General features: G+C 39.2%; 1 protein-coding gene and 1 pseudogene across 1 annotated transcript; both read left to right on the top strand.

The window, feature by feature from the left end:
- The first annotated feature begins 47,261 nt into the window (after positions 1–47,261).
- Positions 47,262–283,553, top strand: ZDHHC15 (zinc finger DHHC-type palmitoyltransferase 15). Its single transcript, XM_010592707.3, has 12 exons — positions 47,262–48,100; positions 80,735–80,761; positions 109,509–109,603; positions 137,404–137,524; positions 214,828–214,897; positions 230,356–230,388; positions 231,148–231,268; positions 233,838–233,970; positions 236,571–236,697; positions 253,493–253,593; positions 268,564–268,642; positions 277,741–283,553. The coding sequence occupies exons 1-11, from the start codon at positions 47,965–47,967 to the stop codon at positions 268,608–268,610; spliced, it is 1,011 nt and encodes a 336-aa protein (XP_010591009.1). The 5' UTR covers positions 47,262–47,964; the 3' UTR covers positions 268,611–268,642; positions 277,741–283,553.
- LOC100658775 (etoposide-induced protein 2.4 homolog) lies at positions 248,042–251,646 on the top strand (annotated as a pseudogene).
- Positions 283,554–288,358: the final 4,805 nt, after the last annotated feature.

The raw sequence follows: 288,358 nt of genomic DNA, 5'->3' as shown, positions 1-288,358 counted from the left end.
CACGTGGGTGGCTTTAACAAACAGAAATTTATTTTATCACAGTTTAGAAGGTTAAAAGTCTGAATTCAGGGCACCTGCTCTAGGCGAAGGCTTTCTTTCTCTGTAGGCTCTGGGGGAAGGTCCTTGTTCCTTGGTTCTTTGGTAATCTTCATGTGCTCTGGCATCTATCTTCTCCCATCTCTGCTTGCTTCTCTATGCCTAGTCTGCTGTTTTTATATCTCAAAAGAGATTGACTTAAAACACAGCCTACACTAATACTGCCTTATTAACATTACAAAGAAAACCCATTCTCAAACGGGATTATAACCACTACAGGAGTTAGGATTTACGACACATAATTTTGGGAGACACAATTCAGTCCTTAACATTCCACCCTTTGGCCCCCCAAAATTCATGTCTTTCCACATGTAAAACACACTCACCCCATCACATCATCCCAAATGCCTTAAATCAACTTCAAGTCCAAATCTCACCTTCTGGATCATCTAAATCAAATATGGGTAAGACTTCAGGTGTATTAGCATCCTGGAGCAAAATTCCTTTTCATCTATGAACCTGTGAAATCTAGAATACAAGTTATCTGCTTCCAAAGTATAAGGATGGAACAAGCACAAGGTAGACATTTCCATCACAAATGGAAGAAATTAGAGGGAAAGAAGGGATAGCAGACAACAAGCAAGTCCAAAACCCAGCAGAACAAAATACATTATCTCTAAAAAAAAAAAAAAAAAAGGGCTTAAAAATAATCCTCTGTTCTTCAGGACCATCTGGGCAATGGCCCTGCCCTCTAGACTCTGGATGTTGACAACACTCTGTGGATTCTGGGTGGAGGCCTCTTGGCCCTGGGCTTCAGCCCCTCCTTCCAGGCCCACTGGGATGGCAACTCTGTTCCCTCAGCTTTGGGTGGCCACATTCTCCTAGTCCATCTAAGTGGTGACTCCATCCTCTCTGCCCCATCAGGCCCCGTTCTTCTGCCTCTTGGGCATGGCAGCCCCATCTCCTCAGCTGTGGTAAGTAGCCCCATCCTCTGAGCACACCTGAAGGGTAGCACCACACTCCAGAACTGAGTTGGTGAAAACATGATTCTTAAAACCTAAGAAGCCATGGCTTCACCCTTTGAAACCCAGGAGGCTGTAGCTCCACCCTTTGAAACCTGGGAGGCTGTGGCTCCACCTTTTGAGATCTAAGAGACCATGGCTCCACCCTTTGTAACCTAGTCAGCCCCGCTTCCTGTGCTCCTTCAAACAGTTCTGCTGACCTCCAGACTTCTTCACACATGGTCTTTTTCTTTTCTTGGAGGACAACATACGTAGCTCCTTTAGCCTGTTTCCTGCCTGCAGAATTCCAAGAGGCAGACAGCTTTCTTTCCTTTTGTCCTGTTCCTACCCTTCAGTCTAAGCCAATGGGTTTTCTCCTGTGGTAGTTGGTTAGATCCATCAGTCACAGGCTTAATCTCCTTAACAAAAGATTGAGTCACCAAGTCAATGGCGGATCTTTAGGGCACGTGTCCTTAGTTTATACAACAGAATTTTTTAAATATTTAAGTTCTGGTTTCATTTTTGCACATTTCATTTTACATCTCTTTCTTCTTGTACTTTACTATAAGAGGCAAGGAGAAACCATGCAACCCCTTTAAGATCTTGCTTAGCAATTTCCTCAGCCAAATATCTAGGTTCATCACTTACAAGTTCTACCTTCCACCATTTGAACATAATTCAGACAAGTTCTTTGCCACTGCATAAAAAGTATCACCTTCCCTCCAATGTCCAATCACATGTTCATCATTTCCTCTTAAAATCTCACCAGAAGCACACTTAATATCCACACTTCTAGCAACGTTCTGATAGAAGCTCTCATCACAGGGCTCATTTCTTTCTGAGCGCTCATCAGAATCATCTTCAATGGCTATAATTCTACAAACAGGCTCTTCAAGGCAGTCTAGGCCCTTACTATGAAGCACTACAAAATTCCTCCAGACCACCTATTACCCAAGTACGGAACCATTTCCACATTTTAGGTATCTCTTAGAGCAACATCCCACTCTCCAGTACCAAATTCTGTCTCAGTTATCTAGTGCTGCTATGACAGAAATACCACAAGCGAGTGGCTTTAACAAACACAAATTTATTTTATCACAGTTTAGGAGGCTAGAAGTCCGAATTCAGAGTGTCTGCTCTAGGGGAAGGCTTTCTCTCTCTGTTGGCTTTGGGGGAAGATCCTTGCTTCTTGGTTCTTTGGCAATCTTCATGTGCTGTGGCACCTATCTTCCCCCATCTCTGCTTGCTTCTGTATGCCTAATCTGCTCTTTTTATATATCTCAAAAGAGATTGACTTAAGACACACACTTAATAATGTTTTATTAACATAACTAAGAAAACCCATTCCCAAAAGGGATTATAACACTACAGAGGCTAGTATTTACAACACATATTTTGAGCGGACACAATTCAATCCATAACAAAGGTATATTCCCAAAAGAACTGAAAACAGGGACTGAAAGAGATACATGTAATGTTCATCACAGCACTATTCACAATAGCCAAAAGGTGGAAACAACTGAAGTGTTCATTTGCAGATGAATGGATAATCAAAATGTGGTACAAACATACAAAAATATTATTAAGCCATTAAGAGAAATTAAGTTCTGATTACACTATGACATGGATGGACTTTGAAAACATTATGCTAAATTAATCAGACACAAAAGAACAAATATTGTATGACCGCACTTACGTGAAACATCCAGAATATGCAAATGCAGAGATAAAAGCAGATTAGTGGTTACCAGGGCCTTGGGATGGGGGTATGGGTATTTATTGCTAAAAAAATATTCATATTCAAAAGAGAAATACATTGAATTTAAAGTGATGTAAAAACAATGAATTCCACCCAAATGCCATGGTCTACATGTTCAGGTATGTTTTGTGTATAAATTAGATTTTTATATGTCAAATCACAGTTCCAATAAATTATATATTATTAAGATAAAAAATAGTAAGAAAAAAATGTCCACTTTATACCACTCTTCTTTTTCAAGTGGAGTAACGTAAATGCTCTTTCTCTTTGAAACGAAAGGAAAACACATGCTCTATGGAAAAAAAATCATATATTTAAAGTATTACCTTTTTATGTGAGTGTTATTGAACCCTAGAAGGTGGGTCCTTGTCCAGTGTGCTCAAACTTGCCAATTATCTGGACACCAGTCTTTGAGAAAGAGAGAGTAACTTTATTGCAATGAGTACAGCAAGGCGCCAGGAGGAAGCTCCTCAGATCCGGCTCCCCAAGCCACAGGGAACCAGGGCTTATATGTGATTTGGGCAGGAAGATGGCGGCCACGCAGGTGTACTGGGGAGGGAAAATTCTAGAAGGCAGCCAGGAAAAAGAAGGTGATGTGGTTCTTGTCAGATATCTCACTTCGAAATAGGGTCCAGGTGATGATTTTCCTTCTGATTTGTTCCTCCTGTTGCTACATGCTCTGGTGAGGTCAATTAGCGGTCGTGACTCGCCCTTCTGTGCATGCAGGGTGGGCCAAATATGGCTTGGACTAGTTTAAGGACTAGTGGAAATTTACTGGCAATCATAGTGTCAGGTTACATAAGGGTCCATAATTGTTGATAATGTTATGATACATGGTAAATGTTTATGCATATGGAAATATAACAACAGCAACAACAAAACCCAAATCTGTTGCTTTCAAGTAGATTTTGACTTACAGTGAATCTATAGGATAGAGAAGAACTACCCCATAGGGTTTCCAAGGAGTGGGCTGGTGGATTCGAACTGCCGACCTTTTGGTTAGCAGCCAAGCTCTTAACCATTGTGCCACCAGGGCACCATATGAAAATATAGCCCATATTTACAAAAATAGGCATTTATTTATCAAAGAATTAGACAACACAGAAGATTCAGCAAAAGAATTTCATCCTTTAAAACAATAAAAAAAAATTGCTGTCGAGTTGATTCTGACTCATTGTGACCCTACAGGACAGAGTAGAACTGCCCCACAGGTTTTCCAAGGAGCACCTGGTGGATTTGAACTGCCGACCTTTTGGTTAGCAGCTGAACTCTTAACCACCACGCCACCAGTGTTTCCTTTAAAACAATGTTGTTGTTGTTGTTGTTAGATGCTATTGAGTTGGTTCCAACTCATACCGACCCTATGTACCACAGAACGAAACGCTGCCCCGTCCTGCACCATCCTCGCAATCATTATGCTTGAGCCCATTGTTGCAGCCACTGTGTCAATCTATCTTGTTGAGGGTCTTCCTCTCTTCTGCTGACCCTATACTTTACCAAGCATGATGTCCTTCTCCAGGGACCGATCCCTCCTGACAACATATCCAAAGTATGTAAGACACAGTCTTGCCATCCTTGCTTCTGAGGAGTATTCTGGTTGTACCTCTTCCAAGACAGATTTGTTCGTTCTTTTGGCAGTCCGTGGTATATTCAGTATTCTTCGCCAACACCACAATTCAGTCTTCCTTATTCACTGTCCAGCTTTCACATGCATATGAGGCGATTGAAAATACCATGGCTTGGGTCAGGCATACCTTAGTCTTCAAGGTGAAGTCTTTGCTTTTTGACACTTTAAAGAGGTCCTTTGCAGCAGATTTGCCCAATGCAATGTGTCTTTTGATTTCTTGACTGCTGCTTCCACGGCTGTTGATTGTGGATCCAAGTAAAATGAAATCCTTGACAACTTCAATCTTTTCTCCTCTTATCATGATGTGGCTTATTGGTCCAGTTGTCAGGATTTTTGTTTTCTTTATGTTGAGGTGTAATCGATACTGAAGGCTGTGGTCTTTGATCTTCATGAGCAAGGGCTTCAAGTCCTCTTCACTTTCAGCCAGCAAGGTTGTGTCATCTGCATAATGCAGGTTGTTAATGAGTGTTCCTCCAATTATGATGTCCTGTTCTTCTTCATATAGTTCAGCTTCTCGGATTATTTGCTCAGCATACAGATTGAATAGGTATGGTGAAAGGATACAACCCTGACGCACAGGGTTGTATCCTTTCACCATACCTGTTTAAAACAATAGGTCTGCATAAATCACAATTGCTTTAAGATGTATACAGCGCCCAACTTTGGTTCTAAAGATGCAAATATGTCTATGAAAATCATGCAATTTATTTTTTTCATTGGAAACTTATAGTTAAAACACATGTAATGTCTATTGTTTAAAAAATCATGTATTTGTAGCTATCCAAGTATTTATTTCAAGGTTATAAATAATTACTTGAAAAAAAAAAAGAACGTGGGAGGCACCAAGATTGGATGAAAGAGTAAGAGTTTCCATACTAGGTACTTTTGGGAATAAATAGAGAGGAAAAATCAGATCCCTGCCTGGAAGAAGCTTTCAGTCTTCCCAGAGACAAACAGAATGGATATTTCCTGGATCCTCAATCCAGCCTTTCTTAAACCTGGGGGGAAGTCCACCAGCCCCAACACATGCTTGGAGGATACAGTCCTCCATCCTACATCTCAGTCTGGTATTCTGGTATTCTGGCATTGAGAGCCTAACCCCAGACAGAAAGATACGTTACTTCTGATAAGACTTTGCATATGGAAGAGTGGTATGTGGTAATTTACCTACTTCTTCCCCTCCCTCTGGCATTCATAACAACAAATTAGAGGACAGATATTTGACCACATAGCCTCACAAAGGAAAATGTTCACACACACCTGCACATCTGATATCCAGCACCCCTCATTGTTCACACTTCTTACAGTATCTGCCCACAACCAGGTCTGCCTGCAAACTATAGCCGACCTAGCACCCTCAACGATGGAGGCATAGACCCCAATTGCTCTGCCTATCTTACACTCCCCCAGTTCCACCATCATCTGTAGTCCTTGTGGCATGGAGGCATGGGGACCCCAACACACAAAATGAAGCCCCTTGAACACCCAGACTGAACATAAGCACCCCTGTCCCACTCTATCTTTGTTTGAAAGGACTTCTGCAGCTTTGGCTTTTATATACAATGGTGAGCAGACCCAGCTGTTTCCCGACTACCACAGCAGCCACTATAAGGTCCTGAAACTTGAGTGTTTGCAGATGTCTCAACTCAAAAGAGGAAGGTGTAGCTAGGCCCACAGGTGATTTGTTCCTGCTCCTGTCAATCTGCACCTGGGTGGTGTTTTGTTGCCGATTTCTGCCTCCAGGCCTTTAACACATAATCTAATGTGCAGTGAAACAATTATGACACTAGAGGCGGTGTTGACTAACAAATAATCAACAAGAACCAAACTATTCAGGAAATAATCGGAACTGGGCTTTAAATCTAAGAGAGAATGAAAAGGAGATTTCAAATAAATATTAAATTTACTGGCATGGAATATTTCCCTCCCTCCCTTCCACATTCTGGGTTATTCCATCTGTTAAAGATGGTCTCTTTGTCTCTCTCACACGCACACACACACGCATGCACACACACACGCACGCACGCACACACAGAAAGAGAGAGATTGAGAGAGAGAGGGAGAGACAGCAGTCCACCTCTGTATATTCTAGCTCTACCATGCCTCTTGTAGCCCTGGTGCCGAAATGGTTAAGAGCTTGGCTGCTAACCAAAAGGTCAGCAGTTCAAATCCATCATCCACTCATGGGAAACCCTATGGGGCAGTTCTACGCTGTCCTATAGGGTCGCTATGAATCGGAATGAATTCGACAGGCAATGAGTTTGGGTTTGGGTTCCGCTTCGGTTAATGTGCCTCTCAGAGCAAATTAAACAGCTTTTTAACTTACTTTACCACTTCTGATTTCTTGATTTCTCAGAAATCCATCCTCAACATTGTAAACAGATGACTTATCAGTACATCAACTTCTGACTAGATACCTGTTGCAGGTACTTGGAAAAGGGGCACATGAGGGAATGAAGTGGGTGAACACTGTTTTCATATAAGTTTTTAATTAAATTTTGTAATTTAATTAAAAGGAGGAGGTAACATGCAGTCCTAAGAAATAATAGAGATATCCCACGTATCTTACCCAGTTTTTCCCAATGATAACATCTTGCAAAACTGTAGTATAACATCACAACCAGGATATTGACATTGATACAATCAGATACAGAACATTTCCATCACCACAAGGATCTCTCATGTTGCTCTTTAATAGGCACATCCACTTTCTGTTCACCCCCATCTTAATCCCTGGCAACCACTGATCTGTTTCCATTTCTATCGTTTTGCCTTTTCATGAACATTATAAAGATAGAATGATATATTGCATAATCTTTTGGGATTGGCTTTTTTCAACCAGCATAATCCTCTGGAGATTCATCCAGGTTGTTGAATTTATCAATAGTTCGTTCTTCTTTATCCCAAGATCTGGATGTACCACAGTTTGTTTAACCATTCGCCCTTTGGGAGACATTTGGGTTGTTTCCAGTTTGGGGCTGTCACAAATGGAGCTACTATAAATATTCATGTATTTTTTTGTGGTGATTGTATATATAACAAAAAATGTCATTTCTATATTTTTTTACGTGAACAATTCAGTGACATTAATTGCTTGCATCATGTTGTGCAACCATCACCGCTATCCAAACTTTGTCATCACCTTTAATAGAAACTTAATGCCCTCCAAACAATGACACTCCTTACCCCATCTCCATAGGAAATATCTAGAACAGGCAAATGTGTAGAGATCAGTTACAGGCTTTTGTGTAAACATAAGTTTTCATTTCTCTGGAATAAATCCCAAGAGTACAATGGCTGGGTCATATGACAGTCGAATGTTTAGATTTTTAAAGAAACTTATAAACTGTTTTCCAGAGTAGCTGTACAATTTTACATCCCTTCTAGCTGCATATGAGCGATCCAGTTTTTTCACATCCTCACCAGCATTTGGTATTGTCATATTTTTTTTTTAATTTTAGCTAACCTGATACATGTGTAGTGATATTGCATTGAGGTTTGAATTTGTATTTCCCAAATGATTAGTGATGTTTAACATATTTTTATATGCTAATTTCCCTTTGTATATCCTCTTTGGAGAAATAATTCATGTTTTTGCCTATTTTCTAATTGGATTGTGTGTTTTCTTTACTACTGAGCTTTGAGAGGGTTTTTTTTTTTTCTTTTTTTTATGGTATTGCTTTCCTGGTTTCCTTTCCGTAGTTCTCTTTATTGGTGTATAGGAATCCAACTGATTTTTGTATGTTTATGTTGTATCCTGCAACCCTGCTGAATCTTTCTATTAGTTCCAGTAGTTTTCTTGTGAAGTCTTTAGGGTTCTCTATGTATGGTATCATATCATCGATGAATAGGGATAGTTTTACTTCTTTACCAATTTAGATTCCCTTTATTTCTTTTTCTTGCTTTATTGCTCTAACTAGGATATCCAGCACAGTGTTAAATGGGGGTGGTGATAAAGTGCATCTTTGTCTTGTTTCTGTTCTCAAGGGGAATGTTTTCAGCCTCTCTCTGTTGAGAACGATGTTGGCTTTGTATAGATGCCTTTCATAATGTTGAGGAATTTCCCTTCTATTCCTATCTTATTGAGAGTTTTTATCAGGAATGGGTGTCGGACTTTATCGAATGTTTTTCTGCATTAATTGAGATGGTCATGTGCTTTTTTTTCCTTTTATTTATGTGGTGGATTACCTTGATTGATTTTCTAACATCTAACTATCCTTGCATACCTGGTATGAACCCCACTTGGTTGTGGTGTATTATTATTATTATTTTTTATGGTGCTGAGTTCTATTGGCTAGAATTTTGTTGATAATTTTTGTATCTATATTCATGAGAGATATTGGTCTATAATTTTCTTTTTTAGTGGTGTCTTTGCCTGGTTGTGGTATAAGGGTTATGCTGGCTTCATAGAATGAATTTGGAAGTATCCCTTTCTTTTCTATGTTCCGAAATAGTTCGAGTAGTACTGATACAAGCTCTTCTCTGAATGCTTGGTAGAATTCTCCAGTGAAGCCATCTGGACCAGGACTGTTTTTTGTTTGGAGTTTTCTTTAATTACCTTTTCAATTTCTTCTCTGTTATGAATCTGTTCGGATTTTAAACATCAGTTTTTGTTAGTTTAGGTAGGTGACAGTTTTTATGTATTCTACTTTTTTTTTTTAGATACTAGTCATTTCTGAGATATTAGGTTTGAAAATATTTTTTCCCCATCTATAACTTGTCTTTTTGTGCTCTTCACAGGGTTTTTTGCAGAACAAAAGATTTTAATTTTAATGAGGTCTGATTTACCAATTTTTCTTTTTAAGAATCATTCTATTTATGTCACTGCTTTCAAGATTTTTTCTTTATCTTTAATTTTCAGAAGTTTGACTATGATGTGTCTTATGTGGACTTCTTTGGTTTTATCCTGTTTAGGATTCACTCTCCTTCTTGAATCTGTAGGTTTATGTCTCCTGCCAAATTTAGAAAGTTTTCAGCCATCATTTCTTTTAATACTTTTACAAACCCATCCTCTTTCTCCTGTCCTTCTAGGACTCTGATGAAATGAATATTAGATCTTTTGTCATAGTGCTGCAGGTCTCTGAGTCTCTGCTAATTTTTTTTCAGTCTATTTTCTCTCTGTTTTTCAAATTGGGTAATTTCTATTTTTGTCTCCCTTCACATGCACTAGCTTTTTTCTCTTTTAAGAACAGCAGGCTAATTATTGGAGCCAACACATTGAAAGCTCACATGTAGAGGATGAGCCCACTGAGAAGGCCCGTCAGAGTCAAATGGTACATGGAGTCACCAGAAGGGGAAGAAGGCAAGGGAACCCCTGGGGAAGGGGGGAAAAAAGGGAAGGCTATGAGAGCTTAGACAAAAGTCCACTGTAGAAAGGCGTGGTGTCTTGAGTCAGAGCTCCAAAGGACAGCAGCATCTCGGAATCCTTATAACTACAGGGTTTTATCTTAACTATGATTTTTTTTTATGATTAGCAAATGTTGGGCACATTTTCATGTGGTATGTAAAGGAGACAAGCTTGAAGTAGCTAAATCTGCTTCTTTGAATCATTTTTAATATTTTTACTGTGGTAAAATATGTATAACAAAAAATTGCCATTTTAACCATTTTTTATGTGTACAATTCAGTGGAATTAATCACATTTGCCATGTTCTGCAACCATCACAACTATTTCCAAAATATTTTCCTCACCTCAAATAGAAACTCAATATCCTTTAGGCAAAAACTCATATTTCCCCAGCCCTCACCCCCTGGTAACTACTAACAAACTTTGTTTCTAGGCCTTCGCCCTCCTGATAACTTGTACAAAGTATGTGAGGTGAAGTCTTGCCATCTTGGTTCTAAGGAGCATTCTGGATGTACTTCTTCCAAGACAGATTTGTTCGTTCTTCTGGAATTCCATGGTGTATTCAGTATTCTTCACCAACACCACAATTCAAAGGCATCAATTCTTCTTCAGTCTTCCTTATTCATCATCCAACTTTTGAATGCCTATGAGGCAATTGAAAACCCCAGGTGCACCTTAATCTTCAAGGTGACATCTTTACTTTTTAACACATTAAAGAGGCCTTTTGCAGCAGATTAGCCCAATGCAATGCATCTTTTTGATTTCTTGACTGCTGCTTCTATGGGTGTTGATTGTGGCCTATTTATCAAGTGACTCATAAAGCTGCTAGTTTTGATTGGGGCCCAGAACAAGAGAAGGCTCTGCAACAGGTCCAGGCTGCTGTGCAAGCCGCTCTGCCTTTTGGGCCATATGATTCAGTTGATCCAATGGTGCTTGCAGTGTCAGTGGCAGATAGAGCTGCTGTATGAAGTCTTTGGCAGGCCCCTATTGGTGAATCACAGTGCAGACCCTTAGGATTTTAGAGCAAAGCCCTGTCATCCTCTGCAGATAACTACTCTCCTTTTGAGAAACACCTTTTGGTTTGTCACTGGGTGATAGAAAAGACTAAATGCTTAACCTTGGGACACCAAGTTACCATGCAGCCTGAGCTGCCCATCACAAACTAGGTGCTGTCTGACCCACAGAATCATAAAGTTGCATGCGTGACAGCACTCCATCATTTAATGGAAGTGGTATATACGAGATCGGGCCCAAGCAGGACCTGAAGGCACAAGTAAGTTGCATGAGGAAGTGGCCCGAATGCCTATGGTCTCCACTCCTGTCCCATTACCTTCCATCTCCCAGTCTGCACTTATGTCCTCATGAGGGGTTTCTTATGATCAGTTGACTGAGGAAGAGAAAACGCTTGCCTGATTTACAGGTGGTTCTGTGAGATATGCAGGCACCACTTAAAAGTGGACAGCAACAGCATTACACCCCTTTCTGGGACTTCCCTGAAGGACAGTGGTAAAGGGAAATCCTCCCAATGTGCAGAACTTTGAGCAGTGCACCTGGTTGTTCACTTTGCTTCAAAGGAGAAATGTCCAGATGTGCAACTGTACACTGATTCATGGGCTGTGGATGATGGTTTGGCTGGATGGTCAGGGACTTGGAAGGAACATGATTGGAAAATTGGAGACAAGGAGGTATGGGGAAGAGGTATGTGGATAGACCTCTCCGAATGGGCCAAAGAAGTGAAAATACTTGTGCCTAATGTGAATGCTCACCAAAGGGTGACCTCAGCAGAGGAGGATTTGAACAAATCAAGTGGATAGGAAGATGTGTTTTGTGGAAACCAGTTACTTCTGTCGTTGCTCAATGGGTGTGTGAACAAAGGGCCATGGTGGCAGGGATGGAGGTTATGCATGGGCTCAGAAACATGGACTTTCACTCATTAAGGCTGATTTGGTTACAGGCACTGCTGAGTGCCCAATCTGCCAGCAGCAGAGGCCAACGCTAAGTCCCCAATATGGCACCATTCCTCCAGGTGATCAACCAGCAACCTGATGGCAAGTTGATTACACTGGATCACTTCCATCAAGAGAAGGGTAGCATTTTGTTCTTACTGGAATGGACACTTACTTTGGATATGGATGTGCCTTCCTGCACACAATTCTTCTACCAAAACTACCATCTGTGGATGTACAGAATGCTTTATCCCCTGTCGTGGTATCACACATAGCATTCCCTTGGATGAAGGGACTCACTTCTCAACAAATGAAGTGCAGCAATGGGCCTGCGCTCTTGGAATTCACTGGTCTTACCATGTTCCTCATCATCTTTAAGCAGTTGGCTTGATAAAACAATGGAATGATCTTCTAAAGACACAATTATGGTGCCAGCTATGTGGCGATACCTTGCAGGGTTGTGGCAATGTTCTCCAGGAGGCTGTATATGCCCTAAACCAGCATCCAATATGTGGTGCTGTTTCTCTCATAGACAGGATTCATGGGTCTAGGAATCAAGGGTGGAAATGGGAGTGGCACCACTCACTAAAACCCGTACTGAGTCACTTTCAAGATTTTTGTTTCCTGTCCCCAAGACCTTATGCTCTGCAAGTCTAGAGGTCTTAGTTCCAAAGGGAGGAATGCTCCTACTTGGAGACACATCACTGATTCCATTGAACTAGAAACTACGAATGCCACCTGGCCACTTTGGGTCCTTATACATCTGAATCAACAGGCAAAGAATGGAGTTACCATACTGGCTGGTTGATCCTGATTACCAAGAGGAAATCGGATTGATGTTACATAATGAGGTAAAGAAGTGTATGTCTGGAATGCAGGAGATCCTTTAGGGCATCTTTTAGTACTACCATGCCCTGTGATTAAGGTCAATGGAAAACTACAGCAGCCCAATTCTAACATGACTACTAAAGACTCAGACCCTTCAGGGATGAAGGTTTGGGTTACCCCACCAGGCAAAGAACCACTACCAGCTGAGGTGCTTGCTGAGGCCAAAGGGAATACGGAATGGGTGGAGGAAGAAGGTAGTTCTAAATACCAGTTACATCCATGTGAGCAATTGCAGGAATGAAGACTGTAATTGTTATGAGCATTTCTGCTTTGTATGTGCGCATCAAATATTTTTTGTTTTCTTCAGTTGTAAAATATAAGACATAGACAGGGGTAGTGCAGTTTTGGTTGTATGTGTTTGTTGTATCATGTTAGGTGCAAGTATGACTTTATAATTGTCTTTATTCAGAAATTATGTATGGTTTAAGGAGATGTGTACAGGTGCCAAGTTGACAAGGGGTGGACTGTGATGGTTAAGATTGTCAACTTGGCTGGGCCATGATTCTCTGTGGTTTGGCAGTTGTATGATGTTATGATCACTGCCATGACGGGATCTGCTGTGAGTAGACAACCAGTTGAAAGGGAGTTTCCCTGGGCATGTGGCCTGCATCTAATAAAAGTGGATATTCTGGCTTGTCACTTTTGCTCACTCTGGATTCTGCAGCTGGCTGCTGTTCCTCTGACCTCCAGTTCTTGGGGCTTGAGCTAGCAGCTTACCTGTAGTCTTGCCTGCCAATCTTGGAATTCATCAATCTTCACAGCCTGTGAGCAACAGCCCTGCTCTCAGACCTGCTGGTCTTGGGTTCACCAGCCCCTTTGGCTATGTGAATCGGGAGAAGCCTCCAGCCTGACACACAGACTTGGGACGTTCCAGTCTCTACAACCACATGAGCCATTTCCTTGATATAAATCACTCTCTGTATATATTTATATGCCTTACTGGTTTTGCTTCTCTAGGGAACTCAGCCAAAGATAGAGGCTATCATAAGTGGAATTGTTTTCTAAATTTTCTTTTCTGATTGTTCATTGCTGATGTGTAGAACACCACTTATTTTGTGTATTGGTATTAAACCCTTTAACTTTGATGAATTCATTTATTAGCTCTACTAGCTTTCCTGTTGATCCTTTGTGATGTTCTGTATCTAGGAACATGTTATCTGTGAATAGAGATAGTTTTACTTCTTCTTTTACACTATCGATGACTTTTACTTACTTTTCCTGCTAACTGCTCCAGCTAGAGCTTCCAGTACAATGTTGAATAGCAGTGGTGAAAGCAGGCATCCTTGTCTTGTTTCTGATCTTAGAGGGTAATTTCTCAGTGTTTTGCCATTGAGTATGATGTTAGCTGTGGGTTTTTTATAAATGATCTTTATTATGTTGAGGAATTTTCCTTCTATTCCTATTTTGTTGAATATTTTTATCATGAAAGACTGTTGGATTTTGTCAAATGCATTTATTGCATCGATTGAGAAATCCTGTGATTCTTTTCCTTTGTTCTATTAATGTGGTGAATTACATTGATTGACTTTCTAATGTTGAACCACACTTGCATTCCTGGGATGAAATCAATTTGGTCATGGTAGAAAATCATTTTAATATGCTGATGAATTTGATTTGCTAGTATTTTATTGAGGATTTTTGAATCTGTATTCATAAGAGATATTTGTCTGTAGTTTTCTTGTGATGTTTTTATCTGGCTTTGCTATGAAGGTAATGCTGACCTTCCAGAATGAATTAGGAACTTTTCCCTCCTTTTCTGTTTTTTGGAGGATTTTGAGAAAGTTTTGTGTTAATTCTTCTTTATATGTTTGGTAGAATTCTCCAGTGAAGCCACTGGTCCAGGACTTCATTGTTGTTTGGGAAGTTTTTGATTACTATTTAAATCTCTTCCCTTGTTATGGGTCTGTTCATATTTTCTATTTCTTCTTGAATCAATTTAGGTAGTTGATGTGTTTCTAGGAACTTGTCTCTATTTGCAGATGATATGATTTTATACACAGAAAAACACAAAGAATCCACAACAAAGCTACTGGAACTAATAGAAGATTTCAGCAAATTAGCAGGATACAAGATTAACATACAAAAATAAGTAGGACTTCTCTACAGGAACAAAGAGAACTTCTAAAAGGAAATCACCAAATCAATACCATTTACAGTAGCCCCCAAGAAAATGAAGTAATTAGGAATAAATCTAACCAGAGATATAAAAGACCTATACAAAGAAAACTACAAAAACTACTGCAAAAACCAAAACAGGCCCAGTAAGTGCACGCTGATTATAGGAAGACTCAACATTGCGAAAATGTCAATTCTACCCAAAGCAATCTACAGATACAATGCAATCCCGATCCAAACTCCAACAGCATTTTTTTAAGGAGATGGGGAAACAAATCACCAACTGTACATGTAAAGGGAAGAGGCCTTTTTTAAGGAGATGGGGAAACAAATCACCAACTTTATATGTAAAGGGAAGAGGCCCTGAATAAGTAAAGTGTTACTGAAGAGGAACAATGAAGTGGGAGGCCTCACATTACCTGATTTTAGAACCTATTATACTGCCACAGTAGTCAAAACAGCCTGGTACTGGTACTACTGCAGACACACAGACCAATGGAATAGAATTGAGAACCGAGATGTAAATCCATCCATCTATGAGCCGCTAATTTTTGACAAAGGGCCAAAGTCCATTAAATGGGGAAAAGACAGTCTTTTTAATAAATGGTGCTGGCATAACTGGATATCCATCTGCAAAAAAATGAAACAAGACCCATGCCTCATATCATACACAAAAGCTAACTCAAAATATATCTAAGGCCTAAATACAAACTCTTAAACAATAAAGATCATGGAACAAAAAATAGGGACAATGCTAGGAGCCCTAACACATGGCATAAATAGTATACAAAACATAATTAACAATGCACAAACAACTGGGAGCTCCTAAAAATCAAACACTTATGCTCATCAAAAAATTTCATCAAAAGAGTAAAGAGAGAACCTACAGAATGGGGAAAAATATTTGGCTATCACATATCCGATAATGTTCTAATCTCTAAAATCTGTGAGATAGTGCAATACCTCAACAACAAAAAGATAAATAATCCAATTAAAAATGGGCAAAGGATATGAACAGACACTTCACCAAAGAAGACATTTAGTCGGCTAACAGATACATGAGGAAATGATCGCGATCATTAGCCATTAGAAAATGTAAACCAAAACCACATTGAGATACCATTTCACCCTGACAATGTTGGCACTAAACAAAAAAACACAAATACACAAAATAACAAATGTGGAGCGATTAGAACTCTTACACAATGTTGGTGGGAGTGTAAAATGATATAACCACTTTAGAAAATGATATGGCATTTCCTTAAAAAGCTAGCAGTAGAAATGCCATGGGATCCAGCAATCCTACTCCTAGGAATACACCCTAGAAAAATAAGAGCCATCATGTAAACAGACATATGCACACACATGTTCATTGCAGCATGATTCACAACAGCAAAAAAAATGGAAACCACCTAAATGCCCATCAACAGATCAATAGATAAACAAATTGTGGTACATACACAATGGAATACTATGCAATGATAAAGAACGATGATGAAACTGTGAAACATCTCACAACATGGATGAATCTGGAAGGCATTATGCTGAGTGAAATAAATTACTCACAAAATGACAAATATTGTATGAGACCACCATTATAAGAACTCAAAGAAAAGGTTTACACACGGAAAAAAGCACTCTTTGATGGTAATGAGGGTGGGGAGGGAGGGGAAGGGAAAATAACTAACTAGATAATAGACAAGTGTCAACTTCAGTGAAGGGAAAGACAACACACAATACAGGGGAAGTCAGCACAAGTGGACCAAAGCAAAAGCATAGAAGTGTCCTAGACACATCCAAACACTTTGAGAGATTGAGTAGCTGGGGCTGGAGCCTGGGCACCATAGTCTCAGAGGACTTCTAGGTCAATTGGCATGACAAAGTTTATAAAGAAAATGTTCTACATTCTATTTTGGTGAGTAGCGTCTAGGGTCTTAAAGGCTTGCAAGCAGCTACCTAAGATACATCTACTGGTCCCATCCCACCAGAAGCAGAGGAAAATGAAGAAAACCAAAGACACAAGGAAAATAGTAGCCCAAAGGATTAAAGGACCAAATGAATCAGAGACTTCAACAGCCTGAGGCCAGAAGAACAAGATGGTGCCTGACTACCACCAGTTACCACCCTGACAGGGAACACAACAGAGAATTCCAGACAAAGCAGGAGAAAAATGTAGAACAGAATTCAAATTCACGTAAAAAGACCAGACTTGATGGTCTGACAGAAACTGGATGAACCCCAGAAACTATGGCCCTCCGATGCGCTGCTAACCCAGAACTGAAGCCATTCCTGAAGCCCACTTTTCAGACAAAGATTAGGCAGCCTATAAACAAACGAACACATGGGAGGAGTGTACTTCTTAGTTAAATCAAATGTATGAGATTGAATGCGGCAGCTCCTGTCAAGAAGCAGACAAGAAGGCAGGAAAGGACAGTAACTGGATGAATGGACACAGGGAACTTGGGGTGGAAAGGGGCAGCTTGTTGTCACACTGTGGGGATTCCAACCAATGTCACAAAAAAGTACATAAATTTTTGAATGAAAAATTAATTTGAGCTGTAAGCTTTCAACTAAAGCACAACAAAGGAGCAAGCGAGAATGAAGAAAACCAAAGACACAAGGGAAAGATTAGTCCAAAAGACTAACAGACCAAAACTATCACAGTCTCCACCAGACTGAGTTCATTACAACTAGATGGTGCCTGCCTACCACCACCAACTGCTCTGACAGGGATCACAATAGAGGGTCCCAGACAGAGCTGGAGATAAATGTAGGACTACATTCTAACTTACAAAACAAGACCAGACTTACTGGTCTGACAGAGATGGGAGAAACCCCAAGAGTATGGCTCCCAGACACCCTTTTAACTCAGTATTGAAGTTACTCCTGAGGTTCACTCTTCAGTCAAAGATCAGTCGGGCCCATGAAACAAAAAATACTACACATAGCTCAACCATGTATACTAGACTAAACGGGCTCAAGGACCATCTGGTAACAGGATGTCAGAGCTTCAAAGGCAAAAAAGATCAAGCCAGCTCACTCAAGCAACCCATTTGGGCATAACAAAACAAAACAAGGCAAGAAGCTATACAGTAAACAAACATAAAGTAAACTAATACAATAACTTACAGATGGCTCAGAGACATAGGTCAATATCAATGAAACAGACAATGATTACTTCAACAAGCTCTCAAAACAAAAAATCAAGGGATCTTCTAGATGAAAATGCCTTCCTGGAATTACAGGATGCAGAATACAAAAAATTAATACACAGAACCCTTCAAGGCATCAGGGAGGAGATCAGGCAATAAGCAGAACAAGCCAAGGAACGCACAGATAAAACAGCTGAAGAAACTAAAAATGTTATTAAAGAACATAAGGAAAAATTTAATAAGCTGCAAGAATCCATAGAGAGACAGCAATCAGAAATTCAGAAGATTAACAATAAAATTACACAATTAGACAACTCGATAGAAAGTCATAGGAGCAGAATTGAGCAAGTAGAAGGCAGAATTGGTGAGCTTGAAGATAAAGCACTTGGCACCAAAATATTTGAAGAAAAATCAGATAAAAAATTTTTCAAAAAAATGAAGAAACCTTAAGAATCATGTGGGAATCTATAAAGAGAAATTACCTATGAGTTATTGGAGTACCAGAACATGAAGGGACAACAGAAAATACAGACAGAATTGTTGAAGATTAGTTGGCAGAAAACTTCCCTGATACCATGAAAGATGAGAAGATATCTATCCAAGATGCTCATCAAACTCCATATAAGGTAGATTTTTAAAAGAAAGTCACCAAGACATATTATAATCAAACTTGCCAAAACCAAAGGATGAAGAGAGAATTTTAAGAGCAGTTAGGGATAAATGAAAAGTCACCTACAAAGGAGAATCAATAAGAATAAGCTCAAACTACTCGGCAGAAACCACGCAGGCAAGAAGGCAATGAGATGACTTACATAAAGCATTGAAGGAAAAAAATTGTCAGCCAAGAATCATATATCCAGCAAAACTGTCTCTCAAATATGAAGGTGAAATTAGGACATTTCCAGATAAACAGAAGTTCAGAGAATTTGTAAAAATGAAACAAAACTACAAGAAATACTAAAGGAAGTTTTTTGGTTAGAAATCAGTAACGTCAGGTATCAACCCAGACTAGAACACTGGACAGAGCAATCAGATGTTAACCCAGAGAGAGAAATCACAAAAATAAATCAAGATAAAAAAAACGCTCAAAACAGGGAAACAACGATGTCATTATGTAAAAGAAGACAACATTAAAACAAGAAAGAGGGACTAAGAAATGTAGTCATAGATCTTTCAGATGGAGAGGAAGACAAGGCCATATAAAGAAATAAAAGTTAGGTTTAAACTTAGAAAAACAGAGGTAAATATTAAAGTAACCACAAAGGAGACTAACTATCCTACACATCAAAATAAAACACAAAAAAAAATAAAGACTCAGCAGAAAAAAAATGAACAACAATGAATAAGAGGAAAAGACAATATATAAACTATTCAGCATCAAAAATTAAGTGGGAAACAGAAACTGTCAACACACAAAAAAAGACATCAAAGTGATGGCACTAAATTCATACCTATCCATAATTTCCTTGAATGTAAATGGACTAAATGCACCAATAAAGAGACAGAGAGTGGCAGAATGGATTAAAAAACACGATCCATCTATATGTTGCCTACAAGAGACACACCTTAGACTTAGAGACACAAACAAATTAAAACTCAAAGGATTGAAAAAAATATATCAAGCAAACAACAATCAAAAAAGAGCAGGACTGGCAATATTAATTTCTGACAAAACAGACTTTAAAGTCAAAGCCACCACAAAGGATACGGAAGGACACTATAATGATTAAAGGGACAATACAACAAGAAGATATAACCATATTAAATATTTATGCACCCAAAGACAGGGCTGCAAGATACATAAAACAAACTATAACAGCATTGAAAAATGAGATAGCTCCACAGTTGTAGTAGGAGACTTCGACACACCACTTTCGGTGAAGGACAGGGCATCCAGAAAGAAGCTCAAAAAAGACACGGAAGATCTAAATGCTAAAATCAACCAGCTTGACCTTATAGGTATATACAGAACACTCCACCCAACAGCAGCCAAGTATACTTTCTTTTCTAGTGCACATGGAATGTTGTCTAGATTAGACCAAATATTAGGGCATAAAGCAAGCCTTAGCAGAATCCAAAACATCGAAATATTACAAAGCATCTTCTCCGACAATAAGGCCATAAAAGTAAAAATCAACAACAGAAAAAGCAGGGAGAAGAAATCAAACACTTGGAAACTGAACAATACCCTGCTCAAAAAAGACTGCATTATAGAAGACATTAAGGATAGAATAAAGAAATTCATAGAATCCAACGAGAATGAAAACACTTCCTATCAGAATCTTTGGGACACAGCGAAAGCAGTGTTCAGAGGTCAATTTATATCAATAAATGCACACATACAAAAAGAAGAAAGGGCCCAAATCAAATAATTATTCCTACAACTTCAACAAATGGAAAGAGAGCAACAAAAGAATCCCTCAGGCACCAGAAGAATACAAATAATAAAAATTAGAGCAGACTTAAATGAAATAGAAAACAGAAAAACAATTGAAAGAATTAACAAGACCAAAATGTGGTTCTTTGAAAAAATTTAAAAAATTGAGAAACCATTGGCCAAACTGTCAAAAGAAAAACAGAAGAGGAAGCAAATGACCTGAATAGGAAATGAGATGGGTGATATTACAACAGACCCAACTGAAATTAAAAGAATCATATCAGATTCCTATGAAAAATTGTACTCTAACAAATTTGAAAAACTAGAAGAAATGGATGAATTCCTAGAAATACACTACCTACCTAAACTAACACAAACAGAGGTAGAACAACTAAATAGGCCCATAACAAAAGAAGAGATTGAAAAGGTAAACAAAAAACTCCCAACAACAGCAACAAAAAGCTTTGGCCCAGAGGGCTTCACTGCAGAGTTCTGCAAGACTTTCAGAGAAGAGTTAACACCATTACTACTAAAGGTATATCAAAGCATAGAAATGGATGGAATACTCCCAAACTCTATGAAGCCAGTATAACCCTGATACCAAAACCAGGTAAAGACACCACAAAAAAAGAAAATTACAGACCTATATTCCTCACGAACTTAGATGCAAAATTCTAGCCAAAAGAATTCAAGAACATATCAAAAAAATAATTCACCATGACCAAGTGGGATTCATACCAGGTATGCAGGGATGGTTCAACATTAGGAAAACAATTACTGTAATCCATCATATAAATAAAACAAAAGACAAGAATCACATGATTTTATCAATTGATACAGAAAAGGCATTTGACAAAGTTCAACACCCATTCATGACCAAAACTCTCAGCAAATAGGAATAGAAGGAAAATTCCTCAACATAATAAAGGACATTTATACAAAGTCAACAGCCAACATCATCCTAAATTGAGAGAGTCTGAAAGCATTCCCCTTGAGATCGGGAACCAGACAAGGGTGCCCTTTATCACCACTCTTATTCAACACTGTGCTGGAGGTCCTAGCCAGAGCAATTAGGCTAGATAAAGAAATAAAGGGCATCCAGACTGGTAAGAAAGAAGTAAGAGTATCTCTATTTGCAGGTAACATGATCTTACACACAGAAAACCCTAAAGAATCCTCAAGAAAACTACTGCCACTAATAGAAGAGTTCAGCAGAGTATCAGGATATACAAGGTAAACATACAAAAATCAATTGGATTCCTCCACAGCAACAAAGAGAAAGTCGAAGAGGAAATCACCAAATCAATACCATTTACAGTATCCCCAAAGAAAATAAAATACTTAGGAATAAATCTAACCAGAGACATAAAAGATGTATACAGAGAAAACTACAAGACACTTGTGCAAAAAAACCAAGAGACCTACGTAAGTGGAAAAACATACCTTGCTCATGCATAGGAAGACTTAACATTGTAAAAATGTCTATTCTACCAAAAGCGATCTATAGATACAATGCAATTTCAATCCACATTTCAACAACATTTTTTAATGAGATGGAGAAACAAATCACCAACTTCATATGGAAGGGAAAGAGGCCCCGGATAAGTAAACCATTGCTGAAAGAAAAAAAAAACGAAGTGGGAGGACTCACACTACCTGATTTTAGAACCTATTATACTGCCACAGCAGTCAAAATGGCCTGGTACTGGTACGACAACAGACACATAGACCAGTGGAACAGAATTGAGTATCCGGACATAAATCCATCCACAAATGAGCAGCTGATATTTGATAAAGGCCCAAAGGCAGTTAAATGGGGAAAAGACAGCCCCTTTAACAAACCGTGCTGGCATAACTGGATATCCAAGTGCAAAAAAATGAAACAAAACCCATACCTCCCACCATGCACAAAAACTAACCCAAAATGGATCAAAGATCTAAACATAAAATTTAAAACGATAAAAATCATGGAAGAAAAAGTAGGGACAATGCTAGGAGCCTTAATACGTGGCACAGACAGTATACAAAGCATAACTAACAAGACAGAAGAGAAACTAGATAACTGGGAGCTCCTAAAAAATCAAACACTTCACCAAAAGAGTAAATGATTGCCTACAGACTGGGAAAAAGTTTTTAGCTATGACACTTCTGATCAGCACCTCATCTCTAAATTCTACATGATACTGCAAAAGCTCAACTACAAAAAGACAAATAACCCAATTAAAAAATGGGCAAAAGATATGAACAGCCACTTCACTAAAGAAGACATTCAGGCGATGAACAGATACGTGAGGAAATGCTCACGATCATGAAGTTGTTGGAGAAATACAAATCAAAACTACAATGAGATTTCATCTCACTCCAACAAAATAACACAAAATAATAAATGTTGAAGAGGTTGTGGAGAGAATGGAACACTTATACCCTGCTGGTGGGAAGGTAAAATGGTACAACCACTTTGGAAATTGATTTGGCGCTTCCTTAAGAAGCTAGAATTAGAAGTACCATAGGATTCAGCAATCCCACCCCTTGGAATATATCCTAGAGAAGTAAGAGCCTTTACACGAACAGATATATGCATATGCATGTTCACTGCAGCACTGTTTACAATAGCAAAAAGATGGAAGCAACCAAGGTGCCCATCAATGGATGAATGGATAAATAAATTATGGTATATTTACACAATGGAATAGTACACATTGGTGAAGAGCAATGATGAATCCATGAAACATTTCATAACATGGCGGAATCCGGGAGGCATTATACTGAGTCGAATGAGTCAGTTGCAAAAGGACAAATATTGTATAAGACCACTATGATAAGAACTCAAAAAATAGTTTAAACAATGAAGAAAATATTCTTTGGTGGTTACGAAAAGGGGGGAGGGAGGAAGGGAGGGAGACGGATTTTCATTAATTAGATAGTAGATAAGAACTATTTTAGGTGACGGGAAAGACAACACACAATAAAGGAGAGGTCAGCACAACTGGACTAAACCAAGAGCAAAGAAGTCTCCTGAATAAACTGAACACTTCGAAGGCCAGCGTAGCAGGGGCGGGGGTTTGGGGACCATGGTTTCAGGGGACATCTAAGTCAATTGGCATAATAAAATCTGTTAAGAGAACATTCTGCATCCCTCTTTGGAGAGGCATCTGGGGTCTTGGACGTTAGCAAGCAGCCATCTAAGATGCATCAATTGGTCTCAACCCACCTTGAGCGAAGGAGAATGAAGAACACCAAAGACAAAAGAGACAGAAAGGGCCACAAAAACCAGAGACTACATCAGCCTGAGACCTGAAGAACTAGATGGTGCCCGGCTACAACCAATGATTGCGCTGACAGGGAACGCAACAGAGAACCCCTGAAGGAGCAGAAGAGCAGTGGGCTGCAGACCCCAAATTCTCTTAAAAAGACCAGACTTCATAGTCTGACTGAGACTTGAAGGACCCTGGTGGTCATGGTCCCCAGACCTTCTCTTAGCCCAAGACAGGAACAATTCCGAAAGCCAACTCTTCAGACAGGGATTGGACTGGACAATGGCATAGAAAAATGATCCCGGTGAAGAGTGAGCTTCTTGGATCAAGTAGACAGATGAGACTATGTTGGCATGTCCTGTCTGGAGGGGAGATGGGAGGGCCAAGGTGGTGAGAAGCTGGCCGAATGGACACAAAAAGAGAGAGTGGAGGGAAGGATTGTGCCATCTCATTAGGAGGAGAGCAATTAGGAGTATATTGCAAGGTGTGTATAATTTTTTTAAGCGAGACTGACTTGATTTGTAAACTTTCACTTAAAGCACAATAATTTTTTTTAATGTTCCATAATTGTACATGTAGAAATTTTTGAGTTGGTGTATGTTCTGCTGTATATATTCTCAACAACAAAAATAAATTATATAAAAAAATAAAAGGAGGGTTGAAGGAATACACAGTCACTATAGCAAAAAAGAATTTGTTGACATTCAAATGTTTCAGAAGGTAGCATATATCAGGAACAGATGGTACTGAAGGAAGAAGTCCAAGCTGCACTGAAGGCATTGATGAAAAACAAGGCTCCAGGAATTGACAGAATACCAATTGAGATGTTTCAACAAACAGATGCATCGCTGGAAGTGCTCACTTGTCAGTACCAAGAAATTTGGAAGACAGCTCCCTGGAAAACTGACCAGAAGAGATCCATATTTCTGCCTATTCCAAAGAAAGATGATCCAACCAAATGCAGAAATTATCAAACAATGTCATTAACGCTACACACAAGTAAAATTTTGCTGAAGATTATTCAAAAGCGGCTGCAGCAGTACATTGACAGGGACCTGCCAGAAATTCAAGCCAGAATCAGAAGAGGATGTAGAACTAGGGATACCCTTGCTGATTTCAGATGGATCCTGGCTGAAAGTAGAGAACACCAGAAAGATGTACCTGCGTTTTATTAATGATGCAATGGCATTCGGCTGTGTGGATCATAACAAATTATGGATACTATTACAAAGAATAGGAATTCCAGAATACTTCATTGTGCTCACGAGGCATCTGTACATAGATCAAGAGGCAGTTATTTGAAGAGAACAAGGGATACTGTGTGGTTTAAAGTCGGAAAAGGTATGTGTCAGGGTTGTATCCTTTCACCATACCTATTCGATCTGTTGTTATTGTTGTTGTTAGATGCCGCCGAGTCAGTTCCAACTCACAGCAACCCTATGCACAACAGAACGAAACACTGCCCTGTTCTGCGCCATCCTTACGATCGTTGTTATGCTTGAGCTCATTGTTGCAGCCACTGTGTCAATCCACCTCGTTGAGGGTCTTCCTCTTTTCTGCTGACCCTGTACTTTACCAAGCATGATGTCCTCCTCCAGGGACTGATCTCTCCTGACAACATGTCCAAAGCATGTAAGATGCAGTCTTGCCATCTTTGCTTCTAAGGAGTATTCTGGTTGTACTTCTTCTAAGACAGATTTGTTCGTTCCTTTGGCAGTCCATGGTATATTCAATATTCTTCGGCAACGCCACAATTCAAAGGCGTCAATTCTTGTTCGGTCTTCCTTATTCATTGTCCAGCTTTCACACACATATGATACGATTGAAAATACCATGGCTTGGGTCAGGCACACCTTAGTCTTCAAGGTGACATCTTTGCTTTTCAACGCTTTAAAGGGGTCCTTTTCAGCCGATTTACCCAATGCAATACGTCTTTTCATTTCTTGACTGCTGCTTCCATGGCTGTTGATTGTGGATCCAAGTAAAATGAAATCCTTAACAACTTCAATCTTTGCTCCGTTTATCATGATGTTGCTTGTGAGGATTTTTGTTTTCTATATGTTGAGGTGCAATCCATACTGAAGGTTGTGGTCTTTGATCATCATTAGTAAGTGCTTCAAGTCCTTTTCAATTTCAGCAAGCAAGGTTGTGTCATCTGCATAACGCAGGTTGTTAATGAATCTTCCTCTAAATCCTGATGTCCCGTTCTTCTTCATATAGTCCAGCCTCTCGGATTATTTGCTCAGCATACAGATTGACTAGGTATGGTGAAAGAATACAACCCTGACGCACATCTTTCCTGACTTTAAACCAATCAATATCCCTTTGTTCTGTCCGAACAAATGCGTCTTTTTTTATCTATGTAAAGGTTCCTCATGAGCACAATTAAGTGTTCTGGAATTCCCATTATTTGTAATATTATCCATAATTTGTCATGATCCACACAGTCAAATGCCTTTGCATAGTCAATAAAACACAGGTAAACATCCTTCTGGTTTTCTCCACTTTCAGCCCGGATCCATTTGACATCAGCAATGATATCCCTGGTTCCACGTCCTCTTCTGAAACCAACCTGAATTTCTGGCAGTTCCCTGTCGATATACTGCTACAGCCACTTTTGAATGATCTTCAGCAGAATTTTGCTTGTACGTGATATTAATGATATTGTTCTATAATTTCCACATTCAGTTGGATCACCTTTCTTGGGAATAGGCACAAATATGGATTTCTTCCAATCAGTTGGTCAAGGAGCTGTCTTCCATGTTTCTTGGCATAGACAGGTGAACACCTCCGGTGCTGCATCTGTTTATTGAAACACCTCAATTGATATTCCATCAATTCCTACAGCCTTGTTTTTCGCCAATGCCTTCAGAGCAGCTTGGACTTGTTCCTTCAGTTCCATCGGTTCCTGATCATATGCTACCTCTTGAAATGGTTGAATATCGACTAATTCTTTTTGGTATAATGACTCTGTGTATTCCTCCATCTCCTGATGCTTCCTGCATCGTTTAATATTTTCCCCATAGAATCCTTCACTATTGCAACTCGAGGCTTGAATTTTTTCTTCAGTTCTTTCAGCTTGAAAAACACCAAGCATGTTCTTCCCTTTTGGTTTTGCATCTCCAGGTATTTGCATATGTCATTATAATACTTTGTCTTCTTGAGCCACCCTTTGAAATCTTCTGTTCATTAAGGTTGACTCTACTTTGAGGAGGCAGCTCTTCCCCAGTCATCTTTTGAGTGCCTTAAATCTGGGGGGCTCATCGTCCAGCACTATCTCAGACAATGTTCCACTGCCATTCTTAAGGTTTGCACTGGCTAATGCTTTTCAGAAGTAGACTGCCGGGTCCTTCTTCCTAGTCTGTCTTAGTCTGGAAGCTCAGCTGAAACCTGTCCTCCATGGGTGACCCTGCCGTTATCTGAATACCGGTGGCATAGTTTCCAGCATCACAGCAACACACAAACCCCATAGTACGACAAACTGACAGACATGTAGGGGATTCAATCCGTATGTTGAGCAAGTAACCCAAGAAGCAAGACTATATGAAGAAGGGGCATCAGAATTGAAGGAAGACTCATTAACAGCCTGTCTTATGCAAATGACACAACCTTGATTGCTGAAAGTGAAGAGGACTTGAAGCACTTACTGATTAAGATCAAACACTACAGCCTTCACTATGCATTACACCTCAACATAGAGAAAACATAAATTCTCACAACTGGACCAATAAGCTACATCATGATAAAGGGAGAAAAGATTGAAGTTGTCAAGGATTTCATTTTACTTGGATTCACAATTAACACCCATGGAAGCAGCAGGCAAGAAATCATACGATGCATTGCATTGGGCAAATCTGCTTCAAAAGACTTCTTTAAAGTGTTAGAAAGCAAAGATATCACCTTGAAGAGTAAAGTGAGCTGTGGTGTTTTCAATCACCTCATATGCATGCAAAAGCTGGACAATGAATAAGAGAGACTGAAAAAGAATTGACACCTTTGAATTATGGTGTTGTGAAGAATATTGCTATACCACAGACTGCCAAAAGAAGGAAAAATTCTGCCTTGGAAGAAGTACAGCTAGAATGCTTCTTAGAAGCAAGGATGGTGAGACCTCGTCTCACACACTTTGGACATGTTATCAGGAGGCATCAGTCCCTGGAGAAGGACACCATGCTTGGTAAAGTAGAGGGCCAGTGAAAAAGAGAAAGACCCTCAATGAGATGGATTGACACAGTGGCTGCAACAATGGGCTCAAGCATAACAGTAATTGTGAGGATGGAACAGGGCCAGGCAGTGTTTCATTCTGTTGTACATAGGGTCGCTATGAGTCGGAACTGATTTGATGGCAGCTAACAACAAGACTATACTGTGTTTTATTTTTCAACTTACTTGCCTGTTGTTCATACTAGAATATGAGTTCCCTGAGGGCAAGGACTCTGGCTAGCATTTTCTTTTGTGTATTTCAGTGCCTAACACAGTGCCTGGATAGGGCAGATAGGCTCCTGTAAAATAAATGAATAAATAAAAGAATAAACATACTAACAAATACATGAGGGACGCAGTACCACTGTAGACCACTATATATATCCACATACTTTTCACTCCAATTTCTTCAGATTGTTGGCTGATTCACCCAGAGCCAACTCTTCCCATACCTGTGCTATCCACGATACACGACACTATCTTCCCCAACTTTTTCGGAGCTCATTGTCTTAGACTGCCTTGTTAGGCGGCATGGCATCTCTGTATTGTTTGTATTGCACAAAACCTAGAAAATATAACCTCCATGATCCTGGGGGCCTGACAGAAGGATAGGTTAAGGGGGAAGGTGGTGATCTAGGAAACAACCATGGACTATTGAAGTGTGAATGCTAATAAAGCAGAAAGCCTCAACAGAACTTCTAGATAATGTACTATGTTTTGAGAGCTTGTCCCATGAATTCTAGCCCACTCTAATAGTATATTGTAGCTGCAAGCTAGGAAAGTGGAATAGGGCGGAGAAGTTTGTAACAGTTCTTTATGGAATGGATAAGAGAACTCATCAGGAAAATGAAGACGGACAGACAGCCTAGGTTGGAGGCCTTAATTTTACCATAATTAGGCATATCAGTAGCTGAGAAGAAATGTAGTGAGGGTCTCCCTAGATCGCACACTCCGTAATGGTCTGACCAAGGGTAGAATCCAGGTACCATGGTTATAATGCCTGGAGTCTTGGTTCACATCGTGTTGATTCTATACAGGCAAAAGTACCCAGCTGATTGTAGATCCTTGTATTTGTTATCTAATGCTGCTACAACAGAAATACCACAAGTGGGTGGCTTTAACAAAGAGAAATTTATTCTTTCACAGTCTCAGAGGCTAGAAGTCCAAAATCAGGGTGCCAGCTCCAGGGGAAGGCATTCCTTCTCTGTTGGCTCCGGGAGAGGGTCCTTGTCATCAGTCTTCCCCTGGCCTAGGAGTTTTTCAGCTCAGGGATCTCGGGTCCAAAAGATGCGCACTCCTGGCTCTGTCTTCTTGGTGGTATGAGGTGCCCCTGTCTCTCTGCTGGCTTCTCACTTTTATATCTCAAAAGAGATTGACTTAGGACACAACCTAATCTTGTAGATTGAGTCCTGCCTCATTAACAAAACTGTCTCTAATCCTGCCTCATTAACATCATAGAGGTAGGATTCACAACACACAGGAAAATCATGTCGGATGACAAAATAGCAGACAGTCACACAATACTGGGAATAGCCAAGCTGACACACATTTTGGGGTGACACAACTGAACCCATAACAGTCATTGTGTGGGTTGTGCAGGTGAGGGGACTATAATTCCAATTATGTGAGAGAATATAGAGGACTCGATGACAAGAGGCCAGTCAGGCAGGAATGCTTTTAGCGTAAAAGTTCCCCAACTTATCTTTACTTACCTTCTTGTGAAATTTGGAGAACCAGAAGCCATAAATCCATTTGGCAATAGGCTCTAATGTATGTGGGTTAGGGTATTTAGGGTGAAAAGAGAATAATGACACACTCTGACTATTCCCTCCTCACTCAACTGGCTTTACCATAATGTATACACCAGAGTGGGAGTGCAAGGGAGAGGAAAAAAGAGACCTCATAGGATCATGAAGTATATTATAACGAATCCCTGGGTCTCTGCATGTTTAGTATTAAGGAAAAATATACACAGGCCTCTTTTGTACAATGGTTTTCCTAGTGATCATCAACAAGTTTCAGTGAAGGAATCAGGAAATCATCAAACTTTGGGCCCATTACAGAGCTCTCATGCTCATAGCCCCTAGATTCTAGCTCTTGAATCTGAATCAACGGTGTGAGAAAGCCAGACTTAGACAGAAGAACATCGGTGAGAGATGCCTGAAATGCTGGACTAAGTGCTATGTTGGAGAAATACACAGGAGAAAGCAGGTACCTGCCTGCGAAGTACAACTATCCCAATCTGAGAAACAAAATAGTTACTCATGGATAAATACAGTAAACAACAGCAACTTAGACTGCTGGGAGAGAGCCTTCCAAATGACCTGCACACCAGCAGTCTCTCTCCCTCTAATTCATCAGCTAGGTTTTATCATTCCCAGAGTAATCTGTCTAGAGCACAAATCTGAATTCTATTTCATTCTACTGCCCCCAAATCACATTCACTCATCTAAGAAATATATGTTTAGCATCTACCATGATCCAGGCACTATTAGGGCATTGGATTAAACTATTACTTGTCCAACTTCTCCTTCAACATAAACCTGAAAACCCCTTGATTGAACAGACAGGGACCACTGTGCACTGACTCTTGCTTTATTTCTAGCCCAGAAAACTTCCCCACGGCATATGTTCCAACTACAACTGACTCCTGAGTCTGACCCAAACAAGGGCCCTGCATGTAAATTCTCAGTTGTCCCTTCCAACCTGGACTAATCCCCTCCAGGGTTGTCATTCAAAGTCATGCTTAAATTTCATCACCACCTTGAAGCACTCATGGTTTCCCATGTTTGACATTGCTACCCTGCCTCCATAAAAACCCCAGGCCACCTGACAATTCTATTGTTGAGATCAATAATTCCATTATGGCACATATCCCTTACTAGCTCTAGATATTAAAATCATCTGCATCATGGAAGAAAAAATAGGGACGATGTTAGGAGCCCTAATACATGGCATAAACAGTATACAAAACATTACAACAAGGTACAAACACCAGAGGAGAAACTAGATAACTGGGAGCTCCTAAAAATCACTTATGCTCATCAAAAAACTTCACCAAAAGAGTAAAAAGACAACCTACAGACTGGGAAAAAAATTTTGGCTACGACAAATCTGATCAGCATCTAATCTCTAAAATCTACAAGACACTGCAAAACCTAAACAACAAAAAGACAAATAACCCAATTAAAAAATGGGCAAAGTATATGAACAAGCACTTCACCAAAGAAGACATTCAGGTGGATAACAGATACATGAGGAAATGCTCAAGATCATTAGCCATTAAAAAAAAAACAAAACAATGAGATACAATCTCATCCCAACAAAGCTGGCATTAATCCAAAAAACACAAAATAATAAATGTTGGAGAGGTTGTAGAGAGACTGGAACACTTATACACCGCTGGTGGGAACGTAAATGGTACAACCACTTTGGAAATCAATTTGGAGCTTCCTTAAACAGCCAGAAATAGAACTACCATATGATCTAGCAATCCCGCTCCTTGGAATATATCCTAGAGAAAGAAGATCCTTCACATGAGTAGCTATATGCACACCCATGTTCATTGCAGCACTGTTTACAATAGCAAAAAGATGGAAACAACCAAGGTGCCCATCAATGGATGAATGGATAAATTATGGTATATTCACACAATGGAATACTACACAACAATAAAGAGCAAGGATGAATCTGTGAAACATCTCATAACATGGAGGAATCTGGAAGGCATCATGCTGAGTGAAATTAGTCCGGTGCAAAAGGACAAATATTGTATGAGACCACTATTATAAGAACTCAAGAAAAGGTTGACATAGAAGAAAACATTCTTTGATGGTTACGAGGGTGGCGAGGGAGGGAGAGGGGCATTCATTAACTAGATAGTAGACAAGAATTATTTTAGGTGAGGAGAGGGACAACACACAATACAGGGGAAGTCATCACAACTGGACTAATTCAAAAGCTAAGAAGTTTCCTGAATACAACCAAACATTTTGAGGGACAAAGTAGCAGGGGTGGGGGTCTGGAGACCATGGTTTCAGGGGACATCTAGGTCAATTGGCACAACAAAGTGTATTAAGAAAACGTTCTGCATCCCACTTTGGTGAGTGGCATATGGGTTCTTAAAAGCTTGCAAGCAGCCATCTAAGATGCATCAATTGGTCTCAACCCACCTGGAGCAAAAGAGAATAAAGAACTCCAAAGACATAAGTAAAGAAAATATGAGCCCAAGAGAAAAGGCCACATAAACTAGAGACTCCATCAGCCTGAGACTGGAAGACCTAGATGGTACCCGGCTATCACCAATGACTGCCCTGACAGGGAACACAACAGAGAATCCCTGATGTAGCAGGAGAAAAGCAGGATGCAGACCTCAAATTCTAGAAAAAGACCAGACTTAATGGTCTGCCTGAGACTGGAGGGACCCCAGAGGCCATGGCCCCTGGACTCTCTGTGCTTCTTAGCTCAAGTAGACATACGAAACTATGTGGGCAGCTCTTGTCTGGAGGCGAGTTGAGAAGGCAGAAGGGGACAGGAGCTGGTTGATGAGACACGGGAAATACAGGGTGGAGAGAAGGAGTGTGCTGTCACATTGTAGGGAGAGCATCTAGGGCCACATAACAATGTGTGTATAAGTTTTTGTATGAGAAACTGACTTGAATTGTAAACTTTCACTTAAAGTCATCTGCACGTGTGTGCGTTCTACTTTCCAATAGATATCCCTCAGAGAGCAGCAACGATGCCTTTTTTCCACCTGTGCACCCCTCACAGATCCAAGCACACTGCACTGCACAAAGTGAGGACACAAAACATGTTCAGGGACAAGTGGTTAAAAATGGGAAAACAAGATCTGAGTGAAGTAGTTTTTCTATTCTGCATGTGTTTTCCACATTATAATAGAGGTTGGGGTGTGGCTTTAAAACAGTATGGGAGCAGAGGCAGGGAAAAAAGAGAAAACAATCTTTTTGTCACCTGTTTTCCCAGATCGGAAACCCTGGTGGAGTAGTGGTTAAGTGTTATGGCTGCTAACTATAGGGTCAGCAGTTCGAATCTGCCAGGCGCTTCTTGGAAACTACGGGGCTGTTCTACTCTGTCCTATAGGGTCGCTATGAGTCGGAATCGACTCGACTTTCCTGGGTTTGGTTGGGTTGGCTTTTTTCCCAGATCTTCAGCCTCTTTTACAAATTTGGTGAGAGAGCCAAAAGTCCATAGGCTACTTCAGGACAAGCCTACTCCTGGTTTATCCAGCCAGAATAAATGAAGATACCATAATGACTCCTCACTCTTTAAATGCTGAATGACAAAAGGGAAATGGACAAAAAGAAAGAAGTGATGAAGGCACAGTATCTGTCTCACTGACTACATACACACTCTCAATTCAGTACTCTTATCTAGCTGGCTTTCTATAGCCTATGTGACAACTGGTAAGTGACCAGCTTACAGTCATTGTCACCATGACTCAGAACCAAGGAAAGAGACAAAGCAGTGCTCTTGAAGAAATGTATCCTTAAAAACATAATATTAAATAATGAAAGGATTTGAAAATGATATACCAACTATTGAATATTATAAACCAAGAGAGAAAAAGGAAACACCAATTTCAAATGAAAAATTAGGCAGATATTAATAAAATGATGAGCTTTAAGAATGAAATGAAGAAACAGATTATTTGACTGAAAATAACAAAATAAACAACTTTTTAACTCTATGCATTGGGGCAATGGAGCAGTGCAGCTAGCGCTGCCCTAGAGAGCAAAGAGGGACATGGCTGGGGAGAGGCTTGAAGGGCAATAATCCACTTCTACAGCAGGGTCTTTTCAAAGCATGAGGTGGGGAGGGGTGTCAGTGAAGGGTTTTAAGCAGAAAAACGAAGCAGCAGGCGCTATCCACAAAGCCCAAAGGCAGAAAGCCCAGGGGCAGGGGACCGGCCTTAGAGCAGGAACAGATGCAGAACTTGGGACCAGTAAGCAGAGAGACCCTGCTTGGAATGTCTTGCTGGAGACACAGATTTTAAGTTGGCAGAAACTCCTGGTTCCAGAGGGTATGTGCGGTTGGGGAGTGGGGGAGGGGAGCCTAGAAGTGACGTGAAGCACCTCTCTTGCTTTTTTGTTTTGATTTGTTTAGTTTTGTTTTGGCTATCTAACCTTTATTTTGATTTCATTGTGATCATATTTGATGAATGTTCAGTGGGTGTATCCAAGTGACTTGGATAAAGGTTCAGTTTGTATTTAGAAGTTTCGATGTTGTTATGGATTGAATTGTGTCCCCCAACAATATGTGTATCAATCTGGCTAGGCCATGATTCCCAGTATTGTGTGATTGTCCACCATTTGGTCACCTGATGTGTTTTTCCTATGTGTTGTAAATCCTGCCTCTATGTTATTAATGAGGGGGGATATGTTAATGAGGTAAGACTCAATCTACAAGATTGAGTTGTGTCTTGAGCCAATTTCTTTTGGGATATAAAAGAGAGAAATGAGCAGAGAGACAGGGGGACCTCAAACCACCAAGAAAGCAGTGCCGGGAGCAGAGCGTGTCTGTTGGACTGGGGGTTCCTGTGCAGAGAAGCTCCTGGTCCAGGGGAAGATTGATGAGAAGGACCTTCCTCCAGAGTCAACAGAAAGAAAAAGACTCCCCCTGAGCTGACACCATGAATTTCGACTTTTAGCCTACTTTACTGTGAGAAAATAAATTTCTCTTTGTTAAAGCCATCCACTTGTGGTATTTCTGTTACAGCAGCACTAGATAACTACAGTATACTAAGGGGAGGCATTGGTGGTTCAGTGGTAGAATTTTCACCTTCCATGTGAGAGACCCGGGTTCAATCCCAGTCATGACCTCTCTGTCATTGGAGACTTGCATGCTGCTGGATGCTGAACAGGTTTCACTAGAGCTTCCAAACTAAGATGAACTAGGAAGAAAGGCCTGGCTATCTACCTCTGAAAATCAACCAATGAAAACCCTATGGGTCACAATTTTCTGATCCAAAATCGATCATGGGGGTGATGTAGGATTGGGCAGCTTTTTGTTCGGCTGTGCATGATGTTGCTATGAGTCAGGGGCTGACTCACAGACAGCTAACAACAACATCATCTAGCTAGCATCCAAGTTTACTTGAGGTTAAGAACAAAAGCTCTTCCAACCCCAGGAACAAAGTTAAAATGTGTGTGAGGGAAATGCAGTCTTATTGAAAATTACTCCATGATGGAGAACTGTGGTCATCTACTAGTTGGTGGAGGGGTGGGGGGTAGGAATTAAAGGCTTCTCCGAAGACCAGGATGTCTGCATCTTGAATGAGGGGGAAAGGAAGCCAGGGGAAAATAGTCCCTCAGCATCTACCTTGTCTTCATCCACCTACACAGGGCACTGCCATATTGCCATGAGGTTCAAAAACATATCAGTACCTGCTTCTCTTCATGCTCCTGTTATACAAGAAAAAAGACCCAGGAGATTATAAGGTGTGTTATACGATTATAAGGGTCTGCTAGTGAAGTTTTCTCCTTTTATTGAGGAGGGGAAGAAAAGAATAAAATAAGCTGAATTTAGATTCTCCAAAGTTTGTTTTCTTAATGATTAAAGACTCAAGCTCAAACTTCCACCTTGAAATGATCTTCCTTTATATTTAAATCGTGCTCAGTTCTCACTTCACCCTAGAGGTCTCCCCAGATGTCATGGATTAGGATTAATTCCTCTCTCCCCTCCTGTGATTTTTAATGTTACGTGTCAACGTGGCTAGGCTATGATTCTCAGTGGTTTGGCAGACTGTATGTAGCCACCTTCCATTTTGTGATCTGATGTGAATGACCAATCAGTTGAAAGGGGAGTTTCCTTGGCCATATAGCCTCCGTAAATGGATGTTCTGACAAAGTTCTCTCTTTCTCAACACTGCACTCTTCTTGTTTTCTGACCTCTGGTTCTTGGGACATAAGCCTGCAGAAGTCTCTGGCCTGCCACCTGAACTGCAGATTTTGGGTTCATCAGCCTCTGCAACCACATGAGCCAGCAGAGGTCTTCGGCCTGTCGCACGACTCTTAGATTTGGGACTTGCCAGCCCCCACGATTGCATGAGCTATTTCTTCACAATTGTGTGAGCCCTTTCCTTGAAGTAAATGTCTCGCTACATATATTTATATGTTTCACTGTTTTCACTCCTCTAGAGAACCCAGACTAAGACACCTCCTCTCTCACTGAAGAATCTACTTATCAGAGACTCCATTATTTCTCTCTTCTCTCTCTCTCTCTTCTGCTTCCTGTTTATTGGGAGCCGTTGAAGGATGTCTCTGTACACTACCATAGAAACACTGCCCAACACTGCAAAAAAAATGTGTTCATGCATTTGAAGGTATCTCAAAGGGATTTAGGGTACCTGAGAGCTCATCTAGTGCTGCCCTCTTAATATTAAAGATGAGAAAACTGGAGATGGGACATATTTAGCAATGTTACAGGGGCCATTCAAATAATTATAAAGCCACAACTCTTGGTCTAGAAGCAGTCATTCACAACTCCTGGTCTAGAATTCTCTCTAGTCTATATATAGGTTCTAGATTACATCAGTGATGGTGTTACCATATTGAGAGGACTCAGGTTCAGGAAAGAGGAAGAAAAGAGAAGAAAATAGTGAGAATGGAGAAAAGGGAAGTGGGGAGGGCAATCCCACTTGTTACTCACCTGTGTCTCAGAATTTGTGTCCTCTTCAGGATATTTTAAGTCAGGGCCAGAAGCCAGCAGCCTTTTGGGTAACAAGGCCATAAAATCTGTGCATAAGCATATTCCAATCTGCAAGAAACATAATGACACTATTACAACTAGTCGTTACTTACTCTAATTGTTTGGTGGCAAAAAAATAATTGGAGACTGAGAGCAAAACAAGTTCAGAGTAGACCTACTCTTTTTATTTACACTTTTAATTTGTTCTCCTAGATTTGTAGCCCATGGCTACCTGTCATTAGTGGCTCCTTGAGGTTAGTGGCAATAGATAGTCCAGCCTCCCATGTAAGGATGTAATAGAGGACTGTGTACTGACCCAACACACTTAGTGTGTGTTCATGGTGGGGAAGAATGAAGGCCTTGGGAATAAATCCTCATGGTTGAGATTTACCATAATCCCCTGGAGGAGAAAGGGCCATCCTGGGACTAAGACATCCACAGCTTCATATTCTGACTTGGAATCTTCCTTCTGCTTCTACATTCTCATGGGACTTCAGTAGGGAGGCAGCAGCCCTGGCCAAGGAGATGGTGAGGAGGGGTAGTTCATGACTTCAGTGGTTCCTGTCCATGACCACCCATGACAAGTGTCCCTGAAAATTCCTTAAGTTTTTACTTTTAGTCCATGGCCTTGTAGATATGGAAAGGCTGGAAGAAGTTTCTTGAGAGCGGATAATAGAAATATTTTTACATTTCAGATTTCTATGAATTGTTCTTACAAGGGAAAAAAAAAAGACACCAGGTCTATACTTCATAGCCTTTCTCACTAATGGATTTCTGGTGAAAGTACATCTGGTCACCTATATCAATATTGATAAAGAGAAGGAAAAACTGCCTGAGCAATGTGATCTCTGCAACTGGTCTATATCATTTTCAGCCCTGGTTAAGTAATTCTCAGAACAGTCTATCAGAGTGCAATCCTGTCATGGAGACACTAGTGACAATGTTGCCTAACAAATATAGGCCTTGGAAGAAAAACCCTAGAGAAAATTTCTGAAAATCTTCTCTTTGCAGCAAGGAATGCAATAGTTATTTCAAACAGAAATTAAAGCAACAGAGAGGGTATTTTTCCTTCTAATTGTTCTTGTACTATGTTCCTTTCTCTGTACTCTCACTTGCTCAGAATGGAGACTTTCTCTCTCACAATGCACGCATGCACACACAAACATTCTCCAATCAAATCCAGGAGGATCTATTTCTACTGGCATCTGTAAAAGCTGACACCTTTATCTATTTGCACTAAGCCCTCCCTTGTACATATCCCATACCCTCTTATTGGCCCTGTTTTGATAACCTCCTCTCTGGTCCCTGAATTCAGCTTCTTCCTTTCAGTGTTTCCAAACATTTCTATCTAAAACACAGATTTAATTTCTCAGCATTTCCCAGCACAAAAACCTTCAATCATGCAGGATGCTCCATCTCATATACCAGAGGTCACCAAATTTTTCAGTAAAGGGCCAAATAGTAAGTATTTTAGGCTTTGCAGGCCATATGGTCTTGGTCACAACTACTCAGCTCTGCTGTTGTAGCACGAAAGCAGCCATAGACTGTACATGAATAAATGGGCGTGGCTGTGTTCCAATAAAATTTTATTTACAAACACAGATAATGCACTAGATTTGATCTACTGGCTATAGTTTGCTGGCCCCTGTTTACATAATTCACATGTACAGTATTCCTTCAGCAAAACCTCTTCCTTTCTCCTGGCTGCCTGATATCCCAGGCTTCCTGGAGTTCAGACGAGACTTTCCACTCTACCCCGGACACCCTTCTAACTCAGAACTGAAGCCACTCCTGTAGGTCACCTTTCAGCCGAAGATTATACAGCCCTATAAAACAAAAACACACGTGAGGAACTTACTGTTAGATCAATCAAGTGTATGAGACTAAATTGGCAACACCTGCTGAAAGGCAACTATGAGAAGCCAGGAAGGGGAGAGAAAACTGGACAAATGGTAAGAGGGAACCTGGTGTGGAAAGGAGAGTGCTGACACATTGCAGGAATTGAAACCAATGTCATGAAACAATTTGTGTATAAACTTTTGAATGAGAAACTAATTTGCTCTGTAAACTTTCACCTAAAACATAATAAAAGACTTTCCCACTCCACATGCCTGTGAACTGACACAGAAGGAAAGCTTGCTCAGTTTATCCCAACAATCCTTCAGCCTCATCCTCTTTTTGACTCTAAACTATGTAATCATGAAGTTCCCTGTCAGGAAAAACTAGGAGGAAAGCTCGCCAGGAGAGTTATCCAAAGTATCTACTACAGTGGAGGCAGGAATATGAGAATTACTAACCAGAGATTTCCTACCAAGTGACTGTAATGGATCTTGTAATGGGACAGGAGTATTTAATCATAGGCAAAGGGAATACAAATAACAATAATAATAGCAGGTAACATAGAAAGGAGAAATGATTGAAGGGAAGTTGTCAAAGCAGATGAGGCTTTTAGGGGGGTTCTCTTTTTCTATTCACATACTTTCGAGGATCTTTGGCCTCTTATAAGGTTGTTGTTGTTGTTAGCCGCCATTAGCTGCTGTCAAGTCAGCCCCTGATTCATGGTGACCCCTTGCTCAACAGAACGAAACACTGCCCAGTCCTGCACAATCCCCCTGATCGGTTTTGGATCAGACCGTTATGATTCATAAGGTTATCATTGGATGATTTTTCTTAGATTGCCAGGCCTTTCTTCATAGTCTGCCTTAGTCTGGAAGCTCCTCTGAAATCTGTTCAGCATCATAGCAATGTGCAAATCACTGACAGATGGTGGCTACGCATGGGGTACATTGGCCAGGAATCAAACCCAGGTCTCCTGCATGAAAGGTAAGAATTCTGTCAGATCAATAGGAACCCTTGGGTGGTGCAAACAGTTAAGACTTGACTACTAACTGAAAGGTTGATGGTTCAAACCCACACTGAGGCACCTTAGAAAAAAGTTCTAGCAATCTGCTTCCAAAAACCCTGTGGAGTGCAGTTCTACTCTTCAACACATGAGGTAGCCTATGTGACTACCAGAAATCAGTTGCCATGGAGTCGATTTCAACTCATGGCCACTGCACATGGGGGCTCACCATGAATCTATATGACTAGTCTCCAATAAAAACTTTGGACTCTGAATCTCTAATGGAATTCCACAGTAGACAATATTTCACATGTGTTGCAGCATTTTTGTTTCTGGGAGAAGATTGCACTGTGTGTGACCTCACTCATAGGAGGGAAAGAGTATAAGGAAACCTGCACATGGACACAGGATCTCATTGTGTCACTTGTTTGCTTATTTGTTTTCCTTATGATCTGGCCGTGTGTCCTTACTGTACCACTTTAATAAATAATAGCCATGAGTACAACTATATGCTGAGTCCTGTGAGTCTTTCTAGCAAATCACTGAACCTGAGGGTAGTCTTAGGGATCTCCTACATAAGATACTTATTTACGTAGCCACTCACAGATAACCTCAGTGGGTAAAAGTGTTCTATGTCCTGTTTGGAGTAGCCTGAACTTCAGGGATATTGTTCTGCCACACTGCACTAAGCAGCCACTGCAGCCCATTCAAAACTCTGAACATGGCTAGTGAGAGCAAACTTCATTCTATCATATAGTAAATATGTATTGAGCACCTACTGTATGCAAGGCACCGTGGTCTCAGACCGAGGACAGGCCTGGAACGTCCAAAGTATTACTCTATCTTATCCTAACACCCAAATTCTCCATGGAATACCATTTCATTGGACTTAAGTCTTTACTAAAATGGTATATTTTATCCCCTTTCCTGGACTCCCATTCACAACTACCACTGTCACTTTATCAAATAAGCGTTCCATCTCCATGAACTTCATAATGACCTGAAATTTGACCAAGGCCCACATTTAATATTCTGGTTCTGAAAAGCACAATTTAGAGTCCTCCATATGCAGATCCGCTTATACATCATCTAATACCTACAGACCAACAGGTAAAGCAATGATCATGCTTTAATCAAGTTCTAAAAGTGTACCTGAACTGTCATACCTCCTCAAACAATATGACTAGTTCTCGTACTTTACCATACAGACTTTGTTTATAACAATTCACTACAGTATTTAACCCAAAACACAGATCTACACCTATGGCTTTTATCCCCATAACTTCCCCATTCCGCTGAGCAATTCCACAATCCTAGAAGTCCACACAGTACCCAGAAGAGTTACAGGTCACTCAAGAAGATCTACAAGATAGTGTGCTGATATTATGCAGACAGTGTATTAACCGGAAAAAAATTTTTTTAAAAAATCGTTGCCATCAAGTCGATTCCAACTCATAGTGACCCTATAGGACAGAGCAGACTGCTCCATAGGGTTTCCAAGGAGCATCTGGTGGACTCATACTGCAGACTTTTTGGTTAGCAGCCAAGCTGCGCCACCAGGGCTCCAGTGTATTAACCAGGGGATGCGTAAGTAGGGTATGCTGCCTTGCTCCTTTTCAGACACATCGGCATTAACTAACCCTGCCAAAAACACCTGTGGCTATTGAAGACCACGTAAGCCTTTTAATTTCCAATTGCTTCCCACCCATATAGTTCTATCTCTCTTCCACCACTCCCTGCTAGCCCTACTCATTAAAGCCATCCCATGCCTCTCCAACTGCCTGGGAAACTCTATATGAAAACCAGAATACATGATAAAGCAAGTGTTAGACTTCCACTGATACTAATCAGTTCTAATATTTGGTGCAATTGGATGGGTGAAAGCTAGAAAAGTGGTCATGGGAACTTGCCTACTACCACAAAACACTCCGGAATATGTCAGAATTTTCCTTCAGACAAACCTAGGAACAGTGCTCACCAATCCAGGAAAGGAATGTCTGTTCTGCCATTATTCTTTAAAATCCGACTGACCCACCTAAGTATCACACTTCAGCTGATTCATAAAACCAAGCTGCTAATGCTAATAGGAATTCTAACAATCACCTCAGACGTCCCTCACCACCTCTAAACACACACTGTCATTCCGACCTTTCCCACTACTCCAATCACGCATCCTTCCCACTGCATACTGACATTGATCCCAACTTGCTTGCATTTGTGCTTGCTCTCATTTTTTTTCTCTCATCTTTTTATCACCCTGGCTCTGTGTATCTGACTCTGTGGCTCAGCTTCAATTCCTGTCTCTAGCCTTCTTTGACATACCTCTCCCCAATACCTCCATGTCTCCAATTTTCCAATCTTGTTCCTTCCATGTCCCTGACCATCCAGCCAAACCACTGGCCAGAGTCCATGAATCAGTATACAATCACAGATCTGGCCATTTCTCCTTCCAATCAAAGTGAACAACGAGGTGCACTGCTCGAAGTTTTGCCCATTGGGAGGATTTCTCTTTACCCACTGTCCTTCAGGGAGGTCCCAGAAAGGGTCTGTAGTGCCACCTCTGTCCACTATCGAGTGGTGCATGCATATCTTGCAGAACCATCCGTAAACTAGGTACAAGTTTTCTCTTCTTCAGTTAACTGATCATAAGGAACTCCCCATGAGGCCATAGATGCAGACTGGGAGATGGAAGGTAATGTGATGTAAGTGGAGACCATAGGCATTTGGGCCACTTCCTCATGCAACTTACTTGTGCCTTCAGGTCCTGCTCAGGGCCGATCTCGTATATACCACTTCCATTTAATGATAGGGTGCTGCTGTGCATGTTCAACCTTATGACTCAGTGGTTCAGACAACACCCAGCTCATGATGGGCAGCTCAGGCCACATGGTGAGTTAGTGTCCCATGGTTAAGTGTTCAGTCTGTACTAAGGCCCAGTAACAAATCAAAAGCTGTTTCTCAAAAAGAGGGTAGTTATCAGCAGAGGATGGCAGGACTTTGCTCCAAAATCCTAAGGGTCTGTGCTGTGATTCACCAATAGGGGCCTGCCAAAGGCTCCAAACAGCATCTCTATCTGCCACTGACACTTCAAGCACCATTGGAGAAGCTGGATCGTATGGCCCCAGGAGCAATACCATAAGTCCATACAAGTCAGACTATTCTGATTACTCCTTTGGCTCTGCTGTCCATTACCGTAACCACACCCACCTTATCTTTGTCAATTGAGTACAGCCACTTGGGCCCTACTACTATAGGGTCCAATCAGTCCCATTGTAGTTAAGTGTCTTATTTCAGTTAAGAATTAAGACACCTAACTACAATGGTGTCTTAATTCTGATTTACATAAAATAGCAATCACAGCAGTCTTCACATATGCTGGAGCTCCCTTCACAAAATGTTTCTCATAGTTGTGGTAAAAGGTGTGTCCTCTGGGCACTCCATGTTTGGGTCTGTGGGTCTAACCTGATAAATCCACTCTAGTATGCCAATTTCCCTAAGCCTTTAGATACCTTCTTCTACAGTATACCAAGACAGGTCTGGTATTGAACTTGATTTAGTGTAGGCCATCACGTAATCCATGCTTCAGCAACCCAATAAAATAAACTATTAGATCCTTTTCTAACTTCTTGAGCTAAAACATTGAATGAAGAATCTGTGCTTAGTGGACCCATATCAATAAACTCAGGCTGATCCATCTTTATGTTCCTTGCACCATTATTCCACAACCTTAGTAGCCATTCCCACACATATTCCCCAGGTTTCCGTGTGTGCATATTACAAAAGTCAGGCAGTCTTTTGAAGTGTAGCATACCTCTTCCTGGGTCACACTTTTTACTTCACCTTTTTTATATAGGCCAGAATCTGTAGTGTGGAATTATTTTGAGAACATTCAGCATTGTTTTGTAAAGCATCTGCCTCAGGTGATGCCCCAGGCAATGACTCAGGCCAGGGCTCTTTAGAGGCAGCGGGGCTAGGGCTAATCTCATTACATGGGGATGGAGGGGCTGATGGTTTTTCTGGGCAGGGTGGTGTAGCAGACAGACATGAAGTAATCTCTTCAGAGAGGAGAGGTTCTGTTGATAGGAGTGATTCAATGGAATTTAGGGGCTCAGTGTCTCTAGCTTCCTGATTATCTGCCCATATGGCCCCATCCCAAGATTCAGGATCCCATTTCTTCCCAATCAATGCCCTCACTTGAACTTTAGATGCCTCTCGAGACTGGCAATTGAGCTGGCATTGTAATTCAGCCACTCCTACAATAAGACTCTGGGTTTTGTTTTCAGTAATATCAGCTCTGTTACTACAAGAAATAAGGCTTCCCTTTAAAGCACAAGTGTAAACTTTAGGTCTTTTATGTGGCACTTGAGCTTTGATGCTGAAGCCCTGAGTGCACCTCTTTCTTTCACCAGTTTGTCTGGTGAAAGTAGGACCAGCCAATCAGCTTTCTTATACTTCTCATACTGACAAAACTGAAGAAAGATATTACACATGTGTTCACCCAGAGCCTCGCCTTTCACCAGTACCTGATCTACTGGTGATGATATTTTTCATACTTGCATCACCACCTCATCCCATGGATTAGCAGTGCCCTCTTTACTCCTGGGAAACCTGGTGGCATAGTGGTTAAGTGCTACAGCTGCTAACCAAAAGGTTGGCAGTTTGAATCCACCAGGTGCTCCTTGAAAACTCTATGGGGCAGTTCTACTCTGTCCTATAGGGTTGCTATGAGTTGGAATCAACTCGATGGCAGTGGGTTTGTTTTCATTTTTTTTTTTCTTTACTGCTAGAAACAGAGTCATCAACATCTTTAAGACTAACTAGACTTGAGAACCAATTTGGAAAACCCATCCTTACAATTTTGTTTCTCTAGAATCACTCGCAGTACTGAATGTCTTAGGCTGGGTTCTCTAGAGAGGCAAAACCAGTAAAGCATATGAATACATATATAGAGAGATTTATATCAAGGAAACAGATCACACAGTTGTAAAGGCTGGAACATCCCAAGTCTGTGGATCAGGATAGAGGCTTTTCCTGATTCACATAGCCCCAGGGGCTGGCGAACCCAAGATCAGCAAGTTGGAGAGCAGGGCTCTTGCTCACAGGCTGCAAAGATCAAAGAATCTCTAGTTCATCAGGTAAGCTGTTAACTCAAGTCCCAAGTATGGGAGGTCAGGTGAACAGGATCCAGCTGTAGGATCCAGAGAATCAAAAGCCAGAATGTCTGCTTATATTTGGATGCAGGCCACACACCCAAGGGAACTTCCTTTCAACTGATTAGCTACTCATAGCAGATCCCTTTATGGGGGTGATCACATACAAATACTGAGAATCATGGCCCAGCCAAGCTGGCATGCAATCTTCACCATCACAGTAGTACAAAAGCAGTCATAGACTATACTAAATGAATGGACATTGCTGTGTTCCAGTAAAATTTTATTTACAAAAACAGGCAGTGGGCTATATTTGGCCCATGGGCATAACTTGCCAACTCCTGCCATAGAGGCTTGGCCTTGGTTTGCCTCTCTGGCTCTTGGCCCTCCATGCTGTTCTGGAAATGAACCTCTATCAGAGAGCCCTGTCCCAGACTACTTGATTGGTGCCAGGCCACCTTAGAAAGGGAGTATTTAGACAAAATTTATCATGTCCAAAAATTAAAGTTGTCACCTTCCCCCATCCTCTAAACCTGTTCTTCTCATCATAGTCCCTATCATGGAGATTGGCAACACTGTTCATCCGGGCATTGAGGATAGAAATCTGGTGGTTAGTTTTGACTTATCCAGTTCCTCACCTGCCAATTGGTCAACAAGTTCTGTTGATTCTCTCTGCAAAACACTCTTACATCTGTTACCGATTCTCCCTTCCCACTTATCTTGTTTTAGGGCCAAGCTTTTACTACTTCTCATCAGACTACTGTAATATCCTCAAACAAGACCAAATTACTTGCAGTCTTCTAAAAATGCTGTGATGTTTCACAATCTTTACCACTAAACATATCCTTTTTGCCTGGAGTCCCTTTCCCCTTAATCCCTATCCCCGCCTCTTCTTACTGAACTTATTGAACTCATTGTTCAAAACCCAGCTCAGATTTGCCCTTTCACATTTAACCACTGTCTCCTCAGGGTTACTTAATATAAATAGTATACATTAGGTGTTCCCAAGGGATATGTTCCAAGAGCCCAGATTTTATGAATAATGGCAAATTTAAGCACCCATGTCAGACACTTAGAACTCAAATAATCAGACTACTAAAATCAATATTGCAACTTATTATAGCATTACTATGGGAACAGATCAACCATGAAGTTAACTTAATCTGAAACAACAACAACAAAGCTCTTATCACTTCAGGAAAGTCACTGCTTATATAACTGTGAATAAAGAACAGAGAGCAACCTTGTTGAGATCCTTGCCCCTACACAGCTACCAGTCAATCATCCTCTCCATAATCCTGTCAATTACTTTACAAAAATACATCTCTGATAATGTCACTCCATTTTCCTCAAACCTTTGATGGCTCTTCAAAATATGCTTTACAGGATTATGTCCACACACCCTGGCATGGTATGTAAGGGCGTTCAGACCCTGGCCTCAGCCTATCTTCTCAGTCTTACTTCCAGCATCTCCTCTTCACACATGCTGTCCTCAAGCCACATTAGCTCTTCTTCAAACACTTTTGACTTTCATTACTCTATGCCATGGCAAATGCTGTTTCCTCTGTCTAAAAGGTCCTTTTTCTCTCATTTGCCTGGTAAACCCTTGTTTATTTTTAAAGCTTAGCTTAAATATCACAATCTTTGCAGTTTTCCCTGAACCCTCAAAGAATCAATGTCTTCCCTATCAGTTTCTCTGTAGCAACATATTTATTCATTTTTTTAATTCAGATTTTTAATTTATGCTTTTAACACTTCCCTTTAAGTTTGATCTTTTTTTTCCTTCTTTTTAAATTGTGCTCTAGGTGAAAGGTTACAGCTAAAGTGAATTTCTCATACAAAAATTCATACACATATTGTTATGTGACATTAGCTGCAATACCTGAATGTGACAGCACACTGCCCCTTTCCACCCCGGGTTTCTTGTGTCCATTCGATCAGTTCCTGTCCCTTCCTGCCTTCTCATCCCATCTCTGGACAGGAGCAGCCAATTTGGTCTCGTGTATCTGTTTGAACTAAGGAGTACACTCTTCAAGAGTATCATTTTACATTTTGTAATCCAGTCTAATCTTTGTCTGGAGTGGGCTTCAGAAATGGCTTTAGTTCTGGGTTGACAGATTGTCTAGGGGTCATAGCGTCTGGGGTTCCTTCAGTGTCAGTCAGGCCATTAAGTCTGGTCTTTTTACTAGAATTTGAGAACTGCTCCAGAGTTTTCTGCCACTCTGTCAGGGACTCTCTGTTGTGTTCCCTGTCAGGGCGGTAATTGATGGTAGCCGGGCACCATCAAGTTCTTCTGGTTTAGGCTGATGAAGTATCTGGTTTATGTGGCTCTGTTGTCTCTTGTGCTAATATTTTCCTTGTGTCTTTGGTGTTCATTCTCCTTTGCCCCAGGTGGGTTCAGACCAATTGATGCATCTTAGATGGCCACTCACAAGCTTTTAAGACACCAGATACCAGTCACCAAAGTGGGATGCAGCACATTTTCTTAATAAACTTTGTTATGCCTGTTGACCTAGATGCCCCCCGAAACCATGGTCCCCAGCCCCCAACCCCTGCTACTCTGTCCCTTGAGGTGTTTGGTTGTATTCAGGAAACTTCTTAGCTTTTGGATTAGTCCACTTATACTGACCTCCCTGGTGTTGTGTGCTGTCCTTCCCTTCACCTGAAATAATTCTTGTCTACTATTTAGTTAGTGAATTCCCCTGTCCCTCCCTCCCCACCCTCATAACCATCAAAGAATGTTTTCTTCTGTGTTTAAACCTTTTCTTGAGTTCTTATAATAGTGGTCTCATACAATATTTGTCCTTTTGCCCCTAATTTCACTCAGTAGAATGCCCTCCAGATTGCAATGTATTTATTTATTCTATTAGTTTCTCTGTAGCAATGTATTTATTCTGAAAAGGGACTAGGCTAATTCATAAGGGAGGGAAAGAGAAAGGGAAGGAGGAAGCGCCCTGTCACTAGACTTACACAGCAATGACCGCGGCACTAAGTGTTAAGCACATTGTCAAGTAGCAATGGAAAGATGAGGCTGGATGACTTTTAAGTCATGAGATCCTATGGTCTGCATCTTTCACACTGTGTGTCTGTGTATTCCTGCGTGTGTGCGTACGTGTGTTTGTTTGTAAGAGAGAGAGGGCTAGAGAACAAGAGCGAGACAGAAACAGGCCGAGAGGAGATAAAGGGGAAACGCAGTGCAGTAAGAGCAGATCGGTGGACTCAAATTTCTTGCGCTTTACATCTAATGTTGTAGGAAAGAGGGTGAAGGGGAGCGGAAAGGGGAGGGACTGCACTCCCTCTACGAGCGCCCAGCCTCGACTGCTGGGCGGATCACCTTCTGCTCCAACAAAGCCAGTTCCTACTCGCCATGACTCATGCCTATTGTGCCAGGCAGGGCGCACTCTACCGTACAACCCCACAAGTGGCAACGGCTTGGTAAGACGGTCCCCGCCAGGCTAGGCAGTGGAGCGCCGCACCGCGCACCTACCCGCCTCCCGGCCACCGCCCTAGCAGTTCCAACCCAGCGCCAGCAGGCCTGCTCGATCGATCTTCGAGCCGAAGATGCGGCGGGGCTGGAAGATGGCTCTGTCGGGGGCACTGCGGTGCTGCCGCCAAGTACTGTCCTGGGTGCCAGTGCTTGTTATCGTCCTCGTCGTGCTCTGGTCCTACTATGCCTACGTCTTTGAGCTCTGCCTGGGTAAGTGGGTCTGGGCACTTAAAAAAAAAAAGGGAAATTATGCTCCTGCATAATCGCCAGCCCTACCCTTCACACTGGTGTCCCCCTGTGTTCTCAGCCATCATGCTGCGGTTTTCCTTTTGCTCCCCAGAGAGCTCCGCGCCTGTAACCTCTGGCCTCCCAATATTTCCTGCGTCCTCCCATTAGGGTCCCATCATGTCGCCATCGCCTCCCACCTAGGGTTTCTCACATTATTTCCTGGCTCTACCCACAGTAATTTTCTGACTTTCCCACTAGGGCCCCCTTTTCTCCTACAGGACAAACACTTGTTCCTTGTGCTCTCATTCTGGGGGGGAGGGGCACCCTACCTAATTGAGGAAACAATGTAGCCTGTGTCCTTATCCCATCTTTGCATCCAACTAGGAGTCCCACCATTTTGCCATCCCCTTTTTTTTTTTTCCTATAGGAGTCTCCAAACATTTTCTGTTCTCTCTTACTACCTCCTCTTTACCCACACTGGGATCCATCCTTTTTTTCATTGTTGTTATATAAACCTTTTTATTTTTTTTTTCCTCATTCAAAAATTTATGCACATATTTTTTTGTGACATTGGTTGCAATCCCTAAAATGTGACAGCACACTCCCCCTTTCCACCCGGGTTCCCTGTGTCCATTTGTCCAGTGTCTCTCCCTTCCTGCCTTCTTGTCTTGCTTTTGGATAGGAGTTGCCCATTTGGTCTCATATTTGACTGAACGTTCCTCACGTGTGTTATTTTTTGTTTTATAGGCCTGTCTAATCTTTTTCTGAAAAGTGGGCTTCGGGAGTGGTTTCAGTTCTGAGCATCCATCCTTTTTTCCCCAATCCTGTCACACTGGCTGAAGAGTTTCACATCTTTTCCCATTTGGGATCCCACAGTACACCCTGTCCTATCCCACTGGGATGCCATCTTTTCTTACAGTGGGAAGCCCTCACTTCTCTTTCTTTGTAGGCTTCACCATTTTCTCATCTTCTGCAGTGGGGTGGGAGTCCTTTAATATATCCTGTCCTCTCACACTTCAGCCCTGATTTATTCACACTAGAGCTTACCATAGTCTTCTACCTTCCTGCTTTGAAGAGCACTGACTTCTTCCCATTAGGGGCCCCACACCATTTCCTAATACCTCATACTAGTGACCCTACTTTTGTCACGTTATGATCCTGCCTTTTAACTGTCTTCTCACACAGTAGTGTACTCTTATACCTTCTGTGGTAGTCTCACATTTCGGAACTGAGTTGGTGAGATCTGACTTTTTGAAACACAGGAGGCCATGTGTCTTAGTCATCTAGTGCTGCTATAACAGAAATATCACAAGTGGATGGCTTTAACAAAGAGAAGTATATTTGCTCACAGTAAAGTAGGCTAAAAGTCCAAATTCAGGATGTCAGCTCCAGGGGAAGGCTTTCTTTCTCTGTCGGCCTTCTCATCAGTCTTCCCCCCAGACTAGGAGTTCTCTCTCTGTGCAGGGACCCTGGGTCCAAAGAACGTGCTCTGTTCCTAGCACCTCTTTCTTGGTGGTATGAGGTCCCCCTGTCTCTCTGCTCACTTCTTTCTTTTATATCTCAAGAGATTGCCTCAAGGCATAATCCAATCTTGTAGTTTGAGTCCTGCCTTACTAACACAATTGCTGCCCATCCTCCCTCATTAATATCATAGAGGCAGGATTTACAATATATAGGAAAATAACACAACACCAAGAATCATGGCCCAGCCAAATTGATTCACACATTTTTTGCAGGACATATTTCAATCCATGACACTGTGGCTCCACACTTTGAAACCCAGGAAGCATGACTCCACACTTTGAAACCTAGGAGGCTATGGCTCCACCTTTTGAGACCTAGGAGACCAGGGTTCCACTCTTTGAAACCATGGCAACCCTGCTTCCTGTGCTCCTTGGAACAGTTCTGCTGATCTCTGAGCTGCTGCAGGGATGGTCCTTTTCTTTTCTTGAAGGACAACAGATGTAGGTCCTTTGGCCTGTTTCCTGCCCAGAGAATTCCAAAGGGCACACAATTTTCTTTCCTTTCGTCCCATGCCTGCCCCCCCTCAGTCTAAGCCAATGTGTATTCTGCTGTGGTAGTTGGTTAGATCCATCAGTCACAGGCTTAATGTCTTTAACTAAAGATTGTATAGTCACATCATTGGTGAAAATTCTAGGATGTGTCCTTAGTTTGTACAACAGAATTTTTGAAATCTTTACGTTCTGGTTTCATTTTGCACAGTTTATTTTTTAGTCTATCCCTGTCTTCTCGCATTTTACTAAAAGTGGCAAAGAGAAACCATGTGGCCCCTTTAAGATCTTCCTTAGAAATCTCCTCAGCCAAATATCCGAGTTTATCACTTACAAATTCTACCTTCCACCAAACATTTGAACATAATTCAGACAAGTTATTTGCCACTGTATAAAAAGCATTCCCCTTCCTCCATTGTCTAATCACATGTTCGTCATTTTCTGTTAAAGCCTACTATAAACCCGTGTAAATTCCACATATCTAGAAACATTCTGTTGGTGGTGCCATATGTATTCTCTAAGACAATAGAGACTTTCTCTACAGAGCTCACTTCCTTCTGAGTCCTAACCAGAATTACCTTTGGCATCCATAATTCTACCAACAGTCTTTTCAAGGCAATATAGGCTTTTGCTGTTAGGCACCTTAAAACTCTTCTAGCCTCCACCCATTACCCAATTCCAAAACCACTTCTGGATTTTAGGTATTTGTTAGAGCAGCATCGCACTCTCTGGTACCAAATTGTCTTAGTTATCTAGTGCTGCTATAACAGGAATACCACAAGTGGGTGGCTTTAACAAACAGAAATTTATTTTCTCACATTTTTGGAGGCTAGAAGTCCAAATCCAGGGCTCGGATCTAGGGGAAAGCTCTCTCTCTGTGTTGGCTCTGGGGCAAGGTCCTTGTCTCTTTTCTGTTACTATTCCTTGGTTCCTTGGTGATCATGTGGCATGTATCCTCCCCTCCATTTATGCTTGCTTGCTTGTCTCTTTTATATCTCAAAAGAGATTGAATTAACACACACCCTACACTAATACTGCCTCATTAATGTAACATAGAAAACTCATTCTTAAGTGGAGTTATAACCATAGGTATAAGGGTTATAATTTACAACACATGTTTTTGGGGAAACAATTTAATCCATAACACCCTTCCACAAGGGTTCCAACAATCTCTGTCATACCCCTTCAAAGGGCCCTTGTTATCCTTTCTGTCTCCTGGGGAACCCACTTCCCACCTCCTACAGTCCTCTTCCACTGTTAGCCCCACATTTTTCAATCCCCTTCCTCTGGGGTTCCTAGATATTATTTCTTTTTCCTTCTCTATGGGATTATACTTATCCCCTATCTTCTCAAACTGGGGGACCCCATCATTTTCCCACTGGGATTTCTAATATTATTTCCTACCCCTGCCAGTGGGGACCTCATTTTTTTCCCTCTTATTAGACCACCCGTTTTATAAATCTGGCATCTCCTCTTGTACTCTGTCCTATTACAGTGGGGAACACCCCATTCCTTCTCTATTAAATGGTTTGCCCAGTATATCTTGTTCCTTCAAACTGAGAATTCTACAATATTTCCTGATACAAACCCCAAGACCCTCCCCTATTTTTTCCCCACTTGGATTTCCTCTAGTCCCTGGTCCTTATCACTAATGGCTTTAGAGTGTTCTTATTGATTCACGATGGAGTTTTCATATTATATTCCGTCCTCTCATGCCAAGACTCCTATTTTTTCTTATCTTGCCCCATCCTGTCATATTGAAGAATTTCCATCTCCTCCCACTGGATATTCCACTAATATTTATTGTTACTTCAACACTAGAATTCCACTGCTATTGCTCTTAAACTTGCATCCTTCAGTGTTCCCTATTTATTCAGTGTGGGAGTTTAGCATATTTTCAGTCCCCTAACAGTAGGACTCCTACTTGTCCCACTGGATATGTCCTCACTCCCAGGTCCTTCCAAGACCCCTTTATTTCTTCATACCAGACTCTATTCACCTTGCAAATTATGGTTGGTGTGCCACTTACCCATCCTAGAATCTGAATCCACTTATAATTTCTTCCCTTACAGAACTGACAAAGCAGTAGTCTACCCCAGGTAGATTGGGATTAACTAAGGAGGCAGGAGATAACCATCTCGTCCAAAATAGAACTTTCTTCTATAACTCAACTCAGAATTTGATTTTTTCTCCCCGCCTTCTTAGAAATATTATGGAAAATACAGAAAGATATTTTAAAAATTAATTCAGTGAGTTGCTTTCATAAACACAAATTTAGGCTTTTTTAAATCTAAATCTGGTATTGAGGCTCACTAAGCCTCAAAGCTTCCCAATGACTGGAAGGGTTTATATTCTCAAACCTTACCACTTCAGCTTTTTGAGTGAGTGATTGAAGAGTCAAAAGTTCAACACCATTATTATGGTATGGACTTAGTTCCTAGGATCAATGCTATATTGTAACCACTATTAAATAGAAGTTTTTCAGTACACTAGCATGAGCTTTGAAAGAAATCTTTTAAAAAAGTTAGTAATTAAAATAATGTGTAACACTTATATAGTGCTTACTCTGTACCAGGCACTGTTCTAAGTACTTTAGATGTATTAACTCTATGTATATTAACTCATTCAATCCTTACAATAACCACGTAAGGCAGGTACCATTATTATTTCCAATGTGCAGATGTGTAAGCTTAGGCATAGATGATCAAACTGAGGTGAAGACCAAGTTAGAATCAGTGCAAATGATCAGCTTTCTTATTGAATAACGTAATATTTATAGCTGAAAGGAGCTTAGAGTTTGTTTTGTATTTTATTTAACATATTTGCTTGCTGCATGGCAGACACTGTTTCTAAGTGACTAAGTGCGCGCGCACACACACACACACACACACTGCTTACTTAATCCTTACAACAACCTTATGAGGTATGTACTACTATTTTGCTCATTACACAGACGAGTAAACTGAGGTTCAGATTAAATAGCTTGCCTAAAGTCACAGAGCTAGTAAGTGGTTGAGCTTGGATTAACAACCCAAACAGCCTGGCTCTATGGTCCATGCTCTTAACCACCACACTATCTTAACTCCTCTCAACTAATACAGAGGTCAAAACTGGTGACTCACAGACCACATGCAGCCTGCAGATATGTGTTATTTGGGCTCTGCAGTGTTTTCTTAATATTTTGCGTCATTTTCTATTATTTAAAAATCAGAAGAGTAAGGCAGCCTTGACTTCCAATTCTGTATCCACCAGTTCATCCTGTCATCCTCATTTTACAGTCTTTCAGCAAATAAGGGACCTGGATTTCAAAAAGATTAAATGAAATTTAAAAGTTGCACATATAGTAAATAATGGAGATAGAATTAAGGCTGCTTCATACTAAAGGCCATGCCTTTTTCCATTATAACCGAATTAACAGGTTTGCGTTTCAATATATAAAAAGTAATATTAAGGACCTTTTTTTAACGTGTTGCTAGGAATAGCAGCTGATGTTTTATCCCTAATGTCAGGTTAGAGCTGAAGCCAAAAGCGGTATTTTTGTCCTAGAAATCTTAGAGTTTGAATTCTGTCTCTTACTAGCTAGGAGACCTGGGGCAAGTTGCTTAATCTCTTTCAACCTTGGTTGCCTCACATGTGCCTTGGTTATAGGGTTGTTCATTGAAACCACAAACACTTGCTTAACACCTACTATATGCAAAGCATTACTATTGTGAAGTGTAAATAATATGGTGAGTGAAGAGCATGTATCATATTTCACAACACATTGTAAGAGCTCATCAAATAGTAACTTATTATTACTATTGTTAATGAATATATGAGTTCTGCTTGGCTCAGAATAAGAGGGTTTGGCTTTTAGATAGGGAGGAAAGGAATAGTATTCTTTTTTTTTAAGTTGAGATAAAATTCACATAACATAAAACTAACTATTTTACAGTGTACAATTTGGTGGCATTTAGTACATTCATAATGTTGTGCAGCCATCACACCTATCTAGTTCTAAACATTTTCATCCCCCGCAAAAGAAATCTCATATCTGTTAAACAGTCATTTCTTACTCTCCCCCCTCCACACCCCAGTTGTGGAAACCAGTAATCTGTGTTCTGTCTAGATGGATTTACCCGTTCTGGATGTTTCATATAAGTGGAATCATACAATCTGTGTTCTTTTGTGTCTGGCTTCTTTCACTTAGCATAATGTTTTCAACATTCATCTATGTTATAACATGTATCAGTGCTTGATTCCTTTTTATGATTTATGGATATGCCACAGTTTATCTATTCATCAGTTGGTTGTTTTCTCTTTTTTGCTACTCTAAATAATGTGGGCACAAGCATTTGTGTACAAGCATTTTTTGAATACTTGTTTTCAATTTTTTTGGATATGTACTTGAGTGGGAGGGTGTCTTAGTTATCTAGTGCTGCTATAACAGAAATTCCACAAGTGGATGTCTTTAACAAAAAGAAGTTTATTCTCTCACAGTCTAGTAGGCTGGAAGTACAAATTCAGAGTGCCAGATCCAGTGGAAGGGTTTCTCTCTATTGGCTCTGGAGGAAAGTCCTTGTCATCAATCTTCCTCAGTCGAGGAGTTTCTCAGCTCAGGGACCCCGGGTCCAAAGGATACGCTATTCTCCTGGCTCTTGTTTCTTGGTTGTATGAGGTCCCCATGTCTCTCTGCTCGCTTCTCTCTTTCATATCTCAAAAGACATTGACTCAAGACACAACTTAATCTTGTAGATTGAGCCCTGCCTCATTAACATAACTGCTACTAATCCCATCTCATCAGCATCATAGACATAGGATTTACAACACATCACATCAGATAATAAAATTGTGGACAATCACACAATACTGGGAATCATGGCCCAGCCAAATTGATACACATAGTTTTGGGGGACACAACGCAATCCATGATAGGCAGACTGCTGGGCCATGTGATAATTCTGTGTTTAACTTTATGAGGAACCACCCAGCTGTTTTCCACAGCAGCTGCACCATTTTATATTCCCACTAGCAATGTATAAGACTTCCAATTTCTCCACATCCTCTCCAACGCTTTTTATTTTATGTTTATTATTATCATTATTGCCATCGTAGTGGGTGTGAAGTGGTATATCATTGTACTTTTGATTTGCATTTCTGTAATTACTAATGACCTGGAGCGTCTGTTCAGTGTACTTATTGGACATTTATATGTCTTTGAAAAAATGTCTGTTCAAGCCTTTTGCCCATTTTTTAAATTGGGTTGTTCATTTCTTGGTTGTTGAGTTTTAAGAATTGTTTATATATTCTGGATACTCCATTCTTATTAGATATATGATTTCCAAATATTTTCTCCTATTCTGTGGGTTGTCTTTTCACTTTCTTAATAGTGTCCTTTATGTACAAAAGGTTATAATTTTGAAGGAGTCCAATTTAGCAATTTTTTTCTTTTGTGGCTTGTGCTTTTGGTATCATATCTAAGAATCCATTGCCAAATCAAAGGTCACAAAGATTTACCCGTATGTTTTCTTCTTTTTCTAAGAGTTTTAGCTATGACATTTATGTCTTAGATCCATTTTGAGTTAATTTTTGTATATATTGTGAGATAAGGGTACAACTTCATTCTTTTGCATATAGATATCCAGTTGTCACAACAACATTTGTTGAAGACACTGGTCTTTCTCCACTGAATGGATTTGGTACCCTTACTGAAAATCAATTGACCATAGCTGTAGGGGGTTATTTCTGGACTCTCAATTATATATTTGTGGATAAGAATTAGCATGAATCCAATGCCCAAAATGTGGAGATTGATCCAGTCCCTGCTTTTCCACTTCTTAATAATTGCTGACACCAGCTGCCAAGGTGGCACACTTTCTTTCTAACCTTAGTCACTTGGAGCTAGGGCATATCTCACAAGTTAAAAGGACACCATCCTTTAGACTGCCAAATAAGCATACAGCAGCCACAAAATTGCAAGTCCACACAACACCCTCACATTTACCTGATGGCTCTTCCTTCTCCTCTGGGTTCGATAATTTGCAGGAACAACTCACAGACTCAGGGAAAGTACTATACTTACGATTATAGTATAGGACTCAGAGCAGGATCATAAGAAGGAAGACACACATGGTCAGGTCTGGAAGGGTCACCAGTGCACAACTTCCATGTCTCAAAGAGGGCACATCATCCTCCCTTGTTGTTGCCAAATTATGTATGTCATTATTTAGCATAACATTCCTTTATCTTGAGTGCTTCTTAGTGGCATCATTTACTTTGATCAAGCTGTACTCATTACACCCTCATTTGGTGCTCCTTTCCCATCATAAAAAGTAACAAGTATCTACATCCAGAGAGTGAATCCCTGCCCCCACCCATCCCTGGTAACCACCAATGAACACTGTTTATATGTATACATATATATTCTTCTCTTCTTATAAAAGTAGGATCATACAATATTTGTCCTTCTATGATTGACTTATTTCACTCAGCATTGTGTTCTCTGGTTCCATCCATATTATAATATGTGTAAAAATGACTTGAGGGCAGTGTCTGGCCTCCTACAATCCCACAAGGGGGAAGGAGAACCAAGATCAATAGTGCAAGGCTGACTCCCATGAGGTGGAGGCCAGACAAGCCTCCTCTCTCTGCCATCTTTACTAATTCTGACACCAACCATCCCTCACACGGCACTGTCTGCTTCTCTACTGGGTTCGATAATTCATTGCGATGGCCACACAGAACTCACAGACCATACTCACGATTATGAGGTTTATTAGGGAAGTAACAGTTACAATTCAGGCTTGGGAACACTCAGGATACAGTTTTCTATCAGGACAGCCCTACCCAACCGTGCTCATAGGCACGCCTCTCTCTGGCCCTAGGCCTGCCTCTCTCTGTCTCCTGCTCCCAGGAGCTTCCCAGCGCAGGGATCCCAGGTCCAGATGATGTGCTCTCCGCTCGTGGCTGTTGTTTCCTTGGTGGTAGTGGGATCTACCTCTCTGCTCTGGATTGGCTCCCTTTTGAGGCAAAAATGACCAATCCCCTTGGTGGGCTACAATTACAGTCCCACCCAATCACCTGGGTGGGAGATACAAGACCATGGCTAGAAAGGCCACACACAAAAGTAATTAATCCACTGCAATATGTTTCATGGACTCATCTTTGTTCTTTTTGATTGTGTAATATTCAATTATATGTATGTACCATATTTTGCAGAAACCCTGGTGGCATAGTGGTTAAGTGCTGTGGCTGCTAACCAAGAGGTTGGCAGTTCAAATCCTCTAGGCACTCCTTGGAAACTTTATGGGGGCAGCTCTACTTTGTCCTGTAGGGTTGCTATGAGTCAGAATTGACTCAAGGGCAGTGGGTTTGGTTTTTTTGTTTATCATATTTTGCTTATCCATTCATCTTTTGAAGGGCACTTAAGCTGTTTCCATTTTTTTGCTATTGGAAATAATGCTTCAGTGAACATGGGTGTGCATATGTCTGTTTGTGTCACTTCTAGTAGGTCTCTAGGGTGCACAGCTAGTGGTGAATTGCTGATGGTAACGTAGTTCTATTTCTAGTATTTTTTAGGAAACGTCATCTATTTTCAATAGTGGTCGTACCATTTTTACAGTACCACAAGCAATGGATAAGGGTTCCAGTCTCCCCACATCCTTGCCGACATTTGTTGTTGTCTGTTTTTATCAGTGTCATTTTACCCAGGGTGAGATGGTATCTCATTATGGTTTTGATTTGCATCTCTCTTTTTTTTAATGGTGTTAAGAGCTACTACGGCTACTAACCAAAAGGTCACCAGCTCGAATCCACCAGGTGCTCCTTGGATACCCTATAGGGCAGTTCTACTCTGTCCTATAGGGTCACTATGAGTCGGCATCGACTTGACAGCAATGGGTTTGGGTTTTGTTTTTTTTTAATGGCTAATGAGTACGAACATCTTTTCATTTGTTTGTTGGCTGCTCAAATGTCCTCTTTGGTGAAGTGTCTGTTCATGTCCTTTGCCCATTTTATAATTGCGTTGTCTTTTTGTTGTTAAGTTGTTGAAGTTTTCTATATATTTTAGAAAGGACCCTTATTGGATATGTCATTTCCAAAGATTTTTTCCCAGTCCGTATTTGTCTTTTTACTCTTTTGATAGTCTTTTGATGAGCATAAATATTTAATTTTGATAAGGTCCCAGTTATATACTTTGTCTTCTGCTAGTCATGCATTTGTAGTTGTGTTTGTTAGCTTAATTTAAAATAAATAAATAAATAGATAGATAGATAAATAAATAAGGTCCCATAGTTTTTTTTCCTATGTTTTCCTCCAGGAACTTTATAGTTTTAAGTTTAACATTTAGTTCTTTGATCTATTCTGAGTTAGTTTTTGTGTATGGTGTGAGGTATAGGTCCTGTTTCATTTTTCTGCAAGTAGATATCCAGTTTTTCCAGCATCATTAATTAAAGAGACTGTTTCTTCCCTATTGAATGAATTTTGATCCCTTGTAGAAAATCAACTGTTCATAAGTGATTGGCTTTATTTCTGAGTTCTCAATTCTGCTCCATGGGTCTATGTGTCTATCATTGAACCAATACTAGGCTGTTTTGATTATAGTGGCTGTATACTATGTTTTGCTATTAGGGAGTGTGAGGCCTCCTACTTTGCTCTTCTATATTGCTTTGGCTATTTGGGGCCTCTTTCCTTCTTTACATATAAAGGTGGTCATTAGTTTTCCATTTCAGTGAAGAATGTTGTTGGGATTTTATTGAGATTGCATTTTATCTGTAGATAGCCTTAGGTATTATTGGTATTTTCACTATATTAAGTCTTCTAATCCATGAGCCTGGAATGTTCTTCCATTTATGTAGGTCTCTTTTAGTCTCTTGTAGTGTTTTGTAATTTTCATTGTATAAGTCTTTTGTCCCTGGTTAGGTTAATTCCTAGGTATCTTATTATATTTGTGGCTATAGTAAATGGCATTTTTTTTCTTGAATTACCTTTCAGAATACCCCTTGTTAGTGTAAAGGAACCCAACTTATTTTTGTGGGTCGCTCTTGCACCCTGCAACATTGCTGAATTCTTCTATTAGATTGAGCCATGTTATTGTGGAATGTTTAGAATTTTCTATGTATTGGATTGTGTCATCTGCGAATAGGCATAGTTTTACTTCTTCCTTTCCTATTTGGATACCTTTTATTTCTCTTTCTTGCCTTATTGATCTGGCGAGCACTTCCAGTACAATACTGAATAAGAGTCATGACAATGGGCATCTTTGTCTCATTCCCATTCTCAAGGTGAAGGCTCTCAGTCTTTTCCATTGAGTATAGTGTTGGCTCTTGGTTTTCCATATGTGCCCTTAATTATGTTGAGAAATTTCACTTCTATTCCTATTTTGCTGAGTTTTTATCAGGAAAGGGTGTTGGATTTTATCAATTGCATTTTCCTCATCAACTGATATGATCATGTGGCTCTTTTCCTTTGTTTTATTTATGTGGTGAATTACATTGACTGATTTTCTAATATTGAACCACCCTTGCATTCCTGGTATGAATCCCACTGGATCGTGGTATATGATTTTTTTGACATGTTGAATTCTGTTGGCTAGAATTTTGTTAACAATTTCTGCATCTATATTCATGAGGGATACTTGTCTGTAATTTTCTTTTTTTTTAGATATCTTTGCCTAGTTGCAGTATCAGGATGATGCTGGCTTCATAGAATGAGTCAGGGAGTATTCCTTCCTCTCCTATGTTTTTTAATAATTTGAGTAGAATTGGTATTAACTCTTCTCTGAATGGTAAAATGTCCCAGTGAGGCTTTCTGTTGTTGTTGTCATTCTTGGCTGTTTTTCGTGACATCTTCAAACTCTTCTTTTGTTATTGGTCTGTTTAGATTTTCTACCTCTGTGTTAGTTTAGGTAGGTAGTGTGTTTCTAGGAATTTGTCCGTTTAATCTAGGTTTTCAAATTTGTTAAAGTACAGTTTTTGATAGTATTCTGTTATGATCTTCTATCTCAGTTGGGTCTGCTGTAATGTCTCCAATTTCATTTCTTATTTTGGTTATTTGCTTTTTTTTTTCTTTTGTTAGTCTAGCCAGTGGTTCACTGTTTTATCAATCATTTCAAAGAGCCAACTTCTGGTTTTCTTGATTCTTTCTGTTGGTTTTCTCTTTTTGATTTTTATTTCTGCTCTGATTTTTATTATTTCCTTTATTCTGGTAGCTTTGGGCCTCTTTTGCTCTTCCTTTTCTGTTTGTTCAAGTTGTCAGTTTAAGTTATTGATTTTAGGCCTTTTTTAAAATAATATTTTATTGTGTATTTGATGAATGTTTACACAGCAAATCAGGTTCCCATTTGACAGTTTCCACACAAATTGATCAATAACATTAGTTACATTGTATAAATATTCTTTTTATTTGTGTTCTGGTTGTTCTATTTACAGTACTCTAGTTTCCCTGCCCTCTTGTTGTCTTATCTTTGCTTTGGACTAAATGTTGACCTTTTTACCCATACAGATGGCTTTTCAGTAGAGCACTGATCTAATGTGTAATATCCTTTATTTTGTGTGTCACTCTGTTTTTCTGCTAAAACGTGATCTCGGGAGATAGATTTTGTTCAAGGTTTAACATCTCAGGATGTTAGTCTCAGAGAGTCTTTTGGTCTCAGGTGGTCCAGTTAGCCTGATCTTTTTAAAGAACTTGAGTTTTGTTCTGCATTTTTCTCCCATTCTAACTGGGATCATCTGTTGTGCCCCTAAGTCAGATTGGTCAGTGGTGGCACTTGGGCACCAACTAGTTCTGGTCTCAGGGTAATTGAGGGCCTGGCTCCCGTAGGCTATCAGCCTTATAGACTTGTTTCTTCTCTGAGATTTTGGTTACTTCTTACTCTTTTGCTTCTGATGAGTAGAGACCTATCTTAGATGGCCACTTGCAAGCTTTTAAGGCCCCAGATGCTACTCATTTCACTAGGATGCTGAACATGAACTTTGTGAACTACATTATGCCAGTTGACTGAGTTGTCACTGGAGACTATGGTTCTAAGCTCTCAAACCCAGAAAACCAATCTCAGATGGTTTTGGTCATATCTGTAGTTGTGTCTTCAATGAATGTATATGCCTGCCTACACATACTTGTGTTCACACGAATATATAGATACTTCTGTCTGTTCTCACATATCTATACACCTGTACCTATTCAGGAAACCCCGGTGGCATAGTGGTTAAGAGCTGCAGCTACTAACCAAAAACGTTGACAGTTCAATACACCAGGCGCTCCTTGGAAACTCTATGGGGCAGTTCTGTGCTGTTTGGTAGGGTCACCATGAGTTGGACTCGACTCGGCGGCAATGGGTTTTTTTTTTTTGTACTTACCCATGTATGTATATTCTTAATACCCGTCTATGGAAACCCTGGTAGCATAGCGGTTAAAAGCTACAGCTGCTAACCAAAAGGTCAGCAGTTCGAATCCGCCAGGCGCTCCTTGCAACTCTGTGGGGCAGTTCTACTCTCTCCTAATGGGTCACTATGAGTCGGAATCAACTCAATGGCAACAGGTTTTTGGTTTTTATACCCATCTATATGTAATCCTAGAGTCGTTTTTTGGTCTTTGCTGGAGTTGTTGCCATCTTATATATGTCAAATTCTTTAGTACAGGCATCCTTTTGTCATGAGCGCTTCTCAGAGACATCATTTACTTTGGTCTTGCTGTGCTCACAAAACCCACATTTGGTGCTACTTTTCCCATCACCAAAAATAACAAGTATCTATGATCTAGAGCGTGCTTCCCCCTCCCTCTCCTCCTCACCCTGGTAAGCACCAATAAACATTGGTATCTTTATATACTGTATTTTACACAAATAATGCGCACTGTCTATATCTGTTTGCCAACTGCACCCTCCCCCCGTGATGTGTTTTCATAAGCGCACTATGCTAACTTTTTTTACAGCAACATGTACAAAAAATTGGAATAGTGGTGATTTCGAAAATACCTCATGGCAGGAAGGAGCAGTTGACAAACAAACGTGGAAGGTACATGCTATTTGCATAAATATATGGTATATCATTAGTTGTCTTCTTTTAAGAGGGATCATACAATATTTGCCCTTATGTGCTTGACTTATGACAGTTAGCCTTCCAAGTCTACCCAATTATAATATGATTTGCAGATTCATCATTGTTTTTTATGGTTGCGTAGTATTCTATTGTATGTATGCGTCACATTTTGCTTATCCATTCATCCTCTGGTGGGTAGTTCAGTAGTTTCCTTTTTTTTTGCAATTGTTAATAAAGCTTCAGTATACATAGATGTGCATATGTATGTTCCTGTCACTGCTTTTAGGTCTCTAGGTTATATACTTAGGAGTGGGATTGCTGGATTGTAGGGTAGTTCTATTTCTAGTTTTTTGAGGAAGTGCCATAACATTTTCCGTAGTGGTTATACCATTTTATGGTCCCACCAGCAATGGATAAGGGTTCCAATCTCCCCACATCATTGCCAACATTTGGTATTATGTGTTGTTTTATCAGTGCCATTTGAGCTGGGGTTAGATAGTATTTCATTGTAGTTTTGATTTGCAGCCCTCTAATGGTTAAAGATCATGAGCATTTTTTCATGTCTTTGCTGTTTGGATGTCCTGTTTGGTGAAAGTTCTGTTCATGTCCTTTGACCATTTTTAAATTGGGTTGTTTGTCCTTTTGTAGTTGAGATGTTGAAGTTTCCTATACATTTTAGAGATTAGACCCTTATCAAATGTCATTTTGGAAGATTTTTTCCCAGTCTGCAGGTTATCTTTTTACTCTTTTGATAATGTCTTTTGATGAACATAAGTTTTAATTTTTTATAAGGTCTTTATATCTCTTTTGTCTTCTTTTATTCATGCATTTGTTGTCATTTTTGTTATCCTATTTTTACAAAAGATTAGATCTCATAATTTTCTCCCAGGAATTTTATAGTTTTATGTTTAACATTGTCGTGCCATGTCAGTTTGTTGTACTGTGGTAGCTTGCATGTTGCTGTGATGCTGAAAGCTATGCCGCCAGTATTTCAAATACCACCAGGGTCACCCATGGTAGACAGGTTTCAGTGGAGCTTCCAGACTAAGAAAGACTAGGAAGAAAACCTTGGCTGTCTACTTCTGAAAAAATTGGCCAGTGAAAACCTTATGAATAGCAATGGAACATTGCCCAATAAAGTGCTGGAAGATGAGCCCCTCAGGTTGGAAGGCACTCAGAATATCACTGGGGAAGAGCCGCCTCCTCAAAGTAGAGTTGACCTCAATGACGTGGACGGAGTAAAGCTTTCAGGACCTTTATTTGCTAATGTGGCATGACTCAAAATGAGAAGAAACAGCTGCAAATATCCATTAATAATCAGAACATGGAATGTACAAAGTATGAATCTAGGAAAACTGGGAGTCATCAAAAATGAAATGGAATGCATAAAGATCAGTATCTTAGGCATTAGTGATCTGGTAAGGGGCATTTTGAATTGGACGATCATATGGTCTACCATGCTGCTATAATAGAAATACCACAAGTGGATGGCTTTAACAGAGAAAAGTTTATTTTCTCACAGTAAAGTAGGCTAGAAGTCCAAATTCAGAGTGTCACCTCCAGGGGAAGGCTTTCTCTCTCTGTTGGCCTTCTCATCAATCTTCCCCCAGACTAGGAGCTTCTCTGCACAGGGATCCTGGGTCCAGAGGACGTGCTCTGCTCCCAGCACTGCTTTCTTGGAGGTCCCCAATTCTCTGCTTGCTTCCCTTTCCTTTTTATCTCTTGAGAGATGAAAGGTGGTAGAGGCCACACCCCAGGGAAACTCCCTTTACATTGGATCAAGAATGTGACCTCTGTCGGGGCGTTACAATCCCACCCTAATCCTCTTTAGTATAAAATTACAATTACAAAATGGAGGACAATGATACAATACTGGAAATCATGTCCCAGTCAAATTGATACACACATTTTGGGGGGGGGCATAATTCAATCCATGACACCAAAAATCACAAATTGAAGAGGAAGGGTGTAGTATTCATCATCTAAAAGAACATTTCAACATCTATCCTAAAGTACAACACTGTCAGCGATAGGATAATATCCATACACCTATAAGGAGGACCAGTTAATACAACTATTATTCAAAATTACACATCAACTGCTAAAGCCAAAGATGACGAAACTGAAGATTTTTACCAACTCCCGCAGTCTGAAATTGACTAACCATGCAATCAAGATGCAGTGATAATTACTCTGATAGGAACGTGAAAGTTGGAAACAAAGAAGAAAGATTGGTAGTTGGAAAATATGTCCTTGGTGATAGAAACAATGCAGGAGATCGCATGATAGAGTTTTGCAAAACCAATGACTTGTTCATAGTAAATACCTTTTCTCAACAATGTAAGTGGTGACTGTACACGTGGACCTCACCAGAAGGAAAACACAGGAATCAAATCAACTACATTTGTGGAAAGAGGCGATGGAGAAGCTCAATATCATCAGCCAGAACAAGGCCAGGGGATGTCTGCAGAATAGATCATCCATTACCCATACGCAACTTCAGGCAAAGCTGAAGAAAATTAAAACAAGACCATGAGAGCCAAAATACAACCCTGAGTATATCCCACCTGAATTTAGAGACCATCTCAAGAATAGATTTGATGCATTGAAAGCTAATGACTTGAAGACCAGATGAGTTGTGGAATGATATCAAGGACATCTTACATAAAGAAAGCAAGAGGTCATTAAAAAGACAGGAAAGAAAGAAAAAAACAAAATGGATGTCAGAAGACTCTAAAACTTGCTCTTGTACTTGGAGCACCTAAAGCTAATAGAAGCCTTTGCATAGTCAATAAAACACAGGTAAACATCTTTCTGGTATTCTCTGCTTTCAGCCATGATCCATCCAACATCAGTAGTGATATCCCTTGTTCCACGTCCTCTTCTGAATCTGACTTGAATTTCTGGCAGTTATAATACTCTTATAGTAGTGTTTTCTAATTTTCATTGTGTAAATCTTTTATGTACCCGGGTAGGTTTAATTCCAACATATTTTACCATTTTGAGGGCCATTGTAAATAGTATTGTTTTCTTGATTTCTTTTTTCGAATGCTTTTTGTTAGTATAAAGTAACCCAACTGGTTTTTGTGTGTTGATATTGTATCCTGCTATATTTCTGAATTTTTCGATTAGTTCCAGCAGGTTTTTTGTGGAGTCTTTAGGGCCTTTCATGTATAGAATCATGTCATCTGTGAATAAAGATAGTTTTACTTATTCCTTTCCAATATAAATACCATTTCTTTCTCTCTCTTGCCTTGTTGCTCTGGCTAGGACTTCAGTATAGTGCTGAATAACAGGGGATAAGGGGCATCCTTTACTCACTCCTGTTCTCAAGGGGAAGGCTCTCAGTTTTTCTCCATTGAGTATGATGTTGGCTGTTGATTTTGCATATATGCCCTTAATTATGTGGAGAAATTTCCCTTCTATTCCTATTTTGCTCAGGGTTAGTTGTCAGGAAAATGTGTTGTATTTTATCAAATGCCTTTTCTGCATCAATCGATGTGACCATATGGTTCTATTCCTTTTTTTTATGTGGTGTATTATATTAATGGATTTTCAAATGTTGAACCACACTTGTAGTCCTGGTATAAATCCCCCTTGATCATGGTATATGATTTTTTTGATATGTTGTTGAATTCTGTTGGCTAGAATATTGTTGGAAATTTTTACATCTATGTACATGAGGGATATTGGTCTGTAATTTTCTGTTTTTGTGATGTTTTGCCTAGTTTAGGTGTCAGGGTTATGCTGGCTTCATAGAAAGAGGTTGGGAGTGTTCCTCCTTCTTATATGTTTTTGAAGAGTGTGAGTAGATTTGGTGTCAACTCTTTGAATGATAGAATCCCCAGTGAAGCCATCTGGTCCTGGGCATTTTTTTCTTGACAGTTTTTGGGTGATATCTTCAATCTCTTCTTTTGTAAGGGGTCTGTTTAGATTTCCACCACTGTTTGTTTAAGTTTAGGTTGCTAGTGTGTTTCTAGGAATTTGTCCATTTCATCTAAGTTTTCAAATTTGTTGGAGTACATTTTTTTCTTTAATCTGTTATGATCCTCTTTATCTTATTTTGATCTTTTGTAATGTTTCCAGTTTCATTTCTTAGTTTGGTTATTTGCCCCTTCTCATTTTTTCCTTTTGTCAGTCTAGCCAGTGGTTTGTCTATTTTATTAATCATTTCAAAGAACCAACTTCTGGAATTCCTGGTTCTTTCTATTGTTTTTCTATTTCATTTATTTCTGCCCTGATATTTATTATTTCCTTTTTTTCTGGTAGATTTAGGGTTCTGTTTCTCTTCCTTTTCTATTCAAGTTTTCTGTTTAAGTTTTTGATTTTGGATCTTCTTTTTTAATGTAGGCATTTATTGTGCTGAGAACTACTTTTGCTGTGTCCCAAAGGTTTTTAAGAGGTTGTGTTTTTATTTTTTATTCTAATTTTTTTATTTCACTTTTGATTTCTTTTATGACCCAATAGTTTTTTTTTTTATTAGTGTATTATTTAGTTTCCACGTATTCCTTTTTTTCCTTTCCTGTTGTTGATTTCTTGCTTCATACCGTATGGTCCAGGAAGATGCTTTGTATGATTTCAACCATTTAGATTTGTTGGGACTTGTTTTGTGTCCTAGCATATGGCCTATTCTGGGAAATGATCCATGTGTACTGCAGAATATTCTGTATAGTTTTGATGATAGGTGGAGCGTTCTATATAGTCATGTTAGGTCAAATGGCTTATGGTTTTATATAATATCTCAATGTCCTTAGTGATCTTTTTTAGTTGTCCTGTCTAGAATTGAAAGTGGTTGTTGAAGCCCCCAACTATTACTGTGGAATTGTCTATTTCTTTTTTCATGTAAGTCAGTATTTGTTTCATGTATTTGGGGTTGCTTTTGGTACACATGTATTTATAATTCTTATATCTTCTTGCTGTATTGACCTTTTTATTATTATACAATGACCTTATTTATTTTTTATAATTCATTTTGATTTAGAGTCTTATTTGATATCATTGTGGCCACCCCTGCAGTTGCATGGAATGTTTTTTTCCATCATTTTATTTTCAGTCTGTTTGTGCCCTTATGTCTAAGGTGTAGTTCTTGTAGACAACAAAAGAATGGATCATGCTTTTTTTTTTAATCTATTCTGCCACTCTCTGCCTTTTGTATGGGGAGTTTAGACCATTTACATTCAAGGTTATTTCTGAAAACGAAGTGTCTACCTCAGTCATTTTGCAATTTTTATGTGTTTGTGTTTCATATCTTGTTTTTTTAATTTTCATTATTCTGTTATTATTTATGTTTGGATGCTTTCTTGTGATGATCCTTTTGGATTTCTTCCTTTTCTTCTGTGCATTATTTCTAGGCGATTTCTTAGTCATTACCACACAAATTACATTACCCAACTTGCAACTATGACATGAACAACGGGTGACATACAACATTAAAATATTAAATCTATTCTTGATTTACTCTTTCCTCCATTTTTGTTGGTGAGTCTCCATTAAGTTCATTGTATATCCTATATCTGATAATTTTTACTTTGTACTTATTTCTTGCTAACTTGATGTTGTATTGCTTGCAGGATTAAATTATTGAGCTTATCCCCTGAGAATATTATATACTTGGTCCTTATGTTTGCCCATGTTGCTGCATTTTTGTTTTTTTCTTTGGAGATCTTGGTCTTTCTCTCTCTTATTTTTATTTTCACCTATATGGATCCAAATATTTGTTTAAAGTTCCTGTCTTCCTATTTGGAGAATTCCCTTGACTAATTCTTGAAGGACTGGTGTGGTAGTGGCAAATTCCCAGAGCATCTGTTTATTTGGGAATGCCTTGGTTTTCCCCTTGTTTTTGAATGACAACTTTGCTGGGTAAAGAATTCTTGGTTGGCAGTTGTATTTATTCAATTTTTTATATATGTCACTCCATTGTCTTCTGGCCTTTAGACTTTCTGAGGAGAAATCCACACTGATTCTTATGAAGGACCTTGGTATGTTATATTGTATTTTTCTGTTGCTGCTTTCAAAATTCTCTCCTTGTCTTTGGTTTTGAGGAATTTTATTAGGATTTGGCATATGGTAGATCTTTTTGTGCTTCTTCTAATTAGGGTTCCTGTAGCTTCCTCTATTTGCAAGCTTGGCTTTGTGTGTAGGTCTGGGAAATTCTTTATGATTATCTCTTCAAAAATTCTATGTCTTTATTATTGTCATGGTGCTCTGGAATTCCAATAATTATAATGTTAAATTTCTTAATTGAATCCCTTATTTCTATTTGGTTTTGTTTGCTTTTCTTTGTTTTTTTCTCTTGTTTCTCTTGAGAGTTGATAAGTTCAGTTGCTCTGTCTTCTAGTTCACTTATTCTATCTTCTTTATGTTTGACTGTTGAGTGTTTCTCTTGCATTTTTTAATTCAGTTACTTTATTCTTCAGTTCCTGTAATTTTCTTTATTTTTCTTTTTGTGTTTTCACTTTCCTTATTGAATTTCTCATTTTATTCCTCAATTTGTTTCCTGATCTCTGTTAGCTTGTTTTCTGTATGCTTTTTGCTTTCTTTAAACATGTTTAGCACCACTGTCTGAAAGTTTTCTATTCTTTCCATTATCTCAATCTCCATAGTATGTATTTCCTCTTCTTCATGTTTTCCTTTTGACTGATCCTTCTTCTCGTGATTTTGCGTGTTTTACTATTTTTTGTTGAACTTGGGCAATATTTGATATCTTTTTTCAAAATATTTTAAATCCGAAGTTTTCTGGTTTTCCTAAGAACTGCTAGAGTGCACTCTTGTCCTTATGTTTTTTCAGCACTGAGTGATGAGTTCTGAGTGAGTGTGTATGTTGGTGTTTAAGTCTCTGAGTATTTATTTTGGCTTGTTCTTGTTGAGGTGGCTGACTTTGCTGGTGTGACAGCTCTTTCTGTCTTCTAAGGTTTTGGCTGTGGCCCTGAGTGTACCTCTGGCTTGGTTTTCTTTTCCAACCCGAGATTGTAATATTTATGGCTCTGCAGCTCAATGAGCATACATGGGAGGTTTTCCTCTGACCGTGGATGCTGATGTAAGTGGTAGGCTTGGCTTTCCTGAGGTGAAAGTGGGGAGCACTTTATGTCTTTCCCTCACAGGCATACCTTTACAGGCTCTCTCACAATGTCTCACTGTGGACAGGGAGTCAATTGTTTCTATCTGTGTAGCCTGTCTGATGTATTTTTCTCACTCTGGCTGAAGGCTGGGTTGTGCGTACCCCTAGTATTCTAGGTCCTAGAGCCTGTCCACCTTGGTACTTGGTGAGACTCGACAGCACTCACTAGCAGCACCTTGGCCTCCTTTCACCCCTGCCCAAGTGCACGGCCCATGAACTCCCACAGCCAATCTGTGCTGCCTTGAAAATTGGGCTACACCTTCCTCAATTTAACTCCCATCCTATGTTCTTTGTTTGGGGAGTTGCCTGTACCCGTCCCAATACGGCTGTGATGAGCCGAGCCTTCCAAGTGCCAGCAGCTAGTATCTCCCAGCTTCTGCGCTGCCTCCGTTCCTTTTCTCCCTTGTGTTTGAACGCACCTCTACTCTACTCTTCAACACCCCTGCTGCCATCTGGAGTTCTGAGATCTCAGTCTGTGCTTTTTATTCTTTGTTCAGTGGGTTAGTTGCAGTGGGATGAATGGGAGCAAAAACTTACTTCACTATCTTGCCCTACTCTCCATTTCTTCTTTTTTAATGTAGGTGATTATTACTATGATTTTCCCTCTGAGCACTGCTTTTGCTGTGTCCCAAAGGTTTTGATATATTGTGTTTTCATTTTCATTTGATTCTAAGTATTTTTTTAAATTTCACTTTTGATATCTTCTATGGCCCAATAGTTTTTTCAGTAGTGTGTTATTTAGTTTCTATGTAATTATTTGTTTTCCTTTATTATTTCTAGCTTCATACCATTATGGCCAGAGAAGATGCTTTGTATAATTTCAGTCTTTTTAAATTTGTTGAGACTTATTTTGTGACCTGGCATATGGTCTATCCTAGAAAATAATTCATATGCACTGGAGAAAAATGCGTATTGTTCTGATGATGGGTGGAGAGTTCTATTTATGTCCATTAGGTTAAATAGGGTTATGGTTTTATTTAAGTCCTCAGTGTCCTTACTGATCTTCTTTTTAGATGTTCTGCGTAGAATTGAAAGTGATGTGTTGAATTTCCCAATTATTATTGTGGAGTTGTCTATTTCTCCTTTTATATTAGTCAGTATTTGTTTCATGTATTTTGGAGCATCGATGTTAAGTACATATATATTTATAATTGTTGATTCTTTCTTCTGCCTCCTCAAATCTGCTGTTAAACCCCTCTAGTGAAATTTTTATTTCAGTTTTGTACTTTTCAGCTTCAGTATGTCTGTTTTGTTCATTTTTGTGATTTCTGTTTCTTAATTGTGATTCTCCATTTGGCGAGACATTTTTCTCCTGATTTCCTTCACTTTGTCCATAGTTTTCTTTAGCTCCCTGAGCATATTTAAGACAGCTAATTTAAAGTCGTTGACTAGTATGTATAATACCTAATGAACAGTTTCTATTAATTTCCTTTTTTCCCTGTCAACAGGCTATACTTTCTTGTTTTTTTGCATGCTTTGATTTTTTTTTAAAGCTGGACATTTCGAATATTATAAAATATTTTAAGTCTGTCAGTCAAATTCTTCCCCCTCCCTGGGGTTTGTTGTTGCTGCCGATTGTGGGTTATAGCTGTTTGCTTGTTTAGTGACTTTTCTTACCTGTTTTTTAAAGATAGTATTCTTTGTCATGTGTATTCTCTTAAGTCTCTGTTCCTTTAGCTTGTGTTCAGCTAGTGGTTTGACAGATATTTCCATAATCAATTGCAGCCAAAGAAACCATGAAAAACAGCACTCTCCTAGGCTTTGCAGGTCGGCTCTGTGTTGAGGCACACCTTCAACTCTTATTCAGGCTGTTTGAAACTCTGACTTAGCCTTCCTCTTCTGCTTGTGCGGAGCCTGAAAACCAGTCAGAGGTGAAAACTTTGAACGTGTGTCCCAGCATGGGCATGTGCATGTGCATGCTCTCTCCATTCCCCAGTGTACACAGGAGCTTTTAAAAAGCTATTAGTCCACCCACATATCTCCATTCCCAACTTCTTCCTCCCCAGGCTTCTCAGCCTGTCTATTGCTTGTCCCAAGTGCTTGATACCTGTGCCTTTAAATGCTTTTGGCAAAGGCTCCCAGGAATCTGCACCAGCCCTAGGAATGCACAAAGTTAAGCAAAACAAAGAGAAACCTTTGCATTGGCCCTTGAAGGAGATGCCAGACAGATAAAAACCCTCAATCACAATTCTTTGAGGATAAGCTCTGTATTTCTCCTTCTGGCTCTGGCAGCCTGCGTGAGGAGCTTGGGTTACCATCCTCATGGCCCCTGACAATCTATGGAGTGGAGGGTGATAACCAGGCAATTAAAAATGTTATAGCACTCTCTTACCACAAAACCGGAACTTCTTTCTTCACCAGGTCGTTGTCTTCTGGTTGTTTTAAGTTTTTTGAATAGATTCCAGAGTTCTGAAAAGGTTGATTTTAACAGTTTTTTAGAGCATATTAGTTGCTTTTTGGGAAGTATAGAGCCCTGGAATTCTCTGCTCTGCCATTTTTGTGACCAACATTTTCAACTTTGGGATTAAAAAAAAAAGGTCCAGGCAATAATTCTACTTAGAAGCTAGAAACTCTTAAGAGAGAGAGTCAGAAGAAATGGAAAACTGATAAAGCAAAAAATCAGAAGGAACATTTTCAAGAAACCAAGTTTCTACAGAAGCAAAAGTTGTAGGAATCACGGTATTACCACATTTAGAATAGTTTTATAAGTCAACCATATGGCAAATAGTTAAATGTATCACACCTGAGTAGTAAGAGATCCTATAAACTTTTAAATTAACTCCAAACCAAACCCAGTGCCATCGAATTGATTCCAACTCATAGCGACCCTATAGGACAGAGTAGAACTGCCCCATAGAGTTTCCAAGGAGCACCTGGTGGATTCGAACTGCCAACCCTTTGGTTAGCAGCCGTGGCACTTAACCACTATGCTACAAATTAACTCCAATGGTTCTTAAACCTGGTTGATAATCTGAATCATATGCTGAGCATTTAAAGTACAAATTCCTGGGCCTCTATCCAGAGATTTATTATGTGAAGAGGGTCTTGGAATCTGTATTTTTATAATGGTTCTAAGGTGGTTATAAAGATCATACACATTTGGGAATGACTTCCTAAAGTAAATGAATGGCTAGTATGAGTAAATGTTTTTCAGAGGAGTAAATGAAGACTGGGGTCATTAACTTGCTTTGAACAAGCAGAAAATAATCAGAAATGTATCTTAGTTCCCCATTTCAAATTCTATTTCCCTCCCCTAACCTAACATCTAAGGAACATGTAAGGGAAAAAGTAAGAATCAATAGTATTCATTTTGACATTGAATACATTATTTTAAAATCATCATATATAACTTTGGGAATCAATACTATAAATGTCATTTTTTGAATAAGACCTGTTTTGTCCCAAACTAAGGAGCCCCTGATGGCAGAGTGGTTAAAGCGCTTGGCTGCTAACCAAAAGGTCGGCACTTTGAACCCACCAGTCAGTCCATGGAAGAAAGATGTGGCAGTCTGCTTCTGTAAAGGTTTACAGCCTTGGAAACCCTAGGGGACAGTTCTACTCTGCCCTATAGGGTCACTGTGAGTTGGAATCAACTTGGTGGCGGCGGGATTTTTGTTTGTCACATACTTACTGTTAAAAAAACAAAAACAAGCCTCATTTAAGTGAGCAGTTCACTGTCCTCAGAAAAATAATAATAATTAGCTAAAAATAATTGAGTACTTACTATGTGCCAGGCACCTAAGCACTTTACACATTTAATTATTTAATCCCTATGACAACTTTATAGCACAAATGCTTTTATTTTATATCAGTTTTACAGATGAGAAACCGAGGCACAAAGAGATGAAATAACTTGTCCAAGGTCACACAACAAACGAATGTCAGATTCAGAATTTGAATACATATCTGACAACAAAGCATATCCTGTACATCACTACAATAAACTACCTCACCAAACAGGTCATTAATTAAAGGAGAGCTTTGGATTGTAAGCCAGCACTCATCCTAATGAACTAATTTTTCAGCTTCTTCACTATCCTTTAAAAAACTTTTTTTGAACTACACTGTCCAATACAGCAGCCACTAGCCACATGTGGTGATTGTTGTTGTTAGGTGCTGTTGAGTCGGCTCCAACTCATAGTGACCCTATGTATGACAGAATGAAACACTGCCAGGTCCTGCACCATGCCCACAATCCTTATGCTTGAACCCATTGTTGTAGTCACTGTGTCAATCCATCTCGTTGAGGGCCTTCCTCTTTTTCGTTGACCCTGTACTTTACCAAGCGTGATGTCCTTCTCCAGGGACTGATCCCCCCTGACGACAAGTCCAAAGTATGTAAGGCGCAGTCTCACCATCCTTGCTTCTAAGGAGCATTCTGGTTGTACTTCTTCCAAGACAGATTTCTTCATTCTTTTGGCAGTCCATGGTATATTCAATATTCTTCGCCAATACCACAATTCAAAGGTGTCAGTTCTTTGTTCTTCCTTATTCATTGTCCAGCTTTCGTACTGCATAGATGCGATTGAAAATACCATGGTTTTGGTCAGGCACACCTTAGTCTTCAAGGTGACATCTTTGCTTTTCAACACTTTCTATTACGTAGTAGTGCTTTAGAGTTTCTTCCATGTCCTTTTTACTACATTTGTTGATCATCCCTATCTAGCCCCAAACTAGGTTTATTCTATTGATAGATACCCTTCTGTGAACCCTACAACATGTAGCTGCTTAAGGAAAGTCCTGAGGTATGTTTTGATTTAACACCAGGTTTGTATGATGAAAAGCTCTTGCATATATCTCACCTTTTTCTCCATACCTGGTGTATTAGTTTCCTAGAGCTGCCATAACAAAGTACCACAAACTGGCTTAAAACAACAGAAATTTATTCTTCCACAGATATAGAGGCTAGAAGCCAAATCAGTGTGTCAGCAGGGCCACACTCCCTCCAAAATCTCTAGGACAGGACCTTCCTTGTCTCTTCCAGCTTCTGTTAGCCCCAAGCATCCTTGGCTTGTGACAGTGAAAACCCATTCTCTGTCTCCCTTTTCCCTTTCTGTTTCCTCTGTGTGTTTTCTCCTCTTTGTATAAGGACACTAGTTATAAAGAGATTAGGGCTCATTCTAATGACATTATTTTAACCTAATTAATTACATCTGCAACAGTTCAATTCTAAATAAAGTCACATTCAGAGGTACCTGGGGCTAGGACTTGAGCATATCTTTTTGGGGGACAAAATTCAACTCATAGCACCTGGGTTGCAAAGAATCAGTAAATAGTTGAGAGAAAAGAGTGGTGTGAAAATGCTTTTTGATGATAACTCTAATCATTTAACTCCCTAGTAGTGAGTTGAAATTTGAAAGAATAGAGCGAGTGTATAATTACACTTATCACTAAATCACTCTATAATTATGCATTCCAAGATACTCATAGAATGGCTAAGTGTACTTCAAGAGATTCATGATAAAGGATTCATTTTATAAAAGTTTAGTATGACTCTTGTAACATTTTCATTTTAAATACGACCTAAGTATTTTTAGCATCTCCCTCTTAAAAATGCAAAAGTGAATATTAGAAAAATAAAGGAAAGGCAAAACTACCAAGATTAAGTGCCACAACCTTTTGGAATAAAGGTTCTCTTTTTTTCCCCCTCAGAGGTGTCCTTGGGTGGTACAAACAGTTAATATACTTGGCTGATGACCAAAAAGTTGGCAGTTTGAGTCACCTCAGAAGAAAGGCCTGGCGATTTACTGAAATATCAGCCATTGAAAACCCTATGGAGCACAGTTCTACTCTGACACACATGGGGTAGCCATGAGTTGGAGTCAACTCAATGGCAACTGTGTGTGTGTGCTTTTTTTTTTCGTCAGAAGCATGTAACTTCCTCACAAGTGTGTAACTTCTTCCCTTAGACATCTTGATGTCTTATAGAATGTCAGGGATGACAAGTACTTTAAGAGTCAAGTCCATTGCTTAACTAATGTCTGAATCTCCTGTACATTTTCAAATGTTTGTAATGGGGAAAGAAGCCCTGGTGGCCCAGTGGTTAAGTGCTCAGCTGCTAACTGAAAGGTCGGCAGTTCAAACCTACCAGCTGCTCCACAGGAGAAAGATGTGGCAGTCTGCTTCTGTAAAGATTTACAACTTTGGAAACCCTATGGGGGCAGTTCTGCTCTGTCCTATAAGGTCTCTGTGAGTCAGAATCGACTCGACAGCAACAGGTTTGGTATGGATTTTGGTAATGGGAAGCTTGCTATTTCTCAAGTATGTCAGTCCACCTTGAAATAGTCCAGCTAGTGACAGTTGGCATCATCATCATCATCATTTTTTTCTTGTAATGAGCTAAAATGTGTCTACCTGCAGCTTTTACCCATTGATTGTATTTCTCTCTTCTATTCTGGGACCATATAAACCAATCCTGCTTTCACATGGCAGTCCAGCAATTACTTGAAGACAGCTGTCCCCTACCTGGAGACTTCCTGGGTTCCCACTCATTCCTCTGTATACCTATTGTTGCATCTCAACATCTGCAAGCACTGGGTAATCTCTTTCCCTTACCAACAGTGCTGTCCCAAGCGAATGGAGATTAGGACCTCCACTTCTTATTTAGCAGTGAGTGTTCAGCCACAGAGGGAGGAGATATACCAAAGAGCAATTTATCAGCTACTCTTCATTAAGATTGATCTTCAGGCAATCCTGCTCTCTCAGTCCGTCTTTTATTTTCATATCATTTTTTAAATTTGTTTTATTTTTTGTTATTGTCTAGAATGTACACAGCAGAACATGCACCAATTCAACTGTTTCTACATCTGCAATTCAGTGACAGTCTTCAAGTTATGCAGCTATTCTCACACTCCTTTTTTGAATTGTTTCCCCTACATTAACATAAACTTGCTGCCCCTAAATTTCTTATCTAATCTTTCAAGTTGCTGTTGTCAATTTGATCCCATATAGATAGTTCTTAAAAGAGCACAATACTCAAGGCAGACGTTCTTTACTAGTTAAGCTAAACTATTGTTTGGTTTTAAGAAGATTTCAAGGGATAATTTTGGTTTAAGTATTAAAGATTATCTCAGGGCAAATACTTTTTGGGGTTCATCCAGCCTCCATGACTCCAGAAAATCTGGATTCTATTTTGAAATTGTGTTCTGCATTTTCCCCCTTTTAATCAGCATTCTCCTATACAATCTTTTATCAAAACATTCAGTAATGGTAGCCAGACCCCGTCCAGTTCTTCTGGTCTCATGGCAAAGGAGGCAGTTGTTTGTGGAGTCAGTTAGCCACATACTCCATTTCTTCCTCCTAGTCCTGACTCTCTGTCTTGCTCTGTTGATCCAGGCTAATAGAGACCAATTGTTGTACCTTGGATGGCTGCTTGTAAGCTTTTAAGCCCCCAGCTACTATGCAGTGAACTAGGAGTTAGAACAGAAGCACTAAACATGGTATTAGGCCAGTTAACTGGGATGTCACATGAAACCATGACCCTAAACCTCCAAATCAAGAAACCAAATCCCATGAAGTGGTTGGTTGTACATAAGCAGCCTCAGCAGCTGCTTTTTTGTTGTTGTAAATATATCTATCACACAACTTTTGCCAGTTCAACTTTTTACAGGTGTGCAACTTATTGACAGCAAGTACAGTAATTGGCTATACATTCCTACCCTTAATCAATGTAATTTTTCCATTACCATGAACCGGAACTCAGTGCTCCATAAGAAACCCCCCCAGTTCCCTCTCTCCCACCCTGGTAACCACTAATAAACTTTGGTCTCTATACATTTTCCTGTTCTTGTCTTTTTATATAAGGTAAGATCATTAACTCAAACTTTTAAAAGTATTATCATTTCGAAGTATAATCCCCATCAGAAGGGTAAATAAGATATTATGTCCTTGTATTCCTCCTGATCTTCTAAATCCAAAGTGTGGTTCACAGCTTCAGTGTATCTCAATTTGGAAGTTAAATTTGACCTAATATACTTGATGTTCATTTAGATTTCAGAAAATTAATATAATTCCCAAAGCCAGATTGTCTTAAAAATTGAATCAAACATTGACTCAAACATCACAATTAGAGTCGAATTATACAAGTTGAAATTGAATCAAATAAGAAATCTCACTCTTTTTATTGTAGCATCATATCTCATTAAAGGAATGAATTTTATACACTGTATACAAAAACCACTTACATTATTTGTCCTGATGAAGGACAGTAGAATTACTCCCATTTTTAGTCTTTGAATATAGCTGCTTCATCATCTGCGTTAGGTTTTCTCTGTGAACGTGTTTTCATATCTGTAGAACAATTATGTCACAGTGGGAATGCTGGGTCTAATGGTAAGTGTATGATGCATTTTAAAAGAACTACCCAACTTTTTTCATGAGTGGTTGTATGATTTTCCAATCCTACCACCAATGGAAGTCTCTCCATTTTAAAGAGATATTGAGTAGAACTGCTGAGTAGGGTTTCTAGGGAGGGGCTGGTTATATTCGAACTGCTGACCTTTTGGTTAGCAGCTGAGCTCTTAACCACTACACCACCAGGGCTTCTAACCCAATTCAAGGCCTAGTGGAACTTATGTAGTTCCAACATGCAAGTAAAGAATCATGAAGTCCCAAGTTTACCCACCAAGGCTTATTGTTTCCACTTCTTTTTATATTTCAAAGTAGAGTTTGTGCCTCTTCGAAGCATTTTTAACTGGAATTCTTTAACTGGAAAGAAACATACGCACACAAGCAGTTGGTATCAATCTTCAGACAGGTGTTTTAGAAAAAAAAAGAGAAGGCATTATTTAATCGGATTTTTAGCAGAGCCCTCATTGCCTCCCATTGGGAGAGCCAACATCAATTATATTTGGTTAGGAATGGGGAAGAACAATCTACCAGAGACAAAATGGAACAATTTTAACAAAGTCCATTCAAGTGACCATTACAAGTTTTTTTTTAATTTTTATTGTGCTTTAAGTGAAAGTTTACAAATCAAGTCAGTCTCTCACACAAGAACTTATATACACTTTGCTACATACTCCCAATTGCTCTCCCCTTAATGAAACAGGCCGCTCCCTCCCTCTACTCTCTCTTTTTGTGTCCATTTCGCCAGCTTCTAACCCCCTCCACCCTCTCATCTCCCCTCCAGGCAGGAGATGCAACATAGTCTCAAGTGTCCACCTGATCCAAGAAGCTCACTCCTCACCAGCATCCCTCTCTAACCCATTGTCCAGTCCAATCCCTGTCTGAACAGTTGGCTTTGGGAATGGTTCCTATCCTGGGCCAACAGAAGGTCTGGGGGCCATGACCACCGGGGTCCTTCTAGTCTCAGTCAGACCATTAAGTCTGGTCTTTTTATGAGAATTTGGGGTCTGCATCCAACTGCTCTACAAGGAGAATTTTTTAAGACAGTTCAAAAAATAGACCTGTATATGAAGAAAAAGAGACAGTATGACTGATGAAGGACCTGAGGAAATTTCCCTAGAACACTGTTTACTTCTCTGTTTGAATTGTTTTCCTATTTTCCTGACCCTTAGGAGTTGATCATTGTATGCAATAACCACTTACATTTAACACCTTCTCAAATTTGAGAACTGTGCCTTATAATTTAAGTTTACCTTAGCACCTAGAAAAAGTTCACACAGATGGTGGTTATAACTAAAGACAGATAGGCTTTGTACAAATCACATTCTGAGAAAAAGTTATATATACATTGTCTTAGTTGTATGGTACTGCTGTAACCAAAATACCACAAGTGAGTGGCTTTAAAGAACAACAATTTATTGTCCCACAGTTTTAGAGGCTACAAGTCCAGATTCAGGGTGTCAGCAGGGCTAGGTTCTCTCTCTCTCTGTCACCTATAGGGAAAGATCTTTGCCTCTTTCAGCTTTTTTAGCTCTGAGCATTTTTTGTCCTTCTTTGGCTGCTTGTGGGTGTATCTCCACATGACATCTGTCTTCCCCTGTGTGCTTGTGTCTATTCTGTTCTTTTTCTAAGACACCGCTCAAAAAGGATTAGGTTTAGGACCCACCATACTCTGGTATTGCCTCATTAACATAACGAAAGACAGCATCTACTTCCAAGCAGGGTCATATTTACAGGGATAGGGGTTGGGACTTCAATATACCTTTTTTGGGGGGACACAATTTAGTCTATAACCCATTCTTGTTGAATTGATTCTGACTCATAGCGACCCTATAGGACAGAGTAGAACTGCCCCATAGGGTTTCCAAGGAGCAGCTGGTAGATTCAAACTGCTGACCATTTGTTTAGCACCCATAGCTCTTAATTACTGCACCACCAGGGCTCCAATTTAATCTATAACATACATCAAAGTAAGCCAGCGAGGAATAATTGGAGGAGGTAGACACCCATAACGAAACCAAACCTGTTTCCGTCAAGTTGATTCCTACTCTTAGCAACCCTATAAGGAGAGAGTAGAACTACCGCAAAGGGTTTCCAAGGAGCAGCTGCTGGATTCAAACTGCTGACCTTTTTTGGGTAGCAGCCTGAGCTCTTAACCGTTACCACCAGCCCTGAAGCCTGGAATCTAGTCCCAACTGTGCCACTAACTTTCTCTCTGACTTGGGGCAAATCATTTGCTACTACTGTAGACCTATTTGGAAACCCTGGTGGCTTAGTGGTTAAGAGCTATGGCTGCTAACCAAAAAGGTTGGCAGTTTGAATCCACAAGGTACTCCTTGGAAATCCTATGGGGCAGTTCTAGTCTGTCCTTTAGGGTCTCTATGTGTCGGAATTGACTCGACAGCCACGGGTTTGGTTTTTTTTTGGTAGTCCTGTTTTGCCATCTTTAAAATGAGACCGATAAACTAGATAATCACTAAAGTCCCTTCCTGTTCTGATATTCTATGAAATCTTAGTTCAAATGTAATAATAATTAATATTCGTTAAGTACTTGCCTTGTGCTAGATATTATGTTAAATAGTATTTAATGTCATTAACACATTTAATTCTCAAGTAACCCTGTGAGGTAGGGAAATTAAGGAACTTGCCCAGATCCACAAAATAGTAGAATAGGGATTCTAATCCAGAGAGTCTGACTCTAGAGCAGGTGCACAACCTCCATACTATATTACCTCTAAATATACAAGAGAAGCTTGGAATTATGATTGAGAGACATCCTACAGTGAAAACTTTGGGAAAGTAAATAATCATCTCCTAACTTACCAGCTTTTAAAGTTCTTAGTGCTATGTTCTATAGCTTGAGTGTTTACGTTTGTTGAGTTTTTTTAAAAACCAGGTTATACTTGTATTTGTTGAATGACTGGAAGTTCTTAATTACTAAGGTTTAAAATGAAGATACCAAAGGATGGATTAATCATTCTTGCCTTCCATCATCTTAACACACTGGTGGTTTACTAAAGTATCATTCAATAGATTGCTCAAAATTGATCCTATGGACAATGTATTAGAAAAAGTTTTTTTTTTTTTTTTTAGTGTCACTAATGTTTACCTCTTTATCTTTTCACAGTGACTGTGTTGAGCCCAGCAGAAAAAGGTAAGAGGAAGTTGTAAATTGTATGGTGAGGACTATATTCTATCTAAAAAGTGAATTATATAAAAGCCTATAAATTGAACAACTTTTCCAGGAATACACTTAGATCCCTAGAAAGTTTAGGATGATGGTTTTCAGGAAGTATACCTAGAGGTAGAACAGAACATATCTTCACTGGCTCCTTTGACAGTAGGACAGAGATTGGAAACTGGTAGGATTTATGATAGAGAAGGGCACAGATAACCACCCTGTCTGCAGTAGTGATTCTAGGCTCTTTCTCAGTCTATCATTGTTGTTCTAGGTACCTTGCCTTTCTGTCCTTTCCATCTCCTTTTCAAGGCATAGAGTAAGGAACTCACAGGGCTATTTTAAGAACTAAGTCCTTTACCACCACTATTCCAGCATATTTACCTTACTCCTCTCTACCCCTCACCCCCATCTTGGCTTGACCTTCAATCTATACTACCTTTCTTAAAAAATTGAGGGTTTTTTCTTAAAGTATAAGGTAATCATGAATCTTAACAGACTTCAGCTTTATGTTATTATATCAGTAATAGCCATAAGTATTTATGTAGCTACTTTTAATTCTCACTTTATGAGAATTAACTGTTGTAATTCATTAACCAACCTAGCCCTCATAATATTTTAAAACTCTAGTTTGCTATTATTCATTTAACATAGGTGTTGACTATAGAGACAAAAGAGCAGTGTGGGTGGAAACAGTAGACCACACTAGTTAAAAGTGTTGGCTCTGGTGCTAAACTGTCTGAATTCAAATCGTAGTTCTCCTACTTAATAGTAAATTATTTGACTTCCTCATGCTTGGTTTATTCATGTGTAGAATAGGAAATAATAATACTACCTATTTCACAGAGTTGTGAAAATTTAACTAGTTAATACATGTATCAACTTAGAAGACTTAGAACTTAATAAAGCACTTAGAACAGTGATTAATAAAGCACATACTGATGACTCAATAAATGTTTGTTTGTTACTATTATTAGTCTTAGAGCAAGTCGTGAATTGCCTCTTATGTGTGGTTCTTAAGGCCAGGGATCATCTTCTGTACACTTATGTGAAATAATTATAAACAAATTTCTCACAGTAAACTTTCATGATAGGTTTGGTGGGGGCTTAGATGATGATTATTATTTTTTTTAGATGATGGTGTACCATAATAATAATAATGACAATAATATCATTATTATTGAAAACTACAGTTTATTATGTTGAGTTCCTTGATAAGTATTGTACATACATTACATTCTTCATTATTAATATCAATATAGTGACATAGGCACTCTTATGTGCATTTTATAGAAAAAGAAACTGAAGTTTAGAGAGGTTAAGTAACTTTTGCAAAGTCCTATATTGGGCAGTTCTACTGTGTCCCGTAGAGTCACTATCAGTCAGAATTGACTCTACAGCAATGGGTTTGGTTTTGGTTTATAGCTAGTAATTGGTAGGATTTAAACCAAGAATGGTCTGACTCCAAAGTACATGCTCTTCAACAAACCTGCACTTGTCCTTTTACTTTTCAATCTACAACTTCTAGATTTGCTTAGTTGAACTTCCTACTCAGAAACTTGATGTTCAGATGCTCTTTTTTTGAGTGTACTAAGTACCCTATCTTTATTATTTTATTAGCAAACTTAACTACACCAGTGTGGGACGTCGTTATTAAGCCCAACCCAGCTGAAAGCCTTCCTAGTAGCATAAATCCAATTACGAGACTTTGAGTCTCTAGGAGATTATGTTACAACAATATATGATTTTTTAAGGTCCCTTCTCACTCTAGGATTTTATGGTTCTAGAGTTCTTTTTCTCCTGATAGTTCTTAAATTTGTCAACACAGTAAAGCATAAGCTTATATTTTGCTTCTTTATTCTGTAGTGGGGCATAATGGTACACGCACAGGTTTTAGAGATAGATTATCTGGCTTGGAGTTCCAGCTCTGTCATTTACTAGCTCTGTTGCCTTTGGAAAATAGCTCAACTTCTCTGGACCTCAATTTCTGTAAAATGAAGCTAATTTAATAATATTTTACAAATTTATTGTCCCTGAGTGATGCAAACAGTTAACATGTGCTTGCTGCTAACTGTAAGGTTGGAGGTTTGAATCCCCCAGAGGCATCTCGGAATAAAGTCTTGGTGATCTATTTCCAAAAAAAAATCAGCCATAGAAAACCCTATGAAGCACAGTTATACTCAGACACACATGGAGCTGCCATGAGTTGCAATTGACTCAGAAGAAACTGGTTTAGTGAGAGTGAAAATATAGACTAATAAACTGCTTTGTAAATGTTAATTAGTAATAATTTCAGTTGTTACTTTTTTATATGTCTGGATTCTCAAATACAGTGCAATTTATAAACTAAAATCAGATTCAATTGTAACCAGAGGTTGAAGGTTACACTTACGAAGAACTTCTGAACACTAGAGCAAGTTACTAAGGGATGCTATGGAATCTCCATTTTATAAAGTATCAGATACCCAACTATGTGGCTTAAATCAGTGAGTCTTACCTAGAAGCAAACTAACAGGCCTAATGACAATCAGAGGTTCCTTCTAATTCTGTGAATCTGTGACTTGTTTTAAACCATATTGCACTATTAAAGCAAAATATAACACAGTATATGACTCTCAGCCAGAGCATTGTTTGGCATAGGCACAGAAAATATAAGGGCAAATAAGTGAAAGCCTCAAATAATATAACCTTTCATTCAGTCTCCAAAGCATGAGAAAACCATAGTAAAACTAGGGTTTTCCAATTTCTTATCTAGTACATACAAACAGAACTGGGAAATATGCATGGGAATGGCTATTAAGGTTGTGAGATAATGGTGAAAGGAGCATAAAGTTGGATCAGTCTGAGTTTATTGATATGGGCCCACTAAGCACAGATTCTTTATTCAATGTTTCAGTTTGAGAGGTTAGAAAAGGATCTAATAGTTTATTTAGTTACTGAAGAATGAATTAAGTGGTGGCCTACACTAAATCGAGTTGAAATGCCATACCTGCCTTGGTATATTGCAGAAGAAGATATCCAAAGGCTTAGGGAAATTGGCGTGTTAGAGTGGATCTATCAGGTTGGACCCACAAACCCAACCATGGAGTACCCAGAGGACATACCTTTTACCACAACAGTGAGGAACAAATTTATGAAGGAAGCCCCAGTATCCTTGAAGACTGCTGTGATTGCTATTTTATATAAGTTAGATTTGACAGTGGAAACTGCCCTAACTGAATTAAGACACCTAACTACAATGGGGCTGTGTTGGTAGGGGCCAAGTGGCAGCACTCAATCAACAAAGACAAGGTGGGCGTGGTTACCATAATGAAGAACAGAGTCAAAGCGGTCATCAGAATAGTCTGACTCCTATGGACTTAAGGAGTTGGTTACTTAGTCATGGTGTCCCTAGGAGGGAAATAGATGGGAAATCTACTAAATACTTACTTGATCTATACAAGTGGAAGAATTCTTGGCCAAGTGAACAGCAAAAAAGGAAAAAAAAAACCCATTGCTATAGAGTCGACTCCGACTCTTAGCAACCAGCAGTCTTGCTTAAATCACCAGAATAGAGACTCACAGCCCCTCAATCAGTTCCCAGACTTTAGCCGATTTACAGACCCACACACAACCCCTTGAATGAGGGGGAGACCATGTTCCCTTGAGGAAGGACCCCACTACACTGCCAAAAACATATACTGTTAATCTTCTCTCAGCTTTTCCCAAAGGGATCTGTGGCCTTTTACGAAGATGATTGTTCAGTGGGGAAAAGGAAATAATCAGACTTTTCAGGGATAACTGAACACTGGCTCCGAATTGACACTAATTCCAGGAGACCCAAAATGTCACTGGTCCACCTGTCAGAGTAGGAGCTTATGGAGGTCAGGTTATTAATGGAGTCTTAGCCCAGGTCCCAGTCACAGTGGGTCCAGTAGGTTCCCAAACCCATATTGAAGTGATTTCCCCAGTTACAGAATGCATGATTGAAATAGACACACTCAGCAACTGGTAGAACCCCCACATTGGATCCCCAATATGTGGAATAAGGGCTATTATGGTAGGAAAAGGTAAATGGAAGCCATTAGAAGTGCCCCTACCTAAGAAAACAGTAAACCAAAAACAATACCACATTCCTGGAAGAATTGCAGAGATTACTGTTTACCATCAAGATACAGGGGTGGCGATTCCCACAATATCCCCACTCAACTCACTTATTTGGCCTGAGCAAAAAGCAGATGGATTTTTGACAAAGACAGTGGATTAAAAATTCAGCCAGGTGATGCAACTGCTGTTCAGATGTAGTTTCATTGCTTGAGCATATTAATACATCTCCTGTACCTCGTATGCAGCTGTTGATCTGACCAATGCCTTTTCCTCCATACCTGTTTCAAAGATGCACCAGAAGCAGTTCACCTTCAGCCAGCAAGGCCAACAATACCTACCTCAGGGAGTATATCAATTCTCCAGCTCTATATAGTAATTTGGTTCACAGGGAACTTGCTCGCCTTTCCCTTCCACAAGACATCACACTGGTCCATTACATTGATGACATTATGCTGATTGGACCCAGGAAGGAAGAAGTAACAATGACTCTAGACTCATTGGTAAGACATTTGCATGCTAAAGGGTGGGAAATTAACTCAACAAAAAATCAGACTCCTTCCACCTCAGTGAAATTTCTGGGCATGAAGTGGTGTGGGGCATGCCAAGATATTCCTACTAAAGTGAAGGATAAGTTGTTGCACCTGGCCCATCCTACAACTAAAAAGGAGGCACAACACCTGGTGTGCCTCTTTGGAATTTGGAGGAAACCTACCCCTCATTTCCCCCACACGTCTGTCAGTTTGTCATACTGTGGGGGCTTGCACGTTGCTGTGATGCTGGAAGCCATGCCACTGGTATTCAAATACCAGCAGGGTCACCCATGTGGACAGGCTGCAGCTAAGCTTTCAGACTAAAACAAACTAGGAAGAAGGACCTAGCAGTCTACTTCTGAAAAACTAGGCAGTGAAAACCTAATGAATAGCAGCAGAACGTTGTCTGATACAGTGCTGGAAGATGAGGCCCTCAGATTGGAAGGCACTCAAAATGTGACTGGCAAAGAGCTGCCTTCTCAAAATAGAGTCGACCTTAATGGCATGGATGGAGTCAAGCTTTTGGGACCTTCATTTGCTGATGTGGCACAACTCAAAATGAGAAGAAACAGCTGCAAACATCCATTAATAAATGGAATGTAGAATGTACGAAGTATGAATCTAGGAAAATTGGAAATCATCAAAAATCAAATGGAATGCATAAAGATCGATAGCCTAGGAATTACTGAGCCAAAATGGACTGGTATTGGCCATTTTGAATTGGACAATCCTGTGGTCTACTATTCTAGGGATGACAAATTGCATTCATCATCAAAAAGAACATTTCAAGATCTATCCTGACATACAGCTGTGTCAGTGATAGGATAGTATTGATATACCTACAAGGAAGACCAGTTAGTATGAATTTTACTAAAATTTATGCACCAACAAAGACCAAAAAGAAATAAATTGAAGATTTTTACCAATTTCTGCAGTCTGAAATTGATCAAAGAAGCAATCAAGATGCATTGATAATTACTGGCGCTTGGAATGCCAAAGTTGGAAAAAAAGAAGGATTGGTAGTTGGAAAATATGGCCTTGGTGATAGAAACAACGCTGAAGATCACATGATAGAATTTTGCAAGACCAATGACCTCTTCATCGCAAATACCTTTTTTCACGAATATAAATGGTGACGATACACGTGGACCTTTGCAGATGAAATACACAGGAATCAAATAGACTATATCTGTGGAAAGAGACGGTGGAAAAGCTCAGTATCATCAGTCAGAACAAGACCAGGGGCTGATCGTGGAACAGACCATCAATTGCTTATATGCAGGTTGAAGTTGAAGAAAATTAAAACAAGTCCATGAGAGCCAAAGTATGACCTTGAGTAGATCCCACCTAAATTTAGAGACCGTCTCAATAGATTTGATGCATTGAACACTGTGACCAAAGACCAGATGAGCTGTGGAACGACATCAAGGTCATCATACATGAAGAAATCAAGAGGTCATTAAAAAGACAGGAAAGAAAGAAAAGACCAAAATGGATGGCAGAAGAAACTCTGAAAGTTGCTCTTGAATGTAGAGTCGCTAAAGTAAAAGGAAGAAATGATGAAGTAAAAGGGCCGAATGGAAGATTTCAAAGACTAGATCGAGAAGAAAAAGTAAAGTATTATAATGAAATGTGCAAAGACCTGGAGTTAGAAGACCAAAAGGGAAGAACATGCTTGGCATTTTTCAAGCTAAAAGGACTGAAGAAAAAATTCAAGCCTCGAGTTGCACTATTGAAGGATTCTACAGGGAAAATAATAAGTGATATAGAGAGCATTAAAGGAAGATGGAAGGAATACACAGAGTCACTGTACCAAAAAGAATTGGTCGACATATATAGTATATGACGAGGTAATATATGATCAAGAGCTGATGGTACTGAAAGAAGTCCAAGCTGCACTAAAAGCATTGGCGAAAAACAAGGCTCTGGGAATTGACGGAATACCAATTGAGATGTTTTTCAACAAACGGAAGCAGCACTGGAAGTGCTCACTCATCTATGCTAGGAAATTTGGAAGACAGCTACCTGCCAACCAACTAGAAGAAATCCGTATTTGTACCCATTCCAAAGAAAGGTGAGCGAACAGAATGTGGAAATTATCATTATCGAACAATATCATTAATATAACACAAAAGTAAAATTTTGCTGAAGATCATTCAAAAATGGTTGCAGCAGTACATTGACAGGAAACTTCCATAAATTCAAGCCAGATTCAGAAGAGGGTGTGGAACAAGGGATATCATTGCTGATGTCAGATGGGTCCTGGCTGAAAGCAGAGACTACCAGAAGGTTCTTTACCTGTGTTTTATTCACTATGCAAAGGCAATGGATTGTGTAAATCATATCAAATTATACATAACATTCTGAAGAATGGAAATTCTACAACACTTAATTGTGCTCATGAGGAACCTGTACATAGACCAAGAGGCTCTCATTCAAACAGAACTAGGGGATACTGTGTGGTTTACAGTCAGGAAAAATGTGCATCATGGTTGTGTCCTTTCACCATACTTATTCAATGTGTATGCTGGGAAATAGTCTGAAAAGCTATAGTGGTTAAGTGCTATGGCTGCTAACCTAGGGTTCAGCAGTTCAGTTCCACCAGGCGCTCCTTGGAAACTCTATGGGACAGTTCTACTCTCTCCTATAGGGTCGCTATGAGTCGGAATCGACTCAATGCCAATGGGTTTGTTTTTTTTGGTTTTATGTTGAGGTGTAATCCATACTGATGGCTGTGGTCTTTGGTCTTCATCAGTAAGTGTTTCAAATCCTCTTCACTTTCAGCAAGCAAGGTTGTGTCATCTGCATAATGCAGGTTGTTAACGAGTCTTCCTCCAATCCTGATGCCCCGTTCTTCATATACTCCAGCTTTTCGGATTATTTGCTCAGCATACAGCTTGAATAGGTATGGTGAAAGGATACAACCCTGACGTATACCTTTCCTGACATTAAACCACACAGTATCCCCTTGTTTTGTTCCAGCCGCTGCCTCTTGATCTAAGTACCGATTCCTCGTGAGCACAATTAAGTGCTCTGGAATTCCCATTCTCTGCAATGTTATCCATAATTTGTTATGATCCACACAGTCAAATGCCTTAGCATAGTCAATAAAACACAGGTAGACATCTTTGTGGTATTCTTTGCTTTTAGCCAGGATCCATCTGACATCAGCAATGATAAAATCCTGGTTCCATGTCTTCTTAATCCAGCTTGAATTTCTGGCAGCTCCCTGTCGTTACACTGCTACAGCCACTTTTGAATGTTTGGCAAAATTTTGCTTGCATGTGATATTAATGATATTGTTTGATAATTTCCGCATTTGGTTGGATCACCTCCCTTGGGAATAGGCATAAATATGGATATCTTCCAGTTGGTTTTCCACGTAACTGTCTTCCAAATTTGTTGGCATAGACAAGTGAGCAGTTCCAGTGCTGCATCCACTTGTTGAAACATCTCAATTGGTATTCCATCAATTCCTGGAGCCTTGTTTTTCACCAATGCCTTCAGTGCAGCTTGGACTTCTTCCTTCAGTACCATAGGTTCCTGATTATGTGTTATTTCCTGAAATGGTTGAATTTCGACCAATTATTTTTGGTATAGTGACTCTGCTTCCTTCTATCTTCTTTTGATGCTTCCTGTGTCGTTTAATATTTTCCCTGTAGAATCCCTCAGTATTGCAGCTGAATTTTTTCTTCAGTTCTTTCAGCTTGAGAAATGCTGAGTGTGTTCTTTCCCTTTGGTTTTCTGTCTCCACCTCTTTGCACATGTCATCATACTTTGTTTTCTTGAGCTGCCCTTTGAAATCATCTGTTCAGCTCTTTTACTTCAACATTTTTTCCTTTTGCTTTACCTACTTGATGTTCAAGAACAAGTTTCAGAGTCTCTTCTGACATCCATTTAGGTCTTTTCTTTCTTTCTTGTCTTTTTAATAACCTCTTGCTTTCTTCATGTATGATGTTCTTGATGTCATTCCACAACTCGTCTAGTCTTTGGTCATTAGTGTTCAATGTGTCAAATCTATTCTTGAGACAGTCTCTAAATTCAGGTGGGATATACTTAAGGTCATAAATTTGGCTCTCGTCACCTTATCCTAATTTTCTTCAGTTTCAACTTGAACTTGCTTGTGAATAATCGATGGTCTGATCTACAGTCAGCCCCTGGCCTTGTTCTGACTAATGATATTGAGCTTTTCCATTGTCTTTTTCCACTAATGTAGTGGATTTGATTCCTGTGTATTCTATTTGGTGAGTGCCACATGTATAGTCACCATTTATGTTGGTAAAAATAGGTATTTGCAATGAAGAAGTCATTGGTCTTGTGAAATTCTATCATGTGATCTCCAGCATTGTTTCTATCAGCAACGCCGTGTTTTCCAACTATTGATCCTTCTTCTTTGTTTCCAACTTTTGCAGTCCAATCACTGGTAATTATCAGTGCATCCTGATTGCTTGTGTGATCAATTTCAGACTGTAGAAGTTGGTAAAAATCTTCAGTATCTTCATATTTGGCCTTAGTGGTCGGTGCATAAATTTGAATAATAGTCTTATTAACTGGTCTTCCTTGTAGGCATATGAATATTATCCTATCACTGACAGCATTGTACTTCAGGGTAGGTCTTCGAATGTTCTTTTTGATGATGAATGCAGCATCATTCCTCCTCAAGTTGTCATTCCTGATGTAGTAGATCATATGATTGTCTGATTCAAAATGACCAATAACAGTCCATTTCAGCTCACTAATGCCTAGGAATCGACTCGATTTGGGTAATGCGTAGGATATCGATCTTTATGAGTTTCATTTCATTTTTGACCATTTCCAATTTTCCTAGATTCATACTTTCTACATTCCAGGTTCCAATTATTAATGGATGTTTGCAGCTGTTTCTTCTCATTTTGAGTTGTGCCATGTCAGCAAATGAAGGTCCCAAAAGCTTGACTCCATCCATGTCATTAAGGCCGACTCTTCTTTGAGGAGGCAGTTCTTCCCCAGTCATATTTTCAGTGCCTTCCAAGCTGAAGGGCTCATCTTCCTGGAGTATATCAGATACTGTTCCCCTGCTATTTATAAGGTTTTCTCTGGCAAATTCTTTTCAGAAGTAGACTACCGGGTCCTTCTTCCTGGTCTGCCTTAGTCTGGAAGCTCAGCTGAAACCTGTCCGCCATGGGTGACCCTGCTGGTATTTTAATATCAGTGGCTAGTTTCCATTATCACAGCAGCACACAAGCCCCCACTGTATGACAATCTGACAGACACGTGGGGGTCTTTTGATATTAAAAAAAAAAACCCTGTGCCGTCGAGTTGATTCCAATATAGCTACATCTAAATATACCATTTCAAAGCTATGACACCTCCGTGCACCAGCTCATCTCTCCCCATTGGGATGAACTGGAACTTCCATGGTCCTGTGCTCTTCCCTATGTGTCCCAGCAACTCCCACTTGTATCAGGTTCCCTCTGGGTGGGGGCAGATCCAGAGCCAAAAATTATGAGCTCTTTATGTGTAAGAAAAGATTAGCCAGAGTGCTGCCAACTCCAGGCTTCAGAGTCATAATTTTGCTTCCCACCTTAGCTGTGTCCCTATGCACAGTGCTTTAAATTCTACAGCCTATAATGTCCCAATATATTAGAATATGGCTGTTGAGGAAAATAAAAATGCTGGACTGGGAAGTCAGAATAAATAGCTATCATCTGTTATGCTAAAATATCAGAAAATCTAAGAAAAAAAGACATCAGGGGAAAAGGCCCATTTTTAGGTCTCTTTGGTTTTGTTTGTTTTTGTCGGGTTTACTGAGGTATAATTTACATACAATAAAATTCACCTTTTTTAAATATAGAGGTTGATGAGTTTTAACAAATATATACAGTGACATAACTACCACCACAATCAAGATAGAGAATTTTTACATGACCCCAAAAGATTCCCTCTTTTCTTTTGTCCCTACCCCTGGCAACGTCAGATCTGCTATCTGTCCCTATACTTTTGCCTTTTCCAAGCTATCATATAAATGGAATCATATGGTATATAGCCTTTTGTATCTGGCGTCTTTCATTTAGCAATGTGTGTTTTAAGATTCATGTATGTTGGTGTATGTATGAGAAAATTTTTCTTTCTATTGCTGAATTGTATTCTGTATTACAAATGTACCACAATTTCCTTATTCATTCATCAGTTGATGGGTATTTGGGTTGTGTTCAGTTTTCGCTATTATGAATACAGATGATAAAAGTATATAGGTACAGGTCTTTGTGGGGGTATATGTTTTTATTTCTCTTGGGTAAATACCTAGGAATGGGGTTGCTAAGTCTTGTGGTAAGTGTGTTTAACTTTATAAGAAACTGCCAAACTCTTTTCCAAAGTTGTTGTACCATTTTGCATTCCTACCAGTAATATGTGAAAGTTCCAGTTGCTCCATGTCTTCACTAATACTTGGTGTTATCAGTATTTTTTTAATCATTCTAATGGGTATGAAGTGGTTTTAATTTGCAATTCCATAATGACTAATGATGCTGAGCATCTTTTTATGTGCTTATTTATCATTTGCATATCTTCTTTTGTGAAGTATCTGTTTAAGTCTTTTGCCCATCTTTTATTGAGTTGTTTTCTTATTATTGAGTTTTAAGAGATCTTTAAATGTTCTGTATATAAGTCTCTTTGTTTTTAAGCAAGCCTTATTCGTCCCCAAGGACAAAATTAGGACCAATGGGAAGAAGTTACCAGGAGGCATATTTCTGATTAATATGAGGAAGATGTGTCTAACAATCATAATTTTCCAACAATACAATGGGTGACCCTAGGAGTTGATAAGTTTTGTATCATTTAAGGTATTCGCACAAAAGCTGGGATTATTAGGGATAATGTAAAGCAGATTTATGCATCATATAGACCATTGGACCGAATGACATCTAAGGTCTCTTCTAAGTCTCAAATGTTATGAAATTTAAATAAACCAAGTCAAAATCATGTTAATGAGGTAAAGGATGTCTAGGTTGTACCAACAAAAGGTAATCATTCTGAGGAAATCAAGCTGTGATTAGGAGTACCCCCGCCACCCTCTCAGCCAGCAGAGAATTGCCACACAAATCCCTAGCCACCATATAGACAACAGAGATTCTCTGTTCCACTTTGGAGTATACTGTGAGTGTCCCTTACTACATGGAAGCATTGGGCAGTACTTAATCCAAAGTATATATATGGAATTTAATCCAAAGTATATATACAGAGTGATGATCTCCCAAATATCCATTTAAAAGCAGAAAATAAGCCAAAAATTATTCCTCAAGGGATGTTGCCCTCTGTACTTCTATATACCCAAGATAAATGAAATGTTGGGTAGACGTCATTAAGAAGAGGTTTGGAAACAAACCATTTTCTGCTTTTGAACAAATCCATGGTGTTTCTGCCCCCAAAGTCCTCTGTGTAATTTTTACCACCATGTCTCAGAGAACAAATCACTAAGATTCAAGAAGAAGGAAGGGGGAAGAAAACTGATGTTTATTAAGTGCTTATAGTATGTCAGACTTCCATGTTTAAGTTAATTCTCACAACAATCTTTCAAGCTCGTCAGGTATGTATTATTAATATCTATCTGCCTACTGAGAGAGAGAGAGATTAGTGATCAGCAAGGTTAACCAGCTTTCTAAGGACCCAAACAGCTATTAAGTGGCTGATCCAGAGTTCAAACCCCAGTTATATGATTCCAAATCCATTTTATTTTGCATGACACCGCCATGCCCACAGTAGACCAAAAAGAGAAGACCTCTTCATCAGGGAAAAACAAAAACTGAAAGGGGCTATAATCTAAGTTTATAAACATATGAAGACTACGGATTTTGTTAGATTGATGTTGTTCACCAAATTCCAGTATACTGGGACTAGAAAGCTCTTTGAAACTTAGAAAAGTTTGTTGTTGTTATTAGGTGCCGTTGAGTAGGTTCCGACTCATAGTGACCCTGTGCACAACAGAACAAAACACTGCCCGTAACACTGCCCGGTCCTGAGCCATCCTTACAATCGTTATGTTTGAGGCCATTGTTGCAGCCACTGTGTCAATCCACCTTGTTGAGAGTCTTCCTCTTTCCCACTGACCCTGTACTTTACCAAGCATGATGTCCTTCTTCAGGGAATGATCCTTCCTGACAACATGTCCAAAGTATGTAAGACGCAGTCTCGCCATCCTTGCTTCTAAGGAGCATTCTGGTTTTACTTCTTCTAAGGCAGATTCGTTCATTCTTTTGGCAGTCCATGGTATATTCAGTATTCTCCAGCACCAGATTTCAAAGGTGTCAATTCTTCTTCGGTCTTCCTTATTCATCATCCAGCTTTCACATGCATATGATGCGATCGAAAATACCATGGCTTAGGTCAGGCGCACCTTAGTCTTCAAGGTGACATCTTTGCTTTTCATCACTTTAAAGAGGTCCTTTGCAGCAGATTAGCCCAATGCAGTGCGTCTTTTGATTTCCTGACTGCTGCTTCCATGGGTGTTGATTGTGGATCCAAGTAAAATGAAATCCTTGACAACTTCAATCTTTTCTCAGTTTATCATGATGTTGCTTATTCGTCCAGTTGTGAGGATTTTTGTTTCCTTTATGTTGAGGTATAATCCATACTGAAGGCTGTGGTCTTTTATCTTCATTAGGAAGTGCTTTAAGTCCTCTTCACTTTCAGCAAGCAAGGTTGTGTCATCTGCATAACACAGGTTGTTAATGAGTCTTCCTCCAGTCCTGATGCCCTGTTCTTCTTCATATAGTCCAGCTTCTCATATTATTTGCTCAGCATACAGATCGAATAGGTATGGTGAAAGGATACGACCCCAGCACACACCTTTCCTGACTTTAATTCATTCCGTATCCCCTTTTTATGTCTGAACAACTGCCTCTTGATCTATGTACAGGTTCCTCATGAGTACAATTAAGTGTTCTGGAATTCTCATACTTTGCAATGTTATCCATAATTTGCTATGATCCACACAGTCAAATGCCTTTGCATAGTCAATAAAACACAGGTAAACTTCCTTCTGGTATTCTCTGCTTTCAGCTAGAATCCATCTGATGTCAGCAATGATATCCCTTGTTCCACATCCTCTTCTGAATCCAGCCTGAATTTCTGGCAGTTCCCTGTTGATACTGCTGCAACCGCTTTTGGATGATCTTTAGCAAAATTTTGCTTGCATGTGATATTAATGATATTGTTTAATAATTTCTGCATTTGGTTGGATCTCCTTTCTTGGAAATAGGCATAAATATGGATCTCTTCCAGTTGGTTGGCCAGGAAGCTCTCTCCCATATTTCTCGGCATAGATGAGTGAGCACTTCCATCGCTGCATCTGCTTGTTGAAACGTCTCAATTGATATTCCGTCAATTCCTGGAACCTTGCTTTCGCAAGTACCTTCGGTACAGCTTGGACTTCCTTCAGTACCATCAGTTCCTGATCATATGCTACCTCTTGAAATGGTAGAACGTAGACTAATTCTTTTTGGTATAATGACTCCATGTATTCCTTCCATCTTCTTCTGATTCTTCCTGCCTGTTTAGTATTTTCTGCATAGAATCCTTCACTACTGCAACTTGAAGATTCCATTTTTTCTTCAGTTCTTTCAGCTTGAGAAACGCCGAGCGTGTTCTTCCCTTTTGGTTTTCTATCTCTAGCTCTTTGTACATGTCATTATAATACTTTACTTTGTCTTCTCAAGCCATGCTTTGAAATCTTCTGTTCAGTTCTTTTACTTCATCATTTCCTCCTTTTGCTTTAGCTGCTCTATGTTTGAGAGCAAGTTTTAGAGTCTCTTCTGACATCCATCGTGGTCTTTTCTTTCCTGCCTTGTCAGTGACCTCTTGCATTCTTCGTGTATGATGTCCTTAGTGTTCAACGCATCAAATCTGTTCTTGAGATGATCTCTAAATTCAGGTGGGATATACTCAACGTCATATTTTGGCTCTCATGAACTTGCTCTGATTTTCTGCAGTTTTAGCTGAACTTGCATATGAGCAATTGATGGTCTGTTCCACAGTTGGCCCCTGGCCTTTTTCTGACTGATAATATCGAGATTTCCCATCATCTCTTTCCACAGATGTAGTCGATTTCATTCCTGTGTGTTCCATCTCACGAGGTCCATGTGTATAGTCACCGTTTATGTTCGTGAAAGAAGGTATTTGCAGTGAAGAAGTGGTTGGTCTTGCAAAATTCTATCATTTGATCTCCGGCATTGTTTCTGTCACCAAGGCCATAATTTCCAACTACCAATCTGTCTTCGTTGTTTCCAACTTTCGCATTCCAATCACCAGTAATTATCAATGCATCCTGATTACATGTTTGATCAATTTCAGAACGCAGAAGCTGATAAAAATCTTCAATTTTTTCATCTTTGGCCTTAGTAGTTGGTACATAAATTTGAATAATAGTCATATTAAGTGGTCTTCCTTCTATGTGTTTGGATATCATCCTGTCACTGATGGCGTTGTACTTCTGGATAGATCTTGAAATGTTCTTTTTGACAATGAATGCAACACCATTCCTCTTCAAGTTGTCATTCCTGGCTTAGTAGACTATATGATTGTCTGATTCAAAATGGCCAATACCAGTCCATTTCAGCTCACTAATGCCTAGGATATCGATGTTTATGTGTTCCATTTCATTTTTGACTATTTCCAATTTTCATGGATTCATACTTCATACATTCCAGGTTCCAATTATTAAAGGATGTTTGCAGCTGTGCCTCTTCGTTTTGCTTCGTGCTACATCAGCAGATGTAGATCCTGAAAGCTTGACTCCATCAATCTCATTAAGGTTGACTCTACTTTGAGGAGGCAGCCCTTCCCCAGTCTTCTTTTGAGTCCCTTCCAACCTGGGGGGCTCATCTTCTGGCACTATATCAGACAATGCTATTCATAAGGTTTTCACTGGCTAGTTGTTTTCAGAAGTAGACTGCCGGATCCTTCTTCCTAGACCATCTTAGTCTGGAAGCTCAGCTGAAACCTGTCCTCCATGGATGACCCTGCTGGTATCTGAATATTGGTGGCATAGCTTCCAGCATCACAACAACATGCAAGCCCCCACAGTATGACAAATTGACAGGCACCTGGGGGGAGAAAAGTTCAAGATGTATAAAATAATGCCTTGCTTTTTACTGTGGGTAGCAAACTTGCAAGACTCAATACCCCCAAGAATTGTTACAGAATGAGACATAACAGCTTTATAAAAGGTTTATATAAATTGATGACTGGCAGATGCTTAATGACCATAGAAGTCATCAGTGGTAGAATTCTTGCCTTCCATGTGGGAGTCTTGGGTTTGATTTCCCAGCCAATAAACCTCATGCACAGCCACCACCCATCTGCCATTGGAGGTTTGTGTGTTACTCTGATGTTGAACAGGTTTCAGCGGAGTTCTCAGACTAAGACAAACTAGGAAGAAAGGCCTGGTTATCTACTATTCAAAATCAGCTAAGGAAAACCATATGAACCACAGTGGTCCGATTCATGACCAATCATGAGGATGGCACAGGAATGGGCAGCATTTCGTTCTGTTGTTCATGGTTTGCCATGGGTCAGACAAAGACTCTATGGCAGCTAACAACAATAACAGATGCCTAATTGTTAACTATGGAAACCCTGGTGGCATAGTGGTTAAGTGCTACAGCTGTTATCCAAAGGGTTGACAGTTTGAATCCACCAGGCACTCCTTGGAAACTCTGTGGGGCAGTTCTACTCTGTTCTATAGGGTCGCTATGAGTCAGAATCAACTCGATGGAACTGGGTTTGGTTTTTGTTTTTTGGAAATGATAACTAAGAGAAATTAAGATTCTTGGGAGGCAACCCTAACTTTTGAAGTTGACATCAATGAGGAAAGCCATTGCTGTTCAAAACATGATGCTATATGCTGGCACCAGAATTTGATCCCACTAACAGAGGGACTCCTAGAAACTCTGGTGGCATAATGTTTAAGAGTTTGGCTGCTAACCAAAAGGTCAGCAGTTCAAATCCACTGGGTGCTTCTTGGAAACCCTATTTGGGAAGTTCTACTCTGTCCTTTGGTGCACTATGAGTTGGAATTGACTCAGTGGCAACAGGTTTGGATTTTTGGTATCAGAGAGGCTCCTAGGGGATGGCTGGCTAAACCAGGGAAACAACCCTTGGGAAAATCTTGAATTCTCCTACCCAGCCAAAACCAAACCCACTTCCATAAATCTTTATGGAAGCAGACTGCCACATCTTTCTCCTGTGGAGCAGCTGGTGGGTTCAAACCGCTGACCTTTCAGTTGGCAGCCAAGTGCCTTAACCACTGTACCACCAGGGTTCCTGAATTCTCCTAGGGCGTAGCTAAATCGTGGAAACAATTTTGATCAATTCTTGTAGAATCCTTAGACCCTTGGGCACTATCTATGGGCCTCTTACATTTTCTTTCTAAACTCCCCTTCAAATAGCTATTCAAATAGCAAGATCCAGCTCTTTGTTAGCACTTTTAAGGCAGTAAAAGTAAGGACAGTGACCTGTATGGATCAGAGAACTTGAATGTTAGAATCAACACCTCATTGCTAGGTGTTCTACTCAAAGGGAGAAGTGACTGTCTGGCTGATAAATAACAGCCAGATTTCTATCCTGAGCAAAAAGGAGACTTTCAATGAGCTAAAGCTATAGCTGGTGTTGAAGTATAGCCTGTAGTTGCAAGATATGACCCCCTCTCCGTATTAACCCTCTCTAATTTTTTTTTACCAACCCAAATGCATTTAGTTATCAATTGATATGAAAGATTTTATTAAATCTACAGTATATTCCCTATTCTACCAATCTAGTGAATGACCTTGACTTGATCACTTAACTTCAAGTTGCCTCATTTTCCACTCATCTCTTAAAAAAAAACTACTTATTACCTCTACCAAATACTAGGATACAGGAATGGGAACCAGCCATTTCAGGTTCCATAATTAAACCATTATTTACTTGTAGTATCACCTGAATCAAGTTAAAGTTTCACACTTCCCACCTCAATCACTGAAATAAAACTTAAGCTAATGCCTGCCCTCAAAATACTTCCAAGTGTAAGAGTTTTGTTCTCACCATTCAGGTGACCCAAACTTCTGAATCTCATTACATTTAAATGCCAATGATAAGGTAAACATAAAATTGTTCTGCCCTAATTTCTTTGCAACTAAAGATTCCATAATCTCATTCCATATTAAAGGAACATGGGTTAATATATATTCCTTCAAACTTAATCATGGGATATTCCCTGCACAATCCTTATAAAACCAAAGAAACATTAAATAAATAAATAAAAGCAAAAGATAATACATTCAAAGAAATGGTCTAAAGGTCTTGCCTAAAATCAAAAATTCTGATAACATGTCATGTGGACTAGGCTGTGGAGAAAGGAGCACTATCATTCATTGGTGATGAGAATGTAAATTAAATACAACGTCTCTAAAGGGTAATTTGGTAATATCTACCAAAAGGCATACACTTTAGCCCAGCAATCCCACTTCAGGGAATTGATACTATAGGTGTTCTTTGTACATGTGCCAGAGACATATACAAAGTTATTCATTGCAGCATTATTTTTATTAGCAAGAGAAGAGAGGAAACTAAATGCCCATCAGAGACAGACTGGTTAAATAAATTATGGTATATTCATGCAGTGAAATCCCCTGCAAATTTTTCATAGAAGATTGAGAAAACTCATTCTCTCTAAGTTATATTAAGTGACATGATCTCCAGTTTACAGTGAATAAAAAATAAGAGTAAGATGCAAAATAGTGTGTAAAAAGTATGAAGAAAAGCATCCTACCTGTGTGCTTTTACATGTCTCATATCATGAAGGATACACAGTAAACTCATGATATTATGATATTGGTTTCCCCCAAGGAGGGGATGTGGGTGGCTAAAGGACAGGGGTAGGAGGGAAACTTTTCAATGTATACTTTTCATAACTTTGAATTTTCAACTGTGTGAATCTATTACCCTTCAAAAAATACAATGAAAATTTAAAAAGTATTACAAAAACTCCATATGTATATTGTGTGCATATATTCATGTAAATATAAAGAAATATGAACTCCAGAACACTTAATTGTCTCATGTGGAACCTGTAGATAGACCAAGAGGCAGTTGTTTGAACAGAGCAAGGATGTATTGCATGGTTTAAAATCAAGAAAGATGTGCATCAGGGTTGCATCCTTTCACCATACTTATTCAGTCTGTATGCTGAGCAAATAATCTGAGAAACTGGACTATATGCAGATGAATGTGGCATCAAGATTGGTGAAAGACTCATTAACAACCTGCAACATGGGATAACACAACCTCACTTGTTGAAATTGAACAAGACTTGAAGTACTTACTGATGAAAATCAAAGAATACAGCCTTCAGTATGAATTACACTTCAACATAAAGAAAACAAAAATCCACAGAACTGGGAGGTGGGGCCAAGATGGCAGAGTACTCAGACTCTTCCGGTGATCCCTGTTACAACAAAGACCTGAAAACAAGTGAAACATTTATATATATGACAATCTAGAAGCCCTGAACATCAAAGGCAAAGTTAGGTAATCGGACTGAGCGGCAGGGGGAGGGAGAGACAGTTCAGAAGCGGTGAGGCATTGCCGGAGCTGACAGCAAGAACCAGTGCCCCTCAGGCACGAAAGATCCCCTGGAGTGATAGCGGCGGGGCTGGCGGTACCATTTGGGATGAGGTTTCCTCAGGGAGAGACAACCGACTGCACAGTCTACTCACATCTCCAGAACCAGAGAACAGCGCTATTGGCAGAAGCTAAGTACTTTCGTTTATTTTATGGTGCCCCAACCCCTAAGCTGGCTTCAATGGCTGTTGATTTCCCTGGGCCTGAGATAGTTCCTGCTGCATGCCCTGAGCCATTCTCCTGGCCCTGGAGAAGAAATAAATTAACAATTGGGGGAAGAAACAATCTGCCAGTTCCACTAAGCTGGGGAGCTCAGGAAAGAAGCGGCTTCTGTCTAGGCCAAATGGACTGTGGACTTTGAATACCTTTCACCACTGCATGGACCTGTGTGGGCCCATTTCAGGAGGTTAGGCCTTTGTTGGCAGACCGCAATGGTGTATGTGTCACAGATCTGACTTCAACTGTTTCAGCTATGGGGTGGAGAGGTGGGTGTTTGATGTTTGACACTGCTTTGCCTATTAAACAGGGTCCTCACCTACCCACATCAGGGGCTTGAGGACTGGTGGCTGCACCCACATAACCTAGCCACCCATGACAGGGGTCCAAGCAATCCTTACACCCAAAAGGATTGAGCGCCCATGGTCCATCTGCAGAACCCACCCACCTATGCGCTGTAGGGAACAGGGCCACGCTTTCCTCACAAACTCTTGGGGGATGGTTGTCAGCCCCCTGCATTGTTCAGAGCGTGAATGCCTGCTGCAACTAGTTACCCGTGCCTACACCAATCACCCCTGCCCCTCTAAAGACTGTAGGATAGAGCCTGTGCCACACATTTGATGATCAACTACCTGGACACCTGAGTTGAATCCATACAAGAAAAGTGAAAGGCCTCCTAGGCTCACATACCTGGTAACTGCTCTAGCCATCTGGTGACAGGATGTTAGAGCTTCAAAGGCACAAATAATCAAGCTAGGTCACTCAAGCAGCCTATTTGGGCATATCAAAACAAAACAAGCTAGGACACAGTAAGCAAACATAAAATAATAAACAACTTACAGGTGGCTCGGAGACAATAGTCAATATCAAATCATACAAAAAAGGAGACCATGACCACTTCAACAAGCTCTCAAAACAAAGAATCAAGGAATCTGCCAAATGAAGATATCTTCATGGTATTACGAGACATAGAATACAAAAGATTAATATACAGAACTCTTCAAGAAATCAGGAAGGAGATCAGGCAAAACACAGAATAACCAAAGGAAAACACAGATTAAGCAGTTGAAGAAATTAAAAAGGTTATTCAAGAACATGATGTAAAATTTAATAGGCTGCAAGAATCCATAGAGAGACAGCAATCAGAAATTCAGAAGACTAACAATAAAATTACAGACCTAGACGACTTAGTAGAAAGTCAGAGGAGCAGAACTGAGGAAATAGAAGGCAAAATTAATGACATTGAAGATAAAACACTTGACACAAATATACTCAAAGAAAAATCAGATAAAAGAAGTAAAATGAAGAAACCCTAAGAATCACGGGGACTCTATCAAGAGAAATAACCTGCGAGTGATTGGAGTACCAGAACAGGGAGGAATGACAGAAAATACAGAGAGAATTGTTGAAGATTTGTTAATAGAAAACTTCTCTGATATCGTGAAAGATGAGAAGATACCAATCCAAGATGCTCATCAAACCCCACATAAGGTACATCGCAAAAGAAAGTTACCAAGACATATTGTAATCAAATTTGCCAAAACCAAACATACAGAAGGAATTATAAGAGCAGCTAGAGATAAACGAAAAGTCACCTTCAAAGCAGAGTCAATAAGAATAAGCTCAGACAACTCAGCAGAAAACATGTGGGCAAGAAGGCAATGGGATGACTTATATAAAAAATTGAAGGAAAAAAGTTGCCAACTAAGAATCACACATCCAGGACAACTCTCTCAAATATGAAGGTGAAATTAGGGCATTTACAGATAAACAGAAGTTTAGGTAATTTGTAAAAACCAAACCAAACCAAAACTACAAGAAATACTAAAGGGAGATCTCTGGTTAGAAAATCAATAATATCAGATATCAACCCAAGAATAGAACACAGGACAAAGCAACCAGATATAAACCCAGATAAGGAAATCACAAAAATAAGATAAAAAAACTTTCAAAATGGAAAAAGCAATGTAATTATGTAAAACATGACAACATTAAAACAATAAAGAGGGACTAAGAAATATAGTCATAGATCTTTCTTATGGAGAGGAAGTCAAGGGGATATAAAGAAGTAAAAGTTAGGTTTAAACTTAGAAAAATATGGGAAAATGTTAAGGTAACCACAAAGGAGACTAACAAGCCTACAGATCAAAGTAAAACACAACAAAAACATACAGACTCAGCAAAAGCAAAATCAACAACAATGAAGAAGAGGAAAAGACAATATATAAAGATTACTACTCAGTACAAAAAATGAAGTGGAAAAAAGAAACTGTCAAGAACACACACAAAAGACATCTAAATGGCAGCAGTAAACTCATACCTATCCATACTTATGCTGAATGTAAATCAACTAAATGCATCAATTAAGAGACAGAGAGTGGCAGAATGGATTAAAAAAAAACATGATCTGTCTATAGGCTGCCTACAAGACACACCGTAGACTTAAAGACACAAACAAACTAAAACTCTAAGGATGGAAAAAAATATATCAAGTAAACAAAAATCAAAAAAGATAAGGAGAGGCAATATTAATTTCTGACAAAATAGACTTCAAAGTTAAATCCACCATAAAGGATAAGGAAGGACACTATGTAATGATTAAAGGGACAGTATGCCAGTAGGATATAACCAAGTTAAATATTTACACACCCAATGACAGGGCATCAAGATACATAAAACAAACTCTAACAGCACTGAAAAGTGAGATAGACAGCTCCACAATAATAGTAAGAGATTTCAACAGACCACCTTCAGTGAAGGATGAAACATCCAGAAAGAAGCTCAATAAGGACACGGAAGATCTAAATGCCACAATCAACCAACTCGACCTTATAGACATATAATGAACACTCTGTCCAACAGTAGACAAATAAACATTCTTTTCCAATGCACATAGAACATTCTCTAGAATAGACCACATATTAGGCCACAAAGCAAGCCTTAACGCAATACAAAACATCAAAATATGATAGAGCATCTTCTTTGACCATAAAGCCACAAAACTAGAAATCAGTAACAGGAAAAACGGGGAAAAGAAATCAAACACATTGAAATTGAACAACACTTTGTTGAAAAACAATTGGATTATAGAAGAAATTAAGGAAGGAATAAAGGAATTCATAGAATCCAATGAGAATGAAAATGATTCCTATCAGAACTTTTGGGACACAGCTAAGGCAGTGCTCAGAGGTCAATTGATAGCAATAAATGCACACATCCAAAAAGAAGAAAGGGCCCAAATCAAAGAATTATCCCTACAACTTGAACAAATAGAAAGAGATAAAAGAAAGCAAATAATAAAAATTAGAAAATAATTAAATGAAATAGAGAACAGAAAAGCAATTGAAAAAGTTAACAAGATCAAAAGCCGGTTCTTTGAAAAAATTGAACAAAATTGGTAAACCATTGGCCAAACTGACAAAAGAGAAACAGGAGAGAAAGCAAATAACCTGAATAAGAAATGAGATGGGCAACATTACAACAGACCCAACTGAAATTTAAAAAATCATATCAGATTATTATGAAAAATTGTACTCTAACAAATTTGAAAACCTAGAAGAAATGGATGAATTTGTAGAAACACGCTACCTACCTAAGCTAACACAAACAGAGGTAGAACAACTAAATAAACCCATAACAAAAGAAGAGATTGAAAAGGTAATGATAAAACTTCCAACAAAAAAAAAGCCCTGGCCCTGATGGCTTCACTGGAGAGTTCTACCAAACTTTCAGAGAAGAGTTAACACCACTATTACTAAAGGTATTTCACAGCGTAGAAAAGGATGAAATACGCCCAAATTCATTCTATGAAGCCAGCATGTTCCTGATACCAAAACCAGGTAATGACACCACACACACACACAAAAGAAAATTACAGACCTATGTCCCTCATGAACTTAGATATCAAGTCCTCAACAAAATTCTAGCAAGTAGAATTCAGCAACATATCAAAAAAATAATTCACCATGACTAAGTGGCATTCATACCAGGTGTGCAGGGGTGGTTCAACATTAGAAAAACAATTCATGTAATCCATCATATAAATAAAATTAAAGAAAAGAACCACGTGATCTCATCAATTGATGCAGAAAAGGAATTTGACAAAGTTCAACACCCATTGATGGTAAAAACTCTCAGCAAAATAGGAATAGAAGGAAAATTCCTCAACAGAATAAAGGGCATTTATACAAAGCCAGCAGCCACCATCATCCTAAATGGAGAGTTTGAAATTATTCCCCTTGAGAACAGGAACCAGACAAGGATGCGCTTTATCACCACTCTTATTCAACTTTGTGCTGGAGGTCCTAGCCAGAGCAGTTAGGCTAGGTAAAGAAATAAAAGGGCACCCAGAATGATAAAAAAGAAGTAAAAGTATGTCTATTTGCAGATGACATGATTTTATACACAGAAAACCCTAAGGAATCCTTAAGAAATCTACTGAAACTAATAAAAGAGTTCAGCAGAGTATCAGGATACAAATCAGGATACAAGATAAATATACAAAAATCAGTTGGATTCCTCTACACCAACAAAAAGAACATCGAAGAGGAAATCACCATTCAATGCCAATTACAGTAGCCCCCAAGAATATAAAATACTTAGGAACAAATCTTACAGAGACGTAAAAGACCTATACAAAGAAAACTACAAGACACCAAAAGAGACCTACATAAGTGGAAAAACATACCTTGGTCATGGATAGGAAGATTCAACATTGTAAAAATGGCCATTCTACCAAAAGCGATCTATAGATACAATGCAATTCTGATCTATATTCCAATGACATTTTTTAATAAGATGGAGAAACAAATCACCAACTTCATATGGAAGGGAAAGAGGTTCCAGATAAGTAAAGCATTACTGAAAAAGAAGAACAAAGTGGGAGCCCTCACTACCTGATTTTAGAACCTATTATACTGCCACAGTAGTCGAAATAGCCTGATACTGTACAACAACATATACATAGACCAATGGAACAGAATTGAGAATCCAGACTTAAATCCATCCATCTATGAGAAGCTGATATTTGTCAAAGGCTCAAAGTCAGGTAAATGGGGAAAAGTCAGTTCTTTAACAAATGTTGCTAGCATAACTGGATATCCATCTGCAAGAAAATGAAACAAGACCCATCCCTCAGGCCATGCACAAAAACTAACTCAAAATGCATCAAAGACCTAAATAATAAATCTAAAATGATAAAGATCATGGAAGAAAAAATAGAGAAAACGCTAGGAGCCCTAATACATGGCATTAACAGTATATAAAACATTACTAACAATGCACACACACCAGAAGAGAAACTAGATAACTGGGAACTCCTAAAAATCAAACACCTATGCTTATCCAAGGACTTCACCGAAAGAGTAAAAAGATTACCTACAGACTGGGAAAAAGTTTTTAGCTATGACATTTCCGATTAGTGTCTGATCTCTAAAATCTACATGATACTGCTAAAACTCAACTACAAAAAGACAAATAACCCAATTAAAAAATGGGCAAAGGATATGAACAGACACTTCACTAAAGATGACATTCAGGTAGCTAACAGATACGTGAGGAAATGCTCACAATCATTAGTCATTAGAGAAATGCAAATCGAAACTACAATGAGATTCCATCTCACTCCAACAAGGCTGGCATTAATCCAAAAAACACAAAATAATAAATGTTGGAGAGGATGTGGAGAGACTGGAGCACTTATACACTGCTGGTGGGAATGTCAAATGGTACAACCACTTTGGAAATCAATTTGGCGCTTCCTTAAAAAGCTAGAAATAGAAGTACCATATGATCCAGCAATTCCACTCCTTGGAATATATCCTAGAGAAATAAGAGCCTTTACACGAACAGATATATGCACACCCATGTTCACTGCAGCACTGTTTACAATCGCAAAAAGATGGAAGCAACCAAGGTACCCATCGACGGATGAATAGATAAATAAATTTTGGTATATTCACACAATGGAATACTACACCTTGATAAAGAACAATGATGAATCTGTGAAATATTTCATAACATGGAGGAATCTGGAAGACATTATGCTGAGTGAAATTAGTTGCAAAAGGAAAAATATTGTATAAGACCATTATTATAAGAGCTCAAGAAATTAAACAGATGGCTACAAGAGTGGGGAGGGAGGGAGGGAGAGGGGTATTCACTAATTAGATAGTAGACAAGAAGTATTTTAGGTGAAGGAAAAGACAACACAGTACAGGAGAGGTCTGCACAACTGGACTAAGCCAAAAGCAAAGAAGTTTCCTGGATGCTTCAAAGGCCAGTGTAGCTTGGCAGGGGTTTGGGGACAATGGTTTCAGGGGACCTCTAGGTCAATTGGCATAATAAAATCTGTTAAGAAAACGTTCTGCATCCCACTTTGGAGAGTGGCATCTGGGGTCTTAAACACTAGCAAGCAGCCATCTAAGATGCATCAATTGGTCTCAACCCACCTGGAACAAAAGTGAATGAAGAATACCAAAGACACAAGGTAAGTATGAGCCCAAGAGACAGAAAGGACCACATAAATCATCAGCCTGAGATCAGAAGAACTAGATGGTCCCCAGCTACAACCAATGACTGCTGTGACAGGGAATACAAGAGAATCCCTGAAGGAGCAGGAGAGAAGTGGGATACAGACCTCAAGTGCTCGTATAAAGATGAAACTTAATGGTCTGACTGAGACTAGGAGGCCCCCAGTGGTCATGGTCCCCAGACCTCGTTAGCCCAAGACTGGAACCGTTCCCAAAACCCACTCTTCAGACAGGTATTGGACTGGACTATAAGACAGAAAATGATACTGGTTAAGAGTGAGCTTCTTGGCTCAAGTAGACACATGAGACTATTTGGGCAGCTCCTGTCTGGATGGAACAGGAGAAGGCAGATTGGAACAGAAGCTGGTGGAATGGACTTGGGGTATACAGGGTGGAGAGAAGGAGTGTGTTGTCTCATTAAGAGAGAGATACTAGGAGTATATAAATTATTGCTACATAATATTTAATATATAAATATATTTATATAATTTATGTATAAATTATATTGGTGTATATAAATTAGTGTATGGGAGACTGACTTGATTTGTAAACTTTTACTTAAAGCACACACACACACACACACACACAAAATCCACAGAACTGGACCAATAAGCAGCATCATGATTAACGAAAAAATGATTGAGGTTGTCTAGGATTTTATTTTACTTGAATCCACAATCAACACCCTTGGAATCAGCAGTCAGGAAATCAAATGACATATTGCATTGGACTAATCTGTTGCAAAAGACCTCTTTAAAGTGTGAAAAAGCAGATGTCACTTTGATGAGTGAGGTGAGCCTGACCCAAGCCATATTTCCAGTTGCCCCATATATGCATGCGAAAGTTGGACAATGGAATAAGGAAGACTGAAGAAGAATTGATGCCTTTGAATTACGGTGTTGGTGAAGACTATTGAATATACCATGGACTCCCAGAAGCACGAACAACTCCGTTTTGGAAGAAATACAGCCAAAGTGCTCCTTGGAAGCAAGAATCGTGAGACTTCATCTCATGTGCTTTGGACATGTTATCAGGAGGGACCAGTCCCTAGAGAAGAACATCATGCTTGGTAAGTAAAGGGTCAGCGAAAAAGAGGAAAATCCTGGACAAGGTGGACTGACACAGTGGCTGCAACAGTGGACTCAAATATAACAACGTTTGTGAGGATGGTGCAAGGCTGGGCAGTGTGTCATTCTCTTGTCCATAGGGTCACTATGAGTCGGAAGAAACTTGACAGTACCTAACAAATAACAACATAGAAATGAGAATATCTAGAAATACATACACCAAACAGGCGTTATGCCTTAAGAGAGGGAAGTGGAAGGTTCAGGGTATGTATGTGGGGGATGGGGGTTGGGTGTGGACATTTACTTTTTACTTTATATTGCTTTATTTTTTAAAATGAGATGTCATAATTACTAAAAAAAAATCATGAAATACATAAAAAAGTCTTGTACTGTAGGGCTAGGAACACTGGCCACAAGAACAAGGCTTTGTTCAATTCAGTCATAAATGTGTAAAAGGCTCAGTTCTATGAACTTGGACTTGAGTCACATCATTCCCTTGGCTGTTTCTAATGGTGTGAGGTAATAAGACCATGGCATCCAAGGTCTCAAAATGATACAGTAAACTGACCTTCGGTCTTAAAACCAACTCTGTGAAGAGTATCAAGATTTCCCATATCTGAAGAGCTATCCAAGAGGCAGAGTATAAAAAGAAAGGGAGTGGAGAGCCCTTTTCACAGTTCACTCAAAGGCGCAACTCAGACTTTAGAAGTATTTAGACTTTGAGGCTATGGGAAAGAACTTGGCATTTAGAGTTAGAAGGCTTATGTTGTTTTTTTTTTCTTTTCTTTTTAAAATTTTTATTGTGCTTTAAGTAAAAGTTTACAAAACAAGCCAGTCTCCCATACAAAAATTATATACGCCTTGCTATATACTCCTAGGTGCTCTACCCCCAGTGAGACAGCACATTCCCTCTCTCTGCCCTCTATTCCCATGTCCATTCAGCCCAGCTTCTGTCCCCCTCTGCAGAAGGTTTATGTATAGCTGTGGACTTTGGTTAATTAACTACCGTAAGAGTCTCAGTTTCTTCGTGTATTATAAAATGGGAAGATAATCTCTGTCCTATTATCTCTCTCACAAGGTTATTAAGGAAATAAAGCTATGTAATATAAAAATTTTTTTTTAAATATATATGAAGGAAACCCCGGCAGTGTAGTGGTTAAGAGCTACTGCTACTAACCAAAAGGTCAGCAGTTTGAATCCACCAGGTACTCCTTGGAAACTCTCTGGGGTAGCTCTGCCCTGTCCTGTGGAACTGACTTGACAGGAACAGGTTTGGTTTGTTTTTTTAATGTATATGAAAGTGCATTGTAAACTCTAAAGTGCTGTGTAAATACTATCATCTTTCAGTACCAACAGTGGCAGAGATAATGACACATATTGTCATGAAGGACATTTCTCCCTCTACTACAGAATCATGTGGCGACTTTTAAAACATGAAACAGAAAGTTCTTGTTCAAAATTTAGCATTATACCTGGTTTCTTGCACTTCTGTTGCTTCCAGGCATGGGAAAATGATAAGAATGAACATTGTATAATAATACTAGAGAATACTTGGTAATAGGAAAGCAAAATAGAAATCTGTTGTTGAGCTTTATGTCTTTTTAAACTTTTATAAATGGATAAAAGTATAATATAAACCTTAAAATTTTTCTTATTTCAGTTGTCTACCTCATACTCTACCATGCCATCTTTGTGTTCTTTGCCTGGACCTACTGGAAGTCTATCTTTACACTACCACAGCAGCCAAACCAGAAGGTAAGAATACTTGTTATTTCATAAAGCTAAGAATGGAAGAAAGAGATGCTAATAAAGCCGGATAGTAGGCAGAAAGGGGAGCAAATAGCCTTCCATTATAAAGGAGAGATTGAGGGTAATCTTAATGGAGAATTCTTAGTCATAAAGGTAAATTAAAAAGGCAGATAGACAGTTGAAGGAATTTGTGTAATCACCAGCCCTGGATATCTTTAAGACTAGGAAACCACTATTTGCATTAGTGATATAATTAGAGATGCAAGAATCCACTTGGATTCTGGGGACTCACCTCTTCAATTCTATGAAACTATTATTTTAGTATCTGGCAAGGCTCTGAAAGTCAACTCAGAGGAAAAAAAAATCAATAGTTAAATAAATTGTTTTCAAACCAAATTACTTGAATCCAAGTGTTTTATGTAGTCTTTGGAAGGGTTTCATGAAAGAATATGTGATCATATCAGACATTTATAATGTGTGGCTACTCAAAATTAGGTTAGATTCCAAAGTAAAAACAAACAATGGAAGAGATTTTCAGTCTCTAAACATTAGGAAATACACTGGTTTAAACTGTCCCCTTCATGGAGTCAAAATGGTACACTTAGAAGAAGACAATTAAACACAAAAGAAGGCAATAATGCAGGAATTGAAGAAGAAAAAGAAAGATATGACATAGAAAGCAAATAGCAAAATGGCATATATAAATCCTACCTTATCAGTAACTACATACATTAAGATGGATTAAACCCTCCAAACAAAAGGAATAGGCAGAATGGATTTAAAAATATCATTCAACTATATGCTGTCTACAAAAGACTCACTTTAGAATCAAAGAGACAAATACATTCAAAATGAAATAATAGAAAAAGTTTTTCCATGCGAATAGTGACCAAGTAACCTAGTATAGCTATACTAATATCAGACAAAATAGACTAAGTCAAAAATTGTTACAAGAGGCAAAGAAGGACATTATATATTGACAAAACAATTAATTCAAGAATATTGTTATGGATTGAATTGTGTACCCCAAAAATGTGTATCAACTTGACTAGGCCATGATTCCTAGTATTGTGTGATTATCTACCATTTTTGTCATCTGATGTGATTTTCCTATGTGTTGTAAATCCTACCTCTATGATGTTAATGAGGTGGGATTAGTGGCAGTTATGTTAATGGATCAGGAGTCAATCTACAAGATTAGGTTGGTCTTCAGTCAATCTCTTTTGAGATATAAAAGAAAGAAGTGAGCAGAGAGACGTGGAGACCTCATACCACCAAGAAACAAGAGCCAGGTGAATATTGCGTCTTTTGGACCTGGAGCCCCCGTGATGAGAAGCTCCCTGACCTGGAAAGATTGATGACAAAGATCTTCCCCCAGAGTCTACAGAAACAGAAGGCCTTCCCCTGGAGCTGGTACCCTGAGTTCAGAATTCTAGACTCCTAGACTGTGAGAGAATAAATTTATCTTTGTTAAAGCCATCCACTTGTGGTATTTTTGTTATAGCATCACTAGATAACTAAGATAAATATATAGCCATCATAAACATATGAACACCTAACAGAAACCAAAAACCAAACCAAACCCATTGCCGTTGAGGCAATTCCAACTCATAGTGACCCTATAGGACAGAGTAGAACTGCCCCATAGGGTTCCCAAGGAGTGCCTGATGGATTCAAACTGCAAGCCTTTTTAACCACTCCACCACCAGAGTTTCCACACCTAACGAAGAAGACCCAAAATATATGAAGCAAGTGGCAAACATTGACAGAATTGAAAGAAGAAATAGATAGTTCTATAATAATAGCAGAATTCAATGCACAACTCTCAGTAATGGATAGAAAAGTAGACAGAAGATCATAGCAGAATTCAATGCACAACTCTCAGTAATGGATAGAAAAGTAGACAGAAGATCATAGCAGAATTCAATGCACAACTCTCAGTAATGGATAGAAAAGTAGACAGAATATCAATAAGGAAATAGAGGACTTGAAAAACACTATAAACCAATTAGACCTAACACATATATAGAACATTGTACCCAACAGCAATAGAATAAACATCCTTCTTAAATACACATGAGCCATTCTCCAGGATAGGCTATATGTTAGGCCACAAAGCAAGTCTCAATAAATTTTAAAAGACTGGAATTATACAAAGTACATTCTGTGACCACACTGGGATGAAACTGAAAATCAATAACATAAGCAAAACTAGAAAAGTTTGCAAATATGTGGACATATTAAAAACACCCCCTCTTAAACAACTGGTGGGTCAAAGAAGAAATCACAAGAGAAATTAGAAAATACTTTGAGGTGAATGAATACAAAACATGACATAACAAAACATATGGGACGAAGTAAAAGCAGTTTTCAGAGAAAAACTTACAGCTGTAAATGCCTTCATGAAAAAGAAGAAAGGTCTCAAATCAATAACCTAACTTTATATTTTAAGGAACTAGAAAAAGAAGAGCAGAAGGAAGAAATAGTATAGATTAGAGCAGATATAAATGAAATTGAGAATAGAAAAGTAGTCAACAAAACCAAAAGTTGGTTCTTTGAAAAGATCAACAAAATTAACAAAACTTTAGCTTGATGGGATAAAAAGAGAGAGAGAAAGTATAAGTAAAATCAGAAGTGAAAGTGGGGACTTTACTAGTCACCGTACAGAAATAAAAAAGGGTTGTAAAAGAATGCTATGAATGATTCTACACCAACAAATTAGATAACCTAGATGAAATAGACAAATTTTGAAAAACACACAAATTACCAAAACTGACTCAAAAAGAAATTGAAAATCTGAACAGACCTATAACAAGTAAGGAGATTGAACCAGTAATAATAATAATAAAACCTCCAAAGAAAAATCCAGGACCATATGGCTTCAGTGGTGAATTTTACCAAACATTTAAAGAATTAATACCAATCCTTCTTTCTCTTTCAAAAACTGGAAGAGAGAAAAACACTTCCCAACTCATTCGATGACGCCAGCATTACACTGACACCAAAGTCAAAGATACCACAAGAAAAGAAAACTACAAGCCAGTATCGCTTAAGAATATAGATGTAATAATCCTCAACAGAATACTAGCAAACTGTATCCAGTAGCAAATTAAAAGGATTATACACCGTGACCACGTGGATTTATCCCAGGAATGCAAGGCTGGTTCAACAGAAGAAAATCAATCAATGTAATACAGTACATTAATAGAATGAAGGAAAAAAAAAACCGTATGATCATCTCAATGGGTACAGAAAGAGCATTTGACAAAATCCAACACCTTTTTATGATTAAAATTTTTTTCAACAACCTAGGAGTAGAAGGGATCTTCCTCAAAATGACAAAAGGCATTTGTGAAAAACCCACTGCTAACATCATACTCCATGGTGAAAAACTGAAAGCTTTCCCCCTAAGATCAGGAACAAGACAAGAATACCCACTTTGTCCAGTTTTATTCAACATTGTACCTGAAGTTCTAGCCAGATCGATTAGGCAAGGAAAAGAATTAAAAGACATTCAAGTTGGAAAAGAAATAAAATTATCTCTATTGACAGATGACATGATTTTACATGTAGAAAATCATAAAAACAATACACAAAAAACCTACTATAGCTAATAAATGAATTCAGCAAAGTTTCAGGATATAAGATCAACATGCAAAAATCAGTTGTTTTCTATACATTAGCAATAAGAAATATAAAAGAAAATAAAACAATTATATTTACAATACCATCAAAAATACTTAGGAAGAAATTTAACAAAGGAGGTGTAAGATTTGTACATGGAAAACTATAAACACTGTTGAAAGAAATTAATGAAGACCTAAATAAATGTAAAGATATCCTGCATTCATAGATTGGAAGACAAACTTTGGCAGTGCTCTCCAAAGCAATCTACAGATTAAATGCAATCCCCATCAAAGTCTCAATGGATTTTTTTTTTGGCAGAAATTTTATGGAATGGCAAGAGACCTAGAATAGCCAAAAAAGAACAAAATTGGAAGACTCACACTTGATGAATTCAAAATTTACTGAAAAGCTACAGTAATCAAAACAATATGGTACTGGCGAAAGAATAGACATATAGGTCAATGGAATATAATTGAGAGTCCAGAAATAAACCCATACATCTATGGCCAACTGATTTTCAATAAGTGTGCCAAGACCATTAAATGTAGGAAAGACTAGTTTCTTCAACAAATGGTGCTGGGACAGCTGGATATCTATATGCAAAAGAATGCATTTGAACCTTACCACACACCATATGCAAAATTAACTCAAAATGAACCAAAGACCTAAATGTCAGAGCTATAACTATAAAATACTTAGAGGAAAACATATACGTAAATCTTCATGACCTTGAATTTGGCAATGAATGGATTCTTAGGTACAATCCCAAAAGCACAGACAACAAAAACAGATAAATTGGACTTCATCAAAATTAAAACGTTTTGTGCATCAAAGGACACTATCAAGAAAGTGAAAAGCCAACACACAGTGAGAAAATATTTGCAAGTCAAGGATACAGAATATATAAACAACACGTAGAACTCATTATCCTAGAGACAAACTCCCAAATTTAAAAATGGTGAAAGGACTTGAATAGACAATTCTTCAAAGATATATAAATGTCCAACAAATACATCAAAAAGATGCTTAATATTATTAGCAATCACAGAAATGCAAGTCAAAATAATTGACTGCTTTACACTATTTATGAAGCTTATAGCCCAACAGAGAGAAAGACTAAGTGCTTGGGAATTTTTTAGGGATAAACTGGGACATGTTAACAGGAGGGACTAGTCCCTGGAGAAGGACATCATGCTTGGTAGAGTGTCAGCAAAAAAGATGAAGACCCTCAATGAGATTGATCGACACAGTTGCTGCAGCAATGGGCTCCAGCATAGCAAGGATTGTTGAGGATGGCTCAGGACTAGGCAGTGTTTCTTTCTGTTGTACATAGGGGCACTATGAGTCAGAACCGACTTGATGGCACCTGATAACAACTGTAATCCTCAGTAAGGTTTGACAAGTGCCAGAAATAGAGCGTCTAGTCCTAACATCTTATTCTAAACCAGTCTATTTGTTGAATAAACACACAGTTTTTATCACACACAAATGGAAGCAACTCTGTTTCTGCCCTCCAGCTAGATAGAATATACCATATTGTTGTTGTTAGGTGCGTCAAGTCCATCCACACCTAACATAGTGACCCTGTGTACAACAGAACCAAACACTGCCCAGTCCTGCACCATGCCCATAATCGTTGTTACACCTGAGCCCATTGTTGCAGCCACTGTGTCAATCCATCTCGTTGAGGGTCTTCCTCTTTTTTCGCTGACTCTCTATTTTACCAAGCATGATGTCCTTCTCCAGGGACTGATCCCTCTTGATAACATGTCCAAAGTATGTGAGACATAGTCTCACCATCCTTGCTTCTAAGGAGCATTCCTGTACTTCTTCCAAGACAGACTTGTTCGTTCTTTCGGCAGTCCATGGTATATTCAATATTCTTCCCCAGCACCACAATTCAAAGGTATCAATTCTTCTTCGGTCTTCCTTATTCATTGTCCAGGTTTCACATGCATGTAAGGCGATTGAAAACACCATGGATTGGGTCAGGTGCACTTTAGTCTTCAAGGTGACATCCTTGCTTTTTAATATTTTATAAAGAGGTCTTTTGCAGCAGATTTGCCCAATGCAATGTGTCTTTTGATTTCTTGACTGCTGTTTCCATGGGTGTTGATTGTGGATCTGAGTAAAATGAAATCCTTGACAACTTCAATCTTTTCTCCGTTTATCATGTTGTTGCTCATTGGTCCAGTTGTGAGGATTTTTGTTCTCTTTATGTTGGGGTGTAATCCATACTGAAGGCTGTGGTTTTTGATCTTCATCAGTAAATGCTTCAAGTCCTCTTCATTTCAGCAAGCAAGGTTGTGTCATCTGCGTAATTCAGGCTGTCAATGAGTCTTCCTCCAATCCTGATGCCACGTTCTTCTTCATATAGTCCAGCTTCTCTGATTATTTGCTCAGCATACGGATTGAATAAGTATGGTGAAAGGGTCCAACCCCGATGCACACCTTTCCTAACTTTAAACCATGCAGTATCCCCTTGCTTTGTTCGAACAACTGCCTCTTGATCTATGTACAGGTTCCTCATGAGCACAATTAACTGTTCTGGAATTCCCATTCTTTGCAATGATATCCATAATTTGTTATGATTCACACAGTTGAATGCCTTTGCATAATCAATAAAACACAGGTAAACATCTCTCTGCTTTCAGCCAAGATCCATCTGGCATCAGCGATGATATTCTTGGCTCCATAGCCTCTTCTGTATCTGGCTTGAATTTATGGCAGTTCTCTGTAGATGTACTGCTGCAGGCACTTCTGGATGATCTTCAGCAAACTTTTACTTGCATGTGACATTAATGATACTGTTCGATAATTTCTGCATTCGGTTGGATCAGCTTTCTTAGGAATAGACATAAATATGGATATCTTCCAGTCAGTTGTCCAGATAGCTGTCTTCTAAATTTCTTGGCATAGACGAGTGAGCACTTCCAGGGCTGCATCTGTTTGTTGAAACCTCTCAACTGGTATTCCGTCAATACCTGGAGCCTTGTTTTTTGCCAATGCCTTCAGTGCAGCTTCGACTTCTTCCTTCAATACCATTGGTTCTTGATCAAATGCTACCTTCTGAAATGGTTGAACATCAACCAATTCTTTTTGGTATAGTGACTCTATGTATTCCTTCCATCTTGTTTTGATGCTTCCTGTGTCATTTAATATTGTCCCTGTAGCATCTTTCAATATTGTAACTCGAGACTTAAGTTTTTTCTTCAGTTCTTTCAGATTAAGAAATGCCAAGCATGTTCTTCCCTTTTGGTTTTCTAACTCCAGGTCTTTGCACATGTCATTGTTAATACTTGACTTTGTCTTCTCAATCCCCCTTTGAAATCTGTTCAGCTCTTTAACTTCATCATTTCTTCCTCTTGGTTTGGCTACTTGATGTTCAAGAACAAGTTTCAGAGTCTCTTCTGACATCCATTTTGCTCTTTTCTTGCTTTTCTGTCTTTTTAATGACCTCTTGCTGTCATCATGTATGATGTCCTTGATGTTAATTTTATTCAACATTGTGTACCATAAAGAAATTATATGTCCAAGGACATCTCAGAAATTAAAGGGCCACCATAAGGTACTACTTTTAATTATCAAAATTAAAAAGAATTTTCAAAAACTTTATGCTTTCATGTTAGTATACATTGTTCTTCTAAGAAAACAAAATAACTGAGTGTTTTTTCTATTAAATTTACAATACTTAGTTGCTCTTTTAAAACACTGCCCTTCAGCCTTTTGGTTGGGACAGATCTTAATTATGTGGCTCTGACCAGCTCATTGCAGAATCCTTAGCATCCTGGGCCCCCATCCAGTAAATGCCCATTGTGCACTGCATTTAGTATAACACCCAAAAACTCCCCTACACATTTCCAAATGCCCCCTGGGGTTAGTACTTAATTTGAAAACTGTAACTGAGAATGACATTATACTGTAAAAATGCATCACTAGGTATGGTTCTTAAAATAGACTGTTTGATTATATACATTTTTAATTTATAAGTCGTTGTCACGGATTGAATGATGTCCCCCCAAAATATGTGTCAACTTGGCTAGGCCATGATTCCCAGTATTGTATAATTGTCCTCCATTTTGTGGTATTGTGTAATTATGTGTTGTAAGTCCTAAATCTCTATATGTAAATGAGGCAGGATTAGTGTGGTATGTATCTTGTACTAAAGGGCGTGATTCAAGTCACAGCCTTACTCAAGTCACACCGTTACTCAGGTCACCACCTTATTTAAATCATACCCTTACTCAAGTCACACTGTTGTTTGTTGTTGTTAGGTGCCTTCAAGTCTGTTCTGATTCAGAGCGACCCTATATACAACAGAAAAATCACTGCTGGGTCCTGTGCTATCCTCACAACTGTTGTTATGCTTGAACCCATTGCTGCAGCCACTGTGTCAGTACATCTCGTCAAAGGTCTTCCTCTGTTTCACTGACCCTCTGCTTAGCTTAGAGCCCTTCTGTAGGGACAGGTCCCTCCTGACATGTCTGTCTTGGTCATCTAATGCTGCTATAACAGAAATACCACAAGTGGATGGCATTAACAAAGAGAAAATTTATTCTCTCACGGTCTAGTAGGCCACAAGTCCAAATTCAGGATGCCAGCTCCACAGGAAGGCTTTCACTCTCTATCAACTCTGGAGGAAGGTTCTTGTCATCATTCTTCCCTTGTTCTGGGAGCATCTCAGTGCAGAAACCTCAGGTCCAAAGGATGTGCTCTGTTCTGGGCACTGCTTTCTTGGTGGTATGAGGTCCCCAACTCTCTGTTTGCTTCCCTTTCCTTTTATCTCTTGTAAGATAAAAGGTGGTGCAGGCCACGCCCCAAGGAAACTCCCTTTCCATTGGTCAGGGTTGTGACCTCAGTAAAGGTGTTACTATCTCACCGTAATCATCTTTAATATAAAATTACAATCACAAAATGGAGGACAACAACACAATACTGGGAATCATGACCCAGCCAAATGGATACACACATTTTTGGGGGGTCATAATTCAATCCATTGCAATGTCTAAAGTACGTGAGATGAAGTCTCACCATCCCTGCTTCTAAGGCACATTCTGGCTGTACTTCTCCCAAGACAGATTTTTTTCCTTCTTCTGGCAGTCCATGGTATAGTCTATATTCTTCGCCAACACCTTAATTCAAAGACATCAATTCTCCTTGGCTCTTCCTTATTTTTTATAATTTTTATTGTGCTTTAAGTGAAAGTTTACAAATCTAGTCAGTCACTCATATAAAAACTTGTATATACCTTGCTACTTACTCCCAATTACTCTCCCCCTAATGAGACAGCCCGCTCTCTCCTTCCACTCTCTCTTTTTGTGTCCATTTCGCCAGCTTCTAAGCCCCTCCACCCTCTCATCTCCTCTCCAGGCGGGAGATGCCAACATAGTCTCAAGTGTCCACCTGATCCAAGAAGCTCACTCCTCACCAGCATCCCTCTCCAACCCATTGTCCAGTCCAATCCATGTCTGAAGAGTTGGCTTTGGGAATGGTTCCTGTCCTGGGGGAACAGAAGGTCTGGGGGCCATGACCACCGGGGTCCTTCTAGTCTCAGTCAGACCATTAAGTCTGGTCTTATGAGAATTGGGGGTCTGCATCCCTTTGCTCTTCTGCTCCCTCAGGGGTTCTCTGTTGTGTTCCCAGTCAGGGCAGTCATTGGTTGTAGCCAGGCACCATCTAGTTCTTCTGGTCTCAGGATGATGTAGTCTCTGGTTCATGTGGCCCTTTCTGTCTTCTGGGCTCATAATTACCTTGTGTCCTTGGTGTTCTTCATTCTCCTTTGATACAGGAGGGTTGAGACCGATTGACGCATCTTAGATGGCCTCTTGCTAGCGTTTAAGACCCCAGACGCCACTCTTCAAAGTGGGATGCAGAATGTTTTCTTAATAGATTTTGTTATGCCAATTGACTTAGATGTCCCCTAAAACTATGGTCCCCAAACCCCCACCCCTGCTTCACTGGCCTTCAAAGCATTCCGTTTATTCAGGGAACTTCTTTGCTTTTGGTTTAGTCCAGTTGTGCTGACCTCCCCTGTATTATGTGTTGTCTTTCCTTCACCTAAAGTAGTTCTTATCTACCATCTAATTAGTGAATACCCCTCCCCCACCCTCCCTCCCTCCCTCCCTCCTATTGTAACCACAAAAGAATGTTTTCTTCTCAGTTTAAACTGTTTCTCAAGTTCTTATAATAATGGTCTTATACAATATTTGTCCTTTTACAACTGACTTATTTCACTCAGCATAATGCCTTCCAGGTTCCTCCATGTCATGAAATGTTTCACAGATTGATCACTGTTCTTTATTGATGTGTAGTATTCCATTGTGTGAATATACCATAATTTATTTATCCATTCATCCGTTCATGGGCACCTTGGTTGCTTCCATCTTTTTGCTGTCGTAAACAGTGCTGCAGTAAACATGGGTGTGCATATATCTGTTTGTATAAAGGCTCTTATTTCTCTGGGGTATATTCCAAGGAGTGGGATTGCTGGATCGTATTGCAGTTCTATTTCTAGCTTTTTAAGGAAGCGCCAAATCGATTTCCAGAGTGGTTGTACCATTTGACGTTCCCACCAGCAGTATATAAGTTTTCCAGTCTCTCCAGAGACTCTCCAACATTTATTATTTTGTGTTTTTTGGATTAATGCCAGCCTTGTTGGAGTGAGATGAAATCTCATTGTAGTTTTGATCTGCATTTCTCTAATGGCTAATGATCGTGAACATTTCCTCATGTATCTGTTAGTTACCTGAATGTCTTTTTTGGTGAAGTGTCTGTTCTTATCTTTTGCCCATGTTTTAATTGGGTTTTTTTTCTTTTTGTAGTTGTTTTTGCAGTATCATGTAGATTTTAGAGATCAGGCACTGATGAGAAACGTCATAGCTAAAAACTTTTTCCCAGTCTGTAGGTAGTCTTGTTACTCTTTTGGTGAAGTCTTTGGATGAGCATAGGCGTTTGATTTTCAGGAGCTCCCAGTTATCTAGTTTTTCTTCTGCATTCTTAATAATGTTTTGTATACTGTTTATGCCGTGTATTAGGGCTCCTAATGTTGTCCCTATTTTTTCTTCCATGATCTTTATTGTTTTAGATTTTATGTTTAGGTCTTTGATCCATTTTGAGCTCGTTTTTGTGCATGGAGTGAGGTATGGGTCTTGTTTCATTTTTTGCAGATGTATATCCAGTTATGCCAGCGCCATTTGTTAAGGAGACTGTCTTTTCCCCATTTAACTGTTTTGGGGCCTTTGTCAAATATCAACTGCTCATATGTGGATGGATTTATGTCTAGATTCTCAATTCTGTTCCATTGGTCTATGTTTCAGTTGTTGTACCAGTACCAGGCTGTTTTGACTACTGTGGCGGTATAATAGATGGGTCTTCCTTATTCATCTTTCAGCTTTCATACGCACACGGGGGAATTGAAAACATCATAGCTTGGATCAGGCACACTTTAGTTCTTAAAGTGACATCTTTGATTTTTAACACTTTAAAGAGGTCTTTTGTAGCAGATTTGCCCAATGCAGTACGTCATTTGATTTTTTTTTTTTTTGGATGATCATAAGAAAAATTTATTTTTCATTTTGCTTTTTCCAAGGCATAATATTTATAGTTTACAGTTTTCGTAGCATCTAACCTTTTTCTTTTTTTTATTGTACTTTAGATGAAGTTTAATAGAGCAAATTAGTTTCTCATTAAACAATTAGTGCACGTATTGTTTTGTGACATTGGTTGCCATCCCCACGACATGTCAGCACTCTCCACTTCTTGACCGTGGGTTCCCCATTATCAGCTTTCCTGCCCCCTAATGCCTTCTTGTCCTTGCCTGGACTGGTGTGTCCATTTAGTCATGTTTTGTTTTATGGGCCTGTTTAATTTTTGGCAGAAGGATGAACCTCAGTACTGAGTGAAAAGTGTGTCCAGTGGCCATACACTCGGGGTTTCTCCAGTCTCTGTCAGACCTGTAAGTCTAGTCTTTCTTGTGTGTATATGTGAGTTAGAATTTAGTTCTACATTTTTCTCCAGCTCTGTCTGGGACCCTCTATTGTGATCCCTGTCGGAGCAGTCGGTGGTGGTAGTTGTGCTGAACTCAGTCTGGTAAAGGCTGTGGTAGTTGTGGTCTATTAGTTTTTTGGACTAATCTTTCCCATGTGTCTTTGATTTTCTTCATTCTCCCTTATTCAGACGAGATGAGACCAGTGGAGTATTTAGATGGCCGCTCACGAGCTTTTAAGACTTCAGGCACTACTCACCAAAGTAGGATGTAGAACATTTTCTTTATAAACTGTGTTATGTCAGTTGAGCTAGATGTTCCAGGAGACCATGGTCCCAAGCCCTCAGCCCAGTAATTTGGTCCCTCAGGGAGTTTGGATGTGTCTGTGGAGCTTCCATGACCTTGCCTTGTACAGGTTGTGCTGGCTTCCCCATCATTGTGTACTATCTTACCCTTCACCAAAGTTACCACTTATCTATTGTCCAGTTAGTGTTCTTCCCTACCCGCCCCTCCCCTACCTCCCTTCCCTACTTTATAACCATCAAAGATTATTTCTTTTCTTGTGTAAACCTTTTCTTGAGTTTTTATAATAGTGGTTTTATACAATATCTGTCCTTTTGTGATTGGCTTATTTCACTCAGCATAATGCCCTCCAGAGTCATCATGTGATTAGATGTTTTGCAGATTCATCATTGTTCTTTATCATTGCGTAGTATTCCATTGTGTGTATGTACCATAGTTTGTTTATCCATTCATCTGTTTATGGGCACTTAGGTTGTTTCCATCTTTTTGCTATTGTGAATAATGCAGCAGTGAACATGGCTGCGCATATGTCTATTCGTGAGACAGCTCTTATTTCTCTAAGACATATTCCTAGGAGTGGGGTTGCTGGATCATATGGTATTTCTATTTCTAACTTTTTAAGAAAGCCCCATATCATTTTCCAAAATGATTGTACCATTTTGCATTCCCACCAGCAGTGCATAAGAGTACCAGTCTCCTCACAACCTCTCAAGCACTTGTTATTTTCTGTTTTTTTGATTTGTTCCAGTAATGCTGGGGTGAGATGGTATCTCATTGTGGTTTTGACTTACATTTCTCTAACGGCTAGTGATCACAAGCATTTCCTCATGTGTCTGTTAGCCACCTGAAAGTCTTCTTTGGTGAAGTGTGTATTCATAACCTTTGCCCATTTTTAATTGGATTATTTGTCTTTTTATTTTAGAGGTGTTGGATTTCCTGTAGATTTTAGAGATTAGACCTTTCTCGGATTTGTCATAGCCAAAATTATTTTTCCCAGTCTGTAGGTTCTCTTTTTACCCTTTTGGTGAAGTCTTTTCATGAGCGTAACTGTTTAATTTTTTAGAAGATCCCAGTTATCTAGCTAATCTTCTGGTATTTGTGTATTGTTAGTTATGGTTTGTATCCTTTTTATGCTGTGTATTAGGGCCTCTCGCATCAACCCCATTTTTTCTTCCATGATCTTTATAGTTTTTGGTTTTACATTTAGGTCTTTGATCCTTTTTGATCCATTTGAATTAGTTTTGTGTACAGTGTGAGGTATGGGTCCTGTTTCATTTTTTGGCAGATGGACATGCAGTTCTGCCAGCACTATTTGTTAAAAAAAATTGTCTTTTCCCCGTTCAAGGTACCTTGGGCCTTTGTTGAAGATTAGGTGACCATAGGTGGATGGATTTACATCTGGATTCTCTATTCTGTTCCATTGATCTGTCGTTGTACCAGTAGCAGGCTGTTATGTAGTGTGATTCTTCCTACTTTATTCTTCTTCAATAGTGCTTTACTTATCCAGGGCCTTTTCCCCTTCTGTATAAAGTTAATGATTAGTTTTTACATCTCATTAAAGAATGCTGTTGATATTTGGATCAGAATTGCACTGTATTTGTAGATTGCTTTCGGTAGAAATGACATTTTAACAATGTTGATTGTACCTATCCATGAGCATGGTATGCTTTTCCATTTATATAGGTCTCTTTTGGTTTTTTGCAGCAGTGTTTTGTAGTTTTCTTTGTATAGGCTTTTACATCCCTGGGTAGATTTACTCCTATGAGATAAAAAAAAAAAAGCAACTTGCTTTTTTTTATCTTATTTTTTAAGGGGGTGTTATAAATTGTATTATTTTTCTGATATCCTTTTCATAGTTCTCTTTATTGGTATATAGGAACTCAACTGTTTCTCGTATGTTTATCTTGTATCCTGCTACTCTGCTAAATATTTCTATTAGTTCCGATAACTTTCTCATGCAGTCTTTTGCGTTTCTCTTCATAGTATCATATCATCCGCAAATAGGGAAGTTTTTACTTCTTCCTTATCAATTTGGATGCCCTTTTTTCTTTTCCTTGCCTTATTGCTCGAGCTAGGACTTGCTGCACAATGTTAAATAGGAGTGGTTATAAAGGGCATCCTTGTCTTGTTCCTGTTCTCAGGGGGAATGTTTTCAGCCTCTCTCCATTAAGAATGATGTTGGCTGTTGGTTTTGTATAAACCCAAAACCCAGTGCCATCGAGTCGATTCTGACTCATAGTGACCCTATTTAACTTGCTGCACAATGTTAAATAGGAGTGGTTATAAAGGGCATCCTTGTCTTGTTCCTGTTCTCAGGGGGAATGTTTTCAGCCTCTCTCCATTAAGAATGATGTTGGCTGTTGGTTTTGTATAAACCCAAAACCCAGTGCCATCGAGTCGATTCTGACTCATAGTGACCCTATATAAAAAAAAGACCCTATATAGATGGCCTTAATTACGTTGAGAAAATTCCTTTCTATACCTATTTTTTAGGTATAGAAATAGGTATAGAAAGGAAACCCTGGTTGCATAGTGGTTAAGTGCTACATCTGCTATTCAAAAGGTTGGCAGTTCAAATCCACCAGGTACTCCTTGGGAACTGTATGGGGCAGCTCTACTCTGTCCTATAGGGTCGCTATGAGTCGGAATCGACTTGATGGCAATGGGTTTGTTTATATAAAATATATATATATATATACCTATTTTCTGATTGTTTTTTAAATCAGGAATGAGTATTGGACTTTACTGAATGACTTTTCTGAGTCGACTATGATAATCATGTGATTTTTTTTGTTTTGTTCTATATATGTGGTGGATTACATTGATTTCTGGTGTTGAACCATCCTTGCTTACCTGGTATGAATCCCACCTGGTCGGGGTGTATTTTTTTTTATATGATGCTGAATTCTATTGGCTAAAATTTTGTTGAGAATTTTTGCATCTATATTCATGAGATATACTGGTCTGTAATTTTCCTTTTTTTGTAGTGTCTTTGTCTGGTTTTGGTATCAGGGTTATGCTGGCTTCATGGAATGAATTTGGAAGTGTCCATTTCTCTTCTGTGTTCTGAAATAGCATGAGTAGTACTGGTGTAAGGTCTTCCCTGAAAGTTCCATACAAATCTCCATTGAAGCCATCTGGGCCAGGGCTCTTTTTTTGTAGTTTGGAGGTTTTTTTAATTACCTTTTCGATCTTTTCTCTTATTATGGGTCTGTTCAGATTTTCAACTTGAGTTTGTGCTTGTTTGAGTAGGTAGGGTGTTTCTAGAAATTTGTCCATTTCCTCTAGGTTTTCAAATTTGTTGCAGTAAAGGGTTTCATAGTACTCTGTTATGATCCTTTTTATTTCAGTTGGGTCTGTCATTTCTTATTGGGGTTATTTGCATCCTCTCCTGTTTTTCTTTTGTCAAATTGGCCAATGGTTTGTCGATTTTGTTAATTCTTTCAAAGAACTGTCTTCTGGTTTTGTTGATTCTATTGTTTTTCTATTCTCTGTTTCATTTATTTCTCCTCTAATTTTTATTATTTCCTTTCCTCTGGTGTCTGTGGGCTTCTTTTGCTGTTCTCTTTCTATTTGTTCGAGTTGTATAACTAATGTTTTGATTTTGTTCTCATTTGATGTGTGCATCCATTGCTGTAAATTGACCTCTGAGCACTGCCTTTGCTGTGTCCCAGAGGTTTTGGTATGATGTGTTTTCATTCTTGTGTGATTCTAGGAATTTGATTTCATCTTTGCTTTCTTCTATTACCCAGTGGCTTTAAGCAGGGTGTTATTCAGTTTCCATATATTTGATTTTTTTCCTTGCTCTTCCTGTTATTAACTTCTATGTTTATAGCATTGTGTTCAGAGAAGACTCTTTGTATTATCTCAATGTTTTGGAGTTTGTTGAGTTTTGCTTTATGGCCTAAGATGTAGTCTATTCTTGAAAACCTTCCATGTGTTTTGGAAAATGTGTACTTTGCTATTGTTGGGTGGAGTGTCTTATATATGTCTATAGAGGTTGGTTTATTGTGGCCTTTAGATCTTCTGTATAGTTGTTGAGTTTCTTTCTAAATGTTCTGTCCTTTACCGAGAGTGGTGTTTTGAAGTCTCCTGCTATTATTGTTGAACTGTCAATTTCTCTTTTTAGTGTTGTTAGAGTTTGTTTTATGTATTTTGGAGCCCTGTCATTGGGTGCATAGATATTTATTATGGCTATAAACTCATGGTGGATTGTCCTTTTAATCATTATATAATGTCCTTCCTTGTCTTTTATGGTGGACTTTGTTTTAAAGTTTATTTTATCCGATATTAATATTGCCACTTCTGCTCTTTTTTGGTTGCTATTTGCTTTATTTTTTTTTCCATCATTTGATTTTTAATATATTTACATTTTTGTTTCTAAGGTGTGTCTCTTGTAGATAACATATTGATGGGTCCTGTTTTTTTAAGCTGTTCTGTCACTCTGTGTCTCTTTATGGGTGCATTTAAGCCATTTACGTTCACTGTGATTGTAGATAGGTGTGAGTTTATTGTGGTCATTTTGTAGTGCTTTTTTTTGTGGTGCCATTTTCTTTGTTCGTCTTACTGTCCTGTGCTGAATTCCTTTGTTTACAGATTTTTTGTTTGTTTCTTTCATTTTTGTAGATTTTGTGTTTACTGAGACTTTCTGTTTTTCTTTATTTTGGTGAGTAGGTTTGTTAACTTTCTTTGTGATTACCTTGAAATTTACCCCTATCTTCCTAAGTTTAAACCAGCATTTTACTACTTGATATCACCTTGATTTCCTCTCCATTCAAAAGTTCTGTAGCTACACCATTTACTCCATTTTTGTTCTGACGTTGTTTGATTTACAGATTGACCTTTCTGGTTCCCTGTTGTAAATCTTTTTTTTGTTTGTTTTATCCTGGAATTTATTATCTAGGTTGGTATCTGGCTCATGTGGTCTTGCATCCTAGATTCAGGCTGTTGTCTCATGTTGCTGATTCTCTAACTGAAGGACTCCGTTTAATAATTCTTGGAAGTTTGGTTTGGTTTTTATGTATTCCCTTAATTTCTGTTTATCTGGATATGTCCAAATTTTGCCATCATATTTGAGCTAGAGTTTTGCAGGATATATTATTCTTGGTTGGCAATTTTTTTATTTCAAGGTTTTTTATATGTCATCCCATTGCCATCTTGCCTGAATGTTTTCTGCTCAGTAATCAGAACTTAGTCTTATTGTTTCCCCACTCTATGTGACTTTTCATTTTTCTTGATCTGCTCTCAGGATTCTTTTTTTGTGTTTGGTTTTAGCAAGTGTGATTATGATATGTCTTGGTGATTTTCTTTTGGGATCTATCCTATATGGGGTTCGTTGAGTTTCTTGGATGGTCAGCTTTTCATCTTTCATAATATTAGGGAAGTTTTCTGTCAGCAAATCTTCAATGATCCTCCCTGTATTTTCCATTTCCCCCCCCGTTCTGGACCTCCAATCATATGTGTATTTTTTTGCTTTTGATTGTATCCCACATCATTCTCAGGGTTTCTTTATTTTTCTTCCTTCTTCTCTCGTTGTTTTCCTCAAACAATGTGGTATACGAGGATTTGTCTTCAATTTCACTGATCCTGTCTTCCATTGTTTTAAATTTGCTCCTAAAACTTTCTATGGTGCTGTCCATTGCTGAAATCTTGTGATCTTTTGGATTTCTAATTGCTGTTTTTATATGATTTCTATTTGTGTGCTTATTTTGACATTTTGTTCCTGTATTATTTTACTGGATTCTTCCATTTTTTGCCTCTTTTCCATGATTTCGTCTGTATTTTCTGTACTTTTGTCTATTTTTCTCCTTATTTTTGTTTGCATTTTTCTTTATCTCTTGGAGATCCCTGAATATTAGACTTTTGAATTCCCTATCAGGTAGTTCTAGTGCCTCTTCTACTGGAAGGTCATCTGGGTGTTTTATTTTGGACCTATTGTCAAGTCATCCTGTCCTGTATTTTGTTTTTGTTTTTATATTGTCTGCTGTCTTCAGAACATTCGGGAATTTTCTTCATTTATTGATGGTAGATTCGTTTGTTTCATCCTGCTTTTTTGTTTGGTTATATCTGGGTAGGTGGGCTGGGCGTTCTTTGTTGTTTGCTCATCTTTGGGCACAATACTTCTCACCACCTTGTCCAGGTAGGCAGGGCCAGTTGCTCAACTATGGTGGGGTGGGGATGGATCATTTGTGGCATGTACTGGGGCTGACAGGGTGGGGCTGGAGGCAGTGTAGGACAGGGTCTGGTGTTCTGTGCCTGTGCTACTTGGGGGTGTAGCACTTAGCTTGCAGTGCAGATAGGTAGGAGAGAAGGGGGAGGATTAATGTGTGGAGCTAAGTGGGTGTGAGAAAGAAGAGCATGAATAGAGAGAACTGAAGCCAAAAAAATGGTTCTGGGGGAGCTTTCCAGTGGAGTGGCGTGGATCTGGGGAAGCAACGTGCCAGTGATTGTCTAGGTGGGCCATGTGGCACAGGCTGTCAAGAAGGGGTGGAGATGTCACACACACAACTTGGTGGGTGGAAGAAAAGAGAGGAATGGAGAGAGAGATAAGAAACTAAAAAAAGAAAAAAGAAGCACCAGGGGGCCAGTTGGTTGGGGGAATGGAAAGGAAGGAAGGTAGAGAGAGACAAGAAACTGAGAAAAACAAAATAGTCCAAGGGAGCCCACCAGTGTGGCAGCACAGACTGGGGAGGCTGTGTGCCGGTGGCTTCCCAACTGAGTAGTGTGGCAAGCCCGTCATAATGTGGCAGAGATGGCACACGTGGCCAGTTCAGTTGGGAGAAAGGAAAGGAAGTAAGTTAGAGACAGGTAAGAAACCAAGAAAAAAAATGCCCCGAAGGAGCCCACCAGCATGGCAGCACAGACTGGGGAAGTCATGTGCCGGTGGTTCTCCAGCCATGTAGTGTGGCAGAGACAGTCACAAACATGGGAGAGACAGCACATGTGTCCAGGGGGTCGAGAGAATGGAAAGGAAGGAAGGTGGAGGAAGAGAAGAAACCAAGAAAAAAAATGCCTCACAGGAGCCCACCAGTGTGGCAGTGCAGATTGGGAAAGCTGTGTGCCAGCTCCTCCCCAGGCAAGCGGTGTGTCAGATCCTATCAGAAAGTGGCAGAGACAGCACACTGGCCAGGTGGTTGGGAGAAAGGAAAGGAAGGAAGGTAGAGGGGGGTCAAGATATTAAAACAAAAAAAAGTTCCCCGCAGGAGCCCACTGGCATGGTGGCGTGGACTGGGGAAGCCATGTGCCAGCAGCTCCCCAGTCTAGTGGAGGGGCAGAGTCAATCAAAACACAGTGAGGATGGCACATGTGGCCACATGGTCAGTAGAAAGGAAAGGAAGGAAGGTAGAGAGAGTCAAGAAACCAAGAAAAAAAGGAAAAAAAATACCTCAAAGGAGCCCACCGTTGTGGTGGCACGGACTGGGGAAGCCATGTGCTGGCAGCTTCCCATCTACCGATTTGGCACAGACCATCAAAAAGCAGTGTAAATGGCACATGTGGCCAGGTGATCTGGAGAAATGAAAGGAAGGTAGAGAGAGACAAGAAACCAAGAAAAAAAATGCCCTGATGGAGCCCACTGAGGTGGTAGTGCAGACCAGGGAAGCAGCTCCCCAGCTGAGCAGTGTGGCTTGCTCGTCCAGAAGGAGTGGAGGTGATACATTGCACCAGCTGGGTGAAAGAAAGGAAAGGAAGGAGGTGAGAGAGAAGAAACAAAAAGTAGGCAAAACAACAATAAAAATGGCACTGAAGGAGCAAGCCGAAGGGGAGGAGTATGGGGTCAATCCAAGCAGTAAATAGCCGGCTTCTCTCTGGCTGAGTGATTGTAACCCACTGGAAAGTGGTGGAGGCCACACAGAGGGAAGAATGGTGGCAGCTGGGAAAGTGTGTATCCTTGGTTACTGGGTGTTCTGTCTCCTGCTGGGAACTCTGTGAAGTTGCCTTCCTGTACTCCCTGTCTGCCATTCTTGGTGGCTGGGGGTCCAAGATGGTGAGTCCATGCCACATGAGCTGTTAGGGGACCTTCACTTCATAGTTCTCCTCGTTCTCTGTCAGTTTCTTATTCCATTTGGTGCTTGTTTGAGTTCTTTGTCCCTTCATTTGATGTTCAGAGTTCCAGGATTGACATTTGTATCTGTTTTAGTTAGTTTTTTGGGTGTTTGCTATAGAGGGATGACATGATGCGTCTGTCTATAGTGCCATGTTGGCTCTGCCTCATCTGTCTTGTGATTTCTGATTGCTGCTTCCATGGGTGTTGATTGTGGATCCAAGTAAAATGAAATCCTTGAGAACTTCAGTCTTTTCTCCGTTTATCATGATGTTCCTTATTAGTCCAGTCATGAGGATTTTTGTTTTCTTGCTTGAGTCACACCTTTTATCTTACAAGGATAAAAGGAGATAGAAGTGAGCAGAGAAGAGAGGGATCTTACTACCACCAAGAAAGAAGAGCCTGGAGCAGAGCGTGTCCTTTGAACCTGGTGTCCCTGCACTGACAACCTCCTAGTCCCAGGGGAAGACTGATGCCAAAACACATGGAGATCTCCAAGGATTGCTGGGCCCACAGATGTTGAAGGAAGACAAAGACCTTCTCTCAGAGCCAACAGAGAGAAAGCCTTCCCCTAGAGCCGGCACTCTGAATTCAGACTTCTAACTTCCTAAACTGTGAGAAAATAAATTTCTGTTATAGTAGCACTAGATAACTAAGACAGTTGTTTATATTTAAATTATCTTAACTAATTTATTAATTTGTTTTAATCTTTTTTTTAATTTATTTTGGTGTTGTTGAGAATATACATAGCGAAACATACACCAATTTAGCAGTTTCTACATGTACAGTTCAGTGACAATAATTACATTCTTCAAGTTGTGCAAACATTCTCACCCTCCCTTTCTCCCCATAAACTCACTGCCCCCTAAGCTTCTTATCTAATCTTTTGAATTGCTGTTGTCAATTTGATCCCACAGAGATAATTCTTAAAAGAGTATAATGCTCAAGCCTCACATTTTTTACTAGTTAATCTAAACTATTGTTTGATTTTAAGAAGACTTCAGGGGATATTTTTGATTTAAGGTTTAAAGATTATCTCAGGGCAATAGTTTCCAGAGTTCAACCAGCATCCATGGCTCCAGAGAATTTGAAATTCTTTTCTTCAGTTCCCCCTTTTTTGATCAGGATCCCCCTATAGAATCCTTGATCAAAATGTTCAGTTGTCTTCCTTTTTATTAAGGTATAACATTTTTTTTATAGCATATGTACTGTAGTCCCAGAATCATGCTGTAAATTGTACAATTTGGTGAATCTTCACCTATATATAAACCCATGTAATCCACCATCCAGATTAAGATTTTGAACATTTCTAGCACCTCAGAAATCTCCTTCATATCTCTTCTGAATCAAACTCCCCTCAGAAAAGAAAATTCAGAGATAACTGCTAATTGGAAATCTATTACCGTAGATTAGTTTTGCTTGTTTTTAAACTCCATAAAAACAAATCATAGTGTGCACTGTTCTGTGTAATCCTTCACCCAACATAATGCTTTTCAGAGTCATCAATGTTGATGCATGTTTAAGTAATTAATTTCCTTTTATTGATGTTAGTTACTCCCACTTGCCCATTTTATGAATATACCACAGTTGCCTTATTAATTCACTCATTGAAGGACACTTGTGTTCTTGCCATCTTTTCTATTACAAATAAAGCTTCTATGATCATTCTTTTACATGTCCTTTTACACACACACACTCATATTTCTCTTGGGTATACAAGTAGGAATGGAATTCCTGGGTCGTAGTACGTAGACGTATATTTAGCTTAAGTAGATAATATCAAACAATTCTCCAAAGGGATTGTATACATTTACACTCCAATGACGATCTTCTGTTCATCAAAATGCATTATTAAGGAAGAAAAAAGACAAGCCACAGATTGGGATAAAATATTCAAAATACATGTATCTAACAAAGGACTAGTATCCAAAATTTTAAAATGATTCCTATCAAAACATATAAGGAATTCCCAAAAATCTATACAAAAAAGACAGACAATCCATCCAATTCTTTTTAAAAATTGTTCTTTTCCATTATAACAGTTTTTTTTTTTAGATATTTATTTTTGAGCCAATCTGTTATTTAGCTGAAAAGTGATCTCCAGGAGTGGTTTCAGTTCAAAGTTCAAAAGGTATCTCAGAGCAATAGTCTAGGGGGTTCCTCTAGTCTCTACCATTCCAGTAAGTCTGGCCTTTTTTAAAGAATTTGAGTTTTGTTCTACAACTTTCTCCCATTCTATCTGGGACCATCTATTTTGTCCCTGGTTAGATGGTCAGTAGTGGTAGCCGGGCACCATCTAGTTCTTCTGGCCTCAAGATAGATAAGGCTATGACTTGTGTAGGCAATTAGTCCTATAGACTAGTTTCTTCTTTGAGTGTTTGGTTTCCTTCTTTCTCTTTTGGAGGAGTAGAAACCAATAATTGTATCTTAGATGGCTGTTCATAAGCTTTTTAAAAAAAATAATTTTTATTGTGCTTTAAGTGAAAGTTTACAAATCAAGTCAGTCTCTCACATATAAACTTATATACACCTTACTACATACTCCCACTTACTCTCCCCCTAATGAGTTTTTTTTTTTTTTAATGAGTTAGCCCACTCCCTCCTTCCAATCTCTCCTTTCATGACCGTTTTGCCAGTTTCTAATCCCTTCTTCCCTCCCATCTCCCCTCCAGACAGGAGATGCCAACATAGTCCGAAGTAGCTCACTCCTCCTCAGCATCTCTCTCCAACCCGTTGTCCAGTCCAAGCCATGTCTGATGAGTTGGCTTCGGGAATGGTTCCTGTCCTGGGCCAACAGAAGGTTTGGGGACCATGACCGCTGGGATTCTTCTAGTCTTCGTCAGACCATTAAGTCCGGTCTTTTTATGAGAATTTGGGGTCTGCATCCCACTGTTCTCCTGCTCCCTCAGGGGTTCTCTGTTGTGCTCCCTGTCAGGGCAGTCATCGGTTGTGGCCGGGCACCATCTAGTTCTTCTGGTCTCAGGATAATGTAGTCTCTAGTCCATGTAGCCCTTTCTGTCTCTTGGGCTCATAATTACCTTGTGACCTTTGTGTTCTTCATTCTCCTTTGATCCAGGTGGGTTGAGACTCATTGATGCATCTTAGATGGCTGCTTGCTAGCGTTTAAGATGTTCATAAGCTTTTAAGACCCCAAATGTTACTTGCCAAACTAGGATGTAGAACATAAACTTTATGGGCTATGTTGTGCCAATTGACCAAGTTGTTCCATGATACTATAGTCCTAAGCCTTCAAACCCCTTTGAACCAATCCTGAAAGGTGTTGGTTTATGTCTGGGAAGTATTTGTGACTGTGCTCCCTATGTGCTTTATTATATATATGAATATATATTTAGCACATAAAAACATGTATATGCACATGCCTACAGATACACCTATATATGCACTTGTATATATACATGTATACCTTCCTGTACACATATATGCATACATATCTACTCATGTAACCACTCACGTATTTTTTGGTTGTTATTGCTGTTGTTTCAGAATTGCATATGTTGTAGCATGTACCAATAACGTTCCTTATTCTTGTGTATTTCTTAGTGTCATCATTAACCTTGGTCAAATTGTGCACACTTCGCCCATATTCAGTATTGCCTTCCCCATCACCAGAAATAACACGTGTGTCATGGATTGAATTGTGTCCCCCCAAAAATGTGTGTATCCAGTTTGGCTGGGCCATGATCTCTGGTATTGTCTGATTTTCCTGTATGTTGTAAATCCTGCCTCTGTGATGTTAACGAGGGGATATGTGGCAGTTGTGTTAGTGGGGCAGGACTCAGTCTACAAGATTGGATTGTGTCTTGAGGGAATCTCTTGTGATATAAAAGAAAGAAGCGAGCAGAGAGACAGGGGGACCCCGTACCACCAAGAAAGCAGCACCAGGAGCAGAGCACGTCCTTTGGACACGGAGTCCTTGTGCCTGAGAAGCTCCTCGACCAGGGGAAGATTGAGGACAAGGACCTTCCTCCAGAGCTGACAGAAAAAGAAAGCCTTCCCCCTGGAGCAGACGCCCTGAATTTGGACTTGTGACCTACTAGACTGTGAGAGAATAAATTTCTCTTTGTTAAAGCCATCCACTTATGGTATTTTTGTTATAGCAGTACTAGATGACTAAGACAATGTGTCTTCTGTCTAAAGAATGATTCCTCCTCCCTCCACCTCCATCCCTGGTAAACACCAAAGAACATTGATTTCTGTATGGATACTTATTGTTATCAGTTGAATTGTGTTCCCTTAAAATATGTGTTGTAAATCCTAACCTCTACGCCTATGGTTATAATCTCATTTGGGAATGGGTTGTTCATCAAAATTAGTGTAGGATGTATCTTAAGTCAATCTCTTTTGAGATAAAAAAGAGATTAAACGAGCATGTGGAAAGCAGAGATGGGGGAGAGATGCCAAGCCACATGAAGATTGCCCAGGAGCAGAAGCTCAAAAAGAGGCAAGGACCTTCCTCCAGAGCTGACAGAGAGACAAGCCTTCCCCTAGAGCTGGCACCCTGAATTTGGACTTATAGCCTCCTAAACTGAGAAATACACTTCTGTTTGTTAAAGCTACCTGTTTGTGGTATTTCTGTTATAGCAGCACTAGATAACTAAGACACCTATTTTTGTCTTTTTATAAAAGTGGAATCATACAATATTTGTCTTTTTCTGATTGACTTATTTACATCAGCGTAAGGTCCTCCAGATTCATCTGTGTTGTGTTTCATGAACTCATCATGATTCTTTATAGCTGCATAGTATTCCATTGTATGTATGCACCACATTTCGTTTATCCATTCATCCATGGATAGGTATTTAGGTTGTTTCCATCTCTTTGCTATTGTGAATAATGCTGCAATGAACATAGGGGTGTATATGTCAATTTGTATCACTGCTATTAGATCTCTAGGGTATATACCTAGGAGTGGGATTGCTGGATCATAGGGTATTTCTATTTCTCACTTTTTGAGGCAGTGCCATACTGTTTTTCATAGTGGCTGTACCATTTTACAATCTCACCAGCAGTGGATAAGGGTTCCAATCTGCCCATAACCTTCCCAGCGTTTGTTGTTTTCTGTTTTTTTAATCAGTGCCATTTTTGCAAGGTTGAGATGGTATCTCATTGTAGTTTTGATTTGAATCTCTCTAATGGTTACTAGGAAACCCTGGTAGCATAGTGGTTAAGAGCTGTGGCAGCTGACCAAAAGGCGCTCCTTGGAAACTCTATGGGTCAGTTCTACTCTGTCTTATAGGGTTGCTGTGAGTTAGAATTGACTCTATGGCAACGGATTTGGTTTTGGGTTTTTAATGGTTACTAATTGTGAGCATCTTTTTATGTGTTTGTTGGCCACTTAAATATCCTCTTTGAAGAAGTGTCTGTTCATGCCCTTGCCCATTTTTCAATTGGATTATTTGTTGTTGAGTTGTTGAAGTTTTCTATATATGTTAGAGATTAGGCCTTTATCAGATATGTCATTCCTGAAGATTTTTTTTTTATAGGTGCTCTTTTTACTCTTTTGATAAAGCCTCTTCATGAGCACAATGTATATTTAATTTTTAGCAGGTCCCAGCTATCTAACTTGTCTTCTGTTGCTCATGCATCCCATTATAACAGTTTTAAATGTACAATTCAGTGACATTAATTACAATCACAAAGTTGTGCAACAATCACCATTATCTATTTCCAAAATTTTCATCACTCCAAACAAACTCAGTACCCATTAAGCAACATTCCTCCATTTCCCCCTCTCCCCAGTCCCTGGTAGCCAATAATCTGTGTTTGTCTTACAATCCCATATGAATTTGAAGATTGCCTTTTCCATTTTTCCAAAAAAGGCTGTTGAGATTTTAATAGCAATTGTACTGAATCTGTAGATTGTTTTGGTTAGTATTTCCATCTTAACAATATTAAATCTCCCAATCCATGAACGTAGATGTCTTTCCATTTATTTAGGTCCACTTTTTCTTTTTTAATGAACATGAGACTTGAATAGGCATTTCACAAGAGGATATCCAAATGGCTAATAAACTAATGGAAAGGAGCTTAATATCATTAGTAATCAGGGGAGTGCAAATTAAAATCATAAGATACCACTGTGCACCCACCAAAGTATTTAAAATTTAAAAGATTAGCAATATCAGATATTTTTAAATGATAAAAAATTGGACATCTAAAAGAGGCTTTTAATTGCTTGTTATTATCTTGCACTTTTGCACTAATCTTATGAAGTAAATACTACTTCTTCTATTTTACAGATGAAGAAACTAGGCCTAAGTGATTTTTCCAAAGTGATTTTCTAACTATTAGGTGGCAGAGATGAAGTTTAAACCCAGAAATTCTGACTACAGATCCTCCTGCTTTTCACCTCTGCCTACCCTTCTGCCCATGCAGAAGAAAGCCTCCAGGTCTGCATTACTAATCCTTTGGCATATCTTTTGCAAGATTAGAAAAGTGTGACAACAAGTTCTATCCCACAAACAAACCAACTGCCATCGAGCCGATTGTGACCCATAGTGAGCCTATAGGACAGAGTAGAACTGCCCTGTCTTGGTTATCTACTGCTGCTATAACAGAAATACCACAAGTAGATGGCTTTAACAAACAGAAGTTTATTCTCTTATAGTCTAGTAGGCTAGAAGTCCAAATTCAGGGCACCAGCTCCAGTGGAAGACTCTCTCTGTCGACTCTGGGGGAAGGTTCTTGACATCAGTCTTCACTTGGTCTAGGAGTTTCTCTGCACAGGACCCCCAGGTCAAAAGGACACACTCTGCTCCCAGTGCTGCTTTCTTGGTGGTATGAGGTCCCCATGTCTCTTTGCTCACTTATCTCTTGTATATCTACAAAGAGATTGCCTTAAAACACAACCTAATCTTGTAGATTGAGTCCTGTCTCATTAACATAAAACCCACTAATCATTGACATAACTGCCTGTAATCCTACCCCATTAACATCATAAAGGTAGGATTTACAACACATAGGAAAATCATATCAGACGACAACATGGTAGACAGTCACGCAATACTGGGAATCATGGCCTAGCCAAGTTGACACATATTTTTGAGGGGGCACAATTCAATCCATGACATGCCCCATAGGGTTTCCAAGGCTGTAAATCTTTATGGAAGCAGACTGCCACATCTTTTTCCCTACCAAACTAAAAATTACTGAAATAGTAATAATATCCAAATTTCTACTCATTTGCAAGATTAGAATATGCAGACAATGTTATAAGCAGTCACATCCAGCTCCTCTAAGAGTATCATCAGTATCACTTATGAACCATACTTACCACTTAATAACAAGACATGGTTAACCATCCACAGTGTAGGTGATATCATATGGCATAAGGGAGGGGAACCAAACCCATTGACATCGAGTTGATTCTGACTCATAGCGACCCTATAGGACAGAGTAGAACTGACCCATAGGGTTTCCAAAGAGCAGCTGGTGGATTCAAACTGTCGACCTTTTGGTTAGCAGCCTAACTCTTAACTGCTTCACCACCAGTGCTCCAGGGAAGGGGAAAGGGCACATGAATTACAGTCAGATGAACTGGGTTTGGGAACCAGCTCTGGTACTTACTAGTTGAGTGAGTACAATCTTGGACAAGGTACTTAATCTCTCTGTTATTTTCCTGTTTTATGAAATAAATATAATACCAATGTCATAGAGTTATGGGGATTGAGATAATTAGCCAGAGAAAATAATAAGCCAGAATGGTACCTGGGCCTAAAGGGTAGGTAATTATTATTTCCATTTAAATAGTTCTTGTTGTTGTTATTGTTACTGTTAATCTTTTCTGTGAAGCTTGGAAAATAAAGTTTTGTCTGTTACTTCTGCTTCCAGTTTCACTTGTCTTATACAGACAAGGAACGCTATGAAAATGAAGAGAGACCTGAGGTACAGAAGCAGATGCTTTTCGATATGGCCAAGAAGCTACCAGTTTACACAAGAACCGGGAGTGGAGGTCAGTTCATCTAAGTTTAGCTAGAAAAGGAGAGACAACACAGCAAGAATGCCACAAAGGCTAAGTCATATATGTTCTTAGGCTTGCCCCTTTTTTTTCTCCCATCTTCTGAAAACCACCATGGATTTTTTCCCCACCATTTTATAAAAATTTCAGACATATCAAAGTTGAAAGAATTGTATAATGAACATGTGTATACCTACCACTGTAGTCTACCATTAATATTTTACTATATTGCTTTATCATATAGAGATGAGCCACAATAAAAAATAGGCTTGTAGAGGGCTGTAAAAAAAACAGCTCTCATTAATTAATTGACATTACCCAGTGGCATTTACAAGCTTTTTTTTTACTTACATAGTGGTCAGGTCACAGAATAATGGCGTAAGGTTCATCTTGGGGCGGTCTCCCTCAGACCTCTGTCTCAGGGTGAGTTGACACAGGAAATCTCTTCTGTACATATAGGCTTCAAGTTTACCCTGCAGGCAAAAGACTACAAAGCAAAAGGGTCTAGGGATTCATACCTCAAAGTGGGTGGGAATAGGGCAGGGGTGTGAGAGGAAGGGGTCTTTGTTCAGCTGCATCTGGCTTGACCATTCTGTTGCCAAGCTTTGTTCAAACTCAGAAATCCTGGAAGTCCTTTGACCATGGGTATATGAACAGAAAGAACATTTCTTCCCCTACTAGCTACAAGATTAATTACTTTAGTACAATTAAGTAGTCATAGAGACAGAAAGTTACTGTGGGTTTGGAACAGGGAGGAAGCTTTCTCTGACAGGCAGAGGAGACTGAGAAGGAGAGAGAGGGACTCAATTTGGACCCTCCTTATCAGAGAATGCTTTGAGCCCAAGGCACTGGGTATCAGAGAATGCTTTGAGCCCAAGACCTCAGCTTAGGCAGCCTGCATGGGAATATTAAAGGCAGACCATCCTACCAACACACATATCTGTCCATATATCCATCCCTCTCTGCATCATCCATCAGGGTGTCTTATTTTTTTAATTAAAATTTTTATTAATAAATGTTAATAAAATAAAATTTTTCACAGCTGCACTAAATACAAATTAAACATACATTTAATAATTTCCATTTTCTTCCTCTTTTATTATGCTTTAGATGAAGGTTTACAGAACAAATTACTTTCTAATTAAACAACTAATACACAAACTGTTTTGCGACATTGGTTGCCAAACCCACAACATCTCAACACTCTCCCCTTCTTGATCTTAGGCTCCCCGTTTCCATTCGTCCAGCTATCCTGTCCCTTCCTGCCTTCTTGTCCTTGCCCCTGGGCTGGTGTGCCAATTTAGTCTCATATAAGTGGTTGAGCTACGTTTATTTTTGTTTGTTTTATGAACCTATCTAATCTTTGGCTGAAGGGTGAACCTCAGGAGTGACTTCAGTCCTGAGTTAAAGGGCTGTCCAGGGGCCATATTCTCGGGGTTTCTCCAATCTCTTCAGATCAGTAAGTCTGATCGTTTTTTGTGAGTTAGAATATTGTTCTACATTTTTCCCCAAATCTATCTGGTACCCTCTATTGTGATCCATGTTAGAGCAGTCGATGGAAGTAGCCGGGCACCATCTAGTTGTGCTGGACTCAGTCAGGTGGAGGCTGTGATAGTTGTGGTCCGTTAGTCCTTTGGACTAATCTTTCCCTTGTATCTTTGGTTTTCTTCATTCTCCCTTGCTCCAGACAGGGTGAGACCAGTGGAGTATCTTAGATGGTCGCTCACAGGCTTCTAAGTCCTCAGATGCTACTCACCAAAGTAGAATTTAGAACACTTTCTTTATAAACTGTTATGCCAATTGAGCTAGATGCCCCCCAAGATCATGGTCCCCAGCCCACAGCCCAGTAACTCAGTCCCTATAGGAGTTTGTATGTGTCTATGAAGCTTCCATGACCTTGCCTTGGTCAAGTTGTGCTGACTTCCCCAGAATTGTGTACTGTCTTGCCCTTCACCACAGTTGCCACTTATCTATTGTCTAGTTAGTGTTTTTCCCTCCCTATCCCCCCAAAAAACCAAAACCAAACCCACTGGCATTGAGTCGACTCCGACTCATAGCGACCCTATAGGTCAGAGTAGAACTGCCCCATAGAGTTTCCAAGGAGCGCCTGGTGGATTTGAACTGTTGACCTCTTGGTTAGCAGCCGTAGCACTTAACCACTACGCCACCAGGATTTCCCTCCCTACCCCACCCCTCCCTAAAACATTAACCATTACCATCAAGTCAATTCTGACTCATAGAGACCATATAGAAAAAAGTAGAACAGCCCCATAGGGTTTCCAAGAAGTGGCTAGTGGATTTGCACTGCCAGCCTCTTGGTTGGCAGCCTGAGCCCTTAACAACTGTGCCACCAGGGCCCCCCTCCCCTCCCTAGTAACCATCAAAGATTCTTTCTTTCTGTACATAAGCCTTTTGATGAGTTTTTATAATAGTGGTCTCATACAGTATTTGTATTTTTGTGACTGACTTATTTCACTCAGCATAATCCCTTCCAGATTCATCTATCTTGTGAGGTGTTTCCCAGATCCATCATTGTTCTTTATTGTTGTGTAGTATTCCATTGCGTGTATGTATCATAATTTGTTTATCCATTTATCTGTTGATGGGCACTTAGGTTGTTTACAACTTTTTGCTGTTGTGACTAACACTGAAATGAACATGGGTGTACATATGTCTGTCATTTGATGACTCTTATTTCTCTAGGATATATTCCTAGGGGTGGGATTGCTGGATCATATGGTATTTCTATTTCTAGCTTTTTAAGGAAGCGCCATATAGTTTTCCAAAATGGTAGGACCACTTTACGTCCTACCAGCACTGCGTAAGAGTTCCAATCTCCCCACAGCCTCTCCAACATTTGTTATTTTCTGGGTTTTTTTTTTTTTATTATTTGTGCCAGTAATGTCGGGGTGGGATGGTATCTGATTGTAGTTTTAACTGGATTTCTCTAATGGCTAGTGATCCTGAGCGTTTCCTCATGTATCTGTTAGCCACCTGAATGTCTTCTTTAGTGAAGTGTCTGTTCATATCCTGTAATAGGGTTATTTATCTTTTTGTTGTAGAGCTGTTGGGTTTTCCTATACATTTCAGAGATTAGACCTTTGTCTGATTTGTAACAGCCAAAAATTTTTTCCCAATCTTTAGGTTTTTTTACTCTTTTGGTGAAGTCTTTTGATGAGTATAAGTGTTTGACTTTTAGGAGCTCCCAGTTATCTAGCTTATCTTCTGGCATTTGTGTATTGTTAGTTATGGTTTGTATCCTTTTTATGCTGCATATTAGGGCCTGTAGCATTGACCTTATTTTTTCATTTATGAGCTTTATAGTTTTTGGTTTTATATTTGGGCCCTCGATCCATTTTGAATTAGTTTTTGTCTGTGGTGTTAGTTGTGGGTTCTGTTTCATTTTTTTGTAGATGGACATCCAGTTTTGCTAGCACCATCTATTAAAAAGACTGTCTTTTCCCCATTTAATGGATTTGGACCTTTGTTGAAGACTGTAGGTGGATGGATTTACATCTGGATTCTAGATTCTGTTCCATTGCTCAATGCTCCTTGTACCAGTACCAGATGTTTTGACTACCATAGCTGTGTAGTAGGTTCTGAGGTCAGGTAGTGTGAGGCATCCTACTTTATTCTTCTTCATAATGTTTTACTTATATGGGGCCTCTTTCCTTTCCATATAAAGTTAATGATTAGTTTTTCCATCTCATTAAAGAATGCTGTTGCATTTGGATCGAGATTGCATTTTATTTGTAGATTGCTTTGGGTAGAATTGACATTTTCACAATGTTGAGTCTGCCAATCCATGAGCATGGTATAGTTTTTCCATTTATGTTTTCTTTTTTGATTTCTTGCAGTAGTGTGTTGTAGTTTTCTTTGTATAAGTCTTTTATGTCCCTGTTTAGATTCAAAAAAAAATTTTTTTTTAGATTTATTCCTATTTTATTATTATTTATTGTAATAAATGGTACTGTTTTCCTGATTTCCTTTTCATAGTTTTCTTTGTTGGTGTATAGGAATTCAACTGATTTATGTATGTTTACCTTGTATCCTGGAAACCCTGGTAGCCTAGTGGTTAAGTGCTATGGCTGGTAACCAAAAGGTCGGCAGTTCAAATCTGCCAGGCACTCCTTGGAAACCCTATGGGACAGTTCTACACTGTCCTATAGGGTCACTATGAATTGGAATCGACTTGAAAGCAGTGGGTTTGGTTTTTTGGTTTTGGTACCTTGTATCCTGCTACTCTGCTGAATCTTTCTATTAGTTCCAGTAGTTTTCTTGTGGAGTCTTTAGGGTTCTCTGTGTATAATATATCATTCTGCGAAGACATAGCTTTACTTCTTTCTTACCAATTTGGATACTCTTTATTTCTTTTTCTTGCCTTATTGCTCTAGCTAGGACTTCCAACACAATGTTAAATAGTAGAGGTGATAAAGGATGGCCTTGTCTTGTTCTTGTTCTCAGAAGGAATGTTTTCAGCTTCTTTCCATTGAGAATAATGTTGACTGTTGGTTTTGTATAGATGCCCTTTATTATGTTGAAGAATTTCCCTTTTGTACCTAGTTTATTGAGAGTTCTTATCAGGAATGAGTGTTGGACTTTATCGAATGACTTTTCTGTGTCGACTGAGATGATTATGTGATTCTTTTCTTTTGTTCCATTCATGTGGTGGATTACGTTGACTGATTTTCTAATGATGAACCATCTTTGCATGCCAGGTATAAATTCCGGTATATGTGGTGTATTTTTTTTATATGATGCTGAATTTATTGGCTAGAATTTTGTTGAGAATTTTTGCATCTATATTCATAAAGGATATTAGTCTGTAATTTTCTTTTTTTGTGGTGTCTTTGCCTGATTTTGGTATCAGGGTTATGCTGGCTTCATAGAATGAACTTGGAAGTATCCCTTCCTTTTCTATGATCTGAAAGAGTTTGAGTAGTACTGGTATGGGCTCTTCTTTGAATGTTTGGTAGAATTTTCCAGTAAATCCATCTGGCCCAGGGCTGTTTTTTGTCGGAAGTTTTTTTTACTTCCGTTTCAATGTCTTCTCTTGTTATGAGTCTGTTCAGATTTTCTACCTCAGTTTGTGTTAGTTTATGTAGGTAGTGTGTTCCTAGAAATTTGTCGATTTCTCCTAGTTTTTCAAATTTGTTGGACTATAGTTTTTCATAGTACTCTGTTATGATTCTTTTTATTTCAGTTGGGTCTGTTTTAATGTCCCCCATTTCGTTCCTTTTTGGGGGTTACTTGCGTTCACTCCTGTTTTTCTTTTGTCAGTTTGGCCAGTGGTTTGTTGATTTTATTGATTCTTTCAAAGAATCAACTTCTGGATTTGTTGATTCTATTTTTCTATTCTTTATTTAATTTCTGCTCCAATCTTTATTATTTCATTTTTTCTGGTAGCTGTGGGCTTCTTTTGCTGTTCTCTTTCTTTTTTTAATTTCTCATACAAAAATTTTACACATTGTTTTGTGACATTAGTTGCAGTCCTCACAATGTAACAGCACACTCTCCCTTTCTACCCTATGTTCCCTGTGTCCATTCAACCAGTTTCTGTCCCTTCCTGCCTTCTCATCCTGCCTCTGGACAGGAGCTGCCCATTTGGTCTCATGTATCTGATTGAACTAAGAAGCACACTCCTCATGTGTATTATTTTTTGTTTTATACTCCTGTCTAATCTTTTTTTTTTTTTTTTTTTTTATAATCTTTGTCTGAAGAGTGGGCTTTGGGAATGGTTTCAGTTCTGGGTTAACAGAGGGTCCAGGGGCCACAGTTTCGAGGGTTCCTCCAGCCTCTGTCAGACCATTAAGTTTTGTCTTTTTATGTGAGTTTGAGTTCTGCTCCACACTTTTCTCCTTCTTCATCCAGTACTCTCTGTTGTGTTCCCTGTCAGGGAGGTGGCCAGGTACCATCTAGTTCTTCTGGTCTCAGACTGATGGAGTCTCTGGTTTACCTGGTCCTTTAGTCTCTTGGGCTAATATTTTCCTTGTGTCTTTGTTTTTCTTCATTCTCCTTTGCTCCAAGCTGGTTGGGACCAACTGATACATCTTAGATGGCTGGTGTCAAGCCACTCACCAAAGTGGGATGCATAACATGTTCTTAATAAACTTTATTATGCAAGTTGATCTAGATGTCCCCCAAAACTATGGTTCCCAGGCCATAGCCCCAGCTACTCTGTCCCTCAAAATGTTTGGATGTGTCCAGGAAACTTGTTAGCTTTTGCTTTGGCCCAGTTGTGCTGACTTCTCCTGTATTGTGTGTTGTCCTTCCCTTCAACAAAGTTGATCCTTGTCTTCTGTGTAGTTAGTGAATTTCCCTCACCTGCCCTCCCCACCCTCGTAACCATCAAAGAATGATTTTTTCTGTGTTTAAACCTTTTCTTGAGTTCTTATAATAATAGTCTCATATGTTTGCCCTTTTGTGACTAATTTCACTCAGCATAATGCCCTCCAGATTCATCCACGTTGTGAGATGTTTTGCAGATTCATCATTGTTCTTTATCGTTACATGGTATTTCATTGTGTGTATGCACCATAATTTGTTTATCCTTTCGCCTGTTGATGGGCACCAGGTTGCTTCCATCTTTCTGCCATTGTAAATAGTGCTGTAGTGAACATGGGTGTACATATGTCTGTTCATGTGACAGTTCTTATTTCTCTAGGATATATTCCTAGGAGTGGGATTGCTGGATTGTATGGTATTTCTATTTCTAGCTTTTTAAGGAAGCATTGAATCATTTCCCAAAGCGGCCATACCATTTTACATTCCTGCCAGCAGTGCATAAGTGTTCCAGTCTCTCCACAACCTCTCCAACTTGCATTATTTTGTGTTTTTTTGGATTTGTACCAGTCTTGTTGGGGTGAGATGGTATCTCATTTTAGTTTTGATTTGCATTTCCCTAATGGGAACATTTCCTCATGTATCTGTTAGCCACCTGAATGTCTTCTTTGGTGAAGTGTCTCCTCATATCTTTGCCCATTTTTAATTGGATTATTTGTCTTTTTGTTGTTGAAGTGTTGCAATATCTTGTAGATTTTAGAAATTAGACCATTATCAGATATGTCATAGCCAAAAATTTTTTCCCAGTCTGTATGTTCTCTTTTTACTCTCATGGTGAAGTATTTTGATAAGCATAATTGTTTAATTTTTAGAAGATCCCACCTTATCTTCTGGAATTTGTGCATTGTTAATTATGGTTTGTATATGACTTATGCCATGTATTAGGGCTCCTAGTGCTGTCCCTATTTTGTCTTCCATGATCTTTATCATCTTAGATTTTACATATAGGTCTTTGATCCATTGTGACATAGTTTTGTGTATAGTGTTATATGTGGGTACTGTTCCATTTTTTTTTGCAGCTGGATATCCAGTTATGCCAGCACCATTTGTTAAAGAGACTGTGTTTTCCCCATTTAATGGACTTTGGGCCTTTGTCAAATATCAACTACTTGTAAGTGGACAGACTTACATCTGGGTTCTCAATTCTGTTCCATTGGTCTATGCATGTGTTGTTACAACAGTACCTGGCTGTTTTGACTACTGTGGCAGTATAATAGGTTCTAAAATCAGGTAGTGTGAGGCGTCCCACTTTGTTCTTCTTCCATAATGCTTTACCTCTCCAGGGCCTCTTCCCTTCCCACATGAAGTTTCCATTTCATTAAAATATGCTATTGGAATTTGGATCGGGATTGCATTGTGTCTGTAGATGGCTTTGGGTATGATTGACAGTTTCACAATGCTGAGTCTTCTTATCCATGAGCATGGAATGTTTTTCCACTTATGTAGGTCCGTTTTGGTTCCTTGCAGTTATGTTTTGTAGTATTTTTTTAATTAATTTTTATTAAGCTTCAAGTGAACATTTACCATTCCAATCAGTCTGTCACATGTAGGTTTACATACATCTTACTCCCTTCTCCCACTTGCTCTCCCCCTATTGAGTCAGCCCTTTCAGTCTCTCGTTTCGTGCCAATTTTGCCATCTTCCCTCTCTCTCTATCTTCCCATCCCCCCTCCAGTCAAGAGTTGCCAACACACTCTCCAGTGTCCACCTGATTTAATTAGCTCACTCTTCATCAGCATCTCTCTCCCCCTCACTGACCAGTCATTTTCATGCCTGATGATTTGTCTTCAGGGATGGTTCCTGTCCTGTGCCATCAGAAGTTCTGGGGAGCATTGTCTCTGGGATTCCTCTAGTTGCAGTCATACCATTAGGTATGGTCTTTTTATGAGAATTTGGGGTCTGTATCCCATTGGTCTCCTGCTCCCTCAGGAGTTGTCTGTTGTGCTCCCTGACAGGGCAGACATCGATTGTGGCCAGGCACCAACTAGTTCTTCTGGTCTCAGGATAATGTAGGTCTCTGGTTCATGTGGCCCTTTCTGTCTCTTGGGTTCTTAATTGTCGTGTGACCTTGGTGTTCTTCCTTTGCCTTTGCTCCAGGTGGGTTGAGACCAATTGATGTATCTTTAGATGGGCGCTTGTTGGCATTTAGGACCCCAGGCGCCACAATTCAAAGTGGGATGCAGAATGTTTTCATAATAGAATTATTTTGCCCATTGACTTAGAAGTCTCCTCAAACCAAGTTCCCCAGACCCCAGCCCCTGCTCCGCTGACCTTTGAAGCTTTCATTTTATCCCGGAAACCTCTTTGCTTTTAGTCCAGTCCAATTAGGCTGACCTTCCTTGTATTGAGTGTTGTCTTTCCCTTCACCCAAAGCAGTTCTTATCTACAGATTGATCAATAAAAAGCCCTCTCCCTCCCTCCCTCCCCGCTTTGTAACCACAAAAGTATGTGTTCTTCTCCGTTTTTTCTATTTCTCAAGATCTTATAATAGTGGTCTTATACAATATTTGTCCTTTTGCAACTGACTCATTTCCCTCAGCATAATGCCTTCCAGATTCCTCCATGTTATGAAATGTTTCAGAGATTCGTCACTGTTCTTTATCGATGCGTAGTATTCCACTGTGTGAATATACCACAATTTATTTACCCATTCATCCGTTGACGGACATCTTGGTTGCTTCCAGCTTTTTGCTATTGTAAACAGAGCTGCAATAAACATGGGTGTGCATATATCTGTTTGTGTGAAGGCTCTTGTATCTCTAGGGTATATTCCGAGGAGTGGGATTTCTGGGTTGTATGGTAGTTCTATTTCTAACTGTTTAAGATAACGCCAGATGGATTTCCAAAGTGGTTGTACCATTTTACAATCCCACCAGCAGTGTATGAGAGTTCCAATCTCTCCGCAGCCTCTCCAACATTTATTATTTTGTGTTTTTTGGATTAATGCCAGTCTAGTTGGTGTGAGATGGAATCTCATCGTAGTTTTAATTTGCATTTCTCTAATGGCTAATGATCGAGAGCATTTTCCCTTGTATCTGTTGGCTGCCTGAATATCTTCTTTAGTGAAATGTGTGTTCATATCCTTTGCCCACTTCTTGATTGGGTTGTTTGTCTTTTTGTGGTTGAGTTTTGACAGAATCATGTAGATTTTAGAGATCAGGCGCTGGTCTGAGATGTCATAGCTGAATATTCTTTCCCAGTCTGTAGGTGGTCTTTTTACTCTTTTGGTGAAGTCTTTAGATGAGCGTAGGTGTTTGATTTTTAGGAGCTCCCAGTTATCTGGTTTCTCTTCATCATTTTTGGTAATGTTTTGTATTCTGTTTATGCCCTGTATTAGGGCTCCTAGGGTTGATCCTATTTTTTCTTCCATGATCTTTATCGTTTTAGTCTTTATGTTTAGGTCTTTGATCCACTTGGAGTTAGATTTTGCGCATGGTGTGAGGTATGGGTCCTGTTTCATTCTTTTGCAAATGGATATCCAGTTATGCCAGCACCATTTGTTAAAAAGACTATCATTTCCCCAATTGACTGACACTGGTCCTTTGTCAAATATCAGCTGCTCATACGTGGATGGATTTATATCTGGGTTCTCAATTCTGTTCCATTGGTCTATGTGCCTGTTGTTCTACGTACCAGGCTGTTTTGACTACTGTAGCTGTATAATAGGTTCTGAAATCAGGTAGAGTGAGGCCTCCCACTTTCTTCTTCTTTTTCAGTAATGCTTTGCTTATCCGGGGCTTCTTTCCCTTCCATATGAAATTAGTGATTTGTTTCTCTATCCCCTTAAAATATGACGTTGGTATTTGGATTGGAAGTGCGTTATATGTATAGATGGCTTTTGGTAGAATAGACATTTTTACTATGTTAAGTCTTCCTATCCATGAGCAGGGTATGTTTTTCCACTTAAGTATGTCCTTTTGAATTTCTTGTAGCAGAGTTTTATAGTTTTCTTTGTATAGGTCTTTTACATCCTTGGTAATATTTATTCCTAAGTATTTTATCTTCTTGGGGGCTACTGTGAATGGTATTGATTTGGTTATTTCCTCTTCGGTGTTCTTTTTGTTGATGTAGAGGAATCCAAGTGATTTTTGTATGTTTATTTTATAACCTGAGACTCTTCCAAACTCTTCTGTTAGTTTCACTAGTTTTCTGGAGGATTCCTTAGGGTTTTCCATGTATACGATCATGTCATCTGCAAATAGTGATAGCTTTACTTCCCCCTTACCAATCTGGATACCCTTTATTTCTTTGTCTAGCCTAATTGCCCTGGCTAGGACTTCAAGTACGATGTTGAATAAGAGCGGTGATAAAGGGCATCCTTGTCTGGTTCCCGTTCTCAAGGGAAATGCTTTCAGGTTCTCTCCATTTAGAGTGATAATGGCTGTTGGCTTTGTATGTTGAGGAATTTTCCTTCAATTCCTATTTTGGTAAGAGTTTTTATCATAAATGGGTGTTGAACTTTGTCAAATGCCTTTTCTGCATCTATTGATAAGATCATGTGGTTTTTATCTTTTGTTTTATTTATTTGATGGATTACATTAATGGTTTTACTGATATTAAACCAGCCTTGCGTATTACAGCCTTGCATACCTGGTATAAATCCCACTTGATCAGGGTGAATTATTTTTTTGATGTGTTGTTGGATTCTGTTGGCTAGAATTTTGTTGAGGATTTTTGCATCCATGTTCATGAGGGATATAGGTCTAAAATTTTCTTTTTTTGTAATGTCTTTACCTGGTTTTGGTATCAGGGAGATGGTAGCTTCATAGAATGAGTTGGGTAGTATTCCGCTTTTTCTATGCTTTGAAATACCTTCAATAGTAATGGTGTTAAGTCTTCTCTGAAGGTTTGGTAGAACTCTGCAGTGAAGCCGTCCGGGCCAGGACTTTTTTTTGTTGGAAGTTTTTTGATTACCGTTTCAATCTCTATTTTTTGTTATGGGTCTATTTAGTTGTTCTACTTCTGAATGTGTTAGTTTAGGTAGGTAGTATAGTTCCAAGAATTTATCCATTTCTTCTAGGTTTTCAAATTTGTTAGAGTACAATTTTACGTAGTAATCTGAAATGATTCTTTTAATTTCATTTGGCTCTGTTGTGATGTGGTCCTTCTCGTTTCTTATTCGGGTTATTTGTTTCCTTTCCTGTTTTTCTTTAGACAGTCTAGCCAATGGTTTATCAATTTTGTTAATTTTTTCAAAGAACCAGCTTTTGGCTTTGTTAATTCTTTCAATTGTTTTTCTGTTCTCTAATTCATTTAGTTCAGCTCTAATTTTTATTATTTGTTTTCTTCTGGTGCCTGATGGGTTCTTTTGTTGCTCACTTTCTATTTGTTCAAGTTGTCGGGACAGTTCTCTGATTTTGGCTCTTTCTTCTTTTTGTATGTGTGCATTAATCGATATAAATTGGCCTCTGAGCACTGCTTTTGCTGTGTCCCAGAGGTTTTGTTAGGAAGTATTTTCATTCTCGTTGCTTTCCAAGAATTTCCTTATTCCCTCCTTGATGTCTTCTATAACCCAGTCTTTTTTCAGGAGGGTATTGTTCATTTTCCAAGTATTTGATTTCTTTTCCCTAGTTTTTCTGTTATGGATTTCTAGCTTCATTGCCTTGTGGTCTGAGAAGATGCTTCGTAATATTTTGATGTTTTGGATTCTGCAAAGATTTGTTTTATGACCTAATATGTGGTCTATTCTAGAGAATGTTCCATGTGCACTAGGAAAAAAAGTATATTTTGCAGCAGTTGGGTGGAGAGTTCTGTATAAGTCAATGAGGTCAAGTTGGTTGATTGTTGTAAGTAGGTCTTCCGTGTCTCTATTGAGCTTCTTACTGGATGTCCTGTCCTTCTCCGAAAGTGGTGTGTTGAAGTCTCCTACTATAAATGTGGAGGTGTCTATCTCACTTTTCAATTCTGTTAAAATTTGATTTATGTATCTTGCAGCCCTGTCATTAGGTGCGTAAATATTTAATATGCTTATGTCTTCCTGATCAATTGTCGCTTTTATCATTATACAGTGTCCTTCTTTATCCTTTGTGGTGGATTTAAGTCTAAAGTCTATTTTGTCAGAAATTAATATTGCTACTTCTTTTTTGCTTATTGTTTGCTTGATATATTTTTTTCCATCCTTTGAGTTTTAGTTTGTTTGTGTCTCTAAGTCTAAGGTGTGTCTCTTGTAGGCAGCATATAGATGGATCGTGTTTCTTTATCCAGTCCGTGACTCTCGGTCTCTTTATTGGTGCATTTAGTCCATTTACATTCAGCGTAATTGTAGATAAATAAGTTTTTAGTGCTGTCATTTTGATGCCTTTTCATGTGTGTTGTTGGCCATTTCATTTTTCCACATGCTTTTTTGTGCTGAGACGTTTTTCTTAGTAGCTTGTGAGATCCTCATTTTCATAATGTTTAACTTTGTGTTTGTTGAGTTGTTACGTTTTTCTTGGCTTTTTTCTTGAGTTATGGAATTGATATTCCTTTTTGTGGTTACCTTGTTATTTACCCCTATTTTTCTAAGTAAAAACCTAACTTGTATCGTTCTGTATCGCCTTGTATCACTCTCCATCTTGCAGTTCAATGCCTCCTATATTTAGTCCCTCTTTTTGATTATTGTGATCGTTTATCTATTGATTTCCATCATTTCCTGTTATGTGTATTATTTTGTTTATTTATTTATTTTTTAGAATTAATCTTAATTTGTTTGTTTTTGTGCTTTCCCTATTTGAGTTGCGTTGATATCGGGACGTTCTGTTTTGTGACCTTGTATTGTGCTGGTACCTGATATTATTGGTCATCAGGCCAAACAATCTCCTTTAGCATTTCTTGCAGTCTTGGTTTAGTTTTTGCAAATTCTCTAAACTTGTGTTTATCTGTAAATATCTTAATTTCTCCTTCATATTTCAGAGAGAGTTTTGCTGGATATATGATCCTTGATTGGCAGTTTTTCTCCTTCAGTGCTCTGTATACGTCGTCCCATTCCCTTCTTGCCTGCATGGTTTCTGCTGAGTAGTCTGAACTTATTCTTATTGATTCTCCCTTGAAGGAAACCTTTCTTTTCTCCCTGGCTGCTTTTAAAATTTTCTGTTTGTCTTTGGTTTTGGCAAGTTTGATGATAATATGTCTTGGTGTTTTTCTTTTTGGATCAATCTTAAATGGGGTTCAATGAGCCTCTTGGATACATATCCTTTCGTCTTTCATGATGTCAGGGAAGTTTTGTGTCAGGAGTTCTTCAACTATTTTCTCTGTGTTTTCTGTCCCCCCTCCCTGTTCTGGGACTCCAATCACTCGCAAGTTTTCCTTCTTGATAGAGTCCCACATGATTCTTAGGGTTTCTTCATTTTTTTTAATTCTTTTATCTGATTTTTTTTCAGCTATGTTGGTGTTGATTCCCTGGTCCTCCAGATGTCCCAGTCTGCATTCTAATTGCTCGAGTCTGCTCCTCTGACTTCCTATTGCGTTGTCTAATTCTGTAATTTTATTGTTAATCTTTTGGATTTCTACATGCTGTCTCTCTATGGATTCTTGCAACTTATTAATTTTTCCACTATGTTCTTGAATAATCTTTTTGAGTTCTTCAACAGTTTTATCAGTGTGTTCCTTGGCTTTTTCTGCATTTATCCTAATTTCATTTGTGATATCTTTAAGCATTCTGTAAATTAGTTTTTTTATATTCTGTATCTGATAATTCCAGGATTGTATCTTCATTTGGGAAAGATTTTGATTCTTTTGTTTGGGGGGTTGGAGAAGCTGTCATGGTCTGTTTCTTTATGTTGTTTGATATGGACTGCTGTCTCCGAGCCATCACTGGGAAACTAGATTTTCCAGGTAATCAGCTAAAAAAAATGCAATCAGATCCCTATCTGAATTCTCCCTCTGGCTCCGGGTATTCGGATGTTAATGGAGCCGGCTGGGGAGGGTGGGGGAGGGATCAGAGAGCTAGGAGTGTAGCACCACAGAATATAGAGCTGATCCCCGCGTTCACGCTCCGCCCCTGTCCACCAAAATCCGGGCGGGACGGCTCCCCAGCTGGGACACTACTCTCCCCGCTCCGAGACCAGTCACTTCCTCCCGGGGACTTCTCCCTCCGGTGCACGGCACCGCTCTCGTGAACTGGGTGGGCGTCTCCCGCACAAACGGGTGGGCCCGCCCCCAGGGTCTATTCAGGAGAATATAATTGGACCCCGTGCTCACGCCCCGCCCGCTTTCGCCAAAATCCCAGTGGGACGGCTCCCCGGCTGGGGCGCTGCTTTCCCTACTCGGAGACCAGTCACTTCCTCCTGGGGACTTCTCCCTCCGGTGCGCCGCACCCCTCGCGCGAATGGGTGGGCGTCACCCGCATGACCAGGTGGGCCCGCCCCCTGGGTCAATTCTGGGGAATATAATTGGACCCCGCGCTCACGCCCCGCCCGCTTTCGCCAAAATCCCAGCAGGACGGCTCCCCGGCTGGGACGCTGCTCTCCCCGCTCCAAGACCTGTCACTTCCTCCCGGGGACTTCTCCCTCCGGTGCGTTGGTCCACACGCGAGAACTGGGTGGGCGTCCCCCCGCACGAATGTGTGTGCCCCGCCCCGGGGTCGCTTTAGGGAAATATAGCTGCCCCCCCCGCTCGCGCCCCGCGCGCTTCCCGCCAAAGTCCCGGCGGGACGGCTCCCCGGCTAGGACGCTGCTCTCCCTGCTCCAAGATGAGTCACTGCCTCCTGGGTGCTTCTCCCTCCGGCTGCGCCGCTATGCCACCCGCGCCAACCAGCTAGACTTCCTCCCGGGATGGGTTCGGGGGCGTAGGGCTGGGCCCCTTGTCTGTGCCATCTGCCCCCCTGGGCTCTGCCCCAGATCGGGCTCCGAAGGTCACCTGCCTGGTACACTGGCTCCTAGTTCTGAAAACGGTAGCTGTCTGCCCGTATTTGTTCGTTTTCCGTCTCTAAGTCTGTGCTTGTTGTTCAGAGTTCGTAGATTGTTACATATGTGATCAATTCACTTGTTTTTCCGAGTCTTTGTTGCAAGAGGGATCCGCGGTAGCGTCCACCTAGTCCTCCATCTTGGCCCCCTCTTGTAGTATTTTTTGTATAGGTGTTTCAAGTCTCTGGGTAGATTTATTCCTAAGTACTTTGCCTTCTTGGGGCCTATTTTAAATGATATTGATTTGGCGATTTCCTTTTCTAAGTTCTCTTTGTTGGTGTTGAGGAATCCAACTGATTTTTGTATGTTTATCTTTTTTCCTGATACTTTACTGAATTCTTCTATTACTTCCAGTAGCCTTCTTGTGGATTCTTTGAGGTTCTCTGTGTATAATATCATATCACTGTGAAGAGGGGTACTTTTACTTCTTCCTTACCAATTTGGATGCCCTTTATTTCTTTTTCTTGCCATATTGCTCTGGCTGGGACATCCAGCACAATGTTGAATAAGAGTGGTGTTAAAGGGCATCCTTGTCTGGTTCCTGTTCTTAAGGGGAATGCTTTCAATCTCTCTCCGTTTAGAATGATGTTAGCTACTGGCCTTATTATGTTGAGGAATTTCCCTTCTTTTCCTATTTTGCTGAGAGTTTGTCAGGAATGGGTGTTAGGCTTTGTCAAATGCCTTTTCTGCATCAATTAATAAGATCATGTGGTTCTTGTCTTTTGTTTTATTTATGTGATGGATTACATTGATTGTTTTTCTAATGTTGAACCATCCCTGCATACCTGGTATGAATCCCACTTGATCATGATGAATTTGTTTTTGATATGCTGTTCAATTCTATTGGCTAGAATTTATTGAGGATTTTTGTGTCTATGTTCATGAAGGTATTTGTATGTAATTTTCTTTTTTTGTGGTGTCTTTACCTAGTTTTGGTATCAGGGTTATGCTGGCTTCGTAGGATGAATTCAGGAGTATTCCTTCCTTTTCTATGCTCTGACATATGTTTAACAGTACTGGTGTTAATTCTTCTTTGAAAGCTTGGTAGAATTCTCCGGTGAACCATCTGGGCCAAGGCTTTTTTATGGGGGGGGGGTTTAATTACCTCTTCAATGTCTTCTTTTGTTATGGGTTTGTTTTGTTTTTCTACCTCGGTTTGTGTTATTTTAGGTAGATTGTGTGGTTCTAGAAATTTGTCCATCTCCTCTAGGTTTTCAAATTTGTTGAAGTACAGTTTTTCATAGTTTTCTGTTACGATGCTTTTTATTTCAGTTGGGTCTGTTGTGATATCACCCATCTCATTTCTTATTTGGGTTATTTGCTTCCTCTCCTGTTTTTCTTTTGTCAGTTTGGCCAAAGGTTTGTCAATTTTGTTGATGTTTTCAAAGAATCAACTTTTGGTCTTGACCCTTTCTGTTGTTTTTCTATTCTCTATTTCATTTATTTCTGCTCTAATTTTTATTATTTCCTTTCTTTTGGTCTTTTGGTGCCTGAGGGCTTCTTTTGCTGCTCTCTTTCTATTTGTTCGAGTTGTAGGGTTAATGTTTTGATTTTGGCACGTTCTTCCATTTGGATGTGTGCATTTATTGGTATAAATTGACCTCTAAGCAGTAATATGCTGTGTCCCAAAGGTTCTGTTAAGATGTGTTTTCATTCTCACTTGATTCCATGAATTTCTTTATTCCATCCTTGATTTTTTCTATAACCCAGTAGTTTTTGAGGAAGGTGTTGCTCAGTTTCCATGTATTTGATTTTTTTCCTTGGTGTTTCTGTTCTTGATTTCTACTTTTATGGCATTAAGGTTAGAAAAGATGCTTTGTAATATTTTGATGTTTTGGATTATCTCAAGGCTTGGTTGTAGCCTAAAATGTGGTCTATTCTGGAGAATGTTCCATGTGCGTTGGAAAAGGATGTATACTTGGCTGCTGTTGGGTGAAGTGTTCTGTATATGGCTATGAGGTCAAGTTGATTGACTGAGGCATTTAAATCTATCATATCTTTACTGAGCTTTTTTTCTAGGTGTTCTGTCCTTCACTGAAAGTGATGTGTTAGAGTCTCCTATTATTGTTGTAAAGTTGTCTATTTCTCTTTTCAATGCTGTTAGAATTTATTTTATGTATTTGGAGCCCTGTCATCAGGTACATATATGTTTATTATGGTTATGTTCTCCTGATGTGTAGACACTTTAATCATTATATAGTGTCCTTCCTTATCCTTTGTGGTGGATTTTATTTTAAAGTTTATTTTTTTCCAGATTAATATTGGCAGTCCTGCTCTTTTTTGATTGTTGTTTGCTTGATATGTTTTTTTCCATCCTTTGAATTTGTTTGTTTGTGTCTTCAGGTCTAAGGTGTGTTTCTTGTAGGCAGCATACAGACACATCGTGTTTTTTAATCCATTCTGCCACTCTCTCTCTTTATTAGTGCATTTGTCCCATTGACATTCAGTGTAGTTATTGATAGGTACGAGTTTACAGCTGTCATTTGACTTTTTTTTTGTGGTGTTGACAGTTTCTTTGTTCCACTTAATTTTCTGTGCTGAGTCTTTTTTTATGTATTTTCTTTTCATTGTTGATTTTCTGTTTGCTGAATCTTTATGTTTTTCTTCTTTTTTATTTTGATGTGTAGGTTTGTTAGCTTCCTTTGTGGTTACTTTAAAATTTATCTATTTTTCTAAGTTTAAACTGATCTTTTATTACATGATATGGCCTTAACTTCCTTTCCTTGTGGAAATTCTGTGACTACACTATTTATTACCTCTTTTTGGTTTTGACTTGTCATCGTTTGCATATTGATGTCTGTGTTTCCCTGTTTTCAGTTTTTTAGCTTTGACTTGTTTTTGCAACTACCCTATCTGGGTTGATAAGTTGTCAATCTGTCCTGTGTTCTAGTCTTGGGTTGTCTGGTATTTTTAGTTCTCTAACCAGAGGACTCTTTTTGATATTTCTTTTGTTTTCTTTCGTTTTCGCTCTTAATTACAGTGTGGTTCATTTTAAAGATGAATATATATATTGTACATGCACACACAAACACAGACACCTGGGATAATTTTTAAGCAATGCTTTGAGACTCTCATCTAAAATTGCATTTACGTAATATTTACATCATATGTATACCCATATGTATTTTTTTTTTTTTTTCTAGTGCCATCTTTGCTACAAAACAGAAAAGTTAAATGGATACATTTTATATCTTAGATCTATATGAGAAAACCGTTCCTTGAATCACATCCATTTACCATTACACTTTGCATTTACTTTTATGGTCAGAGATTTTCAGCTGCTCGAAACTGTTGAATTAACTGTAAGAATAAACCAAATCAAAACCAAACCCATTGCCGTTAAGTCGATTCCAACTCATAGTGACCTTGTAGGTCAGAGTAGAACTGCCTGATAGGGTTTCCAAGGATTGGCTGTGGATTGGAACTGCCGACATTTTGGTGAGCAGCTGAACGCTTAACCGTTATGCCACCAGGGCTCCGTAGGAATAAAAGACACCTTAAATTTAAAACACAAACAAAAAACACCTAAAAGTCCAGATGCTTTTTTTTTAAGTGGATCGTACACTTTTCCCTCTTTCAGTTTTACTGAAAGCTGGTTGTTATGCCAATAATTTACATAAAACAAAAAGAAAAATTATTTGGGTACTTCAGCTTGTGTTTACATACAGCCTAAAGCTTTAGTGAGGAGTCTGGGATTGATCTGTACTTAAGGAAGTAGACAAGGCCCAATAATTTCACTGCAGGTAAAAGAAAATTTAGCTGCACTTCCTTCTTAGAATATGTCATTTATCTCCTGACGTACCAAAAGAGAAACCCTTTTAATATCAACATGTATCTTCAGCGTAACATTGGCCTATCCAACTATTGCAGCAAATACTTGTAGATCTTGAGTAGTAATATTTACCAGCTGTTTCTTTTTTAAACAACAGAATGACAGTTTGTTAATTTACAAAACAAAACAACAAAAAAACAAGTAAAATGGTTAAATGTACTGGAATTGTTGAGATGGCATGACTGGTGCTTTGAGGTTATCTATCTATCATGACAGTTGTGAGCTATTTTTTTCCTCAGCCGATTTTCCTTTTAGTTTATTTTTAACTTGACATATTGCAAAGATGAAGTATCCTAAATTTCTCTAGAAAGTACCCCCTGACATGCTTGTTTGCTTTTGAAATAAAGTTGGTTTTGGTTTGAGTAAAAATCAATCAATCATATATGGTTTTCTAATCCTGGAGTCCTTTGTCCATCTAGAGGCAGGGATTTATTAATAACAGTTACAGTGTGTGGACAAGTAAGGATTCATGTTTGATAATGATACTGAGCATAGGAATAATATTTTCATTTTGGTTTACAAACTGAAGATTTAAAATTGTGACTGAATAAAGAGTCCAAGGTTGCTTCTAATGTATTTAGTTTACTTTGGGTAGGGAGCGAGAGGTACATGAAGATATCTTGAATTAGAAAGATTTGAGGGTTAAAAATTTGGATTTATCTTTTATTTTTATGGCATAAACCTTCACCCATGGCTCTTTCCAAGAAAATTCAAGCAGCACAGTTTGGAGAAGGTGTGGAGATGTTGTTGATCACAGGACAGATGAGTTCCTTTGAACACTGGTTGGTAAAACTTGTGGTGATATGGTGGACATTGTAATGTGCCAAATCTTTCTTTAAGAAAAGACTTGTTGCTCCAGTGCTAGGAGTTCAATCAGCAGATGGCCTTCCACAGTCAGTCCCTTTGGGGATTGCCTCAGCTGTTGAAGCCCCTTTGCCCAAGGCCCTGCCCCTTCCAGGATAGCCCACATCCAATGACTGATCCATGTAGGAGTCATTGTTAAAAAAAGAAAATAACTGGGAGATAAAGGCCTGGACATCTCAACCCAACTCAAGAGAACTCTGAAGGGTCATTCTAGCTCTAGAGCTCCCTGTGGGACTTGAACTGTAGCTTGACTTCTCCTTTTGCCCATTTCTAGTTCCTTCCTCAGGTGTTGGTAACAAGAGCAGTCAATAAAAAACTGCATACTAAAGTTCACCTCAGAGTTGGCTTTTCAGTTTTAATGACGTATGTCTCAAAATGCAGTAGGGGTTAAGTGCAATGGCTGCTATCCAAAAGGTTGGCAGTTCGAATCCACCAGGCACTCCTTGGAAATTCTATGGGGCAGCTCTACTCTGTCCTGTAGGGTCGCTATGAGTCAGAATTGACTCAATGGCAGCGGGTAATGGGTATGTCTCAAAAAGCAGTGTCACTTTTTTTTTAATTCTGCTTTAAGTGGAAGTTTACAAATCAAGTCAGTCTCTCATACAAAAATGTATATACATCTTGCTATATACTCCTAGTTGCTCTCCCCCTAATGAGACAGCACACTCCTTCCCTGCACTCTCTATTTTCCTGTCAATTCGGCCAGCTACTGAAACCCTCCCCACTCCCATCTCCCCTCCAAACAGAAGCTACTCACATAGTCTCATGTGTCTCATGTGTCTACTTGATCCAAGAAGTTCATTCTTTACCACTATCATTTTCTATCCCATAATCCAGTCCAATTCCTGTCTGAAGAGTTAGCTTCGGGAATGGTTCCTCTCTTGGGCTAACAGAAGGTCTTGGAACCATGACCAACGGGGTCCTTCTAGTCTCAGCCAGACCACTAAGCCCGCTTTTTTTACGAGAATTTGGGGTCTCCATCCCAATGTTCTCCTGCTCCCTCAGGGTTCTCTGTTGTGTTCCCTGTCAGGGCAGTCATCGGTTGTCATCGGTTGTAGTTCTTCTGGTCTCAGGCTAATGTCGTCTCTGGTTTATCTGGCCTTTTCTGTCTCTTGGACTCATAATTACCTTGTGTCTTTGGTGTTCTTCATTCTCCTTTGCTTCAGGTAGGTTGAGACCAGTTGATGCATCTTAGATGGCTGCTTGCTAGCGTTTAAGACCCCAGAACCCACTCTCCAAAGTGGAATGCAGAATGTTTCCTTAATAGATTTTATTATGCCAATTGACTTAAATGTCCCCTGAAACCATGGTCCCCAAACCCCCACCCCTGCTATGCTGGCCTTCGAAGTGTTCAGTTTATTCAGGAAAATGCTTTTGGTTTAGTCCGGTTGTGCTGACCTCTCCTGTATTGTGTGTTGTCTTTCCCTTCACCTGAAATAGTACTTATCTACTATCTAACTAGTGAAAGCCCCTCTCCCTCCCAACCCACTCTCATATTTTCTTCTCTGTTTGAACTATTTTTCAAGTTCTTATACTAGTGGTCTCATGCAATATTTGTCCTTTTGCAACTGGCTAATTTCACTCAGCATAATGCCTTCCAGGTTCCTCCATGTTATGAAATGTTTCACAGATTCATCATTGTTCTTTACTGATGTGCAGTATACCATTGTATGAGTATACCATAATTTATTTATCCATTCATCCGTTCATGGGCACCTTGGTTGCTTCCATCTTTTTGCTATTGTAAACAGTGCTGCAGTAAACATGGGTGTGCATATATCTGTTGGTGTGAAGGCTCTTATTTCTCTAGGATATATTTCAAGGAGTGGGATTGCTGGATGAAATGGTAGTTCTATTTCTAGTTTTTTTAAGGAAGCGCCAAATCGATTTCCTAAATGGTTGTACCATTTTACATTCCCACCAGCAGTGTATAAGTGTTTCAGTCTCTCCACAACCTCTCCAACATTTATTATTTTGCGTTTTTTGGATTAATGCCAGTCTTGTTGGAGTGAGATGGAATCTCATTGTACTTTTGATATGCATTTCTATAATGGCTAATAATCATGGGCATTTCCTCATGTATCTGTTAGCTGCTTGAATGTCTTCTTTAGTGAGGTGCCAGTTCATATCCTTTGCCCATTTTTTAACTGGGTTATTTGTCTTTTTGTAGTTGAGTTTTGCAGTATCATGAAGATTTTAGAGATCAGATACTGATAGAAAATGTCATAGCTAAAAACTTTTTCCCAATCTGTAGGTAATCTTTTTAGTCTTTTGAAGTCTTTGGATGAGCATAGATGTTTGATTTTTATGAGCTCCTACTTGTCTACTTTCTCTTCTGCATTGTTAGTAATATTTTGTATGCTGTTTATGCCATGTATTAGGGCTCCTAGCATTGTCCTATTTTTTGTTCCATGATCTTTACCATTTTCGATTTTATATTTAGGTCTTTGATCCATTTTGGGTTAGTTTTTGTGCGTGGTGTGAGGTATCGGTCTTGTTTCATTTTTTTGCAGATGGATATCCAGTTATGCCAGCACCATTTGTTAAGGAGACTGTCTTTTCCCCCATTTAACTGCCTTTGGGCCTTTGTCAAATATTGGCTGCTCCTATGTGGATGGATTTATGTCTGGATTCACAATTCTGTTCCAAATCTGTTGTTGTACCAGTACCAGGCTGTTTTGACTACTGTGGTGGTGTAATAGGTTCTAAAACTAGGTAGAGTGAGGCGTTCCACTTTGTTCTTCTTTTTCAGTAATGGTTTACCTATCCGGGGCCTCTTTCCCTCCTGTATGAAATTGGTGATTCATTTCTCCAGCTCATTAAAAATGTCGTTGGAATTTGGATCAGAATTGCATTGTATCTATAGATCGTTTTTGGTAGAATAGACGTTTTTACAATGTTAAGTCTTCCTATCCATGAGCAAGGTATGTTTTTCCACTTCTGTAGGTCTCTTTGGATTTCTCACAGTAGTTTCTTGTAGTTTTCTTTCTATAGGTCTTTTACATCTTTGGTAAGATTTATTCCTAAATATTTTATCTTCTTGGGAGGTACTGTAAATGGTTTTGATTTGGTGATTTCCTCTTTGATGTTCTTTTTTTGGTGTAGAGGAATCCAACTGATTTTTGTATGTTTATCTTGTGTCCTGAGACTCTGCTGAACTCTTCTATTTGTTTCAGTGGTTTTCTTCAGGATTCTTTAGGGTTTTCTGTGTAAAAGATCATGTCATCTGCAAATAGAGACATTTTTACTTCTTCCTTACCAATCTGGATGCCCTTTATTTCTTTATCTAGCCTAATTGCTCTGGCTAGGACCTCCAGTACAATGCTGAATAAGAGTGGTGATAAAGGCTATCCTTGTCTGGTTCCCGATCTCAAGGGGAATGCTTTCAACCTCTCTCCATTTAGGATGATATTGGCTGTTGGCTTTGTATAAATGCCCTTTATTATGTTGAGGAATTTTCCTTCTCTTTCTATTTTGCTGAGAGTTTTTATCATGAATGGGTATTGAACTTTGTCAAATGCCTTTTCTGCATCAATTGATAAGGTCAGGTAGTTCTTGTCTTTTCTTTTGTTTATATAATGGATTACATTAATTGTTTTTCTAATGTTGAACGAACTGTACAGACCTGCTATGAATTCCACTTGGTCATGGTGAATTATTTGTTTGACATGTTGTTGAATTCTATTGGGTAGAATTTTGTTAGAATTTTACATCTAAGTTCATGAGGGATATAGGACTGTAATTTTCTTTTTGTGTGGTGTCTTTACCTGGTTTTGGTATCAGGCTTCATAAAATGAGTTTGGGAGTATTATGTCCGTTTCTATGTTCTGAAATACGTTTAGTAGTAGTGGTGTTAACTCTTCTCTGAAAATTTTGTAGAACTCTGCAGTGAAGCCCTCCAGGTCAGGGATTTTTTTTTGTTGGGATTTTTTTTGTTACCTTTTCAATCTCTTCTTTTGTTATGGGTTTATTTAGCTGTTCTACCTCTTTTTGTGTTAGCTTAGGTAGGTAGCGTGTTTCTAGGAATTCATCCATTTCTTCTAGGTTTTCAAATTTGTTAGCGTACAATTTTTCATAGTAATCTGATATGATTCTTTTAATTTCAGTTGGGTCTGTTGTAATATCGCCCATCTCTTTTCTTATTTGGGTTATTTGCTTCCTCTCCTGTTTTTCTTTTGTCAGTTTGGCCAGTGGTTTATCAATTTTGTTAATTTTTTCAAAGAACCAGCTTTTGGTCTTGTTAACTCTCCCAATTATTTTTCTGTTTTCTATTTCAATTAATTCTGCTCTAATTATTATTTGCTTTCTTCTGGTGCCTGTGGGTTTCTTTTGTTGCTCTCTTTCTATTTGTTCAAGTTGTAGGGATGATTCTTTGTATTTTGGCCCTTTCTTCTTTTTCTGTGTGTGCATTTATTGATATAAATTGACCTCTGAGCACTGCTTTTGCTGTGTGCCAAAGGTTACGATAGGAAATGTTTTCATTCTCATTGGATTCTATGAACTTCTTTATTCCGTCCTTCATGTCCTCTATAACCCAGTTGTTTTTGAGCAGGGTATTGTTCAGTTTCCAAGTGTTTGATTTTTTTTCCCTGCTTTTTCTGGTATTGATTTCTACTTTTTTGGCCCTATGGTCAGAGGAGATGCTTTGTAATATTGTGATGTTTTGGATTCTGCTAAGGCTTGCTTTAGGACCTAATATGTGGTCTATTGTAGAGACTGTTCCATGTGTACTAGAAAAGAAAGTATACTTGGCTGCTGTTGGGTGGAGTTTCCTGTATATGACTATGAGGTCAAGATGGTTGATTGTGGCATTTAGACCTTCCGTGTCTTTATTGAGCTTCTTTCTGGATGTTCTGTCCTTCACCGAAAGTGGTGTGTTGAATTCTGCTATAATTGTGCAGCTGTCTCTCTCACTTTTCAATGCTGTTAGAGTTTGTTTTATGTTTTGTTTTAGCCCTGTCACTGGGTGCATAAATATTTAATGCAGTTATATCCTCCTGGTGTATTGTCCCTTTAATCATTATACAGTGTCCTTCCTTATACTTTGTGGTGTATTTAAGTTTAAAGTCTATTTTGTCAGAAATTAATATTGCCACTCCTGCTGTTTTTGATTGTTGTTTGCTTGATACATTTTTTTCCATCCTTTGAGTTTTAGTTTCTTTGTGTCTCTAAGTCAAATGTGTGTCTCTTGTAGGCAGCATATAGATGGATTGTATTTTATCAATTCTGCCACTCTCTGTCTTTTTATTGGCACATTTAGTCCATATACATTCAGCGTAATTATAGATAGGTATGAGTTTAGTGCTGTCATTTTGATGTCTTTTTTTTGTGTTGTTTACAGTTTCTTTTTCCCACTTAATTTTTTGTGCTGAGTAGTTTATCTGTTATATTGTCTTTCTTCTTATTTGTTATTGTTGATTTTGTTTCTGCTATGTCTGTTTTTCTTGTATTTGATAAGTAGGATTGTTAGTCTCCTTTGTGGTTACCTTAATATTTACCCCTATTTTTCTAAGTTTAAACCTAACTTTTATTTCTTTATATCGCTTTGTCTTCCTCTCCATATGAAAGATCTATGACTACATTTCTTAGTCTATCTTTATTGTTTTAATGTTGTCTTCTTTTACATAATGACATTGCTGTTTCCCTGTTTTGAGCATTTTCTGCCAAGAAATCTGCAACAATTCCGTCTGTATTTTCTGTTATCCCTCCTTGTTCTGGTACCCCAATCACTCTTATGTTGTTTCTCTTGATAGAGTCTCACATGATTCTTAATGTTCTTCATTTTTTTAATTTTTGTGTCTGATTTTTCTTCAAATATATTGGTGACAAATGTTTTATATTCAATCTCACCAATTCTGCCTTCAACTTGCTAAATTTTTTCTACTCTGACTTTCTATTGAGTTGTCTAATTCTTCAATTTTATTGTTAATCTTCTGGATTTCTGATTGCTGTCTCTCTGTGGATTCTTGAACCTTATTAAATTTTTCATTATGTTCTTGAATAACCTTTTTAATTTCTTGAACTGCTTTATCTGTGTGTTCCTTGGCTTGTTCTGCGTATTACCTGATTTCCTTCCTGATGTCTTGAAGAGTTCTGTATATTTATTTTTTGTGTTCTGCATCCAGGAATTCCAGGAAGGCACCTTCATCCAGAAGATCCCTTGATTCTTTGTTTTGAGAGTTTGTTGAAGCAATCATGATCTGCTTCTTTATGTGATTTGACATTGACTGTTGTCTCTGAGCCATCTATAAGTTATTGTATTAGTTTATTTTATGTTTGCATACTGTATCCTAGATTCTTGCTTTGTTTGTTTTGATATGCCTAAATAGGTTGCTTGAGTGAGCTAGCTTGATTATTTTCACCTTTGAAGATCTGATGTCCTCTCACCAGATGGCTAGCGCTGTTATCAGGTATATCAGCCTAGGATTCCATTCACTTTTCTTGTATGGATTCAGCTCATGTGTCCAGGTAGCTGATCATCAAGTGTATGGTACAGGCTCTGTCCTACAGTCTTAGAGGGGCAGGGGTGAATGGTGTAGGTACCTGTATCTGGTTGCAGCAGGGGGTCACGCTCTGAACAATGCAGGGGGCTGACAACCATCCCCCAAGTGTCTGTGAGGAAAGTGCGTTCCTGTTCCCTAGAGCACACAAGTGGGTGGGTTCTGCAGCCGGACCACGGGTATCCAATGCTTTTGGTTGTAAGGAGTGTGAGTGACCAGTTTTCCTTGTACCCCTTTCGTGGGTAATCGGGTGACCTGAGTGGAGCCACCAGTCCTTAGGCCCCTGATGTGGGTAGGTGAGGACCCTGTTTAATAGCAAAGCGGTGTCAAATATCAAACACCCCCCTTTTCACCTCACAGCTGAAACAGTTGCAGTCTGCCAACAAGGGCCTATTCTCCTGAAGTAGGCCCACACAAGTCCATGCAGGAGGGAAACGTATTCAAAGTCCACGGACCATTTATGCCTGGACAGGAGCTGCTTCTGTTCTGAGCTCCTCAGGTTAGTTTAGCTGGCAAATTGTCCTTTCCCTCAATTGTGAATTTTTTCCTTCTCCAAGGCCAGGAGAATGGCTCAGAACGCTCAACGAGACCTACCTCAGGGCCAGGGAAATGAAGAGCCGCTGAAGCCAGCTTGGGGGCTGTGGGCGCAGTAAAATATATGCAATTACTTAGCATTTTCCGAGAATGCTGTATTTTCTGGCTCCAGAGGTGTGAGTAGGCTGTGCGGCTGGCTGTTTCTCCCTGAGGAAACTGCGGTTGAACACTACCACCAGCCCACCGCAGCTGCTCCCAGGAATAGTGTCTGAGAGACCCCAGTGATTCAGGTCCGGTAACTCCTCTCAGCTTCTGAACTGTCTCTCCCTCCCCCTTCTGCTCAGTCTATTTTCTAACTTTGCCTTTGATGTTCAGGGGTCCTAGTTTGTCATAAATATAATCATTTCACTTATTTTTGGGAGTCTTTGTTGTAAGAGGGATCACCGGAAGCACCGAGCTACTCTGCCATGTTGGGCCCACCTGCCCCTTTGATATTTCTTGTAATTTTGGTTTGGTTTTTACAAATTCCTTTAACTTCTGTTTGTCTGAAAATGACCTAATTTCACCATCATATTTAATAGACCATTTTCCTAGATATATGATTCTTGGCTAGCAGTTTTTTTTTCAAGGCTTCATATATCTCATCCCATTGCCTTCTTTCCTGCATGTTTCCTGCTTAGTAGTCACAACTTAGTCTTATTGGTTCTCCTTCATAGGTGACTATTTGTTTATCCCTAGCCTCTCTCAAGGTTCTATCTTTGTCTTTGGTTTTGGCTGGTTTGATTATATGTCTTGGTCACTTTCTTTTTGTTTCTACCCTGTATGGGGTTTGTTGAGCTTCTTGTTTAGGTATCTTCTCATCTTTGATGACATCAGGGACTTTTCTGTCAACAAACCTTCAACAATTCTCTCCGTGTTTTCTCTTATCCCCCCTGTTCTGGTACTCTGATCATTCATACATTTTTCCTCTTGATAGTGTCCCACATAATTCTAAGGCTTTCTTCATTTTTTTTAGTTCTTTTTTCTGATTTTGTATTGTTAGTTTATGTTTTTGTTGTTGTTTCTTCTCTCTCCCTTCCTTCCTTTTGTTTCTCCCATTGATCCAGCCTCAAGCACTGCCCCTAGCTTCTTGGCAGGCTGTGCTGTACTGCACAGGTAGAGAGCTTCTGGCATATGGCCTCTCCAGTTTGTGCTGCCCACACAGGCCAGCCCTCTCAGTGTCATTTGTTTCTTTATCTTTCCCCTTCTCCTTTTCTTTCTCTCTCCCACCTAGGCTCTACACTGCCACCACCCCAATTCCGCCCTGCCCCCAATGGCTGGCTCCCCCACCTCATGTTTTCATTGTTGTTATTTCTTTTCATTATATATATATATATTTTTATTATTTGATTGTTGGTTACTTCTCTCTCTTTCCCTTTTTTCCTCTCCTTTTTCCTCCCCACCTCGCACTGCGTGCCACCCACACACCTTCTCGAGAGGCCGAATCACAGCACTTGGCTAGGCAGCCACCAGCACACAGCCTCACTGGGTCTGCTCTGCCCCCACCTGCTGAATCCTACCACACTGCCATTTTATTTACTTTTTAATATTTTTACATCATTTTTGTTTTTGTTTCTCTCCTTTCTCTTCTTTCACAAACCCACTTAGCTCTGCACATAACATCCTCTCCTTTCCCTTTTGCCTATCTGCACCATGTGCCAAGAGCCACACCCTGGAGCAGTACTGAAGCAGTCCACCCTACCCCACCTGCACTACCCCCCTGCCCTGCCCAGTTGCACCCAGTTTGTGCTGCAAACTACCCATCCCCCACCTCTCCACCCCCACTGGACTCTCCCTGCTACACCATAGCTGAGTGACCAGCCCTGCCCACCTGGACAAGGTGGTCAGAAGTATTGTGCACACAGGCGAGCAAGCAACAAAACACACCCAGCCCACCTGCTCAGACATAACCAAATAAAACAAAAAAGCAGGATGAAACAATGAAGTCTACAGTCAGTAAACAAAGAAAAGAATTCCTCAATGTCCCACAGACAGCAGACAATATAAAAGCATATAAAAAAAACAGGAAGAATGGCTCCAGAAAGTATCCAAAATAAAACACCAGATAACCTTCTGCTAGAATAAAAGGCACTGGAACAACCCGATAGGGAATTCAAATCTCTAATATTAGAGTGCTCCAACAGATGAAGGAAAATGCAGATAAAAATAAAGCAAAAATACAGACAAAATCATGGAAAAGACAGACAAAATAACGGAAGAATTCAGGAAAATAATACAGAACCAAAATGTCAAAATAAATAAAAAACTAGAAGTCATACAAAAACAGCAATTAGAAATCAAAAGATAAACAATGAGATATCAGAAATGGATAGTGCAATACAAGGTTTTAGGAGAAAATCTGAAAAAATGGAAGAGAAGATGAGCGAAATTAGAGAAACAGTTGGCTATCACTTTGAGGAAATATCAGAGAAAAGAATGAAGAAAAATGATGTAACCCTGAGAAAGATGTGGGATACAGTCAAAAGCAAAAATTTATGTGTGATCAGAGTTCCAGAGCTGGGAGGGAAAACAGAAAACACAGAGAGGATCATTGAAGATTTGCTGACAGAAAACTTCCCTAATATCATGAAACACAAAAAGCTGACCATCCAAGTTCAGTGAACCCCATATAGGATAGACACCAAAAGAAAATTACCAAGACATATCATAATCACACTTGCTAAAACCAAAGACATAGAATCCTGAGAGTAGCTTTAGAAAAATGAAAAGTCACATACAAAGGGGAAACAATAAGACTAAGCTCTGATTACTCTGCATAAACCATGCAGGCAAGAAGGCAATGGATGACATATATAAAACCTTGAAAGAAAAAAAAACTGCCAACCAAGATTAATATATCCTACAAAACTCTCACTCAAAATATGATGGTGAAATTAGGACATTTCCAGATAAATAGAAATTAAGGGAATATGTAAAAACCAAACCAAACTTACAAGAATTCTTAAATGTAGTCCTTCCATTAGAGAACAAACAACATCAAACAACAGCTTGAATCTAGCACATAAGGCAGCATCAGCCAGATACCAACCTAGATAATGAACTCTTAAGGATAAAACAAAACTAAAACATTTACAACACGGAAGCAGAGGTCAATCTGTAAATGACAACCACATCAGAGCAATAAAAGAGGGAATAAACAGTGTAGGTATAGAACTTTCAAATAGAGAGGAAGTAAGAGATTATTAAGTAATAGAAGACTGGTGTAAACTTAGATAAATTCCAAGGTAACTGCAAAGAAAGTTAATGAATGTACTCATCAAAATAAAGAAGAAAAACAGTGTCTCAATAAACACAAAATCTACAGAAATGGAAAAAAAACCCCACAAAGAACAGTAATTCAGCACAAGAGGAGTAAGAGGAAAAAAGAAAACGTCAGTGCCACCAAAAAAAGCACTACAAAATGGCAATCATAAACTCACACCTATCAAAATCACACTGAATGTAAATGACTTAAATGCACCCATAAAGAGCTAGAGAGTGACATGATGGATTTAAAAAAAAAAAAAAACAGGACCCACCAATGTGCTGTCTACAAGAGACACACCTTAGAAACAAAGACATAAATATATTAAAAATCAAAGTATAGAAAAAAAATATCAAGCAAGCAGCAACCAAAAAGAGCAGGAGTTGCAGCACTAATCTCAGATAAAAGAGACTTTAAAACAAAATCTGCCATAAAAGACAAGGAAGGACATTATATAATGATTAAAGGGACAATCCATCATGAGGACATAAACATAATAAATATCTATACACCTAATGACAGGGCTCCAAAATACGTAAAACAAACTATAACAGCACTGGAAAGAGAAATTGACAGTTCCAAAATAATAGCAGGAGACTTCAACACACCTCTCAGTAAAGGACAGAACATCTAGAAAGAAACTTAACAAAGATACAGAAGATCTAAAGACCACAATCAACCAACTTGACCTCATAGACATATAGAGAACACTCCACCCAACAGCGGCAAAGTACACATTCTTCTCCAATGCACATGGAACATTCTCCAGAATAGACCACATATTAAGCCATAAAGCAACTGTCATGGATTGAATTATATCCCAGAAAATTGTGTATCAATTTGGCTAGGCCATGATTCCTGGTGTTGCGTAATTTTCCTCTATGTTGTAAATCCTGCCTCCATGATGTTAATGAGGGAGGATGGGCAGCAGTTGTGTTAGTGAGGCAGGACTCAATCTAGGAGATTGGATTCTGTCTTGAGGCAATCCTTTGAGATATAAAAGAGAGAAGTGAGCAGAGAGACAGGGGGACCTCATACCACCAAGAAAGCAGTGCCAGGAGCAGAGCACATCCTTTGGACCCAGGGTTCCTGTGGGGAGAAGCACCTAGTATGAGGAAAGGCTGATGAGAAGGCTGACAGAGCGAGAAAGGCTTCCCCTCGAGCTGACATCCTGAATTTGGACTTTTAGCCTACTTTACTGTGAAGAATAAATTTCTCTTTGTTAAAGTCATACACTTGTGGTGTTTCTGTTATAGCAGCACTAGATGACTAAGACAGCAAACCTCAACAAATTCCAAAGCACTACAATAATACAAAGCATCTTCTCTGATCACAATTCCATAAAAGTAGAAATTAGTAACAGGAAGAACAAGGAAAATAAATCAAATACATGGAAACTGAATAACACCTTGCTTAAAAACCACTGGGTAATAGAAGAATTGAAAGATGGAATCAAAAAATTCCTAGAATCAAACGAGAATAAAAACACATCATACCAAAACCTCAGTGTCACAGCAAAGGCAGTGCTCAGAGGTCAATTTATAGCAATAGATGCACACATCAAAAAAGAAGAAAGGGACAAAATCAAAACATGAGCTGTAAACTTGCACAAATAGAAAGAGCAGCAAAAGAAGCCCACAGCCATCAGAAGAAAGGAAATAATAAAAAATCAGAGCAGAAATAAATGAGAGACTAGAAAAACAATAGAATCAACAAAACCAAAAGTTTGTTCTTTGAAAGGATCAACAAAATCGACAAACCATTGGCCAAACATACAAAAGAAAAGGGAGGATGCAAATAATACAAATAAAACAAAATAGGGGACACTGCAACAGATTCAACTGAAATAAAAAGAATCATAACAGCAAACTATGAAAAACCATACTCCAACAAATTTGAAAACTTAGAGGAAATGGACAAATTTCTAGAAACACACTACCTAAACTAACACAAACTGAGGTCAAAAATTAGAACAGACCCATAACAAGAGAAGAGATTCAAAAAGTAATGAAAAAACTCCCAACAACAACAACAAAAAGCCCTGGCCCAGATGGCCCCACTGGAGAATTCTACCAAACATTCAGAGAAGAGCTTGCACCACTACTACTCAAACTATTTCAGAACATAGAAGACAAATGGACACTCCCAAATTAATTCTATGAAGCCAGCATAACCCTGATACCAAAGCCAGACAAAGACACTACAAAAAAAAAATTACAAGCCAGTATCTCTCATGAATATATATGCAAAAATTCTCAAAAAAAATTCTAGCCAATAGAATTGAGCATCATAAAAAATAATAATAATATACCCCGACCAGGTAGAATTCATACCAGGTATGCAAGGATGGTTTAACATTAGAAAATCAATCAACATAATCCAGCACATACACAGAACAAAAGAATCACATGATCATCTTAGTCAACACAGAAAAGGCATTCAATAAAGTCCAATACCCATTCCTGATAAAAACTCAAAAAAATAGGTATAGAAGGAGTGTGCTGTCTCATTGCGGGGGGAGCAACTAGTATATAGCAAGGTGTATATAAATTTTTGTTGGAGAGACTGACTTGATTTGTAAACTTTCACTTAAAGCACAATAAAAATAAAAAAATTAAAAATAAATAAAAGTAACATTTTAATTTTAAAAAATAGGTATAGAAAGGAAATTTCTTGATATAATTAAGGGCATCTATACAAAACCAACAGCCAAAATCATTTTTTTTTGTAATTTTTATTGTGCTTTAAGTGAAAGTTTACAAATCAAGTCAGTCTGTCACACATAAGCCTATGTACACACCTTACTATATACTCCCATTTACTTTAATGAGTCAGCCCACTCCCTCCCTCCAGTCTATCCTTTCCTGAACCTTTTGCCCGTTTCTAACCCTCTCTACCCTCCCATCTCCCCTCCAGACAGGAGATGTCAACACAGTCTCAAGTGTCCACCTGATGCAAGTAGCTCACTCTTCATCAGCATCTCTCTCCAACCCATTGTCCAGTCCCTTCCATGTCTGATGGGTTGTCTTCGGGAATGGTTCCTGTCCTGGGCCAACAGAAGGTTTGGGGACCATGACCGCCGGGATTCTTCTAGTCTCAGTCGAATCATTAAATCTGGTCTTTTTATGAGAATTTGGGGTCTGCATCCCACTGTTCTCCTGCTCCCTCAGGGGTTCTCTGTTGTGCTCCCTGTCAGGGCAGTCATCGGTTGTGGCTGGGCACCATCTAGTTCTTCTGGTCTCAGAATGATGTAAGTCTTTAATTCCTGTGGCCCTTTCTATCTCTTGGGCTCATAGTTATCATGTGACCTTGGTGTTCTTCCTTCTCCTTTGATCCAGGTGGGTTGAGAACAATTGATTCATCTTAGACGGCCGCTTGTTAGCATTTAAGACCCCAGATGCCACACTTCAAAGTGGGATGCAGAATGTTTTCATAATAGAATTTATTTTGCCAATTGACTTAGAATTCCGCTTAAGCCATAGTCCCCAAAACCCCGCCCTTGCTCCGCTGACCTTTGAAGCATTCAGTTTATCCCGGAAACTTCTTTGCTTTTGGTCCAGTCCAGTTGAGCTGACCTTCCCTGTATTGAGTATTGTCCTTCCCTTCACCTAAAGTAGTTCTTATCTACTAACTAATCACTAAATAACCCTCTCCCACCCTCCCTCCCTCCCCCCTCTCGTAACCAGAAAAGAATGTGTTCTTCTCAGTTTATACTATTTCTCAAGATCTTATAGTAGTGGTCTTATACAATCTTTGTCCTTTTGCATCTGACTAATTTCGCTCAGCATAATGCCTTCCAGGTTCCTCCATGTTATGAAATGTTTCACAGATTCGTCACTGTTCTTTATCGATGCGTAGTATTCCATTGTGTGAATATACCATAATTTATTTACCCATTCATCCGTTGATGGACACCTTGGTTGCTTCCAGCTTTTTGCTATTGTAAACAGTGCTGCAATAAACATGGGTGTGCATATATCTGTACGTGTGAAGGCTCTTATGACTCTAGGGTATATTCCGAGGAGTGGGATTTCTGGGTTGTATGGTAGTTCTATTTCTAACTTTTAAAGAAAACGCCAGATAGATTTCCAAAGTGGTTGTACCATTTTACATTCCCACCAGCAGTGTATAAGAGTTCCAATCTCTCCACAGCCTCTCCAACATTTATTATTTTGTGTTTTTTGGATTAATGCCAGCGTTTTTGGAGTGAGATGGAATCTCAACGTACTTTTACTTTGCATTTCTCTAATGGCTAATGATCGAGAGCATTTTCTCATGTATCTGTTAGCTGCCTGAATATCTTCTTTAGTGAAGTGCGTGTTCATATACTTCGCACAATTTTTGATTGGGTTGTTTTGTTGTGCTTGAGTTTTAACAGAATCATATAGATTTTAGAGATCAGGCACTGGTTGGAGATGTCATAGCTGAAAATTTTTCCTAATATGTAGGCAGTCTTTTTACTCTTTTGGTGAAGTCTTTAGATGAGCATAGGTGTTTGATTTTTAGGAGCTCCCAGTTATCTGGTTTCTCTTCGATATTTTTGGTAATGTTTTGTATTCTTTTTATGCTTTGTATTAGGGCTCCTAACGTTGTCCCTATTTTTCCTTCCATGATCTTTATCATTTTTGTCTTTATTTTTAGGTCTTTGATCCACTTGGAGTTAGTTATTGTGCATGGTGTGAGGTATGGGTCCTGTTTCATTTTTTTACAAATGGATATCTAGTTATGCCAGCACCATTTGTTAAAAAGACTATCTTTTCCCCAATTAACTGACACTGGGCCTTTGTCAAATATCAGCTGCTCATATGTGGATGGATTTATATCTGAGTTCTCAATTCCGTTCCATTGGTCTATATGCCAGTTGTTGTACCAGTACCAGGCTGTTTTGACTACTGTGGCTGTATAATATATTCTGAAATCAGGTAGAGTGAGGCCTCCCACTTTCTTCTTTTTCAGTAATGCTTTACTTATCTGGGGCTTCTTTCCCTTCCATATGAAGTTAGTGATTTGTTTCTCCATCACATAAAAAAATGACATTGGAATTTGGATCGGAAGTGCATTGTATGTATAGATGGCTTTTGGTAGAATAGACATTTTTACTATGTTAAGTCTTCCTATCCATGAGCAAGGTATGTTTTTCCACTTATGTAGGTCCTTTTTAGTTTCTTGCACTAGTACTTTGTAGTTTTCTTTGTATAGCTCTTTTACATCTTTGGTAAGATTTATTCCTAAGTATTTTATCTTCTTGGGGGCTACTGTGAATGGTATTGATTTGGTGATTTCCTCTTCGATGTTCTTTTTGTTGATGTAGAGGAATCCAAGTGATTTTTGTGTTTATCTTGTAACCTGAGACTCTGCCGAACTCTTCTATTAGTTTCAGTAGTTTTCTGGAGGATTCCTTAGGGTTTTCTGTGTATAAGATCATGTCATCTGCAAATAGAGATAATTTTACTTCTCCCTTGCCAATCCAGATGCCCTTTATTTCTTTGTCTAGCCTAATTGCTCTGGCTAGGACCTTTAGCACAATGTTGAATAATAGCGGTGGCAAAGGGCATCCTTGTCTGGTTCCCGTTCTCAAGGGAAATGCTTTCAGGTTCTCTCCATTTAGAATGATGTTGGCTGTGGGCTTTGTATAAAAAAAAAAGATGCCCTTTATTATGTTGAGGAATTTTCCTTGAATTCCTATTTTGCTGAGAGTTTTTATCATGAATGGGTGTTGGACTTTGTCAAATGCCTTTTCTGCATCAATTGATAAGGTCATGTGGTTTTTGTCTTTTGTTTTATTTATATGGTGGATTACATTAATGGTTTTTCTAATATTAAACCAGCCTTGCATACCTGGTATAAATCCCACTCGATCGTGGTGGATTATTTTTTTGATATGTTGTTGAATTCTATTGGCTAGAATTTTGTTGAGGATTTTTGCATCTATGTTCATGAGGATATAGGTGTGTAATATTCTTTTTTTTGATGTCTTTACCTGGTTTTGGTATCAGGGAAATTGTGGCTTCATAGAATGAGTTAGGTAGTATTCCGTCATTTTCTATGCTTTGAAATACCTTTAGTAGTAATGGTGTTAACTCTTCTCTGAAAGTTTGGTAGAACTCTGCAGTGAAGCCACCGGTACAGGGCTTTTTTTTGTTGGGAGTTTTTTGATTACCGTTTCAATCTCTTGTTTTGTTATGGCTCTATTTAGTTGTTCTACTTCTGATTGTGTTAGTTTAGGTAGGTAGTGTTTTTCTCGGAATTCATCCATTTCTTAAAGGTTTGCAAATTTGATAGAGTACAATTTTTTGTAATAATCTGATATGATTCTTTTAATTTCAGTTGGGTCTGTTCTGATATGGTCCATCTCATTTCTTATTCGGGTTATTTGTTTCCTTCCTGTATTTCTTTAGTCAGTCTGGCCAAAGTTGTATCAATTTTGTTAATTTTTTTAAAAAGAACCAGCTTTTGGCTTTGTTAATTCTTTCAATTGTTTTTCTGTTCTCTAATTCATTTAGTTCAGCTTTAATTTTTATTATTTGTTTTCTTCTGGTGCCTGATGGATTCTTTTGTTGCTGACTTTCTATTTGTTCAAGTTGTAGGGACAGTTCTCTCATCTTTGGCTCTTTCTTCTTTATGTGTGTGTGCACTTTTCAATATAAATTGACCTCTGAGCACTGCTTTTGCTGTGTCCCAGAGGTTTTGTTAGGAAGTGTTTTCATTCTCGTTGCATTCTATGAATTTCCTTATTCCCTCCTTGATGTCTTCTATAACCCAGTCTTTTTTCAGGAGGGTATTGTTCAGTTTCCAAGTACTTGATTTCTTTTCCCTAGTTTTTCTGTTATTGATTTCCACTTTTATGGCCTTGTGGTCTGAGAAGATGCTTTGTAATATTTCGATGTTTTCGATTCTGCAAAGGTTTGTTTTATGACCTAATATGTGGTCTATTCTAGAGAATATTCCATGAGCACTAGAAAAAAATGTATACTTTGCAGCAGTTGGGTGGAGTGTTCTGTTTAAGTCTATGAGGTCAAGTTGGTTGATTTTAGTAATTAGGTCTTCCGTGTCTCTATTGAGCTTCTTACTGAATGTCCTATCCTTCTCTGAAAGTGGTGTGTTGAAGTCTCCTACTATAATTATGGAGGTGTCTACCTCACTTTTCAGTTCAGTTAAAGTTTGTTTTATGTATCTTGCATCCCTGTCATTGGGTGCATAAATATTTAATATGGCTATATCTTCCTGGTCAATTGTCCCTTTAATCATTATGTAGTGTCCTTCTTTATCCTTTGTGGTGGATTTAACTTTAAAGTCTATTTTGTCAGAAATTTATATTGCTACCGCTGCTCCTTTTTTTTTTTTTAATTTTTATTAAGCTTCAAGTGAACATTTACCATTCCATCAGTCTGTCACATGTAGGTTTACATACATCTTACTCCCTTCTCCCACTTGCTCTCCCCCTATTGAGTCAGCCCTTACAGTCTCTCCTTTCGTGCCAATTTTACCTTCTTCCCTCTCTCTCTATCTTCCCATCCCCCCTCCAGTCAAGAGTTGCCAACACACTCTCCCGTGTCCACCTGATTTAATTAGCTCACTCTTCATCAGTATCTCTCTCCCCCCCACTGACCAGTCCTTTTCATGCCTGATGATTTGTCTTCGGGGATGGTTCCTGTCCTGTGCCATCAGAAGTTCTGGGGAGCATTGTCTCTGGGATTCCTCTAGTCGCAATCATACCATTAGGTGTGGTCTTTTAATGAGAATTTGGGGTCTGCATCCCATTGGTCTCCCGCTCCCTCAGGAGTTGGCTGTTGTGTTCCCTGACAGGGCAGACATCGATTGTGGCCGGGCACCAACTTGTTCTTCTGGTCTCAGGATATTGTAGGTCTCTGGTTCAAGTGGCCCTTTCTGTCTCTTGGGTTCTTAGTTGTCGTGTGACCTTGGTGTTCTTCCTTTGCCTTTGCTCCCGGTGGGTTGAGACCAATTAATGTATTTTAGATGGCTGCTTGTTGGCATTTAGGACCCCAGGTGCCACAGTTCAAAGTGGGATGCAGAGTGTTTTCATAATAGAATTGTTTTGCCCATTGATTTAGAAGTCCTCTCAAACCAAGTTCCCCAGACCCCAGCCCCTGCTTCGCTATCCTTTGAAGCTTTCATTTTATCTCGGAAACCTCTTTACTTTTAATCCTGTCCAATTAGGCTGACCTTCCTTGTTTTGAGTGTTGTCTTTCCCTTCACCCAAAGCAGTTCCCATCTACAGATTGATCAATAAAAAGCCCTCTCCCTCCCTCCCTCCCTCCCTCCCTCCCCCCTTTGTAACCACAAAAGTATGTGTTCTTTTCCGTTTTTTCTATTTCTCAAGATCTTATAATAGTGGTCTTATACAATATTTGTCCTTTTGCAACTGACTCATTTCGCTCAGCATAATGCCTTCCAGATTCCTCCATGTTATGAAATGTTTCAGAGATTCGTCACTGTTCTTTATCGATGCGTAGTATTCCATTGTGTGAATATACCACAATTTATTTACCCATTCGTCCGTTGATGGACATCTTGGTTGCTTCCAGCTTTTTGCTATTGTAAACAGAGCTGCAATAAACATGGGTGTGCATATATCTGTTTGTGTGAAGGGTCTTGTATTTTTAGGGTATATTCCGAGGAGTGGGATTTCTGGGTTGTATGGTAGTTCTATTTCTAACTGTTTAAGATAACGCCAGATGGATTTCCAAAGTGGTTGTACCATTTTACAATCCCACCAGCAGTGTATGAGAGTTCCAGTCTCTCCGCAGCCTCTCCAACATTTATTATTTTGTGATTTTTGAATTAATGCCAGTCTAGTTGGTGTCAGATGGAATCTCATCGTAGTTTTAATTTGCATTTCTCTAATGACTAATGATCGAGAGCATTTTCTCATGTATCTGTTGGCTGCCTGAATATCTTCCTTAGTGAAATGTGTGTTCATATCCTTTGCCCACTTCTTGATTGGGTTGTTTGTCTTTTTGTGGTTGAGTTTTGACAGAATCATGTAGATTTTAGAGATCAGGCGCTGGTCGGAGATGTCATAGCTGAATATTCTTTCCCAGTCTGTAGGTGGTCTTTTTACTCTTTTGGTGAAGTCTTTAGATGAGCATAGGTGTTTGATTTTTAGGAGCTCCCAGTTATCGGGTTTCTCTTCATCATTTTTGGTAATGTTTTGTATTCTGTTTATGCCCTGTATTAGGGCTCCTAGGGTAGATCCTATTTTTTCTTCCATGATTTTTATCGTTTTAGTCTTTATGTTTAGGTCTTTGATCCACTTGGAGTTAGTTTTTGTGCATGGTGTGAGGTATGGGTCCTGTTTCATTCTTTTGCAAATGGATATCCAGGTATGCCAGCACCATTTGTTAAAAAGACTATTATTTCCCCAATTGACTGACACTGGTCCTTTGTCAAATATCAGCTGCTCATACGTGGATGGATTTATATCTGGATTCTCAATTCTGTTCCATTGGTATATGTGCCTGTTGTTGTACCAGTACCAGGCTGTTTTGACTACTGTAGCTATATAATAGGTTCTGAAATCAGGTAGGGTGAGGCCTCCCACTTTCTTCTTCTTTTTCAGTAATGTTTTGCTTATCCGGGGGTTCTTTCCTTTCCATATGAAATTAGTGATTTGTTTCTCTATTCCCTTAAAGTATGACATTGGTATTTGGATTGGAAGTGCGTTGTATGTATAAATGGCTTTTGGTAGAATAGACATTTTTACTATGTTGAGTCTTCCTATCCATGAGCAGGGTATGTTTTTCCATTTAAGCGTGTCCTTTTGAATTTCTTGTAGCAGAGTTTTATAGTTTTCTTTGTATAGGTCTTTTACATCCTTGGTAAGATTTATTCCTAAGTATTTTATCTTCTTGGGGGCTACTGTGAATGGTATTGATTTGGTTATTTCCTCTTCGGTGTTCTTTTTGTTGATGTAGAGGAATCCAAGTGATTTTTGTATGTTTATTTTATATCCTGAGACTCTTCCAAACTCTTCTATTAGTTTCAGTAGTTTTCTGGAGGATTTCTTAGGGTTTTCCATGTATACGATCATGTCATCTGCAAATAGTGATAGCTTTACTTCCTCCTTACCAATCTGGATACCCTTTATTTCTTTGTCTAGCCTAATTGCCCTGGCTAGGACTTCAAGTACGATGTTGAATAAGAGCGGTGATAAAGGGCATCCTTGTCTGGTTCCCGTTCTCAAGGGAAATGCTTTCAGGTTCTCTCCATTTAGAGTGATAGTGGCCGTTGGCTTTGCATATATGCCCTTTATTATGTTGAGGAATTTTCCTTCAATTCCTATTTTGGTTAGAGTTTTTATCATAAATGGGTGTTGGACTTTGTCAAATGCCTTTTCTGCATCAATTGATAAGATCATGTGGTTTTTATCTTTTGTTTTATTTATGTGATGGATTACATTAATGGTTTTTCTGATATTAAACCAGCCTTGCATACCTGGTATAAATCCCACTTGATCAGGGTGAATTATTTTTTTGATGTGTTGTTGGATTCTATTGGCTAGAATTTTATTAAGGATTTTTGCATCTATGTTCATGAGGGATATAGGTCTAAAATTTTCTTTTTTTGTAATGTCTTTACCTGGTTTTGGTATCAGGGAGATGGTAGCTTCATAGAATGAGTTGGGTAGTATTCCGTCTTTTTCTATACTTTGAAATACCTTCAATAGTAATGGTGTTAAGTCTTCTCTGAAGGTTTGGTAGAACTCTGCAGTGAAGCCATCTGGGCCAGGACTTTTTTTTGTTGGGAGTTTTTTGATTACCGTTTCAATCTCTTTTTTTGTTATGGGTCTATTTAGTTGTTCTACTTCTGAATGTGTTAGTTTAGGTAAGTAGTGTTGTTCCAAGAATTTATCCATTTCTTCTAGGTTTTCAAATTTGTTAGAGTACAATTTTATGTAGTAATCTGATATGATTCTTTTGATTTCATTTGGTTCTGTTGTGATGTGGTCCTTCTCGTTTCTTATTCGGGTTATTTGTTTCCTTTCCTGTTTTTCTTTAGTCAGTCTAGCCAATGGTTTATCAATTTTGTTAATTTTTTCAAAGAACCAGCTTTTGGCTTTGTTAATTCTTTCAATTGTTTTTCTGTTCTCTAATTCATTTAGTTCAGCTCTAATTTTTATTATTTGTTTTCTTCGGGTGCCTGATGGATTCTTTTGTTGCTCACTTTCTATTTGCTCAAGTTGTCGGGACAGTTCTCTGATTTTGTCTCTTTCTTCTTTTTGTATGTGTGCATTTATCGATATAAATTGGCCTCTGAGCACTGCTTTTGCTGTGTCCCAGAGGTTTTGATAGGAAGTATTTTCATTCTCGTTGCTTTCTAAGAATTTCCTTATTCCCTCCTTGATGTCTTCTATAACCCAGTCTTTTTTCAGGAGGGTATTGTTCATTTTCCAAGTATTTGATTTCTTTTCCCTAGTTTTTCTGTTATTGATTTCTAGCTTCATTGCCTTGTGGTCTGAGAAGATGCTTTGTAATATTTCGATGTTTTGGATTCTGCAAAGATTTGTTTTATGCCCTAATATGTGGTCTATTCTAGAGAATGTTCCATGTGCGCTAGAAAAAAATGTATACTTTGCAGCAGTTGGGTGGAGAGTTCTGTATAAGTCAATGAGGTCAAGTTGGTTGATTGTTGTAAGTAGGTCTTCCGTGTCTCTATTGAGCTTCTTACTGGATGTCCTGTCCTTCTCCGAAAGTGGTGTGTTGAAGTCTCCTACTATATATGTAGAGGTGTCTATCTCACTTTTCAATTCTGTTAAAATTTGATTTATGTATCTTGCAGCCCTGTCATTAGGTGCGTAAATATTTAATATGGTTATGTCTTCCTGATCAATTGTCCCTTTTATCATTATATAGTGTCCTTCTTTATCCTTTGTGGCGGATTTAAGTCTAAAGTCTATTTTGTCAGAAATTAATATTGCTACTCCTCTTCTTTTTTGCTTATTGTTTGCTTGATATATTTTTTTCCATCCTTTGAGTTTTAGTTTGTTTGTGTCTCTAAGTCTGAGGTGTGTCTCTTGTAGGCAGCATATAGATGGATCGTGTTTTTTTATCCATTCCGTGACTCTCTGTCTCTTTATTGGTGCATTTAGTCCATTTACATTCAGCGTAATTATAGATAAGTAAGTTTTTAGTGCTGTCATTTTGATGCCTTTTCATGTGTGTTGTTGGCCATTTCATTTTTCCACATGCTTTTTTGTGCTGAGACGTTTTTCTTAGTAGCTTGTGAGATCCTCATTTTCATAATGTTTAACTTTGTGTTTATTGAGTCGTTACGTTTTTCTTGGCTTTTTTCTTGAGTTATGGAATTGATATTCCTTTTTGTGGTTACCTTTTTATTTACCCCTATTTTTCTAAGTAAAAACCTAACTTGTATCCTTCTATTTCGCCTTGTATCACTCTCCATCTGGCAGTTCAATGCCTCCTATATTTAGTCCCTCTTTTTGATTATTTTGATCGTTTATCTATTGATTTCCATGATTTCCTGTTGTGTGTATTATTTTGTTTATTTATTTTTTAGAATTAGTCTTAATTTGTTTGTTTTTGTGCTTTCCCTGTTTGAGTTGCGTTGATATCAGGACGTTCTGTTTTGTGACCTTGTATTGTGCTGGTACCTGATATTATTGGTCATCAGGCCAAACAATCTCCTTTAGCATTTCTTGCAGTCTTGGTTTAGTTTTTACAAATTCTCTAAACTTGTGTTTATCTGTAAATATCTTAATTTCTCCTTCATATTTCAGAGAGAGTTTTGCTGGATATATGATCCTTGGTTGGCAGTTTTTCTCGTTTAGTGCTCTGTATATGTCGTCCCATTCCCTTCTTGCCTGCATGGTTTCTGCTGAGTAGTCTGAACTTATTCTTATTGATTCTCCCTTGAAGGAAACCTTTCTTTTCTCCCTGGCTGCTTTTAAAATTTTCTGTTTGTCTTTGGTTTTGGCAAGTTTGATGATGATATGTCTTGGTGTTTTTGTTTTTGGATCAATCTTAAATGGGGTTCGATGAGCATCTTGGATAGATATCCTTTCTTCTTTCATGATGTCAGGGAAGTTTTGTGTCAGGAGTTCTTCAACTATTTTCTCTGTGTTTTCTGTCCCCCCTCCCTGTTCTGGAACTCCAATTACTCGTAAGTTATCCTTCTTGATAGAGTCCCACATGATTCTTAGGGTTTCTTCATTTTTTTTAATTCTTTTATCTGATTTTTTTCCAGCTATGTTGGTGTTGTTTCCCTGGTCCTCCAGAAGTCCCAGTCTACGTTCTAATTGCTCGAGTCTGCTCCTCTGACTTTCTATTGCGTTGTCAAATTCTGTAATTTTATTGTTAATCTTTTGGATTTCTACATGCTGTCTCTCTATGGATTCTTGCAACTTGTTAATTTTTCCACTATGTTCTTGAATAATCTTTTTGAGTTCTTCAACAGTTTTATCAGTGTGTTCCTTGGCTTTTTCTGCATTTATCCTAATTTCATTTGTGATATCTTTAAGCATTCTGTAAATTAGTTTTTTATATTCTGTATCTGATAATTCCAGGATTGTATCTTCATTTGGGAAAGATTTTGATTCTTTTGTTTGGGGGGTTGGAGAAGCTGTCATGGTCTGTTTCTTTATGTGGTTTGATATGGACTGCTGTCTCCGAGCCATCACTGGGAAACTAGATTTTCCAAGTAGTCAGCTAAAAAAAAATGCAGTCAGATCCCTATCTGAATTCTCTCTCTGGCTCCGGGTATTCGGATGTTAATGGGGTCGCCTGGGGAGGGTGGGGGAGGGATCTGAGAGCTAGGAGTGTAGCACCACAGAATATAGAGCTGAACACCACGTTCACGCTCCGTCCCCGTTTGCCAAAATCCGGGCTGGACGGGTCCCTGTCTAGGACACTGCTTTCCTTGCTCGGAAACCAGTCCCTTCCTCCTGGGGACTTCCTCCGGTGCTCGGCACCGCTCGTGGGCACTGGGTGGGCGTTTCCCACACGAACGGGTGGGCCCGCCCCCAGGGTCTATTCAGGCGATTATAATTAGATCCCGCGGTCACGCCCCGCCTGTGCGCGGGCCCAAATCCCAGCGGGATGACTTCCGGGTTGAGATGCTGCTTTCCCTGTTCGGGAACCAGTCACTTCCTCCCCGGGACTTCTCCTTCCGGAGCGCCACACCTCTCGCGCGAACTGGGCTGGCGTCACCTGCACGGCCAGGTGGGCCCGCCCCCTGGGTCCATTCAGGGCAATAAAAATGGACTCCGTGCTCACGCCCCGCTCATGCGCGCGCCCAAGCCCCGGCAGGGCGGCACCCCGTCTGGGACGCTACTTTCTGCGCTTCGGGACCAATCAGTTCCTCCGCACGGCCAGGTGGGCCCGCCCCCTGGGTCAATTCAGGGCAATAAAAATGGACTCCGCGCTCACGCCCCGCTCGTGCGCGCGCCCAAGCCCCCGCAAGACGGCACCCTGTCTGGGACGCTACTTTCTGCGCTTTGGGACCAATCAGTTCCTCCCGGGGACTTCTCCTTCTGGTGTGCCACACCTCTCGCGCAAACTGGGAGGGCGTCACTCACACGACCAGGTGGTCCCGCCCCCTGGGTCAATTCAGGGTAATAAAAATGGACCCCGCGCTCATGCCCCGCCCGCGCGCGCGTGCGCGCGTGCCCAGATCGCAGCGGAATGGCTCCCCGTCTGGGATGCTGCTTTCCCTGTTTTGAGACCAGACACCTCCGGGGATTTCTCCCTCTGGTGTGCCGTGCCACACGCGCGGACTGGGTGCGCGTCCTCCCGCACGAACATGTGGGCCCCGCCCTGGGGTCACTCCAGGGAAACACAGCTGACCCCCCCCCGCGCGCGCCTCGTCGGCTTCTCGCCTAACTCCCGGCGGACGGCACGGCACCCCAGCTGGGACGCTGTTCTCCCCCCTCTCAGATCAGTCACTGCCTCCCGGGTGTTTCTCCCTCCGGCTGCGCCCCTACGCCGCCCGCGCCAACCTGCTAGGCTTCCTCCCGGGATGGGTTCGGAGGGGAAGGGGTGGGCCCCCTTTCTGTGCCGTCTGCCCCCCTGGGCTCTGCCCCAGATCGAGCTCCGAAGGTCACCTGCCTGGTGCGCTGGCTCCTAGTTCTGAAAACAGTCGCTGTCTGCCCGTATTTGTTCGTCCTCCGTCTCTAAGTCTGTGCTTGTTGTTCAGAGTTCATAGATTGTTATGTATGTGATCGATTCCCTTGTTTTTCCGAGTCTTTGTTGCAAGAGGGATCCGCGGGAGCGTCCACCTAGTCCGCCATCTTGGCCCCCTCCCCCCTGCTCCTTTTTGATTGTTGTTTGCTTGATATATTTTTTCCATCCTTTGAGTTTTAGTTTGTTTGTGTCTCTAAGTCTCAGGTGTGTCTCTTGTAGGCACCATATAGACGGATCGTTTTTCTTTATCCAGTCTGAGACCCTCTGTCTCTTTATTGGTGCATTTAGTCCATTTACATTGAGTGTAATTATAGATAAGTATGAGTTTAGTGCTGCCATTTTGATGCCTTTTTGTGTGTATTCTTGACAATTTCTTTTTTCCATTTACTTTTTGTGCTGAGACATTTTTCTTTGTAAATTGTGTGTTCCTCATTTTCATAGTAGTTGAATTTGTTTGCTGAATCATTATGTTTTTCTTGGTTTTTATTTTGAGTTATGGAATTGTTATACCTCTTTGTGGTTACCTTAATATTTACGCCTATTTTTCTAAGTAAAAACCTAACTTGTAACATCGTATATAGCCTTGTTTTCCTCTCCATATGGCAGTTCTATGCCTCCTGTATTTAGTCCCTCTTTGTCATTATTGTGATCTTGGACATAATGACTTCAATGATTCCCTGTTTTTAGCATTTTTTTCTTTTTAAAATTAATCTTAATTTGTTTTTCTGATTTCCCTATTTGAGTTGATATCAGGATGTTCTGTTCTGTGACCTTGTGTTTGTATCTGATATTATTTTCTGACCAAACAATTTCCATTAGTATTTCTTGTAGCTTGGGTTTGGTTTTTGCAAATTCTCTAAGCTTGTGTTTATCTGTAAATGTTTTAATTTCACCTTCATATTTGAGAGAGAGGTTTGCTGGATATATGATCCTTGGCTGGCAGTTTTTCCCCTTCAGTGCTCTATATATGTCATCCCATTGCCTTCTTGACTGCATGATTTCTGCTGAGTAGTCTGAACTTATTGATTCTGCTTTGTAGGAGACATTTCTTTTATCCCTGGCTGCTTTTGAAATTTTCTCTGTATCTTCAGTTCTGGCAAGTTTGATGATAATATGTCTTGGTGATTTTCTTTTTGGATCAATCTTATATGGGGTTCGATGAGCATCTTGGATAGATATCCTTTCGTCTTTCATGATGTCAGGGAAGTTTTCTGCCAACAGATCTTGTACTATTCTCTCTGTATTTTCTGTTATCCCTCCCTGTTCTGTAACTCCAATCACACGCAAGTTATTCTTCTTGATAGAATCCCACATGATTGTTAGGGATTCTTCATTTTTTTGAATTCTTTTATCTGATTTTTCTTCAACTGTATTGGTGTCAATTGCCTTATCCTCCACCTCCCCCACTCTACATTCCAATTGCTCGATTCTGTTCCTCTGACTTCCTATTGAGTTGTCTAATTCTGTAATTTTACTGTTAATCTTTTGGGCTTCTGAATGCTGTCTCTCTATGGATTCTTGCAGCTTATTAATTTTTCCACTATGTTCCTGAATAATCTTTTTGATTTCTTCAACTGCTTTATCAGTGTATTCCTTGGCTTTTTCTGTAGATTTCCTTATTTCATTTTTGAGGTCATCCCTGGTATCTTGAAAAAGCATTCTGTAAATTAGATTTTTGTATTCTGCATCTGGCAATTCCAGGATTGTATCTTCATTTGGGAAAGATTTTGATTCTTTAGTTTGGGGAGTTGTAGAAGCAATCATGGTCTGCTTCTTTATGTGGTTTGATATTGACTGCTGTCTCCGAGCCATCTATAAGATATTGTAATGATTTATTTTATATTTGCTCACTGAGTCTTATCTTTTTTTGTTTTCTTTCAATATACATAGATGGGCTACTAGATTGCGCTGTCTTGATTGTAGTAGTCTTTGACTCACTTATGTCCTATTACCAGCTGGTTTGGGCTGTTACCAGATATGTAAGCCTAAGAGTCTATTCACTATTCTTGAGTAGAATCTGATTTTGGGTCACCAAATGTGTGGTGTAGACTGTCACCTATTCACTTAGAGGAGAAGTGGTGATAGTTGTGTGCACCAGGTTCTAATAGCAGCAGGGGGTCACACTCCGGGGGGGGCAGGATGCTGACAGGCTTCACCCAAGTGCCAGTGAGGTAGGTGTGTCTCTATTCCTAAAGCACTTTGGTGGGTGGGCTCTGCAGCTGTACCTTAGGCACCCAATGCATGTACCTGTACAGATTGGTAGGTGTCATTATCCTCAGACCCCTATGGCAGGAGTCTAGGTGGTTTGGGTGGAGCTTCAGCTCTCAGTTCCCTGTTTGGGTCAGTTAGGGCTCTGTTTAATTGGTAGAGATATCAGACCTGGGAAATTTGTCTTTCCAGTGATCCACTAAAACAATTACAGTCAGATCACTATCAGAATTTCCTTTCCATTATAATAGCAACCTTGTTCCCTGTAGGGATGAAAGCCCAAGACTGTGGATCTTGTATGCTTGGCTGGAGCTGGTTCTGTATTTTTAGTCCAATTTCAGGAAGTCAGGGAAGGATTTTTGGTCCCTGGGTGTTTTGTAGCTGCTTCTCTCAGGCCAGGAGAATGGGTTAGAAAAAGAAAAAAAAAAAAACGCAGAGCACTTCACTCTCTGGCCCAGGAAATTCCAATGTTAAAGAAGCTGCCTGGGAAGGGGAGGGGAGGGATCAGATAGATAGGAGAGAGTAGCACCCAGGAATATAGACAAAGTTACTTATCTTGCTTGGTGATGACTGTTTTATCTGAGATTCCCGAGGGGCCTGTAACCTGGCTGGGTCGAGATTGCCCCGAGGGCCAGGCCTGCCTCCTGTGCTTGTGCTGTCTCAGAAGCCGTGGTCAGTTCTTCCGCTCCCAGTCCAAAGCCCAGCGCCAAGGTTCCCTGGCTGGGACACTGCACTCCAGGCTCCAAAACCAGTCATTGCCTCCGGGTGACTTCTCCTCCTGTCAGCCGCGTAGCTGCGGTGCCTGCGTGCACTGGCTGGGCTTCTCCCGAGGTCACTTCAGGGGGCTAGGGCTGCATCCCATGGTTGCGCCGTCTCAGGATGCCGTGTTCAGCTCCCCTGCGCCCAATCCAAAACCCGGCGCCAAGGTTTTCTGACTGGGACGCTGGCTCCAGGCTCCGAAAACAGTTGCTGCTTCTCTGTGGTTGCTCGTTCTCTCGTTAGCCGCGCCAGTGTCCAGCCTGCTTGCGCTGGCTGAGTCTCTGTCACTCAGGTCAACTCTTTAGATCTGTGTATGATGGTCAGGGTTCATATATTGTCACGTATGTGATCGATTCACTTGTTTTTCCAAGTCTTTGTTGCAAGAGATATCCAAGGTAGCGTCTACCTAGTCAGCCATCTTGGCCCCGCCTCCTCCGAAATCCCAACATCATTCTTAATAGATAGAGGCTGAAAACATTCCTCCTGAGAACGGCAACAAGACAAGGAGGCTCTTTATCACCACTCCTATTTAACATTGTGCTGGAAGTCCTAGCTAGAACAAAAAGGCAAGAAAAAGAATAAAGAGTATCCAGATAGGTAAGGAAGAAGTAAAATATCCCTATTTTCAGATGGTATGAAACTATACATAGAGAATACAAAGTGCTCTATATGAAACTGCGTGGAACTAATAGAAAGATTCAGCAGAGCAGCAGGATACAAGGTAAACATAAAAAAAAACAGTTGAATTCCTATATGCCAATAAAGAGAACTATGAAAAGTACATTGGGAAAGCAAAACAATTTATAATAGCCCCTAAAAAAATAAAATACTTAGGAATAAATCTAACCAGGGATGTAAAAGACCTATACAAGTAAAACTACAAAACACTACTGCAAGAAGCCAAGAGACCTACATAAATGGAAAAACATACATGCTTATTGATAGACTCAGCATTGCGAAAATGTCAGTGCTTCCCAAAGCAATCTGCAAATATAATGCAATCAAGATCAAAATACCAACAGCATTCTTTAATGAGATGGAAAAACTAATCATTAACTTTATATGGAAAGGAAAGAGGCCCATATAGGTAAAGCACTATTGAAGAAAAAGAATAATGTAGGAGGACTTACACTACTTGACCTCAGAATCTACTATACAGCTATGGTAGTCAAAACAGCCTGGTACTGGTAAAACAACAGACACATTGACCAATGGAATAGAATCAAGAACTCAGATGTAAATCCATTTACCCATAGTTACCAGATCGTCGACAAAGGCCCAAAGTCCATTAAATGGAGAAAATACAGTCTTTTTAACAAATGGTACTTGCAAAGCTGGATGTCCATATGTAAAAAAAAGAAACAGGACCCACACCTTACAGCATACACAAAAACTAATTCAAAACAGATCAAAAACCTAAATATAAAATCAAACCTATGAAAATCATAGAAGAAAAAATAGGATCAACACTAGAGACCCCAATACACAGGATAAATAGCATATAAACCATGACTAACAATACACAAATGCCAGAAGATAAGCTAGCTAACTGAGATCTTTTAAAAATTAAATACTTGAGGGGGCCAAGATGGCTGACTACGTAGACGCTACCTCGGATCCCTCTTGCAACAAAGACTCGGAGAAACAAGTAAATTGATCACATACATGACAATCTACGAACCCTGACCAACAAACACAGATTTAAAGAGTTGACCTGAGTGACAGAGACCGAGAACGAACAACTATGGGGAAACAGTGACTGTTTTCGGAGCCTGGAGCCAGCGTCCGAGTCAGGAAACCTTGGCGCCGGGCTTTGGACTGGGTGCAGGGGAGCTGAGCACGGCATCCTGTGATGGCGCAAACACGGGGCGCAGACCTACCCCCCTGAACTGACCCCGGGAGGAGGCCCAGCCGGTCTGTGCTGGCAGCGTGGTCACGTGGGTGGCGGGAGGAGAAGTCGCCAGGAGGCAGCGACTGGTTTTGGAGCCGGGAGTGCAGTATCCCAGCCGGGGAACCTTGGCGCAGGGCTTTGGACTGGGCGCAGGGGAGCTAAGCACGACATCCTGTGACGGTGCAAACACGGGGCACAGCCACAGCCCCCTGAATTGACCTGGGGGGCCCAGCCGGTCCGCACGGGCGGCGTGACGATGCCACTGGCGGAAGGAGAAGTCACCGGGAGGCAGCGACTGTTTTTGGAACCGGGAGTGCTGCGTCCCAGCTGGGGAACCTTGACGCAGGGCTTTGGACTGGCAGCAGAGGAACTGACCGTGGCTTCTGAGACAGCGCAAGCTCGGGACAAGGGCCTGACCCTCGGGGGCAGTCTCCACCCAGCCAGCACACACAGGCGACGCGCCCCTCGGGAATCTCAGATAAAACAGTCATCGCAAGCAAGATAAGTAACTTTGTCTATATTCCGGAGTGCTACTCTCTCCTGTTTTTCTGAACCCTCCCCTCCCCTTCCCAGGCGGCTTCATTAACATTGGAATTTCCTGAGCCAGAGGGAGAACTGCTCCACTTTTTCTTTTCCTTTTTTTGGTCTTTTCCTAACCCATTCATCTGGCCTGAGAGAAGCAACCACAAAAAACCCAGGGACCAAAAATCCTTGCCTAATTGGACTAAAAACACAGAACCAGCTCCAGCCAAGCATATGTGATCCACAGTCTCGGGCTTTCATCCCTACAGGGAACAAGGTGGCTATCATAATGCAAAGGCATTTCTGATAGGAATCTGATTGCATTTGTTTTAGGGGACTTACTGGAAAGACAAGTTTCCCAGGTCTGATATCTCTGCCTATTCAACAGAGCCCTCACTGACCCACAACAGGGAACTGAAGACTACCTAGCCTCCTGCCTTAGGGGTCTAAGGAGGGTGACACCTACCAATCTGTAGAGGTACTTGCATTGGGTGCCTAAGGTACAGCTGCAGAGCCCACCCACGAAGGTGCTTTAGGAATAGAGACACACCTACCTCACTGACACTTGGGGGAAGCCAGTCAGCATCCTGTCCCCCCTGGAGTGTGAACCGCAGCTGCTACTAGAATCTGGTGCACACAGCTACCACCACTACTTCTCAAGGTGGTTAGGTGACAGTGTGCATCACACACTTGATGACTCAAAATCAGTTTCTACTCAAGAATAGTGAATGGACTCAGGCATATATATCTGGTAACAGCCCAAACCAGCTGGTAACAGGTCATAAGTGAGTCAAGGGCTACAACAATCAAGACAGCGCAATCTAGTACCCCATCTATGTATACTGAAAGAAAACAAAACAAGACTCAGTGAGCAAATATAGAATAAATCACTACAATATCTTAGTGATGGCTCGGAGACAGCAGTCGATATCAAACCACATAAAGAAGCAGAGCATGACTGCTTCTACAAACCCCCAAACTAAAGAATCAAAATCTTTCCCAAATGAAGATACAATCCTGGAATTATCAGATACAGAATATAAAAAACTAATTTACAGAATGCTTCAAGACATCAGGGATGACCTCAGAAATGAAATAAGGCAAGCTACAGAAAAAGCCAAGGAACACACCAATAAAGCAGTTGAAGAACTAAAAAGATTATTCAAGAACATAGTGGAAAAATTAAAAAGTTGCAAGAATCCATAGAGAGACAGCATTCAGAGATCCAAAAGATTAACAATAAAATTACAGAATTAGACAACGCAATAGGAAGTCAGAGAAGCAGACTCGAACAATTACAATGCAGAATGGGAAATCTGGAGTACCAGGGAATTAACACCAATATAGCTGAAAAAAATCAGATAAAAGAATTAAAAAAAATGAAGAAACCCTAAAAATCATGTGGGACTCTATCAAGAAGGATAACTTGCATGTGATTGGAGTCCCAGAACAGGGAGGGATAACAGAAAACACGGAGAGAATAGTTGAACACCTGCTGGCAGAAAACTTTTCTGACATCATGAAAGACGAAAGGATATCTCTCCAAGATGCTCATCGAACCCCATTTAAGATTGATCCAAAAAGAAAAACACCAAGACATATTATCATCAAACTTGCCAAAACCAAAGATAAAGAGAAAATTTTAAAAGCAGCCAGGGAGAAAAGAAAGGTCTCCTACAAAGGAAAATCAATAAGATTAAGTTCAGACTACTCAGCAGAAACCATGCAGGCAAGAAGGCAATGGGATGACATATACACAGCACTGAAGGAGAAAAACTGCCAGCCAAGGATCATATATCCAGCAAAACTCTCTCTGAAATATGAAGGCGAAATTAAGATATTTACAGATAAACACAAACTTAGAGAATTTGCAAAAACCAATCCAAAGCTACAAGAAATAAAAAAGGAAATTGCTTGGTCAAAAAACCAATAATATCAGATACCAGCACAACACAAGGTCACAGAACAGGACATCCTGATATCAACTCCAATAGGGAAATCATAAAAACAATTAAGATTAATTTAAAAAAAAACGCTCAAAACAGGGAATCATTGAAGTCAATATGTAAAAGATCACAATAATCAAAAAGAGGGACTAAATACAGGTGGCATAGAACTGCTAAATGGAGAGGGATACAAGGCGATATAGGACAATACAAGTTAGGTTTTTACTTAGAAAAATAGGGGTAAATATTAAAAAATATATATTAAGGTAACCACAAAGAGGTATAACAACTCCATAACTCAAAATAAAACCCAAGAAAAACGTAACGACTCAGCAAACATAAAGTCAAATACTATGAAAATGAGGAACACACAATTTACAAAGAAAAACGTCTCAGCACAAAAAAGTAAGTGGAAAAACTAAATTCTCAACAACACACATAAAAAGGCATCAAAATGATGCACATACTTATCTATAATTACACTGAATGTAAATGGACTAAATGCACCAATAAAGAGACAGAGAGTCTCAGACTGGATAAAGACAAACGATCCGTCTATATGGTGCCTACAAGAGACACACCTGAGACTTAGAGACACAAACAAACTAAAACTCAAAGGATGGAAAAAAATATATCAAGCAAACAACAATCAAAAAGGAGCAGGAGTAGCAATATTAATTTCTGACAAAGTAGACTTTAAAGTTAAATCCACCACAAAGGATAAAGAAGGACACTGCATAATGATTAAAGGGACAATTGACCAGGAAGATATAGCCATATTAAATATTTATGCACCCAATGACAGGGATGCAAGATACATAAAACAAATTTTAACAGAACTGAAAAGTGAGATAGACACCTCCACAATTATAGTAGGAGACGTCAACACACCACTTTCGGAGAAGGACAGGACATCCAGTAAGCTCAATAGAGACACGGAAGACCTAATTACTAAAATCAACCAACTTTACCTCATTGACTTATACAGAACTCTTTACCAACTGCTGCAAAGTATACTTTTTTTTCTAGCACACATGGTACATTCTCTAGAATAGACCACATATTAGGTCATAAAACAAACCTTTGCAGAATCCAAAACACCGAAATATTACAAAGCATCTTCTCAGACCACAAGGCCATAAAAGTGGAAATCAATAACAGAAAAACTAGGGAAAAGAAATCAAGTACTTGGAAACTGAAAAATACCCTGCTGAAAAAAGACTGGGTTATAGAAGACATCAAGGAGGGAATAAAGAAATTCATAGAATGCAACGAGAATGAAAACACTTCCTATCAAAACCTCTGGGACACAGCAAAAGCAGTGCTCAGAGATCAATTTATATCGATAAATGCACACATGCAAAAAGAAGAAAGAGCCAAAATCAGAGAACTGTCCCTACAACTTGAACAAATAGAAAGGGAGCAACAAAAGAATCCATCAGGGACCAGAAGAAAACAAATAATAAAAATTAGAGCTGAACTAAATGAATTAGAGAACAGAAAAACAATTGAAAGAATTAACAAAGCCAAAAGCTGGTTCTTTGAAAAAATTAACAAAATTGATAAACCATTGGCCAGACTGACTAAAGAAATACAGGAAGGAAACAAATAACCCGAATAAGAAACGAGCTAGGCCACATCACAACAGACCCAACTGAAATTAAAAGAATCATATCAGATGATTATGAAAAATTGTACTCTAACAAATTTGCAAACCTAGAAGAAATGGATGAATTCCTAGAAAAACTACCTACCTAAACTAACACAATCAGAAGTAGAACAACTAAATAGACCCATAACAAAAAAAGAGACTGAAACGGTAATGAAAAAACTCCCAACAAAAAAAAGCCTTGGCCCAGATGGCTTTTCGGCAGAGTTCTACCAAACTTTCCGAGAAGAGTTAACACCGCTACTACTAAAGGTATTTCAAAGCATAGAAAATGACAGAATACTACCTAACTCATTCTATGAAACCACAATTTCCCTGATACCAAAACCAGGTAAAGACATCAAAAAAAAGCATATTACAGACCTATATCCCTCATGAACGTAGATGCAAAAATCCTCAACAAAATTCTAGCCAATAGAATTCAACAACATGTCAAAAAAATAATCCACCACGACCAAGTGGAATTTATACCAGGTATGCAAGGCTGGTTTAATATTAGAAAAACCATTAATGTAATCCACCATATAAATAAAACAAAAGACAAAAACCACATGACCTTATCAATTGATGCAGAAAAGGCATTTGACAAAGTCCAACACCCATTCATGATAAAAACTCTCAGCAAAATAGGAATTCAAGGAAAATTCCTCAACATAATAAAGGGCATCTTTTTTTTTTATACAAAGCCCACAGCCAACATCATTCTAAATGGAGAGAACCTGAAAGCATTTCCCTTGAGAACGGGAACCAGACAAGGATGCCCTTTGCCACCGCTATTATTCAACATTGTGCTAAAGGTCCTAGCCAGAGCAATTAGGCTAGACAAAGAAATAAAGGGCATCTGGATTGGCAAGGGAGAAGTAAAATTATCTCTATTTGCAGATGACATGATCTTATACACAGAAAACCCTAAGGAATCCTCCAGAAAACTACTGAAACTAATAGAAGAGTTCGGCAGAGTCTCAGGTTACAAGATAAACACAAAAATCACTTGGATTCCTCTACATCAACAAAAAGAACATCGAAGAGGAAATCACCAAATCAATACCATTCACAGTAGCCCCCAAGAAGATAAAATACTTAGGAATAAATCTTACCAAAGATGTAAAAGAGCTATACAAAGAAAACTACAAAGTACTAGTGCAAGAAACTAAAAAGGACCTACATAAGTGGAAAAACATACCTTGCTCATGGATAGGAAGACTTAACATAGTAAAAATGTCTATTCTACCAAAAGCCATCTATACATACAATGCACTTCCGATCCAAATTCCAATGTCATTTTTTTATGTGATGGAGAAACAAATCACTAACTTCATATGGAAGGGAAAGAAGCCCCAGATAAGTAAAGCATTACTGAAAAAGAAGAAAGTGGGAGGCCTCACTCTACCTGATTTCAGAATATATTATACAGCCACAGTAGTCAAAACAGCCTGGTACTGGTACAACAACTGGCATATAGACCAATGGAACGGAATTGAGAACTCAGATATAAATCCATCCACATATGAGCAGCTGATATTTGACAAAGGCCCAGTGTCAGTTAATTGGGGAAAAGATAGTCTTTTTAACAAATGGTGCTGGCATAACTGGATATCCATTTGCAAAAAAATGAAACAGGACCCATACCTCACACCGTGCACAAAAACTAACTCCAAGTGGATCAAAGACCTAAACATAAAGACTAAAACGATAAAGATCATGGAAGAAAAAAATAGGGACAACCCTAGGAGCCCTAATACAAGGCATAAACAGAATACAAAACATTACCAAAAATGACGAAGAGAAACCCGATAACTGGGAGCTCCTAAAAATCAAACACCTATGCTCATCTAAAGACTTCACCAAAAGAGTAAAAAGACTGCCTACAGACTGGGAAAGAATTTTCAGCTATGACATCTCCGACCAGCGCCTGATCTCTAAAATCTATATGATTCTGTCAAAACTCAACCACAAAAAGACAAACAACCCAATCAAGAAGTGGGCAAAGGATATGAACACGCACTTCACTAAAGAAGATATTCAGGCAGCTAACAGATACATGAGAAAACGCTCTCGATCATTAGCCATTAGAGGAATGCAAATTAAAACTACCATGAGATTCCATCTCACTCCAACAAGGCTGGCATTAATCCAAAAAACACAAAATAATAAATGTTGGAGAGGTTGCGGAGAGATTGGAACTCTTATACACTGCTGGTGGGAATGTCAAATGGTACAACCACTTTGGAAATCTATCTGGCATTATCTTAAACGGTTAGAAGTAGAACTACCTTACAACCCAGAAATCCCACTCCTTGGAATATACCCTAGAGAAATAAGAGCCTTCACACAAACAGATATATGCACACCCATATTTATTGCAGGTCTGTTTACAATAGCAAAAAGCTGGAAGCAACCAAGGTGTCCTTGAACGGATTAATGGTTAAATAAATTGTGGTATATTCACACAATGGAATACTACGCATCGATAAAGAACAGTGACGAATCTGTGAAACATTTCATAACGTGGAGGAACCTGGAAGGCATTATGCTGAGTGAAATTAGTCAGTTGCAAAAGGACAAATATTGTATAAGACTACTATTATAAGATCTTGAGAAATAGTATAAACTGAGAACACATACTTTTGTGGTTAGGAGGGGGGTGAGGGAGGGAGTGTGCAAGAGGGTTTTTTACTGATTAGTTAGTAGATAAGAACTACTTTAGGTGAAGGGAAGGACAATACTCAATACATGGAAGGTCAGCTCAACTGGACTGGACTAAAAGCAAAGAAGTTTCCAGGATAAAATGAATGCTTCAAAGGTCAGCGGAGCAAGGGCGGGGGTTTGGGGACCATGGTTTAAGGGGACTTCTAAGGCAATTGGCAAAATAATTCTATTATGAAAACATTCTGCATCCCACTTTGAAATGTGGCATCTGGGGTCTTAAATGCTAACAAGCGGCCATCTAAGATGCATCAATTGGTCTCAACCCACCTGGATCAAAGCAGAATGAAGAACACCAAGGTCACACGATAACTATGAGCCCAAGAGACAGAAAGGGCCACATGAACCAGAGACTTACATCATCCTGAAACCAGAAGAACCAGTTGGTGCCCGGCCACAACCAATGACTGCCCTGACAGGGAGCACAACAGAGAACTCCTGAGGGAGCAGGAGATCAGTGGGATGCAGACCCCAAATTCTCACAAAAAGACCATACTTAACGGTCTGACTGAGACTAGAGGAATCCCAGTGGTCATGGTCCCCAAACCTTCTGTTGGCCCAGGACAGGAACCATTCCCGAAGACAACTCATCAGACGTGGAAGGGAGTGGACGGTGGGTAGGCGAGAGATGCTGATGAAGAGTGAGCTATTTGTATCAGGTGGCCACTTGAGACTGTGTTGGCATCTCCTGTCTGGAGGGGGAATGCGAGGGTAAAGAGGGTTGGAAGCTGGCAAAATTGTCACAAAAGGAGAGACTGGAAGGGCTGACTCATTAGGGGGAGAGCAAGTGGGAGTATGGAGTAAGGTGTATATAAACTTATATGTGACAGACTGACTTGATTTGTAAACGTTCACTTGAAGCTCAATAAAAATTTTTAAAAATTAAATAAAAAAAAATTAAACACTTATGCTCATCAAAAGACTTCACCAAAAGAGTAAAAAGAGAACCTACAGAATGGGAAAAAATTTTTGGCTATGACACATTCGACAAAGGTGTAATCTCTATAGGAAAATCCAACAGCTCTACAACAAAAGGACAAATAATCCAATTTAAAAACTGGTCAAAGGATATAAACAGACACTTCACCAAAGAAGACATTCATGTTTAAATGCTTGAGATCACTAGCCATTAGAGAAATGCAAATTAAAAGTACAGTGAGATACCATTTCACCCCGATATTACTGGCACAAATCAAAAAAAAAAAACAAAATAATAAAAGTTGAAGAGCCTGCGGGCAGCTTAGAGCTCTTATGCATTGCCGGTGGAAATGTAAAATGGTACAAACATTTTGAAAAACAATATGGTGCTTCCTTAAAAAGCTAGAAATCGAAATACCATATGGTCCAGCCATCTATTCCTAAGAGTATATCCTGGAGAAATAAGAGCCATCACATGATAGACATATGTACACTCATGTTCATTGCAGCATTATTCGCAACATCAAAAAGATGGGAACAACCTAAGTGCCCATCAACAGATGAATGGATAAACAAACTATGGTGCATACACACAATGGAATACTATGCAACAATAAAGAATAATGATGAATCTGCAAAACATCTCACTATATGGATCAATCTGGAGGGAATTATGCTGAGTGTAATAAGTCAGTCACAAAAGGACAAATACTTCATGCTACCACTATTATAAATACTCATGAAAAGGTTTACACACAGAAAGAAACAATCTTTGGTGGTTACTAGGGAGGGTAGGTGTGGGGAGGGATAAACACTAACTAGACAAAGATAAGTGGTAACTTTGGTGAAGAGAAAGTACCCAATTCTACGTAAGTCAGCACATCTTGACCAATGCCAGGTCATGGAATCTTCATAGACACATCCAGGCTCCCTGAGAGCTAGAATTACTGGGCTGAGTGCTGGGGACCATGGCCTTGAGGGACATCTAGCTTAGTTGGCATAACATAGTTTATAAAGAAAATGTTCTACATCCTACTTTGGTGAGTAGTATCTTGGGTCTTAAAAGCTTGTGAGTGGCCATGTAAGATACTCCACTGGTCCCACCCCATCTGTAGCAAGAGAAAATGAAAAACCGAGAGTCACAACGGAAAGATTAGTCCAGAGGACAAACAGAGCACAACTACCATAGCCTCCACCAGACTGAGTCCAGAACAAGTTGATGGTGCCTGGCTACTACCACCAACTGCTCTGATAGGGATGACAATAGAGGGTCCCAGACAGAGCTGGAGAAAAATGTAGTACAAAATTCTAACCCACAAGAAAAGACTACACTTACTGGTCTGACACAGACTGGAGAAACTCCAAGAGTATGGCCTCCACACACCCTTTTAACTCAGTACTGAAGTCACTCCTGAGGTTCACCCTTCAGCCAAAGATGGGACAGGACCATAAAACAAAATGAGACTAAGTGGACACAGCAGCTCAGGGGCAGGGACAAGAAGGCAGGAGGGGACGGGAAAGCTGGTAACAGAGAACCCAGAGTCCAGAGGCAGAGAGTATTGACATGTCATGGGTTTGGCAACCAATGTCACAAAACAATATGTGCATTAATTGTTTAATGAGAAACTAATTTGGTCTGTAAACTTTCATCTAAAGTAAAATGAAAAAAAAATTGCAGCCTTCAAACCCCGTGATGCAGTTGTATTCTGTACTATAGGGTTGGTATGAGTCAGAATTGACTTGAAGGCAGTGTTTTTTGTTTGTTTTTAATGGCCTTACAAGAAGAGAAGAGACACAGAGGTAGACACACAAGGAGAACACTCTGAAGGCATATATTGAAGTGGACATGTCTATAAGCCAAGGGACACAAAGGAATGCTTGCGGCCACCAGAAGCTGGAAGAGGCAAGGAAGGATCCTCCCCTAGAGCCTTGAGAGAGAATATGATCCTGTCCACACCTTGTTTTCGAACTTCTAGCCTCCAGAACTGTGAGAGAATAAATTTCTGTTGTTTTAAACCACCCAGTTTGTGGTAATTTGTTACGGCAGACTTAGGCAATGAATATAGCAGTAGATGGACACAGCTAAACTCATGCTGCAGAGCCAGTACAGTGGCTGCCACTGCTGAACTCAGAGGTGAGTGTGCCTAAATGTTGAATCTAAGCCATGTCCTCGGTTTCTCGCCACAAAGGTGGATGGGAAAGTGAGCATCTGACCTTTGCAGTTTTATAGTAATGGTTCTGCCTTATAAGATGGAGAAACCCCAACCGAGATAGATATTCAAATAAATGTTCACCGTAACATCCAAAAATAATAACAAAAATAAAAATAAAGATCTCTTTAATGTGTTAAAAAGCAAAAATGTCACTTTAAGGACTAAGGTACGCCTGATCTAAGCCATGGTGTTTTCAATCACCTCATATGCATGTGAAAGCTGGACAATGAATAAGGAAGACCAAAGAAGAATCAATGCCTTTGAATTATGGTGTTGGTGAGGAATATTTGATATACTATGGACTGCCAAAAGAACAAACAAATCTGTCTTGGAAGAAGTATAACCAGAATGCTCCTTAGAAGCAAGGATGGCAAGATTACATCTCACATACTTTGGACATATTATCAGGGAGGATCAGTTCCTGAAGGACATCATGCTTGGTAAAGTAGATGGTCAGCAAAAAAGAGGAAGACCCTCCATGAGATGGATTGACACAGTGGCTGCAACAATGGACTTAAGCATATCTGCTGTTAGGAGGATGGTGCAGGGCAGTATTTCCTTCTGTTGTACATAGATAGGGTCTCTATGAATTGGAACCAACTCAACAGCACCTAACAACAACAGCATCAGATATTAATTACTTATTGTTAGCTAGCTAGGAAGTCAATGGCATGGTGGTTGTAATTTTTAAATGTCTATGCATACTGAAATATTTATAGTTTGAAGTGATACAGTGTCTGAGATTTGCTTTAAAATTTTCAAGTCAAAAGCCAGTGTAGGGAATAGATTAAACAAAATGGCACAATGTTGATAATTGTTGAAGCTGTGTATCAGTACATGGGGTTCATTATACTATTATATCTACTTTTAGTGTATTTTGAAAATTTGCATAACAGTAATTTTTTAATTTTATTTCATTTTTTCTTGTTAAGAATAAACACAGCAGAACATACACGAATTCAGCTGTTTCTACATGTACAATTCAGTGACATTGATTATATTCTTCAAGTTGTGCAACCATCCTCATACTCTTTTTCCAAAGTGTTCCTTCCCCAATAATATAAACTCACTGCCCTCTAAGTTTCCTATCTAATCTTTCGAGTTGCTATTGTCAATTTGATCCCATATAGATAGTTCTTAAAAGAGGATGGTACTCAAGGCAGCCACTCTTTACTAGTTAAACTAAACTATTCTTTGGTTTTAAGACTTCAGGGGGTATTTTTTGTATAATGCTTAAAGATAGTCACAGGGCAATAGTTTTGGGGGTTCATCCAGCCTCAGTGGCTCCAGGAAGTCTGGGTTCCATGAGAATTTGAAGTTTATTCTGTATTTTCCCTCCTTTTCATCAGGATTCTTCTATACAGTCTTTGATCAAAATGTTCAATAACGGTAGCCAGGCACCATCTAGTTCTTCTGGTCTCATGGCAAAGGAGGCAGTTGTTCATGGAGGCAATTAGCCACACATTCCATTTCCTCCTCCTATTCCTAACTCTCTTTCTTCCTCTGTTGCTCCAGGTAAATAGAGACCAATTGTTGTACCTTGGATGACCGCTTGCAAGCTTTTAAAACCCCAGACACTTTGTAGCCAACTAGGAGGTAGGAAAGAATCACTAAACACAATGTTAGGCCAATTAACTGGGATGTCCCATAAGGCCATGACCCTAGACCTCCAAACCAAGAAACCAAATCCCATGACATGTTTGTTTGCATATAAGGAGCCTCAGCAGCTGCTCTTTGTTGTTGTTGTAACTACATTTATCACACAACATTTGCCAATTCAGCTTTTAACAGGTGTACAACTTATGCATGTGTGTGTGTATATATATATATATGTATATATAAACTTCGACAGCTTAACAACAGAAAGACAAATAACCAATCATAAAATGGGCAAAGAACTTGAATAAACATTTCACCAAAGAGGACATTCAAATGACCATCAAACATATGAAAAGATGCTATTCAAAACCACAATGAGATACCAGTTCACTCCTACTAGGATCGACGCCTTTGAATTATGGTGTTGGACTTCCAGAAGAACAAACAAATCTGTTTTGAAAGAAGTACAGCTAGAATGATCCTTAGAAGCAGGGATGGTGAGACTATGTCTCACCTACTTTGGACATGTTGTCAGGAAGGAACAGTCCCTGGAGAAGGACATCAGGCCTGGTAAACTAGACTGTCAGGGAAAAAGAAGACCCTCAACAAGATGTATTGACACAGTGGCTACAACAATTGGCTCAAGGATAACGATTGTGAGGATGGTGCAGGACTGGGCAGTGTTTTGTTCTGTTTTATATAGTGTTGCTATGAATCTGAACCAACTCGATGGCACCTAACAACAACAACAGGATAACTAAGATTGAAAAAACAAAACAAAACATAAAATAACAAATGTTGGTGAGAATGTGGGGAAATCGGAATCCTTACCCAATTGCTGGTGGAAATGTAAAATGGCACAGTTGTGGAAAATGTGAGGCGATTCCTCAAAAAACTAAAAACAGAACTACCATATGACTCAGCAATTCCACTCCTAGGTATATGCCTAAAAGACTTGAAAGCAGAGACTCAGAGACTTGTACACCAATGTTCATTGCAGCAGTATTCACTATAGCCAAAAGGTGGAAACAACCTAAATGCCCGTCAATGGATGAATGGATAAACAAAATGTAGTACATACATACAATGGAATACTACTCGGCCAGAAAGAGAAATGAAGTCTTGACACATGCTACAACATGGATGGAGCTTGAACATATGCTGAGTGAAATAAGTCAATCACAGAAGGACAAATATTGTATGACCTCACTTATATAAAAAGATAAGAACAGGCACATGTATAGAGACTAAAGTTTATTAGTGGTTACCAGGGGTGGGAGGGAGGAACGGGGTGGTTATTGCTCATGGAGCACTGAGTTTCTGTTTATGGTGATGGAAGAATCACATTGTTTATGGGTCATGGTTGTACAGCCGATTAATGTAATTGATGTCAACAAGTTGTATACTTGTAAAAAGTTGAATTGGGATAATACTAATTTTTAAAAGGTGCCTACTGTGTGTGAGCCACTCTTGCATGCATTGGGAATACAGGGTTGAACAAGACAGGCAAGGTCCCAGCCCTTATAGAGTTTTGATTCTGGTGAAAGGGAGACAGACAGGAAATTATCTATATAATGTCAGACAGTAGTAAACAGAATGATGTAATACAGTAAAGGTCATAAACTAGAGGCATATGGGCTGAATTGGACCCAAAGATATATTTTGTTTCATCTATGTATGCCTTTTTAAACTTCACATTTTGTTAAAAGTTTTTAACAATTATTTCCACATAAAAATCCAGATTTAGGGTTACTCTTGAAAATTCAGATGCTCTGTCAACATTTGATTTGCATACTCACTGGCAAAAATTAGCTGAAGCTGAGTAGTGGCCACTGTCTTTAGACAGGGCATGAATTCTCATGTTTCACCATAACCCCAAATTGGCCGACCCCCAGAGGCATATCTTTGCAGCCCCTATGATAAAGTGTAATAAGAAAAGTTTTTCTGAGGAAATGCCATTTGAGCTGAGAACTAAATGATAAAGAGGTTCTAGCCATGTAAAGAGTAGAGAGACGAGCATTCCAGTCAGAAGGAACTGCAAGTGCAAAAGGCCCTGAGACAGGAGCAAGCTTGGAATGTCAGAAGAGCAGACAGGCAGCGAATGTTGCTGGAGCATAGTAGGTGGAGAGTGGGACAAGATGAGACTGAAGCAGTAGGCAAAGGAGATGATGCAGGCCATGGTAAGGAGTCTGAATTTTATCTAAGGATGTTGGAAATCTACTGAGCATTTTAAGAGGAAAGCGATATGATCTTACTTTTTTTTTTTTTTAACAGATCACCTTGGCTACTCTATAGAGAATGTATTGTACAGGGCAAGAATGAAACCAGAGTGATCAGTTAGCCAGCTATTGCAGTTGTCTAGGTGAGAGATGATGGTGGCTTTAACTAGGGTATTCTCATGATATGCTGAAGGAGCTAAACCTCAATTATTCCCATGATCTGGTCAACACCACCACCCATCCACCCACCCCCCCCCCCGCCATTTCTAGAAATGAACACAAAACTGCTGATTAGCAGTCCATTATGTTGAATCTCAAAAAAAAATCAGCCAGTGTAAACCCTATGGATCACAACAGTCCCATCCCGTTGTGCATGGGGTTGCCGTGAGTTGGGGGCTGATTCAACAGAAGTTAACAACATGTTGAATCAGATATGTGTGGAATTATTATATTAGCTCAAATTGTTCATATATTTTAGTTGTCACACTTAATAACACAGTCATACTCTACAATCAAACATAGTCACACTCTATCAGTGAGCACAGAGAAAATGAGAGGGAAAGGAAAATGCCTTTCATTTAAGGGAAAGCAAGGAAGAAAAATAGGGTGTGAGAGAGGAATGGAGGGAGGAAGGGAAGGATGGAGAGAGAAATGATTTTTTTTTTATTGTGGTAGAATATATATAACAAAACATTTTCCATTTCAACCATTTTTACATGTATAATTCAGGGATATTAATTACATTCAGTCACCACTATCCATTTCCAGTTTTTTTTCCTCACCCTTAACAGAAACTCAGTATCCCTTAAGCAATAACTCCCTCTTTCCCGAACCTACCTGTCCCTGGTTACCACTAATAAACTTTGGTCTCTATTAAAAAAAAATGCCAATTTTAGATATTTCATATAAATGAGGTCATACAATATTTGCCCTTTTCTGTCTGAATTATTTCACTCAGCATAATATTTTTTTAAATAATTTTTATTGTACTTTAAGTGAAAGTTTACAAATCAAGTCAGTCTGTTACACATAAGCCTATATACACACCTTACTACATACTCCCATTTACTCTCCCCCTAATGAGTCAGCCGGTTCATCCATACCGTACCATGTATCAGAACTTCATTTCTCTTTATGGCTTAATAATATTCCAAATGGTTTGCACTCAACTACTAACCTAAAGGTTAATGGTTCAAACCTCCTCAGTGGCACCATGGAGGAAAGGCCTGGTGATCTGCTTTCATAAAGATTATAGCCAAGAAAACCCCATGGGGCAGTTCTACTCTGTAACACATGGAGTTGCCATGAGTCGTAATTAATTTGACAGCAACAAGTTTGTATATAGCACATTTTATTTATCCATTCATTTGTTGATGGACGCTTGGTTTTTTTCCACCTTTTGGCTGTTGCGAATAATGCTGCAATGAACATTGTTATACAAGTGTCTGTTTGGGCCCCTGCTTTCAAGTCTCTTGGGTATGTACATTAAGAGTAGAATTGCTGGGTTCATATGGCAATTCTATGTTTAACTTTTTGAAGAACCACGAAATTGTTTTTCACAGAGGCTGTACCATTGTACAGTCCCACCAGCAATGGATGAGGGTTCCAATTTCTCCACATCCTTGCCAACACTTGTTACTTTCGCTTTTTCTGATAATAGCCATCCGAGCGGGGGTGAAGTGGTATCTCATTGTGGTTTGGGTTTGCATTTTCCTAACGACCAGTGACATGGAGCATCTTTTCATGTGCTTAATGGCCATTTGTATATCTTCTTTGGTGAAATATCTGCTCAAGTCCTTTGCCCATTTTTTGTTTGGGTTGTCTGTCTTTTTGTTGTTGAGTTGAAATTCTGTGTATATTCTGGATATAAAACCCTTATCAGATATATGGTTCCCAAATGTTTTCTACCCCTCTCTAGGTTTACCCTTCACTTTGTTGATAAAGTCCTTCGATATGCAAAATTTTTAAAATTTTGATGAAGCCCAGTTTATCTATTTTGCCTTTTGTTGCTCGTGCTTTTTGTGTTCTGGCTATGAATCCGTTGTCAAAAACTAGGTCCCAAAACATTACTGTTTTGTTGTAAAAGTTTTATGGTTTTAACTCTTACATTTAGGTCATTAATCCATTTTGGGGTAATTTTTGTATATGGCATAAGGTATTGGTTCAACTTCATTCTTTCGCATGTGGAGATCCAGTTGTCCTGGCACTATTTATTGAAAAGACTATATACTTTCTGCATCGAATGGACTTAGCACTTTCATCGAAAATCAACTGATTGTAGATGCATGGGTTTATTTCTGGACTCTCAATTGTATTCCATTGGTATATGTGTTTGTCATTATAGCAGTACCAGACTGTTTTGATTACTGTAGTTTTATAGTACGTTTGGAAATTGGTAGATGTGAGTCCTCCTATTTTGTTCTTTTTCAATTTTGCTTTTGGCTATTTTGGGTCCTTGCAATTCCATATAAGTTTGTGGACTGGCTTTTGCATTTCTGCAAAGAAGGCTGATGGATTTTTTTGTGTGTGTGAAATATATACACAGCAAAAGATATACCATTTCAACAATTTCTGCATGTACAGGCAGTCCCCAGGTTATGAACATCTGACCTATGTACAACCTGTAGTTATAAATCAACCCCTGTAAAGCCTATCAGGAAAAAACTGACTCAGCATTCAGCCGGAGCTCCCACAGTGGGCCGTACTTCTCCCACGTGTGCAGGTGCGGCAGCGGGTACTTTGGCGCAGCTGGCAGCTGACAGGCCTCTGCAACATGGTGTGTCCAGCCCTGGGCTGGCAGCAGTGAGCAGAGAACCCACATGCACCCTCCTCCCTTGGTGCTTGGAAAGGGCTGGCCCCACTGTCTGCGTACCCCAAGCACCACTGCTCCACTCCACATGTCAGGCTTGCGGGTAGTGGCAACCAAAGGCCGGCATGTGGGTGCCTCACTCTATGTGTTCTCCTAGTACAACCAGTCAGTGCGCCGTGCTGAGCACATGACCAGGCCTCCGCAGCACATCCTTACCCAGCTTAGCCCACTCCATCCTGCTGGACCCTCTGTGTAGCCCAGGGCCATCACAGCACCTCTCTGGGCTTCTGTTTCCACTACCTGACACATGTGGAATTTCACGATTGCAGTGGTTTTTTTGGTGGCTGGGGGGGGCGCTCTTAGATTCCTGACCTCTGTATGTCCATATGGTTTCCAGGGACCCATGGAGAACTTCAGATTTGGGTTTCCCTAAGCGTCCTCTTCACAACCCTTGTTCCCTGAACTCTTGGCGTAACCTGAGCGGCACTTTCTTCCTTGCACCTTGAGGCACAGGCCTCATAGTTGGTGTGTGGGCTTGACAGGTCTGGTGAGCAGGTGATGGGAGAATGATCTCTCTGGCCCCAGCATCATCCTACCCATGTGCCCAACCCTCCCTGGCTCTGAGGAGAAGGGTTCAAAACCCAACAGAAACACAGCCCATTGGTACAACGTAGATTTTTTAGTTCAAAGTCTACAATAAAGTCTAATTGGTCTCAAAGATTTTACAGAACAGAATCTACTGAGTATTTTCGATAACATTTGCCCAGTAGGTATCTCTTCAACTCTGGAGAAGGTATATACAATGGTTCATAATAACAAATGGGTGCTACCTTGCAACATGCATCAAAACATTATTATTGGCGGGGCCAAGATGGCGGACTAGGTGGACGCTACTGTGGATCCCTCTTGCAACAAAGACTCGGAAAAACAAGTGAATCGATCACATACATAACAATCTACAAACTCTGAACAACAAACACAGACTTAGAGATGGAGAACGAACAAATACGGGCAGACAGCGATCGTTTTCAGAACCAGGAGCCAGCGTACCAGGCAGGTGACCTTTGGAGCCCGATCTGGGGCAGAGCCCAGGGGGGCAGACGGCACAGACAAGGGGCCCAGCCCTGCCCCCCGAACTCATCCCGGGAGGGAGCCTAGCTGGTTGGCGCGGGTGGCGTAGCGGCGCAGCTGGTAGGAGAAGCACCCGCGAGGCAGTGACTGATCTTGGAGCGGGGAGAGTAGCGTTCCAGCCGGGGAGCCGTCCCGCCGGGAGTTTGGCGGGAAGCGGGCGGGGCGCTAGCGTGGGGATCAGCTATATTTCCCTAAAGCGACCCCGGGGGCGGGCCCAGACATTCGTGCAGGCGACGCCCACCCAGTTCTCGCGAGCGCTGCGACGCACCGGACGGAGAAGTCCCCGGGAGGAAGTGACAGGTCTTGGAGTGGGGAGAGCAGCGCCCCAGCCGGGGAGCCGTCCCGCTGGGATATTGGCAGCCGCGGGCAGAGCGTGAATGCGGGAATCAGCTCTATATTCTGAGGTGCTACACTCCTAACTCTCTGATCCCTCCACCACCCTCCCCAGGCGGCTCTATTAACATCCGAATACCCGGAGCCAGAGGGAGAATTCAGATAGGGATCTGACTGCATTTTTTTTAGCTGATTACCTGGAAAAACTAGTTTCCCAGTGATGGCTCGGAGACAGCAGTCCATATCAAACCACATAAAGAAACAGACCATGACAGCTTCTCCAACCCCCCAAACAAAAGAATCAAAATCTTTCCCAAATGAAGATACAATCCTGGAATTATCAGATACAGAATATAAAAAACTAATTTACAGAATGCTTACAGACATCACAAATGAAATTAGGCTAACTGCAGAAAAAGCCAAGGAACACACTGATAAAACTGTTGAAGAACTCAAAAAGATTATTCAAGAACATAGTGGAAAAATTAATAAGTTGCAAGAATCCATAGAGAGACAGCATGTAGAAATCCAAAAGATTAACAATAAAATTACAGAATTAGACAACGCAATAGAAAGTCAGAGGAGCAGACTCGAGCAATTAGAATGTAGACTGGGACTTCTGGAGGACCAGGGAATCAACACCAACATAGCTGAAAAAAAATCAGATAAAAAAATTAAAAAAATGAAGAAACCCTAACAATCATGTGGGACTCTATCAAGAAGGATAACTTGCGAGTGATTGGAGTCCCAGAACAGGGAGGGGGGACAGAAAACACAGAGAAAATAGTTGAAGAACTCCTGAAACAAAACTTCCCTGACATCATGAAAGACGAAAGGATATCTATCCAAGATGCTCATCGAACCCCATTTAAGATTGATCCAAAAAGAAAAACACCAAGACATATTATCATCAAACTTGCCAAAACCAAAGACAAACAGAAAATTTTAAAAGCAGCCAGGGAGAAAAGAAAGGTTTCCTTCAAGGGAGAATCAATAAGAATAAGTTCAGACTACTCAGCAGAAACCATGCAGGCAAGAAGGGAATGGGACGACGTATACAGAGCACTGAAGGAGAAAAACTGCCAACCAAGGATCATATATCCAGCAAAACTCTCTCTGAAATATGAAGGAGAAATTAAGATATTTACAGATAAACACAAGTTTAGAGAATTTGCAAAAACTAAACCAAGACTGCAAGAAATGCTAAAGGAGATTGTTTGGCCGGATGACCAATAATATCAGGTACCAGCACAATACAAGGTCACAAAACAGAACATCCTGATATCAACGCAACTCAAATAGGGAAAGCACAAAAACAAACAAATTAAGATTAATTCTAAAAAATAAATAAACAAAATAATACACATAACAGGAAATCATGGAAATCAACAGATAAACGATCACAATAATCAAAAAGAGGGACTAAATATAGGAGGCATTGAACTGCAAGATGGAGAGTGATACAAGGCGATATAGAACGATACAAGTTAGGTTTTTACTTAGAAAAATAGGGGTAAATAACAAGGTAACCACAAAAAGGAATATCAATTCCATAACTCAATGAAAAAGCCAAGAAAAACGTAACGACTCAACTAACATAAAGTTAAACATTATCAAAATGAGGATCTCACAATCTACTAAAAAAACCGTCTCAGCACAAAAAAGTATGTAGAAAAATGAAATGGCCAACAACCCACATGAAAAGGCATCAAAATGACAGCACTAAAAACTTACTTATCTATAATTATGCTGAATATAAATGGACTAAATGCACCAATAAAGAGACCGAGAGTCACGAACTGGATAAAGAAACACGATCCATCTATATGCTGCCTACAAGAGACACACCTTAGACTTAGAGACACAAACAAACTAAAACTCAAAGGATGCAAAAAAATATATCAAGCAAACAATAAGCAAAAAAGAAGAGGAGTAGCAATATTAATTTCTGACAAAATAGACTTTAGACTTCAATCCGCCACAAAGGATAAAGAAGGACACTATATAATGATAAAAGGGACAATTGATCAGGAAGACATAACCATATTAAATATTTATGTACCCAATGACAGGGCTGCAAGATACATAAATCAAATTTTAACAGAATTGAAAAGTGAGATAGACACCTCCACATTTATAGTAGGAGACTTCAACACACCACTTTCGGAGAAGGACAGGACATCCAGTAAGAAGCTCAATAGAGACACGGAAGACCTACTTACAACAATGTACCAACTTGACCTCATTGACTTATACAGAACCCTCCACCCAACTGCTCAAAATATACTTTTTTTTCTAGTGCACATGGAACATTCTCTAGAATAGACCACATATTAGGTCATAAAACAAATCTTTGCAAAATCCAAAACATCGAAATATTACAAAGCATCTTCTCAGACCACAAGGCAATGAAGCTAGAAATCAATAACAGAAAAACTAGGGAAAAGAAATCAAATACTTGGAAAATGAACAATACCCTCCTGAAAAAAGACTGGGTTATAAAAGACATCAAGGAGGGAATAAGGAAATTCTTAGAAAGCAACGAGAATGAAAATACTTCCTATCAAAACCTCTGGGACACAGCAAAAGCAGTGCTCAGAGGCCAATTTATATTGATTAATGCACACATACATAAAGAAGAAAGAGCCAAAATCAGAGAACTGCCCCAACAACTTGAACAAATAGAAAGTGAGCAACAAAAGAACCCATCAGGCACCAGAAGAAAACAAATAATAAAAATTAGAGCTGAACTAAATGAATTAGAGAACAGAAAAACAATTGAAAGAATTAACAAAGCCAAAAGCTGGTTCTTTGAAAAAATTAACAAAATTGATAAACCATTGGCTAGACTGTCTAAAGAAAAACAGGAAAGGAAACAACCCGAATAAGAAACGAGAAGGACCACATCACAACAGAGCCAAATGAAATTAAAAGAATCATTTCAGATTACTACGTAAAATTGTACTCTAACAAATTTGAAAACCTAGAAGAAATGGATAAATTCTTGGAACTATACTACCTACCTAAACTAACACATTCAGAAGTAGAACAACTAAATAGACCCATAACAAAAAAAGAGATTGAAACGGTAATTAAAAAACTTCCAACAAAAAAAAGTCCTGGCCCAGACGGCTTCACTGCAGAGTTCTACCAAACCTTCAGAGAAGACTTAACACCACTACTACTGAAGGTATTTAAAAACATAGAAAAAGACGGAATACTACCCAACTCATTCTATGAAGCTACCATCTCCCTGATACCAAAACCAGGTAAAGACATTACAAAAAAAGAAAATTATAGACCTATATCCCGCATGAACATAGATGCAAAAATCCTCAACAAAATTCTAGCCAATAGAATCCAACAACACATCAAAAAAATAATTCACCCTGATCAAGTGGGATTTATACCAGGTATGCAAGGCTGGTTTAATATCAGAAACACCATTAATGTAATCCATCACATAAATAAAACAAAAGATAAAAACCACATGATCTTATCAATAGATGCAGAAAAGGCATTTGACAAAGTTCAACACCCATTTATGATAAAAACTCTTACCAAAATAGGAATTGAAGGAAAATTCCTCAGCATAATAAAGGGCATCTATGCAAAGCCAACAGCCAATATCACTCTAAATGGAGAGAACCTGAAAGCATTTCCCTTGAGAACGGGAACCAGACAAGGATGCCCTTTATCACCGCTCTTATTCAACATCATGCTAGAAGTCCTAGCCAGGGCAATTAGGCTAGACAAAGAAATAAAGGGTATCCAGCTTGGCAAGGAGGAAGTAAAGCTATCACTATTTGCAGATGACATGATCGTATACATGGAAAACCCTAAGGAATCCTCCAGAAAACTAGTGAAACTAACAGAAGAGTTTGGAAGAGTCTCAGGTTATAAAATAAACACAAAAATCAATTGGATTCCTCTACATCAACAAAAAGAACACCGAAGAGGAAATAACCAAATCAATACCATTCACAGTAGCCCCCAAGAAGATAAAATACTTAGGAATAAATATTACCAAGGATGTAAAAGACCTATACAAAGAAAACTATAAAACTCTGCTACAAGAAATTCAAAAGGACATACTTAAGTGGAAAAACATACCCTGCTCATGGATAGGAAGACTTAACATAGTAAAAATGTCTATTCTACCAAAAGCCATCTATACATGTAACACACTTCCAATCCAAATACCAATGTCATATTTTAAGGTGATAGAGAAACAAATCACTAATTTCATATGGAAGGGAAAGAAGCCCCGGATAAGCAAAGCATTACTGAAAAAGAAGAAGAAAGTGGGAGGCCTCACTCTACCTCATTTCAGAACCTATTATACAGCTACAGTAGTCAAAACAGCCTGGTACTGGTAGAACAACAGGCACATAGACCAATGGAACAGAATTGAGAACCCAGATATAAGTCCATCCACGTATGAGCAGCTGATATTTGACAAAGGACCAGTGTCAGTCAATTGGGGAAATGATAGTCTTTTTAACAAATGGTGCTGGCATAACTGGATATCCATTTGCAAAAGAATGAAACAGGACCCATACCTCACACCATGCACAAAAACTAACTCCAAGTGATCAAAGACCTAAACATAAAGACTAAAACGATAAAGATCATGGAAGAAAAAATAGGATCAACCCTAGGAGCCCTAATACAGGGCATAAACAGAATACAAAACATTACCAAAAATGATGAAGAGAAACCAGATAACTGGGAGCTCCTAAAAATCAAACACCTATGCTCATCTAAAGACTTCACCAAAAGAGTAAAAAGACCACCTACAGACTGGGAAAGAATATTCAGCTATGACATCTCAGACCAGCGCCTGATCTCTAAAATCTACATGATTCTGTCAAAACTCAACCACAAAAAGACAAACAACCCAATCAAGAAGTGGGCAAAGGATATGAACACACATTTCACTAAAGAAGATATTCACGCTGCCAACAGACACATGAGAAAATGCTCCCGATCATTAGCCATTAGAGAAATGCAAATTAAAACTACGATGAGATTCCATCTCACACCAACTAGACTGGCATTAATCCAAAAAACACAAAATAATAAATGTTGGAGAGGCTGCGGAGAGATTGGAACTCTCATACACTGCTGGTGGGATTGTAAAATGGTACAACCACTTTGGAAATCCATCTGGCGTTATCTTAAACAGTTAGAAATAGAACTACCATACAACCCAGAAATCCCACTCCTCGGAATATACCCTAGAGATACAAGAGCCTTCACACAAACAGATATATGCACACCCATGTTTATTGCAGCTCTGTTTACAATAGCAAAAAGCTGGAAGCAACCAATATGTCCGTCAACGGATGAATGGGTAAATAAATTGTGGTATATGCACACAATGGAATACTACGCATCGATAAAGAACAGTGACGAATCTCTGAAACATTTTATAACATGGAGGAATCTGGAAGGCATTATGCTGAGGGAAATGAGTCAGTTGCAAAAGGACAAATATTGTATAAGACCACTATTATAAGATCTTGAGAAATAGAAAAAACGGAGAAGAACACATACTTTTGTGGTTACAAAGCGGGGAGGGAGGGAGGGAGGGAGGGAGGGAGAGGGTTTTTTATTGATCAGTTAGTAAATAAGAACTGCTTTGGGTGAAGGGAAAGACAACACTCAATACAAGGAAGGTCAGCCTAATTGGACTGGACTAAAAACAAAGAGGTTTCCGGGATAAAATGAATGCTTCAAAGGTCAGCGGAGCAGGGCCTGGGGTCTGGGGAACTTCGTTTGAGGGGACTTCTAAGTCAATGGGCAAAACAATTCTATTATGGAAACATTCTGCATCCCACTTTGAAATGTGGCGTCTGGGGTCCTAAATGCCAACAAGCGGCCATCTAAGATACATCAGTTGGTCTCAACCCACCTGGAGCAAAGGCAAAGGAAGAACACCAAGGTCACACAACAACTAAGAACCCAAGAGACAGAAAGGGCCACATGAACCAGAGACCTACATTATCCTGAGACCAGAAGAACTAGTTGGTGCCCGGCCACAATCGATATCTGCCCTGTCAGGGAGCACAACAGACAACTCCTGAGGGAGCAGGAGACCAATGGGATACAGACCCCAAATTCTCATAAAAAGACAATACTTAATGGTTTCACTGCGACTAGAGGAATTCCGGAGGCAATGCTCCCCAGACCTTCTGATGGCACAGGACAGGAACCATCCCCGAAGACAATTCATCAGGCATGAAAAGGACTGGTCAGCGGGGGGGAGAGAGATGCTGATGAAGAGTGAGCTAATTAAATCAGGTGGACACTGGAGAGTGTGTTGGCAACTCTTGACTGGAGGGGGGATGGGAAGATAGAGAGAGAGGGAAGACGGCAAAATTGGCACGAAACGAGAGACTGAAAGGGCTGACTCAATAGGGGGAGAGCAAGTGGGAGAAGGGAGTAAGATGTATGTAAACTTACATGTGACAGACTGATTGGAATGGTAAATGTTCACTTGAAGCTTAATAAAAATTAATTAAAAAAACGTTATCATTATTATTATGTTTTAGTGTATCTGGAAGTGTTTTCTTTCATGTTTTTTATGCCTAGAAAAGTACATTATATACTAAGACAAACATTTGACAAACTGATGTTAGATACGAACCGTACCTAACTGTTCCGACTTACATATAAATTTGACTTAAAGAGAGAGTTAGGAACGGAAGCTCATTTGTAATACAGGACTGCCTATACAATTCAGTGACTTTGATGACATTCTTCAAGCTGTGCAACCATTCTTGCTATAATTTTCCAAATTATTCCAGCACTATTAATATAAACTCACTGCCCCAAGCTTCTCATCTGTCATGGATTGAATTGCGTCCTCCCAAAAATGTGTGTATCAATTTGGCTGGACCATGATTCCCAGTATTGTGTGATTATTCACCATTTTGTCATCTGATGTGATTTTCCTATGTGTTGTAAATCCTGCCTCTATGATGTTAATGAGGGGGGATGGGCGTCAGTTGTGTTGATGAGGCAGGACTAAATCTATAAGATTGAATTGTGTGTTGAGCAGGTTTCTTTTGGGGTGTAAAAGGGAGTGGACCTCATAAGCAGAGCACGTCCTTTGGACCTGAGGTTCCTGTGTGGAGAAGCTCCTAGTCCAGGGGAAGACTGATGAGAAGGCCGACAGAGAAAACTTTCCTCTGGAGCTGATGGCCTGAACTTGGACTTTTAGCCTACTTTACTATAAGGAAATAAATTTTTCTTTGTTAAAGCCATCTACTTGTGGTATTTCCGTTATAGTAGCACTAGATGACTAAGACATCATCTAACCTTTTGAACTGCTGTTGTCAATTTGATCCCCCATAGATAATTCTTTAAAAGAGCACAATGCTAAAGGCAGACATACTTTACTGGTATATAGAAACACAATTGATTTTTGCATATTGACCTTGTACCCTGTGACTTTGCTGAATTAATTTATTAGGTCTAGTAGCTTTCTTGTGGATTCTTTGGGTTTTTCCATATATAGAATCATGTTATTTTTGAAAAGGGATAGTTTACTTCTTCCTTGTCTGGCTGGAACTTCCGGTACAGTATTGAATCGTAGTGGTGGGAGCAGCCGTTTTTGTCTTGTTCTTGATCCTAAGGGGAAAACTCTCAGTCTTTTCTCCATTGAGTATTTTCATAAGTGCCTTTTATCAGATTAAGGAATTTTTCTTCTATTACTAGTTTGTTGAGTATTTTTATCATGAAAGGGTATTAGATTTTGTCAAATACCTTTTCTGTATCAATTGAGATGATTATGTAGTTCTTTTCCTTTGTTCTATTAATATGGTATATTACAATGATTTACCTTGTAGTGTTGAATCACCTTTACATTCCTGGGATAAATCCCACTTGGTCATGGTATATAATCTTTTTAATGTGGTGTTGGAGTCGGTTTGTTAGCATTTTGTTGAGGATTTTTGCATCTATATTCATAAGGGATATTGGTCTGTAGTTTTCTTGTGGTTTCTTTGTCTGGTTTTGATATCAAGATAATGCTTGCATCTTGAATGAGTTAGGAAGTATCCCCTCCTATTTCATGAAGAGTTTGAGAAGGATTTGTGTCAATTCTTCTTTAAATGTTCAGGAGAACTCACCAGTGGAGGCAGCTGCTCCAGGACTTTTGGGGGGGAAGATATTTGATTATTGATTCAATCTCTTCACTTGTTTTGGTTCTTTTGATATTTTCTATTTCTTCATGAGTCACTTTATGTGCTTCAGGAATTTGCTCCTTTCATCTAAGTTATCTAATTTGTTGGCATAGGATTTTTGAAAAAATGATTTTTTGTATCAGACTTATGAGTTGGAGAGAACCTTGAATGAGTCAGAAAAACTCTGTAATGGTCCCAATTGTGTCATTCACTTGCTGTGTGACCTTGGGCAAGTCACTTGACATGGCCTAGGTCTTTATCTATGAAATAATCGTTTGAACTGATTTCTCTAGAATGTGTCTTCTATTCTCCAAATTGTTGTTCTGAGAACCACTTTCTTTACCATAATGTTGGAGTTTTATCCACCTGATACAATCTAGCCTCTAAAGACAAGAGATAAATTATGAATGCTTGTTTTCAGACAGGGAAGTTGGGTTAAACAGAGGCTAAGAGATTTGCCCAAGATCACTCAAACAGTTGATAGTATAGTTTGTTTTATAATACAAAAATCTTATGATCATATATCAATATATGAAAGCTTTTCTACTCTACCCATGTCCCCCAGAAAGTGTTTACAAGATTAATCCAACAGGGAAAAAATACATAACACAATTTATCTGGTCGATCTTCTTTTTGATTGATAACTTGAAGTGCAATTAGTTGACTACCCTTAATCAGTGTATAACAAGCCATCCAGCTAGGCTAGTAAGATATATGGTCTTATATTGAGTTCTAATCAGTGCTAACTATCTTATCTTTCCTACAGCTGTACGATTTTGTGACCGATGCCATTTAATCAAGCCAGACCGCTGCCACCACTGCTCTGTCTGTGCCATGTAAGTGACAGCCATATTTCTCCTAAGCTGATCCTAAAATGTAACCATGCCTGAATTAAGAACATTTCCTTTCAATCATGATGAACTCATGTCAAATACCTTTATGGGGATCATGATGATTCACCTATTATAAAGATAGGAAAGAGAAATAAAACCCCACTTAAAAAAAAATAAGCTATTTTAGAACATTTTTAGATTTACAGAATTATTGCAAAGATGTATAGTTTCCTTATACCCCACAACCATGTCATCTGTTATTAACATTTTACATTAGTACGGTACATTTGTTACAATTAAGGAACCAATATTGATACATTGTTTTTAAACTAAAGTCCATACCTTATTTAGTGTTTCTCATTTTCCGTAATGTCCTTTCTCTGTCCCAGGATCAGATCTAGGATACTATATTACATTTAGTAGTCATGTCTCCTTATAGCCCTTCTTGGCTGTGACAGTTCAGACTTCACTTGTTTTTGATGACCTTGACAGTTTTGAGGAGTACTAGTCAGGTATTTTGCATAATGTCCCTCAGTTTGAGTTTGTTGATGTTTTTCTCATGATTAGACTGGGGTAATGTGTTTGTCGTACTGTGGTGGCTTGTGTGTTGCTGTGATGCTAGAAGCTATAATACCACCGGTATTTCAAGTACCAGCAAGGTCACCCATGGTGGACAGGTTTCAGCTGAGCTTCCAGACTAAGAGAGACTAGGAAGAAGGACCTGGCAGTCTACTTCCGGAAAAAATTGACCAGGAAAACCTTTTGAATAACGGTGATACATTGTCTGATATAGTGCCAGAAGATGTGTCTTTCAGGTTGGACAGCACTCAAAATATGACTGGGAAAGGGCTGCCTCCTCAAAGTAGAGTTGAACCTAATGATGCAGGTGGAATAAATCTTTCTGGACCCTCATTTACTGATGTGGCATGACTAAAAATGAGAAGAAACAGCTGCAAACATCCATTAATAGTTGGACTATGGAATGTACAAAGTATGAATCTAGGAAAATTGGATATCATAAAAATGAAATGAAATGCTTAAAGATCAATATCCTAGGCATTAGTGAGCTGAAATGGACTGGTATTGGCCATTTTGAATGAGACAATCATATGGTCTACTCTGCCGGTGTCTTAGGCTGGGTTGTCTGGAGAAACAAAACCAGTACATTGTATAAATATATAGAGAGAGAGTTTTATATCAAGGAAATGGCTCACGAGGTTGTAGAGACTGAAAAGCCCAAAGTCAATGGGTCAGACCTGGAGGCTTCTCCTGGCTCACAGGCTGCAGAGACTGATGAATACCAAGATTGGAAAGCAAGATGGCGGGTAAGCTGCTAGCTCAACTCCCAAGAACTGGAGGTCAGATGTATAGGAGCCAACTGCAGGATCCAGAGTGAGCAAAAGCCCGAGAGCCATGCCAGAAAGTCTTCCTATATTGGATGCAGGCCACACGCCCAAGGAAACTCTTTCAACTGATTGGCTACTCACAGCAGATTCCATCATGAAGGTGATCACACTGTATCAGATCTTATCATAGGTGTAATTATGTCATTATACCACTGCCAAACTACATCATAAGTGTCAAACCACAATCACAGCCCACCCAAGGTGACACACAACTTTAATGATCATAGTCCACCCCTTGTCAACATGACACCTGTACACATCTCAAACCATGCATAATCTCTAAATAAAGAATTATAAAGTCATACTTGTACCTAACAAGATACAACTAACACGCGTACAACCAAAAACACACTAGTCCTGTTTATATCTTATATTTTATAAGTGAAGAAAATGAAAATATTTGATGCATACATATAAGGAAGAAATACTCATAACAATTACAGTCCTCATTTCTGCAACTGGTCACATGATCATAACTGGTATGTAGAACTACCTTCTTCCACCACTCATTCCATATTCCTGTTGCCCTCAGCAAGCAGGTCTGCTGGTCATGATTCTTTGCCTGGAGGAGTGACTCAAACATTCATTCCCAAAGGGAGTGGGTCATTAGTAGTCATGTCAGAATTGGGTTGCCGTAGTTTTCAGTTGACTTTAATTACAAGGCACGGTTGTACTAAGAGACGCCCTAAGGAATCTCCTGCATTCTAGACATACTCTTCTTTACCTCTATTATGTAATGTCAACCCAATTTCCTTTTGGTAATCAGGATCAATCACACCAGTCAATATGGTAATTTCCTTCTTTACCTGTTGAACCAGAGGCATAAGGAGACCAAAGTGGCCAGTTGGCATTATTAACTTCCAATTCAGTAGAATCAGTGATGAGTCTACAGGTAGGAGTATTCCCCTCTTTGGACCTAAGATCTCTACACCTGCAAAGCATAGGATGGTGGGCACAGGAAGCAAAAATTTTGTGAGTGAGTCACTAGGGTAATAGTGAGTGGTACCACTCCCATTTCCACCCCTTGATTCCTGGGCCCATGAATCTTGGCTATGGCAGAAACAGCACCATATATTGGACCCTAGTTTAGAACAAATACAGCCTCCTGGAAAACGCTGCCCCAACCCTGCAACGTATTGCCACCTAGCTGGCATCATAACTGTGTCTTTAGAAGGCCATTCCATGATTCTGTCAAGCCAGCTGCTTTAGGATGACATGGTAAGACCAGTGAATTCCATGAGCATGGGCCCATTGCCGCACTTCATTTGCTGTGAAGTGAGTCCCGTGGTCTGAGGTGATGCTGTTTGGGATACCATACGGGTGGATAAGGCATTCTGTAAGTCCACGGATGGTAGTTTGGGCAGAAGCATTGTGTGCAGGGAAGGCAAATCCATATCCAGAGTAAGTATCTATTCCAGTAAGAACAAAATGCTGCCCTATGCATGATGAAAGCGGCCCAATGTAATCAACCTGCGACCAGGTTGCTGGCTGATCACCTCAAGGAATGGTGCCATGTTGGGGACTCAGTGTTAGCCTTTGCTGCTGGAAGATTGGGCACTCAGCAGTAGCTGTAGCGCAGTTGGCCTTGGTAAGTGGAAGTCCATGTTTCTGAGCCCATGCACAATCTCCATCCCTGCCACCATGGTCACTTTGTACATGAGTCCATTGGGCAATGACCAGAGTGGCTAGGGAAAGAGAATGACTGGTTTCCACAGAATGCTTCATCCTATCCACTTGATTATTAAAATTCTTCCCTGCTAAGGTCACCCTTTGGTGAACACTCATATGACACAAATGTATTCACTACTTTGGCCCATTCAGAGAGGTCCATCCACATGCCTCTTCCCCATATCTCCTTGTCTCCAATTTTACAATCATGTTCCTTCAAAGTCCCTGATAATCCAGCCAAACCACTGGCCAGAGCCCACAAATCAGTATACAATCACACATCTGACCATTTTTCCTTCCAAGCAAAGTGAGCAACCAAGTGGACTGTTTGAAGTTCTGCCTATTAGGAGGATTTCCTTTCACCACTGTCCTTCAGGGAAGTCCCAGAAAGTGGGACCAAATTCTGTCTTAGTTATCTAGTGCTGCTATAACAGAAATACAAGTGGACGGCTTTAGCAAACAGAAATTTATTCTGTCACAGATCGGGAGGCTAGAAGTTTGAATTCAGGGTGCCAGCACCAAGGGAAGACTTTTTCTCTCTTTTGGCTCTGGAAGAAGGTTCTTGTCATAAATCTTTCCCTGGTCTAGGAGCTTCTCAATGCAGGGACCCGAGGTCCAAAGGACAAGCTCCTCTCCCAGTTCTTCTTCCTTGGTGGTGTGAGGTCCCAGAAGGAACTATAGTGCTGCCACTGTCCACCTTCCAGTGGTGCCTGCATATCTCACAGAACCATTTGCAAATCAGGCACAAGTTTTCTCTTCCTTGGTCCACTGATCATAAGGAGTGCTCCATGAGGCCATAGGTGCAGATTAGGAGATGGAATGTAAAATGACAGGAGTGGAGACCACGGGCATTTAGGCCACTTCTTCATACAACTTACTTGTGCATTCAGGTCCTGCTCAGACCCGATCTTGTATATACCAGTTCCGTTTAATGATGGAGTGCTGCCATTCACATCCAAATTTATGGCTCTGTGGGTTAGACAGCACCCAGTTCATGATGGGCAGCTCAGGCCGCATAGTGACTTGGTGCCCCGTGGTTAAGCGGTCAGTCTCCAGTAAGGCCCAGTAACAATCCAAAAGCTGTTTCTCAAAAGGAAAGTAGTTATCTGCAGAAGATGGCAGGGCTTTGCTCCAAAATCATAAGGGTCTGCACTGTGATTCACCAATAGAGGCCTGCCAGAGACTCCAAACAGCATCTCTATCTGCCTCTGACACTTCAAGCATCATTGAACCAGCGAAAGCATATGGCCCAAGCGGCAGAGCTGCTTGTATGGCAGCCCGAGTCTGTTGAAGAGCCTTCTTTTGTTCTAGGCTTCACCCAAAACTAGCAGCTTTTCAAGTCATTTGATAAATAGGCCAGAATAGCACATCCAAATGAGGGATATGTTGCCTCCAAAATCCAAAGACACCCACAAGGCATTGTGCCTCTGTCATGGATTGAATTAGGTCCTCCCCCAAAATGTGTGTATCAGTTGGGCTGTGCCATGATTCCCAGTATTATGTGATTTTCCTGTATGTTGTAAATCCTGCCTCTATGATGTTAGCAGCAGTTGTGTTAGTGAAGCAGGACTCAGCCTACAGGATTGGATTGTGTCTTGAGGCAATCTCTTGAGATATAAAAGATAGAAGCAAGCAGAGAGACAGACTTCCTCCAGAGCCAAAAGAGAGAGAAAGCCTTCCACCGGAGCCTACGCCCGGAATTTGAACTTGTAACCTACTAGACTGTGAGAAAATAAATTTCTCTTTGTTAAAGCCATCCACTTGTGGTATTTCTGTTATGGCAGCACTAGATGACTAAGACAAACTCTCTTTTAGTTGTGGGAGGGGCCAGATACAATAACTTATCCTTCACTTTAGAAGAAATATCTCAACATGCCCGACACCACTGGACCCCTAGAAATTTCACTGAGGTGGAAGGCGCCTGAATTTTTGTTAGATTAATTTTCTATCCACTAGTGCACAAATGTTTTACCGATAAGTCCAGAATCATTGACACTTCTCCCTTATTAGGTCGAATTAGCATAATGGCATAAATGTAATGGACCAGTGTGAGATCTTGTGGAAGGAAAGGCAATCAAGGTCTCTGTGGACTAAGTTATGACATAGGGCTGGAGAGATGATATAGCCCTGAGGTAGGACACTGAAGGAGTATTGCTGGCCTTCCAGCTGAAAGCAAACTACTTCCGATGGCCCTTCATAACAGGTATGGAGAAAAAGATATTAGTGAAATCAGTAGCTGCATACCAGGTACCAGGAAATGATTTAATTTGCTCAAGCAGTGAAACCACACCTGGAACAGCTGCTGCAATTGGAGTCACCCCCGGTTAAGTTTTCGATAACCCACTGTCATTCTCCAAGATCCATCTATTTTTTGCACAGGCCAGATAGGCAAGTTGAATGGGGATGTGGTGGAAATCACCACCCCTGCATCCTTCAAGTCCTTGATGGTGGCAGTAATCTCTGCAATATCTCCAGGAATGCAGTATTTCTTTTGATTTACTATTTTCCTAGGTAGGGGCAGTTCTATTGGCTTTCACATGGCTTTTCCTACCACAGAAGCCCTTACTTTACTTGTCAGTGATCCAATGTGGAGATTCTGCCAAGGGCTGAGTATATCTATTCCAATTATGCATTCTGGAACTGGGAACATCAATATAGAATGAGTTCAGGGACCAAATGGACCTACTGTGAGATGGACATGAGCTAAGACTCAGTTAATAACCTAACCTGTATACACCCCCACTCTGACTGGTGGGCCCCAGTGACGTGTTAGGTCTCCTGGAATTAGTGTCAGTTCAAACCCGGTGTCAAGTATTCCCCGAAAAATCTGATTTTTTCCTTTTCCCCAGTGAAAAGCCACTTTAGTAAAATGACATAGGTCCCTTTGGAGAAGGCTGAGAGAAAGAAAGATTAAAGTTTCTGGCAGTGCAGTAGAGTCCTTCCTTAAGGGAACCCAGCCCCCCACCCCCATCATTCAAGGGGTTGTGAGTCTGTAAACTGGCTCAAGTCTGGTAATTCACCGAGGGTCTGTGACTCTCTATTTTGATGACTTGAGTTAGATTGCTGTTAACTTGACTTAGAATTCTTACTCTTGTACAGATCAAGTAAATGTTTAGTAAATTGTCTACGTAGCCCTATAACCCACCTCTACCCATACCTGCTGGTCCACACCACATTGCCTTGCCCCCTCATGCCAGCTCCCGCAGTGCCATTTTTCTCTTTCTTCCTTTTCTTTCACCCTCTCACCTAGCCCCATATGCTGCCTCTACCCCCTCCCACTGGGCCACATCGCATCACCACAGGTAGAGAGCTACCAGCCTGCAACCAGCCGGGTGTACCCCACCACCACCTGCTGGCTCTCACTGTGCCATTTTTTCCTTTCTTCCTTTTCTTTCTCCCTCTTACCTAGCTCATATGCCATCTCTAACTCTTTCCACCAAGCCATGCTACACCACCATGACTAGAGAGCCACCAGCTCACTGCCATCCCGGGTTCACCCTGCCTCCATCTACCAGATCCTGCTGCACTATTTTTTCCTTTTTTTCTATTCCTTTTCTTTATCCCTCCAACCTAGTGCCATATGACATCTCACCCCACTTCCGCCAGCCCCCAGGTCTGCCTCACCCCCACCTGCCAGCTACATTTGTTTTCTTTTTCTCTCTTTTCTTTGTTCTCCCTACCTAGTCCTGTATGTCACCCCTCATTCCTGCTGGCCCTCACAGTACCAACAAGGCTAGATCATCCTTGGCTCAGGTCCACTGCTGAACTAGGCTCACAATACCCCACCCCTCCCACCAGTTGACCAGCTGCTGAACAGAGGGAAGTAAGCCCATACCACTCCCTGTCTGACATCCCTGCCTCTCAGGCAAGGGGCTGTGACTGCTCCCACATCACTGGACCAACACCAGGGGTCACACAGTATACGCCCAGTCTGCCCTCAGCCACCTCGCCAAACCAGTGTACAGCAAAGTGTGCTTGACCTGCCTGCTGCTGCCCTGTTCACCTGGACAAGGTGGTGAGAGCTATTGTACCCACAGACGAGCCAGTAGCAAAGCACACCTAGACTACCCACCCTGACATATCAAAAAAAAACAAAGAAGCAGGACAAAACAAATGAGCACAAAATCTATAAATACAGAAAATAGTACCTAATTGTCTTGGAGACAACAGATATTATCAAAACATAAAAAACCAGGACAATATGGCTCCAGCAAATGATCAAAATAAAGAAACAGATGACCTTCCAGTAGAAGAAAAGGCAGTGGAACTACCTGATATGGAATTCAAAAGACTAATACTTAGGGCTGTCTAAGAGATTAGGAAAGAAATCAAGGAAAACACAGACAAAACCAAGGAAAAAGTAGACAAAATCATGAAAACACAGATAAAACCAATGAAAACATAGCCAAAATCAAGAATAACACACATAAAGCAAAAGAATAATTCAGAAAAACAATACAGGAACAAAACATCAAAATAAACAATTAAAAATCATACAAAACAGCAACTAGAAATTCAAAAGATAAACAACAAAATTTCAGAAATGGACAACTCAATAAAAGGTTTTAGAAGCAAATTTGAAACAATGAAAGACAGAATCAGCAAGATTGATGACACATCCCTGGAGGCCACTTTGAGGAAAAATCCAAGAAAAGAATAAAGAAAACCTAAGAATTATGTGGGACAGAATCGAGTGAAAATTTGTTCGTGATCGCAGTCCAAAAATGGAAAACACAGAGAAGATTGTTGAAGATTTGCTGACAGGAGACTTCCTAGATATCATATAAGAAGAAAAGCTGACCATCCAACAAGCTGAACAAACCCAATATAGGGTAGATACCTAAAGAAACTCACCAAGACATATCATAATCACACTCACCAAAACCAAAGACAAAGAAAGAATCCTGAGAGCACCTCAAGACAAACAAAAAGTCACTTACAAAGGGGAAACAATAAGACTAAACTTTGATTACTCAATAGAAACTATGCAGGCAATAAGGCAATGGGATGACATATATGAAACCTTGAAAGAAAAAAAACCACCAACCAAAAATAATATATCCTGCAAAACTCTCTCAAATACAATGGTGAAATAAGGACATTTCCAGATAAACAGAAATTAAGGGAATTCATGAAAACCAAACCAAATTTACAGGAAATATTAAAGGGAGTCCTTCAGTTAGACAACCAACAACATCACACAACAACTGGAGTCTAGGACACAGGATAGCATTAGCCAGATACCAACTAGGTAAATATTTCTCAATAATAAAGCTATAAGACTTAAAACAGAAATAGAGACGTCAATCTGTAAATGACAATGTCAAAACAACAATGGGGAAATAAACAGTGTAGGTATACAACTTTCAAATGGAGAGGAAGTCAAGGTGATATCAAGTAATAAAAGACTGGTTCAAACTTAGGAAGATAAGGGCAAATTTCAAGGTAACCACAAAGAAAGCTAACAAACCAACTCATCACAATAAAAAAATATAAAATCTCAGTAAACACAAAATCTATTAAAAAAAAGAAAGAAAATACACACTAAAATGGAACTCAACACAGGAAAGTAAGACAAACAAAAACATCATCACCACCAAAAAAAAGCACACCAACATGACAGCAATAAAATCATACCTATTGATAATTACGCTAAATGTAAATGGCTTAAATGCACCTGTAAAGAGACAGAGAGTGACAAAATGGATAAAAAATACATGACTCATCACTATGCTGCCTGCAAGAGACATGCCTTAAACACAAAGTCATAAATATATTAAAAATCAAAGGCTGGAAAAAATATTTTAAGCAAACAATAACCAAAAAAGGGTATGAGCAGCAAAACTAATCTCAGATAAAATAGACTATAAGGTAAAATTAACCATAAAAGCTAAGGAAAGACATTATATAATAATTAAAGGGACACTCCAAGAAGACATAACCATAATAAAGATCTCTGCACCCAATGACAGGCCTCCAAAATATGTAAAACAAACTAAAGCGGCACTGAAAAGAGAAATAGTTCCACAATAATAGTAGGAGACTTCAACACAACACTCGTGGTAATGGACAGAACATCTAGAAACTCAACAAAGATATGGAAGATCTAAAGGTCAAAATCAACCAACTTTACTTCCTAGATATATATAGAACACTCCATCGAACAGCAGCAAAGTATACATTCTTTTCCAAAGCACATAGAACATTCTCCAGAATAGACCACATGTTAGGCCACAAAGCAAGCCTCAGTAATACCCAAAACATTGAAATAATGCAAAGCATCTTCTCTGGCCACAATGTTATAAAAGTAGAAATCAATAACAAGAAGAGCAAGGAAAAAAAATACATGGAAACTGAATAACAACTTTCTTAAAACCAACTGCATAATAGAGGAAATCAAAAAATTCTTAGAATCAAATGAAAATGAAAACACAGCATACCAAAACCTTTGGGACAGGGCAAAGGCAGTGTTCAGAGGTCAATTTATAACGGTCAACACACACATCAAAAAACAAGAATGGGCCAAAAATCAAAACATTAACCCTACAACTCAAATAAATAAAGAGCAGCAAAAGAAGCCCCCAGCCACCAGAGGAAAGGAAATAATAAAGATTACAGCAGATATGAATAAAATAGAGAACAGAAAACAACAGAAAGAATCAATAAAATCAAAAGTTGGTTACTTGGAAAAGATCTACAAAATCAACAAGCCACTGGGCAAACTGACAAAAGAAAAACACGTGAGGAAGAAAATAACCCAAATAAGAAATTAGATGAGGATGTTACAACAGACCCAACTGAAATAAAAAGGATCATATCAAAATACTATGAAAAATTATACTCAACAAATTTGAAAACCTAGAGAAAATGGAAAATTTCTAGAAACACACTACCTACCTAAACTAACACAAACTGATGAAGAAAACCTAAACAGACCCATACCAAAGGAAGAGATTGAAGAGGTAATAATAAAAAAAAAAAAACCTCCCCCCCCCAAAAAAAAAAGGCCAGGCCCGATGGCTTCACTGGGAAAATTCTACCAAACATTCAGAGAAGAGCTCACACCAGGACTACTCAAATTACTTCAGACCATTGAAAAGGAAGGAATACTCCTGAATTCATTCTATGAAGCCAGCATAACACTGATACTAAAGCCAGGCAAAGTCACCACAAAAAAAAGAAACTTACAGACCAATATCTCTTATGAATATAGATGCAAAAATTCTCAACAAAATTCTACCCAGTAAAATTCAGCATCATATGGAAAAAAATAATACACCACAAACAAGTGGAATTCATACCAGGTATGCAAGGATGGTTCAACATTAGAAAATCAATCAACGCAATCTACCACATAAATAGAACAAAAGAAAAAAATCACATGATCATCTCCATCAATGCAGAAAAGGCATCTGGTAAAGTCCAACATCTATTCCTGATAAAAACTCTCAATAAGATAGGAATAGAAGGGAAATTCTACATCATAATAAAGGGTATCTATACAAAACCAACAGCCAACATCATTCTCCATGGAGAGAGGCTGAAAGCATACTTCCTGAGAGCAGGAACAAGAAAAAGATGCCCTTTATCACCACTCCTCTTTAACACTATGCTAGAAGTCCTAGCTAGAGCAGTAAGGCAAGAAAAAGATATAAAGAGCATCCAAATTGGAAAAGAAGAAATAAAACTATACCTGTTTTTCAGATTACATGGTCCTGTACATAGAGAATCCCAAATATTCCACAAGAAAACTACTGGAACTAATAGGAAGATTCAGCATAGTAGGATATAAGATCAATATACAAAAGTCAGTTGGATTCCTATACACCAACAAAGAGAACTTCAAAAAGGAAATCAGGAAAGCAGTACCAGTTATAATAGCCCCTAAAAGATAAAATACTTAGGAATAAATCTAACCAGGGATGTAAAAGACACATACGAAGAAAACTACAAAACACTGTTGCAAGAAACCAAAAGAGACCTACATAAATCGAAAAATTAACCATGCTCATGGATAGGAAGTCTCAACATTGTGAAAATAGTCCTACCCAAAAGCGATCTACAGATATAACGTAAACCTGATCCAGTGACCAACAACATTCTTTATCGAGATGGAAAAACTAATCACCATCTTTATATGGAAAGGAAAGAGGCCCCAGATAAGCTAAGCATTACTGAAGAAAAATAAAGTAGGAGGCCTCGCATGACAGACACATAGACCAATGGAAGAGAATTGAAAACCCACATGTAAATCCATCCACCTATGGTCAGCTGATCTTTGACAAAGGACCAAAGTCTATTAAATTGGGCAAAGACAGTTTTTTTTTTAAACAAATGGTACCGGCAAAACTGGATGTCCATCTGTAAAAAATTGAAACAGGACCCATACCTCATACCATACACAAAAACTAAGTCAAAATAGATCAAAGATCTAAATATAAAACCAAAAATATGATAAAGATCAGAGAAGAATAATTAAGGACAATACCAGGGGCCCTGATACCCCCCCCCAAATAAAACAAACCAAACCCACTGACATCGAGTCAATTCCAACTCATAGCAACCCTATAGGGGCCCTGCAACCCTATAGGGGCCCTGGTACATGGCATAAATTCAGTACAAACCATAACAGTGTGCAAACACCAGAAGATAAACTAGGTAACTGGGAGCTCCTGAAAATTAAACACTTATGCTCATCAAAAGACTTTACCAAAAGAGTAAAAAGAGAACCTACGGACTGGGGAAAAATTTTTTAGCTAAAATATATCCGACAAGGGTCTAATCTCTAAAATCTGTAGGATACTTCAACACCTCAATAACAAAAAGACAATCCAGTTTGAAAATGGGCAAAGGATATGAACAGACACTTCACCAAAGAAGACATTCAGGCAGCTAACAGATGCATGAGGAAATGTTTGTAATCATTAGCCATTAGAGAAATGCAAATCAAAATTACAATGAGATACTATCTCACCCTGACATTACTGGCATGAATCAAAAAAACAGAAAATAACAAATGTTGGAGAGCTTATAGGGAAATTGGAACTCTCATGCACTGCTGGTGGGAATGTAAAATGGTACAACCAGTATGGAAAATGATATGGAGCCTCCTTAAAAAGTTAGAAATACCATAGATCCAGCAATCCAAATCCTAGGAATATATCCTAGAGAAATAAGAGCCATCACACGAATAGACATATGTACACCCATGCTCATTGCAGCATTATTCGCAATAGCAAAAAGATGGAAACAACCTAAGTGCCCATCAACAGATGAATGGATAAACAAGTTATGGTACATACACGCGATGGAATACTAGCAATGATAAAGAACAATGATGAATCTGCGAGATATCTCACATTTGTGAATCTGGAGGGCATTATGCCAAGTGAAATAAGTTAATCACAAAAGGACAAATATTTTATGAGACCACTATTATATAAACTCAAGAGAAGGTTTACACACAGAAAAAAAAAACTTTGATGTCTGTAAGGGAGGGGAGAGGTGAGGAAGCGAAATCGCTAACTAGATAGCAGACAGGTGTTAACTTTGGTGAAGACAACACACACTATAAGGAAAGCCAGCACAACTTGACCAAGACAAAGAGATAGAAGCTTCCTAGACATATCCAAACACCTGTGGGACTGAGATACTGAGGCTTAGGACTGGGGACCATGGTCTCAGGGTACATCTAGGTCAATTGATATAACATAGCTTTTACAGAAAATGTTCTACCTCTTACTTTGGTGAGTAGCATCTGAGGCCTTAAAAGCTTGTGAGCAGCCATCTAAAATATATCTATTGGTCCCATCACGTTCAGAGCAAAGGAGAATGAAGAAAATCAAAGACAAAAGGAAAATATCAGTCCAAGGGACTAATGGACCACATGAACCACAACCTCCACTAGCCTGAGCCCAGAAGAACTAGATGGTACCTGGTACCACCACAGACCTCTCTGACAGGGATCACAATAGAGGCTTCTAGACAGAAAGGGAGAAAAATGTAGAACAAAATTCAAGTTCACAAACAAAAACCAGACTTACTGGTCTGACAGAAACTGGAGGGACCCCCAAAACTACGGCCCCCAGACACCTGCTAACTCAGAACTGAAGCCACTCCTGAAGTCCACCTTTTAGCCAAAGACTAGACAGGACTATAAAACAATAACAAAGGTAAGGAAAGTGCTTCTTAGTTCAATCAAGTATAGGAAACCTAATGGGCAACACCTGCCCAAAAGCAAAGATGAGAAGGCAGAAAGGGACAGGAAATCTGAACGAATGGAAACAAGGAACCCGGGGTGTAAAGAGAGAGGGGGGACTGCTGACACATTGCGGGGATTGCAACCAATGTCCCAAAGCAATTTGTGTAATTTTTGAATGAGAAACTAATTTGCGCTGTAAACTTTCACCTAAAACACACACAAACAGTTGTAGCAGTACATGGACAGGGAGTTGCCAGAAATTCAAGCTGGATTCAGAAGAGGAGGTGGACAGAGGGATATCACTGCTTATGTCAGATGGATCTTGGCTGAAAGCAGAGAATATCAGAAAGATGTTTACCAGTGTTTTATTGACTATGCAAAGGCATTTGACTGTGTGGATCATGACAAATTATAGATAACATTCAAAGAATGGGAATTCCAGAACATTTAATTGTAGTCATGTAGAACCTGTACATAGACTAAGAGGCAGTCGTTTGAAGAGAATCAGGGGATATTGCATGGTTTAAAATCAGGGAAGGTGTGCATCAGGGTTGTATCCTTTTACCATGCTCATTTAATCTGTATGCTGAGCAAATAATCCGAGAAGCCAGACTATATGAAGAAGAACATGGCATCAGGATTGGTGGAAGACTCATTAACAACTTGCGATTTGCAGATGACACAATGTTGCTTGCTGAAAGTGAAGAGGATTTGAAGCACTTACTGACTGGAAGCAGCAGTTAAGAAATCAAACGACATATTGCATTGGGCAAATGTGCTGCAAAAGACTTCTTTAAAACGTTGGAAAGCATAGATGTTACTTTGAGGACTAAGGCATGGCTGACCCATGCCATGATATTTTCAATAGCAACATATGCACTCGAAAGTTGGACGATGGATACGGAAGACCGAAGAAGAATTGATACCTTTGAATTATGGTGTTGGCAAAGAATATTCAATATACCATGGACTGCCAGTAGAACGAACAAGACTGTCTTGGAAGAAGTATAGCCAGAGTGCTCCTTGGAAGCAAGGATGGTGAGACTTCGTCTTATGTACTTTGGACATGTTATTAGGAGGGACCAATCCCTGGAGAAGGACATCAAGCTTGGTAAGGTAGAGGGTCAGTGAAAAAGAGGAAGATTCTTGAGGAGATGGATTGACACAGTGGCCGCAACAATGGTTTCAAGCATAGCAGTGATTGTGAGGATGGCACAGGACTGGGGAATGTTTTGTTGTTTTGTATGCAGGGTGGCTGTGAGTCTGATCTGACTCGATGGCACCTAACAACAACCCAACAATTTGTTTTAGGGAAGAAGACCACAGAGGTAAAGTGCCATTCTTATCACATCACATTAAGGGTACTTAACTATTAACGTGATTTATCACTTTCAGTACTCATCTCAATCACCTGGCTGAGATAGTGTTTGGCAGGTTTCGCCTCTGCAAGGTCACTCTTCTCCCCCCACCCCCACCCACCCCCGCCCTTTCCTTTCCATACTGCACTCTTGGTAAGGAAATCACAAAAACATTAAAGGAATGGAGAGTTATGTGCCACCTCCTTGAGGGTGATGTATCTACAAAAATTTTTGGAATTCTTCTGCATGTTAAATTTGTTTCCTCCCCCACATTTATTTAGTCAGTCACTTATTAGTATGGACTTATGGATATTTATTTTATACTTTGGGTTATAACCTAAAGCTACTGTATTTATTTGGTTGCTCAAATTATTACAGCTTTGTAAAACCCCATTTGTATGTTAATAAATATAATCTTCATGCCTTTTTTCTTGGGTACTTGTTCCCCTCATTTTTCCCTTATCCCTGATTCAAACATAGGTTATAGCCATATGCTTTCTTCTGTACTTTTATTAAATTGAGTATTGAAAAAAAAATGAGAAGAGACATCTTGGACCTTTTCTCCGAATCAATATCCTGGAGTTCTTAATTCCTTTTAAAAGTTTGGACTTCTAGGCATGTAAGTTGAGGCCAGTATGACCTTATAAAGTGTTGTTGTGATTGCCTCATCCTAGGAATAACAGGATACATAGTTTTGGTGTAGCTATAGTGGAAATATGGGTATACTAGAAATATTTAAAAATACTGGTGAGAACTTGAGTGCAATTATAAGGTGTTGCGTCATTTCCATAGCCTCATTTATTACACTGTATTTTTTCCCTTTTGTAGGTGTGTATTAAAGATGGACCATCACTGCCCATGGTATGTCCCTTTTATTGATTTCTTGCCTTTAAAAGGGTAAAAATTTCTCAGTGTACCTGCTTTCCTAAGCATAATTGTAACACACCTGTTTCTGCCGCCATAATTCACTGGGCTTTGTATTTGTGTGGGGGGCAGAGGAGGAGTAACATTTTACAGCAAGAATAAATATACCACCAAAGGTATGGTAGTGCACTTCTAGGGTCACAAAGCTAATAGTCTCCAGTTCATTAGCTTTAGCTACTGGGCATAGTAATGAAATAAAGCACAATTCCTTCTCCTCTTTGATATTACACAATTCAGATGTTTTTAGCTGGCTTGATGTTTGAATCCACTGTGTGGTAGGATTGTTAAATTCAGCAGTTCTTCTCCAAATTTTGTATGACAGACCTAGAGAATCAGTCTCAAATCATCTAACCGCAAAGAGACCACATTATGCTAAGTGCAGCTGCTAAGACTTTAATGTGTTCAGTATCCAGGATCCAGCTCTGCTTGGGTGTGTCAGAAATCAGTTCAGAACTATTAGGCAGGCCAGATGTGTCTGTGCCTATAAATGCAAGGAGAAACAAGTGAGATGTGAACTTGTTTTTCTAGTCCGTTCCTATTAAGAGGCTTTAATCTCTGTGGGTTTCTATATAACACGTAATGAAGCAGCAGGAGTAACATGTGTCCATTGTTTAGTTCACTTATGTATCAGTGTGTTCTCAATCAGTGGGTCCTGATTTCAAATTAGTTTTTCTTTCTTCTTCATTTTTTTTTTAGGGTTAATAACTGCATTGGATTTTCCAACTACAAATTCTTCCTTCAGTTCTTAGCTTACTCTGTTCTCTATTGCCTGTATATTGCTACAACAGTCTTCAGCTATTTCATCAAATACTGGAGAGTAAGTTTAAAATTCCTGAAGTCCTCTCCCCTCCTCACCCCCCCACCCCACTCCAATCTATGAAATAGTTCACCCTATCTTTTTCGTGTTTTGGAGTAGCTAATTTAATACTGAAGTAACCAGAAGGGAAGCCACCAAAAGCGTGTTTTCTGTGTTTAATACTTTGAGATTTATGGGAAGGATGTTATTTAATGATTCCAGTTAAGTTTCTGCAACACATGAGAATCTTTTTAAGACCTTCAGGAATTCTTGAATTCTACTGATTCTTTACAATGTACTTCACTAGCCAAGTTTAAAAAATCCACTTCTTATCAATTATATATTTGACAAATATTGAAACTAATTCTAAATACCTAGTTTCCCAAGAAAGAGTAACAAACCACTCCCCCATTGTTAGAAAATACTTTCTAATTCCCTGTTCAAAGGAGAGTTGCAACATTCCCACAGAACAGAAAGATACATTGATCATCTTCACATATGACCAAAATGAAACGGTGAGTCTCATTTGAACTTTGTGTGAAAAGAATACTAGTTTGAGATTTAGGAGAACTGGGTTTTAATGCTAGCTCTGTTACCTGCTTCACAGGCTCATTGCCAAGATCAAATAAAATAGATGTTGAGAGTGCTTTACCTTTCAAAATGTGATTTCAATAATTACCATGAAATATAAAAAAAAAATCCTGATCTCATCATTCTTCTGCTTGACTTATATCAATCATCTCCCATCTATTTCCAAACAGTTGAAGGCAGCTTTCCAGTTCATATATGTATCCATGATCTGTCAGCAGTATAGTCAAAATATATATATTTTTTGATTTCATGCCAATGAACTGCAAAAGATATCCCTATTCCTCAGGAAGGCTGTGAATTATTTTAGGAAAAAAGATAATTGCATTATTCTACCAGTATTCCTCTGAATATGGGTATTGCTTTGATTAATTTAGTTTGGTCATCTCTTGAGAAAGTAATTTTGAACTTAGAGCTGTCATCCTCTTCTAACACAAAAAGTTTAACATTAAGGGCTTTATCAAGGGACAGCACAGTAGATATGCTTTGGCAGACAGAAGAGAACTCTACTAATTATTTTGGGGGCGGGGAGAAGAGACTTCCAACCCAGCTACATAGGATGTGGACTGACCTTCTATCGGTCCCTCTCGCCCAGACATTTTCTAATTTCTCATTTAAAAGTGTAAGAAGTAAAACAAGTGATTTTTTTAAAAACTTTTAAAAAATACTTAAAAATTAGATTATGAAAGCATAAACCCAACCAGGCAAAAACCACTACAAACTAATACATGGAGTCTTTCCTATAAATTCAAAACCAAACAAACATAGCGATCAAATTCAACTTGTATGCTTAGGCCGAATTGAGTCTGCCCTTAAAATGAAAAGTAAACAATGCTGTGTACTTTTAAAGCCATATATCAGGGAAGCTAGCTGTGCTCCTAGTTTCTGATAAAGCCTCCTGAAAGTTGAAGTCCTTTGAGTAGCTATTTCCTGGGCTGTTCTTCCCCCAGGAAAATTTCACCCAGATCACCCCTCAGCTGAAAGCATCTGGCTGGCTTACTCCCCCTTATCTTTATCCTTCAAACATATACATCCTGGATGATTCCCAATATTTCCTGACATCAAAATGAATAAAAATCTCTAAGAGATAAAAAAATCTGTAATATCTGATCTTGCTACATCTTGCTAAACCTTAATTTTCTCCTTACAAACCAGAGTAGAACCAGATCTGAATGTTGAGGTCCACCTCATTCAAGAATCACTTTTAACTTTACTACTAGGGAGCATTTGGAAATATTTCAAAGAGATTCATCAGACCAACACAATGCCACGTGGAAAAAAGATGCCCCAGCTTCTTATTGAAATGTTTAGCCAATTACTTTCAAAATTGTCTACAAAATCCCACTTGATTCTTACTGTCTAAACAACTGTTCCACAAGATGTAGTATACCAGCACATTCCACTTCAGCTACACAAAATTTGCAGCAACTTTAAAATCAAGTCATGACTTATAGGTAGGACATTTTAAAATTCTACCTATGTGCTTTAACTTCCTCCATATACCACTGTGACATTTTCAACACACATATGTACAAAGAAATATGACATATAAAGAATTCTAGACTAGTCCACCTTGAGACAAAAGGATGAGCCATATTGCTTCAAGACCACCATTAGCCAATGATTCATAATTATGAAGTTAAATGGAGTACAGCTTTAAAGAGGTTACATGCCAATTATGGCCTGAGTATACCCTTCTCATTTTTTATACTCCTCTCATATTACCCTTTTCTAATTGGTACATTTTACATTATTTTACACTGAACTGCATTTAAACAAGGATCTATTTCAGGCTTTGTAGGCTGAGAGCATATCCATGATGAGGTGTTCAGGTTATCAGTAGAAGGAATTGTTTTGTAAATATTTTACAAAATCTATATTTTAAATGATAGCTAGACGTTTTATGTATGTCAGAATATGACTAACCTATACAGAAAAACTAGCCAAGCCTTGCCACTTTAATCTTTTGGTTTTGTTTGTTTGTTTATTATTTCTTTTCTAGGGGGAATTGCCCAGTGTTCGCTCCAAGTTCCATGTCCTTTTTCTCCTCTTTGTGGCCTGCATGTTTTTTGTCAGCCTTGTGATTCTCTTTGGTTACCACTGTTGGCTTGTCAGCAGAAACAAAACCACCTTAGGTAAGACTGGATATTTAGACTAGAAAAAAAATACATTAATGAATATCAGAGTGACCTATAGATTGTTCCTAAGGAAGAGAAAACATTCCAATGAAACATTTCAGCTGCAGTGTCATCGTTTTGGCACCAAACTGAGACAGATGAAAATACTTTTCATCAAACTAGAGAGGCGTAGAGGCATAGAGGCACAAAAACAAAAATGACCAGTGCTCTTTATCGTTCATATTGGGTAATACCAAAACCAAATCAAACCTGTTGTTGAGTTGATTCTGACTCATAGTGATCCAAAAGGACAGAGTAGAACTGCCCCATAGGGTTTCCAAGGAGGGGCTGGTGGATTCAAGCTGCTGACCTTTTGATTGGCAGCCAAGCTCTTAACCACTGTACCACCAAGGCTCCTATTGGGTAGTAGTACCCTAGAATTACAGCCCAAAAGATTTCTGAAAGGTGTTTATGTGAGGAAGTGGAAAAAGAAGAATCAGAAGAGAACATCAGAAAAGGGAGACGAAGGTCAATAAAAGATAAAACATATCCAAAAACAGAACCCTGAGAAAGAATCCAAACCAACAAATCATTTATGTCTACAATCATCAGTGAGCTTTGTAGAGACTGTGAAAGATACTAGAATATATAAACAAATTCATATCCTCAGTGAGCTTACAGCCTTTCCATGGAGATGAGACATACACACAAGAAAAGAAACATAATATACTAGATAAAAATTCAGTGCTTAATTATAACACAAACTATATCTGCCATAAGTGTTATTAGAGATTTGAGAGGGAGGTTTGAGCTAGGTCTTGAAGGCTAGGTAGGATTTGACTGGAAAATGGGATTAGGAGAAAAAAGCAGACATGTGGTAGAAAGAAATAGGTCAGATGTGTGTTGAAATGAGATGAGGGGAAGGAAATAAGTTTGGCATCAGCAGAGAATTCAGAAAGGTATGTGGCAGAAAAAAAACTAATGAGTGGCAGACTAGGAAGATGTAAAAAGTGATATTTTAGGTAATTTGGTTTTGTAAGGGCATATAAGATGGCCTGACAGGGGGATGACTCTAGGAGATCACTGCAGGAAATCTAGACAAGTTAGAACTTAGAGAATGGCATTGGAGATGTAATATTTGGAATGATGCAAGAAACATTACAATGGCAACAACAGAAGGATATATAAGGCTCGGTTATTTATTAGATATGCAATTGGTTATTATCAAAGGAAAACTTCAAGGTTACTTTTCTAAGTTTATATATCCAAGCCTCTGCCCTCAGAAAGCTTACAAAATAGTTGAGATACAGAACAGACATACAAAAAAGTAACTAGCAAAATAAAGTAATATATTTTTGTCAAACAAGTAGAGCCATCAATAAGTGTTCTGGAAAGAGATTGCTGCTTGTTTAGAGAAGACTAAAAAGGGACAACAGCAACAGAAAGGACCTATGAGGGCAAATGTTGAACTCAAAAAGTTATGAGACAAAATACATTACATTAAACAAGTGAGTCTCTAAAAAATGAGTACAAGAAATGACCATTCTTTTGGTTCATTACTGACTGTATAGCCTGGCCTGTTATTTGGAGAACTGTATTTCTGATGGATTCCATTGCAACAACTTTTTCATCATTGTGTACAAATCAATGCATGAGATGTGACAAGAAACTGTACAAGAGTTTAATGTTTAGCTAGGATAGATTTGAGGAAAGTTTAGTGCAAAAGCTACTACACTTTGGGAATTCATTTGTTAGTAATGTTAAAAGCTAAGAAAGTATTTGCACCCATTTTGTAAACCAAATCTATATATAGCACTTAGTTTTTAGGGTGGTAGAGTAGCACATTTGGCTTAGAGATCTGCTGCAAAGCAGAAGACTACTAAAAGCTTCATGATAACAGAGTCTTTGAAAGGAAAGAACAAATGGGAAATGGCCAGATCCAGTCAGAGTCCAACAGTGAGAGTGTTTGCTTAATGGGATATGTGTCTAAAAATAATGTGCACCAACATGGTCCAAGTCCTTGTGCTCTTTGAGGTGATTATAGTTCACCCATTGACATTTTCTCTGGAGTAAACCTTAGTTCCTTACATCGCAGCCTTCATTGTGAATATTTTCATTCCTGAAATGTTTCAAAACCAGATCAATGTCATTACCATCTCTTTATGTGTCGTTACTTTGTTTCCCAGCTCTAAAGATGGAGACGAACTGGCTGTTGCCACTAAGATTCAAATAAAGTTCTGTTATTTTTGCTTTTTCACCCTTCACATCCAGCAGTATAAAATATATACTGCCCCCTGGCTGCTTAATTATTTCTACCATCATATGTTTCCTCTGCCTTTAAACAAACAAACAAAATAACCAAAAAACCAGTTGTTTATATTGAATAACAATCTTACTTCATGTTATGTGATTAAACTGGTTTTTAGTAAGTAATTTAGCAATAACTAAGAATGAGAGGGCTGTGTTACCACAGCAAAAAGATATCATAGATCCAAGTCACATTTATGGATAACTTAAAAATTTTTTTTTTTTTATAAAATCGTAACTATCCTGAAATTTGTTTCTTTGTTGCTTCCTTCCTCTTTCCTCTTTCTTCCAACTCCTCTGCCCTTCCCTAGAGGCCTTCTGCACTCCAGTGTTTACAAATGGCCCAGAGAAAAATGGGTTCAACCTTGGCTTCATCAAAAATATCCAGCAGGTGTTTGGAAATAACAAGAAGTTCTGGTTAATACCTATCGGGTCAAGGTAAGTAGTTATAACTACTGAAAGAAGTTGATGCTGGACGATACCTTGAAGTGGCAAAACAGTTTTGATTATAATGTGCACCAGGTATCAGTCCAATAAGAAGTTTTCTTCCTCCAATTTTTAAAAAATATTTTCGTATTGGTGAAAGTATACACAGCCAAAGATATACTGTTTCAACAATTTCTTCATATACAATTTAGTGACATTGGTTACATTCTTAAAGTTGTGGTACCATTCTCACTATCCTTTTCCAAATTATTTCACCACCATTATCTTAAATTCACCGCCCCCTAAGCTTCCTATCCAACCTTTCAAATTGCTATTGTCAGTTTGATCTCACATAAATCATTCTTTAAAAGCACAATGCTCGAAGTAGATGTACTTTACTAATTAACCCATTGCCATTGAGTTGATTCTGACTCATGGAGACCCTATAGAACAGAGTGGAGCTGCCTCAGTAGGGTTTTCAAGGAGCAGCTGGTAGATTTGAACAGCTGACCTTTTGGTTAGCATATGTACCTCTTAACCACTGCGCCACAAGGGCTCCAAGGAATTTATAGTTTTGACCCATAGCAACCCTATAGGACAGAATAGAACTATTCCATATTGATTCCAAGGAGCGGCTGGTGGATTTGAACTGCCAACCTTTAGGCTAGGAGCCAACCTCTTAACCACTATACCACCAGGTCTCTTCTTTATTAATTAAGCTATCTTTGGTTCAAAGAAGACTTCAGGGGATAGTTTTCTTGTTTTAAGGTTTAAGTTTAAAGATTATCTCAGGGCAATAGTTTTGGGGTCTCATCCAGCCTCAATGACTCCAGAAAGTCTGGATTCCATAAGAATTTGAAATTCTGTTCTGCATTTTTCCCCTTTTGATCAGGATTCTTCTATAGAATCTTTGATCAAAAACTTCTGTCATGGTAGCCAGGCACCATCCAGTTCTGGTCTCATGGCAAAGGAGGCAGTTGTTGACAAAATGGATTAAAAAAACAGGACCTGTCAATATGCAGTCTACAAGAGACACACCTTAGAAACAAAGACATAAATATCTTAAAAATTGAAGGATGAGAAAAAATTTATCAAGCAAACAGCAACCAAAAAAGAACAGGAGTGGCAATACTAATCTCAGATAAAATAGACTTCAAAACAATATCTGCCATAAAAGACGAGGAAGGATATTATATAATGATTAAAGGGACAATCCACCATGAGGACACAGCCATAATAAATAGCTACATGTCCAATGACAGGGCTCTAAAATACCTAAAAGAAACCCTAACAGCACTGAAAATAGAAATTGACAGTTCCACAATAATGGTAGGAGACTTCAACACACCACTCTCAGTAAAAGACAGAACATCTAGAAAGAAACTGAACAAAGATACAGATCTAAAGGCCAGTCAACCAACTTGACTTCATAGACATATATAGAACACTCCACACAAGAGCAGCAAAGTATACATTCTTTTCGAATGCACATGGAACGTTCTCCAGAATAGACCACATATTGGGCAACAAAGCAACCCTCGACAAAATCCAAAACATTGAGATAATACAAAGCATCTTCTCTGATCACAACACCATAAATGTAGAAATTAATAACAGAAAGAGCAAGGAAAAAAAATCAAATACACGGAAGTTGAATGACACCCTGCTTAAAAACCACTGGGGAATAGAAAAAATCAAAGATGGAATCAAAAAATTCCTAGAATTAAATGAGAATGAAAACACATCGTACCTAAACCTTTGGGAAACAGCAAAGGCAGTGTTCAGAGGTCAATTTATAGCAATAGATGCATACATCAAAAAAGAAGGAAGGGACAAAATCAAAACATTAGCTATACAACTCAGATAAATAGAAAGAGAACAGCAAAAGAAGCCCGCAGCCACCAGAAAAAATGGAAATAATAAAGACTGGAGCAGAAATAAATGAAATAGAGAATAGAAAAACAATAAAAGAATCAACAAAACCAAAAGTTCGTTCTTTGAAAGAATGAACAAAATCGATAAACCACTGGCAAAACTGACAAAAGAAAAACAGGAGAAGATGCAAATAACCCAAATAAGAAATGAAATGGGGGACATTACAATAGAAATAAAAAGAATCATAACAGAGTACTGTGAAAAACTGTATTCCAACAAATTTGGAAACCTAGAGGAAATAGACAAATTCCTAGAAACACTCTACCTATCTAAACTAACACAAACTGAGGATGAAAATCTGAATAGATCCATAACAAGAGAAGAGATTAAAAAGGTTAAAAAAAAAAGTCCTGGCCCAGATGGCTTCACTGGAGAATTCTACCAAACATTCGGGGAAGCGCTCACACCAATATTACTCAAACTATTTCAGAACATAGAAAAGGAAGGGGTACTTCCAAATTCATTTTGTGAAGCCAGCATAACCCTAATACCAAAAGCAAAGACACCACAAAAAATTACAGACCAAGGTCTCTCATGAATATAGATGCAAAAATTCTAGCCAGTAGAATTCAGCATCATATGCAAGGATGGTTCAACATTAGAAAATCAATCAGCATAACCCACCACATAAATAAAATGAAAGAATCACATGATCATCTCAGTCAATGGAGAACAGGCATTCAATAAAGTCCAACACCCATTCCTAATAAATACTCTCAGTAAAATAGGAATAGAAGGGAAATTGCTAAACATAGTAAAGTATCTATACACAACCAACAACCAACATCATTCACAATGGAGAGAAGCTGAAAACATTCCTCCTGAGAATAGGAACAAGACAAGGATGCCCTTTATCACCACTTCTATTTAACATTCTGCTGTTAAGTCCTAGCTAGAACAATAAGGCAAGAAAAAGAAATGAAAGGCATCCAAATTGGAAGGAAGAATTAAAACTATCCCTATTTGCAGATGATATGATACTATACATGTTGTTGTCTGTAGGTGCCATTGAGTTGGTTCTGACCCATAGTGACCCTATGTACAACAAAACAAAACACTGCCTGATTGTGCACCATCCTAAAATTATTGTTAATCTTGGACCCATTGTTGCAGCCACTGTGTCAATCCATCTCTTTTTCACTGACCCTCTACTTTACCAAGCAAGATGTCCTTCTCCAGGGACTGGTCCCTCCTGATAACACGTCCAAAGTCTCACCATCCTTGCTTCTATGGAGCATTCTGGTTGTACTTCTTTCAAGACAGATTTGTTCGTTCTTTTGGCAATCCATGGTATATTCAATATTCTTCACTGACACCATAATTCAAAGATGTCAATTCTTCTTTGGTCTTCTTTATCTATAGTTCAGTTTTCGCACGCATATGATGAGATTGAAAATGCCACGGCTTGGGTCAGGCACACCTTAGTCCTTGAAGTGACATCTTTGCTTTTTAACACTTTAAAGAGGTCTTTTGCAGCACATTTGCCTAATGCAATGCATCATTTGATTTCTTCACTGCTGCTTCCATGGACATTGATTGTGGATCCAAGTAAAATGAAATCCTTGACAACCTAAATATTGTCCTCGTTTATCGTGATGTGTATAGGTCCAGTTGTGAGAATTTTTCTTTTCTTTATGTTGATGTGTAATCCATACTGAAGGCTGTAGTCTTTGATCTTCATCAGTAAGTGCTTCAAGTCCTCTTCAATTGCAGTAAGCAAGGTTGTGTCATCTGCATAGCACAGGTTTTTAATAAGTATTCCTCCAATCCTGATGCTGTGTTCTTCTTCCTATAGTACAGCTTTTCAGATTATTTGTTCAGCATACAGATTGAATAAGTATGGTGAAATGTTACAACCCTGACACACACATTTCCTGAGTTTAAACCATGAAGTATCCCCTTGTTCTGTTGAAACGACTGCCTTATGTTGTATGTACAGGTTCTTCACGATCTCCATTAAGTGTTCTGGAATTCCCATTCTTCCCAATGTTATCCATAATTTGTTATGATCCACACAGTCGAATGCCTCTGCATAGTCAATAAAAAACAGCTAAACTTCTTTCTGGTATTCTCTGCTTTCAGCCAAGATCTGTCTGACACCAGCAATTATATCCCTTGTTCCACGTCCTCTTCTGAATCCAGCCTGAATTTCTGGCATTTCTCTGTAGAAGTACTGCTGCAACTGCTTTTGAGTAATCTTCAGCAAAATTTTACTTGCGTGTGATATTAATGATATTGTTCGATAATTTCTACATTGTGTTGGATCACCTTTCTTTGGAATAGGCATAAATATGGATTTCTTCCAGTTGGTTGGCCAGGTAGCTGTCTTCCAAATTTCTTGGCATAGACGAGTGAGCACCTGCAGTGCTACATTCATTTGTTGAAACATCTCAATTGGTTTCCGTCAATTCCTGGATCCTTGTTTTTCGCCAATGTCTTCCGTGCAGCTTGGACTTCTGCCTTCAGCACCATTGGTTCTTTATCATATGCTACCTCCTGAAATGACTGAACATCAACCAATTCTTTTTGGTACAGTGACTGTCTATTCCTTCTATCTTTTTTGATGCTTCCTGCGTCATTCAGTATTTTGCCCATAGAATCTTTCAGTATTGCAACTCAAGGCTTGAATTTTTCTTCAGTTTTTTCAGCTTGAGAAATGCTGAGCACGTTCTTCCCTTTTGGTTTTCTAACTCCAGGTCTTTGCACATGTCATTATAAATACTTTACTTTGTCTTCTCGAGCCACCCTTTCAAATCTTCTGTTCAGTTCTTTTACTTTATCATTTCTTCCTCTCACTTTAGCTACTCAGCATTCAAGAGCAAGTTTCAGAGTCTCTTCTGACCTCCATTTTGGTCTTCTTTCTTTTCTGTCCTCTTAATGACCTCTGCCTTTCTCCATGTATGAAGTCCTTGATGTCATTCCACAAATTGTCTGGTGTTCGGTCATTAGCATTCAATGTGTCAATCTTGAGATCTCTAAATTCAGGTGGGATACACTCAAGATTGTACTTTGGCACTCATGGACTTGTTCTAATTTTCTTCATCTTCATCGTGAACTTGCATGTGACTTATTGATGGTCTGTCCTCAGTTGGCCCATGGACATGTTCTGACTGATGATATTGAGCTTTTCCATCATCTCTTTCCACAGAAGTAGTCAATTTGATTCCTCTGTATTTTGTCCAGCAAGGTCCATGTGTATAGTTGCCATTTATGTTGTTGTAAAAAGGTATTTGCAATGAAGAAGTCGTTGATCTTGCAAAATCCTATCACGAGATCTCCGGCATTGTTTCTGTCACCCAGGCCATGTTTTCCAACTACCAATCCTTCTTCTTTGTTTCCAACTTTTGCATTCCAAACACCAGTAACTATCAATGCATTCTTATTATTAACGGATGTTTGTAGCTGTTTATTCTCATTTTGAGTCATGCTCCAACAGCAAATGAAGGTCTTGAAAGCTGGACTCCATCCATGTCATTCAGACTGACTCTACTTTGAGGTGGCAGCTCTTCCCTAGTCATATTTTGAGAGCCTTCCAACCTGAGGGGCTCATCTTCTGGCACTACATCAGACAGTGTCCCACTGCTATTCATAAGGTTTTCAATGGCTAATTTTTTTTTTCAGAAGTAGACCGCCAGGTCTTTCTTCCTAGTCTGTCTTAGTCTGGAAGATCAGCTGAAACCTGTCCATCGTGAATGACCCTGCTGGTATTTGAATACCGGTGGCATAGCTTCCAGCATTACAGCAACACACAAGCCACTACAGTATGACAAACTGACAGACTCGTGAGGATGCTATACATAGACAACCCAAAATACTCCACAAGAAAACTACTGGAACTAATAGAAAGATTCAGCAGCATGGCAGGATAGAAGATAAACATACAAAAATAAGTTAGATTCCTATACACCAATAAAGAGAACTAAGAAAAAGAAATCAGGAAAGTAATACTATTTATTATAAAAAAAAATAGCTCCTAAAAAAATAATACTTAGGAATAAATCTAACCAGGGACATAAAAGACCTATACAAAGAAAACTACAAAACACTACTGCAAGAAACCTAAAGAGACTTACATAAATGGAAAAACGTACCATGTTTATCGATAAGTAGACTCAGCATTGTGAAAATGTCAATTGTACCCAAGGCAGTCTACAAATACAATGCAATCCTGATCCAAATACCAACAGCATTCTTTAATGAGGTGGAAAAACTAATCATTAACTTTATATGGAAAGGAAAGAGGCCCTGGATAAGTAAAGCACTATTGAAGAAAAAGAACAAAGTAGAAGGACTTGCACTTCTTGACCTCAGAACCTACTATCCAGTTACAGCAGTCAAACAGCCTGGTACTAGTACAGACACATTGACCCATGGAACAGAATCGAGAACCCAGAGGTAAGTCCATCCACTTATGGGCACCCAATCCTCAACAAAGGCCCAAAGTCCATCAAATGGGGAAAAGACAATCTTTTTAACAACTGATGTTGGCAAAACTGGATGTCCATCTGTAAAAAAATGAAACAAGATCAATACCTTACACCGTACACAAAAACTAATTCTAAATGGATCAAAGACCTAAATATAAAACCAAAAACTATAAAGATCATGGAAGAAAAAATAGGGTCAACACTAGGGGTCCTAATACCCCTCGCTGCCATCAAGTGGAGTCCAACTCATATGTGGCATAAATAGGATACATACCATAACTAACAGTACACAAACACCAGAAGATGAGCTAATAGCTTGGATCTTCTAAAAATTAAGTAGTTATGCTCATCAAAAGACTTCACCAAAAAGGTAGAAAGAGTACCTAGAGACTGGGAAAAAGTTTTGGGTGTGATATATCCAAGAAAGGTCTAATCTCTAAAATTTATAGGAAAATTTAACCCCTCTACAACAAAAAGACAATCCAATTAAAAAATGGTCAAAGGATATGAACAGACACTTCACCAAAGAAGACATTCAGGCAGCTAACAGATACATGAGGAAATGCTTGAGATCACTAGCCATTAGAGAAATGCAAATCAAAACTGCAGTGAGATACCATCTCACCCCAACATTACTGGCATGAATCAAAAAACAGAAAATAAATGTTGGAGAGAATGTGGGGAGATTGGAAGTCTTATGCACTGCTTGTGGGAATGTAGAATGGTACAATCACTTTGGAAAACAATATGGCACTTCCTTAAAAAGCTAGAAATAGAAATACCATATGATCTAGCAATCCCACTCCTAGAACTATATCCTAAAGAAATATGAGCCGTCAAATGAATAGACATACACACACCCATATTCACTGCAGCATTATTCACAAGAGCAAAAGATGGAAACAACCTAAGTGCCTATCAACAGATGAATGGATAAACAAACTGTGGTATATACACACAATGGAATACTATTGCAAGGATAAAGAACAATGATGAATCTGCCAAACATCTCAGCACATGGATGAATCTGGAAGGTGTTATGCTGAGTGAAATATGTCAGTCACAAAAGGACGAATACTATATAAGACCACTATTATAAAAACTCATGAAAAGGTTTACACACAGAAAGAAACAATCTTTTATGGTTACGATGGAGGCAAGTGGTGGGTGGGGAAAAACACTAACTAGATAGTAGATAAGTGGTAACTTTGGTTATGGGTAAAATAGTACACAATACTGGGGAAGTCAGCACAACTTGACCAAGGCAAGGTCATGGAAGCTTCATAGGCACATCCAAACTTCCATAGGGAGTGAATTACTGGTTTGAGGGCTGGGGACCATGATGTCAGGGGCATCTAGCTCAATTGGCATCATATAATTTATAAGGAAAATGTTCTACATCCTACTTTGGTGAGTAGCATCTTGGGTCTTAAAAGGTTATGATCAGCCATTTAAGATACTACACTGGTGCCATCCCATCTGGAGCAAGGGGAAATGAAGAAAACCAAAGATAAAAGGGAAAGTTTAGTACAAAGGACTAATGGACCACAACTACCACAGCCTCCATCAGACTAAGTCCAGCACAACTAGATGTTTACCTGCTACCACCACTGACTGCTCTGACAAGGATCACAATAGAGGATCCCGGACGGAGCTGGAGAAAAACATAGCACAAAATTCAACTCACAAGAAAAGATCAGACTTACTGGTCTGATGGAGACTGGAGGCAATCCCAAGAGTATGGCCCCGGAACAACCTTTTAACTCAGTACTGAAATCACTCCTGAGGTTCACTCTTCAGGCAAAGATTAGACAGGCCCAGTAATACACATAGCTCAACCATACATATGAGACTAAATGGGCACACCAGCCCAGGAGCAAGGAGGAAAAGGCAGGAGGGGACAGGAAACCTGGATGAATGGAAATGGGACACCCAAAACTAAGAAAGGGAAAGTGTTGACACGTCATGGGGTTAGCAACCAATGTCCTAAAACAATATGTGTATTAATTGTTTAATGAGAAACTAATTTGCTCTGTAAACCTTCACCTAAAGTACAATTAAAAAAAAAAAGAGAGGCGGTTGTTTGTGGAGGCAACCAGACATGCATTTGATTTCCTCCTCTGATTCCTGACTGTCCTTCTTCCTCTATTGCTGTAGGTGAATAGGGACCAAATGTTGTACCTTGGATGGCCGCTTGATAGCTTTAAGACCCCAGTTGCTCCACAACAAACCAGGAAGTAGAGGTACTGAGAAACAATTTTAGGCCAATTGATAGAAAAAAAATAATAGAGATGCCCCTCAAAACCATGACTCTAAACCTCCACATGAAGGAAGCGTATCTTGTGAGGTATTTGATTGTGCACAATCAGTCTCAACACCTGCTTTTATTTTTGTAAAAATATATATAACATGACATTTCCAATTCAGGATTTTTTGGGTATACAGCTTAGTGATACCAATTACATTATTCCCCAGGTTTTTCATTTCTAGGTTAGTAAAGACAAAGCAGGAGGCAAGAGTCTGGTAAAAACAGACATTTTCATGCTTTGTGGCAATATAAACTGGTACCACTCTTTTAGAAATGAATTCAGTGATATGTATCAAAAAACCTTAAGAATGTATGTGTCCATTGATCCAGTAATTCCATTTGTGGGAATATATTCTAAGGACAGAAACAAACTTTATGTACAAAAATATTCCCCAAAGTGCTATTTACAGCCAATAATTAGGAAACAACCTAACTAAACAACAATATGAGAATGGATAAATAAAGATATATAGCCACTGGATGGAATATTATGTAAGCAAAAGTAATAAAGATTGTATCACAGTAAGGGGAAATGCTTACCATATTTTATGTGAAAAATGTAGAATCCCAAATGGTATGTTCATTATAATTAGACATATGTATAAATATATATAGAAAAAAACAACAGAAAGGAAATATACCAAAAATGCTACAAGTGGTAAGGACAATAGTATTGGAAATTAATTTACCTTCCTCTATTTTACATATTTTGGGGTGAAATGCTTATATTGTTTTTATGAAGAAAAAGATTAAAACAAAAAGCAGGAACGAAGATTTATTTAGAGTTTGCTGGTAATGGGACTGCATCAGGAATGCAGGGAAAGCTGTAAAGGAGAGATGAGAAGAGCAAAGTTTGTATCCTCTGAGTAACTTTGTGAACCAGATTGAACCACCATCAACTGAACTAGCTCTGAAGCAGAGCTTGTTTACAGCCTTCTTGCAGCACCCTTTAGATCAACTTCTCAGACAAGGATACATTCATTTGTTCATTTATTTGAGAAAACTTTTTGGGAAGATGGTAGTTAAGGAAAATGTTCTCCTCCCCTTCATTCATTGCCTTGATACTTCCTCTGCACCACTTAGTATCTTACAGGTTCTCTCATTTATTTAAGAGCCGTGGTATATCCCACTATCCTGGCAATAAATCATAAGACAAAATTGTATCAGTGGGTAATGTTAATTAATAACAGTTTCCAGCAATTATCTGAACCTATTCCACCCATACACACAAATATACACACACCATCACCAGGTCAAAGGGGGGTTTAAAATGGGTCTTCTCTGGAATAGAAATCAAAGTCCACTCACTTAAATTACATTCTCTGTAGATTGCTATCAATAATCTGTCAACATCCAATTAGCCACATTCACAGACAGGAGAAAAGGCATTGATAACATCAAATGAATAATCCATAAATCACTTAGATTTAAATTGGGAATGCATTCAGATATATAGACTCAAATGTTCAAACTGTAACCTACTGTAGCCAATGCATCCCATCTATTAATGGCCAGAGATTAACCAGGAAAGTGACTCTAGGTGACCATAGATATCCACAAAATAGACCCTATATGCAGATAATTTTCCCTAGAATTGGCACTCTGGAGATTTCCTCTGGCTCTTCTCCCCAGCTTCTAATAACCTTGAATAAGCCAAATAAATAGCAGAGCACTCAGACATTATTATCACCAGTTCACAGAAGCTTATTTTTACTATAGTAAATGATTCTGAATTGGCTAATCTTTCTTGGAAATTCAGAATCGAAGCACTAAAATAATGGAATATAAATTGGAATCATCATTAGCAAACGATATTTATGAAGCTTGCTATGTGTACATGTTGCCATATGGGGTACTGTGGAAAACAAGCTAAAGAGTTGCTTACAAACAAAAACAGCATGGATACAGACCAACAAATAAGATATAGAAAACAATGCAGTCTAATATCCAAAATATATATAAAACTTCTACAACTTAACAATAAAAAGACAACCCATTTATAAAATGGGCAAAGGTCATGAACAGACACTTCACCAAAGAGGATATTCAAGCAGCCAACAAACACATGACAAGATGGTCGAGCTCATTAGCCATTACCCACTGCTAGCAAGTCAATTCTGACTCATTAGTGGCCCTATAGGACAGAGTAGAGCTGCCTCATAGGGTTTCCAAGGCTGTAAATCTTTATGGAAATAGACTGCCCCCCAGACAGCTGGTGAGTTTGAACCACTGACATTTTGGTTAGCAGCTGAGCACTTAACCACTATGCCACCAGTGCTCCTCATTAGACATTAAAAAAGAGATGCAAATCAAAATTACAATGAGATGCCACATCACCCCTGCTAAAATGGCAATGATCAAAAAAAATAGAAAATGACAAATGTTGGAGAGGTTATAGGGAAATTGGAACTCTTATGCACTGCTGGTGGGAATGTAAAATGGTACAACCACTATGGAAAATGTTATGGCACTTCCTTAAAAAATTAGAAATAGAGCCAGCTTCCCAGAGGCTCCATGTGGCCAGGCATGCCCAGTGCAGGTGCAGCAGCCAGGCCTGGAAGTGACCTGGCGAGAACCATGGCAAGAGGCAGAGGAGTAAGTGGCCTGTGGCAGGCGAGGGCCGGCCTGTGCCCATGGCTGCTGCTGCTGCTGAGCCCTTCCTAATGAATATAGTTTGAGGCACTTATCTCTCCTCTGTGTAGTTCATAGTTTGGGTGGTGAAGAGATGGTTGACAGTCTTAAAATCTTTCTCCAGGACCTTGCCAGGGAAATTAAGGGCTCCATCTGAGGTATCTGTACCGTCTCAAAGCTGAATGCTCGAATACAGCAAAAGAGGGAAGAACAGTGTCAAGAAGGGCAAGTAGTGTCCTGGCGTAGAGGAGAACCCAGAGTATAGAGCGGAGGCAAGAGAGTGAGCCATGTATAGTTAATAGAATTTTCCAGTGCTGTTCTTGGAATGGAGGAGTATTCTGGTTGAGTCTCCTCTTGTTTTACTGAGTATTTACTCCTGTGCTTCAGTCAGTAATAGCACAAATTATTGGTAATCCATCACTACGTGGAAATATTTGGTCATGGCTGGAATTCTTCCTCACATCAATTTTCAGTGCTCTTTGGGTGCTCCCCCTGTTTGTGTTTAGCAAAGCTGTCAATGTCATTTGGTTCCAAGTAGCTGCTCTACCATTTGAGGTATCAGGGAGGAAGCCTCACCTCTTTCCTAGTGTCAGCAAAATAACTGTTAATATGCTCTTCAAGCTTTTGCTGCAGGCTCTTTTCCTTATCCAGGAGATGTTTATGAGTCTCTTCCCTATCCATCTTGTTGGTCATCTGGTTAAAAAAACAAAAACCAAACCCATTGCCGTCAAGTCGATTCCGACTCATAGCAATGTTATAGGACAAAGTAGAACTGCCCCATAAAGTTTCCAAGGAACAGCTGGTGGATTCAAACTGCCAACCTTTTGGTTAGCAGCCACGTTCTTAACTACTGTCCCACCAGGGCTCTGTCATCTGGTTAGTCTCCTGCATGTATCTTTCTGTATTCACTATTCTGCTTTGAATTTCACTGGTTCAATAAAGAAATTGAAACGCACCAGCAGTTGTAAAACATAGAAAGGAATTGGCCTTACTACTTTGGATTTTGGTTTGCCCTTGGCTTTCCTCACAGCAATGCAGTCCTCATACATTATTAGCTGCCTCTTTTCCATCCTCTTTCCTTTATTCATTATCAGCACCAATGTAGCAAAGACCCCTGGCAAAGCATACCTTTTTCATTTGAGCCTCTTCTCCTTGGTGGTCTTCTTAAGCAACAAAATCTTCCACAAGACAGCCTACCTGCAGTCTGCTCTGAGTAGCTCAACTTCTGCAGAGAAGTTCACTTCATCACATCTACCTCCTGCCAAACTGAAGGCTGCTGCAGGCCACTGACTTCACCTGCCACCCACGGGGGATGGGTGGGATTGGAAGGAGGGTGTAGCATCTCTTTTCCCTATTCACTTCCCCCTACTCAGCTGTCATGGATTGAATTGTGTCCCCCAAAAATGTGTCAACTTGGTTAGGCTGTGATTCCCAGTATTGTGTGGTTGTCCTCAATTTTGTGATTAATGTAAATCTTGATCTCTGCCTGTGGTTAATGAGGCAAAGTTAGATGATGTTAAAGAGGATTAGGGAGGGATATAACACCCTTACTCAGATCACATCCCTGATCCACTATAAAGGGAGTTTCCCTGGGGTGTGGTCTGCATCACCTTTTATCTTACAAGAGATAAAAGGAAAGGGAATCAAGCAGAGACTTGGGGAATTCACACCACCAAGAAAGCAGTGTTGGGAGCTGAGCATGCCTTTGGACCAGAGATTCCTGTGCAGAGAAGCTCCTAGACCTTGGGGAGATTGATGACAACAACCTTCCTCCACAGTTGACAGAGAGAGAAAGCCTTCCCCTGGAGCTGACACACTGAATTTGGACTTCTTGCCTCCAAACTGTCAGAGAATAAACTTCTGTTTGTTGAAGCCATCCACTTGTGGTATTTCTGTTATAGCAGCACTAGATAACTAAGACACTAGGGAAGGCAGGATCCGCTCTGCAAAGGACTCTTTGAATATTCCCTTTTCTCTGAGGAATTGGAGTTTTTTCTCTGTTGCACTTAGGTAGAATCTTCCTGACACCAGTATATGGATTTTTAGCACTGTGAGTCTGAAAGGACCACAGGTTTTTCTGCAGCTATTTTATAGCATTTGTTGGACCCTGTGCCTGGATTAATTGAATACTTTGTTTTTCTTCCTGTGCCATTTACCCCACCACCACCACCTCCCCTTCCTGCCTTACACACTTGGATGAATGGATTTTGTAAATGTAGCTGTTGTAATTTGTGGATTTGTTATTTTTGTTGTTTTCTGTGAACACATACATTGGATGTGGTAGGAGAAGGAGTATCTCAGTTGCTCCTGGTCACTCCCTTTATAGCCATCACTGTCTTGTTTATTGTAACTCAGGTTAGGCTTTGGTCTCTCTTGCTCCACTGCAAAAAATGACCCTGGACTCTCTGTTAACCCAGAACTAAAACCATTCCAGAAGCCAACTCTTCAAAGATTAGACTGGACTATAAAAATAAAATAATACTTGTGAAGAGTGTGCTTCTTAGTTCAAGGAGATACATGAGACTAAATGGACAGCTCCTGTCCAGAGGCAGGATAAGAAGGCAGAAAGCAATAGGAGCTGGTTGAATGGACACGGGGAAACCCAGGGTGGAAAGGGGGAGCGTGCTGTCATATTATAGGGATTGCAACTAGGGCCACATAACAATATGTGTATAAATTTTTATATGAGAAACTAACTTGAGCTGTAAACTTTTCACCTAAAGCACAATAAAAAAAAATTTTAAAGGTTTTTTTTTTTTAAATGAGTCTAAAGAAATACAACAGGAAGAAAGACCTCGCAGCCAGATCTGTTGGGTTTTGAGGAGTGATTTTCTTTCTTCCCTTTGAAGGGAAAAGGCCTTCACCAGTACATAAAGTTCCCCAGCTATAGAGAGGTATCAATTCTGGATAAGTGCCACTGCAACACAGAATGCTCAGAGAACCTGAAATTTTAAAGCATGGAGATTGAAATTTACTGTTGGTCACTGCTGGATCCGTCTGGTATTTCCAAGGAATATTGGGCGCTACAAATAGGAACTGAAGGTGTAAATTTTTTAAATGCATTGAACCTATGATTGGTTGGCTTTTTTTTCTTGTCATTTTAAGAGACTAAGTTTGGGGGGAAGGGGTGTCAAAACAATTGTACAGTTTTAAAATGTCACAATTAAATGTCAGCTGGCTTCCCAAAATTAAAATAAAATAGAACTACCATAAGATCTTCCAATTCCACATCTAGGGGACCTAAAAATAATAATACAAACAGACATATGTACACTGATGTTCATTGCAGCGTTGTTCACAATAGCAAAAAGGTGGAAACAACCCAGGTGCCCATCAATGGGTGGATGGATAGACAAAATGTGATACATACATAAAATTGAAGTCCTGATATGCACTACAACATAGATGAACTTCGAAGACATTATGCTGCGTGATATAAGTCAACCACGAAAGGACCAATATTGTGTATTTTTGTTGTCATTGTGTGCCATTGAGTTGATTCCGACTCATAGTTACCCTATAGGACAGAGTAGAATTGTCCCATAGGGTTGTCTAGGCTGTGATCTTTACAAGAGCAGATCACCAGGTTTTTCTTCCACGGAGTGGCTGATGGGTTCCATCTGCCAACCTTTATGTTAGCAGCCAAGCGCTTAACCACTGCACCACCAGGGTTCCTCAATATTGTATGGTCTAACTCATATGAAATGACAAGAATAGGTAATTTTATAGAGATCAATGGTTACTAATTATTACTAGGGGTAGGAGGGGGGAGGAAGAGGGGGATAACTCTCTGGGAAGTAGTGAATTTTCGTTTATGGTGATGGAAAAATAGGCGTCAACTGAGGGTAATAGTTACACAGCTTAACAAATGTAGCTGTTATCACTAAGCTGTACACCAGAAAAAAGGGCAAAATGGCAACTAAAGTGTTCTATATAATTTTACAACTAGAACACCACCCCCTCCCTCCCCCAAAAAAGGCTGCACTTATTGATTCTCGTTGATCTCATGGGTTTAGTTTTCTTGGTTTGAAGGTTTAGGGCCATAGTTTTGTGGGTCTGTCCAGTTAATTGGCCTATTGTTTTTAGAGTATCTGTTCTACCTCCCAGTTTGGTGAGTAGCACCTCAGGTCTTAAAAGCTTGTGAGAAGCCACCCAAGATATAACAATTGGTCTCTATTTGCCTGGAACAGCAGAGGAAGAAGAATACCCAGGAATCAGAGAAGAAAATAAACTGCATGTTTAGTTGCCGTCATAAGCTACTACCTCCATTACCATGAGACCAGAAGAAATGGATGGTGTCCAGCTACCATTACTGAATGTTTTGATCAAGGACCAAGTCTTAGTCTGGGTTTCCTAGAGGAGCAAAACCAGTGAAGCATATATATAAACATAGAGTGATTTACTTCAAGGAAATGACTCACAGTTGTGGGGGCTGGCAAGTCCCAAATCTCTGGGTCAGGTGGCAGGCTGAAGGTTTCTGCTGCCTCACAAGTTTGCAGGGGCTGACAAACCCCAAATCTGCAGGTCAGGTGGCAGGCTGGAAGCCTCTGCTGGCTCACAGGATTGTGGTGGCTGGCGAATCCAAAATCTGGAGGTTAGGTGGCAGGTTGAAGACTTCTTCAGGCTTACGTCCCAAGAACGGGAGTTCAGGCAATGACAAGAGTGCAGGGGAGAGAGAGAGAGAGCTTTGCTAGAACATCCATTTATATACTGGGGGCAGGCCACACCCCCAAAGAAACTCCCCTTTCAACTGATTGGCTGCTCACATCAGATTAGAAAGTGGGAAGTGATTACATAGTGTCTGCCAAATCACTAAGAATCATACCCTAGCCAAGTTGACACATACCATTAACCATCATAGAACTGATAGATGGATCCTGACCAAAAGGGGTAAAACTGTGGAACAGAACTTCAAATTCATATGGAAACCAGATTTACTGGATTCATTGAGACTGGAGGAACCTCTGAATCTATTGCCCAGAAATAATCTTTAAACCTTGAACCAAAACTATCCCATGAAGCCATTGCTAAATTAAACAACTATTTAGCTCAATTAACAAAGGATGTTTGCCTTGAGCATTGCGCTCTTATAAAGAAGTATCCATATCAGTTCAAACTAACAGCAGTTAATCTCAAGCACAGATGAGAACTTTAAGGGGCAGAGAGTCTAAATTAATGATGATGAAACAATATGGGTAGAGATATACTGAGAATGGTAACACAATGTGAAATATGTAACCAATGCCACTGAACTGTACATGTAGAAATTGTGAATGGATATATGCTTGGTTGTGTGTACTGTCACTAGAAATAAGTTAATAAAAAATAAATAGAGAACAATACAGCAACTAAATAATGCTATTTAAGAGCCTATTCCACCATGACTTTAGCCAATAAGCCTAAATTTTCCTAATTATCCACCCCCCCCCATTTCTAAAAGGAACAGTACCGTCACAAAAAGCCTATGTCAGCTGAAAGAGCTTACTGCCTTCTTTTTTCCCACCAGCCCTGGTGATGGACACTCCTTCCCTATGAGGTCTATGAATGAGTCACAGAATCCATTGCTAGCAAATGAAGAGCCCTGGGAAGATGAGGATGACAGCCGAGGTAAGTAGGCCAAGAAGGAAACCATTTCTCCACCCAGCAGGCCAAGTACTAATAAAGTTCATTTTAACACAACAGATATACACTGAAGAATAAAAGATAGTATATGGGGGGCAAGTCTACATGTGCATGTAGACTACTTTTCTAAAAGCTAGAAGGGCAAAGAAAAAATAAGGAAGCAGAGCTTTACCCTCCCAATGTTTTTTTTACCATATCATTTGGTTATCTTGAGACTTTTTGTGGGGAGCTGAAAGTTCCTATGCCCTGTATTTCCATTACCAGCCCTATTCCTATTCTTTGTCTCCATGTGATGCTATGCCTACTACTGTGGCCTCTACATTTGCTTATGTTGATAATACTAGTCATCAGATAGTAGTTTTTAGCTGCTGGTCCTAATAATGCAGTAACTGGCTGCAATTTTGAGTGGGAGCTTGTAGTAGTTATCACAAACAGTACCTGGGGTGAATGAGGCTGTGGAATGCAGCTAGGACAGGAAAAGCATTGAAGTGGGGAGCAGAGGTTGGAAACAAACCTTTCTAAATTTTCACCCAATTAGATTATCCAGGCCCAGGTTCTCTACCTAGAAGTCCACAATTAGAGTAAGGCACTTAACTAGGTTTAAGCAAAGCAAACCAGTCCCAAATCCATAGTTATACCAGCACGTTACATTCTCAAAGTTCTAGCCCAGCCCAAAGAACTTACAACATAAACAACTCCCTTACCTCCTCTTGCTGAGTCTTTATTGGAAAATTGATTGTATTTTGGTCTGTCTCCCTTCAGCCGTCATCCTTTCTGAATAGACTTTTACTTACAGCAGTCACAAGTGATAATAAATCTTATTTTGATATTAAAACCCCCAAACTTTAACACAAATCAGAGACTTATAGGGTCTTACCTGGTTGAAATGTCTCCACTGTGGAAAAAATATTCATATCTGAGCCTTGTGTTGGCAAGAGGAAGGACACTTAAAGTGTAGATGTTGCACTACATCATAAAGAGGTTACTTTCTTAGAAAAAAAACCAAACCCATTGCCATCAAGTCTATTCTGACTGCCCCATAGGGTTTCCAAGGAGCGCCTGGTGGATTCAAACTGTTGACCTTTTGGTTAGCAGCCGAGCTCTTAACCACTGCACCACCAAGGCTAATAATAATTCCAGACTTCTTCAAAAGTATTTAATCATAACAAATGTGTACATCATTTTACAGTTCACAAAGTACTTTCATACACCTTATTTCCTTTTACTCTTACAACTGTCATTTTAACTAAAAAAACGCATTATTATTAATACCATCCCCATTTTATAAGTGAAGAAGCTGAGACTCAGAGGTATTAAATGACTTATCCAAGGTCATATAGCAAGAAACAGGTAGATCCTGATTCCAAATCCTGTGTTCTTTCCAATACAGTGCTATATATCTCCTTTGGACAAATACACGTGAGACACAGTGCAATGATTGGATGCCATGTTGCTGTCTGAAGCGTTCAACTACTTCTTACATAAATCATGATAGACTATAAGCCACCTTTAGCTTTAACAAGACCATGATGCCATCCTCTAGATGAGTTTATTCTCTTTAAAGTCCATTGAAGAAGATTCCACAACCCTCCTTTATCGCCAATTCTAGTATCTAACAACTTTAACTATTAGAAAACTGTACTTTTCCCTAACATAAGTTATGCTGCACTATTTGTCCAGGTCCTTCTGTTTTATCCTCAGTTGTCCCCATTTTCTGTGCATAACCTAACATGTATAGGCAGGCCTTGCACTTCTAAAACTTCAATTCCTGGGTGCTATAAGTTAAAATTGTGTGGGTTGAACGTAATTTCTTGTAAGAATTATACCAGGGTTTGGTTCCTAGACCAAAATATAATATTTAGTTCACAATAAGTGATATACCGGCAACCCTGGTGGTGTAGTGGTTAAGTGCTACAGCTGCTAACCAAAAGTTCAGCAGTTCATATCCACCAGGCACTCCTTGGAAACTCTACGGGGCAGTTCTACTCTGTTCTATAGGGTTGCTATGAGTCAAAATCGACTCAACAGCAACGGGTTTGGTTTTTTGGTTTTTATAAGTGATGTACTTATACACTACATAATGTAAAGCATTCTAAATTGTATATAAATTAATGAATAGGGTAAAACAGTAACTCATTAAGTAAAAATTTATTATCACAGGAACTACGTAAGGTCTTTATCTTCTTTGAAATTTCTGACTTATTTTAATACAACAAAGCATAAGGTAAAGAAACACCTTTATACAGGAACCATTCTTGAAGCCAACTCTTCAGACAGGGATTGGACCGGACTACAAGACAGAAAATGATACTGGTGAGGAGTGGGCTTCTTGGATCAAATAGACATGAGACTATCTGGGCAGCTCCTATCTGGAGCAGAGATGTGAAGGCCAAGGGGGACAGAAGCTGGCTGGATGGACACGGAAACACAGGGTGGAGAGAAGGAATGTGCTGTCTCATTAGGCGGAGAGCAACTAGGAGTATACAGCAAGGTGTATATAAGGTTTTGTATGAGAGACTGACTTGATGTGTAAACTTTCACTTAAAGCACAATAAAAATTAAAACAAAAAGAAAGAAAGAAACACCTTTATGAAGTCAAGGTATTTAAATAGGCTTCCCCGATGAGATTTTAAAAATAAAGTGTTACAGTGGGATGCAGACCCCAAATTCTCATAAAAAGACCAGACTTAATGGTCTGACTGAGACTAGAAGAATCCTGGCAGTCATGGTCCCCAAACCTTCTGTTGGCCCAGGACAGGATCTATTCCCGAAGACTACTCATCAGACATGGAAGGGACTGGACAATGGGTTGGAGAGAGATGCTGATGAAGAGTGAGCTACTTGTATCAGGTGGACACTTGAGACTGTGTTGACATCTCCTGTCTGGAGGGGAGATGGGAGGGAAGAGAGGGTTAGAAACTGGCAAAATGGTCACGAAAGGAGAGACTGGAAGGAGGGAGTAGGCTGACTCATTAGGGGGAGAGTAAATGGGAGTATGTAGTAAGGTGTATATAAGCTTATATGTGACAGACTGACTTGATTTGTAAACTTTCACTTAAAGCACAATAAAAATTATTTAAAAAAATAAAGTGTTTAATGTACAAATGCATTGAAAAATGCACAAATCAAAAGTGTACAGGTCAGTGTATTATTCTGAGGAGATTTTAACAGGCATCTTTTTAAAGACTTTTGAGAGACTTAGCTTTAGCATTTTAGTTTTTTGACGAAATGATCCAAATATGTCTGTTCTATTACTATCTTTTGTTCATCGTAATTTTCCTTTAGCTTGAATAAAATATATTATCAATTACAATATAACTTTTTCTGCTCTATTCAAAATTGGAATCCATTTCCTCCAGATGGTTGAGTGACATCTATGACCTACCTGCCATTAACTGTCATGAATAATAAGGTGGGTGTGACTGTTAGGGTGATTCTTAAATGCAAACTGCTGTACGTCAAAACCTGCCTATATGTGCGACCCATAAAGAACCCCCTTAGCTTTCCCAGAGGGGAGGAGTCCTAGCTCCTTAATATTTCCTTATAGAACTGATTTCACAATCTTATTTTTACCTTTATGGCTCTGACATCTTTCTGAATGTTCTATGTCCTTTTATTATTGTTTCCACAAGTAACAAAGCTATTTTCCAACCATCATCCCTTTCAAAATAGTTGTAATACTCTTTGACCTTCGACATTGATTTAAGATGCACCATCCCTGGAAATCCAGAGCATGTAGCCACAGTCAAGATTCCCTAGGCAGTGACCCTAACAGAGACATTGGCAAAGACACCATCAGCAGAGCAATGGCTTTTTCTATTTACAAGGGAATAACTCTTTAATCAACACCACTGACTGAATTATGATATTAGCTTGTTCCAGAGAGGTTTGCATCCATAAGTAGGATAAATAGGAATACAGTCCACTTCCTAGGAAAATTTACTCTGCAAGATCTTACCAAGGAGGCTATGAGGTTTCTTTTCACATTGACTTAAATAAGCAACTTCAAGCAACCTGCAATCCTCACACTGGGAAACAGCTGCTTCTCCCACAGAGAGATCCAAATTGAACTATGTAATAATGTAATATGATTGGCCATAAAGCATCTTCCTCAACAATCTCCCATGAGTTTGTTTTCTTAGCTGTGGATTTGTCTGGCAATAAGGAAAGCCCCCCCATGTGTCTGTCATTTTGTCATACTGTGAGGGCTTGCGTGTTGCTGTGATGCTGGAAGATATGCCACTAGTATTCAGATACTGGCATGGTCACCCATGGTGGACAGGTTTCAGCTGAGCTTCCAGACTAAGACAGACTAGGAAGAAGGGCCCAGTCTACCTGTGAAAAGAATTAGCCAGTGAAAACATTATGAATAGCAGTGGAACACTGTCTGATATAGTGCCAGAAGATGAGCCCCCCAGGATGGAAGGCATTCAAAAGATGACTGGAGAAGAGCTGCCTCCTCAAAGTAGAGTCAGCCTTAATGACATGGATGGAGTCAAACTTTTGGGACCTTCATTTTCTGATGTGGCATGTCTCAAAATGAGAAGAAACAGCTGCAAACATCCATTAATAATCTGAATGTGGAATGCACGAAGTATGAATCTAGGAAAATTGGAAACCGTAAACAATGAAATGGAATGCATAAAGATCAATATCCTAGGCATTAGTGAGCTGAAATGGACTGGTATTGGCCATTTTGAATCGGACAATCATATGGTCTACTATGCCGGGAATGACAACTTGAAGAAGAATGGCATTGCATTCATTGTCAAAAAGAACATTTCAAGATCCATCCTAAAGTACAACGCTGTCAGTGATAGGATAATATCCATATGCCTACAAGGAAGACCACTTAATACGACTATTATTCAAATTTACTCACCAACCATTAAAGCCAAAGATGAAGAAATTGGAGATTTTTACCAGCTTCTGCAGTCTGAAATTGATCCAACATGCAATCAAGATGCATTGATATTTACTGTTGATTGGAATGTGAAAGTTGGATACGAAGAAGAAGGATTGGTAGTTGGAAAATATGGCCTTGGTGATAGAAATGATGCTGGATGTCACATGAGAGAATTTTGCAAGATCAACGGCTTCTTCATTGCAAATACCTTCTTTCACCAACATAAATGGTGATTTTTTTTTATACACATGGACCTCATCAGATGGAACACACAGGAATCAAACTGACTACATCTGTGAAAAGAGACAATAGAAAAGCTCAATATCATCAGTCAGAAAAAGGCCAGGGGCCGCCTGCAGAACAGACCATCAATTGTTCGTATGCAAGTTCAAGTTGAAACTGAAGAAAATTAGAACAAGTTTTTGAGAGCCAAAGTATGATCTTGAATATATCCCACCTGAATTTAGAGACCATCACAAGAATAGATTTGACACATTGAACACTAATGACCCAAGACCAGACAAGTTGTGGAGTGACATCGAGGGCATCATACATGAAGAAAGCAAGAGGTCATGAAAAAGACAGGAAAGAATGAAAAGACCAAAATGGATGTCAGAAGAGTCTCTGAATCTTGCTCTTGAACATCGAGCAGCTAAAGCAAAAGGAAGAAATGATAAAGTAAAAGAACTGAACAGAAGATTTCGAAGGGTGGCTTGCGAAGACAAAGTAAAATATTATAATGACACATGCAAAGAGGTGGAGATAGAAAACCAAAAATGAACAACACACTCTACATTTCTCAAGCTGAAAGAACTGAAGAAAAAATTCAAGCCTCAAGTTGTAATAGTGAAGGATTCTATGGGAAAATATTAAACGACACAGGAAGCATCAAAAGAAGATGGCAGGAATACACAGAGTCATTATACCAAAAAGAATTGGTCGACGTTCAACCATTTCAAGAGGTGGCATATGATCAGGAACCGATGGTACTGAAGGAAGAAGTCCAAGCTGCACTGAGGGCATTGGCAAAAAACAAGGTTCCAGAAATTGAAGGAATATCAACTAAGATGTTTCAATAAACAGATGCAGTGCTGGAAGTGCACACGTGTCTATGCCAAGAAATTTGGAAGACAAGTACCTGGACAACTGACTGGAAGAGATCCATATTTATGCCTATTCTGAAGAAAGGTGATCCAACCAAATGCAGAAATTATCAAGCAATATCATTAATATCACATGCAAGCAAAATTTTGCTGAAGATCGTTCAAAAGCTGCTGTAGCAGTATATCAACAGGGAACTGTCAGAAATTCAGGCCAGATTCAGAAGAGGCCATGAAACCAGGGATATCATTGCTGATGTTAGATGGATCCTGGCTGACAGCAGAGAATACCAGAAGAATGTTTACCTGTGTTTCATTGACTATGCAAAGGCATTCGACTGTGTGGATCATAACAAGTAATGGATAACATTGTGAGAAAGGGAATTCCAGAACACTTAATTGTGCTCAAGAGGAACCTTTACATAGATCAAGAGACAGTTGTTCGGATAGAACAAGGGAATACTGATTGGTTTAAAGTCAGAAACAGTGTGCGTCAGGGTTGTATTCTTTCATCATACCTATTCAATCTGTATGCTGAGCAAATAATCCAAGAAGCTGGACTATATGAAGAACGGGACATCAGGATTGGAGGAAGACTCATTAACAACCTGCAATATGCAGATGACACAGCCTTGCTTCTGAAAGCGTAGAGGACTCGAAGCACTTACTGATGAAGATCAGAGACCACAGCCTTCAGTATGGATTGCACCTCACCATAAAGAAAACAAAAATCCTCACAACTGTACCAACAAGCAACATCGTGATAAACGGAGAAAAGATTGAAGTTGTCAAGGATTTCATTTTATTTGGATCCACAATCAACAGCCATGCAAGCAGTAGTCAGAAATCAAAAGACATTGCATTGGGTAAATCTGCTGCAAACGACCTCTTTAAAGTGTTGAAAAGCAAAGATGTCACTGTGAAGACTAAGGTGCGCCTGACCCAAGCCATGGTATTTTCAATCACATCATATGCATGTGAAAGCTGGACAATGAACAAGGAAGACTGAAGAAGAATTGATGCCTTTGAATTGTGGTGTTGGCGAAGAATATTGAATATACCATGGACTGCCAAAAGAACGAACAAATCTGTCTTAGAAGAAGTACAACCAGACTGCTCCTTAGACGCAAGGATGGTGAGACTGCATCTTACATACTTTGGACATGTTGTCAGGAGGAATCAGTCCCTGGAGAAAGACATCATGCTTGGCAGAGTACAGGGTCCATGGAAAAGAGGAAGACCCTCAACAAGATGGATTGACACAGTAGCTGCAACAATGAGCTCAAGCATAACAATGATTGTGAGGATGGCGCAGGATCAGGCAGTGTTTCATCTGTGGTACATAGGGTCGCTATGAGTCAGAACCAACTCAATGGCACCTAACAACAACAACAACAACATAAGGAATTCAAATCATCTGAGCTCAGGATAGTAGCCTAAAACTTCTCAAGATTCTAGGCTTAATTCTGATAGAGAGGGTCAGAGAGTTCCAGAGAAAAGTTGTCCCAGAGTTTACAGGGAACTTCCCAGTTCTCCCTATCATCTAGAACAAACCTAAGCTCATACTAATCTGCCTTTCAATGATTCCCCTGTCCTGATCCACAAATTAGAGCCTTGACAAATGATTGCCAAGAACATCCAGATTTTGGTTATTTGACAGGACCTGAACTCAGTTTTGGCTTTCATGTAAGTACCAAAGTTAGCACCTGTCAATTGTAACCATGTGATCTCTGTCCATTAGGCTTATTTCCTAATAAAGAAGATAGAGCGAGTCCCTTTCCTTATTCTCACTCAGCTCCTCATCACCCTGGTTTGAGAACCTAATAGAGAGCTCCAGGTCAGGACCAAGCCCCGGAGAACACAATAGTTATGCACAGCCTGTGCCAGTTACTCTATATTGGTGTATTAACTATGACAAGAAAAACATTTTTGAAAGAATGAAGTGGAAAAAGAACTGAGCTTTCCTTAAAAAAAAAAAAAAAGCTTTCCTTAAGTAGCCAAAATTGCTTTTAGCTCCAGCTAAAGAAGCTAGAAATGGGCTCTTTATTTTGATAATTTTTAAGAATATATCCCAGGATGGATATTTTTATCGAGTAAAAAAATCTCTATAATAATAAAAAAAAATTTTAAAAACCTGCTTGAATTTGCTAGTGCAGCTTTTCTGATGTTAATGATAACCAAGGCTTGGAGGAATTAAGCTTCTTCTTGCCAAATGCTGCTGGATACTTATCCAGAAAAATATTGACTTCAGACTTCAGTGTATTGTTGTTGTTGTTGTTAGGTGTCACCAAGTCAATTTTCTACTCATAGCAACCCCATATGACAGAGTAGGACTGCCCCATAAAATTTTCTTGGCTGTAATCTTTACAGAAGCAGATCACCAGGTCTTTCTCCCACGGAGCCACTGGGTGAGTTCAAACCATCAACCTTTTGGTTAGCAGTCAAACACTGAACTGTTATGCCTCCAGGCTTCCTTTCCAGTGTATTAAGTGTTTTTATATATAACCTAATTTCTCACTCCTTTACTTTTTTTTCTTTTTTTTACTTAGGTAAAGCTTTCTTTGTATGATACTTATTAGTAACTGCTCAAGGTATAAGGAGTTTCTGGTTTATTTTTAATTGGGTAGTTTCTGTGGTCATAATAAATAGCCTGTCAGAAAGACTAACAGAAGAAATAAGTTAGCGTTTATTGGGAGTATATTAAGAATATGACATTGAACCCATAAGGGTTGTTATACAGTATGGTCTCTGAACTTAAGGGTCTTGCATTTATTTGCAGAGATAAAATAGATACATGAAAAGTTGCCTAAAAAAACAATACAGGATATGTTATTGACAAAATGAGTGGGACCGTAAAGTTTGTGTGATAGAAATTCAAGGAAGAGAGTGATTCATGTGGTCAAGAATGGCTTCACAGAGGAGGTAGAATTTGAGCCTTAAAGCTATTTGGATCGGTGGCAAGGAATGGAGAGGCAGAGGTTACAAGCAAAGTCACAGATTGTATTGCACAAGACCCCAAGCTAAGTGAGGAAAAAAAAAAGTGAGGAGGACATGAAAAAAAGTAACTTGGTTCAGCAAATGTTTGGGCAATAAGGGGTTGGATGGGAACTCCTTGAAGTCAGAGACCATGTCACGTTCATTTCAGTATCCTCTGCAACCATAGCAAAATTAGGTTGCATATAGAAAAAGATTGTTAGATTGATTTGAAAGGTAAATTGGTATCAAATTGGATAAAACATTAGATGCAAGACTAAGAACTTTATTCTATGGGTGATGGGAAAAAAATTGAAGGTTTTTGAGCAGGGGCATGATGTGAGGAACATGTTTTAGAAAGATGATGAAGTAATACTCCTATCAAAGCACACTTCCATCCTGTGCCAGAGATTGCTATAATCCCCGGGCCTTCTGAGAGGATTGGTAAGAGCTCTCAGTCTCCTCATCAGAACTCAGACTTTTCCAGTACATCCTGTATACGAGTGCCCTGGTCCAGAGATAAGAGGCTTTTCACATCAGGAGTTTGTACTTTAGAAGCTTCTCTGGGTGATATTCTGTGAAATCAACTCCTAGTGAGAGAAAGCCATTGATTCTTGCTTCAAGAGTAAATTATTTTCTCTATTACTTAGTTCCTTAGGACTAACCAAACTTGTATGATTATTTATGTGGAACTTTAAGACACTGACACAGGATTTAGATAGGGTCCTGAGTTAAACCCATGCTTTCTACCTCAAAGAATCTACTCCTTCAGGAGTACCTAATTGCCCTTTTTTATTCCCATACATAGACAGGCAGGGCCAACTAAAGAAGAGCCCTTGTTGTTGTTGTTGTTAGGTGCTGTCAAGTTGGTTCCAACTCATAGCGACCCCATGCACAACAGAACAAAACACTGCCCGGTCCTGTGCCATCCTCTCAATCGTTGCTTTGTTTAAGCCCATCATTGCAGCCACTGTGTCAGTCCATCTTTTCAAGGGTTTTCCTCTTTTTTGCTGATCCTCTACATTACCAAACATGATGTACTTCTCCAGGGACCGGTCCCTCCTGATAACATGTCCAAAGTACATGAGACGATGTCTTGCCATCCTTACTTCTAAGGAACACTCTGTCTGTATTTCTTCCAAGACAGACTTGTTCTACTCCAATACCATAATTCAAAGGCATCAATTCCTCTTCAGTCTTCCTTATTCATTGTGCAGCTTTCATACACATATAAGATGATTGAAAATACCATGGCTTGGTGGGTTTTTTGGGTCAGGTGCACTTTAGTCCTCAAAGTGACATCTTTGCTTTTTAATGCTTTAAAGAGGCCTTTTGCAGCAGATTTGCCCAATGCAATACTATGATTTCTGACTGCTGCTTCCATGGGCATTGATTGTGGATCCAAGTAAAATGAAATTCTTAACAACTTCAATATTTTCTCCGTTTATCATGACGTTGTTTATAAGTCCAGTTGTGAGGATTTTGTTTATGTTGAGGTATAATCCATACTGAAGGCTGTGGTCTTTGATCTTCATCAGTAAGTGCTTCAAGTCCTCTTCACTTTCAGCAAGCAAGGTTGTGTCATGTACATATCGCAGATTGTTAATGAGTCTTCCTCCAATCCTATTCTTCCTCATGTAGTCCAGCTTCTTGGATTACTTGCGCTCAGTCAATCCTTTTCCAGCTTTCTATATAGGAATTCTAGACACATTGCTGTATACTAACATTTTACCAGCGTGATCTTCCCAGGAGACATATACTTATGATTATACATTTAGGATGATTAAGTGAGTGGCTCTTCTCCTGTTCCTTCATATATTCCTACCCCAGTACTGTTCTGGGGTAGGAAGTCTGGATGGTTGACCAAGAATATAATAGGAAAAGGAGGAGGGAAGAGGGACAAACTAACATTGCTGAATGCCTATTATATGCCAGGTGATTTATAGGCATTTTCACATTTAATAGTGATAATCACATTGTGAAATATAAATACTAAAAACCAAAACCAAACCCATTGCCATCGAGTCGATTCCGACTCATAGCGAACCTATACAACAGAGTTGAACTGCCCCATAGGGTTTCCAAGGAGCAGCTGATGGATTTGAACTGCCGACCATCTGGTTAGCAGCCCAGTGCTCAACCACTGCACCACCAGGGCTCCAACTAAGTAACCCCATTTTATAGATGATGAAACTCAAGTTCAGAAAAGCCCAAAGTCACACAGCTAATAAGTGACAGAAACTGGCTCCAAAGTTCAAACCCTTAACTGCTATATCACCAGTATCACTCCTTTGCTCCTATTTACTTTTTAAGGTCCATTTCAAAAAAAAATTATCTCAGTTCCTGTGCCTCTTTAACCAGAAACAGAAGGATGGAAAAATGTGGATAGAGCACTTGAATGAGAATCATTTCCCAGCTCTGTGACAAAGTTCATGATGTGGCTTTTGGAAAGTCCCTTTTCCTCTCTGGACCTCAGTTTCAACTTCATGATCGGTAGGCAATCTTCAGCTCTAGAGTGTGATATTCTATGACCCCCATTTGATACTGAGGAGTCAGAAGTCAAGCCGAATAACTACAACCTGACATCTTTCACCAAATGGTTCCTTTCCTTTTTCAGAGGGAATACTAGAGGCCACTATAAACTTATATTATTAATACACCTTCCACATTCTGGAAGAAAATTTATTTCTTTAAGTATCCTCTATATATACACCCAGTTGCTCCCTCCTATCACCTATCGGGCTATAAACAACCTACTTTCACACTTGTCATTTGCCTTTGTCCAAGAGAAGGAATCCTAGGTCTCATCATTGAAAGCATCAAAGATAATACACTGGGTTAGAGAGAAGTACTCCTTTGGGTAGCTAGGTATCTTCTAAGTGACTTATTCCCCATGTTTCTAGAAAAGAAGGGAGTATGCATGTCCTCAGCTCCTGGAAACCTTACCTCATGGAGTAATATCATGGTTATTTATTTTACAGCTTTACCTATGTTGTCCAACCCTGGGCTCTGAATTGGTATGTTTCCCTTAAATAATGGTCTTCAATCAAGCAATTCAGTTTAAAAAGCATTTTCTCAGGGAATACCTTAGACTAGGTACTTTGGAGAGATATAAATAAAAATAAACGGTGGCCTCTGCTATCAAAGAATTTTCAATCGTAAGGAAGGATAAGAAAAACTCGTAAGTCTACCACAAGACTTGATGTACTCATTGCCATAAAAATGATGCTTATAATTACATATCTAATGTAGGCTTATCCCTGTGCTAAGTACTGTGTGATACGTATAATAAGTATGTGTTTATTAAAAATGCTTAAACTCTGAGTATATCTATATAAGGAAAGGGAGTATGGGCTGTAGTGGTAAGAGGTTTCGAGGAAGAGGCAGGACTTAAGCTAGGTGTTATTAGGATGGGTAACATCAGAATAGATGCTAGGAAGAAGGAAGTAGCATTTCAGGTAAGAGATACAACGTGAATACGGTAAGAACATTGAACGATCGATCATCATTCTGAAGCACAGCATTGTGTGTCGTCAGCAGTAATCTTAGAGAGGTAAGGTATGGCCAGATGATAGAAGGCTTTGTAGACTTGGTACAGTAGGAGATATCTATCAGTTTTCTTGTCTTAAGTGATTTATTAATATAATGAAAGATAAATTTTAGAAATATTACTTAGGTATGGATATGCAGGATGGATTGGAATCTGGGGAGACAGGAACCAGAAAGAGTAACAGAAGCCAGGCCTGTGTTACAGTAGCTTCATGAGTGGTGGTAACACTAGAAATAGAAAGAATCAAAGCCAAGAGACATTTTAAATAACTAGAAATACTCTTGGTAAGTAAGGAGATCTGGGAGTCATTTGTATAGAGATGGCAGTTAAACCCATGAAAGGGGAAGGAAATAATGAAACTAGGGAAAGGAGATAAAATGTAAAATTTGGAATCACCTAAGCAGTGTTGATATGCATCCATGTGGACAAGGAAATGAAGGATGTAAGATAAAGTCAGAGGATCAAGGATAGAAACTTAGAAGACACTCATAGTTTGGGGGAGAATATCACAAATTTACAGTGAATGTGAAAGTACTCCCCCTATTTTACAGATTTAAAAAGCTGAGGCTGGGGAGGTAAAGTGACTTATGTAAGGTCATAAAGCAGTCACTACTCAACCTAGGTTCTTCCAGACTCCACATTGTGTCTTTTACTCCTCCCAGTCTCTGAGAACCAATGGCTAGAAAGAAGGAAACACATACTGTCACTGTCACTTGTCATGGTATCAAAAGATTATGTGGAAACCTAGAATTTTAAAAGAAGGGAGATGCAGGACAAGACAGGAAGAGAACGAGAACCAAAGCAGCTTACATGAAGACTAATAATTCTTGGTTCAAGTTCTATTGAACAATGGTAAAATCACTACAGCATAGGACAGCAAGAGCTGGTAGGGGTTGGAGGGAGCAGTATAGGTGCAGACAGTAGATGGAGAAGGTTAATTGACTTCTTAAATTCTGCATTTGTCTTCTATTATGCAGAGCCTGATTCTTTGAGGTTATCTGCACTTTTCAATTTGGGCCTCACAGGTGATGAGCCTACCCCTGAAGTATCAGCTTAATCTCACTTGGGAGTGAAACCATGAAGGTAGTTGATAGTTGGGTTTTTCAGCTCAGGCTTCAATGTCTGCAAGGGCCTAGTTTTAATTCAAATAATTGCCAGGAGGAAGTGTTCTGTGCCAAATAAGACTGTGGGCTGCCGTTGAAGAAAGTAGAACAAACCCACTTAGCAGAATGCTAAAAGCCAACTTTTGGAAAGGTACATAGCCAGACCACACCTACAAATTCTGAGACAGCCAACCATTAGCCAGGAGTGAACATAGAAAGAATTAGAATCACTTCCCTGGAGTGGGAAAGCAAATAAATAGTGCACTGCACTTCCAGAATTGCCTTTCACTCTTTATCAGTCTCCTTGGTAGAAATGTTGGATAGGTGGGATAAGATGAATGTTTAAGCACTAGCTGCCTCTTTTTCTCCATGAGTTTTTGACAAATATGAGTTATTCTCTATAGTCCCTTCATTTGAACAGTTGGGCCAATTCGGCTGCTTTCTGTTCAGACTTAGGGATAAGAATAGCCAAAAGGTTGGTATTCCAGACAGGACAGAATATTGTGCCTGGCATGGGGCTATGGTTCCAAAGACAGGCTTTCTCAGAGCCACTTTTACTTTTCCCCTCTTCCTGGAAGAACACAGCCTTGTCTCTGCAAATCTGCCTGGTTGACTCATTGGCATGGGAGTCTGCCAGCCTGCTGTGGCAGGGGTAACCCAGACCTTAAACCTATGGGAGCACTTTGAATGACTCATTGATTTCAAAGACAGAAAGTATAAGAGACAACTACTGTCAACTTTTTTTATCTCAAAGTGCTGAGCACATTATTATGCAGGGAGTATGAAGAAAGTGATTATCTGTACATTAAACAAGCTGATTTGGAGTGTACTTTGCTCCCCCAAAATGGTGGGTGTTAGAAACAAAAGCATTTATACCATAAATGACGTTGCATGTTAATCCCAAAGCCTCTTATTTTCTAGAAACCTTATTCTGTTTTAGAAACATACCAATACCTAAAGTACTGTAATAGCTATCTCAATGTCCAGTGGAATAACAGTAAAATGGTGATTTTGTGAGTAGCAAGACCTAAACCATTCAATTAAAGTCAGATGATGTTGAGCTGTTATCATAGCTATTTAAGTCAAATACCAGCCAGTATTATAGATCATATTATTCTGATATATATTTTTTTAAATATTAGTGCATAGTACAGCATACTGACTAGTAGGATGTGCATGTCTGGACTGGTTACAAATGCTTTAGAGATTTGCGGGTGTCTGCTGCTTCCAGGAATTGGACAAAAACAAAATATGCCAGTGAATGAATATCCACCCATGTAAGAGACAAGGACATGTGATCACCTTCACTTTTCAACCTTACAGATTATCCAGAAGGCTCATCATCTCTTGCTGTGGAAACGGAAACATAGCAGTTCTCACATTTCTCGCATCTCTCAGACAGGTCAGTATTCTGAGGGAGGCACATACAATGCCACCCGCACTACTAAAAAGCGGCCTTGGGAGCAGAATTAGAAAAGGGGTGAGTTCTCATTCTAGTGAACACGGTGTTAAATTCTTCACTCTTCTACCACTCACATAAACGTAATTTCTACACGTAATTTCCCTGTGCAGTGTACTGAAAAAAGATTCCCTACAAACTCAGTTACATCACTTGGGCTAAAAGACACCAGGGGATCCAGAAACAGCCAAACATTCCGTTAGGATTATTTACTTCATACTGTGAATGATATACCTTGTCCTGGTGCACTCCAGGTCTCTGATTGAAATTATATAGATTACAAATAGGTTCTTTTTGCCTGACTCCATTATATTAGTTAATAACTTATTCTCACCCACTCACAGATTTAAAAAACACCCTCCCTACACTCCACCCCACCTAAAATGCACTAATTTGTTAATGGTAGGCTGCCTTACCCATGGGCTTCTCTTTTGTAATTCTCTTCCTAGTGAAAAAGTAAACAGCTTTTTCTTTGCAATAAAAAAAAAAAAACCAGTGCCCTCGAAATACTTACAGGTAAAGAAACCCAGTATAGTTAGGTATTAAAAGGAGAATTTTGGTAATAGAAATACCGTGGAACTCAAAGCTCTGATCTCATAAGCCTTCCAATTCTATCCCCATGAAAAAGCTCACAATTATTCTGTAGCCTATCCATCTATTTGTGCGCTCTCAAATCTTCACTACTTTCCCTTATATAACTCCTGCTGTATACTAGTGTAGACAGTATATAGGACTTTGTATGTGCCAACCACATTGTTATTTACTTAATATATGTTATCTCATTTAATCCTCACAACAGCTCTGTGAGGTGAACATTATGATTCCTATTTTATTTATGAGAAAACCAAAGTCCAGAGAGGTTAAACCACTTATCTGACGTCACATAGCTAGTAAGTCACCAACATAAGCTATCAACCCAGGGTCTGTCTGACCTCAAAAGTATGTTCTTTCCACTATGGCACTACATTAAAAAAAACTACTTAGGCTGTTTATTTACTGTGCATCTTCACTTATAATCAAAGGTTGAAAAGAGGGAAGAATTAAGAATTAAGGCTGTCTTGCTTTTCAAAGCTCTGATGAAATGTTTGATGTTTAGGTAAGACAGCTTACATGGTAGTAGTATGTAGATTTCAGTTATCCATGGTGCTTATCTCTTTCATTTTCTTAACATTTTACTAAGGGTTTTCTATAGATGTTAATAGATGTTAACAAATGTAAAAGGGAAAAAATTCTCTGCTAAAATAAATTTAGGAAACTGTATGAGTAAAATTAGAACTATGTCTTTAGTGTAAGAATTCCCATATCTTTTACTGTGCTATGCAAAATAATGGGTTTTATAAATCTCCAAGAGGAGGATATAGTAGTTCCCTGAACTCATTTGACTAAGGAACTCTTTATTTTGTGCAGATCATGAAACCCTGTCTTTAGTACAGTACTTATCAGGACTTTTAATATGCTAAAGAACTTGGTGAATCTCCAGAAGTAGAATAATTTATTTTTCAAGCTTATTTGCCCCGTAACCCTTTTTTCTCAGAATATCTTGAGTGAACATTGAACCATGAAATACATTTGTGATATACTTCCCTAGATAAGCAAATTTGGCTTTAAGAAATGCCTTTTTCCTAGGGCATTCTGTTCCAATAAATTAACTGATTAATTTTGTGGGAACAACAAAGTCATGTTATGACAATAACAGAAGTCTTTGGAAACATAGGAGAAAGGAGTGGGAGAAACATTTCAAAACTTATTATGATATGAAGAATTTTTTAAGTGTATGAACATAATTATTACAGTAATGTTGTAAAAACTCCAAACTGGAAACAGTCTGAATGTCTACAGAGAAGAAAATGGTTGAATAAGTTGTGTATGTACAAATTATTAGATATATGTATTTTCCTTTTTCTTGTGAAAATTTTTTAAATTAAAGAACAGTAAGAAGTATAAAGTGAAAAAATTCCATGTATTTATAGCTTAGAATTAACAAATGCTAGCATATTTTCAGGAAACCCTGGTGGCGTAGTGGTTAAGTGCTGCAGCTGCTAACCAAGAGGTTGGCGGTTCAAATCCGCCAGGCGCTCCTTGGAAACTCTATAGGGCAGTTCTACCCTGTCCTATAGGGTCACTATGAGTCGGAATTGACTCGACGGCAGTGGGTTTGGTAGCATATTTTCATTGTATCTCAAATTTTCGTATGTAAGAAGTTATTACCACAATTTTTACACAAAGAAATGCACTGACTTTAGGTGATATTTTCTTCAAAATTAAAAGACAGATTTGGAAGGACATTTGCAAAACATACAACACACAAGGATTAACATCTTTAATTTACAAATCTGTTACAAATCAGGGAAAAAGAAAAACACAACAGTTAGAAAATGGGCAAAGGATGCGAACAGATAAGGCAAAATAAAAAATTAAAATGAAGAATAAACATGAAAATTGTTCAACTTCAGTATTAAAAAAAAAGGTTGCCATCAAGTAGATTCTGACTCATGGCAAATCCCTGGGTGGTGCAAATGGTTAACACAGTCAGCTGCCAACCGAAAAACTGGCAGTTGGAGTCCACCCAGAGGTGCCTTGAAAGAAAGACCTGGTGATCTACTTTCAAAAAATCAGCTATTGAAAACACTATGGAGTGCAGTTCTACTCTAACATACATGGGGTTGCCAACTTCAGTCTACCAAAAAAACCCCTACCATCGAGTCGATTCCAACTCATAGTGACCCTATAGGACAGAGTAGAACTGCCCAGTAGAGTTTCCAAGGAGCGCCTGGCACCGACCTCTTAACCACTATGCCACCAGGGTTTCCTAACTTCAGTATAAAGAAATACAAATCGAAATAACCCAAAATGCCTTTTTTCCATTAAATCATTCAATTTTTACAAATTATAAATAGTGTCAACACGGACATGTTGGAACAGGCACTGTTATAGCTGCTGAAGGTTAAATTCATAGATCATTTCTTGAGGGCAATTTGGCAAAATGTATAGGAAAACTTAAACTGTTCATACAATTTTATCTAGTAGTTCCATTTAGGATATTAATATTTTAAGGACATAATCAGATCTACAAAACTATTAATCATCAATTTGTTATAATAACAGAAAATTAGAAACATCATTATCATGAAATATTATGCAGCCATTAAAAATAATGATCTTGAAGAATAATTAATAGTATGGTTATGTGGAAAAGCTCTATGAGTACAGTTTAAAGTATATTTTTATCAACTTTATTGAGATATAATTCACATGCCATATAATTCACCCACAATTCAGTAGTTTTTAGTATAGTCACAGAGTTGTGCACCATCACCACAATCAATTTTAGAACATTTCCATCACTCAAAAGAAACCCATACTCATTAGCAGTTACTCCCTATTCCTCCCACTCCTAGCTCTAAACCCACTACTGTCCAGTAGATTCCAACTCACAGCGACCCTATAGGGCAGAGTAGAACTACCCATAGGGTTTCCAAGGCTGTAAATCTTTATAGAAGCAGACTGCCACATCTTTCTTCCATGGAACGGCTGGTGGATTTGAACTGCTGACCTTTTGGTTAGCAGCTGAGAGCTTTAGCCACTGCTTTAACCAGAACACCATCCTCCTAGCTTTAGACAACCACTAATCTAGTTTCAGTCTATAAACTTGCCTATTTTGCACATTTTATATCAATGGAATCATACAAAATGGAATCTTGTTATGTATACATATTTGTATACAGAATATAAAGAATACTTACAATTCAATAATAAAAAGTCAAATAACCCAATTTTTAAAATGAGCAAAGTATCTGAACAGACATTTCTCTCTAAAATATACAAATGACCAATAAGCACATGAAAAGATGCTCAGCATCATTAGTCATCACGGAAATGCAAATCAAAGTCACAGTGAGATATCATTTCTCACCAACTAGGATGGCAACCATCATCATCATCCTCAGAAATAACAAATGTTAGCAAGGATGTGGAGAAATTAGAAGCCTAATACATTGATGGTGGAAATGTAAAATGGTGCAGCCACTCTGGAAAAGACTCTGGCAGTTCCTCAAAATGTTAAAAATAGTTACCATATGACTCAGTAATTCCACTCCTACATATATATCCAAGAGAGATGAAAGCATATGTCCACATAAAAACCTGTAAACAAATATTCTTAGCAGTATTATTCATAGTAGTCAAAAGGTGGAAACAATCCAAATGTCCATCAGTTGATGAATAGATAAATAAAATGTGGTATATCCATACAATTGAATACAGTATGGCAACAAAAAGGAATGGAGTACTGATACATGTTACAATATTAATGAACTTTGAAAACATTATAAAATTGCATTTTTTATTTTAATTTAAAAATTTTAAATACATACACACACAAGGGAAGGAAATAAACCAAAATATTAGGAAAACAAAATTTTACATGGGCTACCTCCTCCTCTGTCTAGCCAAGACACTTCAACCTCTCTTGCCAATATTCTTATCTCCCTAACTCTATTTCCCCAGCCAATAAAACCCAAATACCAGATTTAATCCAAGTGTCTGCCTTCTCCATTCCTGCACCCAGGCTACTAAGGAAAAAAAAAAAAAACACTACTACAAAAATAACACAACCGAACAGATTATAGATTTGTAGTCTTCAGCCTTGACTGGCCTGATAAATCTTCACTATTTACCTACTTACTGTTGGTTCTTTTTTCTGTTAACCAAAATATCAAACCTTCTCTCATATCACTCCTATTCAATATCATAGGGAAAGTTCTACCAAATGCAATAAGGCTAGAAAAAAATATATAAGGCACTCCAAATGGAAAGAAAGAAATAAAACTATCCTTATTCACAGATGACATGATTATTGTCTTGGTCATCTACTGCTGCTATAACAGAAATACCACAAGTGAATGGCTTTACCAAAGAGAAATTTATTTCCTCACAGTAAAGTAGGCTAAAAGTCCAAATTCAGGGCTCAGCTCCAGGGGAAGGCTTTCTCTCTCCGTCGACTCTGGAGGAAGGTCCTTGTCCTCAATCATCCCTTGGTCTGGGAGCATCTCAGCTCAGGAATCTCAGGTCCAAAGGATGTGCTCTGCTCCCCATGCTTTGTTCTTGGTGGCATGAGGTCCCCAACTCTCTGCTTGCTTCCCTTTCTTTTTACCTCTTGTAAGATAAAAGGTTGTGCAGGCCACACCCCAGGGAAACTCCCTTTACATTGGATCAGGGATGTGACCTGAGCAAGAGTGTTACAACCCACCCTAATCCTCTTTAACCACAGTAAGAGATTATGATTTATAACACACAGGAAAATCACAAAATGGAGGACAACCACACATTGCCTACCCAAGCTGACACATATTTTAGGGGGATACAATTCAATCCATTACAGTTGTCTACATAGAAAATTCCGAGGACTATACAAAAACTCCTAGAACTAATAAGTGAGTTTAGCAAGTTCACAGGATCCAAGTTCAACACACAAATACCTATTGTGTTTCTGTACACTAGCAATGCACTATTAGGAAACCAAAATAAAAACCCAATATCATTTACAAAAACTCCAAAAAATTAAATAGCTAGGTGTAAATCTGTATGCTGAAATCTACAAAATGCATGAGAGACCAAAAAAGACCTAAGTAAATGGAAAGACATACCATGTTCATGGAGTAGAAGACAAACTGATTCTAAAATTAATAGAAGGAACTAGAATAGCCAAAACAATTCCAAAAAAAGAAAAACAAAGCCAAAGCATTCTAACTATCCAAGTTTAAGACATACTATACAGCTACAGTAGTCCAGACAGTCTGGTATTGAATGCATAGACACATAAACCAATGGAAAGGAATAGAAAATCAAATACAGAAATAGGCCCACATAAATATGGTCAAGTGATTTTTACACGAATGTAATGGCAATTTAATGGAGAAAAGACTGTTTTCAACAAATGGTGCTGTAACAACTGAACATCCTCACACCATACACAAAAATTAACTCAAAATGGATCATAGACCTAAATGTAAAACTATAAATCTCTTAGAAGAAAATATAGGAGAAAATCTACATCACCTTGAGTCAGGCAGAGAGTTCTTAGATATGACATCAAAAGTAAAAAAAAAGTAAGATCCATTAAAAAAAATTTATAAATTGGACTTCAACAAAATTTAAAACTTTTGCTCTGTGAAGAACACTGAACAGAATTTTTTTTAGTCACACACTGGGAGAAAATATTGCAAAACACATATCTGATAGAAGACTTGTATCCAAAATATGTAAAGTGCTCTAAAAGCCCAAAAAAAAGAAAATAAACAACCTAGTAAAAATGGGCAAAAAGTTTTAAGGGATATTTCACCAAAGAAGATATACAAATGGCAAATAAACAGAAGAAAAGATGCTCAAATCGATAGCTACTTAAAAATGCAAATTAAAACCACAAGGAGATTCCATTACACCCATACTTGAATGGGTAAAAAAAGCTATATACTGTATGATTCTATTTATATGACATTTTGGAACAAGCAAAAATATATGGAAAGAAAACAGACCAGTGCTTGCTGAGGTTAGGGGTGGAGATGTTAGGGGTTCTGCATTCTGTCTATGGTGGTGGTTACTAGAATCTATGCATGTGCAAAAATTCACAGAACTGTATACCAAAAAAAGTTTTACTGTAGTTAAATTTAAAAAATTAAAGAAAATTTTCTCAGGCTTCTCTCAAATCTCCTATACCCTCTTTTCATCCTCCCTCACCCCCCCCCCACCAGAAGTTTCTTTCTTTCTTAAAACAGTGTTTTCCTAAACTTTGTTGCATTTTCTCCTGCCCATCATGTAAATCTATTCATTCCTTAGGGAACCTATCCACTCCTTCACTGAAAAAGCATGTATATGCTGATAACTGCTGGAAATGTATCTCCAGCCCTGAATGGTTTCCTGAGCTCCAGACCTAAATAACCAAGTGTCTTTCACATGCCATATAAACATCTCTTGTTTTGCTCCTTCTCCTTCATCCTCTCCCATGTCTTATTAATCAACAAGGCATGTATAATTGCATTTCCTAAACATCTCTGGAAGCTGCTCACATTTCTCTATCCTGATTACCATGACCTCTAGCTCATGTATCACCGGTATTGCTGCAATAGCCTCTTAACTGCTGTCCCTGCCTCCAGTCTTACACCACTCCCCCCACCCCCAGTCCATTCTCCACATTGCTGCTAGAATGATCAAAAACTCAAATCTGTTTAATGACTCTTCCATTGGTTTCAGCATAATCTGAGTTCCCTAACACAGTTTACAAACCCTTTCATGATCTGGCCCCAGCTCATCTCTCAAGGCTTATCTCTCATAATTCTTGACTCTGAAGCTTCCTTTCTACTAGTCCTATCCCTACACTCGACTTGAGCCACACTGTACTTCTTTCAGTCCCTCAAGCATGTCCCTGCTGTTTCCCCTGATTAGGAAGCTTCCTCAGCAACCTCTTACCTCCTCTACCCCAGCGCCCTTCAGCTGACTATATTTGTCCTCCAGATTTTAGCTTTCACATCACTTACTCAGGGTATCACTGAATGACCCCCACAGCTGAGGCCTATGTCCCTTCTAGGTGCTACCTTAACCCTCCTATGACAGCACTTTTATTCTGTGTTATAAGAGTCTATTAAATTGGCTGTCTCCCACACTAGATTGTAAGCTCCTTGAGGGCAAGGGACTGTGTCTTGTTCTCATTTTAGTACCAGCCCCTAGCACAGTGTCTGACATATGGTAAACATTCAATAAATATTTGTGGAATGAATGAGAAGGAGGGGGAATGGAAAACAGTCATGGAGATTGTAGGTCATTTTTTTTCTTTCTATATTTTCCAATTACTCTATGATGAACATGAGTTACTTTTATAATCAGAAAATAATAACACATTGGAATTCATTTTAAAAGTATATTAAACATACTCATAATAAAAAAGAGACAAAACTATGAAGAACATTAAAATCACCCATAATCTAAATACACATTCTCAAACTTTTCTCTACTGCCTGTCACATAAATCTACTCATTCCTTAGAGAATCTATCCACTCCATGACTAAAAGCATACATATGCTGTTTACTGAATATGTATCTCCAGCCCACAACTCTTTCTGAGCTCCACACCTGAATAACAAAGTGCCTTTCAACCTCCCACCCCAAAAAAAATCCATTTCATGTTTTGCTCGTTCTCCTAACCTAACATAAAGAGAGCTCTTGTTAACAGTTTGTTGTATCACTTCCAGTGTTTTTTAAATATTGAGACTTACTGTGTTCAGTTTATAACTCTGCTTTTTTCACTAATACCAAAAATAATTCCCTTTTACATCAAGGTACTGTTGTTTATTTAACCATCTCTCTAATGTCCAACTTTAAGACTTTATCCAGTTTTTTACTATTATGAATAAGGCTGTGTATAATATTATTGAACATAAATCATTTCCCTCATTTATAACCATTTCCTTATGACAGAATCCTAGAAGCTAAATTGCTAATATGAACTTAGCAGATACTCTTGAATTGTCTTCCATAAAGGTTATAATAATAATAGCTACTTGAGTGCCTACTCTGTACCAGATATTATATTATGTAGATTTTATTATGCCTGTTTTATAGATGAGGAAACTAAGATCCATTGGTATTATTTGCTCAGAGTCATAGAGATTGCAAGTGGCAAAGCTAGAATTCAGATTCAAAATTACATAATTTCAAAACTCATGTTATTTCCATGTGAATTTTTAAAATAAATATTTTAGAATTATCATATGTTTACCAAAGAAAATGTGGAAAATACAAGTAGAAAGAGAAAATGAAAATAAATTACCCATGAATCCATCACTTTCAACAGTTTAGTATATTTCCCTAATCTTTGGTTCCAGATACAGTATCTGGATTAAAAATAATTAACAGTTTCCAGTGCTGATCCATACTCTTCATAAATGTGATTTTAATGGCTGCATATTACTGTCAAATGGATGTTAGTTACCATGTGCATATTTACAGTTGTTCAACTCACCTGTGAATTTCTCGTTTTCATTCCCAGGACCCACCACCTCCCATGAGGCTTACAGAGTTCTATATTGGGAACCATTCAATCTTCAAAAAAAATCACCGTGGTGGATCGAAAGTTTCAGAGTTTAAAGTCATTCCATCAAAGAGTTGTTGTGCAGAGATGTTTCAGGACATTACAGGATATTTGTTTTACTGACTCAACTCATCAATTTGGTAGCTACTAATTATGTCAGTGTTACTTTTTCTTTCTTCATTTCATTTCCCCTCCCCTAATTCATGAAAGCCTAAATGTAATATCTGTACCTTTCTGGAGGCTCTTTTCATTCATCCTGTTAGATAAAGGAGAATTCTAAATTCTTCCTTGGAGTCTTTCATTACACTGGAAAGACTATTAACCATATCTATAGGGTCTTGTGGTACTGAGGAGAATCAGAATAAGTTTGCTGCTTGTAGCATGTGCATTTATAAACATGTGCAGCATATATATACACAAAATTTCGTGATGTTGTGTAAATCAAGGTAAAAAAAATCAGGAGCCTGAAGCTTTTATTTCATCATGCTTTTTCCCTAAGTAGCATTTGAATATTTGCTGAGATTTGAACACTATCCTATATCAGCCTAAAATTGTAGAGGAAGATTCAACACACTATTACCAAGGCCCTCAAATTGGAAATTGAACAACCATGTAAAACCTGTTCTCTGTCCTGGAAAAGTATCTGTCCTAGAGGTTCCTGAAACACTGCTGCTAATAGATGAGATTAGATCAAATCAGATTTTCACTTTATTAAACATAACAATTGGTGTTTTAAAAATTTTAATGCCAGGCTGGCCAAATTACCTAATTACTTTTATTCCTTTCTCTGTCTGGCTTTGTTTTAGCCCGTATGAATTACATTTATGATGAAAAGAAAAAAAAACTATAAGCCTCAGTTATAGGCCATAGGTTTTGTAAAGGGGTTTAAGGGTGACTTTCAGGTTTAATTACAATGCTGTTAATAAGGGTAAAATTTCACAGTTGACATAAGCCCAAGGACCAGCACTAAAGATCCGTGTTTTCACAGCAGGGGTTAATGTACAGATATTGGTAAACTAACAGTAATATGTCAATCCTTTCTTTTAGCCTCAATGGTAGCTCAGACATTAAGATAGCTTGCATCCATTTCCCCATTTATTTATAATCAGCCTTTCTTTTAGTCCTAGTATCTGAATCAATGAGTATGGACACTAATGCTGCTTTTTTATAATACCTAAAAGTATTGAAATATTTTTTTCAACCAATGCAGTAGTGCCAGCTGTGGACAAGAGAAGCCCCAACTGTTAGAGGCATCTTACTGATATCAAGGAATTGAGTCCCTAGAGGGATGGTTAACCAAAACCCACTGCCGTTGAGTCGATTCCGACTCATAGCGACTCTATAGGACAGAGTAGAACCGCCCCATTGAGTTTCCAAGGAGCGCCTGCCAGATTCGAACTGCCAACCTATTGGTTAACAGTCGTAGCACTTAACCACTATGCCACCAGGGTTTCCAGAGGGATGGTTAGGTTTACTAAATTTACTAAATTATCTCCCCTGAAACTTTTTTTTTTTAATAAAAAAAGAGAGAGAGAGAGTTGTCTACCACAAACAATCAGCAGTCTAGGCTCTGGTGGACCTGAGAAAGTGAGCAATCCAGCTACTTAAAGCAACAAAACCTGATCATTTGGACCCTCTAGGTGATTTTGGGAAACCCTGGTGGCGTAGTGGTTAAGTGCTACGGCTGCTAACCAAAGCGTTGGCAGTTCGAATCCACCAGGCGCTCCTTGGAAACTCTATGGGGCAGTTCTACTCTGTACTGTAGGGTCGCTATGAGTCGGAATTGACTCGATGGCACTGGGTTTAGTTTTTGGTTTTAGGTGATTTTGACCAAAATAAGATTTTAGCATAAATTAAATGGGTTGTGATCAGCATTTCCTTTGAGAGATTGTTGTGGTATGCCATCAAGTTGATTTCAACTCATAGCAACCCTATGTGACAGAGTAGACCTGCCCCATAGGGTTTTCTTCTTTACGGAAGGAGATCACCAGGTCTTTTCTCCTGTGGAGCTGCTGGGTGAGTTAGAAGCCCCAACCTTTCAGGTGGCAGCAGAACACTTAATCACTGTGCCACAGGGCTCTTTTTTGAGAGATCACTGTTGTTGTGTGCAGTCCAGTCAATTCCTATAGATAGCGACCCTATCGGACAGAATAAGAACTGCCCTAGAGGGTTTCCAAGGCTGTAATCCTTAAGGAAGCAGACTGCCACATCTTCCTCCTGGTGGGTTTGAACCACCTCTTGGTAAGCAGCCTAGTGCTTAACTGTTGCACCACCAGGGCTCCTTTTTTAGAGATTAGACATGACTTGATCTATTAGAGCCAGAGACTGTTCCTCAAACTCAGAAGCTTGGAAGTGGTCTAGAAGACTATGCACACTGGGTTTCATGATGAAATTGTATATGCTCAGATGGGAAGATGGGAAGATTTTTCCCTGTTTCTCCTCTTCCTCCAAAAACACTCTCTTGTTTAGATTCCTCTTGACAGCTTATTTGGCCATCCACATGGTCTTATGGCAGACAAGCCTTGCCTTCTATTTATACAGAAATGCGCCTTTCTCTAGAGGTAGGGCCTTTACATACTTCACAGTCAGTGGGCCTCAAAGCAATCTCCCCTTTTCCTGTCTGTCATCTTCTGCCAAGAGTTTTAGCAGCGCAGCTGTTAACTATGATCCAAAGTCATGAAGGCATCAGGAATTTCTTTGATACATAGAGTGTATGAGCACTCACCTTTCACAGATATCAGGTCACAAAAGACAGTGTCAGTAAACTACAGGGAAGCACTGGGAAAGTAAGCTTAGGAGAGCTATCATTTCAAGCTAATTAATGTCTTACAGACTTACACATATTTAAAAGGCCAAACAAATCAGAGTTTTCCCTGGAGTCTTGGAGGAAAAAGAAACCCTATTCCTATCTTAGCACCTTGATCCCGCTAATTTGTAGATTCTGATAACGCATCAGCATAAATACCCCTACTCATAGGTCATCTGAGTACTGACTAATGCACATAGGCACTACCCCCCAAACTGATTATTGGTAAAGAATACAGAAAGATTTGTTTGATAATCAGTGCACCCTGATCTGACTCCTTTGCTTGCTTATCCTTGGGGCTCTCTGCCCAGTAACTTCTATGGGATCTCACTCCCCAAATTCTTTGATACTCATCTTCTCCATTTGCAAAATGAAGATATTTATTGTTAGGATCCTACAGCTGAAAGGTGCTATGTAACTCCCTAGTGCTCTTATATGTCTTTAATTGCAGGACTGGAATGAAAAGTTTAACTACCACAGTATTTCTAAGCGAACTGGTGTGCTGCATTCTTTCTTCAGTGCTATCATTGCTGATTTGTTCTTGCAGAGCTTAGAGTATTTTATTAATGTTCTTCTACTCATTCCAACAATGTCTTCGGAAAAACAGACAGAAGAAAAATTTTCTGCATGGCACAGCTGGAAAAATTAAGGGTAAAAGAAACAAAATGCCCTCCAAAGGCACATAGCTATCTTGGGAAGAACTCACAGTTACTGCGTCCAGTACACTCTTTTAAAGAGACTTGGTTTCCCGTTAGTGGAACTATCATGGAGCAGCTTAGAACTCTGAGAGGAATTAGGGCAGGATCACAGCCCAAAAGAGTCCCACTTTTCCAAATTCTGAAAGTATACAGTTTATACAACTCTTATTTTCTATGTGACAGAAATGTAATATGTGCCTCTTTCCCCCACTGGCCCATTGTGACACGTGTATTTCACACTATGTGGCATCAGCCAGTGCCATTATCTCCTGTGGCCCTCATGGAGCCAAATCTCAGGGCGGTCTTTGCCAGGGAAAAGAATGTGCTTCTCACATTTATGCCAAATTGCACAAAGTGTAAACACTGACATTAATGGAGATTTAAGCACAATCCTAGCAGGTATGTTTTAAGAATATTGAATATACATTATTGTAACATGCACCTGAAATTTAACAAGGCCCAAACTCACAAGAATGTAACAGTCATGTGAATCCCATCTGTTTCACCTCTCATCACACATATATACAAACACATGCACACACGCTTGCGTGTGCATGCTCAGACACACACACACAAAAACACACATAAACTGCCCCCAAACCAGGCTGACTGGTCACCAGAAGCGAATACTTTAAAGGAATGATTCTCTGTGCTCTCCTTTCAGAAAAAAAAAAGTCCAACAGTCTTAACAGGCAAAGAAAATTCCAGTAATACATTCCAGAACCTCTGCCCCAGAGTGGCTAAGATACTCAGTACAAAAGACATGTTCTGTGCCTCTGTCAGTCAGAGCGTATCTAACAAAATTGTTAGACCCTTATACAAGTCCCATTTTCTTAAAAAATTCATGAGCTCCATCTAATCAGTAGGAAATGATTTGCAAGGTATGGTACTTCTGCATTTCTTTAACCATGACTGTAATGTACCATATTAAATTGTAGGCTTTTGCATGCAGTTGCGATATAATAATGAATGAGTGGCTTCTAATAGTAACTCATGACTGTTTACTTGCCCCAAAGGGCTAGGTCTGTGTCCTACACAGTATTCAAAACTATTAAATTTGTTTTTTGGAGCAGCCTGGTATACAACCATTGGCAGAATGAGTTTTTAAAAAATACAATGAATGCAATACATGAGGAAATAGATTCTTAGTAGGGAATGGCATTAAAGCAAAAAAAAAATGATATCAGATGCATGCAGGGAATAATTGCTTTCACCTAGATGGCTAAATCAGCAAAGGGACACAGCAGAAAAGCTGGGGTTGGGTCTTGGTAATATATGCAAAGCACTGGAGAGTCAGAAGAAGAAAGGCACTGGAGGCTTCAGCAATTCAGCTCAAGTTGCCAATTTGCTACAAATCCTTTTTTTCCATCAATCTGCTCAAAAGTGATTGTACTCAGATTTTCTGGAGCCATGGAGGCTGAATGAACCCCTTAAACTATTACCCTGTGATAATCTTTAAACCTTAAACCAAAAATATCCTCTGAAGTCTTCTTAAAACCAAACAGTAGTTTAGCTTAACTAGTAAAAAAACATCTGCCTTGAGCATTCTGCTCTTTTAAGATCGATCTATATAGGATAAAATTGACAACAGCAACTCAAAAGATTAGATAGGAAACTTAGGGGGCAGTGAGATTATGTTAATGGGAATAAACAACTTGGAAAAGAGGGGTGAGAATAGTTGCACAACTTGAAGAATGTAATCATTGTTACTGAATTGTACATGTTGAAATTGTTGAATCGATGTATGTTATGCTGTGTATATTCTCAACAACAACAAAAATAAATCATATATAAAAAGTGATTGTATATAGTATCCTTAAAACCATGTGTCTAGCTGCAGAAATATTGACAAATGCTGGCCAGCTTTATCTTTTACGTCCTTTATTAAAAGTATATGCATAAATTGTCGTTTCTTTTATATATTATGGTTTTGTTAAACAATGTTGGGGAAGCCTAAATTTTGAAACGGCTTTTGTGGAAGTTTTTACAAATCTCATTTCATGGGGTATAGTAGAGTTTATTCACTCGTGGTTTGGTTGGTACGTGTGGTATATAGAATTCTCTGTAACATCTATCTTTTGAACACCCTCCCCACCCCACAATGTGTTCAATGTTTCTTATGTTCGTAGATGGATATGAGTTAGCTAATTAACAACAATGACTTTTAGATAGAAAGCTGACCAGTCTAATGGCACTTAATCATTTTCAATCTCTACTCAGCCTCAGACATCTTTTGCCTTTCATTCTGTCATTGTGATAAGTGAAAAGAAAAAGAAAGAACTTATGTACCTAAGGGTGATGTGAACTCTGGTTTGCTTTTTCTTACACTGAAGGCTATGTTTGTTTTTCTCCAGTTGCATGCCACCTGAAAAAACAATACAATTGTCTTGAGAAAAAAACACAGTGGTCCACTTGATCCAAAATTGTACATTCCCCACAGAAAAATATTTGAAAAGATCGTCCTTAAACAAGCTCCAAAGAAGGCTCTCCTCAACAGATACACTATTTTCACAAAAAGTCCTTTTCAGACAGAAAAAAGCTCCTCAATTAGCTTACAAAGAAGGCAGAAGTCATAAAAGTGCAGAGCTTCAAAAACTAATTTTTGGATCATTGCTGACCATCTGACTAAACAATCATGAAGAACTTGAATCACTTAGGGGAGGACCAACCCACAGAGGTCAGGCTTAACACAAAACCAGAAAGAAATCTTTTATTCCATTAATAATAAGCTTATTTTTAAAAGTACTATAAAAAAGTACTTAACTTGCCCTAGGTAAAGACCTTAAATATCTCTGCTGAAAATTCTATTTCATTTATTTATTTACAAGCCAGGTAGAATTTACATCACAAACCCAATGCAAAAAAAAAAAATGTCAAATCTTACTAGAAACAAAGGAAAACTGATTTCTTTCTCAATTTAAAAAAGGCAAAATCACCACTCTCAATAAAGGACAGGACATTTAGAAAGAAACTAAACAAAGGTACAGAAAATCTAAAGACTAAAATCAACCAATTTGACGTTATAGACATATATACAACACTTCACCCAACAGCAGCAAAGTATACATTCTTTCCCAAAGCACGTGAAACATTCTCCAGAATAGACATTTTAGGCCACAAAATAACCTTCAATAAAATCCAAAACATCAAAAAAAAGGTTCTTTCTGATTACAACACCATAAAAGTAAGTCAATAACAGGAAAAGTAAGGAAAAAAATCAAATACATGAAAACTGAATAACACCTTGCTTAAAATCAACTGGGTAATAGAAGAAATCAAAGATGGAATAAAAAATTCCTAGAACTAAAAAAGAATGAAAACATACCACAACTTTTGGGACACAGCAAAGGGACTGTTCAGAGGCCAATTTATAACAATAAACATACACATCAAAAAAGAAGAATGGACCAAAATCAAAACATTAGCCCTACAACCTGAACAAATAGAAAAAGAACAGCAAATGAAGCCCATGGGTATCAGGAGAAAGAAAATAAGATTAGAGCAGAAGTAAATGAAATAGAGAACAGAAAAACAATAGAATCAACAAGATCAAATGTTGGTTCTTTGAAAAAAATCAATAAAATAGACAAACCATTGGCCAAAGTGACAAAAGAAAAACAGGAGAGAAAGCAAATAACCGAAATAAGAAATGAGATAGGGGACATTACAACAGACCCAACTGAAATAAAAAGGATCATAACAGAACACTATGAAAAATTGTACTCCAACAAGTTTGAGAACCTAGAGGAAATGGGCAAATTTCCAGAAACACACTACCAACCTGAACTAACACAAACTGAGGTAGAAAATTTGAACAGACCTGTAACGAGAAGAGATTGAAGAAAAAAAAAATCCCCCCCCCCAAAAAAACCTCTGGTGCAGATAGCTTCACTGGCGAATTCTGCCCAACACTGAGAGAACAGCTCACACCAGTACTACTCAAACTATTTCAGAGCATAGAAAAGGAAGGGATAGTCCCAAATTCATTCTATGAAGCCAGAGTAACCCTGATACTAAAGCCAGGTAAAGACACCAAAAGAAAAAAAAAAAAAGGAAGAAAGAAAATCACAGACATGTATCTCTCATGAATATAGATGCAAAAATTCACAACAGAATTCTAACCAATAGAATTCAGCATCATATAAAAAAAAATAATACACCACGACCAAGTGAGATTCATACCAGGTATGCAGTGATGGTTCAACATTAGAAAATCAATGTAATCTGCCACATAAATAGAAGACAAGAATCACATGATCATCTCAACTGATGCAGAAAAGACATTTGATAAAGTCCACCACCCATTCCTAATAAAAACTCTCAATAAAATAAGAATAGAAGGGAAATACCTCAACATAGTAAAGGGCATCTATACAAAACTGTTTGGTATACAAAACCAAAAAATTGAAACAGGACCTATACCTCACACTGTACACAAAAACTAACTCGAAATGGATCAAAGACCTAAATATAAAACCTAAAATGATAAAGATCATGCAAGAAAAAATAGGGACAACTCTAGGGGCCCTAAAAAAAAAATAGATGGCATAAATACAATAAAAACCATAACTAACAATGCACAAACACCATAAGATAAACTAGGTAACTGGGAGCTCCTAAAAAGTAAACACTTATGCTCATCAAAAGACTTGACAAAAAAGAGTAAAAAGAGAACCTACAGATTGGGAAAAACAATTTGGCTAAGACATATCCAACAAGGGCCTAATATCCAAAATCTATAAAATACTTGAACACCTCAACAATAAAAAGACAATCCAATTACAAAATGGGCAAAGGATATGAACAGACACTTCACCAAAGAAGATGCTCAGGCAACTAACAGACACAAGGCTCGCGATCATTAGCCATTAGATCATTAGCCATTAGAGAAATGCAAATCAAAACCACAACGAGATACCATCTCACCCCAACATTACTGGCATGAATCAAAAAAAAAAAGAAAAGAACAAATATTGGAGAGGTTGTGGGGAGATTGGAACTCTTAAGCACTGCTGGTGGGAAAGCAAAATGGTATAACAACTATGGAAAAAAATAATACAGTGCCTCCTTAAAAAGCTAAAAATAGAAATACCATAAAAAAATACCATATGATCCAGCAATTCCACTCTTAGGAATATATCCTAGGGAAATAGGAACCATCACACGAATAGACATGTGCACACCCATGTTCACTGCAGCATTGTTCACGATAGCAAAAAGATGGAAACAAACTAAATGCCCATCAACAGATGAATGGATAAACAAATTATGGTACTATACATGCAATGGAATATCATGTAGCAATAAAGAATAATGATGAATCTGTGGAACATGTCACAACATGGATAAATCTGGAGGGCATTATGCTGAGTGAAATAAGTCAATCACAAAAGGAAATATTATATGAGACCACTATTATAAAAACCCAAGAAAAGGTTAACACAGAGAAAAAAACAATCTCTGACATTTACATGGGAGGGGATGCGTGGGAGCAAGGAACCATTAGATAGTAAAAAAAAAAAAAAAAATTTTTTTTTAGACAAGTGCTAACTTCAGTGAAGGGAAAGACAACACACAATGTAGAGAAAGTCAACACAACTTGGCAAAGGTGAAGTCATAGAAGCTTCCTAAAAAAAATTGCCATCAAGTCAACTCTGACTCATACACATCCAAACACCTTGAGGGACAGAGTTACTAGGGCTGAGAGCTGGGGACTCTGGTCTCAGAGAGCATCTAGCTCAATTGACATAACATAGTTCATAAAGAAAATGTTCAAAACCTACGTTGGTGAGTAGTGTCTGGGGTCTCGAAAGCTTGCAAGCAGCCATGTAAGATACATCTATTGGTTTCATCCCGTCCAGAGCAAAAGAGAATGGAGAAAACCAAAGACACAAGGGAAATATTAGTCCAATGGACTAATGGACCACGTGAACCGCAGCCTCCACCAGCTTGTGCCCACATCAACTAGATGGTGCCTGGCTACTACCACCAGCCATTCTGACAGGGATCACAATAGAGGGTCCCAGACAAAGCAGGAGAAAAATATAGAACGACATTCAAATCCACAAAAAAAAGACAAGGCTTACTTGTGTGACGGAGCCTGCATGAACCCCTGAGACTATGGCTCCCAGATACCCTGCTAACTCAGAACTGAAGATACTCCTGAAGTCCTGCTTTCAGCCAGGTTAGACAGGCCTATAAAACAAACAGTAACACAGGTGAGGAACGTGATTCTTATTTCTGTCTGTATAGGCGACAAATGGGCAACACCTGCCCAAAACCAAAGACAGGAAGGCAGGAAGGGACAGGAAAACTGGATGAATGCACACAGGGAACATGGGTTGGAAAGGGAAAGGCGGAGAATGCTGACATATTGCAGGGATTGCAACCAATGTTACAAAACAATTAGTGTATACATTTTTGAATGGGAAACTAATTTTGTGCTGTAAACTTTCACCTAAAACATAATAAATTTCTTTAAAAAGGCACAAAATAGGAGAATGTTATACAAGAACTTTATTTGAGTTGAGGTTACCTAGGAAATTGAAGGCCTATATGTTTTAAAAGAAATTTTAATTTATACAGATACAAAGATATAATATTTCATACAGGAATCTGTAAACATTGATAGGCATTTTCATATTATAAGCAACAAAATTATTCAATTCTAATTTTTTTCACCATGTGCAATGACATTCAAAAAGTAGTCAGTTTCTCTTGGAATATTAAAATATTCATTCTCACATAAAAAGAAACATAGTATATGAGATTTTAATGTTTAGACTTCTGACTCTACAGGGGTGGAAAATACATGATGGCAAAAAGCATATTTTAAGAAAACTTTTTAAAAGAAGTATTTGAATTTATGATTTTGAAAAGGAGCCCTGGTGGTACAGTGGTTAAAGTGCTAGGCTGCTAACCAAAAGGTCAGTGGTTTGAACCCACCAGATGCTCCACTGGAGAAAGATGGTGGCCAGTCTGCTTCCTCAAAGATTTCATGCTCTGTCCTACAGGGTCGCTGTGTTCAGAACCCACTCAACAGCAACAAGCTATGGTTTTGAAAAAAATTTTC

The sequence above is a fragment of the Loxodonta africana genome, chromosome X (assembly GCF_030014295.1).
Source record: "Loxodonta africana isolate mLoxAfr1 chromosome X, mLoxAfr1.hap2, whole genome shotgun sequence".
NCBI classification, from domain to species: Eukaryota; Metazoa; Chordata; class Mammalia; order Proboscidea; family Elephantidae; genus Loxodonta; species Loxodonta africana.
The sequence above is the reverse complement of the archived record's forward strand: the minus strand, read 5'-3'. Positions and strand labels throughout refer to the sequence as shown.

What these genes read in the sequence shown, in the direction of transcription:
- ZDHHC15 (XM_010592707.3), top strand. Translation starts at nt 47,965, where the DNA reads ATGCGGCGGGGCTGGAAGATGGCTCTGTCGGGGGCACTGCGGTGCTGC. An exon ending in ATGGACCATCACTGCCCATG is followed by an intron (nt 230,389 to 231,147) that starts GTATGTCCCTTT and finishes TTTTTTTTTTAG; the next exon opens with GGTTAATAACTGCATTGGAT. An exon ending in TTAATACCTATCGGGTCAAG is followed by an intron (nt 236,698 to 253,492) that starts GTAAGTAGTTAT and finishes TTTTCCCACCAG; the next exon opens with CCCTGGTGATGGACACTCCT.